This window comes from Marmota flaviventris, chromosome 1 (assembly GCF_047511675.1).
Source record: "Marmota flaviventris isolate mMarFla1 chromosome 1, mMarFla1.hap1, whole genome shotgun sequence".
Taxonomy (NCBI): domain Eukaryota; kingdom Metazoa; phylum Chordata; class Mammalia; order Rodentia; family Sciuridae; genus Marmota; species Marmota flaviventris.
Window position 1 is genome coordinate 102,531,037 of NC_092498.1, and position 288,358 is coordinate 102,819,394.

The 288,358-nt window shown below is 42.4% G+C and overlaps 5 protein-coding genes, 1 long non-coding RNA gene, 3 other non-coding genes and 3 pseudogenes across 19 annotated transcripts; 5 read left to right on the forward strand and 7 right to left on the reverse strand.

Annotated features, from left to right (window-relative positions):
* Positions 1-1,860: 1,860 nt before the first annotated feature.
* LOC114095209 (uncharacterized) lies at positions 1,861-4,612 on the reverse strand. The gene is made up of 4 exons (XR_003583209.2): positions 4,168-4,612; positions 3,998-4,079; positions 2,621-2,813; positions 1,861-2,199 (listed from the first exon to the last, which is right to left on the reverse strand). It is a non-coding gene; the product is annotated as an uncharacterized lncRNA (long non-coding RNA).
* On the reverse strand, positions 3,402-3,535 carry LOC114095226 (small nucleolar RNA SNORA9). The gene has a single exon (XR_003583217.1). It is a non-coding gene; the product is annotated as a small nucleolar RNA SNORA9 (small nucleolar RNA).
* Positions 4,613-15,771: 11,159 nt separating the features above from the next.
* Ccm2 (CCM2 scaffold protein) lies at positions 15,772-75,986 on the forward strand. Of its 8 annotated transcripts, XM_071614522.1 has the most exons (11): positions 15,830-15,899; positions 17,797-17,934; positions 51,214-51,308; positions 61,540-61,623; positions 61,990-62,173; positions 67,407-67,543; positions 68,487-68,622; positions 71,873-71,930; positions 72,662-72,800; positions 73,655-73,793; positions 75,320-75,986. In XM_071614522.1, the coding sequence occupies exons 2-11, from the start codon at positions 17,901-17,903 to the stop codon at positions 75,598-75,600; spliced, it is 1,287 nt and encodes a 428-aa protein (XP_071470623.1). In that variant the 5' UTR covers positions 15,830-15,899; positions 17,797-17,900; the 3' UTR covers positions 75,601-75,986. The 8 variants fall into 8 exon arrangements, with proteins under 8 accessions (XP_071470639.1, XP_027794176.1, XP_027794179.1 ...); XM_071614538.1 differs by lacking the exon at positions 17,797-17,934 and having other exon boundaries at positions 15,772-15,899; XM_027938375.2 differs by lacking the exons at positions 17,797-17,934; positions 51,214-51,308 and adding an exon at positions 41,878-42,051 and having other exon boundaries at positions 15,792-15,899.
* A 1,664-nt stretch (positions 75,987-77,650) lies between these two features.
* On the reverse strand, positions 77,651-87,381 carry Nacad (NAC alpha domain containing). Its single transcript, XM_071614503.1, has 8 exons — positions 87,257-87,381; positions 79,278-84,575; positions 78,970-79,082; positions 78,816-78,887; positions 78,318-78,464; positions 78,060-78,209; positions 77,819-77,941; positions 77,651-77,709 (listed from the first exon to the last, which is right to left on the reverse strand). Exons 1-8 carry the CDS (start codon positions 87,321-87,323, stop codon positions 77,695-77,697), a joined length of 5,985 nt encoding a protein of 1,994 aa, XP_071470604.1. The 5' UTR covers positions 87,324-87,381; the 3' UTR covers positions 77,651-77,694.
* A 12,491-nt stretch (positions 87,382-99,872) lies between these two features.
* Positions 99,873-109,767, reverse strand: Tbrg4 (transforming growth factor beta regulator 4). 4 transcript variants are annotated; one of them, XM_027938327.2, is made up of 11 exons: positions 109,703-109,767; positions 107,456-107,920; positions 104,703-105,026; positions 103,850-104,021; positions 103,439-103,596; positions 102,757-102,867; positions 102,019-102,163; positions 101,479-101,724; positions 101,159-101,270; positions 100,921-101,035; positions 99,873-100,159 (listed from the first exon to the last, which is right to left on the reverse strand). In XM_027938327.2, exons 2-11 carry the CDS (start codon positions 107,867-107,869, stop codon positions 100,058-100,060), a joined length of 1,899 nt encoding a protein of 632 aa, XP_027794128.1. In that variant the 5' UTR covers positions 107,870-107,920; positions 109,703-109,767; the 3' UTR covers positions 99,873-100,057. The 4 variants fall into 4 exon arrangements, with proteins under 4 accessions (XP_027794128.1, XP_027794130.1, XP_027794132.1 ...); XM_027938329.3 differs by having other exon boundaries at positions 109,682-109,751; XM_027938331.2 differs by having other exon boundaries at positions 109,678-109,751.
* LOC114095224 (small nucleolar RNA SNORA5) lies at positions 103,682-103,815 on the reverse strand. Its single transcript, XR_003583215.1, has one exon. It is a non-coding gene; the product is annotated as a small nucleolar RNA SNORA5 (small nucleolar RNA).
* LOC114095225 (small nucleolar RNA SNORA5) lies at positions 104,205-104,340 on the reverse strand. Its single transcript, XR_003583216.1, has one exon. It is a non-coding gene; the product is annotated as a small nucleolar RNA SNORA5 (small nucleolar RNA).
* A 420-nt stretch (positions 109,768-110,187) lies between the features above and the next one.
* LOC114095173 (whey acidic protein-like) lies at positions 110,188-114,846 on the reverse strand. Its single transcript, XM_027938346.2, has 5 exons — positions 114,765-114,846; positions 114,088-114,225; positions 113,533-113,688; positions 111,732-111,759; positions 110,188-110,245 (listed from the first exon to the last, which is right to left on the reverse strand). Exons 1-5 carry the CDS (start codon positions 114,844-114,846, stop codon positions 110,188-110,190), a joined length of 462 nt encoding a protein of 153 aa, XP_027794147.2.
* A 12,678-nt stretch (positions 114,847-127,524) lies between these two features.
* Positions 127,525-130,929, forward strand: LOC114095175 (thyroid receptor-interacting protein 11 pseudogene; annotated as a pseudogene).
* Positions 130,930-157,621: 26,692 nt separating this feature from the next.
* Positions 157,622-183,018, forward strand: Ramp3 (receptor activity modifying protein 3). Its single transcript, XM_027938401.3, has 3 exons — positions 157,622-157,724; positions 176,491-176,623; positions 178,825-183,018. Exons 1-3 carry the CDS (start codon positions 157,670-157,672, stop codon positions 179,078-179,080), a joined length of 444 nt encoding a protein of 147 aa, XP_027794202.1. The 5' UTR covers positions 157,622-157,669; the 3' UTR covers positions 179,081-183,018.
* A 43,064-nt stretch (positions 183,019-226,082) lies between these two features.
* LOC114095212 (magnesium transporter NIPA2 pseudogene) lies at positions 226,083-227,177 on the forward strand (annotated as a pseudogene).
* A 175-nt stretch (positions 227,178-227,352) lies between these two features.
* On the forward strand, positions 227,353-228,610 carry LOC114095176 (small nuclear ribonucleoprotein E-like; annotated as a pseudogene).
* Positions 228,611-288,358: the final 59,748 nt, after the last annotated feature.

Below are 288,358 nucleotides of genomic sequence, written 5' to 3' on the forward strand. Positions count from 1 at the left end.
CTTTTCAGTTTCACTTCTGCAACCCCCAAAGAATCAAGCAGACCTGGGTTTGTATTAATGATTTTAAGAATAATTGATGTAGGGACTGGAGTTGTAGCTCAGTGGTAGAGCACTTGCCTTGCAAGTGTGAGGACCTGGGTTGGATTCTCAGCACCACATAAAGATAAACAAATAAAAATAAAGTTCTTGTGTCCATCTACAACTAAAAAAAAAAAAAAAGAATAATTGATGTAATTGAGTTTTAGTAAAACCCTAGGGACACTGAAGTCTGAACTTCACAAAATTTTCACCTGTCACAAAAAATATACTTTGAGGTTTTTTTCTTCCCCTATTTGAAAATGTCAAGACCATGTTGAGCTCACAGATTGGCTGTGGGTGGAGCTTAAACACTTTGAATGACCCAGGGTGTAACCACAGTCATGACTGTGCCTCTTCCACCCTGAAGGTTTGCACAACCATATGCCTCTTGTTGCCTCATTTGATTCCCAGGACCCATGCTACTGTTATTCTCATTTCATGTCTACTGAAGCCAATGTCCAGAGATGACATCACATGAAGGAAGTTCCCCCTGGGCCTTTCCAGCACTGAATTCAATGACTCCTACCTATTCTGACTTCAAGGACTGGGCAGTCAGTCTTTGGTCCTCAGCAGGCAGGGTAAGTGGTAGCCATGTGCAGCGTCCCCAGGGGATGCTTCTTTTAAGGTTAGTAGGCTGCCACCTACTCAAGCCTGCTGGGCCTGAGGCTCTAGCCTTGGCAGCAGTTTTATTAATTATCTGACCTAGATCAGTTTCTATAGACATCTTCCTCTGCAAGAGCCCCTATTGCCACAGCTGTGACCCCCTTGCTCTTGAATCCCTATACAGGACTCCTGCTGCTTACTTTGCAGCAATCCCTAGTGCCAGAAAAGCACCCTTTCTCAGTTCACGATTTAGGATTTGTAACCGAAATTGATTTTTACCTCATATGAGAATATAGATATGGTTGTCAGTAGTAGGGGAAAGATTCCCAGCTGCCAGGAAACCCTACATGTACCCACATAAGCCACAAAGCTTACCCAAACCCAGAGCCTCCTGGAAGTGAGACCATCTCCATTTCCTGGAAGGCTACCAGGAGTTGCTTGTGTCTCCTGTATGAGGCTTCCTGACCCCACAAACAGCTCAGGGGGTCTAAATCAGTTCCTCGGTGAGGAAACTTACACCTTAAGGTACAGGCTTTTTTGTTTTGGTGTCATCTTTCCATGTATGGGTCAGGGACCTTGGGAGCTGACCTTAGGCACTAAGGTCAATGGCTAAATGTCAGGCCTTGGCAGAGATGGAGATCAAGCTGGATAACCTACCCCCTTGGGCACAACCTATGTGTGGACTGTGATCAGTTACTTCTCAACTAAAATAAGAGATAATCTGTGGCATACTAAGGATTTCACAGACCTTTTTCTTTTATAGTGCTGCACGTTGAACCGATGGGTGCTCTACCACTGAGCTATATCCCAATCCCGTCTTTTTTTTCTTTTAAATATTGAAGGTCTTGCCAAGCTGCCCAGGTTGGCCTTGAACTTGCAATATCCCTGCCTCAGCCTCCCAAGTCACTGGGATTATAGGCCTGCACAACCATGCCCAGGTATACTTACTTAGATTCTGACACTTGCTTTATGAACAATACCCAGCATGCCCCATCAGGTGTAACAGGTGGCACATGCACACAAAGTGATCATTTACAAGTGGTCATTTACAAGGTACAAGTATAGAACAAGACGAGACACTAGGGGCCCCTTTGAAATGAACAACTCCTTTGAGGGGCAAGTCTTTCTTACCTTTGCATTTGGCACATGGAAAGAACAAATAGAGGCTGGAGTGAATCACACATTTAAAACCATGTTTATTGAATATCTCATTTTTCATTTGGGAGATGCCAGAAGGGCCTGAGGCCCTTCAGCCAGGCTTATTCTAGAGGCAGAAAAAAATGGGGCCCAAACCTGGACCCAGAAAATTCTCTCAGACACATACATAGCCCAGGCCAAGAACAAGATACTGCTGAACCCTTTTAGAAGTACATGAGGGAAAAAAAAAAAAAAAAAAATAGAAGTACACGAGGCTTCAAATCTGCTCAATTAAGGTACAAATTCTGCTTCACTTCTCACTAGATGTCAACATGGTCAGGTCAGCCAGGCCTTACTTCTCATTTTCAGTATCCATGTCATCTGTAAAAATGAAATTAGAAACGCCATGGAGGTGTATTATTAAGTGACGTTAACACGTAAGTGGGGACTTTTATAAATGCCTTCAGCTCCCCAGGACAATTGCAACCAACCATCTCCTATTGTCACAAGTGGCAGTAACAAAGCTGAATCCTAGTTCCCAACTCCCAACCCCGCTTCCACAGTGATCTGAGACATTTCTGTGGCGCACATGTACAGCAGCCCATGCATGCCCTTTCCAGGCACACAACTGACTGAACACAGGTTGAATCCAAACCACAAAAGGCAGTCAAAAAACATCCCTAAGAACCAAAGCTCCACAAGTCAGACATTAGACAGTCCTGTGAACTAAAAGACAATTAACCTATCTGGGACTCAAACGTCTGACTTGTAACAAGAAGGTCAGAGTTAATAATGTACTTACACTGCACAGGTGCCACAGACTAGCCTAGTAGCTACAGAAGGGATTCAGCTCTGGCATCCTGGGATCACTGCTGCTGAAACACCAAGGAACAGCAGGTAGCCTTCTGCTACATGCTGGGCCAGAGACACAGGAAGTAGAAGTTGTTAGGACCTGGAACGTCTATGATGCTCCTCCTTGCAGCTAACAAGGTAGCCTGCCAGTTTAAAACATAAAAACTCCCTAAGGACAAAGGACAGTTGATTCACAGCAAAAGCAGCAGACAGCACCAGCATTTCCCACCACCTCCCAAGCCCCAGTCCCTACATGACACAAAAGGGCAGTCAGAAGGTACCTGTACATACATGTTCTATGAGGCCTTCCTTTAGGATTGATACACACTCTTTTAACCCTCCAACAACTCCCTGGCACTCAGTTCCTTTGCTGAGTCCTTGGTTTTCCTGGCTTTGTCTTCCACTAATCTCTCAAGGCAGGATTCTTCTGTTACTCTTTGCTATTCTGGTTTAACTCCTACCTTTATTACCCCTGAACTTGCATTTTCAACTTTAAATATTCAATGACTTCCCTATCTTTTGCCACCCTCTCCCAAACTCCCATATAGACAAAAATGTTCTCTAATCTGTACAGTCCAACAGTCACTTGCCATACTAGTCTAAACTAGAAAATGAATTTTACATCTTATTTACTTTAACTATATGTGTATATGTCAAGCGGCTTCAACATTAGACTATGAAGATCTATACAATGCTCAGCATAGCATACCATTATCTGGAAAGGCGCAGTCAGTTGTCTGAAATTTCTATAACCTTGCTCTGGATAGGGCAGGGCAAGGCCTCAAACCATTTCAAAAGTGTTCTGGCAAGCACTGTAGGAATGCAACAGGGTCACTGCAGACCCAAGCACGCTGGAGGCTTGCTACTCACATTCACTGGCCCACATCCTCCACTCCCCAGGTGTCCCTTAGAACACTCTCCTGAGCATCCAAATCCCTTTCAAAGGTAGAGAACGAACAGACTATCGAGTACACTGAGCTTGGCTCCAAAAGTCTATGGCTACAGATAACTCTAGCGAATGTTCTTTTATGGCTAAGGAATTAATGAAAGTTGGAAAAGGTAATGTTAATTAATACATCAGACAGGAGTTTTTACATTATTCTCTATCTAGGGTGGTGCTTCTTAAAATCATGACCACAGAAATAACCCATGTATCACCTAATTCTAGAAAAACAGGTTTTCCCCACCCCTATATATATTCAACACATATTTAATATCTTGGAAAACATTTCTGAGGTAGGATATAGCCTAAGACACCTCAGGAACACTTAATTACTCAGAGAAATGTGAGCCTTGGCGAAGCTGGGCTATTCACAACATGACTTACCATGACATCTTCCTGAAGAGCTGCTGTGGCTGTAAGCTCTTCTCCCACTTTGTGGGATCGGTCATCTGATCACGACTCCTGCCTAGATGTGGACAAATGAAGTTTCAGTTTGCGCCTTTAGGACACCATACAGCTGTAATCCCCAAATGCCTGAACCCTCTCTACAGCACCTTTTGAAGCGGGTCTCCCACGAGGTCACAGGTCCCAACCCAGGGGTGGGCTTAAGGTCATAGGCCCCATCCCCAGTGAGGTCCCTAGAGGTCACAGGTTCCATCCCGCTTAGCGGTGCCCTCTAGGTTACACAGAAGAAACCCTGTTTTTCTTCGGGAGCGAGACCTGCAGAAGAAAGGCACAAGTCGACCCGCAGTACAGGAGTCTCTTCCAGGGCCCTCGCGAGGGACCAGCACTTGTGGGGAGGGCCCGGCCTCCTACCGCTGAACAGCGACCCCAAGACTCTTAACCCGGCCTCATCAAAGAGCGCAAGCTGCCTGGGGTCTTCGATGGCAGCGGATACTGAAGGGACCGAGGAAGGGATCGCAAAGACCCAGAAACCGCATCACCAGCCACAAATACTGCCGTCCACGCCACCGCGCGCCTTGACGTCCTTACGTAGCCCCAGACGCCGTGCGCGTGCGCTACGTGTTTTCCGGGAAGATGCGTCAGCGGGATGTGGGCGAGGCCTCGGGCTCTGGCGGAGCGCGATCCTGGAACGGAGGTTGGAAGACTCCAAGCTAGTTAAGGTCTCTGCGTTTCCGCTTGGTGGCGTCTCCCCTGCCCTGCGTGCCCCGTTAATAGCAGTAGGCTGGAGCTGCGTCGTCTGAGCAGGGTCCTGTAGCCAAAGAAATGGGCAGGGCAGACCTCTGGCCGACTTGAGCCCCAGTGGTGGGCCTTCCCGCGGGGCCGCTCAGTCGGGTGACTGTGGAAGAGGGGGACTTGAACGCAGGGACTTGGGAATGGACAGGAGCCTGCCTGTGGACCAACTCGTGGGAGAGTGGTGCAGATGGAAAGGCAAATACGAATTCGACTTAGTGATTTAATTTCCCCATTGTCTCATATGGGAAAATAAGGGAAGGAAAATTCCCATCACATCTCCCCTTTCAGGATTCATTCTCTCTCCTTTTCAAGTTTATGCAAGTCTTTTTAATGGCTGAATAACCTTATGGCTACTCTTAAGGAAGGAATATTACCTAGGAGCCATCTCTTAAAAAGTGTTCTGGAGCTCTTGGGTAAAGGCCCATGGCTTGCGGGTGGTAGGGACAGGTATTTCCCAAAAGACCTGGCAACCCACCCTTCTCATTATGCCAATCAAAGAGACCAGCAATGATGAAGGGCATGAAAGGAGTTTTAATCAGCATGGCCACGCTGTGAAGAACAGGTATAGGGGTACAACCAAAGAGTTGTCTTCAAGAGACGTCAGAAACTTTGAGGTTTTATAGAAAAGAGGAAAAGGGCTCTGGATGTGGCTCAAGCGGTAGCGCTCGCCTGGCATGCTTGCAGCCCGGGTTCGATCCTCAGCACCACATACAAACAAAGATGTTGTGTCCGCCGAAAACTAAAAAATAAATATTAAAAGAAAAAAGAAAAGAGGAAGAAAGGCAAGAGTTGGGTCCTGTGTGGTTGGGGCGGTGGCATAACTAGCAGAGGAGTTTACCTTGGTCAGGCCATTGGTCTGGTTGATCATTATCTGAGGATTGGTTCAGCTAGGAGGCTTCAGAGAAGTCCTTATTCCTTGAGGGAGCAATTAAATTCCCATGAAATGATTGCTTCTGCTTGTGGGGCCAGGAGGTGATCTTACCATGGTGTGGCCTGTCTGCCAGGCTCTGCCTTTCCTGGAATTCAAGGTGACTGTAGGTTTAGGACAATGACTGAAGACTTCTAGGTGGTATTCCAAGAGGTATGGAACAGGACATTGTGAAAACTGAATGTCGCCCGTCAGTAGCATAAATCTATAATTCTAGTGACTAGGGAGGCTGAGGGGGGGGGGGGGATTTCAAGTTTGAGGCCAGCTTCTGCAACTTAGGAAGACCCTGTCTCAAAGAATAAAAAGTGACGGGGATGTAGCTCTGTGGTAGAGAGCCCCTGGCTTCAATCCCCAGTAATATAAACAAGTAAATAAATAAATAATAGAAATAAATAATAATATATATTTATAATAAATAAATAATAGAAAGGGCTGGGGATGTTGCCCATTGGTAGATTGGCCCTGGGTTCAATCCACAATACCATAAAATAAAAAAAATAAAACAAATCCTAAGTGTCCCAGCAAATCTTGAAAAGACTTTCAATGCTCTTACCTTGGTAACCTTAGTCTTGAAGAGAGTCAAGATATGTAAACCCTTTTTTTTTTTTTTTCTTTTGCAGTGCTGGAATTGATCCCAGGTCTTCCTGTATATCATATCAGGCAGATGCTCTATCATTGAGCCATATCCCCAGTCCGTGTTATGTAAATTTTAGAATGAAGTCTCAATTAATTTATAGTATCTAGTTTCTGGACCTTAAAATTATGAAGGACCAAACCCTCCACTGGATAACAAACACCCTCAGAAGTACAGTCATCCTGTGTGGCCCCCCGCAATGGAAGCAACCTTGCAAGCCTCATAACATCTTTTTGGCTATAACTGTTTTGTATCTAGAGCCAAGTTACTAATTTTCTTTGCAGGCGTCCATCTGTAGGATACCAGAATATGCCATCCCAAAATATGCCTCATTGATGTAAGGATTATTTTAAGAAACAGCATAAGCTATGAAAACAGCATAAGCTACTCTTTTGGAAGGGAAATTTGCATTTATAAATCTCCATTTGAAAGGGTGTCTTCCACTCTGCACCAGGAAGAGGATGACTAAGTCAGTAGAGGTTGTTATTAATGGAGCAGGGACAGATTTAAATCTGTGTAACAATCAGGTGTGGTGGTAAATGCCTATAATCACATTTGGGAGACTGAGGCAGGAGAACTACGAGTTTGAGGTCAGCCACAGCAATTTAGCAAGGCCCTATCTCAAAAATAAAAAGTTCTAGTTATATAGCTCAGTGATGAAGCACATCTGGCTTCAGTGCCCAGTACCAAAAAAAAAAAAAAAAAAAAAAGTGCCCATTAATTCTGTGTAACAAAACTTTTTTTTTTTTGTGTGTGTGTGTCTTTCTCTCTTTTTTGTGGTACTGGGGATTGAACCCCAGGGCACCTTACCACTAAGCCACATTTCCCAGCCCTTTTTATTTATTTTGAAACACAGTCTCATCAAATTGCTTAGGGCCTTGCTATTTTGCTAAGGCTGGCCTTGAACTTGTGATCCTCCTGCCTCAGCCTCTCAAGTTGCTAGGATTACAGGCATGTACCACCACACCTGGTAGTCTCTTTTACTGTGTTTTTCCTGGTTACCTTCCCATAACTGACACCCCCCACCCCTTGACACACACACACTCTTGTTTGTTTTTAGCTGTAGATGGTTTTTAATCCTGAATTCTAAGCTCCCTTTTAGAGACTACCAGTTTTGGGGGATATTTCTCTCATATATGAAGTCTACATGATAATACATGTTTGTTTTTCTCTCATTAATTTTGCTTTAATGGAAATTTAGGACAATTATTTTTCCTCCCCTACACATGCCACTTGGCTTAAAAGAACAATGGAATAGCTCATTTTGTGATTTTGGAGGAAGTTTTTTTTTTTTTTTAAGTGTTCCAATAAGTAGTTAAAATACTGCTGATGTAGGTAGGAAGCAAGTTCATGTAGTTTCTCAGTATGACTATAGTCAAAAGATGAGTACTTAACATGTGCAAGGCCCTAGTTTCCATCCTCAGCACAGCAAAATAGAAAAGAGAACTGCAATACTGCAACTGATCTTTGATTATGTGAGCTTTATGTTTTGGTACTGTTTCTTCTTTTTTTAACGTATCCAACAAATATTTTATTTTTTGTTCTTTTTAGATATTCATGACAGTCGAATGTATTGGAGGATGGGTATCAGGGATTGAACTCAGGGGCACTAGACTACTGAGTTACATCCCCAGCCCTTAGGATGTATTTTGACCTATTATACATACATGGAGTATAACTTATTCTAATTAGGATCCCATTCTTGTGGTTGAACATGATGTGGAGTTACACTGGTTGTGTCTGATTCATTCTACTGTTTTTCCTATTCCCATGTCTCCTCCGTTCCCTTAATTCCCCTTTGTCTAATCCAATAAACTTCTATTCTTCTCTTCTCTCCTTATTGTTTGTTAGCATTGCATATCAGAGAGAACATTTGGCCTTTGGTTTTTTTTTTTGGAATTTGCTTATTTCACTTAACATGATAGTCTCCAGTTCCACCCATTTACCAGCAAATGCAATAACTTCATTCTTCTTTAAGGCTGAGTAATATTTCATTATGTATATATGCCACATTTACTTTATCCATTTATCTTTTAAAGGGTATCTAGGTTGGTTCCATAGCTTAGCAATTGTGAATTAAGCTGTTATAAACATTGATGTGGTTGCATCACTATAGTATACTGGTTTTAAGCCCTTTGGGTATAAACTGAGGAGTGGGATAACTGGGTCAAATGATGGTTCCAGTCCAAGTTTTCTGAGCAATCTCCATACTGCTTTCCATAGTGTTATCAATTTACAATCCCACCAGCAATGTGTGATGTACCTTTTCCCCCCACATCCTTGCCATCACTTACTGTTGCTTATATTCTTGATAATTGCCATTCTCACTGGAGTGAGAGAGAATCTCATTGTAATTTTAATTTGCCTTTCTCTAATTGCTTGAGATGTTGAATATTTTTTTTCATACATGTTGCCATTGTTATTTCTTCTGTGTCAAGTTGGCACTGCTTCTTATTAGTTGGATAATAAAACAAGCATCTTCCCTTCTCTAATGAATTTTTTGGTTATCATTTTATTTGAAAGCTCAGTCCATCAAGAGAACCCAATTTTGGGGTCACAAATATACTCTGACACTCCATAGTTACTTACCTTCCTGGTTCTCTTCCTTCATTTCATAGCAGAGAGCCCTGAGTTAGGACAAGCTACGTCAAGACCCAGTGGTCCTACGATATCTTTTTTTTTTTTAATATTTACTTTTTAGTTTAGCTGGACACAAAGGTATTGTACCTTTTTTAAAAAAACCCAGGGCCTCACACCTGCTAGGCTAGCACTCAACCTCTGAGCCACAACCCCAGCCCCGGTCCTAGGATATCTTAAACAAAGCACTTAACCTCTTTGAGTGGGTGTTAGTTTTCATGTTAGTAATCTGGAATTTCTCCCCACTCCTCCCTTTGAGACTGTGCCTCACTATGCTATTCAGTCTAGTCTTGAATTCCTTCCTACCTCAACCTCCTGAATAGCAGGGTCTATAGGTGTGTTCTGGAATTAACAGACCTACTCTGTCTCTTAGGATTTTGACATTATGAGAAAAGGGATTTGTATACTATAAAATGATTGGGTGTATTTACTAAATGCTACATGTAAAACATGAGTTGTATTACTCTGCTTTTACTTGCAGAACCAAGTTCTCACCTTTGGAGTCTGATATGCAATACCCATGTAGTCTTTTTCTCTCTCTCCTCATCTAACCCCTTCAGAACACTACAGTCCTGTAATACTTACCTATATCTTGAACAAATCACAACCTTCCAGTCTCAGAAGTTTCCAGGGTGCTTTCCTCTGCTTATGTGATGCAATATAATTAAAAACAAGTCTCCTCCCAACCAGGCATGGTGGTGCACACCTATAATACTAGACCAGCCTTAGCAATGTAGTTAAGATCTTGTCTTGAAATAAAAAAATAAAAAGGGCTAGGGATATAGCTCAGTGGTGGTATACCCCAAACCCCTAATTGTAACGGGAACTTAGAGAGGCTGCTTTGGTTAAAAAAAAGAAAAAAAGAAAGCACTGACTTCTCCTGGGCCTGCAGATGCCCAGTGGATACATTGGGTAACTGAAAGTGATAAACTTGAAGGGGCCATCTGGTTCCCATGAGATGGTTTCTCCTGCTTTGGGTAGGCATTGGTGGGGGGAGGGGGGTATTATGATCTCATCATGAGGTGATCTGTGTGCCAGGTCCCGCTCTTCCTAGAATCCAAGCTGACTGCAGGTTTAGGGCAATGACCGGAGACTTCTAGTTTCTCTCCAGGAGGAGTGGAACAGGACACTGAAAAACTGAATGTCCCTGCAAATCTTGAAAATACCTTCATCTCTCTTATCTTGGTGTCCTCAGTCTTTTAGGATGATATAGATAAGATAAATTTAGGGTTACTAAGCCTCAGTAAGCCTTGTATTACACTCCTTGAGTGATAAACATGCCCATGTGCAGAACAAAGCAAGGACCTGACCCAAAGTTTAAGGTAATAAAGGAGTCAGATACAAAATGAAGGCAGATAGAAGCTTTGTCCTGCTTGTAGCCATTAAGTGAAAAGTTTAGGCCCAAGGGAAAAGTCAGTGTTTTTAGCAAAAGCAGGTACTAGGGCTGGGAACATAGTTCAGTTGGTAGAGTGCTTGCCTTGCATGCACAAGGCATGGGTTCAATCCTTAGTACCACACACAGGTACTAATTCTATGATATAAAGGGACTTAATGCCCAACTTTTCAGTTTCCTGAGAGGATGAAAGACTAACTTGTCACTTGACTCCAAATTGTAAGACCTATCAAACATGATAGGTTGTACAATAGAATGTTTCCACCTTGTGATCCTTTAGCAGGTTGCTTGTGATGCACATAACAGTTTTGTTTTGTACCAGGCACATTATGGTTTAATGTTTATTCAATCACAAAATCCTTTTCTACCTTTATGAATAGGTTTTCTGGGTTGAGAAGAGACATCCTCCACCACCACCATACTTGGGATTGAACCCAGTAGCACTTTACCACTGAGTTACATCCTCGGTCATTTTTATTTTTTATTTAGAGACAGAGTGTTGCTAAATTGCTGAAGCTGGCCTTAAAATTTGAGATCTTGGCTATTGCCTCAGCCTCCCAAATATCTGGGATTATGGGTCTATGTCTCCATTCCTGGATTAAATCAAGATTTTTGATGAATTTGCACTATTTTCCCCAGGCTATTGTTGAACTCCTAGGCTCAAGCCATCCTTCCAAATCAGCTTCCTGAGTAGGTGGGACTAGCTGGGTGCTGTGGTGCATGCCTGTTATCCCAGTGACTTGGGAGCCTGAAGCAGGAGGATTGCAAGTTCAAAGCCAGCCTCAGCAGTTTAGTGAGGCCCTAAGAAATTTAGTGAGACCTTGTCTCAAAATAAAAAGGGCTGGGGATAAATAAAAAATCTGAGTAGGTGTGACTATAGGTGTGCACCTCTACAGCAGGTTTAAGGTTTGTTTGGTTGGTACTGGGAATTGAACTCAGGGACACTTGACCACTGAGCCACATCCCCAGCCCTATTTTGTATTTTATTTAGAGACAGGGGCTCACTGAGTTGCTTAGCGCCTGGCCATTGCTGAGGCTGGCTTTAAACTCGAGATCCTCCTGCCACAGCCTCTGGAGCCTCTCAGATTACAGGCATGTATCACTGTCCCGGCCTGAGCTTAAGATGGAGACTAGAGGCTTCTAGGTGTCTCTCCAGGAGGTGTGGAACAGGACATTGAAAAACTGAATGTCCTTTGGGAATATCCAAAGGATTCATTTAGCTGGATGTGGTGGTACACATCTGTAATGTAAGAAACTAGGAAGGCTGAAGGCTGGCGGTATAGTTCAGTGATATAGCACTCCATAAAAAAAAAAAAAAAAAAGAAAGAAAAGAAAAAGGAAAAAAAAGTTCTTGAGAGGTGGAGGAGATAAAAATAGCATCCAAAGATTTAGTGGAAAAGGGGATACTACTTGAGCTGGGTGGGAAAGTCTAACAACCAAACTTAGCAGGACCCCAACAAAGTTGTTTCTATTAATGTGCTACAACCAGGGAGAGCACCCCACAGACAGACAGACTGAGTCTCATTATGAAGGGATAAGAGGGAGAGTTTTGTAAGGTTTGGGCTGACCCTGAATAATTCTGAGGAAAAGAAAGAAAGAATCAGCTCTAGAATGTTGTTTCCATGGGGTGTGGGCAGTTTAGTAATTGGGTATCTCATTTATTTTTTATTTTTTGCTATGTAAAAATTGAACTCGGGGGCCTCATATACACTAGGCAAGCACTCTACCACTGAGCTACATTTCCAAGTATCTCTCATTTTTGTTCAAGAGGTGAGAGCCACAAATCAGGCTAGGGAAGTTATTGGTAAGAAAATGGTAATCACTCAAAAGGACATTTTACAGTGAAGCCTCAGGAAAAACACTGTTATTATTGTAGCTGGTACCACTGTTGTCTGTTATGAAAGACATTAATCTCTCAATGAGATCATTTATACACCTTGGACTCTGACCCACACCTGCAGCTACTTGCAGGGAAACCAACCCCTCATCTATAGTAACTAGCCCAGGAAGCTATCCTGATGTTAAGTTAGACTTGCAGGAAGTGAGGTACTATCACTAGTGATAATCCAGGAAGTCAAACAATAACTTTCTGTAACAGTCCCAACTTGATTAATAATTGGCAGCTTCCATAATTTTTGTTCTGGCTTCCAATTTAAGACAAATATGCTCCCCTACCAAACACTTGGAATCCTCCCTTCTTCTCCACGTTGATAGCCTCTAACCAGGACATTCCTGAAGTTTCTGTTTTTTTTTTCACTGTAAGATTTTCTCACTCTGCCTGCTCTTGACTCTGCTCATGCAGTGATGGTGGTTGACTCCCTTTGTTATAGCATGCTCTATAAAAATAGACTCTGCTTTTCTTATTTGGTTGTCTTCATTTATTTTTGCAGTTATCACTATCTGAAGAATAGCAGATGGATTTTTTTCTTGAAGGATGGTCTTGTGTATGAAGAGATGAGGCAGAGGCATTCTAAGGGGTAGGGGAGCCTAAGGGATCAGGCTAAGAGAGGCTCTGGTAGTGCTATTTTTCTGCATTACAAAGTGATATACATTAATAGAAGACTGTGGAAGATCTTAAACATTATCAAATCTCTTTCTTTCTCTCTCTTTTTTTGGTACCTAAGTTGCTTAGGGCCTGCTAAATTGCTGAGGCTGGCCTTGAACTTGCCATCCTCCTGCCTCAGCTTCTCACACTGCTGGGATTAAAGGCATCCACCACTATGCCTTGCCCAGGCACCTGTTTGTTTTGTATTAGGGATTGAACTCAGGGGTACTTAATCGCTGAGCCACATCCCAGCCCTTTTTATTTTTAATTTTCAGACAGGGTCTCTCTAAGTTGCTTAGGGCCTCACTAAACTGCTGAGGCTGGCCTTGAATTTATGATCCTTTTGCCTCAGCTTCCCAAGTTGCCCAGATTATAGGTATAAGCCACTACAGTGGCAGGTATCTCTTCTTTTTATTATTTATTTATTTATTTAACAGTAGAATGCATTTTGACATATAATACACAAATGGAGCACAACTTCTCATTCCTCTGGCCGTACATGGTTCAGAGTAGCTCCAGTAGTGTAATTATACATGTGTATAGAGTGACAATGTCTGTCACTTCACACCGTCCTTCCCTTCCCCAGGTATCTATTCTTGAATGGTAGGAGAATAATGACAACCAAATGCACTGCCTCATTTTTGTCTGTGAATGTGGATTATGGCAGAAGGCCAATTGAAAGGATGTTTCCCACACCTCTTCTTTATCTGCCGAAAGGACTGGAGTACCTGCCTTTGGGGAATGCCAGAGATCAACTATTTCTTTGATATTAATATCAGAGTCCAATCAGGAGACAGAAACACAATACAGGAGGGCTGGGGGTGTGGCTAGGGCTAAAAGCACTTGCTTAGGTGCAAAGACCCTGGGTTCTATCTACAGTATCGCAACAAACAAAATCTAACAATACAAGAAAGGCTTAATATATTAAGAATTAAATATGAGAGGATTGGGGCTGGGGAATCCCAGCGACTCAGGAGGCTGAGGCAGGAGGCTGGCAAACAGCCAGGGCAATTTAGCAAAACCCTGTCTCAAAATTTAAAAAAAAAAAAATTTAAAGGGCAGGAGTTGTCGCTCAATGGTAAAGCACCTCTGGGTTCAATCCCTCGTACCAAAACAAACAACAACAACAACAAAAAAAAAAAAAAAAAAAAAAAAAAAAGAAAAACCCCTGATTAGGGTAACTAGGGATTAAAGATCACGAGAATAGTATATATAAGGCACATGGGCCATCCTGAGGGCTGAGATAAAGCTCCTAAGGAAGACCCTACCCCAAGGTGAACCTTGATCTTGTTGGACAGGGAAAGGCTACAGCTCACCAAATGGCAAGGAAGTACTAGCAGAATTCGCTGCAAATTCACCCTCTAGGATGCTAGAAGAGACTGTTCCCTGGCAGGTGTCTCACTGAAGTACTTGGATATAAAACTTGCCAAGGGAAATGCTGGAGGAAACTGCTGGCTGTTGCTGACATCCTGGCACTGCAAAAGCCTGGCTCTGGGAAGGTGACGAGCTGCGGAGAACCTGAAACTGTAGGAAGAGGCTCTCAGTGTGGAAGCCTGGTGCTGGGGTATTTCTCATCCGTAGGCACTACCAAGAGCGGCTCAAATGACAACAAAGTTCCTTCTTCTGACATTGCTTAGTCTTGCCTCCGGCAAAGGAAGAATGCTTAAGGGCCAGCTTCACGTTCTCTGGGCAGGAAATGAGAAGTGCATGTGGATCTGAGACAGAATATTGATAACCTGCACAGAATGACATACTTTTAAATATTGCTTTCCTTTGGTATCAGTTTACCTTCAGCTGTATTGTAAGGCATTTAGTGGAGCTTGATTTAATGGTAAAAGAAAGGTCTGCTGACTTTGCAGTGTGCTTTTGGGTAAATCACCTAATTCCCTTGATTACTTCTGTGAAAAGTGGCAATTATATTAGATAACTGCTAAGGTTCTTCGGTTTTCTTCTTCTGTTTTGGTAGTACTGGATATTGAACCCAGGGGTACTTTACCACTAAGTCACATCACCAGTCCTTTTTATTTTTTGAGACAGGGCTTGCTAAGTTGCTGAGGGTCTCACTAAATTGCTGAGGCTGGCCTTAACTTTCTATTCTTCGGCCTTAACCTCTCAACGTCGCCCGATTACAGGCGTGCACCACCGCACCCAGCTCTCTGTTTTTATTCTGGTAAGCCTTAGAGTCCTTGTTGTTGTTTCCTGATGTGTTTGTCTAACGTAGGCATTAAAACAGAGAAAACTTCAGTAAAAGCTTTCCCCCTCGCCCAGAGAATGAAAGCGAGACCAGGGAGAAAAAGGAAATAACACTGCACCCGGATTCTCCGCTGGACGCTCCGCCCTATCCCTCCCCTCCCTTCCTGCCAGCCCCACCCCCTTCTTTGAACGCGAGGAACGCTGGGAAGTTGGCCGCCCTAAAGATGGCGGCAGGATTGAAAAATTGGAGACACTCCCGTGCGCACTCCCGTGCGCGCTCCCGCGGACCTGAGGGCGCAGGGCGAGCGCTGGGCGAGCGGGGGGCGGGGCGTGCTGCAGATTGGGCAGGCGCGTTTCTACGGCCGTGGGAGCGGGGCAGGGGTGGTGTAGCGATCCCGACCCTCCAGTGGGATGTTCTCTGCCGCCTGCAGACATTGAGCGGGGCCTTCCCTGAGGCGAAGGGATCTGATCACAGAACCTGCCAGCTCCCTCGGGCCCGGAAGTCAGGGTGCAGGGTAGCTGTGGGCGGATCCTCTTCGGGGGCGGGGTCCTTGTGGGCGGGCCGGGTTTCCTCCGGCCCGGAAGTGCGGGTGCGGGGCGCGGCCGGGGCGGAGACTGCGGGCTGGCGGGCGGCGCCGGGAGCGCGGGGGTGGCGGTCCCGGGGCGAGCATGTAGCGGCCGCTGGTGGCGGGGCTCCCGGGGCGGGCCGCGGGGGCCGCACGCGGCGACATGGAAGAGGAGGGCAAGAAGGGCAAGAAGGTGAGCGTTCACCAGCGCGTCCCCCATGGGGATCGGTGGGCGCGGCTCGGGTCCTGGGGGCCGAGAAGGGTGGGGGGTCCCTCGGGGCTGGGCGGGAGTGACCGGCGGTGAAGTCCGGGCGACCGGGGCGGGGCAGGGCAGGGCAGGGACCAGACTAACGAACCCCGGGCAGTGATCAGGTGGGCCAGCGTTCTCGAGCAGTAAACGCCGCACCTTTCCCGGGGTCCCGTTTGCGACTCGCCCTAACCCTGGGCAGACGGCCTGAGGGTGGGCCTCCCCCCGGCGTAGGGGCTGGGGCAGCAAAGGAAGTGGGCCCAGCGAGGGGACAGAAGTGTCCAGGGCTGGAACTCGGGCCAGTGGGCTGTGCGGTTAACGTGGAGACTTTTACTGCCCACTTGGCTTCGTCTTTGGATGTCCGGTAAAAGCGAAGATGGGGCTCAATTACTAGCTGAATGTCTGTTGTACCTAATATCATTGAGTGATTTTAGTGACGTTATATTTGGCGTGGGATTTAGGACATAGTTCAAGAGGCTCTTTAGTTTATGTAGTTTAAAAATGTGGCTTTAATTACAGGCTTGAGTAGTTGATAAAGAACATTTTAAGGAGACTGGAAAAACGATGTGGGATAAACCACCATTAAAGTGGAAAATGGGTTTTAATAAAATGTATCCTTTTCAAATAAGTGCCTTATAATCTTCATGTCTTGCCTATCATTTTCATTTTGATAAATGTGTGTTTTCACTTTTATGGACAAGTTTAAAACAGATCCTGATGTCCTATGTTACTACCTGGCATTCTGCAGTGTCCTTTAATTGACCGTATACTCATCACTTTGTTTTTAGAGGTGCCCCATTTTTAAAAAGTCTTTATTTGAAATGGATGTAGGCAGTGGCCTTTAGGGAGCCCTGTGGTGCTGCATCTTCACTTTCTCATTGTTTTATGTTAGGGACGTGTGTGTGTGTGTGTGTGTGTCTAATTTAGATGGAATATCAATTACAGTTATCTGCAAAAGTTGTTTAAGGTTGGAAAATACCTTGAAATAGTGATTTGGCCTGCAAGTGTTAGACTACAGAAAAGCAGGAGCAGCATAAAAGGATTTAGCCAGAAAAGAGAGGTGTTAACCCAGTGACTGCCTAGATAGATACCAGGATGTCCAGTGTGGATGTTGCTCTTTGCTGGAACTGAACCAGCTATCCTGTGGAATGACAGCAGTTGGTTGAACATGCTGGGGGACCTGACTGTCAGTTACCTCTTTAATGTGCACCACTTACAGGGGCACCTGGCCCACCTACTGTGTCTGTGACAGGCAAGGATGGTTCTGTTTCTTTTGGAGCCTCTACCAGTTTGGGTGGAAACATTAAACCTTCAGCAAGATTGAGAGAGACAGAAGCAGTAAGGTATTCCTGAACTTTTGGAATGGGAATGGAAAACTATCAAGAATTTTACAGTTGAAAAACCTTAGGCATAGACAGGGTTAGTGATTAATTTTATTGTCTCTATTAGAGGGGATAATCATTTGTTAATGTTACCCAAGTCAGGAGTTGTATGTTTTCTCTCTGTTCTGACACTTTTTGTAGGCAGGTGAGACATTGAGGTTTGGGGCATTGATTCCTATCCAGGCCATGACTTAACACAGTTTACCAGATGTTCTCTACTAATCTCAAGCTGGCAGAACCTTCCTTTTCTACTGCTTCATTCAATGTGAGGTCATTACAACTTATGAACTTAAGAACTTAAATCAGAAATAAAACCTGTTTTAATTTGTTTTTCACAATTTAAATTTAATTAGTTTTACTTAATGTTTGGATGCTTTAAGTTCTTTTTTTAAGTTAGTTCATTCAAAAAAAAAAATGCAGATTTAAACTTTTAAAAATGTGGATTGGCGGGCTTTTTCCAGGTCTCAGATACTTGTCTTGATGTCTTGTCAAGCAGTGATAGAGGCTTGCTCTACCATGCCCATTCTTCTTGGGACACAGGAATCAGTGAGCTGCCAGAGAACTGATGGACCAAGTGGATTTCATGGAAGTGGCCCCAGGTATAGCCCTGCCTTTCCTCAAGCTATTCCTGCACATGTGGTCATGGTAACTGTATACCACCAGACAGTTATAGTTCATTCAATAAACATTTGTTGATCCCTGTTTTGTCCTATGAAGCCCCTGGGTGATGAGGATGTACAAGAGGAGACCTGGAGGAGCTTTTGGGGAGTTGGATCAGTTTTGGGTGCATATGGAAGAATGAGTGGATTGGCAGAGAAACACACTGGGTGCTAAAGTTGTAGGGGCCCTGAAGTTGAAGTGACCACTTGGAAGCTACTCTCCTATTTTGCTGTCTGCAGAGTGACTAGTACTTTTCATACTGAAATTCCCAATAATGGGGCTTGGAACATAAGGCCCGTATTTACACAATGAAGTCAAGTCTGCATTGTGGTACTGTACTATCAACATGTGATTCTTTTTTGCAAAAAAAAACTTAGGTGTATACTTGAGTTGAGATGTGTGTGTTTCTATATTCAATTCAGATGAGGCTCACAGCCCCCCAAAATTGCCATTTGGCCTTAACCCTATTGCTAGTCCTAGCTTCTGCTGCCTCTGGCCTTAGGACTCACCACCCAATGGCCATGATTTCTAACTGAACAAAATTAGATATTTTTGTGTTGATTGAATTTATTTCTCTTGTTTAAATTTAAAAAGAGTTTCCTTAGAAATGCAAGACTGGGGGTCTGGGAATATAGCTCAGTTGGTAGAGTATTGCCTCGCATGCACAAGGCCTTGGGTTCAATCCTTGGCACCACCATAAAAAAAAAAAAAAAAGTAGAATTGTAGGACTGGCTAGTAAATGATGATAGGGGATTATTGCTCATTTGGTTGGGTGTGATTTTTGCATTTTTTTATTAATATATTTTAATTAGGCATATATGACAACAGAATACATTTTGATTCATTGTACACAATTGCAGCACAACTTTTCTCTGGTTGTACAAGATGTGGGATGTGTTGTTACACCATATGTGCACTCATACATGTACCTAGGATAATGATGGCCATCTCATTCCACCATCTTTCTTGCCCCCATACACCATCCCCTCATCTCTTCCCCTTTGCCCAAAGTTTGTATTATGCTTTATTAAGTTATGATTTGACAGACATATTGAGGTGTTTTTTTTTTTTAAAAGAGAGAATTTTTTAATATTTATTTTTTAGTTTTTGGTGGACACAACATCTTTATTTTATTTTTTTATGTGGTGCTGAAGATTGAACCCAGCGCCCCGTGCATGCCAGGCAAGTGCACTACCGCTTGAGCCATATCCCCAGCCCGAGGTTTTTGTAGGTGAGGTAATAATTATTTTTTGAATTTGCTTCATTTAAACCAGAATTTAAAAAGAGGGAATAGCCACATGCTTTGTGTCTTAGTCTGTTTTGGGTTTCTATAACAATATTGGTACTGGGTAATTTCATAAAGAATAGATTTCTGACAGTTCTAGAGTCTGGGAGGTAGGTCCAAGAGCAAGGGGTTGGTATTTGGTGAGGACCTTCCTTTTGTTGTTTTGTTTGGTACCAGGGATTGAACCCAGGGGTGCTTAACCACTGAGTCACATCCCCAGTCCTTTTAAAATTTTTTTTGAGACAGGATCTCACTAAGTTGCTTAGGGCCTCGCTAAATTCAGTTACTGAGGCTACTTTGAATTTCCTGCCTCATCCTCCCCAGTGCTGGGATTACAGGTGTATGCCACCACGTCCAGCTGGTGAGGACTTTCTTGCTTCATTGTCCCTTGGTGGCAGGCAGAAGGCAAGAGGGTGAGAGCCCAAGAGGAGGAAAAACTCACTTTTTTTTTGTCTGGGGGATAGAACCCAGGACCTTGTTCATGCTAAGTAATTACTCTACTGCTTAGCTACTCCCCCAGCCTGAACTCACTCATCTTTTGATTTTGGTGCTGGAGATGGAACACAGGACCTCACACATGCTAAGTACATACTCTACTGCTGAGCTACTCCCTCAGCCTGAACTTGATGACCACTCCTCCTCCCACCCAGTGCTGGGCATTGAACCCTTCCGTGTGCTAGACAAGTGCTATACTACTGAGCTACACAGTTAGCCCCTGAATTTACTTTTCAGCATCCCGAACTGCTGGGATTACAGGTGTGCACCACTGCACCCAGCTTATGGTAACTGCATTTTTGTCAGCAGTGCCCCTTCTTTGTCACTTGATAGTATAATTAAACAGCTAAGATTAAATCTCATAAATCTGTTAGCATTTTACTCATCTTACTTGAGTGCCTATGGCACACTTAGTATTGTGAGAAGAAGGTTAGTAACATTGCACTTTGAAAGGCTAGCCACTTAGTCCTAAAATTAGAGATCATGAGAGAACAGATGCTACAGTGTTTTAGGAAAGACATGGAATAAGCATCAGCCAGTTCCAGGTGGGGACCAGGGAATGAAGTTCAGAAGCAAAGAAGGGGTGGAGACAGCCTTTAAGTACTGAGATTGGGGGAGTTTTGGTGTTGGGTCCATGTGCACTTGTTGCCACTGGAGGTGTCTGGCATCCACCTATTCACTCTTTTATCTATCAGATGAGTGTTGGTGCCAGGTAGAGACACTGGGGAAACCAACATGCATGGGACCAGCCTGCCGCCTCAGAGCACGAAGCTGAGCCAAGAATAGATGGAAGAAGCAGACTTTGATATAAGTGATCAGGAAAACTTTTTTGGTACCAGGGATTGAACCCCGGGATGCTTAACCACTGAGCCACATCCCATTTTTTATTTTTATTTAGAGACAGGATCTTGCTGAGGCTAGCTTTGAACTTGTGATGGTCCTACCTCAGCCTCCCGAGCCCCTGGGATTACAGGTGTGTGTCACCATGCCCAGCAAGGAAAACTTTTTTTTTTTTTTTAATGAAACCTTCCAGTACAAATGAAGGCCCCATGCCCAACTAGTAACAGTGTGGATGTGTGTATAGTCCGTTTTATGTACACTTTCTCCTCATCCCTGCTCTCTGCCTGTATGGGCTAAAGCTTCAACCTCCAGGACCTCAGGAGATAACTGTATTTGGAGAGGGGGACTTATCTTTAAAGATGTGCTTACATTTAAATGAGGTCATGAGAATGGGCCCTGATCCAATCTGACTGGTATCATTTTAAGAAGTGGTGATCAATACATATACATACACAGAAGGACAGTCGTGTGAGGACATAGTCGTGTGAGGATGGCATCTTCATCTGCAAGCCAAAGAGAGGCTTCAAGAGAAACCACCTCTGCCTATAGCTTGATCTTGGGATTCTAGTCTTTAGGCCTGTGAGAATAAGTTTCTGTGACTCTGTGACTGAAGTCCTGGGTTTGTGGTACTTCATCCTGACAGCTCTAGCAGGTTTTATTGTTTATTGTTGTTGTTTTTGGTACTGGGGATTGAATCCAGGGGCACTTTACCACTGAGCAACATTTTCCACATTTGCTTTTTATAAAAAGTTTTATTTTGAGGCAAGGTCTTGCTAAGTTGCTGAGGCTGGTCTTGAACTTTTGATCTTCCTGCCTCAGCCTCTTAAGTATCTGGGATTACAGGTGTGTACCACCACACCCAATCCTAGAAAGTTTTGAGGCAAACTCTTGAGATCACTTTGTAAATAGGAATGTCCTGGGCAGGTTTGGAGGACTAGGTCTGGGTTGTTGCCCTAGATAAGGCCATACCACATTCCATGTGGACCATAAATTGCAGCTTACTCTTTGTGGTCAGGAAAGCTCGTAGGGCATTTTGGGTCTAGGCACTGTGAAGGACAGGCTTTGTCTTCAGGGATCTGTGGTGGAGGAGTGGGCCCAGCTGTGTCTTCTGCACAGACACCACATCATTGTCATGAAGGTGGATCTATGTCAATGTACTTTCTACTGCTTGACTTTCTTATCCCTCAGATTGAGAGAAACAGCATTTCTTCAAATGATAATGCAAATGCAGGGAGTATGCATTTGGATTTGTCAGTTGAACCAATAGATATTTGGTTATACTGTTTTTTTTGGTGTTGAGGATTGAACCCAGGATCTCATGCATGCTAGGCAAATGCTCTACCACTGAGCTACACCCCCAGCACAGATTTTTCTTTTTAATTTAAATTTAAATTACTTTTTTTTTTTTTTTGGTATAAGCAGGAAACTTTTTCCTAGCAGTGAGCCAAAAATGTGACACTTTTTCTTTTTTCCTCCCAAGTGTGCTTGGTTGGTAACAGTTTTCTGCTTGGATTGTACTAAGAATTAGGGCGTTTGATGGCAGGCATTAGATTTGTGCAATGAAAATAATCCTGTTTAATAAGCACAGTAGGAAGTTGGAATTTGGCTTTGGTTTGCAGCTTAAGGTGGTATAATCTTGTAACCCAGGAAGGTGTAAATAATAGTTGAATTCTAAAAGTGAGCAAACTAGTCGGCCTAAGCCTGTGGTGTTACTGTTTTATTCTTTCTTTTCTCTCTCTCTCTCTTTTTTTTTGTGGTACTGGGGATTTAACTCAGTGACACTTTACCTAAAGTTAGCTACACCCTCGGCCCTTTTTTATTTTGAGACAGTCTTGTTAAGTTGCCCTAGCTGGCTTTGAACTTACCATCCTCATGCCTCAGCCCTCAAAGTAGATAGGATAACATGTGCAACACTGTGACCAGCATCGTTGGTATTGGCTTTTTAGGTGTGTCTCTTTTAGGGTTTAGAATATTCATGCATAAAATCATAGAATGCCATAAATTAAACGTTATGTCCTTTCTTTCTTATACAATGTAAGAACCTATAAGTAGTATCATTCTGTTTATACTCTCTTCTGTTCTTTGTGAAATTTCTGACGTTTATTTTACTTCCGAAAACATTATAAATCCAACAGTACATTGTTATTTTTATTTAAATGATTGACTTTTGAAATATATATATTTGGTACTGGAGATTGAACCCAAGGACACTCAACCACTATCACCAGCCTTTTTTGTATTTTATTCAGAGACAGGGTTCTCACTGAGTTGAGTTCTCACTGAGTTGTTCTAGGCTGGCTTTGAACTTGTGATCCTCCTGCCTCAGCCTCCTGAGCCACTGGGATTACAGGCATGCACCACTGTGCCTGGCTGAAATATTTTATGGTATATTAAGTATTTTATGTAAATAATAAGTTCCATAGTACACCAAGCCTCCCAATATGGCTGGGGATGTGGCTTAGTGGTTGAGTCCCCTGAGTTCAATCCTCAGTACCAAAAAAAAAAAAAATCTTTTTAAAAGTTTTTAAATTTTGAGAAAGAGTTTTGTTAAATTGTTTAGGGCTCAGCCTCCTGAGTTGCTGGGATTACAGGCATGTGCCACTGTGCTCAGCATGGTTCCACTTGTTATTGAAGCTCTTCTTGTTATTTAATGGGCTTTTCGTTTTTGTTTTTTTGGCAGTGCAAGGGATGGAATCCAGGGTCTTGCACCTGCTAGGCCAACTCTCACTGAGCTAAATCCCTCTGCAGGTTATTTAAGTGTTTTGTCAGTGTAATTCCATTTAGGTTATATGCATTGCTCTGTCTTCATGTTCTTTCTTTTCCTTTTTCGGGGGGGGGGGGGTGCGGTTGGGAGTCAGTGGGTATTAGGAATTTAACCAAGGGGCAGTTTACCACTGAGCTATATCTCCATCCCTTGTTTATTTATTTAATTTATTTTATTTTGAGACAGGATCTCACTAAGTTTCTTAGGGTCTTGCTAAATTGCTGAATTTAGCCTTGAACTTGTGATCCTCCTGCCTCAGCCTCCGAAGCTGCCGGGATTACAGGTGTGTTGCAATTGTGCCTGGCTCACTGGTTCTTTTTTATGTTATATGTAATTAGTCAATCTCAATTGTGAATTCAAAACTTGACAAATTTATTTATCATTCTTAGATTTATATTTAATTCTTCTTTTTGTGTTTTCTTGTGGTACTGAGGATTGAACCAGGAATGTTATACCTCTGAGCTAGACCTCTGTCCCTTTTTATTTTATTTTGAGACAGGGTCTTACTGTGTTGCCCGTGGTGGCCTTGAACTTGGGATCCTTCTGCCTCATCTTCCCAAGTTGCTAAGATTATAGGTGTGTACCGCCTGTTGTAATACCACACTTTCTGTGTGTATGTTTTTAAAGTTTCCACATCTCTCTTGAAATTCCTTGTGTCTTCTATCTTTTTTTATAGACCTTTTTCCCCCCCAGAGATGGAATCTTATTGTGTTGTCTAGGTTGCCCTCAAACTCCTGGCCTCAAGCAATCCTTTATTCAGTCTCACAAGTAGTTGGGACTATAGGTGAGTGCCCTCATGCTGACTTTCTATAGTTTCTTTAACAAATTTATCAAAATTATTTTTAAAGTTCTTGTCACATAATTTCAGCATCTGGGACATTTGTGAATCTCTTGCTGACTCATTTTTTTTCTCTTGAATTTGGGCCAAATTTTTGTGTTTCTTCATATAACAGCTTTTTCGGGGGTGCGGGGAGCTGGCACAAGGGGTTGAACCCAAGGATGCTTGGTACTACTGAGCCACATCCCCAACCCTTTTTTTTTTTTTGTGGTGTTGGGGATCCAACCCAGGGCCTTATGCATGTAAGGCAAGCACTCTACCAACTGAGCTATATCCCCAGCCCTTATTTTTTGAGACAGGGTTTTGCTAATTTGCTTAGAGCTTTGCAAAGTTGCTGAGGCTGGCTATGAATCTGTGATCCTTCTGCCTCGGCCTCCTGAGCCTCTGGGATTACAGACATGCACCACCATGCCCAGCTGTAGTGATTTTTTTTTTACTATGTGTTGAACATTGTGGATGATAGATTCTAAGGATTCTGACTTCTGAATAGTGTTGAATTAATTAAATTAGTGGTGGGCTGTTTTGTTGTTTGGAGGTACGGTTTTATAGTGCTTTGTTACATCAGCTTTTTTGTTGTTCTGGGGATTGAACCCAGGACCTGGAGTATAGTAGGCCAGTGCTTAACCACTGAGGTATATCCCCAGCATACTCCCTCCCCCTCCTATTTTTAGTGATGCTAGGGATGGAATCCAGCATGGAAACTCCTTGCTCCCCACTTTTTATTTTTATTTTTGTGATAAGGTCTTACTGTGTTACTCAGGCTGGCCTGGAACTAGCAGTCCTCCCTTAGCCTCCCAAATAGCTGGAATGACAGGTGTGTACTACCATGCCTGGCTTAATACATCAGTTTTGATAGTTGATATATTTTTCTTAGGGTAAATCTCTTAGTCCTTGATGTACTTTTTTAGTTCAGTGACTCTTTTGGAGTTTCAGATGGACAGTTTGAGGTATTTATCAAGTCCGTCTGATTTGGTAGGATATGAACTCAACTCTGTCTACCCTGTTGGTGGGTGCAGCTAAAATCTCTGCTCAGCTTTATCAGCCTCCAAGCTCTTATGTTCTTTCTGGACTCTTTGGTATCCCACCCATATTTGAACAGTTCGAAGTTTAGCCAAAGATTTGAGGGGAGCTTTATATTCAAACTGGGACCTCCTCTTTCTGTGGTTCTCTCCTTTCCTAGATTTCTTGCTTTTTGAGCAGTCTCCAGTCCTCCCTTAATCCCTCAGGACAATAAAATTGCAGCTGTTTTGTTTGTTTGTTTAAAATTCCCTGAACCTCTTGACCAGGGAGCACCTTCATAGGTGAAACAGTGTAAAGGGTCTTGCTCAAGGATATTTTCTTCTTTCAAGGGTCAAGTTTTCTTTTTAATTTTATCTCCAGTGCTTTCAGAAGGTTGTTTCCATATTTCATCTAGGATCTGTAATATCACTCTGTAAGAAGGTTATTCTGATACAGCCTACTCCTCTATTATAGGAATAGGGACCTCTTTTGGTTATTTTTCTTGATGGTATATTTAGGAGAGCTTTCTTTTTTTAATTATTTTTAGTTGTAAATGGACACAATACTTTTATTTATTTTTATGCGATGCCGAGGATCGAACCCAGTGCCTCACACATGCTAGGCAAGCACTCTGACACTGAGCTACAGCCCCAACCCCGTTTATCTGTGGATTACTATAATTTATTTAAATTGCAGCTGTTTTATGAACTTTTAGGTAGTCATTTTGCTCTAACAAATAATGAAGCAATTAACTTTCTACCAGACTTTTCTGTGTGTGTAGTGTATCTATAAGGCTAATTCCCAAAAATGCAATTGTTGGGAAAGCGTGTGTTTGCAATTTTAGAGATATTAACAAATTGTTGTCTGTTATAGGACTGATTTTTTTTTTTTTTCAACACCTTTATTTTTATGTGGTGCTGAGACTAGAACCCAGTGCCTCACACATGCTAGGCAAGTGCTTTACCACTGATCACAACCCTGGCCCCTGATTTTTATTAAAAGCAATTTATATTGAGTGTGTGTTTTTTTTCCTTCACATATCTTTGCCTGTGTAGCACATTACCAAACCTTTAAATGTTTCCCAACATGATGGGTGAAATGGTTTTTACTAAAATTTTTGAATATTTTCCAAAGTGGACTTAAAATTATTTTTTTGTACAAAAGAATACATCTATATCTCAGAAGAATAGCAAAATATATTCAATGAAAAAATCTTACCCACTAGAAACAAGTATTATTAAGAGCCTTTTAAGGCTGGGGATGTGGCTCAAGCGGTAGCGTGCTCGCCTGGCATGCGTGCGGCCCCGGTTCGATCCTCAGCACCACATATAAACAAAGATGTTGTGTCTGCCAAAAACTAAAAAATAAATATTAAAAATTCTCTCTCTTTCTCTCTCTCTCTCTTCTCTCTTTAAAAAAAAGAGCCTTTTAGATTGTGTTCATGTGTTTGCATATATGATCTTTTTGTGTGTATGTGTGCATAGTACTGAGAATTGAACCCAGGGGTTCTCTAAAACTGAGCTATATCCCCAACCCTTTTTTTTTTTTTTTTATTTTGAGACAGGGTCTCACTAGGTTACCAGGCTGGACTTGAACCCTCTGACCTTCCTGTGTCAACCTAGGGGTAGATGGGATTTTATTAAGTGTGTGCCATTGCTCCTGGCTGCATATATGACCTCCTTACTTGGGTATCATTGGTTACAAAGGCTTGCTTAGTACCCACTGCTTGAAGAATTTTTTGGGGGAGCTGTTGCTGCCTTCTTGGATCTCCTCACTGTCTTGGGCTCTTAGTGCCCATGAGACTGAGAGCACTAAGTGCTGTGTCAGAGGGAAATGGGTCATGTAGGCTTATGCGGTGCACTTAGGCATCTTTTTTTTGTTCCATAGGTCTTTACAAGCTTGGGTTGCAGAATGGGTGAGCTGAGGGTTGAGGAGCAGGGGGAGGAAACTGAGGAGGAAGAGCAGTAGAGGAGGGAAAGGAAAGAAGGAAGGGTGGTTTCTCCTTTGGTCATCATGCATAGTGGTTATGCAGGTCACTGAAGAGCACCAGCTGAAGCCGCATCTTTGGGCAGTTTTTTAAACTGTAGGTCATGGCTCATTAGTAGGGCTGGAAATCAACCATGTAGGTAAAAAGATATGGGTAGAGGACTGGAGAGTGTTGGTCTGTGCTGTCTGGTGTTCAGAATTGGGCCACATTGTATGTTTCACATGGGGATTGTGATTTTTTTTTTTAAACAAATTTTTTCCCATAGAGTTTCTAATAAATTGCTTTTTTTTTTTTTCCCCAAAAGAGATAAAAGAACTTGTGGGCTCTTAATCATGTAGTTTATATAATGGGATCTTCTTTAAGATTTTCTTTTATTGGCATGTTATACAACTGACATTATCACTGGGATTTCTTTTCTCTGCCTCCTGGGTTGGAATAAGTACCCTTTTTTGTCTCTTATATCCTTTTTCTTTGGGAATATACCATCTAGTGAATTTTTCTCTCTTCCTTTTTTTTTTTTTTTTTTTTTTTGTTAGTAATGGGGATTGAATTCAGAGGCACTCAACCACTGAGCCACATCCCCAGCCCTATTTTGTATTTTATTTAGAGACAGGGTCTCACTGAGTTGTTAAGTGCCTCGCCATTGCTGAGGGTGGCTTTGAATTTGTGATCCTTCTGTCTCAACCTCCCAAGACTGGGATTACAGGTGTGCACCACAGCATCCGGCTTCTAGTGTATTTTTTAAAAAATTTTTTAGACATTGATGGACTTTTATTTTAGTCATATATTTGTATGTGGGTGCTGGGAATTGAACCCAGTGCCTCACACATACTAGGCAAGTGCTCTATCACTGAGCCACAACCCCAGCCCATAGTGTATCTTTTTTTAATCTTTATTTTTATTTATTTATTTATTTATTTTATGTGGTGCTGAGGATTGAACCCAGGGCCTCGCATGTGCTAGGTGAGTGCTTTACCGCTGAGCCACAACCCCAGCCCCCCCCCCCACCGCCCATAGTGTATTTTTTTTTTAAGTTTTTAGGGTGTTAAGATCCCAAAGCAGGTGGGAAAATAACTATTTTGTATTCAACTTGGATGACACATTACCTTTACATTAAATTTCTATAGTTAGGGGTGTTGCTCAGTATTAAAGACTGCTTTTTATTTTTTGTAGTTTTTGATAGACCTTTATTTTATTTATTCATACATGGTGCTGAGAATCAAACCCAGTGCCTCACACAGGCCAGGCAAGTGTGCTATCGCTGAGCCCCAGGCCCAGCCCCAAGGGTGCTTTTTTGACATGTGTGAGGCTCTGGATTCAATGCCCTGTACTGGAAAAAAAAAAAAAAAAATTCTGAGTTTAAGTCATGCATCACTTAACAATGGGAATTATTCTGAGAAATGTGTTGTGAAGTGATTTTATTGTGTGACCATCATAGAGTGTTGTACTTACACAAACTAAGATGGGTAGATGTCACTAGGTTATATAATCTCCTGGGACCACTTTCCCATATATGGTCTGTCATTGATTGAAATAATTATATAGTATATAACTGTAATTTCCCCTCAGAATTTTAACGGAATTACCACATTTCCTTCTACCATGACCCATCTAATGCTGAAGTGTTCTTCCATTATAGGTAATCTTTTCATTTTTCTTACTGGAAACTTTGAGATCTCTTATTTTTATTTTTATTTTTTTTTAATACCAGGATTGAACCTAGGGCACTTAACCACTGAGCCACATCCCCAGCCCTTTTTTTGTATTTTATTTAGAGACAGGGTCTCACTGAGTTGTTTAAGGGCTCAGCCTCCCAAGCTGCTGGGATTATAGGCAAGCTCCACTGCGGCCACCAAGTTCTCTCTCTCTTTCTTTTTTTTTTTAAAGAGAGAAAGAATTTTTTTATTATTTATTTTTTAGTTTTTGGTGGACACAAACAACATCCTTGTTTGTATGTGGTGCTGAGGATCGAACCCGGCCGCACGCATTCCAGGCGAGCGCGCTACCGCTTGAGCCACATCCCCAGCCCAACCACCAAGTTCTCTTAATTCTGTAGGCTTTTTTCTCCATTGGTGTGCTGGGGATTGAACCTAGGGCCTTGCAGATACCAGCTCTGTCACTGAGCTACATCTGCATCTTGATGTTCTATAATTTTCTGAGAACTAGTCTAAGTATCTAGGATTTGTCTTTTACATTAACCTACCTCTTATTGGGCTTTTTCTGTCCACAGAATGGTTCCTCATTGGTTTCTTCTGACATTTGTATTCTTGTTTTGTCTTTGCTCTTGTTTTCCCCCTGGATGAATGCTAGACTTACTCTTGACTCAACTCTTCTGTGTTCCTTACTTTTTCTCATACTTTCAATTTTTTTTTATATTTTTGCTTTATGTTCTAGGATAGGATTGGTAAAACTTGTTTAAAAAGTCAGAGAGAAAATATTTTAGGCTTTTTGGGCCATGAGGCAAAATCAGTGTCATTAAGTTAGGTACTTAGATTTAAGGCAACAAATTTCCACAAAGTTTTTATTGAATTTAGAATATAATAAAATTAAGTATAATTTGTTGTGATAAAGTTATATAGTACAGGCCAGGCAAGTGTGCTACCGCTAAGCCCCAGCCCCAGGAATTCTTTTGGGGTCCTAACATTTTGCTTAATTAAGGTTCAAAGTTAGAACTCCTTCTCAAATTCATCACTAATGGGTTAGCCAATTAGTTACACCCATTTTATTATTCTAATTAACTTTTTATTTTGCCATTATATTTGTAATTTCTAAGATAACTTGTTCTTTCTTTTTTTAGCTAGCCTATTCTTGTTTTATGGATGGGGTTTCTTCTCAGATGTCTTTCCCTGCCCTGTCTCTCCCTATTCACTCTTTGGCCTTTCTCTTTTATGATGATCATGGAAATCATTTGTGTCTGTGAAGGATGGATGATGTCTATTAGTGAAGGAATGCTCTCAGCATGTATTTCCTTTTTAGTTGTATCTGTTTCTCCGGGAGGGGCCCCCTGTAGTAGCCACAGTGGGGTGGGATTACTGGGCCTAGTAGTGTCTGGGTTTCCTTTCTTGCCTGGGTTCAGGTCACCTGGTTCTACTCTGTAGAAGCGGCTTTTAGAAAGGAGGAACCTGATCCTGTGACTCTACTCTGGGTTTTAAAAAGATAAAAGTGATGGGGCTGGGGTTGTGGCTCAGTGGTAGAATGCTTGCCTAGCATGTACAAGGTGCTGGGTACGATTCTCAGCACCACATAAAAATAAATAAATAAAATAAAGGTATTAAAAAAAAAAAAGGTAAAGTGACAGGGAGTTAATACCATGTATCTATTCTTACAAATCTCACTTTAGGACTATTTTTCCCATTTTACACTGCTTTCTACATTTGTGGCATATGTGATATGTGATAGTAACTGAAGAACAGAGTTATTCTGAGGCAACCAGTCTTTTTGGAACCAAGAAATAATAAACTTTATTGTTACATGTTAAAAAAGTTGAACCATGTGAACTTGCTGTTTTTATAAGTAAAACACTGTTGAAAGCCAGCACTTTGATTTAGTATAATAAAATTGTACTGATGGTCCCTAACTACAGTGGTTTGACTCAGTGAGTTTTTTACTTTATAATGGTGCACAGTTGTACCTGTATAACCATTCTGTTTTTTACTTTCAGTATAGTATTCAATAAATTACGTGAGAGGAAGGAAAGGAAGGGAAAAGGGAAGTGGGAGGGAAGGGAAGGTTGAGCCATTGGGTTGGGGATGTAGCTCAGTGGTAGAGTGTTGCCTAGCTTGTGCAAAGCCCTGGGTTCAACTCCCAGCAGGGGGAGATTAAAAAAAAAAAAAAAGGTGGGGAAGGAAGGAATGGGAAAAAAAAAAGGCAGACACGTGATAGCCTCTGAGGACATGACAACTGGTTTCTTTCTTTCTTTTTTTAAATATTTTTTTAGTTGTAGCTGGGTACAATATCTTTATTTTATTTATTTATATGTTGTGCTGAGGATCAAACCCAGGGCCTCGCCTGTGCTAGGCGAGCGCTCTACCACTGAGCTACAACCCCAGCCCAGACAACTGGTTTCTTAAGGCTTTTGGGTGTAGACTAAATTATACTACCAGCTTTCCTGGATCTCCAACTTGCAAATGGCAGGTGATGGGACTTTTCAACCTCCAGAACCATGGAAACTGATTGAATTGTGTATTATGCAGATAGAAAAAGAATGAGGAAAATCTCTGTATGTTGATATGGGTATGTTATTATTAGACTATGTTTTGCATAAAAAAGAAAACTTGAATGCATATATATGTAATATACATATTTACTTATAGGACCAAAAGGAAATGATGAAAAGATAAATAGATACTAATTAAAATGGTTAATATTGAGAGGGTATAGAAAAGGAATAGGGATGGAAGAGAAACATCTGTGAATGCATATTTTTTTAAAACATTCTTTTTTTAAAAAAAACCTTTATTTTATTTATTTTTATGTAGTGCTGAGGATCGAACCTAGTACCTCATACATGCTAGGCAAGCGCTTTACCACTGAGCCACAACCCCAGCCCGAGTGCATATTTGTATGTACTTTTACTTTGAAACCTTGTGACGGTTTTATATAATTAGAAATTTAAAATTAAAAAGAAAAGGATAGTTATTAAAAATTAGATGAAGGGAGCTGGAGATGTAGGTCAGCGGTGGGACTATTTGCCTAGGATGAGATGTTCACCACTTTATTATAAAATAGGGTTTTTAAAAAATTCTAATTTGTTATATATGATAGCAGAATGCATTGCAATTCATATTACACATATAGAGCACAATTTTTCAAATCTTTGGTTGTATATAAAGTGTATTCACACCATTTGTGTCCTTATACATGTACTTAGGGTAATAATGTCCATCTCATTCCTCCATCTTTCCTACCCCTGTGCCCTCTCCCTTCTTCTCCCATTCCTTTTCCCTATCTAGAGTTCGTCCAACCCTCCCATGCTCCCCCTCCCAACCCCACTATGAATCAGCCTCCTTATATCAGAGAAAACATTCAGCATTTGGTTTTTTGGGATTGGCTAACTTCACTTAGCATTATATTCTCCAGCTGCATCCATTTACTTGTGAATGCCATGATTTTATTCTCTTTTATTGCTGAGTAATATTCCATTGGGTATATATACCACATTTTCTTTATCCATTCATCTACTGAAGGGTATATAGGTTGGTTCCACAGTTTAGCTGTTGTGAATTGTGCTGCTATAAACATTGATGTGGCTGTGTCCCTGTAGTATATAAAATAGGTTTTGTATTAGATAATTTTTCCTATTCTAGGCTGAGTTAAGTGTTCTGTTTTTTTTTTAAATTTTTTTTAGTTGATTTATTTATTTATATGCGGTGCTGAGAATTGAACCCAATGCTTCACACATGTGAGGCAAACACTCTGCCACTGAGTCACAACCCCAGCCCAAGTGTTCTGTTTTTTGATGTGTAAAGACTGAATCCAGGGCCTCACACATGTTAGGCGAATGATTTACTCCTGAGCTACATCCCCAGACTTTTTAAAATTTTATTTTTGAGACAGTGTCTATCTAAGTAGAGGAAATGGAGATCCTCCTGCTTCAGCCTCCTGTGTAGTTGGAATTTTAGGTGTGAGCCACTTTGCTTGGCTGATTTGAATGTTCTAAGCACGTTTAAGGTAGGCTAGGCTAAGCTAGGATGTTTATCAGGATAGGTGTATTAAATGCATTTTCAGCTTATGGTATTTTCAATTTGTGTTGTGGGAGGAGCATCTGTATTTTAATTATTTGGTTTACATGTTGATCTGTGAGTTATCTGTAGTCACTCTAATTAACCAGAAGATTAATTAAGTAGTTTTTCTATTTGCAAGTCATTCTGAAATATTCCATAAGGAACCTCAGCACCAATAAGTCCAACTTCTCCTTTTCTATATTAGGAAATTTAAAGAACTGAAGGCAAAGTTGCTGGTGGACACACACTACTTAGTTTCAGATTGGTGACTCAACTTGCTAATCCTGGAGGCAGGTAGAGGCATTTGCAGGCAGCCTTCTAGCCACATGTGCCTTGCCCAAGCCCCACTTGGAAATGCACCTTTCTCCAGAAAGGTCTTGCTTGCCTTAGAGCAAGTGGTGAAAAAAAGCATGTCTGAGACAGCCTTGTCCATGTCTCTACCCTTCCATGAGTTTAGGGCCCTGGGTTTTCACCAACAGCATGCAAGCCTAGCAGTGTTTTCTCTCTGATTTTTAACTTTAGTATCAGAACTTCTGAAAGGTCAGACGTCCAAAATAGCATCCCTTAGTTGACTGCATGGGATCCTACAGAAATGCAGGGGGTGCTGCTTGTGGGATTTGCGTGCTGTGAGTAGTGGGAAAATATTTATTTGTTCATTTTGTGTCTTTTTGTTCATGCAGCCCTCTTGAATTTTATCAACATTCTGGATGCTGCCCGCTTTTTAAGCTTTTTAAAAACTGTAAACAAGTGCAGTGGGCTTTGCAGAAGGAAGCTGTGGTTTCTGGTCTTCCTGCTTGCTCATGTTTTTTTTCAGAGGGAGGGCTAACATCTGACCATATTTTTCAACAAGTTCAAGAGAGAGTAGAGAATGCACCAGAAGGTGAGGAACCAGAATTCCTCCAAAGAAATTGCTCCTCAAACTGAGTCTCCAACGGGGTATTCCATGGAGAATGAGGTAGGTTCAAATCCAGTGTGGAAGGAGCCGCCTAGAACAATTGTGTGGGGCCCTTGTGGGTGGCATTTATGCCATTTCTCAGGGCTTGTTCAGGATGTCCTGTCCTCTGACCTCTACTCTGGGACATTGGGGTGGAGGGTTCATTTATCAGCTTCTTTGGTTGGAGGGCAGTCAACAGTATGTGTGCCTGGAAATGAGGAGCCATCCCATCCAACTGGAGAGTAGAGGTTGTTACACTCATTCATTTTTACTCAGGAATGAGGCCATGGTTTTTCTGTCTTTGAGGGAAAAGTAATTTTCCTGTGGATTTGTAGTCAGTTGAGTCCCAAGATCTGAGTTGGACAATGGTAAAGGAAAAAGGTCAAGAAATTGATAGCATCCAAACCTGGAGAGACTCGTGCCTGGAATTTTGTCCATAGGCCCACAGTGGGACCATAGTTGTGTACTAGTGTGGATTTCAGTCCATTGGCTATGGCATCCTATGGGCATTAAGGTGCGTATGCATTTGCCACCAGAGCAAACTGGCAGCAGTGGGCAGAGATCTGATTCTCTAAACTTGGCCAAGTCCTGAGATGGGGACACATACAGGCAATGTTGTGCTCATTATTAGATATGTGTAGTACCAGGGAAAGGTCCTTTTTCCATCAGGCATCAGACTACTCAATTTTCTTAAAAGAAATTGAACCTATCTAGGGGCACTACAGTGAATGCTGGGAGTTGTTTCCAGTTTAGATAGGCAGTTTTGCAGGGCAGGATTGGCAGAGGGAGCTCTCTGTTACAGAGTTTGCAAAAGAAAATTTGTCATAGCCTCCAATACACATAGACCTAGGGCAGTGTATGATGTATGAGAAGTGCAGGCTTGGATGTATAGGGACATAGCCTCTCAATGTTCAGCCGGACATAATTGTGCTTCTGGTTTCTGTTGAAGCAGGGGTACCCTGAGCAGTTTTCTGACCCTACACACTGAGGTTGGTGCCTCTTCTAGTCACTCTCCCTCATCCTTTCCAGGCCTGGTCATTACTGGGTAGTTGGAATTTGTCTGCCTCTTAGACTGGGGGCATTCTGGGGAAAGGAATGATGGCTCCTTCACTGTTAATAGCAGTGTCTGGTGTGTGGCAAATCTTCGTGAGACTCTGCTTAAGGTTGGACTCTAGCAGATGCTGGGTCTTTTATTTTAATAATAAGTGTCTTTGTTCAGAGTCAGTCTTGTTTTATTAGCAAGGTAAGACCTATCTTATAGTTTATTGTGAGGATTAAATCAGATACACATGTGAAAATGTATGAGGTACCCCATGCATCTTGGTTTTCTTACTTTCTTCCTTCTTATATTTGTTAGCACTTTTCCCAGAATTACTTGCTGAGCTTACGTTTTGTACTGGGGATGCAAGTAGCATGTATGGCTGTACTGTTTACTTTGTTCCCAGAGCAGAGGCCACTGTCCCATAAGTGTAGGTATGCTAATTCTTTCGTTCATTCATTACAGGGGATTGAACCCAGGGGTGCTCTACGACTGAGCCACATCTCCAGCCCCTTTTATTTTTTATTTTGAGTCAGGGTCTTGCTGAGTTGCTTAGTGCCTTGCTAAATTGCTGAGGCTAGCCCAGAACTTGTAATTTTCTTGCCTCAGCCTGTGGAGTCACTGAGATTACTGATGTGTGACATCACACCTGGCTTTTGCTGGTTCTTTTACAGGATATATTTCTTATTGTACATGAATAAACAGATGCTCTGATTTAGAAGTTAATATCTGAGAAATTGTGTGGTAACCTCAGTCCTTCAGAATCTGTTCACCCAAGTGGACCATTAGATTGATCTTCCTACTTGATGAAACTCAAGACCCATAGTGGACACAGGCCGGCCTTGCTCAGAATCCAACCCTGGGCATCATGAGAGAGCATGTTCATTATGTAATGTTCTATACAGGCCAGAGGGAGTTTTAGTTTTGGTTTTTATTTTTATTATTTTTTAAAATTTTACTTATTTATTTTTATGTGGTGCTGAGGATAGAACCAAGGGCCTCGCATGTGCTAGGCGAGTGCTCTACCGCCGAGCCACAATCCCAGCCCTAGTTTGGAATCTGTAGAACATTTAAACTAAGAAATATACTTTGGGTTTCCAACTTTGTGTGTGTTGCTGGGGATCAAAAACAGGGTCTTGCACTTACCAGGAAAATACTCTACCACTGAGTAGTAGAGTATTCCCCAGCTCCAAGATTTCCAACTTTAAGAGCTGTTTTAAGTTTAACATGGCAAATAGTACAATATTGCAAGGATCTGGGGCCTTTTCAGAGTGAGCCTAGAAAGTTCCACATAGTTATCTGAGGTAGTGTATATTCCACATGGATGTCTATACGATGCTGCACAGAAACTCAGAGCTAGGTTCACTCCTCCCTGTTCTGTACCTTGGGCTCTGGCGGCCCTTTCAACCCTATAGCCTCCGTTTCTTCAGAAAAGACTTAGGCCAATAGTGTCATCCTTTGTTGGGACTCCACTCATGGAAGAGACACTCACTCAACCCCCTGCTCTTCTGGGGGCCAGTTGGGTCTTTTGATTTCTTGAGGTCAAAGATGATAGATCATTTTGGTGGTGATGAACATGCACACTCAATAAAACACTTGTTGAATGAAGATTGATGGTTGCTAGACTTTTTAAACTTTGGATCTGTAGAACATTTCAGTGAGAAGGTGAATGTAATCCCAGTGACTTTGGAGGCTGAGGAAGGAAGATTGAAAGTTTGAGGCCAGCCTCAGAATTTAGCGAGGCCTTTAGCAACTTAGCAGGGCCCTGTCCCTGTCTCAAAATACAAAATTAAAAAAGGCCTGGGGGATATGGCTCACTGGTAAAGTGCCCCTGGTTCAATCCCTTGTACCAAAAAAAAAAAAAGGTGGGGGAACCCATGATAGGTTATTGGAATCTTGATTCTGTACATCAGAATATTCTAAATTATTTATCAGTTTAATTTTTAACCACAATTTTCATGTTCAAAAGCAGCTTTAGTTAAAAAATCTGAGAGGCCGTCTTGTTCTATTTTGTTGCTGAAATAGCAGAGTACTCCCTTACAGTGCTTCTTGTTCCTCTTGCTGGTTCCCCATGGCTGAGAGAGAACTGGGCCAATGCAAAAGTGCTAATTCTCTTCCACCAGAGCAGCAGCTACCCTTCATTCTGTGCTAGACAGTGAAGTTGTGGCAGATGTGCTTGGTGTGTTTCATTACTAAATAGTTTCAACAGTCCACAATCTAGGAAGACTCATCTATCCAGTAAAACACAAAAACAGGGTGGTTTAGCATTATGGCACATATTTGGGGCCTGCTGTGTGTCTTCAGCATTTACTGGCTATTTTTGTCATGGATTTAAATTCTGTTACTCTGTTTTGGTAATATTTCTCTTGCCTAACTGTGATACCCTTGAGGGTAGGAACTATCCTTCTTCCATCTGTGGTGCCTCCCTGGTTGCCTAGCCTGGTATAAACACTAAATGAAGGGTCACCACCAGCATTTATTGTTCTCCAGTCCTGTGTAGGCTCTGGGGCAGAGATGAAAGTGCCAGGGGCAGTGGTGACAGAGCTGGGCTCAACTAGGGAAGAACAGACCCCTGGGCAGTAAGTCATTCATGGGGGCATCCATAGAGGGTATCTACAGGGGTTGTACATGGTTTTCTTGTCCTGCAGGGGTTCTGAAAGATGCTCCCAATGGTTGTATCACTGCCTAATTGCAGAGGGTCTTTCTTTAGTGTTGGGACTGCAGGACAGGGCCCTGGGGTCCTTCCTAGTGTAGATTAATTCTTTATGTAGATTCTAATTTTATGAACTGTATATTACTTTTATGATAACAGTATAAGTTGCCCGTGGTTTGAGAACCTGTAAGGTGTGGTGAGGGCTTCTTGGTTAGAGGGCTATCTTAGCAAGTCTTGATCTTAGAATGGGTTCCTCTTGTTCCCATGTGTGGATTAGTAGTGAGTTTGATAGCAGGCAGCTTCTGGAGGACAGGCCCACCAAGCTGAACTGCTTGCCTGCTGGAGCCAGTGCTCAGCCGTGGTAAGCTACTGAGAGGAGGGAATTCTGTGGGGTCACAGGAGGAAATGTTTTAGGGATACCTATTTTCCACTGGCCAGTGTGAGACCATGAACTCTATATAGAGACACAGGTTTATGGGCCACAAGCCTTTGTATATCTGTAAACCTCAGGGCTAGGCTATGTACATCATAAGAACTAGAAGGAGAAACTAGTGATTAAGTGTAACACATGTGAAGAGTAATTCATGTGCCATCTGGTCACCGAGGATGGTGTCAGTAGTGAGGAAATCACAGTTGTTTTTGGTGGGGCTGATGAAACATGATTTTTGCATTGCTAAAATTACATCACCAAATGTGGGGGGTCATATCCAGCTTACAGTTTACCCTCAGTAAAAATCTGATTTGATAAATCACAGGTGACTGTTTCTCACCCTTCTCCCTTGAGAACCCCACATTGAGACTGCCTGGTCCAAATGCCACCTGCTCCCACTCACCACTTATCAAAACTCCTCCTGAGGCTCAAAGTACAAGCTTGTGAAGGGTCTGAAGAGAAAAAGCCTGAAAGGTACCCCAGGGGCAGCTGTTGTAGAGTGTGAATATGGCAGCTCAGAACTAGCATCCTGCCAACTTTTCCAGAACCCTATTCCATCTGTTCTGTTATTTGTCTTAGAGAGGGTTGTCTTCTAAGGATATTGGTTCTTTTAACTTTATATGCTTTTATATCTTGTTCCAGTTTACGTATAAACAGTGAGAGGCAGCAATCATATTCATCCTTTTCAAATATAAATATTTCAAAGGTGAAAACAGTACAGAGCAAAGAAAATGGAGCTCTGTACACACATCATCCAGCCCCAGCTGTTACCTGCTGTGGGGACCTTCTTTCTTTTTCTGGTACTAGGAATTGAATCCAGGGGTGCTTTACCACTGAGCTATATTCTGAACCCTTTTAATTAAAAAATAAATAAATAAATTTTGAGACAGGGTCTCACTAAGTTGCTTAGGGCCTCCCTGAGTTGCTAGGGCTGGTTTCAAAGTTGCAATCCTCCTGCCTCAGTAAGTCTCTGGGATTACAGGCATGTGCCACTGGTCTCGGCGCTGGGAACCTTCAGTTATCTTACTCTACCTTCTCCCCAATGCCAGCAAGAAATTTTAAGGGGCTACCTCTGGGGAAGCTACTGGTCAAGAAAGGGTGTCAAGGTCAACAATTGACTATTCCAGGTCAAGGAGGCAGATGCTGAGTGGGTCAAAATAGCTCACACGAGAGGAAGTATTTTAGTGGATCAGAGGGCTCTGAACCTGCATCAGAGTCTTGTCCCATGGGGAGAGTGGATAAAGCACTCAGGTGGGTGCCAGGCCCAGTTTTATTTTCTAGTCTGGTCATGAGGTGTAGAAGACAGTCTGAGGCTTTGGCACTATTTTTATAATGATAGATGTTGAAGAAGAGATGAATTTATGTATGCATGAAGGTATATATTTGAATGGTACTGGGCATTGAATACAGCGATGCTTTTTCACCAAGCTACATACCAGCCCTTTTAATTTTTTAATTTTGAGATAGGGCTTCACTGAGTTGCTTAGGCTGGCCTCAAACTTGTGATCCTTCTGCCTTAGCCTCCCAAATCCCTGGGATAGGTGTGTACCACTGTACCGGTGAGATGAATTTATAATATATTGTCAAGAGTAAAAACAGTCATAAAATAACTTGACATATATTTTGCTTGTTCACAGTGTATCAGATGTGTGCTCAGTGGATTTTGTAAATTATTTCATAGTCTGCTCACAGACTGAGGATCATAAACTCATTTTAGAGATGGTGAAAGTTCAGATAATCAGTTTGCTTAGGAAACTATGCAGCCAAGACCATCATGCCAGAGTGGAGGTCAAGCCTCCAGCCTGAGGAACTTGTCTATCTACTGGTAGGAAAGGGTCCTTGAGATGTAGGAAACCTTGGGGTGGGGGTGAGGATAGGCATGATAGCAGAGTGAGTGGACAGCTCCAGCGCCAACTCTTCTCCCATCATTTTATTTATTTATTTATTTTTAAATATTTATTTTTTAGTCTTAAGTGGACACAATATCTTTATTTTCTTAATTATTATTTTTTAGTTGTAGGTGGACACAGTACCTTTATTTTTATGTGGTGCTAAGGATAGAACTCAGTGCCTCAAGCATGCCAGGCAAGCACTCTACCACTGAGCCACAACCCCAGCCCCCATTGTTTTATTTTTGTTGAACAGGATTTCTGATTTCTGTTTCAATGAATGTAATAAAACCCAACATCAAAAGGCCATGGATTTGAAGGGTCAGTAGTAAAGGTGAGGGACAGGAAAAGCTGTCTCCACTGTCAGAAGGTAGCAGAGTCAGGGAAGATTTTTGGGCCTATTATGTGAGGATGGGTGGACTTTGCTTGTTTATTGATTTTTTTTTTTCTTCTAATGCTAGAGAGCAGAGTGTGCTGGCAGGAGGTGGGAGGGTCCATGCCAGGTAGGGTCTGACCCCAGCCTGACTATGGGGGTAACTGTGGGAAGCTGCTGGACCATAAAATTTTGCCTTTGTTGGAAGTGATCACAGAGTTCTACCCTCAGCTGTGATTGTCTATGAAATTGGTAGTTGACAAGGTGTTCTCTGGGACCACAGGTTCTGTGACACCACTCTGTGTTGGATTTTGTGTGTGGCTGGATTTCCCATATTGCAGGGGAGAGAAGTGAAAGCTTTTAAAGTATCTGATAACTCATATATTTTGTTTGTTACTGTATTTGGGAATAAGAGAAGGTCTAAGCTGGGCCTGCTGTGTGGACCCAGCTGCTGTCTGAGCACTGTCACCCCGTCTGGGTAGGCGAGCCGTAGAACCAGCTGAATCTCCTCACTAAGATGTCTGTCAGAACACTGAGAAAAAGGCAGTGATGTCATTGTCTCTTGCAAAGGTCACTTGGTGTCTTGCCTGCATTTGTGACATTTTGCTGCTGAGGTAGCACTCAGTGTCTTATTTTCTCTGGGTTTATGTTCAGGGACTGCAGCGCCATCTCTTAACAGAACTTGGGATTGCTTCCTCATGGTGTCAATGATCAGGAGGTGCCAGGCCCTATCCTGGCGTTTCTTAGGCTAGGTTTGCTTTCATCCTCTTTCACTCTCTCTCTCTGAATTCACTTTGATTATAGGATTATTTTTCAGAACTTTCATGAGGTGCCTAACAGGGTGTGTGAGGTTGCTTAGTGAGGGACCAACCAGCATGATCAGGTGTCTAGTTGTCTGCACCTGAAGCCTGGAGGCCCTGCCAGAGGGAAGGGATTGCAGAAGCAGCACATGCTCCATTAAAAAATGAGCTTCAGCTGGGTGTGGTTGTGCATGCTTATAATCCCGGCAATTTGGGAAACTGAGATAGGAGGATCACAAGTTCAAGGCCAGTCTCAGCAATTTAGTGAGACCCTTAGCAACTTACTGAGATCCTATCTGGGAAAAAAAAAAGGGCTGGACATGTAATTCGTGGTAGAATGCTCCTGGGTTCAGTCCCAGCACCATGAAAGAAATGAACTTCTGTAGACTGCTCCACCTTGGCTGCTGAGATGATTCCTTGTTGCTCACACCTGGCCATCCTTCCTACTTGCCTACACAGAGTTCTCTGACATGAAGTTGCTCAGCAGAGTTTGGAGGAGTTGGAGCCATGTATGTTTTGTCTTCTGGGGAAATTCTTCCCTCTGTCTCTTCTTCTCAACAGCCAAGGTTACTCGCCTTCTGTGTATTGTAGTGAACAGAGCCCTCCACGCAGCCCATGTGGCTTCTTGGCCCACCTGGGCCTGTGAGCTGGCCACGGAGCCCAATCCCTCAGGCTGTGTATTCTTTGTCCTTTCTCACTAGCCTGGCCATCATCAACCCCTGTTTGCATGGGGATAGTGGTAATGGTTTTGGCTACTTCTGTTTGTTAGCCACAGGTACAACACAAAGCATTTGTGAATAATGAACTCCAATCATTGCCATTTCTGCCTGCAGCCTGGAATTGTGTCGCCATTTAAACGAGTATTCCTAAAAGGTGAAAAGAGTAGAGATAAGAAAGCCCATGAGAAGGTGACAGAGAGGCGCCCTCTGCACACTGTGGTGCTGTCATTACCCGAGCGCGTCGAGCCAGACAGACTGCTGAGCGACTATATTGAGAAGGAGGTAAAGGTAAGTCGCCATGGGCCACAGGGCGCACGGTGCCAAACACTGAGATGATGAGGCGTCTACCTCTACATAGTGCCTTAGCCCACACCCCACTCACTGCCCTTCCTGTGCTGATGTGTCTAATAAGAAAACCCAAAACCCAAATTCTTGTCCCTGACCAAAGTTTGTTTTTTTATGCAGTAGTATGATATGTCCTCTCTCTTGAAGGCCCAGCCATATGGGCAGCTTGACCTGCTCCACCAGAAGAGGGTTGAAGAGCTGGGAGAAATTCCACATCTCCTCTAGTTTGCAGATGACAAGAGTTATTTGATTGAGTGCTGGACATGATGGCATATACCTGTAATCCCAGCTACTCATGAGGCTGAGGCAGGAGGATTGCAAGTTTGAGGCCCAAATGGGCAATTTAGTGAGATCCTGCCTCAAAATTTAAAAAGAGGGGAAGGGGCTAGGGATAGTCTAGCATGCTGGAGGCCCGGGGGTTAATCCCCATTACTGCAAAAAAAGGTGGGTGGGGAAGGCACTCTAATCATGTGCTTGAGCCCATCACTGTGTCTCAAAGGCCTGTGCTCAACAGACTGTTTCTAAGCCATGTGATGTCCCCTAACATGAAAGTAAATGAATAAAAAGGTATTAAGCCACAAGGTCGGAGAGAAAGAGAAGGAGACAACAGGTTGAGGGGGCCCATAAATAGGAGAAGGAAGCTAATGAGGTGAGATTTTGGGGTCAGAAGTTATGCTGCTGGACCTGAGCACCCACAGAAGAAAGAATCCAGGTGCTTAGAAGGGGCCTGTCTGGATGCCTGTGAGAGGGATTCCTGCCTTCACCTGGCCCAGCCAGGGGATTAGCTTCTCCCTTCCCCACTGGGAGATGGGACTTTGGACCTGCAGATATCTGGCACAATGGAGGGTGGGAGAGACCCAGGTCAAAGCCTGCTATGGATGGTGAGAATTCCCAGCCCCTTTCTCTATCAAGCATCTAGAATGCCTGTAACCAGATCTTTTCCATTAGAGGATTCATGGAAAGAAGCTAAATGGGGAAGCTGAGCAGCCCCATACTGACCATGAGTGTTAAGAAGCTGGCAACCTGAAACACCAGCAAGGGTAGAATCTGCTCCCCTCTGCCAGAGGACCAGGAAAAGGGCAGCCTCACAAGGCAGCATATTCAGAGAAGTACTGCTCAGCTCCAGCCAAACGTGATAGAAACAACTGTGTCCCTAACCTCTATTCCACCAGCAAAGGCCAAGTAGGGGCCACCTTGTCCCCCAGAGCTGGCCAAGCAGGGAACAGGGAACTTTATCTCTGCTGAGCAGTAACAACTTCTTAAAGAACCTTGAATGGTGCTGGGTGTCAGTGGAAATCATGTGGGAGGCAGTCACTCCCCCAGCCAGGGAAGTATCATTGAGGGCCACATGGGAAGCCAGAACTGCCACCAGGCCCAGCTCTAAGAAGAGCATCTCCCCCCACCCAGGGAGGCCAGGCAGAGAATGTGACATTCCACTCTGCCTAATGATAGAAAGGTGTTATTTCCTCCTCCTCTGGGGACCAGAGCAGATTTCTAAGAGATGTGTCACTGGAATTCTGGAGAGAGGATAAAGGGCAGGGATGAAGAACTTTTCAAAGATAATGTTTTAGACAGCTTTTGCATCATTGTGACCAAAATACCAGACAAGAATAATTTAGAGGAGGGAAAGTTTATTTGGGGCTCATGGTTTCAGAGGTCTTAGTCTATAGATGACTAACCTCATTGCTTAGGACCCAAGGTAAGGCAGCACATCATAGCGGAAGGGCCCAGCAGAGGAACATTGCTCAGCTCACAGCAAGGTCAGGAAGCAAGGACGTGGACACAGAGAAGATGCACCCTTTCAGGATATGTTCCTAGTGATCTATCTCCTCCAGCCGTATTCTACCTGCTCACAGTTACCATCAAGTCATTCACACCAGGATGGACTGGTTAGATTACAGCTCTCAATCCAATAACTCTACCTCTGACGATTTTTGCATTGACACTGGACTTTCTCAGGGGATACCTTACATCCAAACCATAACAGATATAATGGCTAAAGCAGCTCCAATTGGCAAAAGACAAACTTAGAGAGCAGTTAAAACAGCAGATTACTCGTCAGAAACATGAGGACCAGGAGAAAGTGGCCCAGCATTCTTCAAGGGCCCAGAGACCCTGCAGAATCAAAAGGATAAGGAAAGAATACAACAAGCAACTCTACTGCAGAAACAGTAGATCAAAAGACGGGACAGACCAATTCCTTGAAATGTGCAAACTACTGCACATCCTCTGAAATAAATAATTGGAAATGTTTTGTAATTATTAAAGAAATTCAATATCTAATTTTCCAACTTTTTTTTTTTTTTTTATAAAAGAAGTCTTCAGTCTCTGATGGTTTCACTGGAGATTTCTACCAACCATTTGAAGAATTAACACCAGTTCTACAGTCTCTTCTAGAGAAATGGAAGGGGAGGGACACTTTCTCACTCATTCTGGGAGGGTAGTATTGTCTGATACCAAAATCGGACAAAAACAGAACAAAAGATATATAGCCACAAAACTTCTAAGCAGAATATTAACTAATTGAATTCAGCATATGTAAAAAAAAATTATATACCATAATCAAGTGGGGTTTATTCGAAGGTTGCAAGATTGGCTTTGTATTTGAAAATGTAATTCATCTTATCGGTCAGTGCAGAAATTGACAAAATCCAACACCCATTCTTGATAAAAACTCAAGAAAACAAGATTATGTATGTGAGCAATGAATGTATAGACACCAAACTAAAAATACAGAATCATTTACAACTGCTTAAAATAATGAAACACTTAAGTATAAATCTTACAAAACATGTATAGCATTTGTATGCTAAAAACTAAAAAGATCAGAGAAGCACTAAATTTAGTGGAGAAATTTGAAATAAATCAGAGGCCTAAATGAAGAGACATGTTTGTAGACTGGTATGTTAACATGTCAGTTCTCCCCAAATTCATATAAATGGACCAATGCTTTGAAAATCAAACTACCACAGGGTACCCAATATGTAATCAATATTATTTTTTTCTTTTTGTGGTACTGGGAATCAGACTTAGGGCCTCACACACACTAGAAAAGTGCTCTGCAACTGAACTATATACTGAGCCCTGAAGTAGGTAATTCAAACAACTTTATAACTATTAGAAGTGAATTATACAATTTTTGTCAAAATCCCAGCAAGATATTTTTTGTAGATACAAATAAGATATTCTGATCTATATGGGAAGGAAAAAGAAGTAGAATTAGCTAAAACAAATGTGGAAATATGAAATAAGGAGAATTAGATCTCAAAAAGTATCAGATTGCTATAAAATTGTGAACCTAGGAGCAGACCTACATGCTGATTGTTGTCAGAGGTGCAGAACCTGTTCAGCAAATTGGATAGAAAATTGGATGCCATAGGCTAATAGTGAATCTCATCCTAAACTTCACTTAATACAAAAATTAATTCAAAATAGATCATGGGCTTAAATGTAAAACTTCCGGGAAAAATCTCAGAAAGTCTTCATGATGTAGGGCTAGGCAAAGAGGTCTTAGATGTGACACCAAAAACATAATCAATAAAAGGAAAAACTGATAAGCTAGACTTCACCAAAGTATAAAAATTTTTCTCTGCAAAAGAGGATGAAAAGACACAATACAGGACTGGGGTTGTGGCTCAGCGGTTGAGCGCTTGCCTAGCATGTGCAAAGCCCTGGGTTTGATCCTTAGCACTACATAAAATAAATTAATAAAGTATTAAAAAGAAAGAAAGAAAGAAAAGACACTCTGCAGATGGAGAGGAAGTATTTGCAAACCACATATGTGATGGAGGGTTAGTATCTAGAAAATATAAAGAACTCTCAAAACTCTCAACAGGAGAAAAAGCAAACAATACAAGTAGAATTTGGGCAAGAGACGAGACATTTCACTAAAGGGGATATATAGGTGACAATATAAATACATGAGAAGATGCTCAACACCACTAGCCATCAGGGAAAGGCAAATTAAAACCACAATAGTTATCACTATATACCTAACAGAATACCTAAAGTAAAGAAATAGTGGCAACATCCAGTGCTGGTGAGCATGCAAGGAGCTGGGTCTTTGCACACTGCTGGTAGAATGTAAAATGGTGCTGCTGCTCTGGAGAACGGTTTGATAGTTTCTTAAAAACTCACCATGCAACTACTATATGATCTTGCAATTGTGCTCCTAGGCACTTTATTCTAGGGAAGTGAAAATTTGTGTTCACATGAAAACCTGTGTATGCATATTCAAAGCAGTTTTATTTATAATAGCCCTAAACTGGAAACAACCCGAGTGTCCTTTGGTAGGTAAATGGTAAAACAAGTTGAGGTTTCTTCATACCATGCAAGACTTCTCAGCACTAAAAAGGGATGAACTGCTAATACATATAATAACCTGGGTGGATTGTCAAAGTTACTGCTAAGTGGAACAAGCCATCCCACAAATGATTCCCTTTATATAACATTCTTAAAACAATGCAGTTACTGATATGGAGAACACAGTAGGATTTGCTGTGGTACAGATGGGGGAAATAGTTAAGCCTATCAAAAGGTAGTAGGAGGGAACTGGGCATGGTGGCATACATCCATAATCCCAGAGACTCAGGAGGCTGAGTCAGGAGGATCACAAGTTTGAAGCCACCTTAGCAATTTTAGTGAGACCTTGTCTCAAAAAAAAAAAAAAAAGACTGGTGTCAGGAGTGTACCCCTGTAATTTCAGCAACTAGTGAGGCTGAGTGAGGTAGGAGGATTGCAAGTTCAGAACCCGCCTCAGCAATTTAGCAAGACCCTCAGCAACTTAGTGAAATCCTTTCTCAAAATAAAAAGGGCTGAGACTTAGCCTAGTGGTAAAGTGCCCTGGTTTCAATCCCTAGTAACCCCCAAGAAAAGGTAACAGGAGGGGACCTTAAGGTGATGGGTGTTTTGAATCTTTAATGTCATTGTCTGTTTCTTATGTACTTTTTTTGGTGTACTTCTGTAAGAAGTCACCACCAGGATGAATGGATGAAAAGGCACAATAGACCTCCCTCTATTATTTCTTGCAGTACTATGTAAACTTAAAATTATCTTAAACTTTTAATTATTAAGAGATAAAAGATTGTGCATAGCCAGGTGCAGTGGCATGTTCCTGTAGTTGGAGCTGCTCAGGAGGCTGAGGTAGGAGGATCTCTTGAGCCTAGGAGTTCAAGATCAGCCTGGGGAACACCCCTCCAACCTGAACCTCCTCCAGCAAACTCAAAGATTGTAGTTTTATGACTTTGCATAGAAGTGAGGTGGAATATATGTGACAAAGTGATATAAGCAGTAAGTTAATGATTAAGTAAAAAATCATATTCTAAGAAAAAAGAAAGGGTAAGTGGGAGTAGTGATTTATATATATATATATATATATATATATATATATATATATATATATATATTTTTTTTTTTTTTTTTTTTTTTTTTTTAAGTTGTTAGACCTTTATTTATTTCTTTATATGTGGTGCTGAGAATCGAACCCAGTGCCTCACACATGCCAGGCAAGTGCGCTACCGCTGAGCCATAGCTCCAGCCTGGGGGAATAGTGATTTAATTGGAAGTTGAGATATAATGTCTTAAAACAAGAAACCAAACAATTGCAATATAAACCCATCATTTAGAAAAATGACCCTAGATGCCTGAAGAAACAGATCCTAGCACGGCTATCTCTTGAAAGTAATTTATAGGATTTTCCTGGTTGGGACCAGAGATTTTCATTTTTTATTATATGTTTCTTTGGAGTATCTGACTTTTTAAAACATATACTTTATTACTTTGATAAAATAAAAATAGTGATAACAGAATCTTCAAGTGGCAAGGAAACATTTATTCCCACATATTCCAATGTGGTTCTTTATGGAAAGTATTTTGTGTTTAGAATGAGCATTAAAAATAAAGTTGACAGAAACTTGATAATGGTTCCTATTTTTGGAATGCTTACTGTGTGCAGCAATACTGTTTAACTTTTTGCATTCATTAATCCTCACAAAACCTTCGAAAAGTTGAAACATTCTCCTTATTTTTCATCACATGCTGGCATTTGCCCCAGTATGCTCAATGCTATGTTAGCTTGAAGCCTGGTGACTGAGTGAGGTAACACACACCAGGCCTACTGTGTCTTCATTCTGGGAGAGACAGTAGGTAATTACTTCTGTGATATCAAACCCAAGAAACTTCTTGGTTAGATTTATTTTTTTAATTAAAAAAATTATTTATTGAATATGTAACCTTTGGAAGGAACCCTGACTCCATTTTCTTGAATTCTTACACATATAATTTAGATATCTATATATAAACATGTATGCATTTGTTTCTGAAATGATTACATGGTGTATACTGCATCTTCTGTTTTAAAATTTCAATTAAAAAAAACATTTTTCTATGTGTGTGTGGTACTGGGGATTGAACCCAGCGTCTTTCTCATGCTATGCAAGTTCTCCACCACTGAGCTACATCCCTAGCTCCCAACTTTTCATTCATTCATTTGGTCAGTCAGCCAGCTGCGCATTCATTTTGTGGTGCTGGGGATTGGACCCAGGGCCTTGTGCATGCTGGCAAGCACTCTACCACTGAGCTACATGCACACCCCTAAACTTTATTTAAAAAAAAAAAAAAAAAAAAAGGTTGTTTTGGGTTTTATGTGTGTTGTGTGTGTGGTGCTGGAGATTGAATCCAGGGACACTTACCATTGAATTTTATCCTTAGCTCTTTATTTTTTTATTTATTTTATTTTTTTTGGTACTAGAGGTTGAACTCAGAGGTGCTTAACCACTGAGTCACATCCACAGCCCTTTTTTGTATTTTATTTAGAGACAGGGTCTCACTGAGTTGCTTTAGGACCTTGCTAAATTGCTAAGGCTAGCTTTGAACTCAAGATCCTCCTATCTCAGCCTCTTGAGCTACGATTACAGGCAAGCATATGGCTCTTGTTTTTTATTTTTGAGGCAGGGTCTCACTAAATTGCCTGGACTGACCTGAACTTGTAATTCTCCTGTGTTAGCCTCCAGAGTAGCTGGGATTATAGGTGTGTTCCACCACACTCAGCTTAAAAATGTGTAAAGCTGGGTGCACATGCCTATAATCCCAGTGGTTTAGGAGGCTGAGGCAGGAGGATGGCAAGATGAAAGCCAGATGCAGCAATTAAGTGAGGTCCTAAGCAATTTAGTGAAGCTCTCAGCAGCTTAGTGAGACCCTGTCTCAAAATATAAAAAAGGGGCTGGAGGTGCTGGGGATATAGCTCAGTTGATAGAGTGCTTGCCTTGCATACACAAGGCCCTGGGTTCAATCCCCAGCACCATAATTGAAAGTGGGGGGGAGGTGCTAGGTAAGTGGCTCAGTGGTTAAACACTCCTAGGTTCGATCTCTGGTGCCCCCCCAAAAAAGTTTTAAAATTATTTTACTTGATGTAATAATTGTATATACTTATGGGTCTAATGTGATATTTCAGTACATGTTTGCAGTGTATAATGATTAAGTCAGGGCAGTTAAAATCTGTCATCTTGAACATTTATCATTTCTTTGTGTTGGAAACATTCAAAAATCGTTTCTTACAGCTGCTTTGCAATATACAATAAATTATTAACTATTTGTAACCATCTAACTGTATTTTTGTACCCAATAACCATCTTCTGTCTTCCCTATTCTCTCTTTCCTTTCTATCCTCTGATAACCCCTGTTCTATTCTGTACTTCTGACTTACTTCCACATATTAGTGAGATTTATGGTGTCTTTCTGTGAGCAAATGGCAAGATATCGTTCTTTTTTTATAGAAAAATATTTTATTGTGTATACACATCACATTTTCTTTTTCCTTTTGCCATACTGGGGAATGAACCTAGAGGTACCCTACCACTGAGCTATATCCCTGGCCCTTTTTTATTTTATTTTGAGACATGGTCTCACTAAGTTGTCAAGACTGGTCTCTGTCTTGCAATTGAGCCTCCTGCTCAGCCTCCCAAGTTACAGAGATTACAGTTGTTTTCCACTCTACCTGGCTCTAGCCTTTTTATTTTTTATTTTGAGCAAGTCCCTCTAAATTGCCAAGGCCAACCTTGAACTTGGAAGCCTCCTGGCTTAGTTTCCTGAGTCTCTGGGATTACAGGCGTGTGCCATCACTCTTGGGTCACATCTTCTTTATGCAATTATCCATTGATGGCTACTTAGGTTGATATCTTGGCTATTGTGAGTAGTGCTGCAGTAAGCATAATAGTGCAGGCATCTCTTTAACATACTAATGTCATTTTCTTTAGATATATATACTTAATAATGGGATCGCTGAATCATAAGGTAGTTCTACTTTTAGTTTCTCAAGGAACCTCCATACTGCTTTCCATAACTGTGGAAAAGTACTGTGCTAAATTATATTCCTCCCAGGCGTGTATAAGTGTTCCTTTTTCTCCATATCCTTGCCAGCAGCATTTGTTATCTTTTAACTGTCTGATAATTAGCCATTCTAACTGGGGTAAGATGATCTCTGATTGTGGATTTGACTTCAGTTTGCATTTCCCTAATGATTAGCAATGTTGAACCTTTTTTTTCATAGACTTGTTGACCATTTGTATATCTTCTTTTGAGAAATGTTGTTTGAGATCATTTGTCCATTTGTTAACAGGCCTTTTTTTTTTTCTATTGAATTTTTTTTTAGTTCCTCAGATATTCTGGATATTAACCCCTTAGTGGATAGAATTTGCAAATATTTCCTACTATTCTGCAGATTATCTCTTTATTCTCTTGGTTATTTCTTTTGCTGTACAGAAACTTTTTAGTTTGATATAATCCCATTTGTCAATTTTTGCTTTTGTTACCTCTGCTGTGGGGGTTTATTTAAAAAATCGTTGCCTGTACCTTGTTTTTTGTACTCCACTATATATTTCTTTATATATCAGAATGTCACACTGACATGTAAAGCTGCTTCACTTGTTTTAATGACTGCATAGTGTTCCTTTATATTGCTGTACCATATTTTATTTAACCAGTGACCTATTAATGCATATTTAATTTGTTATCTACAATTACACACATTTTACTCTAGATACATATTGGATAAATTTCAGAAATGGAATTTCTGGATCTGTAAGTCTAGGTTACTTTTTAATTTGACAGAGAATTCCAGATTGCTCTTCATAGAGAAGTTAAGCCTGTGCATGCCTTCAGCAGTCTTTGAGAGTGCCTGTCTCCACCCTCTGAGGAACAACACAGTGTGTATGCAACCTTTTTGATATTTGCTAATCAATAGAAGTAACTATAATGTTTCCTCATTATAGTTTTACTTACAAGTGAGGTTGAGAGTCTTTCCAAATAGTCAAGAGTCAAATTTCTTTCATACTGTCTTTCTAGATCCACTGCCCCTTTTTTCCTTTGGTTATTTGTGCCTATTTTCTTTGTATTTTCAGTAGCTGTCAGTATGTCAGGTAACTTAGCCCTTTGCTGTAAAATTAATGGCAAATGTCTCTTGCTGGTTTATCATTCATCTTTGTATTTGTTTCCAATGATTCTCCAGCAGCAGAATCTGAAATGAGATTATGTTCAGTTGAACTGTTAGGGGCCTGTTGGGGAGGAGGGGAGGAGGGGAGGCTGGGGAGGGTGGAGGAAAAAGTATGTGAAAATTGTCTGTTCGATCCCAGTTCTGCCACCTTTATTGATGGGAGGGATGCAGGGGATGGAATCAGGGAGTTTTATCAACACTCAGAATGGTGGGGACCCTGGGTGGGATGTCTACCACATGTGCTGCTTTCTGCCTTCTGCTTGTTGATATTGTGTTTCTCACTAAGTTCACTCCATCCAGACCCTGCTTCTCCAGCATCAATTGGTCTTATTTGCTGGAAACCTTTCCCCAATGAAGTGCAGTCCCCACTGCATCAATGACTCTGAGCACACCTTGTTATCCTCCTCCACTGCCTGTGCAATAAGAGTTTCCTTGCCTGCCTGGTGAATCTGCTAGTCTCAGTTGTTTGCGCCAGGGTCTAGATACATATTGGATAAATTTCAATACCTATGAACTATAACTAATCATCCTATCCTTACCAGGTGGCCTTTTCCAAATAGTGTTTTCTACTTCAGTAGCTTCTATTCTATAGGTCATGGTTGCCAATTTGCCTGCTGATGGGTGGGGGAATATCCAGAGATATTTAAGGCGTACTCTGGACTGTCCCTACTTCCTTATGTCCCCACCTCCTCATGGTGATCTGGGTCAACTCCCCTGTAGAACAGTTGTTATTTTCTTTGCTTGCATATGCATGAACATGAGGAACCCAAAGTGACCAGCTAGCCACTATTTCTTGCTGTGTCTCCTCTTTTTTTTTTTAATATTTATTTTTAAGGTGAAGATGGACACAACACAATGCCTTTATTTTTATGTGGTGCTGAGGATCGAACCTGGTCCCACCCGAGCTAGGCGAGCGCTCTACCGCTGAGCCACAATCCCAGCCCCTGTGTCGCCTGATAGAAGTATTTTGTCCCTGGGATCTAGACCCTCAAAACCTGCAGAGCCTAAAGTGAAGAGGTCAGCAAGTACCAGTTTCCCCAAGCAGTCACTTGAGTTGATGGTGGTTAGAGCCACTCCTGCTTCCATACCTTGGATCCTAGACCCCTGCATTTTTCCCAGTGGAGACCTAGTACCATGTAGTGACTATGGTTTAGATGCATAATGCCTCTGAAAGGAGAGAAAGCATTCTTTTGGGATGTCATACAGGTAGCCCTTCAGCTATACCCTCAAGAGACCATTCCACAACTCCGTTGGACAGTTTTGACAATTCTGGACAATCAGGCATTATATAGGACCATTGATTCCTACAATCTTGTGCCTACTTTTATATCTCTTTAGTACAAAGTGAATCCCCTAGTCCAAGGTAATGTCACATGCTGTCCCACATCAGAAATCAGGTATTCTATGAGCCCCGGGAGAATGGAGCTGACTGATGCCACAGGCAGGAGAGGCGCTCATTCTTACTAGGAAAGGATTCCTATTGTAGGGTTGAAGGAGTCCCGATGTACCTACTGATTAGTTGGTCTCCTGGAGGGATGACACATCATCAGGTCCACAGGTCTGAGCCTGTTTTTGACTTACCACTTTGGCTCAGAGTAGGGGGCTGGAATCAGTTTGAGATGGTCTTTTCTGTTTCAGTAGCTCTTTTGTCTATAGGTCCAAGGGTCATCATGAGGATTCTGCACCCTACTAAGTGTGTCTTCTCCTTTTATATATTATATATGTTATTCAGGAAATGGCAGGTGACTACCAGCTGAGTATTGACCCAGTGGACACTTAGATATAGACCTGGAATCCACTGATTACCTTATAGCCCCACCCCATACAGGGTTGTTGGCAGTGTGGGTTCCAAAGTAGCGGCATCACCTCTAAATCTCCAAAAACTTTCACAGATTTCCAGTTCCCAGGAACCTTGTACCTGGGCCATTTAAATCTCTTTGGAGATTTAATGCTAAAGTAAAATCACCATGGGGCATACTTGCCTCGGTGTTAAGTTCCTTCCCACACAGATGTGTCCTCTCCTTCCATCAGTGTTTGGGTCTAAGAGCTGCTTCAGGTCTGGAAACTGAGTCAGGGTTAGATACTTTTATTGCAGAAGCTTACCTCAACTTTCTGCCCCCCCCCCTTTTTTAACACAGGGGTACTCAATCACTGAGCCACATTCCCAGCCCTATTTTGTATTTTATTTAGAGATAGGATCTCACTGAGTTGCTTAGTGCTTCACAGTTGCTGAGGATGGCTTTGAACTCAAGATCCTCGTGCCTCAGCCTCCTGAGCCCCTGGGATTACAGGTGTGTGCCACCATGCCCAGCTGTTGTCTATTGTTTTGATCTCCTTCTTTGTATATATTGAACAGTCTTGCCTCTAGGAACGCTGTGTTCTATGAGCCATATCAACAGGTGCCCCATCACCATTTTGACTTTACTCCCTGTTATTAATTCAGGCCTCCCTTCCCCTGTTGGTTAAGTGCTACTACCTGGCTTTTGCTGTTCCAGGACCCTGTTGCCCTCTTGCTTCTGGGGATCCCAGTTCTGTGAGAGCATATCTCACCATTAGCTGCGTCTGCAAAAGCTGGCCAGCTCATGCTTCTTCTCCACCTACTTTGTAGTACCATGGTGGATGGGCTCTGGTGGGATTTCCTGTCATTTTATGGGTCTATCCCAGCATACCTCCTTCCCTGAGCCTTCAAATGCTGAGATCCCCAATACTGAGACCCATAGTCTTCCATAGCACCTCTGTGATCTCTACTTTGGTCAGTATCAGCTTTTACTTGGACTGAGCTCCTAAGAACCACAACTGTAAGTTAAAATGACCCCTGAACCTTGTCAGGTTATTAAATGCTGTGGCATGTGGTGTGCCTTAGTGGGGACAAACTTATCCAGCTTAATATTGTACTACCAGGACCTAGCACCATGCATCGCCTGCTTTTCAGTGCCTACCAGCACATGATAGGCAAGTCCTGGAGCCAAGAGAGGCAGTTACAAGCTCATTGGAGGATTGTGCATTGTTTTCTAGCAAGGGGGTTTGAGGAACTCTTGTCTTCCACCAAAAGGGTGTGTGCCGTCATCAATATTTTTTTACTCATTTGAGTGAAAACACAAAATAATATTTTTGGATGATACAAAGCTAGAAATGATATCTAATGTACAGTGTAGCATTGATCATTGAAAAAGTTTTTAATAAAATTAAAAAAAATTTTTTTGTACCATGGATTGATCCAGGGTTGTTTTACAATTGTGTCACATTCCAAGTCCTTTTTATGTTTTGTTTGGGACAGGGTCTTGCTAAGTTGCTTTGGGCCTTACTAAATTGCTGAGGCTGGCTTTGAACTTGCAATCCTCCTGCCTCAGCCTCTCGAGCCTCTGGGATTACAGGTGTGTGTTACCACGCCTGGTTGCAAAATAAATTTTTGAATAAAACTAATAAGATAAAGTTTTTATTGTTGTAAAATATACATAACGTATATTAGTTGTCAGTAGACTATAAAGTTTGCCATCTTTGTTGGGCATGGTGGTATACGCATGTAATCCCAGCAACTTGAGAGACTAAGGCAGGAGGATCACCAGTTTGAGGCCAGCCTAAGCAACTTAGCCAGATCCTGTCTGTGTTAGTTGGCTTTTCACTGCTGTCACCAAAAGACCCAACAGGAACAATTTTAAAGGAGGAAAAGTTTATTTAGGGCTCATGGTTTCAGAGGTCTCAGTCCATAGATGACTGACTTGGGTACTTTGAGCCCGAGGTAAGGCAAGAACATCATGGTGTAAAGGTATGAAGGAAAAAAGCAGCTCAGGACATGGCCACCAGGAAGCAGAGAGAGAGAGAGAGCTCTCCTCAACAAGAACACATTTTAAGCCCCAAAGACATACCCTCAGTGACCTACCTCCTCCAGCCATACCCTACCTGCCGATAGTTACTACCCAGTTAATCATCAGTTAATCAGTGTGAATCAACACACTGATTAGATTAAGACTCTCAAAACCCATCACCTCTGAACTTACTTTTTTTTTAGTTGTCAATAGACTATTTATTATATGCAGTGCAGAGACTCAAACCCAGTGCCTCATACATGCTAGGCAAGCACTCTACCACTGAGCCACAACCCCAGTCCTCACCTCTAAATTTTCTTGGATTGTCTTATGCATGAGCTTTTGGGGGACACCGAATATCTAAACCATAACACTGTCTCAAGAAAAAAGGGTGGGTGGCTGGGGATGTAGCTCAGTGGTAGAGGGCGTGCCTAGCATGTGCAAGGCCCTGGGTTCAATCTATAATACAGCTCACACCCTGCATGTTGCCTTCTCAACTATTTTCAAGTATACAGTTCAGTAGCGTTAAGTACTCTGTTGTATAACCATCACCACCATCCATGTCCAGAATGTTTCGTCGGCCCATATTGAAATCATTGCTAGTTATTAGTTCTAGATGGACACAATAGCTTCATTTTGTTTGTTTGTTTGTTTATTTATTTAATTTGGTACTGGGGATCGAACCCAGTGCCTCACACATGCTAGGCAAGCGCTCTACCACTGAGCCACAACCCCAGCCCGAAACCGAAATCATCGTTATTAACAATGACTGCCCATTCCCTTTCTCTGCAGCCCCTGGCCACCACCATTCTTCTCTCTTTGTGAATATGACTACTCTAGGCACCTTGTATAAGTGGAATAATGCAGTATTTGTGCATCTATGACTGTTTAATTTCACTTAGGACAACATCTTCAAGGTTCATCAGTATCATGGCAGGTGTCAGAATTTTCTTCCTCTTTGAGGAAATTCTTCCACTGTATGGATATATCACACTTTATTCATTAGTGAACATTTGGGTTGTTTCTACCGTTTGTTGATTATAAATGTCAATGTGTTTAAAGTCTCTGCTTTGATTTTTTTAAAAATGTATATTCATCCAGAAGTGGAATTGTTGGATCATATGCTAATTCTTGGTTTAATTTCTTGCGGAACCACAATATTGTTTTCTACAGCAGCTGCTCCATTTTACATTGCCACCAGCAGTGTATAAAGGTTCCAGTTTCTCCATAATTTCACTAAAAGGTGTTATCCCTCCAATTTTTATATTTTAATAATAGCCATCTTCGTGGCTGTGAGTTAGTATCTCATTGCAATTTTGATTTTCATTTCCCTAATAATTAGTGATATTGAAGACCTTTCATGTGCTTATTAGTCATGTGTATATCTTTTTTAGAAAAAATGTGTATTCAAGTTGTTTCCCCTTTTTAGAATTAGGTTTGTTTGTTTGTTTGTTTTTGTTGTTGTTGTTGACTTACAGCAGTTCTTTTTTTTAATATTTATTTTTTAGTTGTAGTTGGACACAATATCTTTATTTATTTTTATGTGGTGCTGAGGATTGAACTCAGGGTCTTGCATATGTGAGGCGAGCACTCTAGGTCCAAACTTGTATTTTTGGAGTGCCCTGAATGTGCTTTAGCCAGTTATTCTTTTCTCTGTTTCCTTTTCTGTCTAGTGAGCAGACTGCATTGTGCAGCATTAGATGATTGGTTTTGTGTCATATTTTCTCTCTTTGGATTTCCAGAGCAACCTCCCTGCATGGTTCTCTGGTTCAGAGGTCATCTGTGAACAAAGACAATTTTATTTTTTCCTTCCCAACCTGTGTATCCTTTCTTATTCTTGTTGCATTGCATTAGCTAGGACATCTAGCCAGAAGTTAAATAATAGTGATGAGAGTGTGTATGAACAAATGTAACAATGAATCCCACCGTTATGTATAATTATAATGTGCCAATAAAAAATATGGAGGGGATGGGGTTGTAGCTCAGTGGTAGGGCATTTGCCTCGCATGCATGAGGTCCTAGGTTCTATCCTCATCACCACATAAAAATAAAATAAAGGTATTGTGTTCACCTACAATTAAAAAAAAATAAATACTTTTTAAAAATATGGGAAAAAAGAAGAATGATGAAAGAGGACATCCTTGGGCTGGGGATGTGGCTCAAGCGGTAGCGCGCTCGCCTGGCATGCGTGCGGCCCGGGTTCGATCCTCAGCACCACGTACAAACAAAGATGTTGTGTCTGCCGAAAACTAAAAAATAAATATTAAAAAAAATTCTCTCAAAAAAAAAAAAAAAAGAAAGAAAGAAAGAGGACATCCTGATTGCCTTGTTCCCATCTTAGGGGAAAAGTATCTAGTTTCTTACACTTAAGTATGATGTGAGTTGTATTTTTTTTTTTTTTTTCGAATTACTGTTGATTGAATTGTGAGCCTCACTCATGCTAGGTAAGTAATCACCACTGAGCTACATCCCCAGCCCTTTTTATTTTGAGACAGATTGTCACTGAGTTTGCATAGGCTGGTCTCCAATTTGCCAGCCTCCCAAGTATCTCTGATTACAGGTACGCACCACCATGTCATGTGTTTTTGACATGAGTAGGGTTTAGATTTTGTCAGAAGCTTTTGCTCTACCTGTTGATATGATTCTTTCTTTAGCCTGTTGATGAGATGGATTACATTAATTGAGTTTCAAATGTTGAACCATGTGGGATAAATCCCACTTGGTCATGGTACATAATTCTTTTTATCTGTGGTTCAGCTCAATTTTCTGATATTTTGTTTAGAACTTTTACATGGATATTGATGAGAAATGTTGGTCTATATGTTTTTTTTCTTTTTTTTTAATGTCTTTGTCTTGGGTTTTTTTTTTTTTTTTTTTTAATAAAATGGTAATGCTGGCCTCATAGAATAGGTTCTGAAGTGTTTTCCCTGTTCCTATTTTCTGGAGAAGATTGTAGAGAATTGGTGTAATTTTTTTTCCTTAAATGTTTGGTAGAATTTACCAGTGAGCCCATCTGTGCCTTGTGCTTTCTTTTTTTGGAAGGCTATTCATAGCTGATTTGGTTTCTTTAATAGATCATAGGACCATTCACATTGCCTATTTCCCCTTCTGGGAATTTTGATAGAACACCTTTCAAGGTGTTCCCCTGTGGGCTGAGAGCAGACATCATATGGTTTCTATTTTTTTTAATGTAAGTATGGGGCTGGGATTGTAGCTTAGCAGTAGAGTGCTTGCCTAGCACATGGGAGGCCTTGGGTTCAATCCTCAGCACCACATATAAATAAATAAATAAAAATAAAAGTGTTGTGTCCAACTATAACTAGAAAAAAAACCAAAAAATAAAAAATAAGGATACACTGAAGGTTTAAAAAAATAAAATTAAATATAAGGTGTGTTTATGGAAGTGGTCTATGTTGGTGAATGTTGCATGTGAGCAACCCAGTACTAAAAAACAAAAAGTATTTTGGTGCTATTGAGTTCCGCTATGTCCATCTGTCCATCCTTCCTTCCTTCTTTCCTTGTCCTCCTCCTTCTCTCCTTCCTCTCCCCTTCTCCTCCCCTTCCTCTCCCCTTCTCCCTTATCACCCCTGCTTTCCTCCCCCTCCTTCCCTTATTCCTCCTCCCTCCCTTTCTTCTCCTCCTCCTCTTTTTTGCTGCACTGGGGATTGAACCCCAGGCTGTTATAACACTGAACTACACTCTCAACCATTATTATTATTATTATTATTATTTTTAATTTTGAGACACCATCTCACTGTTTCCCAGGCTGTTCTCAAACTTGTGATCCTCCTGCCTCAGTCTTCTACATAGCTAGGATTACTGGAGCAATTTATCACTGAGCTAAATCCCCAGCCCTTTGAATCATTTATTTTGAGGCAGGATGTTGTTAAGTTGCTTAGGTATTCACTTAGTTGGTGAGGCTGGTCTCAAACTTATGATCCCTGAGTCACTGGAATTACAGGTGTGCACCACTGTGCCCTACTGATCCATCTGTTTTTGCCTCATTTTTTTTAAGGTTTGTTTTTAAAATATTTTTTAGTTGTTGATAGACCTTTATTTATTTATTTATTTGTCTGAGGTGCTGAGAATCGAAGTCAATACTTCACACATGCAAGGCAAGTGCACTACTGCTGAGCCCCAGCCCCAGCCTCTTTTGCCTCATATTTTGATACTCTGTTTTTATTTATTTATTTGTTTATTTGAGAGAGAGAGAGAGAGAATTTTTAAAATATTTATTTGTTAGTTTTCGGTGGACACAACATCTCTATTTTTATGTGTTGCTGAGGATCGAACCCAGTGCCCTGCGCATGCCAGGTGAGCACGCTACCGCTTGAGCCACATCCCCAGCCCCAGATACTCTGTTTTTAGACACAGTAAGGGATAATAGAATTCTCTGGTTGTATTTTAAAATTGTTTCTTTGACTGTTATGGTGGCACACACTTATAATTCCAGCTATTCAGGTGAATGAGGCAGGAGGGTTTCAAGTTTGAGGCCAGCTTGGGCAACTTAGAGACCCTCTTCACAAAACAAAAATTTAGAAAGGGATGGAGATGTAGCTCAATGGTAGAGTCCCTTGTGATTGAGCCCCCAAGCTGGTCCATGCTTAGTCTTCAGTACTTGTCATCACCCCCTTCTGCTTCTACCAGTGCAAGCTCCAGGGTTTCTCCTCCTGGTAAGCTGTGATTCTCATCATCCATCAGTCTGTCTCTCCAGTTTAGGGGGTAGTGGTTTTCCCTGGGACCTTAGTTATTTGATAAATCTAAGAACAGTTGTTGATTTTCAGTCAGCGTTCTTGTTGTAAGTATGGAAGTGCCAGCTTCCAAGCTCTTAAATGCTAGACCAGAAACTGGAAGTCCCACTTAATCCTTTTTAAATATAAAACCAAAATTATGAGTTGATGAATCAAGACAAATGTTGAGTACAAGAAGTCTGTTCTTATCCTAATTAGAATTAAGTTATACTCTATGTATATATAATATGTCAAAATACATTCTACTATTATGTATATCTAAAAAGAACAAATAAAAAATACATAAAAATTATAATAGCGAAAAGAAGAAGTTGTCTCTTCTTGGGAAGAAATCAGTGATCCATTTAAAAAGACAAACCATTAAAAATATTGTGTTAGTTCATAAGACCCAGACACGAACACAGCAGACTCAGAGCTGCCATTCAGAGCCTCCATGCTCCGATGTTCTTCATCATGGTACTTTGCTGAGCCAAGTGCCTCATTGCCACATGTTACAAAATAACTTATTTACATCATATCTTTATCTGTTTTGTGTTGCTTTAATAGAATGCCACAGACTGGGGACTGGGGATGTAGCTCAGCAGTAGAGCACTTGCTTAGCATGTACAAGGTCCTAGTTTGATTCATAGCACTGCAAAAAATAAAGATAAAAAAGAATGCCACAGACTGGATAATTTTATAAATAATAGAATGTATTTTGCATGGTTCTAGAAACTGAGAAATCCAAGATAAAGGGGCTGGCATCTAGTGAGAACCTTCTTGTGTCATCCCATGGCAGAAGGTGGAAGGAGAAGAAAGTGAGAGAGCAAAAAGGGAGTTGAACTTATAAGGACCCTACTCCTAAGGATGAACCTCTTCCTGCCATAACAGCATTATTAACCCATTCCTGAGGGTAGAGCCTTTATGACCGAATCACCTCCTAAAAGTTGCACCTCAACATGGTTGCATCAGGGAGTTACGTTTCCAACACATGAACTTTGAGGGACACATTTAAACCATGGCACTTCATTTCTCTATTTGTGTTCATTTTTCTCAGCTGTGTTGACCTTTGTAACTTAGGGTTTATTTTTAGTGGGGGCTATTGCATGGTGCCCTTGTTTTCAGTTCTTCCAGAAGTGCAAGGAAACACCTGCCATCACTGGTTAGCTACGAAACCTAGTTTTAAAATGCCTTTTGTAGGACTTTTGATGATGATCTTGAATATAGGAAATGTGGGAGGGTTGTCCTGAGCTCTAGGAAACTTGTGTGAGAATTCAGTACTCACCTCTTAGAACTGGTGGCCTGAGTATGAGACACTAGAACTGTGCTCAGTTGATCTTGCTATGGTGGTGTTGGCTCATTTCCCAATTCCCATTTCTCATGACTGTTTTTCTTCACTTTCTTTCAGTATTTAGGTCAGTTAACATCTATACCAGGATACCTGAATCCCTCCAGTAGGACTGAAATCCTGCATTTCATAGACAATGCAAAGGTAACCCCATCCTCTCATCTGTGTGCTCTGTCGCTTGGCCAACACCAGCCCTTAATCCATTCACTTTTGATATCATGGCCAAGAGGGATGACCCAGTTCCATTACGTTATGGGTGCACTTGGCTCTTGGCCATAAAGACTGTTCCTCAGTCTGAACATTAACTTCATTCTCCAGATTTGCTTTATGTGGTTTTGGGCTATTTTCCAAAATTTGTAATTTCAAAATATCTCAATTATATACCATAATTTTGAATCTAAAGGCACACTGGTCACATGTGTGATATCAGCCAGTATAGTGCTCCTGGAGAAGAGCCCAGGACAGGCCTCGGCACACCTGGCATTTCTGATGCCCTGTGGTTCTTTCCAGCGAGCCCACCTGCTTCCTGGACACCTGACCCAGGAACACGATGCTGTGCTCAGCCTGTCTGCCTACAATGTCAAGCTGGCCTGGAGGGATGGGGAGGACATCATCCTCAGGGTGCCCATCCACGACATTGCTGCTGTCTCCTATGTCCGAGATGATGCCGCACACCTGGTGGTCTTAAAGACAGGTATGGACCTGGATGACTAGGGGTCAGAAGGATCCTTGTCCTGAGGAGTGTTCTTGACTTTCATGAAACTCTAGAGACAGCTTCTGCAGCTCTGTGTTGGGCACTCTTATCTGTTGTGGCTAAGAATTGGACCTCCTATCCCAGAGGTCAGCCAGAGGAGGGCTAGCAGTCAGCTGCTGTGACCCTGGAGTCCCTGTCAAATCAGAGCCTTGGGGACCAGTATCCAAAGAAGCAGTGTCCTGTCCCTCTTCCTGGTGGGGCTCAGCCTCCCCTATACTGGTGTTGCTTCCACTGGCCAGGTGGGAGAGAAGGGCAGAAATGAAGGCTATGGTGGGAATCTCCCCTCAGCCCAACTTCCGTATATATATATATGTTTTTTGTTTTTGTTTGTGCTGGGGATTGAACCCAGGAGTAATTTGAGTAATATCCCCAACGTTTTATTTTGCATTTTGAGACAGTGTCTTGCTGAGTTGCTGAGACTGTCTCAAACTTGTGATCCTCCTGCTTCAGCCTCCCAAGTTGCTGGGATTACAGACATGCAGTACCATACAAGCTCCAGCCCACATTTTGAGCTCCCCACAATGTTCCCAAAGCTGGGACAACAAAAAGGAGACTCTGTCCAGGGGCTCTTGTCACTGCTTTTACATGCAGGTGGAATTGTGAAGAATGTCATTTTCTGCTCACTCTTTTACCCTATTGCTCTACGCAGTGCCTGCCCTCCTGGATGCTGGGGTAGGAGCTACCTGTCAGCTTCTGGAGGTCTCCATTCTGGCATTCAAGTCATTAAGAAATGAGGGAGAAATTTTGGTTCATCCTCCATATTTATTGTGACCTCTGAGGCTGGCATTGCCACAAAAACACTGGTTTGATCTCATTGGGCCACTGTAGGCATCTTGGTTACCCTGAAGTCCTTCATTTCCAGAGGAGTAGTGGCAAGGCATGAGGGACTGGAGTGGTTCTGCCTGGAACAAACACTATTTAGGTAGTAAAGAGGGAAATCTCAGTCCACTTGAGGTCAGCAGTACCTAGGAATCTAGGAAGCAGTCTTGTTGTCTCAGAATTGTGAAGTTACATGTTTGGGTAAGCTCTCAAAAACAGGCCACAGGAAGTTCTGGCTTAGGAATCTGATCTGCATTCTTTTGGTCACAAACCTACTCAAGTAATGGAAAGGTTAGGAAGGTGATTGCTGGGAGTCACAGCTGTTCTACCTTGTCTGTGTAGCAGTAGCTCATGCCCTCCCCAGCATACTTAACATATCACATGGACATGAAATGACACACATTACATATGTGGACTTGTACACAAAACACACAAACACACACATACATTCACTCACATGCACACAGCTGCCTTTGTCACACAGACACATACATATACTCGTACACTTAGACACACACACATGCATATGCCTTCTGCACTATTACCAAGCATGTCTTAGCAAGGTCCCTTCCTATTTGCTTTTCTGTGAATGTGTTAGTCAATTTTTCATTGCTATAAAAAAATGCCTGAGATCATTAACTTACCCAAGGGAAAAGGTTTATTTTCACTTATGGTTTTATTTTTTATTTTTTTAAATATTTTTTAGTGTTGAAGGACCTTTATTTTATTCATTTATTTATATGTGGTGCTGAGAATTGAACCCAGTGCCTCACACATGTGAGGCAAGCACTCTACCACTGAGCCACAACCCCAGCCCCATCACTTATGGTTTTAGAGGTTCCGGTCCATGATTAGTTGACCCATTGCTTGTAGGCCTGTAATGCCAGGGTGGTAATAGCAGGGAATGTGTAGTAGACCAAACTGTTTATCTCATGTCCAGGAAGCAAAACAAAGGAAGAAAAAAGGACTGGGGTTCCATAATGCTGTTTGAGGGCACACCTCAATGACATAAGATCATCCTGTCTCCTAAAGCTTCTGCCACCTCCCAACAGTGCCCGCCTGGGGACCACGCCTTCCATACATCAGCCTTTGGAGAATATTTAATATTCAAGGCATGGTGCTTATTTTCCTTCACAGTGATGAATGAGTATTGACTATTAATGCCAGGCATTGAACTAAGTTGAATAATATGAAACTGTCCGTATTTAAACATTTTAATCAATAAAAGTGGCAATTTAATGTGACTCATATTAGTACAAAGCATTTGATATGATTATCTCATTTAACCTCTATAATAAATCTTTTTTTTTCTAGTTATAGATGGACACAATACCTTTATTTTATTTATTTATTTTTATGTGGTGCTGGGATCTAACCCAATGTCTCACATATGCTAGGCAAGCACTCTACCACTGAACCACAACCCCAGCCCTCTATAATAAATCTTTTTTAAAAAATTTTTTAGTTTTAGGTGGACACGAAATCTTTATTTTATTTTTATGTGGTGCTAGGGATCGAACCCAGTGCCTCATGCATGCCAGGCAAGTGCGCTACCACTTGAGCCACAACCCCAGCCCCTATAATAAATCTTTAAGGAAGATTTCATTGATTCCCATCTTATAGATGGACAGAAGGGAGTTTAAGTACTGTCATGAAGATCATGCTTGGTGAAGATGGGACATTTGGTTAAGAAGGGTTAAACTGTTCCTTCTGGCCTTAGAAGGTTCTGTGGCTGCTTCTAAGCACTCTGTCCAGCACCATGGTAACCCTCTGTTTCCTCTGCCTTGTATCTACAGGAGGTATCCTTTAGGGGACAGGGAGTGAGGAGACCAGCTCCTGAACCGGTCCTTGCAGGTGGGGAGGGAAGGTCCTCCCATTTCTGTTCCTTATGCGGCAAGATAATTTCTTAGCTTTAATCATTAAAACAATTTGGATAATGGAAAATTTTTGAAACAACAACAAAAAACAAAGAAATAATAGAAAATAACTTTCATCACTTTAAAAAAAAAAGAAAAGAAGGTAGATAATAGTTTTGTACTGGGGATTGAACACAGAGACACTCAACTACTGAGCCACATCCTCAGTCCTATTTTGTTTTATTTAGAGACAGGGTCTCACTGAGTTGCTTAGCGCCTTGCTGTTGTTAAGGCTGGCTTTGAACCCACAAAACTCCTGTCTCAGCCTCCTGTGCTACTGGGATTATAGACATGTGCCACCACACCCAGCAAATAATAGATTTTTTTGAGAGAGAAAACACATTCCATTGGAGAAACTTTTTTATAAAAACATAAGCAGCAGGACTCATCTTTGAGAGAACTTATGATTCACAGGAAGGGAATAAATCCCTGTGTCCCAGGGACTGTTCTCAGCAGGATAGTTTCCATTCATCAGAATTGGGATGCAAAGTGCCCCATACAGAGCCTGGCAGACTGGTATCTAAAGTCTGCTCTGTGTGTCTACTGTGTGTGGTTTAGCTGTATGCATCTTTCAGGCCAAGGGTCACTGGTATTTGGGACAGTATAGTATGAGGGAACTAGGGAGCCACATCTGCTCAGAGGGTGACTTTAGCTAAGGCTAGATAAATACAGGGTCATCTGTGTATCTGCTTAAGCAGTTTGTGTGTGATGCAGGAAAGAGGCAAATTGTAGTTTTGAAGTAGGGCTTACAGGCTGCATCCATTAACAGGAGGGTAGATGTGGAGTCCTTAGAGATAGCACATGAATGCTATCTGAACTTCCCAGCTGCCTACCCTGCTCAAGAACCATCCCAGGCACAGCCAGGCAGCCAATTAAAAATATTAAAAAAGTAAAGAAAGCTGGGAATGATGGTGCACACCCCTAATCCTAGTGGTTCAGAAGGCTAAGGCAGAAGGATTGTTCAAAGCCAACCTCAGTAACTTAGTGACATCCTAAGCAGTTTAACAAGACCCTGTCTCAAAATAAAAAATGAGAAAGGCTGGAGATGTGGCTCAGTGGTTAAGCACCCATGGGTTCAATTCCTGGTACAAAAAAAAGAGAGAGACAGCACGTGCTGTGGCACATGCCTGTAATTCTAACCTCTTGGAGTTAAGGCAGGAAGATCACAAGTTCAAGGCCAATCTCAGCAATTTATCAAGACCCTGCCTCAAAAAATAAAAAGGCTGGGGATGTAGCTCAGTGGTAGAACACCCCTGGGTCCAATCCCCAATACTGCAAAGAAGGATACAAGTGAAATTAGTTTTAATAGTATATTTTATTTAGTTCTCTGTATACAAAGTATTATCATAACAGCATATAATCAATATAAAAATTATTGAGCTAGTTAGTATACTGTTTGTTTCAACTCTGGAGCCCTGTGTGTATGTTTTACACTTATTACATCTTGGCATGGACTCATCATGGTCCACATACTCAGTAGTTCTGTGGTGACTGCTCTGGGGACAGTGCAGGCCTTTGGTCTCACTGAGGGATTTATGGAGCAACCCCTTATAGCCTTTGTCTGCATATACTTCTCCTGCATGTGACCTGGGCCTCTCCCCATCTTTCTCTACCAGACTGTGTTTGAGCCTTAGGTTTTCCCATTTTTATCTTCCCTCCTTCCTAAGGTGAGCTTGCCTTCTAATACTTAGGCAACAGGGGATGTATAGGATTTGTTTTCAGTCATTCCAATTTGGTCTGTTGGATGTTCCTGCTGTCAGAGCCTGGCTCCTGGGTGGTCCTGGAAATCACACAAGATGTTGGGGGAGGTGGTGGGTAGTATTAAAAACATGACACTGAGATGTGACTTTCTAGACTGGCACCTGGACTCTGCTATTTACATACTTTCAGTCCCAGCCCTTTGCCCTTGTGCTTTAGTTTACCCTTCTGTATAAAGAGAGTTTATTGGGCCATAAACTTTTCTGGAGGTAAACTTCTTTCAGGATTGTGTTCAGAATCTATCATATGATAACTTGAACCTTGTGAAATTATCATCTTTTGTGTGGATCAAAAGCATTGAATATGGGATATCACCTGTCTCCTCCATCTTTAGCAAGGATGCTAGGAGGTCATGTGGGGTGATATGCATGTGGAGTGTCCATTCTCAGTGATGACATGCAGTGAAGTATGAAGATGGCGAGGGTGGGGGAGCTGTGTGCTCTGGTACCCTGGAGCTCAGGGCTCATCTGTTCCCATACTTGTTAGGAGGAGGCTAGAAGAGGGAACTTTCCCAGAGAGTACACATGGCATAGGCCAGTCACCCAGGTCGTTTGGTGGACACCTGAGCCAAGTAAAGAGCTCCTGAACCATATTTTAAGAGTAGCCCAACTCGTGCCCTGACTGCTCTCAGGCCTGCCCTCTTTCCACTGAGCTAACCTGATAGGGTGTTCATTTATTAGCCCAGGATCCGGGTATCTCCCCAAGCCAGAGTCTGTGTGCGGAAAGTTCCAGAGGCCTCAGTTCAGGCTCCCTGTCGGAGAGTGCAGTGGGGCCAGTGGAAGCATGCTGCCTGGTCATCCTGGCTGCAGAGAGCAAGGTGAGATCTCTATCCTGTTCATAGCCCAGGCCTTTCCCTCAGCCCAACTTATAACTAGGCCCTGCCAATGGCCTCTTCTACCTCCGGCTCTTCCATAGCCTGATCCAACCCATGACTAGTCATTCCATGGCCCTACCCACAGCCCAGCCCTACTTAATGACCAGGTTTTACCCACAACTCTACCTAGGGCTCAGCCCCTCCTCTTCCCCTGCCTGACCCCACCCAACCCTAACCCTTCTGCCTACCCTGAACATGTCTCATGTTCAGTTTCTTAAGTCCCTGCCCACAACCCAGACCCCAGACTCCTGTACCCTACGCTGACCACCCCCATCCCCACCCACTTCTGCCTAGTCTGGCCTTACCCTCTTGCCATTACCTGACCTGGCCTTTTTACCCCTCCTCCAGTCCTTCTCTGACATGGACAGCTAGGTTTTTATTCAAAGATTCTCCTGCTTCCTCTACTAGTCCACTACCCCCGCATCCCTTATTGATGGGCATGCAGTGACCTGCACCCCAAACCTGCCTGGTGCTAAGGACTGTGCTTGCAGATTCCACAGAAATCTGTTTGTGGTTGTGGGTTTGGCTTTGGGCTCATAGCCACCCAACAGCCACAGGGCCTTGGGGAGACCTTTCTGTTTAATTTCTGCATCTGTAAAATAGATAATAGCTACTGCCTACCTTAAATATCTTCTAGATAGTATTTCTCAGCACAGTCCCCAGATACCTTCAAGGCACACCTGGGCCACAGTCTGTTCAGAAAGAATCCTGAGGTGGTTCTCAGCTTCTCTGCTTTGGCACCTTGTGGGCTGTGAAAGGTGTAGGGGCCCTTAGTTATTCTGGTGTCTGCTTTTGGTTCATATTTATGAAGTGTCTGAGGCCTCCAGGTACCCTGGAAGCTTCTTGGGCACTGGCTACATCAGCTGCTGCTCTGTTCCCACTGCAGGTTGCCGCTGAAGAGCTATGCTCCCTGCTTGGTCAGGTCTTCCAGATTGTTTACACGGAGTCCACCATCGACTTTCTGGACCGAGCAATATTTGATGGGGCCTCTACACCCACCCACCACTTATCCCTGCACAGCGGTACGTTGAGTAAAAGCAGGCAGAGAATATGGGGGCCATGAACATTTCTGGAACCACAGGCTTCCAGTAGAGGCATGCTGTGGATCTGGGGGCTGAGCATGGGTCTTGGGGCTGAGCATGGGTCTGGGGAATAACCCTTTTAGTATGACCAAGCGTAGGCAGCTCTCAGTATGATGGCTCATTCCGGGACCATGCCAAATGTGTTCAGGTGAAGCTCAGGCTTCTCCTGAAGCCAAGGCTTGGAGATGGGTTGTTGTTGGTGGGAAGAACCAAAGGTACCTAAAAGGCTTCGTCGCTGGACCAACATATGGGAGTCAGCATCTCTGCACATTCCACCAAGACCGGTTGCAGAGCACGTTCAGGCTTCTTGTTAGTCCATACTAGATACTTCCTTTATGTACAAGCTCACTAGAGCTAAGTCTCCTGAACACCAACAGCATTAATTTTCAGATTTATCATTTATAAAAGATTAATGGTTTATATAAATCAGAGGCATAAAAAGCAAAGATTCTGGAAACAGTGCTGTTTGTTGCCTGCAGTTTTTTTCTTTTTATGATGATGAGTCTCAGCCCCCTATCCTATCCCTAGTAATTCACAAGTGGGGAGAGCCCTATGTGTTCACAAAGCTGGGAGGGAATTCTTTGAACAGGTGTATACCTCATTTTAAGGGTCTATCATGGTATGGTCTATTTCTTTTTTGTTTGTTTCAAGTCAGTTGTTCAATGGATGCAGTTCAAAGTAAATGTGTCTTGAATATAATGGGCAGAGGAGTACATTAATGAGGGGAGGAGCTGTGAGAAGAACTTGGACTGCAATCACTTCACATCTGCTGTTGAATTAGAATTTTTTTAAATACATGACAGTAAGAGTATATTTTGAAATATTTATACAAACATGAAGTATGTCTTACTCTAATTAGGATCCCAGTCTTGTGGATGTACATAATGTGGAGATTCATTGTGCTTTTATTCATATATGTACATAAGCAGTTCATGTTAGATTAATTCCATTGTCTTTCCTATTCCTATCCCCCCACCCTTTCCTTCATTCCCCTTTGTCTAATCCACTGAACTTCTATTCTTCTATGGCACCCCCTGGGTGCCCTTCAACAGAAGAATGGATAAAGAAAATGTGGTATATATACATAATGGTGTGGTCTCTTTCTTATTGCTGGTGCTAAAGCCCCTTTTTCCCAATGTGGGCCTCACTGCTGCTTGTAGTGATGAACACTGAGGCACATGCTGCATCTTATTTAGTCCTCCAAAGCCAAGTGAGGTAGGAACATCATTTAGCCCTGTCCTAGAGATGGGGAATTGAGGCTTGGAAGTCAACAGCTTGTTCAAAGTAACTGCATGAGGAACAGTTCAGTTTGATTGTGATTGGTTCAGACCTGTGCATTAAAATTCCCAATAGGGACTTGCTTGCTTTATTTATTCATTAACTTATACATTCATTCATTCATTTTTGTGGTACTGGGGATTGAACCCAGGGGCACTATAGCATTGAGCTATGTCCCCATCCCTTTTTATTTTTTTGAGACAGGGTCTCACTAAGTTGTCAAAACTATCCTCAAATTTACGATTGTCCAGCCTCAGCTTCCTGAGTATCTGGGATTATAGGTGTGCTCCACCACACCCAGTCCTAATAAATTTTTAATTGAAAAGTGCACAGACCCTAAGTGTACATCTGAATGAGTTTTCCCAAAGCAAGCGTGCATACAGCACTACTATCAGGCTGAGTAGGTTTTATCCCCTGCCAGCCTTTTGGAACCTACCTCTGGGATGCGCACACACACATAGAAACACGTGCATGCATCCACTGCTTATTTCTGCTTCAGCGCCTTGCGTGCTATGTTCATTCTCCCCTGCCAGGACAGATCATCGAAGCTTAGCAGCTTAACAGCACAAATGCATCCTCTTAAGGGACTTAAGATTCTATCACAGGCTTCACAGGGCTAAAGTTAAGGTGTTGGCTCTGCTGGTTACTCTGAAACCTCCAGAAGACCATTTCCTTGCCCTTCCCAGCTCCTAGAGACTTCTGTGTGTCTTGGCACATAACCCTTTCCTCCATCTTGATGGCATCTCTGTTCCTTTCTTTGGCTATGCTTGGAACCCTTGTGGTCTCATTGAGCCCATTCACATAATCCAGGGTCATTTCCTTATCCTAAGGTCAGCTGATAAGCAACCTTAACTCCCCTTTGCTGTGGAACGGAATATTTGTAGTCCTGGGATTGGGGGTGTGGATTCTTTGGGGCCATTATTCTGCCCTCCATCCTCACCTGAGACCAGAAATATCCCCTTTTGCCAGGTGTATTGGCACATTCCTGTAATCCCAGTGGTTTAGGAGGCTGAGGCAGGAGGATCATGAGTTCAAAGCCAACCTCAGCAAAAAGCAAGGCGCTAAGCAACTCAGTGAGACCTTGTCTCTAAACAAAATACAAAATAGGGCTGAAGATGTAGCTCAGTGGTTGAGTGCCCCTGGTTCAATCCCCAGTACGCACACACACAAAAAAGTCCCTTTTCCTGCCACCCTCTTCTTGTGCTCCCATTTAAAGACTTGCCTGCTCATAAAGCTTTTACTTGCTGCTTGGCTCAGTATTGGAATGCTCCTTTCCTTACATTTGGAACAGCCAACTATATAATCTTTGTCACAAGCTGTCATTTGTTGAGCATTATCCAGGCAATTGCTGTATGCAGACTATTTGCAGAGATGAGGGTCTCAGGGATTCTGAGGCCCGGCTTTGTCTAGGCAGGGGTTGGAATACCCAGCTCTTTGGCTTCTGCTATGTGACCTGGGACAAATTGCATAATTTCTTTCATTTAATTTAACACATAGTTGACATCCCCAAAGACAGCTGTCATGACCTTAGCTGTGGGTAAGTTGAGTCCTCTGTAGATTCCCTCCCAACCTGCAGCAGGATGTGCATTTGATGGAATGGAGGGCTGTGGACTCAAGTCTAGGAGTCCTACCCTTGGCACACAGCACATTCTGGGGCATGGTGGTTACGTGATGAAGGACTTTAGGGTTCCCCAAAGGGCAGGGCAGCCACTGTCTCTTGTAAAACATAGCTGGGCAGGCTGGACCTGAAAGTTGTGGGTTTTTGTTTGTTTATTTTTTTTTAATTATTATTATTTTTTTTTTGGTAGTGCTAGGGATTAAACCCAGGACTTTGTATATGCACGGCAAGCATTCTATCAACTGAGCTATATCCCCAGCCCTGTATTTTTTTTTTTTTTTTATCTTCCTACAGATGACTCTTCCACAAAAGTGGATATTAAGGAGACCTACGATGCAGAAGCCAGCACCTTGTGAGTGCACGTGCCCCAAACCCTGGAGTAGACAAGCTTCGGACATTGCCCAACATCATCTGGGCTCCAGCTAGTCACCCACCACCTCCAGCTCATCACAGCCTCACCGGTCCCAAAACTCCAGACCCATTGTCTACACTGCATCCCCCATGTCTGCTTTTAGAGTCCTTACCTCCCACTGGTCTCTCCTGCCCTGCCAACTCTGTGACCTCCAGAGAGTGACCTTTAAAAGGCACATTGGGTGCTCTTGTTCTTTTGTACTTTTCAGCCTCTCCCTGCCACCACCTACAGCTTCTGTGGCAGCTCAGTCCACATGTTCTGCTGTCCTGATGCTCACCCCCATCTATACCTCTCCTTCTGTGCCCCCTCAACTCTGGGCACTGCCTGAGGAGACTGTCCCCTGGGTTTTCCTATTAGCCTCTCTTCCCTCCACGACGCTGTCCATTTACTGGTCCCATGAATTCCCTCCCTTTGCTCAGAGGCCATCAAGAGCCACACCTCTGAGGAGCCTGAGGACCAGGCCAAGCTGACTACCTCTGGTGGTTGGTGCACGTGGCCATGCTCAGCCAACTTTCTTCTTGTCATTTCATCCATCATCCCTGTTACTATCATTTGCATACACTTCTGCTCAAGGATGGGGACTGGTGCACATTTCATCCTGACTGGGTCCCTGAAATGTGTAGTATGCAGGGATGGCAAGCTGCTTGCCCACACACCATGTTCCTTTGCAGCTGCTTCTCTGACTCTGTGGATGCTAGTGGCCTGCCGCCCTTGTCCTTCTGCATGCAGGCATCACCCCACGGCAAGACTGTCAGTGAGAGTGAGTTGAGTACCAGTGCCACAGAGCTGCTACAGGACTACATGCAGACGGTAGGCCATACCTGTAAGGGAGTGCCTGAGAGGGGCCAGGCTTTCTTCCCTCGTAGAGCATAGGCATGTGAGTGGGCACTTGTGTACACTTGCCTCATCATTTTTGCTGACATTGCTGCCTTTTCCCAGGGACAGTATGGGACCCTGTGTTGGTGGGTCTGAGCCATAAGGACTGGACCATGCTGGTACCAAGTCCTGAGAGGAAATAGTGGCTCCTACAGGGCTTGGGGCTAGATACTTTCCCTCTACATCTCTCATAGTTTTGTCACTAAAAACTCAAGACTTCCTCATTGCATGCATTTGTGCCCTGAGGGCATCAGCCCTGACCTTGACAGGTGCCAGCTCCCTTTCCTACCCTGTTGATTTTTTAAAAAAATATTTATTTTCCAATACCTTTATTTTATTTATTTTTATGTGATGCTAAGGATCGAACCCATGGCCTCGCACGTGCTAGGTGAGCGCTCTACTGCTGAGCCACAACCCCAGCCCTTCCCTGTTGATTTGTTTCATTGATGCTCTATGAAGAACTGGCACTGCCCTCCCTCCTTGCCCCACTGAGGGTACTCAGGTTCAGGAAAGTGGAGCTGCCAGGGCACCTCATTTTTCCTCTGGAGGCTACCATGCCTGGGATGATGGGATAGGGATTCACTGTGGGCATTCTGACCCGACAGGGAGTGAAGATGTTAACCTAGACGTGACTGGTCCTCAGCATGGGCCTGGCCCCCAGGTTCCCAGCCCTGTTTGCTGCAGGTGATCCACCCAAGTCCATGGCTGTGACAGGGTGAGGGCCCAGCTGCCATGCCCTCCTACCCACCCATATCTGTTCTCACACCTGTTCTTCTCTGTTCCTACAGCTGCGCACTAAGCTGTCGTCGCAGGAGATCCAGCAATTTGCTGCGCTGCTGCATGAGTACCGCAATGGGGCCTCCATTCATGAGTTTTGTATTAGCCTACGGCAGCTCTATGGAGACAGTCGCAAGTTCCTGCTGCTTGGTGAGTGGGGAGCCCCAGAGGGCGTCCGGTTCCCTCTGGAAATGTATACTTATACCTTGAAGTAAAGGTGCAGGTTCCATTAACAATGACGGTTGGCAGAAGAGCACCCTGAGGTCTCAGGATCTGCCACAATTAGTTGGAAGATCTCTTTCTAGAGCTTTCTGGGGGCCCACCAACAGCTCTCCATCTCCTGAGAACCCTGAGCTGAGCTGAGCTGAGTGGGCCCTGCCAGGAAGCAGGAGAGGTTGCCCTGGGACTGGGACTAGTACTGAATAGAATTCTACAGTTCAAGAGAGGAGTCAGGGTTGTTCTTCAAGGAGGTGACACTTGAGTAATTGATGGGTATGTGGGAGTTTGCCAAGTAAAGAGGTGAAGATGCCATCCCAGGTGAAGATCACCCTTTTACAAGACTCTGAAGAGTTCAGCATGTTAGATTTGAGTGACTGGCAGGCTTGGTAGTCAGACCTACCTTGGATACCTGAGGCGCAGACCTTGAGGGATCAATGATTCAGCTGTGGTTTTCCCTCTGCCAACACTCTGAACACAGTCAGTGGTTGCTTGTTAAGGGCTACTAAGTCCTGGACCTGTGCTCCCAGTAAACTAAAGAGGTAGATTTATTTCCCTTTCTAACAGCCTGGCCGACATTGGCTGTCCCTCCAGGGCTCCCTGCTTATGGGAGACTGGGCCCGCTGGAATCTAGTCTGAGCTCCTGCTTCCTGCTGAGGCCTCCCTGGGTCAGTTCCCCAGCAGGGCTCAGATGGGCCCATGTGTAACTCAGGATGTTCCTTTAGAGGCTGCCCTTAGGTAGGCACCTCTTTTCAAATGGATTAGGAGCTGAGCCATGGTGGCATGCTGCTTGGAGCCCACTGGGAGGGCAATTTCCCATCCTCCAGGCCTCCCCTCTGCCACCTCACTTGCCTTCTTTGGGAAGCCTTAATTATAGGGCCTTCACAGCACAGTAGTTAGAGCTCTAGGAGCTCCAGCTCTGGAAGGTGGGGGTGGCAGCTGTCTGTATGACAAGCTGGTGCAGCAGCACCTTACCCCTGTGTGCGTGGGACTCTTGTCCTCTCTGGATGGGCCCAGCCTGCTCAAAACAGAGGAGTTCAGGGGATTCTTGATTAGGAAGACAGACTGCTGAGTTGGGGCAGTCACCTTGGGCTGGGCCTTTGGCTTTAACATCATGGTTTTGGCCTCTGTTGCCAGTGCCAGCAGAGCAGAAGACTGACTACTCTGGGTTTCATTTTCTTACTTGTGAAATGGGGGCTCTGAGGACCCATAGAGAATGAGAGGAGGTCGTGGGCCCCTGGCCTGTGCTGTTCCTCAAGGCCAGGGAGGGCAGATGTGACAGATGGCAAGTTTCTACAGCTGGGGTGCTTTTCAGAAGTGGGATTTTAGCCAAACCATCTGGATCCAGGGAACGCTTTGTGTGGTATCAGGGTCCTTGGGCCATGGACGAGGGGCAGCTGTGTTCCTGTTTGGACCCTGAGCCTTACTGTGGGTATGGTGTTGGGGTTATGTGTTGGCAGGTCTGAGGCCCTTCATCCCAGAGAAGGACAGCCAGCACTTCGAGAACTTCCTAGAGACCATTGGTGTGAAAGACGGCCGTGGCATCATCACTGACAGCTTTGGCAGGCACCGGCGGGCCCTGAGCACCACATCCACCTCTACCACCAATGGGAACAGGGCCACAGGCAGTCCCGATGACCGGTCAGCACCCTCAGAGGGGGATGAATGGGACCGCATGATCTCAGACATCAGTAGTGACATCGAGGCGTTGGGCTGCAGCATGGACCAGGATTCAGTGTGATGGGCAGTGGAGCACCCATCCCTACCATCCCAGGCCTCCCCAGGAGTTGACCTGAGTATTAGCCCTTCCTGCTGGCTAGGAGCTGGGGAGCGGCTGCAGGCACAGGTGGCCCTGGGCGGCCAGGTCCTCTACTGTGAAAGAGCACAGAGCTGCCGCAGGACATGCCCTGATCCAGGGCGGAAGGCTCTGTGCCTCATCCTCTGGGGCTCAGCCATACCCTGCACCTCCTGCTCTGGGAGGGCCAGGCCAAGCTGGCAAGGAGAGCCAGTCCTGATAGCCTGGCCCTGGACAGCTGTCAATTTTGCACATGATGTTCCTGTTGTTAACTCTCAGAGACCTTAAAAATGTTTACTGCAATGTGAATAATTTAATCTCTGGTTACCAAACATGTTTCTGATCCAGTTGGGTGAAAACCATGTTGCTAGGAGGGGGGTCCATTCTGGCCTCTGTCCCTTTGCCCACGTCTGCCCATAATACCCAGAGATGGGCACAGTGGTGTCAGGGCTGGGGCAGTGGAGGCAGCAGGCACTTGTGATTTGGGTTTTGCTTTGTGGGTGTGAGGCCAGAAGATCTACTGGGTTCTCTTATGGGTATCAGGGGCAGTGACCATGGGCAGCAGAAGCAATGTGCATTGTATGATCAGCAAAGGTGCTTTGATCTTTTCATCACTCGCATAGATTCCTCAAGGAACTGACTTCTCTGGCTGCTTGCCCTGGCACCTTGCTGATCAGAAGTGCTATCTGGGAGTGCTGGGAGCTTCAGATAAGCTATCACGGGCCCTTTACGCACCTACCCTCTCCATGTTCATCATGTCCATCCCCAGTGTGATCTTCTCCCAGTTTGTATTGGCATTAGTCTGACCTCTGCCCTTTACGCCACTTCAAACCTTCCTTAGAATCCAGGGAGGGGAGAGAGGTGACGTGAAGTCAGGTTGTTCTGGGTCTCTCCCTCCATCAAAGCCTTGATTCTGCTGAGAACCCTCAGGACACATCCAGAAAGTTCCTGGGATGAGGAGGTGTGATATTTCCCCACTGCCCACTGTAGGGAGTGGTGTGCCCTGCTGGGCAGAAGGGTTGCATATCAGGCCTCTGAGGTATCCATAAATGGAGCTCCATGGATATCCCACTTGTGTCCAGGCCTAGCCAGAGGGTCTGGAGGGTCTTATAAGTGCCTTCCGGAGTAAGGCAGACAGGTCCATGTGGTATTGTCTCTTCAGGAGAGAACAACCCTGGATAGTGTTTTATAGGGAGAATTTTCCCTCTACCATGGCTGTTCCAGAGCTGGTCATGGGACCACAGTCCAGGCTGGGAAAACCAGAGGGTATTGGAGCTGTCTCTAGCTTTGAATGCAAATAATCCTGCTCTGGAATAATGAGGGGAGGCTGAAAACGCAGACTTTGTCCTCTAGCTCCTATCTGCCTTCCACAGCCCACCCTGTGCCCCAGTGAGTGTCAGTGTCCCCCATGTACACATAGAGCATGGCCTTGCAGAGTCTTTGATGTGGAGTCACAAGAACCACATGCTTGCCTCTCCAGGGCACACATTCCAGAAATGGCCAACACTGACTGAGTCACTGATCTCTTAGCAGAGAATGGAGAATGTGGAGCAGATGGCCACTCTTACCCCTAGCTGGATCTGAGGGAATGCCAAAGGACAGTGAGGGGACATGAGAGTGATGAAAGGATGCTGAGGGACATTTAGGTGATGCCAGAGAGCATTGGGGGTTACCAGAGGGTATTGATGGAATGCCAGAGGGTATTGAGACTACACCAGAGAACACTGAGGAGGTCCCAGATGGCAGTTAGGTGATGCCAGGGTTTGAGAGGATTTCAGAGGGCAGTAGGGGCACTGAGAGGATTCCATAATGATAGGACACCAGAGGGTCTTCTGAGGACACTAAAGGACAGTGAGGTGGCATGGTGGTGAGGTGACATCAAAGGATGATGAGATGGCAGGGCAATGTGGGGACTTCAGAGGATATTGAGAAGTTGCCAGAGGGTATTGAGGGGACACCAGAGGGTGATGATGGGACACCAATTTATTGGACAGCAGAGCTGGGGGATGGGGCAGGATGTACCCAGCTTCTGGTCAGCAGCTACATTGTCAGTTCCTGTGGAAAAATGTGGAAGGAGAGGGTCATGATGTAGAGCCAAATCAGGACCTCACCCGAGGCCTCCAGGGACAGCTGGGAGGTGGGGGTGGGGCCAATGCTTACTCACCATGATGGCATTGACGATGTCACTGTGGTTGTCCCTTAGGGCCCGCACAGCCTTGGCCCTGGACACATTGGCCTGGGCCATCACCAGCTCAATGTCACGCAGCTCTAAACCTGCCTCGTCCACCTGGTGGGGTGAAGTAGGGAGATGATAAGCTGCTTGAGGCCTCTGGGCCAGGGCTCTCCTGACACAAGGCCTTAGGCAGAAGCCCTCCACACAGAGTCTTGGAGCCCTTTAGCCTCACCTCCTCCTCGTCCTCCTCTTCTTCCTCTTCCTCACACTCTGGCCTCACCCGGGGTCCCGGTGCCGACTCAGGGACCAGGGCTGAGGACTCCGAGGGCACCTTGAACTTCTCTGCTGCAGCTTTGTGCACTTGCTGGGATAGGTCCTCAATCTGTAGCATGGAACAGCTGTGTCAGTAGGGCCTGCACACTCCCTGTCTATCTTCCTCATCCCTGTTTCCCTGGTCATCACCACTGCCACAGCCACGGCTAGGACAAACCTTGGCCTCGCCAAAGACCACATAGGTGTCTGAGGCGGGGCTCTTGAAGACATCAGGCTTGGCGATGACAAAGAGGATGTTCTTGGACTTCTGGATAGTGATCCTGGTGACTCCCTGAATCTGCCGCAAGCCCAGTTTCGACATTGCCTGAGGCAGAGGGTAGAGATGGTTCAGACCTGCTATAGGCCCAACCAGAAAAGGCAGGTAGCACAGTGCCTGGCAGGCAAACACCTCACCCCAACTTCCCCATGACCCTGAGTGACCAGTCCTTCCCTGTGTGTACTAGCCTCTGGAGGAGGCTGACCTTCATCCATATGACCACCATGCCATTCCAGCCCAAACTGTTTAGGGGAAGGTGTATGGGTTATTAGATTTGACCCACAGGTCTTCCCTATGGATACTATTTCATTAGTTATGGGGTATGACCCATCTTGGTAAAGATGTCCCCCTGTGCAGATGGTGCTAGTACTGGGGTCAGAAGGGGAGCTCCCAGCCTACTTTTCGAGCCTTCTTTTCACTGCGACTCTGCTTGGCTTTGGCGATGGTCTCCTCACTGCTGCCTGTTGGGGCCTGTGGAAAGGTGAGGGCTGAGCACCTGTGGGTGGGAGTGTAGGGCCCACGTAAGGGCCAACCTCTCCCCCAGACTGGGCACCTGGGATGGGCACTGCACCATCTGAGGCGCTGAGATGTCCTGCTCGTCCAACTCTGCTGACGACTCCCCGTGACTATCCGAGTGCTGGCCTGAGCCCAGGGCCCGAGGTGAGTCTGGGGAAGGGAAGAGAGGTGTGAGAATGACTCCCCTAGATGGGCCCCTGGCCCTACTTCATCATGAATTGGAGCTGGGGGTCTGGACATATCATCACACCACTGCAGAGGTCCTCTAGCCTAGGACGGCAGTGCTTACCCTGGAGAGGACTAACTGCCCAAGCCTGGGGCTCCCACCCCTACATTCCCCCTCACCTTCTTCCAGGCTGTCCTCGTCCTCTTGCTGTTCTAGGGCTGGGAGTCCTTGAGGGCTCGATGGGCTCTGGGTCCCAGAGGGAGGAGGCACTTGGCTGGGTGGCAAGATCTGAGAGGCCGGGTCTTTGGCCAGGTCTTTGGCATCCGTGGGGGCCGCCTTGGGGATGAGGAGTGGGTGGTGGCGGGAGAGGCTGATCTGCTGCCCTGTCCCCAGAGGCTGGGTGTTTCCTGAGGCAGCAGCAGCAGCAGTGGCCCCCTGGGCTACTGCCCGAGACACGTGAAGGCCCCGAGAGGTTGGTGGCTCCTCACCCTCCACAGAGTCTTCCTGCAGGTTCTGGCACAAGCGAGAGTTAGGGGGTCCCAGGGCCAGTGGGGCTTCCCCAGCAAGAACACCAGGATCAGAGGGGTCAGGGTCTGAGAGCCTGTTTTGAGGTGTACTAGGCCGGCCCCTGGCAGGGTTTTCTGGGAGTTGTAGTGGGGAGGATTTGAGCATACCAGGTGCTCTCTGGGGCTGCTTTCCATTGCCTAGGCCTAGCGAAGGCTCCAACCACTGGGAAGGTGATACAGAAGGGGTAAGCTCTTTAGGGAAGTCCCTGTCCAGCCTGGATGCAGCCTTTGCTGGGGACTTTGGGCCTGAACTTAGCCTGGCCTCTTTGGCCACAGCTAAGGGAAGTCTGGGTTCCAGGGTGGCCTTGCTGCTCAGACCCCTTCCTTTCTTGGCTGGGCTCAGGGTCTGTGCCTGTGTGACCTCCGGGCAGGCAGTAGGACATGCCTTGGGAGCCTCTCTCACACCTTGGGGCACTGATGCAGGCCCACCTTCCTGTGCTGGTGGCTTGGGGCCTACACCCCTCTTGCTCTTAGCCCCCAGGGCCTCCTTTGGAGGCGAATAGGTCTTGGCCCCATCACCCACGTACACACAGGCTTCAAGACATATTTCCCCCTCAGGTGCCGAAAGGTCCACAGCTACTTCTTTTCCAGTGCCAGAGGCAGGTTCAGGGGGACCAGGGGCCTCCATGCCTAAGGTGGGACCTGCCTCTTCCCTTGGGGCCCAAGGAGTTCCAGTCTTTGCAGTTGGTTCTGGGCCATCCTTTTGGGTCTGGTTCAAGGCTGAAGGCTCTGGGTCTCCATCAGGGCCTGCATCATGCTCCCCAGGCTCTGGCCTTAGTTCTAAGGCCAGACCTAATTCCTGCTGGGTCACAGAAGCCATAAGCTTATTCCCTGGGGCCCCATGGGTGTCTCCAGCCATGGGCTCCGAGGCTAAGGTGAGTCCTGCATCTTGCAAGGGTGGAAGTGCTCTCTCAGGGGAGCTCTGTGGTATGGTGATACTCTCTTCAGCCTGTTGGGGCTCTGGTTTGGCCCCAGCCATAAGCTCCAGACCTGAGGTGGGATCTGCATCTTGCCCAGGTGGAAGTGCTGCCTCAGGGGAGTCTTGGGGTATGGTGACATTCTCTTCAGCCTGCTGAGGCCCTGGTGTGGCTGCGGCCTCGAGCTCTAGGCTTGAGGTGGGATCTGCATCTTGCAGGGGTGGAAATTTTGTCTCAGGGGAGTCCTGGAGTATGGTGACACTCTCTTCAGCCTGCTGGGGCTCTGGTGTGGCTGTAGCCACAGGCTCTAGGCCTGAGGTGGGATCTGCATCTTGCAGGGGTGGAAGTGCTGTCTCAAGGGAGTCCTGGGATATGGTGACACACTCTTCAGCCTGCTGGGGCTCTGTTATGGCCCCAGCCACAAACTCCAGGCCTGAGGTGGGACCTGCATCTTGCAGGGGTGGAAGTTCTGTCTCAGGGGAGTCCTGGGGTATGGTGACACTCTTTTCAGCCTGCTGGGGCCCTGGTGTGGCTATAGCCACAGGCTCTAGGCCTGAGGTGGGATCTGCATCTTGCAGGGGTGGAAGTTCTGTCTCAGGGGAGTCCTGGAATATGGTGACACTCTCTTCAGCCTGCTGGGGCCCTGGTGTAGCTATAGCCACAGGCTCTAGGCCTGAGGTGGGACCTGCATCTTGCAGGGGTGGAAGTTCTGTCTCAGGGGAGTCCTGGAGTATGGTGACACACTCTTCAGCCTGCTGGGGCCCCGGTGTGGCTGTAGCCACAGGCTCTAGTCCTGAGGTGGGACCTGCATCTTGCAGGGGTGGAAGTTCTGTCTCAGGGGAGTCCTGGAGTATGGTGAGACACTCTTCAGCCTGCTGGGGCCCTGGTGTGGCTATAGCCACAGGCTCTAGGCCTGAGGTGGGATCTGCATCTTGCAGGGGTGGAAGTTCTGTCTCAGGAGAGTCCTGGGATATGGTAACATTCTCTTCAGCCTGCTGAAGCCCTGGTGTGATTTCAGCCAGAGGTTCTAGGCCTGAGGTGGGATCTGCATCTTGCAGGGGTGGAAGTTCTGTCTCATGGGAGTCCTGGAGTATGGTGACACACTCTTCAGCCTGCTGAAGCCCTTGTGTGGCTTCAGCCAGAGGTTCTAGGCCCAAGGTGGGATCTGTATCTTGCAGGGGTGGAAATGCTGTCTCAGGGGAGTCCTGGGGTACGGTGACACTCTCTTCAACCTGCTGGGGCTCTATTATGGCCCCAGCCACAGACTCCAGTCCTGAGGTGGGACCTGCATGTTGCAGGGGTGGAAGTTCTGTCTCAGGGGAGTCCTGGAGTATGGTGACACACTCTTCAGCCTGCTGAAGCCCTTGTGTGGCTTCAGCCAGAGGTTCTAGGCCCAAGGTGGGATCTGTATCTTGCAGGGGTGGAAATGCTGTCTCAGGGGAGTCCTGGGGTACGGTGACACTCTCTTCAACCTGCTGGGGCTCTATTATGGCCCCAGCCACAGACTCCAGTCCTGAGGTGGGACCTGCATGTTGCAGGGGTGGAAGTTCTGTCTCAGGGGAGTCCTGGAGTATGGTGACACACTCTTCAGCCTGCTGAAGCCCTGGTGTGGCTTCAGCCAGAGGTTCTAGGCCCAAGGTGGGATCTGTATCTTGCAGGGGTGGAAATGCTGTCTCAGTGGAGTCCTGGGGTACAGTGACACTCTCTTCAGCCTGCTGGGGCCCTGGTGTGGTTGCAGCCACAGGCTCTAGGCCCGAGGTGGGACCTGCATCTTGCAGGGGTGGAAGTTCTGTCTCAGAGGAGTCCTGGGGTACGGTGACACACTCTTCAGCCTGTTGGGGCTCTATTATGGCCCCAGCCACAGATTCCAGGCCTAAGGTGGTATCTGCATGTTGCAGGGGTGGAAGTTCTGTTTCAGGGGAGTCCTGGGGTATAGTGATACTCTCTTCAGCCTGCTGAGGCCCTGGTGTGGCTGCCTCTATAGGCTCTAGGCCCAAGGTAGGATCTGCATCTTGCAGTGGTGGAAGTTCTGTCTCAGGGGGGTCCTGGGGTATGGTGACCCTCCCTTCAGCCTGCTGGGGCTCTGTTATGGCCCCAGTCACGGTCTCTAAGCCCCATGTGGAATCTGCATCTTGCAGGGGTGGAAGCATTTGGGGTACGGTGACAATCTCTTCAGGCTGCTGGGGCTCTGGTGTGGCCCCAGCCATAGGCTCTAGGCCTGAGGTGGGATCTGCTTCCTGAAGGGGTGAAAGTGCTGCCTCAGGAGAGTCCTCGAGTAGAATGACACCCCCTTCAGCCTGCTGGAGCCCCTGTGTGGCTGCAACTACAGTCTCCAGGCCTGAGGGGAGACCTCGGTCCTCTTCCTTTGAGTTCTCAGGAGGCTCTGTGTACAAGGTGGGACTTGCTGCTTCTTGAAGAACTGGTTGTGGTTCTACAATGATGGGCTCCTGACCTAAGGTAGCACTCATCACCTCCTTGGAAAGCTGAGGCAGTGCCCTGGTGGCAGGTGCTTGTCCAGTGGTAGAGTCAGCTTCTTCTTCACCAACCTGAGGGGGCACCCTGGAAGCCGCCTCCATCTGAAGGCCTAGGGCTGCTTGCAGAGCATGAGGGGTCACAGTAGTTTCAGACTCTTGGCTTAAAGCAAGGCCTTCTTCCATTTCTGAAGTTGATTCCTGGCTGTGGGCGAGGTGAGCCTCTCCCTCTGAGACCTGAGGGTTGGTTACTGTTCTGATGGCCTCTGGGCTCCAGAAAGCAGTCCCCCTTCTATGCTCCTGCTCTGTCTTCTGGGCACTGTCCTGCAGCAGGGCACTGGGCTGGGCATGGGGTTCCCCACTATACAGCCTGTCATCATCTGCCCCTGCATAGGAGGCTGAGTCCGAGTCAGAGGAGGCCGCAGAGGTGTCATCCCGGAAGGCAAAGGCCTCATCCATGCCCTCAATGATGGACAGGTCAGATAGTGACTGCAGGAAGGAGGCAGATGTGCTATCCTCCTCACCCTCTCCGGCCAGGTCCCCATCTGGAGCAGGAACATTAGCTGCCACCTCCTCCTCTTCTGGGGGCAGTGGTGTCACCTCCACTGCCTCCACCTGGAAGATGAGGCTGCCCTGGAAGGGCAGGAGGGCTGCAGGGATCATTGGGTCATTGGCTAGGAAGTCCAGGTCGAAGAAGTGGCCCTCCTGGTCCCAGGAAGAGCTACTGTCTGCTGAAAGACTAGACTCAGAAGATAGGGATTCGGGAGGCACAGTGGGATGGGGCTCTTGTTCATCTGCTACAGACCCCTGTGGGGAGAGGCCCCAGTCTGAGGGGAAGTCCAGCCCTTCAGCTGGGGCCAGCAGGCTGAGGGAACAGGATGGTGATGAGGTCCAGCTGTCCCCATCTGCCGTGATGTATGAGCCTGAGGGCGAGGCAGGTGGAGAGTCCAACAGCTCATCCTCTGGGTCCCAGGTGTCCCTATGGGGCCCATGGCTGGGAAGCAGGATGTAGGTTGTCTTGGTGGGAGTGGAGGGAGGGGTGAAGTAGGAATCAGGGTCTGGGGGAGGGGAAGGCACAGGAGGATCACCCTGAGAATACAGCTCGGAAGGTGGGTACAGGTCGGTGAGCCCACCCTCCTGATCCCTGAGCACTGGTAGGCCTGCCCTGGGTGACTGGGGTGCCTGGCATGTCTCCTCGCCCATCACAATCCGGGGCTCCAGGGTGGCAGGGAGAGGGCCCTTAGTGAGCAGAGCCTCAGGGGGCTGACCCTCATCAGGCAAAGCCTGTGGGAGGGGGCCCTCGGAGAGGAGTGTTGGGTTTGGGCTGCCTTCCGCTGGGTCTGCCCAGGCTGAAGGGGCCCCACCAGGCACTGCATCCCAGCTGGCTCCCTCAGGCTGGGGCCGGGCACCTGGCTTGCTGGGCAGGAACGTGAGGGTCAGGGAGCTGGGCTCTGGGATCAGGGCATGGGGCTCCCGCCGGTCCTCTCTCAGGATGGTGGCAGCAGCTGCATCACAGGAGAGCTCTGTGGAGACAGAGAAGAACGTGAAGCACCCAGACACATCTCCAGACCAAGTGAGGTGAAGAGCTGAGCATGGGACGGGAAACAGATGTCCATTGAAAGAGGCCCAGTGGAGAGCTGGTTGGGGAAGACAGGAGGGAGAAGAGAATGGTGGTGTGGGTTGCATTTAAGGGAAAATTTCCAGGGGTTTTGACAGAGAACAGAACTGCTGACAGTAGCTTTGCAGAATGGGGGCTTGCAGGCAGTGTTGCTGTGTGTGTTATAAACTCATGATTTTCTTGGGGACACTTTAGCAAAGATGCAACTAGCATTTCCATCTTTTTTTTTGAGACTAGATTGCTGATTCCTTTCTAGTTAATCAGTATGATTTAGCTGGGCTTAGCTGGAGTGGATAGCAATCAGAATCTGCTGGACAGTGCCTTCCCATGGCAGGAGCGTGGGCCCTCCCACACTGCACAGCTCTGGAACATTACAGGTCTCACATATGCCTACTGTAAAATACGGGCTTTGCCTCTTTGGCCCATCTCTCTCCTATATTGCTGCCAACACTTGAGGTCAACCTGTCCCCTCAGGGCCCTGTGCCTGGGCTGCTCCCTGTGGCATATGGGAGGAGGGAAACCAGGGGCTCTGAATGCAGTCAAGTTTCTGAAGAATGGAGACAGATGTTTACCACAGAAATTGAATTGGAGCATCCATCTAGAAAGGCAGTGGTGGGAAATAATGGTGATCATGCAACTCAGTGGGAGCAGGACAGCTACAGGAGGGCTAGTGGAGCCCCTGGTCCAGTGCTCCCCAGAGTAGCAGCCATTCCATGATGAGTGCCAAATTCTCCCTTGGGACTGGGAGCTAGGTCCTGCCCTGTAGCCCTTCTCTGGGTCCCAAGGAGCCCCCATGAGGAGGCTACAGGTGCTCAGGAAACCTCCATGGGCTGACACACCTCCAGCTGAAAAGTCCCTTCACACATACACCATGAAGTAACATGGATCAGAAAGCACTTAGGGCACTCAGCAAAGTGAAAGAACACCCCTGGCAAGACTTACCACAACACTCTGCTGGTTTGCTACCTCCTGGTCTCTTGCTGACTGGCATTTTATCATCACTGAGGTCACTCTGCATATGCACTTCTGAATCTTGCGGTTTTCACCAGATATTATCTCATAAGCATTTTTCCCATGTGTGCCAAATGCTCATAAGCCTCATTTTTTAATGGCCTTGTAACATTCCCTTTTTCACCTCCACCAAAGCCAAAGATGCTTCTATTTGAAGCATCTGCTGAAGGCCCTCCTAGTCCCCCACCCCAGTCTAGGCCAAGTCCTGCTCAAGAGGGGGAGGGGCTGCTTATAGAGGCTGGGCTCCAAGGCTGATGCTTGCCGAGGGATGACTGCTCTACCATGCTCACTGGTGACAGGACAACACTGCCTGCACCTTGGCTTTCTCTCCTACAAAGTGGAGATCAAATAGGATTAGTGGTGAAGTCTAAGAAGGTGTAGCTGCTTTGCCAGGCTGCCGGATTTGCCCTCAGCAGCCTCAGGGCATTGAGAGCTCATCAACTGAGGGCTGAGCTGCTGGATAAGCCAGGGGGTCCTGAGAGAACAGGGAGCTCCTTCAGGTCCCTTGTGGCACACCTGATATCCAACAGTGGGAGTGGGTGTGGCTGGTGGGCATAATTGGGTGCTCTAAAACTGCACTGCACTGACCCCTGATATGCCTCCAGGGTAGGAGAAGGGCTGAATTGGCCAAGGTTAGAATGGAAGGAAAAGAAAAGGCCAAAGTTTTTTGTGACTCATTCAAGGTCACCAAACAAGCCAGAACAGAGCCAGCACATGATCCTGTTTCTGTGGAGTCTCATCCTGGACTGCCTGTTTCCCAAGAGCAGAGGTGATAACTGTGTCACCTCATAGCCATGCCATTGACCCTACACTGTCGACAGCCCAGGTGACTTCTTGTTCACAGCAAGGTGCCCTTGGCCCTGCCCAAGCCACACATGGCCAACCTCCCAGCAGAAACCATCCAGGCTCTGACTGCCCAGGCCAAGTGGACCGACCTATAGTCTAAACCAACATTTGTTGACCCAGCCTTTCCAGGGATCCGGTGGTCTGCACAATGGGGCGTTGCTGGTGAGGCCACCTCCCCAGGGCCTCCCACCTTCCAGACCCAGATCTGCTGTTTCTCCCCCAAGTTGCTCTCCCTCTGGCCTTCCTATATCTCCAGCCAGTTCTGCTCCTCTCTCCTGTGCCTGGCCAGTCCCCAGCCCTTGGAAGCCCAGGCTGCAGTTGAGGACTGTCTGGGTGGGCGCCGGATCAGCCTGCAGGGACCCCATAGGCCTCCCGCCTCCAAACCCGAACCCGTAGCCTTCAGACCTGGAGGCTGGTAGCTCTGCACGGACAATGGGACGCCAGCGGGGCGCGGCTGCCAGAACAGGCGGGAGGAGCCCGGCGGACTAGGAGCTCAGGGAGCCCAAAGACCCCAGGGTCAGAGGCCAAGGGCGCTTCTGGCTCGCAGGAGCACTCCCTGAGTCCCATCCCGCTCTTGCCCTAAGTCCTGAGTTGGGGGCAGGGTTCGAGTGTAGGGAAGGGCAGAGCTTGGAAATGACTAGGACTGGCCGGCGAGCGAGGCAGAGGGACGAAGGAGGGAATAGGCCGGATAGAGAATTGGGCCTGAGAGGAGAGGGGCCGCGGTCTCACCTGTGCGGGGCCCAGGCCCACTAGCCTCAGGCAGCGGTAACTCGGCGCAGGCAGCCTCCCCGGGCATGGCCTCGACGTGCGCCCGCCTGTCCCTCTGTCCCTCGGTCCGTCTGTCCGTACAGTCGCCCGGCGTAGCCTGAGCGGCCACCGCCCCTCAGCTGGCGGGGAGGGGGAGCGGAGTGTGGATGACGTCAGCGCAGCCCCGCCCGCCCAGCGGCCTGAGTGAGCGTGCGCGGGCGAGCCAGGCACTGCGGAGCGCGATGTCGCGGGTGGGGGGTGCTCCCTCCCTACCCAACCGGTTGAGGTCTTCCTCCTGTGGTGTACGAATCCGAGCAGGCGTGGGGCGCCTGCGCCCCGCCCAGCCTTTCCCGCAGCATCCCCCTCCCTTTACCAGGGAGGGATTCGAAGACATTCGGGGTCTGGACACCTCCCCGGTGGCATCACCCCTTAGCTGGGAATAGGCGGAGGCGTCTCTAGAACCAAGGTTTCAGGGACCGGGGAGGAGCCTCAGGGAGATACTGTCAGAGACAGCCCACCCTTCTCTGACTAGGCGAAGGGCACAGGAGGCCCGGAGTGGGGAGGGAACCCCGCCCAGCTTGATGCCTGCATCCAAAAGATGAGTTGGAGCCGCAGCTTTGGAGTGATTGGTTGGTCCTTGCAGTCGTCGGTCTCCATGGCAACCGCCTCCAGTCTCTGTGGCAACCAGAGATGGAGCTTAAGAGAGCGCAGCGGGGAAGGTGGATCCAGACGAGCTCCTGGGCCAAGCTGGGTCTCTGGGTTTCCTGGCAGCGTGATGATCTGCTCCCACCCCTTCACCCCTCAGTTCTCTAGGCATGGGGAGGAAAAGAAAAGAAAAGCTCCTCCTTCCATTCCTGGCAGCTGCCCCTGCCACACCTCCAAGGATGAAGCCCGCCCCGCCCCTTGGTTTTTCTGAAATGCGCGATTGCTTCCACTCAGGCCGCTGCACCGCCTAGATTCACCACCCCACTTCCCCGCACGGTGCCAGGCACTGAGAGACCGATGAATGACACATTGTCATTTCTGAACTGGGGTAGAAAAAAATCAAGAGCAGCCATTGTGGCAAGCAGGGAGGGAGCCTCCAACTTCCTCATTCTTCTGATTCTATCACAAAGCTCAGGAAGTCAGGTCTATCCCCGACTCCTCAGAACCTGCCTCAAGGCCCAGCGTTGCACATCTACCCTGCATTCCTCTTAGTTGCTGTCAGTCCATCCATTTTTCCCGCTGGTGTGCAACTTTCTTCCGCCTTTCCTTTACATCTTTTACGTAAGGACCTTCATTTCCATCTCCTCCTCCTGTGAATGCTCTCCTGTTTTCTTAGCTGAATTCTAAGATTGCTGCTCTGACACATGCCTATCATGAAAATATCATGGATTCTTAGAAATCAAATTCCCTATAAATGCCCTGGAAAACTATAAATCCAGGGCATAAAAGAGAAAGCCAAAGTAGAATCCTTAAAGATGAAATGAAGGGGAGCGGGTGAGGGATCAGGTGAACAGCATAGCTAGTAGAGCGTCTTCCCAGTAGACGACCTAGGCCTGGCATTTCCTTACCTCAATCTACCAACAGGAGAACCAGGTAGATTTCTTCATTCCCATACAGAGTGAAGGCCTGCTGACACCACCAGCTGAGCATGGCAAGGAGGCATGTTGGAAAACATGCTGCTTTCCTCCCCAACTCTACCCAGAGGCTCCTGGCACAGGGAGAGGGGGTAGGGAACTAGTAAGGGAGATCCCACAACAAAAAGAAACTATCACTAGGTGTGCTGGACATTCCCAGTGATACAAGAGACTGAGGCCAGATGATCACAAGTTCAAGGCCAGCCTCAGAAATTTAGCCAGACCCTGCCTCTAAATAAAAACAATACAAAGGGCCAGGGATGTAGCTCAGTGGTAGAGTATCCTTAGTACTGCAAAGACCAAAAACCCAACCTAAACAAACAAAATGGAGCATATACTTGTACCAGTGAACTCAAATTTGAAATCAACTAAGAGAAAGACAACAGGAAGATCCCTAAACACTTGAGAATTCAATAACACACTTCTAAATAATTCATGGGCCAGAGGAATTATTCAAGGAAAAAAATTTTTTTTTGGCATGGAACTAAATGAAAATAAAACCACAAAATATCAAAATATGTACTATGAAGCCAAAGCAGTGCAGGGAAGAATATTTGCAGCAATTATAAGAGAAGAAATGTCTCATGCCAACAATTTGATTTCCTATATCAAGAAATCAGGAAAAGGGGGGCTAAGGATGTAGCTCAGTGGTAATGCAATTGTCTAGTGTGCACAAGGCCTTGGGTTCAATCTCCAAAACTGCCAAAAAAACCAAACCAAACAAAAAATAGAAAAAAGAAAGTAGGAAAGAAGAGCAAAATAAACCAACACAGCAGAAGGAAGGGAAATAGTAAAATAAAGACAGAAATCAATGAATATAAAACAGGAAGATGATAAAAGGAATCAATGAAATAAAAACATGGTTCTTTGAAAAAATATAAAATTGGTTAAAACTCTTGCAAGACAAACAAAAATAAAGACACAAATGACCAAAATCAGGAGTGAAATGGGGCTAGTGCTATGAAACCTACAAACATTTTAAGGATACCAAGGGGAATGCTACAAACAATTTGATGTATATAAATTCAACAATTTGTAAGTAATGAACTGATTATTTGAAAATTACAAATTCCCAAAACTCAAAATAGATGAGATAGGTAGCTAATGTCCCATAACTATCAAAGAATTGAATTTGTAATTTCAAATCTCCTCAAAATAAATCAACATGCATGAGTCCCTGGGTTCAAACCCCTGCCCTGAAAAAAAAAGGGGGGGGGGTGTGATTGGGTCGGAGGAGCTAGGTTGTTTCCACTAGAAAATTATACCAAAAATTTAAATTGGAATTAAAACCAATTTAAACAATCTCTTTCAGAAAACAGAAGAGGAGGAAACAATTCCTAATTCATTTTTTTAAGGCAAACAATAGCCCAGCATAATTATTCATGCCTATAATCCCAGCTGTTCAGGAGGGTAAGGCAGGAGAATTTTAAGTTCAAAGCCAGCCTGGGCAACTTAGAGAAAACCAGTCCCAACATATACTAAAAAGGGCTGTTTAAAAAAAAAAAAAAAAAAGAGGATGTAGCTCAGGGGTACAGCACCCCTGGGTTCAATCCCAGTACCAAAAACAAACAAGGCAAGCAGTATCCTGACATGTACCCCTCAAAAACTCTAGACCAGAATCTCACAAATTTAGGAACAAAAATTCTCAATGGATTACTAGCAAATCAAATTTAGCAATGAATAAAAAGAATATACACCATGACCAAGTAGAATTTATTCCAGGTATGCAAGGCTGGTTCAACACTTGAAAATCCATCAAGTTAATTCATAACACCAATATGTTAAATGAGAAAAATTGGACATGGGAGTGTAGCTCAATGACAGAATGTTTACCTAGCATGTAGAAGGCCCTGGGATGGAGCCCAGCTAGTGGGGTGGTGGTTACATTCCAGTAGAGACTGCTGCCTCCTTCACTGAGAACTCAGCTCCTAGAGTAGGTGTCATGCAGAAGTTTGCCACTGAGCTTAAAGATTCTCTCTGGGGGAAGAGAAGCAGGTTGTATGACAGCTTCTGATCTCTTCCCAAATGCACTGACTTCACTTGTAACAGAGGATGGGGAATCACTCTCAAGAGCAGCAGAGGTTGTGGTGAAAGACCATTGAAAGGTGATTTGTGGATCCATTGAAAACAGCCTGGACTACAGGATGACAGTTCACTGGAGAAAATTGAGGAATAAGAAAACTGAGTGCCCTGGGGTTAGAGAAAATATCAAACACTGACCTCAGAAATTATCCCATCTAACAAGACAGCGTGGATTAGCTTGTAGAGGAACTTAGGCCTCAGAGGATTGTTGAAAGCATTAAAGCAATCAGTGGTGTGTGTCAGTGGCAATTAGTGGAGTTTAATAGCTAGGTGTGGTCAGACAAAAAGGAAGAGAGTCCTACCAGTACTGGTCATCCTAGGGTGACTGTGGGCATACATAAAGCTGCACTCCCCTGAGAAGGAGTATCAGAGACTTAAAGTATGGGGGAGTGGGGATAGAATTAAAAATAATTGGGCAGGCTGGGTAGTGCACGCCTGTAACCCCAGGAGGCTGAGGTAGGAGGATTGCATGTTCAACACCAGCCTTAGCAAAAGCTAGGTGCTAAGCAACTCAGTGAGACCCTGTTTCCAAATAAAATACAAAATAGGGCTGAGGATGTGGCTCAGTGATTGAGTGCTCCTGAGTTCAATCCCCAGTACCTCCCCAAACAAAATGAAACAAAATGGACACAACCTAATAAGTTCATTGGGGTTGCAAGATTCAGGACCAATATGCAAAAATCAATTATACTGTATACCAACTTGCAATGAGAAATCCAAAATTGAAATTAAGAAAACAATTCCATTTGCAACAGCATTATAAAATAACAAATGCATGAGGTCCTGGGTTTGATCCCCAGCAATGCAAAAAACCAAGCCAAAACAAAAAGATAAAAATCATAAAATACTTAGGAATAAATTTAAAAGTAGTTCAAAACGTGTACTCTGGAAACTTTAAAATACTGTTGAAAAATTAAAGACTAGATAAGTGGGAAAACATTCCATGTTCATGAATCAGAAGATTTAACATTGTTAAGATGGTAACAATATCCAAGATCTAAAGATTCAGAACAATCCTTATCAGAATTCCAACTAACTTCTTTGTACAAACTGACAAACTCATTCTAAAGTTCTCATGAATTGCAAGAGACCCAGAAGAGCCAACCAAAATAATCCATGGAGAAAAATTCAAAATATAACTATGAAACAGTAGTAATCAAAAGACAATATACCATTGGCAAGAGGATATATAGATCAACGGAAGAAAACTGACATTCCAGAAATAAACCTATATATCCATGGTCAACTGATTTTTGACAAGGATGCTAAGACCATTTAGCAAGGGAAAGAATAACAACACTTGGTTCTGGGACAACTAAGTAATTTCATCCAAAAAAATGAAGTTGACACTTTATATCATATATAAAATTAACTCAAAATCATAAAGGAACAAAAGATAAGAGTGAAAATTATAAAACTCTTAGAAAAAAAGCACAAGGGTAAGTATTTGTGACTTTGGATTCACTAAGGAATTCTTAAAAATGACAACGTACAAGCAGCCTAAGAAAAAAGACAAGTTGGACTATTTCAAAATTCAAAACTTTTGGGGTTGGGGATATGATATGGCTGAGCACTTGCCTAGTATGCATAGGCTCTGGGTTCCAGCCTTGGCACCAACCTCCCTGCCCCAACAACAAGAAAAACAACAAAAATAACAAACACCCAACCAAATGAAAACAATCCAAAACAATGACAAAATTTAAAACTTTTGAGTCTCAAAGGGTATCATCAAGAAAGTGAAAATTATAAACTCAAAGAATGGGAGAAAATATCTGGAACTCATATATATATATATATATATATATATATATATATATATTTTTTTTTTTTTTTTTTTTTTTTTTCTTTTTTCTTTTGTATATATACATGGGTTAACACATGCACGCAAGTGCGCGCACATGCACATACACACACACACACACACACACACACACACAAGCACTGGGGACATAACCCAGGAGTGCTTTACCACTGAGCCACATCCCAAACCTTTTTTATTTTTTTACTTTGAGACAGAGTCTTGATAACTTGCTTATGGCCTCATTAAATTGCTGAGGCTGGCTTTGAACATGCCATCTTCCTGCCTCAGTCTCCTGAGCTGCTGAGATTATGGGCATGTGCCACTGCTCCCAGATTTTTTATTATTTGAGACAGAATCTCACCAAGTTGTTTAGGTCTTTGCTAAATTGCTAAGGTTGGCCTTGAATTTGCAATCCTCCCACCTTAGCTTCCATAATTTCTGGGATTACAGGTGTGGCTACTGCAGCCAGCAGAATTCATATGTTTGATAAAGAATTTAACAACAAAAAAACTAAAAGACAAACTAACATTAAAAATGGGAAAAAAACCTGAATAGGTATTTCTCTAAAAAAGATATGCAAGCCGGGTGCGGTGGTGCATGCCTGTAATTCCAGCGGAAACAGGAGAATCATGAGTTCAAAGACAACCTCAGGGACCTGGGGGTGTGGCTCAGCAGTAGAGCACTCACCTAGCATGTGCGAGGCCCTGGGTTCAATCCCCTGGTACAAAAAAAAAAAAAAGTCAAAATGAACATGGCTAGAATAAAGTCAGGTTACCAGTGTTGCGACTATGGAGAAACTTGAATCTCATACATTGTTAGTGGGAATGTAAAATGGGTGCTGCTCCTTCAGAGAACAGATTGGCATTTTCTTAAAAGATTAAACATAGTTACCATAAACTCAACAATTCCACTCCTAAGTATATCTGCAGTAAAGAGGAAGACACATCCACACACAAACTTGCACACAAATACAGCACCAACAGGTGGACACAACCCAAAGGTCCATCAGTGGATGAATGGATAAGCAAAATGTCTTACAGTTGTCCCTGCATCAGGGGATTGGTTTCAGTGTAACAGGGGTTCACTTGATGCTTTGACTATATCCCTTGTGGCTTTGAAATGTACATTTTTTTTTCTTTTTCTCAACCTTCTCTCTGACCTCCTCATTGATCTTCTTTTCCATAACCTACTCCTTCCTGATCTTCTCTTTCCTGATCTCTCCTCCTTAATCTCATTTTCTTTGAATTACCTCTTTAAAAACCCTATTTTCCTGCTAATGGGCAGAATCAGTCTTTGGCACTGGAGTCCCCTGTGTTTCTCCTTTGCTGGGAAAGCAATAAGCCTTATTTTTCCTTTTTCTCAAAACCATGTCCTCATTATTGTATTGGCATTGGGAACAAGGACCAAGCTTTCGGCAACACAGGACTGAGAATACCACATTTTTGAATGCTCGTATCCCTTGCTTAAAATGGTAATATTTGCATATGTAACCTGTGTGCATCCTCCCATATACTTTAAATCATCTCTTGATCACTTATAACATCTAATACAAAGTTAATGTATGTAAATAGTTGTTATATGTTTTTGGGCGAATATATAATGACAAGAAAAAGTCTATATATGTGCAGTACAAATGCAATGCTTTTCTAATTCATTTTGTGGTTAGTTGAATCTATAGATGCAGAACCCACAGATACAAAAAGCTAAGTGTAAAAACTATAAATGGACTATTATTTGGTTATAAAATAAATGAATGCTGCTATATGTTAAAACACCAAACTATGTAAATAAACATTATGCTAAATGAAAGAAGTCAGTCACAAAATGCCACATCCTGTAAGATTCCATTCATATTAAAGTTCAGGAGAGGGAAATCTAGAGTCAAAAAGATTAGTGTTGGCTTAAGGCTGTAGGTAGCAGGTGAGCATATAGGGAAGTAAGTTAAAAGGTACACAGTTTCTTTATGAAGTGACAAAAATATTCAAAAATTGATTGTGGTGAGAGTTGTACATATTTGTGAAGAGACTGAAAAACATTGAATTATTCATTTGAAGTAGGCAAGTGAATGAGAACATTAATCACTAATATTTAACATTCATTATTATTATATAATTTAGCAAAAAACAAATATTATTTAATAAAGTTGTTAAAATAAAAGGTATATAGAAGACATAATATCCTTATTTGCAAAAGATATGACTTTATATATAGGAAATATGAATGATACCACTGGTTACTGGTGACGAATTCTGCTCCCTCACATGTTGAACATTAGGGAAGCATATAAAGCAGGGTTCATTTAAAAAGAGGTAGGTAACAAGGTACAATTCCTGGGTCAGGTTACTTTAGCAACAGGTTGGAGCAGGGGTAGTTTATCTTTTTTTTTTTTTTTAGTTGTAGATGGGCACAATACCTTTATTTTATTTATGTGGTGCTGAGGATCAAACCCAGAGCCTCACTGCATGGGAGACAAGTGCTCTAACACTGAGCCACAACCCCAGCCCAAGGGGCAGGTTATCTTGATAGGGTGGAGGAAAGGCTCAAGGAAGGAATTAACATTTCAATTCCTCCATTCTCTGGATGACCCTTGCCTATCTGCCTGTCTAATTCTGGCTTCCTAATGAAATAAAAAATGCATAGGACTGGGAATATAGCTCAGAGGTAGAGCAATTCCCTACCATATACAAGGCCCTGAGATCTGCAGCACCAAAAATAAAAATTCATAAAATCAGGAAGTTCACATAAAAATCAATCCAATTTCTACACTAATAGTGAACATAAGAACAAATAAACAAGAACACAATAGCATTTACAATCACTCTAAAAAACATGCAGTACTTAAGTATGCTTTTTTTTTTTTTTGTACTGGGGATTGAACTCAGGGGTACTTTACTACAGAGCTATATCCTCAGCCCTTTCTATGTTTTATCTTGAGATTTAAGTTATTGAGACTGTTTTTGAACTTGGGATCCTCCTGCCATAGGCTCCCGTCACAGACATTATAGACGTGCCCCAACATACCAGGCTTAGGTATACATTTAACAAAACAAAAACTGAATGACATTGATAAAATGAATCAAAGACTTAAATAAAGAGACACAAGATGTTCAGTAGTCAAGATGTTGCGTCTTCCCAAATTGATCTATAGGTTTAATGCAATTTCTATTAAAATCCCAGTACAGTATTTTTTTCAGGGGGAGGTACTGGGTATTGAACTTAGAGGCATTGGATTACTGAGCCACATCGCCAGCCCATTTGTATTTTATTTAGAGACAGGGTCTCACTGAGTTGCTTAGTACCTTGCTTTTGCTGAGGCTGGCTTTGAACTCCTGATCCTCCTGCCTCAGCCTCCCAATCCACTTAGATTACAGACATGTGCCACCATTCCTGGCCTTTTTTATTCACTTATTTATTCTGTGGACATAGACAAACTTATTCAAAAACTTGAAGGACTGGGGTTGGAGATGTGGCTTGGTGGCAGAGTACTTGTCTAGCATAAGTAAGGCTTGTGTAAGGCTTGGATTTGATCTCCAGCACTGTAAAACAGAACAAAAACTTGATAGAAAGGCTTAGGATATAGTAGGGCTAAAACAAGCTTTAAAAATGTAATCAAAGGGCTCATTCACTCTACCCAATCAAGGCCTATTTTACAGCTACAGTAATCAAGAACACGTGATGATGCAGGTAACAGATCAACAGCACAAAAACTCAGCAATAAACATACACAAATGTGCCCAATTGACTCCCCCCCCCTCCCCCAGTACTAGGGATTGAGCCAAGGGGCATTCTACCACTGAACTACATCCTTCACTCTCATTTTTTTTTTTTTTTTACCTCAAACAAGGTCTGGCTAAGTTGCTGAGGCTGGCCTCAAACTTGCAATCCTCCTGCCTTAACCTCCCTAGTTGCTGATATTACAGGTGTGCACCACATTCCTGGTCCCAATTGACTTTTTTTTTTTTTTTTAATAGAAAGAAAGATTTATTTTAAGGATAGAACATAAATAGATTTCTCTTAAGGGGCCCCAGAGCTGTATGTCTGAGGAAGTGGGGCTATCCTGCCCTTTTTACACATTTTAGATTTCCTTTGTTCTCACACTTTCTCCTCCCTCCAACCTGCCTACTTGACTAGTGACCAAAAGGTGGGCCAAAAGGTGGAGTGATCTAAGGGCAGGAATATGTAGCCGCCAAGAGGGTACCCGCAGGAAAAGAGCAACCCAGGGGGCATTCTTTAGCAATCCCTTGCCGGGAGGAACGATTTCTTGGAGGCAGGTAACTTCATAATAGGCTGCAGGAGGGAATTAACATTAGCATTTATTACCTCTTGAATCAGCAACGCCCTCTTTTCTGACCCAATCATTCATTATGTACACTGACTGTCCTCCCACCCACAGAAGGGAACCCTTACTGCTGGTAAGGGAAAATGGATGATGACTACCCTGGTTGCTTTGAGCTGAGAAGGGGTGATGTGGAGCAAGCAGTTTGGGTTACCCTTTTAGGAATGTTTTGGATCAGTAGACAGGTTCATAGCAAGTCGTATTTGGAAGTAACAGGTTGTAAAGTCATCTGAGAGGTGGGTGCTTCTCAATGATGATCTCGGTGGGACTGGAGATGAGAATGAGGGCCAAATCCCATTTCCCTGATGGGAAGATTGAACACCTGAGAAACGCTGAGGCAAGTGTAGAAAGCGAGTTTTATTTATTTAAAGGATAGAACAGAGATGGACTTCTCCAAAACGAAGGGGCCCCAGAGCTGTGTCCCTCAGTTGACTTTTTTGGGGGGTTACCAGGGATTGAACTCAGGGGCACTCAAACACTGAGCCATATCCCTAGCCCTATTTTGTTTTTTATTTGGAGATAAGGTCTCACTTAGTTGCTTAGTGCCTCGTTTTTTTGCTGTGGCTGGCTTTGAACTCACTGCCCGCTTTGCCGGAAGCCCAAATGACTTTTTTTTTTTTTAATTAAACTTTGTTTAGGTGCTGATAGAGCTTTACTTTTGCTTATTAAATGTGGTGCTGAGACTCAAACCCAGTGCCTCACACATGCTAGGCAAGCACTCTACCACTGAGCCACCACCCCAACTGACTTTTTGAAGTGGAAAAACATGTCAATGGAAGAGGATAGTCTTTTTTTTTTTTTTTTTTTTTGTGGTACTAGGGGTTGAACTCAGGAATTACACATGGTAGGCAAGTGCTCTATAACTGAGCTACATACATTCCCAGCCCTTCACTAAACTTTGGCACAGGGTCTTGCAAGTTGTCTACATTAGCTTCAAACTTGTGATCCTCCTGCCTCAACCCCACCCCGCCAGCTGCTGTGATTACAGGTATACACCACCATGCCTAGATGGCTTTTTCAACAAATGGTCCTGAGTAGTTGGAAATCGAGAGGTAACAAAAACTTCTCAATTTGGGAGCTGAGTTAGGAGGTTTGCGAGTTCAAAGTCAGCCTCTGCAAAAGTGAGGCGCTAAGCAACTTGGTGAGACTCTGTCTCTAAATAACATACAAAATAGGGCTGGGGATGTGGCTCAGTGGTTGAGTGACCCTCGAGTTCCATCCCTGATACCAAATCGACAACAACAAAACAATTTAAGACTCACAAAAATTGTGCAAATTAAGTTTCTCCATTTGGAGAAAACTTCAGTACATCCTCAAAACGGATCATGGAATTAAAAGTAAAATATAAACTATTAACACTCTTAGGAAAATAACTGAAAAAGTTTCCAAGACCTATATGGGTATGTGAGTAAATGTTGTGGTCAAGCCATATCATGGGATATAGAGCTACACAGCTCTGGGGCTGGGGTTGTGGTCAGTGGAAGAGTGTTTGCCTAGCACATGTTGAGACACTGGGTTCAAACTTCAACACCACATAAAAATAAATAAAGGTATTGTGTTCATCTAACAACAACAAAAAAAGAAAAAGAAAAAAAAAAAAAGAGCTGCACAGCTCTAAGCAACACAAAGAAATGAGTCATCAGCATATGCAATGATATGAATGAAATCTTGAGAATTCATATTTCTCTAAATCTAAGTCAAAATTGTGTGATCCCCTTTAGGGGATGGCTTTGTGATCCTCCTGCCTCAGCCTCTCCAATCCACTGGGATTACAGGTGTGTGCCATCTCACCTGGCTAGGGGTAGCATTCTTAGGATGACAAGAGTAGTAATAAAGGCTCATGGTTGCAGATGGTTGAGGACAAGAGTTGTCCTATGGCCAATGTGATGATGAGAACAGCTAGCCTGACTTCTGCTTATGTCAGTATTACAGTAGGCCCTTGTCATCCAGTTCTATTAGAGGGAAACACCTGAGTGTTTCTTAATAACTATATGGTGCCCCAATTACCTCAAAATAAAAACCAGTGGCCCCAAGTGGTGGACAGGACAAATACTTATTTTCTTTGATGGAATGGGTTGAGGTGGGGAGAAGTGGTGAGTGGGTTCACCCAATGGCTAGAGGAGACCCACACCACCCACACCCTCTTCAGGTTGGCTCTGCCAATGGGAGTTTCTATTGTTAGTAGAAAGGTACACACCCTAGTGCTTCTCAGCATAAAGGAGGATGCCTCAGGACCCCATCTGGGCAGATGGTTTCCAAAACGGTAGCATAAGGCTTCAGTCAGGACCTCCCACGTATCTACCCAGCCCTCACATCACCTGTCACCACAAGCCATCACAAGTGGACCTTCCACTTATCTAAGTGTGTAACAAGGGGTGACAGGGAGCCTCCCAGGTAGTCAGGCTGGGTCAAAAGCCCAGCTATGCACTAAAAACTCAATTGACTTCCTCTGGGAAGCTTCTTATCCCTGGAAATTCTTAATTCTAGGACTCTACCTGTTCACAGGGGTTGGTCACAGGCCCCCAGGCAGTAATAAGCAGGCACATGTGGATGCACACACACTACAGTAAGGGTCCCCAAAAAGAAGCTGGGACAGGCAGCAGGCAAAGACACCTGAGATCTGAGCCCTAGGTGTTCTGTCTTTCAAGTCAACTCTCCTTTGCTGGGCTCTATGCCAAGCCCCGAAGAGCCATTTCTTGCCTTCCAAAGCAGGCAGGTAGCGGAGGAGAGGAGAGGGACAAAGCCTGGAAAACCACCTGGTTCTGAACACCAAATTTAAAATTTATTAGCCATGAGATTCCTGGGAGCTACAGGCCACTCCCCAAAAGTCATACACTGAGACAGTTCATCCTCAACGGTGCCAGTTCTTGCCTACCCAGCATTCACTGCTGGGCCTCTGGGCAGTCAGCCTGTGTGCATGTAGTGTCCAGACTGATGGGGACAGGTCACTTAGCCAGTTCCTCTGCTACTGCTTTGCGCATCTTGTCCTTGAGGTAGGCACCTTTCTGCCATTCAGACTTGAGTTCCACCCATTCATAGTATGGGACCTGGAGGGAAGCAGAAGGAACAGGTCATAAGGGCTGGAGGACCATTCATGTCTCTTGGTTCTACCTGCTGCCTTCATACTGACCCCTTACCCTTGGGTGAGTATTGGTGAATGACATCTCTGCATACATACTCCTCAGCCCCCAAGGCCTTAGGGAAGAGGCCAAGGAGCTACAGGTTGTGAATGAAGAGAGCCCTATGAGTTTCTGAATTTTAAAGGGTTATTTGAAAAACCAAATGACCTGCCCAAAGAAGAAAACATGATAGAACCCGTAGGCAGTCCTTAAAAGCATGCATTTATTCTCTGGCTCTTTATCAGCATCTTCTAGTTTCAGTCAAGATTTTCCAGTACTCTAGCCAGGCCTGGGCCTGTGTTTTCCTGTTCTGACTGCAGTGGAACTCTATGTAGTCACATAATAACATCATTGGACAGGTCTGCGGGTCTTACCTTTTCTGAGAACCAACCCTGACAAGAGAGGCAGACAGCAGCTCCAGTACCCACTCTGATTCTCAATAGTTGTGTAGCCTTCTGAGCTTCACTTCCTCATCTGTAAATGAGATGCCCAGCCCTACCCACCCACAAAGCTAAAATGGGAGGCTTGATGGCATTCCAGATATACCCCAGGGGCCAAGCTCTAGCTTCTAAGACTTGGCAGGGATAGGGGAGAGAGGTTGGTGGCCTAGGCATCTGTCTATATCCTTCCAGCTGTAGGCTGGCTCTTCTCCTTGTACAGAAGGGACCACACTCCCAATCAGTACTCACATCCACCAACAGGAAGCCTGCAGCCAGCATGTGGCGGCGAGCCAGGACAAAGCGGCCCAGCAAATCCTTGCTTCGGCTATTGAAGTTGGGAAATTCCCAGCGCAGGAAAGCAACCCTGGCAGGAAGAAGGATGACTGATAAGGGCTGCTCTCAACTCCTTGGAGGAAAGAGAGAGACCGGTCCGTGTATATAGCCCAAGAGCTGTGGATGTATTTACTGGAGATTCCTGGCCACCTACCTTTTAGCCCCCAGTGGCAGTGGCTGGCTCCCAACTGGCTGGGCAAGGTGAGGTGCAACAAAGTCCCTCAGGGGCAGAAACTGGCCATCAGCATCCAATAGTACCTCAGCATCTGGTAAGAAGTGTGGATGAGAGTCTGCTGGGACTGTCACCTCCTCAGAGACCACCCCCTCAGAAACCATCCCTACAATGTGGAAACAGGGGAGTAGGGGGCACTGCAATTCTGTGGGATGCTCCTTGCAGCAGAGAAGGGTTAGAACAATTTTAACTGCTAAGAGTTGGGAAGAGTCAGGCTCTTTGCCAGCTGAGAGAGCCCTTACCCAGCACCCAGCCGTATCGAGTGGCCACCTCAAGGCAGCCCCGCTCAGAGCTTCCCAGCAGCACCTTCAGTGTTTCCTGTAGTTCCTTTTGTAAGGGGGTCATCTTCTTGTCAGGGGCAGAAGGCTTGGAGGCCAAGGCTGAAGCTGGCAGGAGGGGGCCCTTGTAATCGGGGTGCTCCAGCAGGGCGGTGGCATTGATGTGGAGCAGCTTCTGGAGGGTGCTCTTGTCCTTTAGACACTTGCCCTCTGGGGGATGAGAAGCAGGTAGGTTAGGGCCAGGAGGAACAGATATGGAGGTTGAGAGAGAACCTAAATGGGAGGATAGTGGCTCCCTACCCAGCCTTGGACCTAGTGCTCTGGGTTGGGGCCAGCAGAGTTAAGGTCTTTGGGTCACCTGCAGGGAATGATGGAGAAGCCCTGGAGGTGTGCTCTGGCTTCCTCCTATCATTACTGCAATTTCTTACCTAGCTCTAGGTAGGCAAATTAGGCAGCCTCCCAGCTGCAGCAGTGCAGTAGGTTATGGGTGGGGAAATATCTCACCTAGAAATCTTGTGTGAAATCCAGGATTGAGAACAGCTTGTAGCTCCACCTCCTGCACCTGCTGCAGCACACAGAGTGCCCACACTAGGTTCACCTGTAGGGTTGGCTCCAGGCTTGCAAGTGCAGATTCTAGCCTCTCATGTACCTGGATGAGGACAGGGTGTGGCAGGGAAAGTTGGCCTTGCCTAGGGACTGCTACATGCAAGTGCAGACAGCAGCCAATGACCTTGTCTTGACCTATAACACTGTAGCCAGGGAAGGCCACTGGGAGCAAGAGCTGGACCCTGGCCAGAGGTACCAGAGCTTATCAGACAGTCCCCAGTAGTGTCCCAGGAAGCCTGGGGTCAAACTTGGTCTGGTGGTTTCTGTGACGTCTCAGGTCTTTCTAAAAAGTCCTTTGCCCAATAGCTGGTGCACTTAGTCCACATAGGACACTCCCCACCCCCAACTTTCCAATGCCAAGCCTTCTCAGAATCTCTGTATAGGACTACTGAAGCCCCGGAGGGCATCAGCAGCAGTGTGTTGAAAGGTGGTACACTGAGAAAGAAGCGAGGGAGTCATCATAGGACAACATGAGATTTTGTGTCTATTTTCAAAAGGTCCCTGGAATGCCATTCCTCTTCTAACCCACCCAGTGTCAGGGGTCATGGTCCCTCCCCTTTCACCCAGTGGTAGTTCAGAACCAATAGCTAGGAGATGGCAGGGAGAGGTTAATGGGTAGTGAGTAGAAGCCCATACCAGGTTGAAGAATTGATCCTCTTTTTCTGGGTGGAAGTTCAAACGGGCAAAAGCCAGAAGCATGCTGCACAGGTGAGGCAGGGTAACATTCTGGGCTCTGTCCAAGATGTGCTGAACCATGCAGAGACAGCAGAAGGACAGGATGAAGTCTGAGTGAAGACTAATCCTCCAGAGGCAGCTGGAGGACCCTATCCCAGGCTAACGAACTCTCACCACTCACACAGGGCCAGACCCTTCTCCAACCAGCAGCAGCTGTCCATAGAGGATAGGGACATCTAGAAACTACCTCCCTGATGATGGCTTTAGAAATACTCTATCGGAACACTTGGTTTAGACTGGCTGCATCTTTCCCTGCAATTCCATCTGGGGCAGTCAGTAACTAGGAAGAGTTAAGGATTCTCAGCCTCGCCCTCTGCTTTCCTTGCTACTGCTGCCTCAAGATGAATGCAACCACAACAATCAACAACACAGTTAACAGCTCTCAAATATATATACTTTTTTTATCACTACACATCTAGTTCCAGATTTGCTAAAAAGTAATAAATCTGAATTTACCACCTAAAAATGAATGTTTTGGATTAGCTTTGTTTCACTAATTAAAACAATGTCTCCCAACAGAGGCCTAAGGAGCCAGTTTCTAAATTGGGTCAGACTTTGGGCCCTGAAGTCGGCCCCAGCTCACCTGGGCAAAGGCTTCAAACAGGGGCAGGTTGAGCCACTTGAGGAAGGCGAAGGACTTGGTGCAGCGGGCTACCTCACCAGATGTCAGGTTGGGCATGAGTGACAGGAGGTCAGCAGCCAGGCGCTGGGACACTTGTGTCTGGTGGAAGCTGAGTTTGCCTGAGTTTGCAGATCACAAGGCTTAGCTGGGGAAACCAGCAGCTACCCACTCTGCCACTTTGTTCACACTTGAGGTCTAGGGGTTTGTTGTCTGTGACCAAATTTATCCCTGAGCCTAGTCAAAGGGAACAGGGCCCATGAGTCACAATGTTTCTGTGGCAGCCTTCTGGGCCAGTGCCTATCATGGGTAAAATAAGCACTGAATTTGACAAAGCTGCAGGTGGTTCCTTGCCAGGGCTCCTACCCTCCTCACCGTAGGCATAAGCCAGGTCCAGAAGCATGCCTTTCGTCAGCGGGAGGGGCTTCTGTACCAAGTGGTAGGAGATGGCCCGCAGCAAGGGCACCGACCGCCGGCTCTGAGCTGCCAGCGTCATTAGCACCTTCCGCAACTCGTCAGGGCCAAACTGCTCCACCAGCTCCAGGCACTGTCAACCACAGTCGCGCAGGGGTCAGCTTGATGGCCTGAGGTGGCAGGGATGAGCTGGGGGCAGGGGTCCCATCCAGTGCAGTCCCTGTGAGACAGCAACTGGGCCTGAGCTACTCAACACAGGCCCATCTAGGCAGGGCCTGCCTCCTCCCCTGCCTCAGGGACTCCTGGACCCAGAGTATCATGTCCGCAGCCAAACTTATCCCCATGTCCCAGAGCAGGGGACACAGGGCCCATGAACAGCGTGACTTGCTGTAGCAGCCATCTGGGCCAGCCCCCACCATGAGAAGATGGGAACTGAATTTGACTTGACTGCAAGGAGAGAGTGGGTGGGGGACACAGCACCTCTGGGAGAGTTCTTCCAGAAGCTGGGCTATTGTGCAAGGGCTGGCCCAGGACACCTGTGTTAACTTCTGGAACTATCTCTCATGCCTTTCAATATCATGTAGGTGGGAGAAATAGGAGAAAGACAGATGCAATCAAAGGAAGTGGCTTATATTAGGAGTAGTGGGTGGGTGGTGCTGAATTAATGTCATAGAGTAACTACCTGCTCTCTGGAACCCTCTGGTCCTTCCTTGTGAGACATCTGAGACAGAAGTTTCTAGGGCTCCTGTCCCAGTGCACAAGTCCAAAGTCCCCAGGGAGGCAGGCCAGGGGCAGCATGCTCTCATTCCCATACCTTGTCTTCCAGGCGGTTCATCAATGACTCTGAAAGGTGCCCTGCCTTCATCATGATGGCCACAACTGTGCGGCCATCTTCAATCTCTGTCCAGCGCCTCTCTAGGTGCACCAGCAACTCAGCCAGCAGCTCTTTGGAATGCTGCTCTTGCATGGAGGCAGCGCATGACTCAGCCAGGAAGACCAGGTGCTTGTATTTGAGCCTCCGCAGGCGCCAGCGCACCTCTTGCTCCACTGACTGCAGTTCCTTAGAGGTCCCGGGGAGTGCCAAAATGTATAAGCTCCGCAGCAGCTTCACAAGAGTCCCATGCCAGACTGTGGCTATCTGGACAGAGAAAGGAAAAGGGCAATCACATATGTCACCCCAGAGATTCTGCGTCTGGGGTGGTAGCTGCCATTCCAGGAATATTTACTAAAACTCTTCAGAGAACAGCACCTGTCCTGCTCTAACAGGGCCTGGCACCTATCCCTGATGGGCTTGCTTCCTGAAACTAATAAATCAAGAGTTTCTGTTCAAGATAGGTAGTGTAGTTTGCATGCAAGAACTCTTTGAGTGGTAAGAGAAATTCTCTAAGTTTCCCTAACATAGAGCTGACCTGATGTGGCTGATTCAATAGAAACCATGTTCCACCTCCCCTGTTGTGTACTGTGCAGACTTGTAGATCCAAACTGTAAGCAGAGCATGTCAAGAATAAGGTCAGAGCTGGGCATGGTGGCACATGCCTCTAATCCCAGTGGCTCGGGAGGCTGACAGGAGGATCATGAGTTCAAAGCCAGCCTCAGCAACAGTGAGGAGCTAAGCAACTCAGTGAGACCCAGTCTCTAAATAAAATACAAAATGGGCTTGGGACATGACTCAGTGATCAAGTGCCTGAGTTCAATCCCTAGTATGGGGAAGTGGGGTGGGGGGGGAGAGACTAAGGTTAGAAAGTATGGGTCTGATTTGATAGCAAAGAAGGCAGCACTTTAGACTTTCTAATGTCAGTCTTGTCCACAACTCATTACTTTTACTTACAATGCCAAACTTCAACCCTTAAAACTTCACTTCAACATAGTAATCACTTGTTTCTAATTAATGTAATAAGTGGAAGAAATGACATCCTGAAAAACAACAGGGATAGGGCTCAAGTGTATCATTACCCCATATCCTCTAGTAGAGTGACTTAAGTCTGGGAGCCTCTTGATTACCTCAGAGGCAGGTATTCCCTGATACATGAAGGTTCACAGGAAAAGTCTTAAGACAGGTGAGTTAAACAAACCAACAAACCAAACCCCTCCAATCCCAGTAACCACTATGCCTTGACAACTCTCAAATGTCGAGGTATCCTAGGAAAGATAAGCTGACCCGATCACCAGCAGAAAACGGGCTCCCTCTGCCTCTGTTGCTGGTGCCCATCTCATTTCTGAAGAGGCCAACTCTGCCCCATGCAAGAAGTGACTCAAGGTCTCACAGAGTTAAGGAGTCAAAAGGTCAATGAGGTCCAGACCTCATCCTCATGGAAGATGGTAAAACAAGCATGGCTACCATTTCCTGTGCTCAGTGTCTTCACATCAACTCCTTAGCTCATTTCTTTACCTGTGAAAGGGTTACATAAACCACCTATGAAATGAAATAAGCCAGGAACAGAATAGCTGCAATCTGAAAGGTTGGGGAAGAAGAACAAAGTACTTCATTATAGTCTCACATAAGGTCCAGGTATCTGCATCTTTCTGGTATTCTGTGGAAAATTTTCTGAAAGCAAGCATTGTTACTATTTACAGCACAAACACTCTATTTCCATGTTGTTACTGCCTTACAATTTTTCCAATGTTTAGTTTGTTAAAGATTTGTTTCAATCAAGTGTGTGAAAAACATTCAATAAGTAACAATTAAAACTACAGAACAAGAAAGGACCTATGGAATTAATCTTATGACTGTGTGCTTGTACCTGAACTCAGTACACACAGTGCAAGCACACTGTAGATAACTAATTAAAACAAAAGTGCTAATTAGTTATACTGTCCTAATTCATGGGAAAACCAGCTATACTGCATTATAATGATTTAAAAACCTTCAGCTTCATATATTCAATATTCAGCACAACCCTTTCCTCATCATGTATGACAACTGGGCACACGGTTTCAGTGCCTGAGTACCTCCTTTCCAGCAGATTATGTATGGCCAGTTTGGAGAAGATAGGAATTATATTTCTTTTTTTTGCTATGGAGCCCCGGGAAGCACTATGTGAAGGGCCCTTTCCTTATATAGAGCAGAAACTGGTTTTCTGAAATAAGGTGCTACTCCTGAGAGTCACATAAATGGGCCTTGTCTCTTCTCTGTGCTCATCCTTTCAAAGTATGAATGTGGCTAGGTTACACTGAGGCCCAGCTTAAACTTTAGGGCCATCCACTGGTCATACTGCATCTCCTCCAGCCTCAACAGTAGTGTCCAGTCAGCACCCAGACACTGGGAATTGAATTGGGAATGTAAATCAATGCAATATGTGAAGGGAGAAAGCACTAAAGGAAATGAGAAGAATCAGGCTTGTTTACTATACTTGTTTCTGTGTGTTTGGTTGCCTGTCTATAAAATGATGATAGAAATATATACCTACCAAGGTTATTATAAGGATAAATGCAGAAAGCACATAAAAGTACTTGAAATTTAGAAAAAGAACCACCACAAGATGCTTGGGGGGGGGGGGCCTGTCTATCACTGGTGCCTCTGGCTACTGTCCCTTCCTCTAAGCCCTCAAACAACATGTTTGCACCCACCTGACTACTGACTAGATGAAGAAGTTGCTGAAAGCGAATATCCTGTATGAGCAAGGCCTTGTCTTCTGGCTTCTCGGATAGCAGATGAGAAAGGCGGATAAGTATGAGGGCCGCATGATTGTGGTGCAGGCTCTGATCACCACCAACCAGCTCTAAGAGCTCCTGTGGACTGGTGGCCTTCTCGATGAGCCGGTCTATCTCTTGGCGCTCTGGGTAAGGAGTAAACACTTGATCCTTTTCTACCAACTCTGTCAAGGAACCTGGAGAGTGGGAACTGTGTGAGATGGCTGAGAAGGTCAAAGTCTTATGGGCTGTCCTGGCAAGTCTCAGTCGACTAACTGGAGCCATAGCAGGGGATAAGCGAGTGGCTTCTCTCAGGAGGTATGTGCATTGTTTCACTAGGCGGGCTGCCATTATGGCCTGGGAGTACAGGAGATAAGACTCCTAGCAAATGATTCCAAAGCCCTGAGGAAAAAAAAAAGAGAAGAAGGTCCTAGAGTAGCAGATCCTGACCCATAAATTCAGGAGAAAAACATGACAAATGACATGAAATCACACTTACCCTCTCCCTAAAACCAGCCTTAATCTTTCTCCTTTTTGACTATCCACGTGTGAGATAGTTTTCTCTCTCTCTGTAGCACTGGGGATTGAACCCAGGGGCACTTTATCATGAGCTAAATTCTCAAACTTTTTTTGGATTTTGAGGTAGGGACTTGCTAACTTGCCCAAGATGCTCTTAAACTTGTGATCCTCTTCCTGAGCCTCCTAAGTAGCTGGGAGTACAGGCACTTGCCACAATGCCCAGCTCTGAGACAGTACTTTCTGAAGTAACACCTCAGAGGGCTTTTGTTTCAGTACATAATGTCATCAAATATCAAAACTCAGAAGCCTGTAAAGCACTGGTTGTGCTTCAAAATTACCTGCGTGGTTAACAATTCAGACTACCAGGTCCTGCCCAATACTTCCTGATTGGGAATCTCTACAGGTAAGGCTGAGAGAGCATTAATCCCCCCATCTCCCACCACAAGGTTACCAGGATTAAGAATTACTGGTTTGGAGAATGATCCTGGAAAACTCACTTTCCTAAAGCTTTTGTGGATATATTTTAACAATCCAGATAAGGGAGTGAGTTCCCCCAAACCAAGGGAGACTGGAGTTCCCTTCCCTCAATTTCTAAGAACAAAACTTCTGAATCACAAAAATCATTCCTAACATGGCCCCAAATTATCTTCCTAGCTTTATCTCATCTCCCCATTACCCAAGGCCTTATTCTAATCAGGCTTTGCACTTTCATTCTACCCTGCAGGCTTGCTATTCCTCATCATAGGGCCCATCAAAAAACACTTCATTTTTCCAAGCCCCACAAAATGTCAACTTCTTTCAAGAACCTGTTTCATACCCTTATGATGTTACTTTTAACAATTCTGCCAGTCTTGCTCCCTAGGGTGACTGAATAACCTGGCTAAGATATGTAATGGGAGCCTTGCTTCTGCCCAAACAGAAAGCACCTTTTATTTTCTTCTACTTCCTGGACTTCAGTATATGACTGTAAAATTTTATTTTCACACGAGCAATTATTGCAGCTGTAAAAAGCTTAACTTAACTCTACATAAGGGAAAAAAATATCAGGTACAGAAAAGAGCGTCTGCTCAAGCCCCACTTTTACCACTTTTAATCCAGGCACTGTGAGGGAGGCGCTGGAAAATCTTTCCAATTTTTAAGATAATTCTAAAAGCTGTTTGGAGAAGGGAAATAAGACCAGAAGCCGCACTTAGGCTTAGGCAAATATCAACTCGGAAGTCTGCTGCTCAAATATAGCCATACGAAAATCGACTCGTTGGGGACACCAAGGGTCAACGCAGGAAGGAAGCACCTTCCAGGCCCGGCCTCGTGGACGCCACAGGCAGAAGGGGCGCATGCGCACTCGCCAGCTTGTACCGAGCAGGCAGCCGTCGAGCCCACCGCGTTCAGGCCCCTGCCAGCCTCCTTCGCCAGCACCCGCACCCCCACAGTCCAGCGTCCCCGCTGGCTTCCTCCTCCGGGTCTCTAGGATCCCAACACCCTCGCTGAGCCCTTCCCCGGATCGACCGCGTGTAGCTCCCCTACCGGCCCCCTCTCCGAGGTCGCCGCCCCCACCCACTCCAGGCCCACCACACCTCTGCATTCAAGCCTTCAGTATCCACGCTCAGTAGCCCTTTCCCCCACCCCCGATGGCGCCGGACCTACGCCGCGAACACTCTTGCTGACCTCCATCCGCCGCCCGTACTGTCCCCAGGCCCAAGAGGCAGACGCGCTCATTACGTCATTAGGAGCGCCGCCGGAAACGTAGTTCACCGGAAGTCGCCCCGGTGGCAGCCATCCCTCTAGGAGCCACGCCTACCGCCTTTTTTGGGTTTGCTCGTGGGGTCTGAGGATACACGCAACGTAGCGCCATATGTAGTGATGGGAGACGCAGAGAAAAGGGGAGGAGAAGGGCTGGGGATATAGCTCAGTTGGTAGAGTGTTTGCCTCCATGCACAAGGCCCTGGGTTCAATCTCCAGCACCACAAAAAAAAAAAAAAAAAAAAAAAAAAAAAGGGCGGGGGTTGGGAGCAGAACTGGTTTAAGATATGCAGGCTCAAACCAAAGACCAGACGCACGTACCGTGTTTTCTTTTTACGGAAAACGTACCACGTACCGTGTTTCTTCCGTGTGAGAAGGTGGACGCGAGGGCTTGAGCTGATGAAGCACCCTTAGGTCTTGAGGTTCCTTGAAGCCGCCGGGCCACCGCCTACGCCTGGCTTCAGTTTTCTGCAACCGGAGGGAACTGTCAGGTGCCAAGCTCCCGTGGGCTCACCAGCTGCCTGCTTGGTACCAGCTCGGTCCCCTCAGTTCTAACATCCTTCTTTAAAAGAGGACACAGAGCTCAGTGCCTTGGTGGGGCTATGACCATCTCCCATGGATCCATGTAGAGTGACTGAACCCACCTCTCAAGTTCCATCTCAGGAATGGTCAGATTTGGCCCAACTTCAGAAGGAGGCCGATCATCTCCAGGAAGTTCCACTAAAGCATCGCTGCCCATTAGCACTCATCCCTTGCTTGGGAAACTTTCTTCTTGCCTTACTTTGGGGATCAAGATCCAGAAGAGAAACACTGACTCAGTTCTTAGTTTGCTTGAAGTAGAGCTTGAGCCGGGCTCAAGTCTGTAAAGCAAAATGAGTTAAAGATTATAGGTAAGGGCTTGGGGTGTAGCTTAGTGGTAGAGCACATACCTAGTATGCATGAGACCTTGGGTTCCATCCCCAGCATGGGGGAGGTTGTGAAAATTAAAGGCAAATTTTTCCAGTTGAAAATGGGGGAGAGGGCTGAGGTTATGGCTCAGCGGTAGAGCGTTTGCCTAGCACGTGGGAGGCTCTGGGTTCGATCCTCTGCACCATATAAAAATAAATAAATAATATAAAATAAAGGTATTGTGTTCAACTACAACTAAAAAATAAAAATTTTAAAAAATGGGGTGGGGAGTTCCCCCATTCTTTCTTCAGAGCATTTATCTTGTGATGGTATGTACTTTCTTTGATATGTATACATCAAGAAATTCAGTGCCCCTATCACTTAGTTTCTGTGGGAGGATGGGAACTTTAACTCTGTGGAAAGTGTGTGTGTGTCTCACCCCAAGATGCAAAATTGCTTCCTGTTTTAGATACCTGAAAAATTTGTTTCTCTATGAATAAAGCCAGTTAACAAACCCAGCTGGCCACCTCAATTGCCAAGTGAGTTTAGGGAGTACTGTTTTAGAAGCTCCATGTCAAGAACCAGGGACAGGACTGGGTTTGTGGCTCAGTGGTAGAGCGCTCACCTGGCATGTGTGAAGCACTGGGTTCAATCCTCAGCACCACATAAATATAAATTTAAAAAAAGGTATTGTGTTCATCTACAACGTGTGTGTGTGTGTGTGTGTGTGTGTGTATTTATTTAAAAATGCACCAGGGACAAAGACTGGAGGATATTTGTAATCATATCACAGTGTATGGCTTGGTGTTTGCCACCTACAGTCCACAGAGCACCTCTCCATTTCAGTCCCCTGCTCTGCTCTTTGAGAGAGCTGGAGGCCACTGCAGCCTCAACTTTCCAATCTGGTGGATTACTGAATCATGTGGGGTACATGAAAAACCTACTTCAGCTCAATAGACTTGCAGTCAAATTTGAGAGCCAGAAGTTTAGGGTGGATCCCAGATGGTGGTCTCCACCACAACATTTTTAGTGGTAGTAGGGTCTTTGCTAAAGAGGTGATTCTCACCTGTTTAGCTTTAGATGGGGTATGGTCTCTAGAAAGACCAGCCACAGGATAAGAAGGTTGGAAATTCCAGCACTACCTCTGACCTCCAGGGAGAGAATGGCTGGAGATTGACTTCAATGACCAATGGCCAATTATCGAATCAGTCATGCCTATGTAATGAAACCTCCATAAAAGATCTGGATGTTGAAGCTCAGGCTACCTTGTGGGTTGATGAACACACTGATGTGCAGGGAGGGTGGCTCACCCAGATCCTATGGGGAAAGACTCTCCTGCATCCTCCCACCCCTTGACCTCACACTGTGTGTCCCTTTATTTGGCTCCTCTTGATCTGTATCTTTTATGATAGAAGAACAATAATAAAGTTAGTGACTTCTGCCATCATTCTAGTGAACCACTGAAGCTGAAGGGATCACAGAAACCTTCAAATTTTCAGTCTTATTAGTTGGAAGTGAAGAAAGCCCTGGGACTGTGGCTGGCATGTGGAGTGGGTGCAGGCTTATGGGACTCAGCCCCTAAATTGTGAGACCTGATGTGAACCCAGGCTGCCAGTATCAGGATTGGCATGGGTTTTAGGATGCCTAACTGGTGTTGGAGCGGGGCGGATACACTTTGTTAGAGACTTTACAGAAGGCTGACCTAGCGTGGTGTCAACACATGCCCCATCTCCCCTCTGATTCCTTTTATGCTTTTGCTTTCTCTCCATGCTGCCCAGACTGGCCAAGTCCCCAGTACCCTCTGGGCCCCAAGACTTCCACAGTCTCAGCTCCTGGTGGTCATACCTCAGAAGGGGTCAGTAACAGGGTAACTGGCTGGATAACACCAGGGCTGGGTAGGATGACTTCTTTCCCAGCCCAGAGATCCACCATAGTTTTTCTGGAGTTAGCCCAAACTCAGTGAACCTGACTGAACTCCCAGCTCTCCCCCACACACTTATCCCCATGGGGGGAGTTGCCTGCTCCCATACGGCCACCCCAGCCACCCCAGAGATCCCAGGGATAAGTTCTGTGTTTGCTTTGTCCATTCTTCGGGTGCCTAGAACAGACGGATAGATAGACAGAGAGACTTAAAGCCAAATGGATTTTTTATTAGCAGCAGATAGGAGACATCATATGGTCACTGGATCCAAGAGAGAAGATTCTTGCTGGGGTTCAGACTGGACATGGCCTCTCCTGGCAGTCAGGGGATTCGGGTGGGCTCCTTACTGGAGAGGGCTCTCTACAGTGGAGAATGGATAGGAGTATAGGGAGAGGAGGTTTGGTCATCTATGCTGTGGTTCATGTGCTAGCTTGTTCACCTCTACTTTTTCAGAGATGTGGTGAACAGGTGCCTTTCCTGAGAAAGCACAGCTCTCACACCACTGCCCCTGCCCTCAGTATTGCCTTTGGGCAGGTAGGTAAGGCCACCATTCTCCTCAGTGAAGGATGTGGAGGTCACAGGTAGGTATGAAGAGTTAGCTCTGAACCCATGTCTCACTGAAGCTCCTAACCTCAAGCTCTTTACTCCCCTTCCGATTAAGTGCCAAAGGCACAGGCCCCCCAAGACCAAGTCCCACCAGCTGCCTGATCTGAGTTCTGGACTGTTTCTCTAAGCTCCCTTTTCTACTGATAGCCACTCCTGACCTGAGTGGCACATCAAGTGCCCAAGGAAACCTGCAGTGTCACAGTGAGTTGGCAAAGAGAACCTCTGTGGAACCTGGGATCTACCTCCTGGCCTGTTTCTGATTTGCCCCCTGAGGATGAGGTGCTAACCAGAGAAAGCCAAGGGAGAAAGGGACCCAAGGGGCGATATTGAGGCTGCATACCTTGGACAGGGTCCAGACACCTCCTAGCACAATTGCTCATGCAGCATTTCTTGTCACCATAACACTCGCTGTCACGGGAGCACTCGTCCTCCTCCTGACACAGCTGGGAGATCTGGTTGTTCACCCAGGGGCAGCTACCAGCTTTGGGGGCAGCTTCTGGAGAGAGATGGGCCAGCCCTTTAGCACCCAAAGCGCTCTCATGCTCACAGCCTTCCTTGCTGGGCCCATCTCACTGCACCCCTGAACTGAAAAACCCTATTTTATGAATAGGGAAATTTAATGTCTGTGGAACCCTGAGGTCAAATGTGTCCCAGGGGCCTCCATCTTGTTTGTCTCAGGGCAGGATCCCCCATAGCACCCTTGGTGGCTTGGAGACCTTAGAAACCAAACTAGTGGGAGATCACAAGGCTGCTTGTGGGGTGGAGGCACTCACAGATGGGTTGCAGGTACAGGGCTGGTTTGTGGGCTCTAAAAGAGGTTTGTGGTGCCCCACTCAAGGCAGAATCTTGCCATTGCTGGTTCCTCCCTCCCCACCAGGGCTAGGCAGGACATTACCGATGACTGGGGTTCTGCAGGAGCGGCCACAGGCACTAGGACAACATTTGGTGTTGCCGAGACAGTCCTCATCGGTGAGGCAGGCTGGGGTACAGGACATCTCCTCGGAGGAGCTGGGCTCAGGGCACATGACCTGAACTACACAGGAGACAGGCAGGTGAGTGGGGGCCTAGACCCTCTTCCCACCCTTGAAGTTCCTCGGGGGAAGGCAAGATGGAGACAAAGATGGAAACTACCAGGGATCCCAGCCCCCAACTCTCAAGATTCCATTTCTTAGAGGGGAAAACAAACAAACAAACAAAAAACACCTCCCCCAATCTACCAAAACTGTGATACAGCTTCTCCTGAAAAGTAGAAGTCAGCTGTGAAAATCAGGAAACAAAGCTGCAAGACCTACTGTGGGAGGTGGAAAGCTAATGGCCTCACCTGATGTGACAGGGCCTGAGAACCACTTTCCGTTCCCATCACCCCATCTCCCAGCTGGGCACTTCTCATCTAGGGACCATGGCCTCAGCCCTGGGGTATGAAGCCTTCACCATGGGGGGATAGAACCCTGTTTTTCTGCCTTTTTGTTCCTCTCCTTCTTGTCCCTTTATCAAACCACCAGTGCTACCAGTGTGTTAGCTTATATTGGAATTAGAGATTCTGGAGTAAGGTGTGTTGTGGCTTAGGCCTACCTGGTGAGATGAAATTTGGGTCCAGAGCAAGGACTGCCTTCAGGGCGAGAAGGCCGAGGGCCAGGCTGATGAGACAGCGCATGGTGTTGGTAGTAGGCAGGTGACTGGTGGCAGGTAGGTGATCAGTGGTAAGGCAGGTGACGGATGGTGGCCTGAGTGTTTAGGGTGCATTTAAAGGATCAGCAGGAGGAAGACTGTGGAGCGAGGTGGGTGCAGCCTGGCATGGCCCCAGCTGGGCGGAGGTACTTCCTTTTTGGACACATGGACAGGCCAGGCTCAGATGGGGAGAAACAAATGTCACAATTGGGGTCATGCCTTAAAAAAAAGTCCTTTGTAAGGTTGATCAGTTTTTCCTTTTTATTTCTTTTGCAATGCTGGGAATTGAACCTAGGGCCTTGTGCATATTAGGCAAGTATTCTACCACTGAACTACATCCCTAAACCTTTTTTTTCCACTCTAAAAGTAAAAATATTTATTATGAGAATGAAGAAAACTATATGGGCTGAAGAAGGAAGAAATAGCATCTATAACATGTGACACAGTTGTCCTCTTGAGTCAAATAGGAACAATGAAAATGACATGTCTAAAATTTGTAGAAAGACACATGGGAAACAAAACAGGAGGTGGACAGCAATTACCAGCATGCTATTTCTCTGTTGGTGCTTTTTTGTAGTTTTCCGAAATTTCTGTAACAACGAGCTACTTGATCCTTGCAGAGAATGTAGGACATCCAAAGGAGGGAGGGGTTGTCTGTTCAGAGGATACCAGGTAGACCTCTTCCTAGAAGCTCCCTTCCTGTGCCAAGTGAGCAGGTGCCAAGAGGCAGGAACAGGTTGGGCTGCTGGGTAACATGCCCCCTCCAACCTGAGGGCATTTCCTTGATTTCCTGTTTAGAGAACTGGGCAGGGAATGGAGGGACCCCAGGGTGAGCATATGCTTATTGATGGCCAGTGCCCTGTTCCTGGTCCAGGCTGGACTTTGGTCTGGTCAGGGACCTTAACTGCCAGCCTGTGACCTCAGGCTGTGCTATCAGAATATTCTTTGTTGAACTGCACTTCTTCCATGTGCCCAGGACTTTGTGCGGCTTTGTCATGGCCTTTGAATCTCCTCTACAGAATTCTGGGGCTCAGTCCAGGCCCCTTTGGGGTGGCCAGCATAAATTCCCCAGGAGTAGGTCTGGAGATACTGGCTGTGGTGACTTGCCACCTCTCTAAGCCTCCTTGTGGCTTGAAGTTTACAAAATGCTTCCCCATTGTCAGTTTGACCTTCCAAGGAAGGTTCTGGACATTTTTTTGGGGGTACTGGAGATTGAACTGAGGGGTACTCGAACACTGAGCCACATCCCCAGCCCTATTTTGTATTTTATTAAGAGACAGGGTCTCACTGAGTAGCTTAGTATCTCACCTTTGCTGAGGCTGGCTTTGAACTGGTGATCCTCTGCTTAGCCTCTCAAGTGGCTGGGATTATAGGCATGCACCACCGTGCCTGGTGGTTCTGGATATTTCATGTGGATAAAATCATATAGTATGTGGCTTGTTGTGTGTGACTTCTCACCTAGCTGATGTTTTCAAGGTTCATCTACCTTGTAGCAGGTGTCACTATTTTGTTCCCATTTATGGGCTGATTCTATTCCATAGCAGGTATTTACATACACACTTTATTCTTCCATTCTCCATCACCTTGGGGTCATTTCAATTTTTAAGCCACCATGAAGACTCTACAGTGCATGCATTAATGCATTATTCTACTTCTTCACACACACACACACACACACACACACACACGTTCTGCCAAGGCTCACTGGCAAGTAAGGAAAGTCTCTCCTCTTCCTCTTTCTGTCTTCCAATTTTTGCCGTCATTTTCATTATAACTGGTTTCTGGCACTGGAGAAGGGCCATCAGGAAAGGGCTGCCCAGGGCTCCTCGGCTGCTTGAGTTTCTCAGAAAGCCATGGTGTCTTGCTGTGGTTCACATCTGATGGGAGTTCATATCAGCCAAGACTGTGCTCGATCTGTGTCTCCTTAGGGATCTGTGCACACAGTGCAACCAGACCCAGTGGACATTTGTGTTACACATGTGTTTGTTGCTGGCATGAAAATAGAAACTTATGTAGTCCTGGGGACTTAAGATTCTGCTGTGGCCATCTTGAAATTCTCAATAATTTCATTGTATGTGTGTGTGTGTGTGTATGGGTGTGTGTGTGTGTGTGTGTGTGTGTGTGTATGAATGTGTGGTGTTGCTGGGGATTGAACCCAGGGCCTTATACACACTAAGCAAGTTCTTTAACACTGAACCACACCCCCAATCTAAGAATTTCATCTCAGAACATGTGTTTGTAAGTGAAGTTGGGTGGGACAATGGAACATAGTGGGAGAAAGCAGCAACAAGCACATGTGTGATACAAATGTCCATTGTTTTCATTTCTAAAGGTTTGTTTTGTATCCTTTTCAGAGATCATCAAGACATGTTTAAATATGGATGTTCCCATCTGTTCTCTTTAAAAATATAGCTTACAGATACACTGTTTCCCTCATCCTTCTCTAATGGCACACAGATGTGATTTGGATGGCTGGTTGGTTGCCCCCAGCATGGATGTGCCATGTATTTGCTGGTCTCCTATCAATGGACATATGTTCCTGACTCTTTGCTGTCATGGATGATCAGGCTTTGTGCACATGGGTGGGGACCTCTGTAGTATATAAATACAAAGAGAGGTGAACTGGTGGGTCAAAAGATCTGGCTATTGTTCACATGGTGACTCCTATTCAATGTGTTTTCCAAGAGTCTGTCCCAATTCCCAATCCCTGCTGGTACAGTTGGGTACAAGGGATCATCCCCCAAACCTCCCAATCAAGTACTCTCATTCTGCCTACTGGGTGGATAGATTGACAGTTAGTGATGGAGTTTTCATTTTTACTTTTTATTATGACGATTTTAAACATGCAGCAGGGTATAAAAAAGTAGTCCAATAAGCACCCACATACCAACTGCCTAGAGTAATAATGATTGTAAACATCTTGCCAGATTTGCTTCACCATTCTTTTCATTTCTGTTGAAGTTCTTTAAATCTCAAACATCATGTCATTCCATTCCTAAATATTTTCAGATGTCATGTGAGGTTGGAAAACCCAGCTGCCTATGTATATTCTCCTGAATGTAAAATGGCTGCAGACCTGCTGCCTTTGCTCATATATGAGGCATGGGGTTGGCCTGGTCTCCTCACTATACATTTTCCATGGAGGCTCTGGCCTCCATGGAAAAATGTATAGTCTGTCATGAGCTGTCTGTGGGCTGTGAATGGACTGTTGCACATAGTAGCCACGTGAGAGGATAAGTCTGGCATTGGGAACTTCTCATGGCACCCCCCATAGGGATTGACCGCCTGATTCAGGTGAACTTCCCTCTCAAGCTCTGCCAAAGATCCCACACGGCACCTGAGATGGGTGTGACCTGCCAAGATGTCAGTCAACCTGCTGATTGCAAGACATCACAGAGCAAGATTCTGCCCTTGAAAACTTACCCTTGCCTTTGATGTACCTCCTTAAATAAACCACTGGAGCCATTTTTCCTTTGTCTAGTTCTAGAACCCATGTGGAACTAGATCTATCAGGGGCTTCGCTTTCTGTAAATATATCTCTGAGTATTTGTACTCTGTTATTTACTAATTATTTGAGATTGTAAGTTTTAGGGTGGGCAGGATTATCCTCAGCAGGAGAAAAAATCCCTTAATGAGACACTGGCCATCGTCCCCCTCTCCCAGCCCCCATAGTAGTCTCTCCCGCAAATGCACTGCTCCCCTAAGTCCTGCTGCCCTGGCCAGATTCTCCTTTTCTCCATCCACTCCTTCAGAATCTGATTAATGCATCTCTAGCATCTGGGCCATTACCTTTTACTTGTTATGGAGGAGCAGGAAGGAAGAATGAAAGGAAGAGAAAATGGGAGGAAGAAGTGAATGATGGGAAAAAGGAGCCAAGAAAATAAGGGAGGAGGGGGAATAAAGATGGGAGAGATAGAGGCAGAGAGGGAGGAAAGAGGGAGAAGGGAAGACTCAGGGTGAAGGAAGCCTGATTATGTTCTGTCTGGAATTATTTTCCCCATGGGAGCACAACCCCATCACTCCCCCATCTGAAGCTCTTTTGGTTTCCTGTAACCTATGGGACAGAGTCCAAATGCTGAGTGTGGCATTGATGCCCTCATGAGGATAGGTAAAGTGACTCAGAGGAAGAGTCTGGATCCACAGCTGTTTGAGTCCTATCTGGCCCTGCAGGTTGAGCAGCTTACCTTTTCCTTACCTGTAAGATGGGGGGTGATAATGAAATCTACTGGATTGGGCTGTTATGAGGGTTAATTGAGATACTTCATGCAAGCACTTGGTGCCTGGTACACAGAATGTTAGCACCCATTATTGTTGTTCTTGTATCTCCATGGTCCGGGTTTGGATTTATGGGGTGGTGAGGGTGTTATCATACACAGTTCCAGAAAGTTTTGTTTTCTGTTTGTTTATGTATTCATTTTTTTTTTTTTTTGAGATGGTGTCTTGCTATGTAGCCCAGGCCGGTCTTGGACTCCTGAGCTCAATTGATCCTCCTGTGTTAGCCTCCTAAGGAACTGGGGATATAGGCCGCTGTGCCTGGTTATCAGATAGTACTTCCTTGATCAGTACAAATGCACTGGCTGGGTTTGAAACTTGCCTAGGATTTAAAGGCTCAGGCTCCACTAGTCCCCTGTGAGCTGCCATCTGGAAGAGCCCTTCTTTGGGAATTAGGTTTTGTCCTCACTTAACCTTGTATAAGCCATTTCCTTCTATGTACTCTCAGTTCTTCCACCTATAAAATAGAAGCAGCAATGACATCTCTCACTCTGGCTGATATGAAGATTAAATGTGGCAGGTGATGAATAATGAAGGTGCCTCCTAAACCATTTTTTGTAGGTTGCATTTTTTTTTGTGTGTGTGGTGCTGGGGATTGAAACCAGGGCTTTGTGCATGCAAGGCAAGCACTCTACCAACTGAGCTAGATCCCCAGCCCCAAGTTGCATTTTTTATTATTTAGAAGATAATCTCTGGGCTGGATGTGTATATCTCAGTGGTGAAACACTTGTCTAGCATGATTGAGGCCCTTGGTTCAATACCTATCATCACAAAAGAAAAAAAAATTCAAGTTTTTCTAATTAGAAAAATAACATATACACATGATGAAAACTTGGGCAACTCAGAAAAGCATAAAGAGGAGAACAAATGAACAAAAAACCCACCATGATCCATATTCTAGAAACATCTTGTAACATTTTGGTTCCTTTCCATATACTCCTTTCTGTATAAACATATACACACTGTATATATGGAGTAGATCCCCTGTGTGCAGGCTGACCCACTGTGCATACTTGGACAACCTGTTGTAGGTGGAGCTGGGCTGTGGTCCTGGCTAGAGTCAAGTTATATTCTGAGCACTTCTTGTGCCATCGAGATTTCTGGAAAGCATCATTGTTAGCAGTTGTGGAACAGCTAGTTCATGGGCAAACCACTGCCATTTTAACCATTTCCTTAGCTTCTTTAAGAATTGATTTTAGGCTTTAACAATGGGACATTGCCCAGAACTCCTCTGGTCAGGGCTCTGTTTCAAAAGAGGGGAGAATGGAGGCCTGTTCTAACTGTTGGAGGGAACTAAGCCCCCAGGGTCCAGAGGACTAAGTTCCCTGAGGCTGGGGCTGTTGGGGGAGGGACCAGAGGTGTTGGTGGTACAAGGAGTTCAGGGCAGAAACTCAGCTGCCCTCACCTGCAGCTGAGGTGGAGACACCAGAGGTTTCCAGGAATGAAGATTCTCCTCTAGGCTCGCCAGGCCCAGGGGCAAGGAACACAGGATTGTAATTGGGAGGAGGTTTGTTGGCCCCTGGCTTGCCTCGAGGCTGAATCAAGTTTGATTCAGTCCCTGTTCTTCCAAGATGTAAATGCTCTTTCTAACCCATTGTCAGCTCTGGGTCTGGGTTGAATGGGGAGAATGAGGCCCAGGACTGTAGTCATTGGGAGCACTGTCTCTGCACAAAGGTCCTGGGGCATCAGCTGGGCTGAAGTTTCCTCTAAAACTCAGAGGAGAGACAGGGATGGAGGAAGCCAGGCTAGTCTACGTGCTTTTCCCTCTGTCATGTGACCACTATGGTCTCTGGGTATACATCTGCCCTCATCTGTGGTCTCTGGGGTCATGATCCTGAGTGTGGGCCTTTCCTTGTCACTGAGATCACAGCTCCAGCATGCAGGTCCTACCCTCAGCCCTCATCTGTCTGCTTTGAGGCCCTCCCCACGTCCCCTATCTCACTGATTATATCCCTGTACACAGCACTGCATTTCTTGCTCCAGAGCTTGGATATGACCCTGCCTTGGCCTCTGCTCCTCTTCTTCTGCCTAACAGCCCACAAAACACCCAGGCCTTGGGTGTTTTGTGAGTGGGTTGGACACACTGGCCAGCACTGTCTGTTCTGGGTCACAGAAAAGGATGCTGAATGGAGCCCTATGCTTTCAGCTTGTTCCCTTATGGTTTAGTGACCAATACTGGTCTGTGTTGGGGGCATAGATGAATGAGGTATAGACCCCAGGTATGAGCCCACAGCAGCCCCTCACCATCAGCGAATCTTCCAAGAGGAAGTTTCCCTTGAACATTCAAGAGAGACAACTGGCTGCACAGGGACTGAGGAATGCAGATGGCTCAAGAGGTGCATGCTGCCAGGCACAAAGAATTGGGGTATTTGGGAGAGTCAATAGTCAACATTGCAGTAGGAGAGGTTTGGGCTGCTAGGGATGTAGGGAGGTATAAGTAGGGAGCCTGTTCAGGGAATCTGTTCCTGCAAGAAGGGGAGGCAGAGATGACCTAAGAGGAAAGAATGTGGCAGCCAGGGCCTGGGTCTCCTGGGGCTGAATCAGGATGGTCAGAGGAACAGGGGGTCCAGGCTGCAGGGGTGGGCTGGGGGAAACCGGGGGAAGGAGTCTGATGTCTCCATAATCAGTCCATTCCACGCTGCTGCCTCATCCTTCAGAAATCTGCCCCTGGGTCTTTGCGGCTCATATCAGTACCTTGGGTAGAGAATTAGCGAATTATAAAGGAGTATCTTTTAAACAATCCCAGGGAACATGGGCGACCTCTCTTTTACATATGGGGGCCTTGAAACTCATATTGGGGAGGGACTTGCCCAGTTTCACACTGTCATTAGGGGTAGACCTGGGGTAAGCTCTCAGGCCTGCAGATCCTCAGGGATAGGCCTCATCTTAGAAAAGGGGCCCAAACCATTTCCCCCCACACCTCTCATGCCACATAGGGTCAGAGATTCAGGGAGCTCACCTTTTGACAGAGCCCTGGCACTAGGAGGAGGTATCTGATCTCTAGGAGAGATTAAACTGGGTGTTACAACCTGCTAAAAACACATTTCAGTGGCTTTCATTAATTCTCCACAGATGGTACAATTTTTAGTCAAGTTACTGTCCATGACACTTTAAAATCTTATTTGCTGACATTACAAGAATTGGGAGATTTTCCATTGAAACCTAATGTTTGGGTGTGGGAATCAACAAACACCAGCCACATGAGAATAGGCAGGTTATTTAGCCTGAGCTGCTATTGCAAAGAAGCTGGACACCATCACCGCATGTGGCTGAGGTTCCTGGGCAGACGGGGAAGCAGTTCAGCTTCTAAGGGGAAAGGGAGACTCTGGTGAACCCTAATGGTGGCTGGAGAAGGTAGAGGTGGGGCCTCCTATGTGACTGGTTAGGGAATATATTTGGATTTCTCTGGTTGGTCCTAAATTAGAAGTGGGATCAAAACTAGGGAAGCTGTCAGTTACTAAACAAATTCTGGTGATTTCGGCTTATTTGTTGTTTGGCTTCCTGGATCACTGCTAGAGGGAGTCTTCTGACTTCCTGTCTTGGGCTGGTGGCTGCAGATTTCGGCTCAGAGATCTATTCTTGTGTGTGGTCTGGATGCTGCCTGTGTGTGACATATAGTTTCTCCCTGGATCTCTTGATAATCAGAGGACAGACCTTCAATGTTGGTGGGAAGTGAGCCTTTAGGGGATTGTGGGACCCCTGTCTCTTCCTTTTTTTTTTTTTTTTCCTGTTCTGGCTCTGAGGGGAGAACGTGGCTCTACCATGCACCCTAGACTACAGGCCTAAATGCAATTGGACCAACCGATTGTGGACTGAAATCTCCAAAAACTGTGAGCCAAAATAAAGCTTTTCTCTTGGTAACTTTTCTCCTGTGGATGACTCAGGAAGCTGAAAATCTTGCAAGATCAGGAAGCCAACAGGAACCTAGAGTGGTAAGCCCCCACAGCATCTCCTGGTCCAAGGACTTAGCCTGAAGGTATGCTATGCCTCTGACCTCTTCCTTGCATAGGAGGGATGCAGATTAAAACCCATCAAGATGTGGGAGGAAGGCACCTCAGCTTATCACACAGCCATGCCAGCTTTCTTTAGTAACATGTCTCATTACTGGTGATATTAACCTTGATTAACTTTTGTTGGTGTCTCTGTCTCCACTGCTGAGAAAGAGACAAGCAACCCTGACATGTGAGCCAAGCCTTGGGGGTTCCTTTGAACATACATCTGGATCTCAGAGGGGATGTCTTCACCATCATGTCAGAAAACTATGATCCAAATCACAAAATGGCTGATAGCCCCCTCTCCTGGCTTATGTGAGTCATTACCGCTCTACCAATCACAGCTCTAGCCTCCTGCTGTGGACCTAAAATTGTTAGATATCCATAGAGTTACTCTCTCTGCCTGGCTGGTGGCACATTACTGTAATTCCAGCTACTTGGGAGACTGAGGCAGGAGAGTCTCAAGTTCGAGTTCAGTCTGGGCAACTCTGTGAGACTCTGTCCTATAAAGGACTGGGAGTGGGCTGAGATTGTGGCTCAGTGGCAGAGCGCTTCCTTTGCAAGTATGAGGCACTGGGTTTGATCCTCAGCACCACATGAAAATAAATAAATAAAATAAAGGTACATCTACAACATATATATATATATATATATATATATATATATATATATATATATATGTATAAAAGGACAACTACATATGTATATATATAAAAAGACTGGGAGTGTAGCTCAGTGGTAGAATATCCTTGGGTTCAACCCTCAGTACCAGGAGTTTGCAGGGTAGAGGATTTTTTTTTCCCTCTTGCTGACTGACAGATTGCCAATCTAGAGCAAAGTTCTGTTTTCTTAAATCCTCTCCCAAGCCAAGGCCACATCTTATGAAGCCTTTCTAATTTCCCTTACCGAGGCACCCTGTGCTTCTCCAGGGTGTCTTCTCCCTCCCTACTGCTATACATTATCAACCCAACTTCTTCAGCCACAAGTGTGTTCTGGCTGCCCTCTCCTGGAGGTCCTGGACAAAGCTGTGATGGATGATGACAAAACCAGGCCTGGATGTAAAATAAACTATAAGAACACTGTGCCAGGGGAAAGGTCAAATTTCCCTCCCCTTTCAACCCTTCTTTAGGAAACTAATTAACAGCACAGACCCCTACATTTTGGATTGTAAATAACTACTTCTGGGAAACTAAGTACTCCCCTTTGAAGTGTAAAGGCCCCTGTTGAAACTTTGGGATCAAGACTAGAGATTATCAAAGGCCATGTGAGAGGAGCCAGTTTTTACCATTATTGCACCAATATCTAACAAAATGAAATTAAACATCTCTCACCATGCACAAAATTCAACTCAAAGTGGATCAAGGACCTAGGAATTAAACCAGATACTTTGCACCTAATGGAAGAAAACAGTAGGCCCAAATCTCCATCATGTAGGATTAGACCCCAACTTCCTTAATAAGGTTCCTATAGCACAAGAATTAAAAAAAAAAGAATTAATAAATGAGATGGATTCAATCCAAAAGGCTTCTTCTCAGCAAAAGAAACAATCAGTGAGGTGAATAGAGAGCCTACAGAATGAAAGCAATTCTTTAAAATAAGCACATCAGATAGAGCACTAATCTGTAGGATATATAAAGCCCTCAAAAACCTTAATACCAAAAAATCAAATAACCCAATCAATAAATAGGCCAAGGAACTGAACAGACACTTCTCAGAAGAGGATATATGAGCAATCAACAATATATGAAAAAATGTTCAACATATCTAGCAATTAGAGAAATACAAATCAAAACTACTCTAAGACTTTATCTCACTGCAGTCAGAATGGCAGCTATCAAGAATACAAACAACAATAAGTGTTGGCAAAGATGTGGGGGGAAAGGCACACTCTTACATTGCTGGTGGGATTGCAAATTGGTGCAGCCAATCTGGAAAGCAGTATGGAGATTCCTTGGAAAACTTGGAATGGAACAACCATTTGACCCAGCTATCCCACTCCTCGGTCTATACCCAAAGGACTTAAAATCAGCATACTACAGGGACACAGCCACATCAATGTTTATAGCAGCTCAATTCACAATAACTAAACTGTGGAACCAATGCAGATGCCCTTTGATAGATGAATGGATGAAGACATAGTGGTGTATATACACAATGGAATATTACTCAGCATCAAAAGAGAATAAAATTATGGCAATTGCAGGTAAATGGATAGAGTTGGAGAATATCATGCTAAGCAAAGTAAGCCAATCCTAAAAAACCAAAGGCCAAATGTTCTCTCTGATAAGTGGATGCTGATCCATAATGTGGGTTGGAGGGGTGAGAGTGGAGCTACTTTGATTGGGAAAAGGGGGAGGAAGAGAAGGGAAGAAGAGATGCAGGTAGGAAAGAAGGTGGAATGGGATGGACATCATTACCCTAGGTACATGTATGACTGCACATGTGGTGCGACTCTATATCATGTACAACAGGAAAAACATAAAGTTGTGTTCCACTTGTGTACAATGATTCAAAAAGCTTTCTACTGTCATGTGTAACTGAGTAGAATTAATAAAAAATCAACTAAAAAAACCACTCTCTTCTTTATAAATTACCCAGTCTGTGGTCTTCCATTGTAGCAATAAAAAACAGAGAAAGACAGGGCTCCTGAGAGAAGCAGAGATTAGGAGCTCAGGGTTGAGCACCAGAGCCAGACACACTATGTCCCATGGAGAGCTTGCTTCCCTCCAGACCCACGGAGAGAACAAACCAAGGCAATTCCTCCTGATGGCTGTTGGAAAGGAGGTCACTGGTAGGAACTACTGCTGGTACACTATCCTCTGGGTAACAGGTTCTTTATCTCCCATCTTGTTCCTTTCATTCCTTTATTATTAATAATCATATCTTACTTTTCAAATCCCAAACCTAGCACAGAATGTTACTCCAATAGAAGCTGCCATGAAGCTGCAGTATGAAGAAATGCATGATCTGATTCACTAGAGTAGTTGAGTAAGATCCAGGCTGTCCTGCCCAGGCTTCAGATACTACCCAGGGGGACCCAGGTAAGGAGGACCTAGCCCCAGCAAGGAAGGGTATGTTTAGAAAAAAAATTACTTGCTGCCCCTAGGTTGGACCAGCTCTATATGCCAGGGCAGTGCCATGCCACTGGACACTAGAGTACACACTATATGCTGCCTGTAACCACAGGATGCACAGGACAGAGAAGAGAGCATTAGCACTCCTATGACTTTCCTAAGTTAGCAGGTAAAGCAGACAGCCTGATATTTCAGAAAAAATAGGAAAGCAACATTTCCTGTATACATCTGCTTTAAAATTATAGCTTAAAAGCTATGCTTCAAGAGTAAGTAAATAAATAAGATTAGGACTTATTTATAAGAAAAAAATTAGAAGTCCCACTCTCATAAATAAGTCTGGGTCATGTAGGTCCTAATCTTATAAATAAGTCTATATGACAGCAAGAACATTTCATTATACAAATCACAAAAGTACATTATGTTTACAAGGTATGCATGTGGAAAGGAGTCTCTGATCTTCAGTTTCACTCTCCTCAGCCCAGAAGTAATGAGCCCTTCCCCTGGTAATTGGTGATGGCTTGATTGGGAACCTGCATTCACATTCTTGCCTTCAGTGTGGTTTAGATTAATAGTATCCAATACATTTCATAATTTATGTATAATCTATATATAATGGCTGATACTATCTTGATGAAATCTTTCTTTCTAAAAAAATCATCTTGTTTGGTGTTGGGAATAAAATCTAGGACTGCATACCTGGTAGGCAAATGCTCTACCCCCAAGATGAACTCCCAACTCATTAAAAAAACATCAGTTTTATGGTTGGGGCTGGGGCTCAGTGGTAAGGCGCTCATCTGGCACACAGGAGGCATTAGCTAGGAAGTCAGTAAAATGTTAAAAAGGAGTAGTAGGAGAGAATACCCTTGATTGTTCCTGATCTTAGTGGGAAAGTTTCAAGTTTATTATCTTTAAGAATGAGGTAGGGGTGATATGGCAGCTAGCGCCCAGGTAGCAGGGGTAGCCAGCTGTGGCAAGTTGCTAACACTCGGCTAGAAGTCACCCAAGCCCGAGGGTGGAAAGTGGTGAGAAGGAGCCCAGGCACTGCGGGGGTGACTGTGCCACTGGTGGCAAGTCCCTGGTGCAAGCCCAGGCCAGGCCTCTGCATTTCTAGGCAGATAGCAATGGTTGGCACGAGTCCCGCCCTTCGTGGAATTCTGAGTGTTTGGGTCATAATTGACCCCCCAGCATTCCAGGAGTTTCAGAGCAGAGGTGGATAGAGACGGAGGTGGTTTCCAGAGGTGGATAGAGACAGAGGTGGTTTTCAGAGGTGGATAGAGACAGAGGTGGTTTTCAGAGTGGGTCTGATGGTTCACTGAAATTGGGGAGATGTCATCCTGGTTTAGAGGCCTAGGTTCCAGCTTGGGCCACTCCTTGGGTCAGGTGGGGGACAGCTTGGCTTCCCTCACTGGCCATACGTCCAATGTCACCAAGGACGCGGTTCTCGATGAATTCGAGGAGGTAGAAGCAGGTTTACCTAGTTATTGGAGAAAGAACATTGAAGATACCAAATGGATGATCAGATATGACAATGAAAGACTTAAAAACTATTGTTCTGACCTGGAAGAAAGGTATGCAGCATCTGAGCTACGCATCCAACATCAATCTGCAAATCATCGAAATGAACTGGCATAGAAAGAAGTCGAAATCAGGCAACTGAAAGCAAGACAGTTTGTACTAGAGGATGAGTTGTTGCAACTGAAGTCAGCTGCCCAACCACTGCATTCAGGAGCTGGTGGTGTACCGTCAACCACTGCCCCGTCTTCATTTGGTCATGACATCAGTCATGGTTCAGCTTTTCCCGGTGATGACATGGACTTCAGTGACATCATTTCAGCACAACAAGAAATCAACAGACTGTCAATTGAAGTTTCAAGACTCGAATTCGAAGTTGGCCGTTGGAGCGCTGTTGCTCAGGCACAGGCAACACATAATTCAGATCAAAGTGAAATCTGCCAACTACAAAATACTATTAAGCTACTTGAACAAAACCGAAATCAAGACCTTGATAATCACCAAGGTGAAACTGCAGTTTTGCAGAATGTATATCAACAGAAACTGGCAGAGATGAGTCGCCGGTATCGAGAGGAACTAAATGCCTCTGAAGAAAGAATTAGAAAACTTGAAAATCAGTTACAGCAAGGTGATTCAGGAGTAACAGTAACTGATGAGTCTAAAATCTGTGACTTGCAAAAAACGATTCAGGTTCTACAAACTGAAAAACTAGAGTCTGCCAGGAAGATCGAAGAACTTGAGGATCAACTAAAAGACATAAATGAACAATTATCTTTGGCACAAAATGACACAGAGGTCTTGAAGAGAGAAAAAGAGCAGCTCAGTGTGGAAAAGCAACAAATAATGGAACAGTGTGAAACCTTGAAGCTGGAATGGAGTCAATCGCAGCCTTCTGTGATGGAGCAGAAAGAGGAGGAAATTGGGAATGTGCAGAAAACCAGTGAACAAATAAAAGCCCAGTTGCAGGAAGACACACACAACACTCCAGCAGACAATTCTGATAGTTTCCAAATAATAAAAGTTAAAAGTCTTTGTATAGAAAACGGAAGTGAAAAACACAACCTGTGTAACTATGAAACTGTAAAAGGAGTGAAAGGAATCCAACAACATGAACTTGAAATTCAACTTGTAAATGAAAAGAGTAGATTTTTAACCAACCAGATTGATCAGCTGTCTGAAGATGAAGTTGGTCAACTCACTCAAGCTATCCAGCAACAAGCTCTTCAGGCTAAAACTTATTCAGGAAAACTTGATATGATTCCACTCCAGCTCTTGGCTGCGTTATCACGTACCTCCCAGTCAGCAGAGGCCCAAGAGCTGAGACAGTCACTGCAAGAAAAGGAGGCTACCATTAGGATGCTCCAGGAAAATAACCACAGGTTGTCTGATGCAATTGCTGCTGCCACAGACAGAGAAAACAAAGAACATGAAGAAATGGATTCCAAAATTAAACAGCTCAAGGAAGAACAAGATGTGTTAAACACTTTACTGAAGGAAAAAGACCTCTTCATCCAAGCCAAAAGTGATCAGTTTCTTTCTTCCAATGAAAAGCTCACTGACAAAGTGAATGAAAACGAGTTGTTGAGGCAAGCAATAACCAACCTAAAAGAGAGAACATTAATTTTAGAAATGGTCATTTTTCAACTCAAAAGGGAAAATGAAAAAATGACAGAAACATCTCAAGAAAAGGAAATGGAGTATCAAGCATTACAAGAGACCAACTTGAAGTTCTCTGTGATCCTGCTAGAACAAGAGTATGAGTGCCAGTCCATGAAGGAGCAAGCTCTTGCCTTTGAGCAGCTGTTACTAGAGAAAGAAGATGGCAAGGCTGGGGACTTAAGTCAACTTTTAAAAGCACTTGAATCCATGCAGGAGAAGACCATCCTATTTCAGCAGGAGAGAAACCAAGTCACCTTGTCTCTAAAGCACCAACAGATGGCAAACCAGACCTTAGAGCAAGAGGTTCAACACTTACGTGACAAAGAATTACACTTAAAGCAGGAGGTACAAAGCCTGAGGAGCCATCTTCTAGAATCAGAAGATTCTTACAGCTGGGAAATTGGGGCTGCAGAGAAGAGAGAGAGGAACCTAAGACAGAAAGTCACACTATTGGAGGAAAAGCTGCTCTCCTCTTCTAATGCAAGTCATCAAGCCAGTGTGCAGGTAGAGTCCCTGCAGAAACAGGTGCGTTTACTCTCCCAAGAGAGGGATGAGAACGCACTGCAGCTTTCACTCTACCAGGAACTAGGAAAGCAGTATGCCATGTCACTCACTAACCTGCAAAAGGTTCTAGAGAGTTCCCAAGAAGAAGAAAAAGCTATGTATTCCGCTGAATTAGAAAAGGAAAGACAACGTACCACTGAATGGAAGGAAAAGGCAGAAAATCTAGAAAGAGAGGCATTGTTATTACAGGAACGCTTGGATGAAGCCAACCATATGTTGGATTCAGCAACCAGACCTACACAACAGTTACATCAAAAGGAAGAACAGATTGAACAAAGTGAGCTCCCACGAGAAATATTGGACGATGATCAAAAGAAATGGATGAACTCGGAAAATGGCACAGAAGGAAAAGTGGACAAAGCCCTAATGAGAAACCTGTTCATCGGGCATTTCCAGACACCGAAAAATCAGCGTCCCAAAGTGTTAAGGTTAATGGGAAGCATCCTGGGCATTCAAAAGGAGGAAATGGAGCAGTTGTTGAGTGGATATGATGGTGGTGTTACTAAGTGGATGATGGGATGGCTTGCAGGAGGATCCCAATGTGTCCCCAACCCACATTTGACACCAAATGAGCAACCTGGGCTGAAGAGTTCTTTTTCAGAACTTTTTGTCAAATTTCTGGAAACAGAATCTCATTCATCCATTTCATCACCAAAACTTTCTGCTCGTGCCATGAAGTGTCTAGACTCCAGAGGAAGGAGAAGGGAACGTGCAAAAATACCAAGAAGTGTGACAGACACAGCAGAATTCAGAGCTGGTAAAAGAGAGGCTGTGAATCCATTCTTGGCACCGCGTTCTGTGGCTGTGCCACTGACTAGCCTAGATGGACTTGGACCTGGTGGACCTGGGAATCTCCTTTTGAATCCCATCGCAGACTTCATGCCCACCTTTACACCATTGCCATTGTCGCCAGACAATAGCGCCAGGGTTGTACTAAAGGACCTTTGAAAGCAATTCAAAGTGATTCTCAAGCCCAGAGATGAGTTAGCACTTTAAAGAAGAAATAAACATTTTGTTCTTTTTATAAAGTGGCCTTTTCAAAAAGAAGCGGTGTATTTGTAGGGACAAAGAAAAAAGTTGATCCATAGAAGTTCCAGGTCTTTTGTCTCCCCCTCCCCATTTTTAGTGTGTGTGTGTTTGCTGTAGCACTGTTTTAAAATAAATTTTTCTTTGTTTACCGCAGTCCTCGTTTTCATGTGATATTTTGCTCTGATGCTATCAGGTAATCAACAGCAATAATAACCATAGCTCCAACCCCCCCTTTTTTTAGGATTATATTTGTTACATTTAATTATATTAAGATAAAAACGATACATTTATATAGCAGACAGAATAGAAGAAAAATCCAACCCATATGAAACCCATATGAAAAAGATACATACCTCAGAATTTGGGCTAGATGAAAACAAAATATGAAGTAGCAAAATATTGTAAATTCTTTAGTTCATAAAAGAAAACACTGTATAACTACTAAAAGAAAATTACAGTGGGAGGGCCTGAACATGAAGTTTAGTGGATAAATTCTAAGATTCTTTTAACCTAAATACTATGACACCTATCCATTTTACTTCATTCTATAAAAAGTCACTTGACGTTCATTTCGTTTTCTAGATGTTACATATGTCCAGAAGGAAGATGACATTTGTCAGTCAGACCCAAAGTATAATCACATGCATCCTTTTTAATTTGTAAGAATGTATCATTAAGTATCTGGACTGTTTACATACTTTGCTCTGGGCCCTTCAGCAATGCTTATAAACACATTTTTAAAAACATTTGATCAAGGAAAAAAGTGGGATAGAGAAATAAAACATTACAAAGTTTTGAAAGATGAAAAAGTTAACAAAGAAGTAGATAAGTCCTTTCTTATTTTGGTAAATTAAGGTAAAAGATAAATCAAAAGTTTCTAGCTTAAGTCAGGTGATATCAGAGAAGTGAGAAAGCAGATTATGTAGCAAATGCTTCTCTGACACCTGTAATTTCTAAAACCATTAAGAAAATTTTGATGAAAATTGATTGAAATAAAATTTAATATAAATGAAATTATTTAAAATAAATCATTATAATTTATTAAGAATTAGTTTCACTAATTTAATTTATTTTATTAATTAATTTAATTATGAATTTAATTCATTTCATTAATTAATTTTATTTATGAATTAAAATAAATTTAATGATTTATGTTTAAAAATTTCTTGAAATTTTTAGACTGGTTTAAAAATTAATTTAAATAAATTTTAATAGAAATCAAATTATTTAATATTCATTATACAATTTAATATAAATTTTAATAAAATTAATTTGGTAAAATGTTCTCAATGGTTTTAGAAATGGTAGGTGCCGGAGAACTATTTGCTATATAATCTACTTTTTTCTCTTCTTTGATTTCACCTAACTTGAGCTGGAAACTTTTGATTCATCTTTTATCTTAATTTACAAAAATAAAAAGCGAAGACAAAATACCTAAGTGGCTATATAGATCAGACAAGAAAGTGGGAAGACAGTGGAGTATATAAAACAAACACACATATATATCAAGAAAAATAAAAAATGTTAAAATAGCAGAAATTGGTGGGAGAAAAGAGAAAGAAAAAAATTAAAAATAAAAAAAGAATAAAAATAATGTACAACACAACTCAAATATACTATTCAGACATCCCAGTCTTCAAAATCCTAATTCATGCAATGTACTTGGCTTGACACATGTTGGGGATGTGAGGGCAGGAGACAGGAGAGGGAGAAGGGAAAAAAAAAGGGAAAAAAATCTTGAATGAAGACACAGGGCTTGTTTTGCTTGGTGATTGGTATCTTTCCTGCTTCCCTTCTCATCTGATAGGTGGTGTCCTCTGTTGTCAGCTGGTATCTTCACCCTCAGGGTGGTGAGGGTAATTAGAGTGTCACTGTGCCAGGTTAGTGGCTGCTGTAGAGGGGGGGAGTTAGAAACTGGGTACGTGGAGGATGGTGATGAAGGTGACCCAAGATGGAGGCTCCTGCTTTCAGAGTTGAGGTGTTGATTGGCTGGGGGGAGCCAGGTGATGATTTTGGATGATGTGCGCTGACTTCAGAGGCTGTGTGAAATTCCTGGGTGCAGGCAGGCTACTGCACATAGGAGGCTGTGTCCACTGCTGCAGAGTCCCAAGACAGAAGTGACCAGGGGAGCCCCACATAGATAGATGCGGATCCACACGGGGGTGGCGGTCTGAGTTCCTACTGGTGGGAAGCTGCCAGGTGTCCTCCATGGGAGCGGCATCAATGCTTTCTGCTTGAGTGTGTGGCTGAAAGTTCTTCACAGGTGCTGCTGCCACCTCTGATGGTCTCCCTGGGGTACCCAGTAGTCCTGTGTGAGCAAGTAGTTGGGAGACCTACTCTGATGCTGAGGCCTGGAGCCCTGGATGAGTGCAGGGGGGCAGGAAGATTGCTTGCAGAGAAGCAGTATTCTCACTACTTGCATCCCAGGTCAGGGAGCAACACAGAATGCTTCCTCCCTCTGGCCCGCCATCCTGGATCCAGAAACAGAAACATTTATATAGCAAGAAAAGGTGAAAACAGCCTAGTCCAAATATGTAAAGAGGTCTGGCTCCAACTAAAGCAAAATTTGATTGTCAATTTTGCTGTCATTACTGTATATTTCTAATGTATTTGGGAGACTGAAGTTTTGATTATATGTTGATGGTTAAAATTTGTTTTTCCAAAAAATTAACAGGTGACACTGTGTGAAACAGCATCACCTCTCTTCTTAACTAACTTATTTATATAGCCATTCTTCTGTACATTGTAAAGGAAGTTCCCATAGTAGTTCATATGAGAAATATTCACCTGCTTCCTGAGCTATGCCCAGTTGGCATCATAGATGCTCCTGTACTTAACCCCACCATACACAATTTAAAAATATCAATTTCAGGCAAGGAAATAGAGGATGCCATCAGTAGCCTACCAACCAAGAAAAGCCCAGGATTGGAGGGATGCCCAGCTGAGTTCTAAAATACATTTAAAGAAGAACTAACATCAATGCTTCTCAAACTATTTCATGAAATATAAAAAGAGGGAACACTTCCAAACACATTCTATGAGGCCAATATTACCCTGGCTCCAAAACCAGACAAAGACACAGCAAAGAAACAGAATTTCAGACCAATATCTCTAATAAACATAGATACAAAAATTTTCAATAAAATTCTGGCAAATTGAATACAAAAACATATCAAAAAGATAGTGCACCATGATCAAGCAAGGTTTATCCCAGGAATGCAAGATTGGTTCAACATACTGAAATCAATAAATCATATCAGTAGACTTAAAGATAAGAATAATAGGATCATCTCAATAGACACAGAAAAAGCATTCGAAAAAAATGCACCCCTTCATGTTCAAAATGCTAGAAAAACTAGGGATACCAGGAACATACCCCAACATTGTAAAGACTATCTATGCTAAGCCCCAGGCCAACATCATTCTAAATGGAGAAAAATTGAAAGCATTCCCTCTAATAACTGGAACAAGACAGGGATGTTCTCTTTCACTACTTTTATTTATTTAACATAGTCCTTGAAATTAGCCATAGCATTTAGAGAGATGAAAGAAATTAAAGGGATACAGATAGAAAAAAAAAAGAACTCAAATTATCACTATTTGCAGATGATATGATTTTTTACCTAGAAGACCCAAAACATTCCACCAGAAATCTTCTAGAACTAATAAATTCAGCAAAGTAGCTAGATATAAAATCAACACCATAAATAAAAGGCATTTATTTCTGTACATCAGTGACAAATCCTCAGAAAGAGAAACTAGGAAAAACCACCCCATTTACAATAGCCTCAAAAACAAAAAACAAAAAGCAAAAAACAAAACAAAACAAAAACTTGGGAATCAACTTGAAAGAGGTGAAAGACCTCTACAATGAAAACTACAGTATGCCAAAGAACAAAAGAAGAGACTACAATGGGAGGTCAAGTTAGGCGGCCCAGATACACCTACACCGGCTGCATGGAATCCAGGCTCACAGTAGGGCCAGCTCCACCCCTCCATTGGCAGGCACCCACTGGAGCCCAGCCTCTGTCACAGGACCACCTCTTCAGACCAGCAGACTACTGTGGAAGCCCAGGCCTGGCCCAGATCCACCCATGCCAACTTACACAGAACTCAGATCCAGAATAGGTCCGAGTTTGCCCCACCACACACCTAGGAACCTAAACCTAACCCACTTCCATCTTGGGACACTGCAGTCATCTCCATAGCCTTCCCCATGCAGTAGCCCCTAACTTTTTGACAACAGACAGGGCCTAGAGTCAGCTGCATCTCAGAGCAGGCATCCCAAACAGAGTGTGGGGCCCACCCTTTCAGCCCCATTTCTGTAAGACATTACTTCCATCTTGGGGCACCTCAATTATTATCTCAAGTTACCTCGGTTATTGCTGCCACCACTTTTAGATGCAGTAGCATACATTGAGGGACACCAGCAGGGTGTGGAAGCCCAACATCAAGATGAGGTGCAGACAATCTGCACGGGTACTATAAGATTATAGGGTAGAAACTGTAATATCCCAGATCCACGATGCAAGAAAGGAAGACACATAGACAACATAAAAAAACAAGAGAGGAAAGTGTCCCAAACAAATCAGGATACTACTATAACAGAACCTATGGACAGTGAAGTTGATGAAATGTCAGAGAAGGAGATCAGAGGGTTCATAATTAAAATGATCTATGAATTAAAGAATGAACTAAGAGAGCAAATACAGGCAAAATTTGTTCACTCCAACCAAGAGATAAGAGAGCAAATACAGGTAGCAAAAGATTACTTCAAGAAAGAGATAGAGACTCTGAAGAAAAAACTAGTCAGAAATCCTTGAAATGAAGGATACAATAATTCAAATAAAAAATTCAATATAAAGCATAACAACAGACTAGATCACTTAGAAGAAAGAACATCAGAAAATGAAGTCAAAGTATATATCTGGAAAATAAACTTGATTACACAGTGAAGATAGTAAGAAACCATGAACAGTACATCCAAGAATTATGGGACAGCATCAAAAGACCAAATCTAAGATAGAGGAAGGCATAGAGTTTCAAACCAAAGGAATGCACAATCTCTCCTATGAGATAATATCAGAATATTTCCCAAGCATGAAGAATGAATTGGAAAACCAAATACAATAGGCTTACAGGACACCAAATGTACAAAATTACAACAGATCTACACCAAGGCACATTCTAATGAAAATGCCTAGTATACAAAATAAGGATAGAATCTTAAAAGCCACAAGAGAGAGGAATCAGATCACTTACAGAGGGAGACCAATTTGTATCTCAGCAGATTTTTCAACCCAGACCCTCAAAGCCAGGAAATCATGGAACAACATATACCAAGCTCTGAAAGAAAATGGATGCCAACCAAGAATCTTATATCCAGCAAAACCAAGCTTTAGATTTGATGATGAAATAAAAACCTTCCATGATAAACAAAAGCTAAAAGAATTTACAACTAGAAAGCCTGCACTAAAGAACATCCTCAGCAAAATATTCCAAGAAGAGAAAATGAAAAACAATGATGAAAATCAGCAGAGGGCGGTATTACATTAAAGGAAAATCTAATCAGAGGAGCAACCAAGTCATGTTAAATACCAAAAATAAACAAAAATGGTTGGGAAAACAAATCATGTCACAATAATAATCCTGAATGTTAATAGCCTAAAATCACTAATATCACTAATCAAAAGACTTAGATTAGCAGATTGGATAAAAAAAAAAAGACCCAACAATATACTGCCTCCACGAGACTCATCTCATAGCAAAAGACATCCACAGACTGAAGATGAAAGGTGGGAAAAATTATATCACTCACATGGACTGCGGAAGCAAGCAGGGATTTCCATCCTCATATCAAATAACATAGACTTCAAGCTAAAGTCAATCAAAAAAGATAAAGAAGAACACGACAAACTGTTCAAGGGAACCATACACCAACAAGACTTAACAATTATAAATATATATGTCCCCAAACAATGGAGCATCTACATTTATCAAACAAACTCTTTTCAAGTTCAAGTGTCAAATACACCACAACACAATAATTTTGAGTGACTTTAATACATCTCTTTCATCACTAGGTAGATCTTCCAAACAAAAGCTGAACAAATAAATTATATAATTTAATAATGCAATCAATAACTCAGACTTAACTCACATATATAGAATATTTCATACTTCACAAAAGAATACACTTTCTTCTTACAGGGCATGGATCCTTCTCTACAATAGACCATATATTATGCCACAAAGCAACTCTTAGCAAATATTAAAAAAAGAGATACTACCCTGTATTCTATCATATCATGATGGAATAAAATTAGAAATCAATGATAAAATAGGCTTACAGGACACCAAATGTACAAAATTACAACAGATAAAATAAGAAATTAAAGCTACTTCAACACCTGGAGACTAAATAATATGCTACTAAATGAACAATGGGTTGTAGAAGACATCTAGGAGCAGACTAAAAAATTTTAGAGGTGAATGAGAACACAGATACAACAAATCAAAATTTCTGGGACACTATGAAAGCAATTCTTAGAGGAAAGTTCATTGCATGGAGTTCATTCCTTAAAGGAAGAAAAAGTCAACAAATAAATGACTTAACATTACATCTCAATGCCCTAGAAAAAGAAGAACAAATAAACACCCAAGGCAGTAGAAGACAGGAAATAATTAAAATCAGAGCTTAAATCAATAAAAATTGAAACAAACAAAAAAAAATTGAAAAAATTGTCAAAACAAAAAGTTGGTTCTTTAAAAAATTAATAGAATTTATAGACTCTTAGCCATGCTAATGTAGAGGAGAAAAACTTAAATTACTAACATACGTGATGAAAAAGGAAATATCACAACTGACACTACAGAAATACAGAAGATAATTAGAAATTATCTTGAAAACTTGTACTCTAATAAAATAGAAAATATTGAAGGCATCACAAATTTCTAGAGTCATATAATCTGCTCAAATTGAATGAAGATGATATACACAATTTAAACAGATCAATTTCAAGAGACGAAATAGAAGATGTCATCAGAAGTCTACTAACCAAGAAAAGCCCAGGACCAGATGGATACACAGCCAAATTCTACAAGACCTTTAAGTAAGAACTAATACCAATACTCTTCAGTTTATTTCAGAAAATAGAAAAAGAGGGAGCACTTCCAAACTCGTTCTATGAGGCCCAATATCACCCTGATTCCAAAAGCAGGCGAAAACACATCAAAAAGACACATCAGACCAATATCTCTAATGAACATACATGCAAAAATTCTCAATAAAATTCTGGAAAATTGAATACAAAAACATATCAAAAAGACCATGCACCACGATCAAGGGATTCATCCCAGGGCTGTATACGGAAATCAATAAAGAATAGACTTAAGATAAGAATCATGATCATCTCAATAGACACAGAAAAAGTGTTTGACAAAATACAGCACCCTTCGTGTTCAAAACACGAAAAACTAGGGATAATATCTCAATGTCATAAAGGCTATCTATGCTAAGCCTCAGGCCAACATCATTCTAAATGGAGAAATATTGAAGGCATTCCTTCTAAAAACTGGAACAAGACAGGGATGCCCTCTTTGACCACTTCTATTTAACATAGGTCTTGAAACACTGGCCAGAGCAATTAGACAGATGAAAAAAATTAAAGAGATCCGTATAGGAAAAGAAGAACTTAAATTGGCGCTATTTGCTGATGATATAATTCTATACCTAGAAGACCCTAAAAGTTCTACCAGAAAACTTATAGAACTAGTAAATGAATTCAGCGAAGTACCAGGATATAAAATCAATAACCATAAATCAAATGCCTTTCAGTATATCAGTGACAAATCCTCAGAAAGGGAAATGCAGAAAACTACCCCATTTACAATAGCCTCAAAAAAATAAAATACTTAGGAATCTACTTAACGAAAGAGGTGAAAGATTTATATAACAAAAATTACAGAACCATAAAGAAAGATAGAGAGAAGACATTAGAAGTTGAAAAGGTGTACCTTGCTCTTGGACAGGCAGAATTAATATTATCAAAATGACCATACTACCAAAAGCACTATACAGATTCAATGCAATCCCAACCAAAATTCCAATAACATTCCCATAGAAATAGAAAAAGCAGTCATGAAATTCATCTGGCAAAATAAAAGACCCAGAATAGCTAAAGCAAATAAACTATAAGAACACTGTACAGGGTGGGGGGGTGGGGGGTGGTGGTGTCAAATTCCCCCCTCCCTTTCAACCCTTCTTTAGGAAACCTAATTAACACCACAGACCCCTACATTTTGGATTGTAAAAAACTACTTCTGGGAAACTAAGTACTCCCCTTTGAAGTGTAAAGGCCCCTGTTGAGACTTTGGGCTCAAAACTAGAGATTATCAAAGGCATTGTAAGAGGAGTCAATTTTTCCCATTATTGCACTCTGTTTCTGTAAACCTGTTTCCTGGTAGAAACCCCTGTGCACAGCCTTCTATTGTGTAGACTAGATTTTTTTTTTTTTAAGTACCAGGGATTGAACTCAATGGCACTAAACCACTGAGCTACATCCCCAGCCCTATTTTGTATTTTATTTAGAGACAGGGTCTGGCTGAGTTGCTTAGTGCCTCATCATTGCTGAGTCTGGCTTGAATCTGCTATCCCCCTGCCTCAGCCTCCCGAGCCAATGAGATTTACAGATGTGTTGCCACTGTGCTGCCTAGAAATTTGATGGCACCAGATAGCCTATAAATGTTGTGAGAAACTGGAGATGGGGGTATAGAATTTGGGATTTGATCACCTTTGGGCTAGCTGGTGTGAAATAAAATGAGTTCTTTCACTCTCAGAGTGTTGTTTGTGGCTTCTTGACTGGTCTGATTTCTGCAACAAACTGAATATCTTTTCCTTTGTGGTTAACAAATATTGGGGGTATAGTTGACATTATACAAATATCCTTGTTCTTAAATGTATGCTCACTGATGTTTTTCTATTTCTTTTCTTCTATTTTTATTGACATGAATTCTTCTGTAAGGAAGAGCTGTTCTTTCCCCCATCATTTTATTTATTTCTTTATTTTTTTTGGTGTTGGGAATGGAACCCAGGGCCTTGTGCATGCAAGACAAGCACTCTACCAACTGAGCTATATCCCCAGCCCACCCCCATCATTTTTTATGTTATTTCTGTAGTCTGGATTTGGAATGTTCTCTAAAGGCCCATGTATTAGAGACTTGGTTCTCAAATGGTGGTGCCATTGGGAAATGGTAGAGCCCTTGAGAGGCTCAACTGATCGTGGACCAAAATCTCCAAAAGTTTGAACCAGGCTGGGGATGTACAGCACTTGCCTGGTATGCCCAAGGCCCTGAGTTTACTAACACCACATAAACCAAACCAAAACAAACAACAAAATATCAACCAACCAACCAAAAACAAAATAGCAACAACAAAAAATTGTGAGCCCCAAATAACTCTTTTAACTATAGGTTGATTGTCTCAGTAATCACTGAGACAATCAGTGATTGATACAGTAACAGAAACCTGAATAACAAAAAAATTAACAAATATTTCTTGTTTTGGTCACTGAGAGTTCTTTAAAATTGGTTTCTGTGTTCTTTTGACAAGCACTAATGTGACAAATCCCTTTAGCTTCTTGTTTATCTGCATTTCTTTTACACAAATGAGCAGGTACATGTATATTTCATCATATCTTTTTCTTTCCTAACCTGAAAGATAGTATTTTATAGATATTCACTTGTGTTTTACATTTTTTTCACTTAACACAGTATGTCTTAAAAATTCCCTCCCATAACTCTTCCCTCTCCTCCTCCTCCTCCTCCTCCTCCTCCTTCTCCTCCTCCTCCTTCTCCTTTTTTTTTTTTTTTTTCAGTGCTGGGATTGAAACCAGAGCCTCATACATGCTAGACAAACAGTATCACTGAGCTACACCATCAGCCTTATATTTTCTGTTTTAACAGCTAAAGAAATATATTCCTACTTCAAATGAACCATGGGCAAAAGAAGAAATAAAAATGTAAATCATAAAATATTTAAATTAAAAATGAATGAAATTCATTTTTAAACTTGTGGATTACTGTTAAAGCAGGTACTAGAGGGAAATTTATAGTCTTAAACACACTAGAAAAGAAAAGAGAAAGAATGAATAGCAAAGAGCTATGCATCTGAGAAGCTAGAACAATAACAACAAAAAAGCAGTCAAAATGCATTATGCTGTTATGTATAACTAATTAGAATAAATAAAAAATTATTAAAAAAGTTAATTACCATTCCAGGAAAAAAAATTATCAAAAGAAAAGAAAGCAGAATAAAGGAAATATGGTGTTTAAGAACAAGCAAAACAACACTATGTTTACCCTGAGGGTAAAATCATAAATATGTCTGAACCATGATTGTGTCTCATGGACTTTTCTGTATGGGTATTGTATTTCCAGTTAAAATGGTGAAGAAGAAATCAATTCAAGGATCTGAGAGAGCCAACCACTTCCCATATTGTGGCAGCCTTTACCAAGCAAGCATCCTCTAGCTTTCAGAACAGCCTTGTGCTGTGGCTTTCCACGTATAGGACCAGGGACCAGGCTGTCCCCAGTAAGGCCTGTGGTATGACTTGCCCTCTCTGCCTGCCCCACCTCAGCAGATCCGTATCTTCTGACCTCTTGGCCTAGTTGGGTTGCTCTCTTCTGGACACAAGCCAATAATTATGGTCTGCATCAGGGAGATCAGTCCCACTTGTGGAGGTGACCAAGGAGAGTAAGATGGCTCTGGGCTAGGAGGCCTAGCCCCCACACCTCCCCAGGTCTCACTCATGCCAATTGGGTGACTTTGGGGACATGCAAACTTGCTGCTATAGTTTAGATCTTAAATGTCCTCCAAAAGCCATGTGTTAGAGGCTAATTCTCCAGTTTGGTGCTGTTGGGAGGTGGGGTCTTTTAAGGGACGGGGCCTAGTGGGAGGCCTTCAGGTCATTGGGGGGATGCCCTCAGAAGGAGTTGTGGGACCCTGAACTCCTCTTTCTCCCTCTCCTGGCCATTGGCTCTACTTCACTCTCCTGCCACAATGTACTGCCACAGGCCCAAGGCTATGGGGCCAAATGATCACGGACTGAAACCTCTAAAACTGTGAGCCAAAATAACCATTTTTTTTCTTTATAAGTTGATTATATCAGGCGTTTGTTACAGCGATGGAAAGATAACTAAAACACCTGCACTGCCTCCCATGTCCAGAGGTGAAGGAGGAGGGCCTTTCTATAGTGACCATCTCTGGAGCCCCATTTTCTTGGGCCTAGCATCTCAGCATCCATGTGGGATTCCTTTCATATTCATCTCACAGGGAAGGAGCCTGGGTATAGAGGCAAGGGTATTGGGAGCTTCCCCAACCCATCGCATCTTCGCACATCCTATTGAGTCTTTGGAGTCCACCTATGACCCTGTTAGGAGGATGGTGCTGCCTGTAACCAACATCTCCAGGACAGTGCCTATCACAAGTTGTGTGTTCTCACTGCTTTTCTGACATGACAGGTTGCTTGTTGCTTTTTTGCCTACCTAAGGATGCAGGGTAGAGGGACACATTCCCTGCCTCAGGAGGAACCCTTTAACTTATTGTCCAGGGTCCAACATCTTTGTTTTCAAGAAAGGCTGACATGGGTGGTGGACTTGGTCATCTAGCCTACGAGCAAGAGGGCTACTCTCAAGGCCAGAACTAATTCTAGTCCTGGTGGTCTCCAAGGTGTGTGTGACTGGAACCAGGGCTGGCAGCTGGCTCTGAGAAGGTCCTGCTATTGGCTTAATGCCACCAATTAGTACTCAGGGACACTGTGACTGACACAATTCCTTGGACCTTGAAATTACATCATAAAAATTGTGCCTATGAGCCCCTTGCCTTGCTCTGGTGACAGAGAACCAAGATAGAAAAGTGACTCCAGGTGTGGTCAGTTCAGAGTAACCAGGGACAAGAGGAAGCAAACCATTGGCATATAGGTGGCAGGACATCTGGACCACATAGGTGGTCCTCTAACAGACTGCAGATGGTGGTCAATGTTCGTGCTAGGGACCCTTCAAATAGTTTTTGCTCCAGTGTCTTCTGAATGTTAGCAGTGGTTCTAGTTTCATGCCTGGTGAGGAATTTGAGTGGCTGGGCTATGGTCCACATGGAACTGATTCTGTTTCCCAATCTGATTTCTTGAACTGTCAGCTCAGTACTATTTCACCAGCTCATGTGGTTCTCCAGCAATTGAGAAGTGCAGCTGAGGAGCTTTTAATTATATTTCATTTTAATTAATTTAAATTAAAAAGATGTTAATTCAATTATTAGAAAACCCCTAAGTATGTTTGAACAACTTGGGTATGTGGGTCTACTTTTTCAACTGTAAATGTTGAAAGACCTAAAGATAGATCCCAGATTTCCATTTGAATTGAGGTGAGTTTTAAGAATGCTTAATACAGTGAAGAATGTAAAATACCTCTGATAATTGTATTAATTTTGTGTTGAAATGATTCTTCAGGAATAATGGGTTAGATGTCTTGTTAAATTTGAAATTTCTTGACTTGGAGTATGTTTCAGGGGTACAACCCTTGCTTGGCATGCTTGAGACTCCAGGTTTGGTCCCCAGGACCACAAAAGAGAATGGAACCTAAAATTCCACCTGTGTCACTTTATTTTATTTATTTTTTAGTTGACGATAGGATTGACAATGATATACACAATGGCCAATATCATGGTTCTACTGGATCACCCTGCTCTAGGTAGTGACCCCTTGGAGTGTGTGCAGAGGGGAGTGAAGAAGCCAGGAAGGCTGAGGGAGTGCTTCTGAGTGGTCCGATGATACCAGGCTGCTTGGGTGTGACTTATGGATGTGGTGAGACACCTTCTGGTGTCATCACGAGCTTTGCTACACTCTGTCTATAGCCCTGAAGCTGAAACTCATTCCTATGGGATGCAAGGGAAAGCAGAGAACCTGGTGTGGTAAAGACAGTGGTCATTTAGTTGGTACCAAGTACTTTAAGTAACTGACATACTAGAAAGACCCTGAATGAACCAGGTGTGGTGGCACATGCTTGTAATCCCAGTGGCTGGGGAGGCTGAGGCAGGAGAATTGCAGGTTTGAAGCCAGTCTCAGCAATATAGTGAGACATACAATACAAGCAACTTAGCAAGATTCTGTCTCAAAAAAAAAAAGGGGGGGGGCTGGGGATAGCTCAGTGGTTAAGCACCCCTAGGTTCAATCCTTGGTCCAAAACAAAAACAAAAACAACAAAAACAAAACAGAAACAACCCTGAATGAGGTAATGAAGTGATGAAGTGCCTGGAAAACAAGCTCACTACAGAACAGAACATCCATTCAAGAACATCCAGTGTGTGGTTCCACCTAAGTTTCCCCTAAGTCCCAGTCAGCCCTCTTACCCAGAGTCCAGAGTCTCAGAGTAGCCACCGTCACAGGCATGGGCAGCACCTTGCCACCCTCCAGGCCCCCTACTCTTGATCTTAGAGTATAAGATCCCATCTTTGAATACCTTACATGCTTAGAAATACAGTCATGAATATAAGTGTGAACCCACGCCCTCTGGGCGCCTTGGCTTCCTTGACTAATCTGTCCTCCATGCCGCCCTGAGCATGGCTATTTTTTGGTCTTGTCTGTCTTGCTCACTGCACAGGTGATTCATGAGCTATTTTAGGTGATATTTGAGTCAAGGGAACACATGGTCTAGGAGAAGTCTGGGGACAGCTGTGCTGTGAAACACAAAGGCAGCAACTACATAAGCCAACGGTCTGTGCATGGATGCTTTTCAGCCTGCAGCCATTTTGTTCTAGGAATGTGTACTGAGCCTCAAGCACTGTGCCAGGATATCACTGGGAAAGTTACATTGTTGTTTGTTACATAGGAAATCTAACACCAGGGGCTCATGAAACCCACAGTGATATGAACAGAAGAATGTTGTTTAGCCACCAGAGATTAACTTAAGGTTTGAAATGGGGAGCAGAAATGAAGTTTCACTTTACACATTGCTATGTGGCAGAGCTTTGTGTATTTCAGTCTTCTTTGTTGCCATCACCATGTACTTCTTTAATTTTTAAAAACGGTCTTACAATTGCCAAGTGGTAAAATGATAATCACAATCGAAGTTAAAAAAAAAAAAAAAAAAGAAAGTAGGCCCAAATCTTCACCATGTAGGTCTAGGGTTTGACTTCCTTAACAAGACTCCTAAAAGTAAAATCAAGAATCAATAAATGGGATGATTAAAATTAAAAAGTTTGTTCTCAGCAAAGGAAACAATCAATAATGTGAGGAGAGAACCTATATATTGGGAGAAAACCTTTGCCACATGCACCTCTGATAAAGCATTAATCTCTAGGATATATAAAGAACTCAAAAAACTTAATACCAAAAAAAAAAAAAAAAAACCCCACAAATAACCCAATCAATAAATGGGCTAAGGAATTGAACAGACACTTCACAGAAGAAGAAATACAATCGATCAACAAATACATGAAAAAGTGCTCAACATCTCTAGCAATTAGAGAAATGCAAATCAAAACTACATTGAGATTTCATCTCACTCCTGTCAGAATGGCAATCATCAAGAATATAGGCAACAATAAATATTGGCGAGGATGTGGGGAAAAAGGTATGCTCATACATTGCTGGTGGGACTGCAAATTGGTGCAACCACTATGAAAAGCAGTATGGAGATTCCTCAGAAAACTGTGAGTGAAACCATCATTTGATATCCCACTGCTTGGTTTATACCCAAAGGACTAAAAATCAGCATACTCTAGTGATGCAGCCACATCAGAGTTTACAGCAGCTCAATTCACAATAGCTAGACTATGGAACCAACCTAAGTGTTCCTCAAAAGATGAATGGATAAAGAAACTGGTAAATATACTCAATGGAATATTACTCAGCTTTAAAGAAGAATGAAATTATGGCATTTGCCAGCAAATGGATGGAGTTGGTGAATATTATGTTAAGCGAAATAAGCCAATCCCACAAAACCAAAGGCCGAATGTTTTCTCTAATATGAGGATGCTAATTCACAATAAGTTGGAGGGCACTATAGAAGAATAGCGCTACCTTGGGTTAGGTAGAGGGAAGTGAAGGGAGAGGAAGGGAGGGGATGTGGGGATAGGAAAGACAGTAGAATGAAATAGACATTATTACTTTATGTATATATGTAATTGCATGACCAATATGATTCTACAACATGTACACAGAAAAATGAGAAATTATATCCCATCTATGTATGATACATCAAAATGCATAAATGCATTCTACTGTCATGTATAACTAATTAAAACAAATTAAAAAAATTGGATGATGGGCCAGGTGTAGTAGCGCATGCCTGTGATCCCAGTGGCTTGGGAGGTAGAGGCAGGAGGATCACGAGTTCAAAGCCAGACTTAGCAACTGCAAGGCACTAAGCAACTCAGTGAGAACCTGTCTTTAAACAAAATACAAAATAGAATTGGGGTTGTGGCTCAGTGTGAGAGTGACCCTGAGTTCAATCCCCAGTAGTCCTCCTTCCACCCACCCAAAAAATTAATCGGAAGATGCCCAAGGAGACTGCAGACTGGCCAGAGTCGGTGCACATTTACCTATCTGCCAGGTGGAGGGATTAAAGGGGTAGGGATGTATCTGTGGTTTCTTGACTTGGAGCTGGCCTCTGGCCCTCCAGGGCTGCCTAACTCCAGTCCCCTGCTCCTTGGCTCCACCACTTCCAGCCTCCCAAGTCCCTGGTCCCCAGAGTACTCAGGTGCCGTTGTCCCTGGCTCCCTCCCCCTGAACTCCCAGAGTTTGCACATCCTTGGTCCTTGTATGCCCTCTCTCTAGTTCTGCCTTCTTTCCAAGTCTGTTGCCTCTATTTCTTTTACTTCCTTCCTCTCTTTCTTTCATTTTTTTAATACTGGGGATTAAACTCAGGGATGTTCTACCACTGAGCTACATCCCCAATCCCATTGATTGATTGATTGATGATTGATTGATTGAAACAGCATCTCACTAAGTTGCTAAGGCTGGCCTAGAACTTGAAATCCTCTTGCTTCAGGCTCCTAGGTAGCTGGGATTACTGGGATTACTGGCGTGTGACACTTCCATTAGGCCCCACCTCTTAAAAGTTGTGACTACCTCCCAATATCACCACATCGGGGAACAAGCTTTTAGGACATGGGCCTTTGGTGGACATTGCAGATCCAAACCATAGTATCCAGCCTACAGAGCTGAGCCAAGAGAATGAGTAGTACAGCTTCCCCAGGAAGACCTTGGGCACAATGGCAAAAGGACCTCCTGGTTCCCCTTTGATATTCAGACCTGTGAATCTACACGCAGCACCATGGAAAATGCACATTGTATTCTGGAGGAGGTCCTTTGCCCCTGAGAGTCACCCTAAAATGGGTTCTTCAGCAGAAAAAGAACCAGAGATTAGTTCATGCAATGACAGACTGGCAAGTTCAAAGTCTGTGGGATGTGTCAGAAGGCTGGAGACTCAGGAAGAGCCCATGTTCCAGCTCAAGGTTGAGGGTTGTGTGCTGAAGGATTCTTTCCTTCTTGTGGGGGTCAAATTTTTGTTCTATTCAGCCTTCCAACTAATTGGGTGAGGTCTGCCCATGTCATGGGAAGAAATTTGCTTTATTCAAAGTCCACTGATTTATTTTTGGTGCTGGGAATAAACCCAGGGTCTCACACCTGCTAGGCAAGTGCTCTATCACTGAGCCACATCCCTAGCCTAGTCCAGCAATTTAAGTGTTAATCTCATCTCAAAACCTTACTGCAGAAAGAATAAGAGCTAGAGATAACTTAGTGATATTATGCTTGCCTAGCATGCACGAGGCTCTGGATTTGAAACTCAGCATCTCAAAAAATAAGGAAATAAAAAAAAAAAGGTTAACAGAGGCATTCACAGTAATGTTTGACCACATATCTGAACATTGTGACACAGCCAAGGTGACACATGTAATTAGTTATCCCATGCACAAATTCCCTTACCATATAAGGTGATATTTTCAGACTCTAAGGATTAGGTATGAACATCCTTGAGGCCATTATTTTGTTCCCCACACTGGTTTTCTCTTCCTCTTTTTCATTAAAATCCAAATATTCATCTTTTCCTTCAGCATCGGTGACAACAAAATCAACAGTGAGTACAGCACTGTTGCAAGTTTCCATAGGTCTCTTCCTTTAGATAGTCTTTCTGGGGCACATAGACAGCACCTGGGAGCCCCACAGTCTTAATAAAACAGTTTTTTGCTCCAATGTCACGTGGGAAGGGGTTTCCTGCTTGCCTCCCGAAGTCCCCACTAGTCTTTTAGCTAAGTGCTCTGTTTTCTTTCAGCAGAAGGAAAACACTTTCTTGAAAGGACACCTCCAAACTCCCATTGTACTAATCAGATTCCAAAGTACTTGTCTTTCTTTGTAGACCTGGGTGGGGCCAGGCATATGATGTCTTTATTGCCATACTCAGGCATAAAACACATACTTCCCAGACGCTTATAGCAGGTGTGTGTGTGTGTGTGTGTGTGTGTTTTCAAATACCAGGGATTGAACCTAGGGGCTCTTAATCACCAAGTCAGATCCCTAGCCCTTTTTTATATTTTATTAGAGACAATCTTTCTGAGTTCTTAGGGCCTTGCTAAATTGCTGAAGCTGGCTTTGAACTTGAGATCCTCCTGCCTCAGCCTCCCAATTTGCTGGGATTACAGGTATGTACCACTGTGCTCCACATACCAGGTGTTTTTATTGTTGCATTTGGCCTCACTAAAGATTTAAGAAATAAAGAATGTGTTTAGGGCCACAAACTGGCCCTGGTGCTATTACCGACCCTTTACACATGTCACCTGGTTGGAGTAGGGTCAGCAAAGTTAGGGTCAGGTTGCATGTAGTGAAAATGAGGTTATGCTCTGGGAAATAGCTGTGCTAATTTTGTCCACCTGGGGTCAATGAGTTTCTGCCTGAACATACAATCACACATGCCTCATATTTGTGCACTCTTACATGACATACCACATTTACAGACATTCTCCCTACATACATATCACAATCACACACTCCACATACAACACACACAAACATCCACTCATTCACCCATACCTATACACCATACACACACATCATAGACTTTTAACATGTGCATACAAATCACATGTATGTAGCACACATGTAAGAAGCACACAACACCCACATGTATGCACACACATAAAACATACACACTCAAACTGTTATCACACACACATGTACAGAAATGACAACAGCAGAAAGAACATAAATTAAAGATTAACTTAAGTCTTTCCAGATACAATACCCAAAGGACTTAAAATCAGCATACTCTATTGATGCTGCCACACCAACATTTACAGCAGTTCAATTTACAATAGCTAAACTATGGAACAAGCTTAGATGCCCTTCAACAGATAAATGGATAAAGAAAATGTGGCATGTATACACAATTGAATATTACTCAGACATAAAGAGAAACTAATTATGGCATTTGCCACTAAATGAATGGGACTGGAGAATATCACACTAAGTGAAATAAGCCAATTCCAAAAAGCCAAAGGCTGAATGTTCTCTCTGATATGCAGATGCTAACTCTCAATAAGGTGGGGAGGTAGGGAAGAATAGAAGTACTCTGGATTACACAAAGGGGAGTGAAGGGAAGGGAGAGGGAATGGGAATAGAAAAGATAGTAGAATGAATTGGACATTATTTCCTATGTACATATATGAATACATGACCAATGTAATTTCACATGGTGCACAACAAGAAGAATGGGAAGTTGTTCTCCATGTATGTATAATATGTCAAAATACATTATACTGGCATATATAACTAAAAATGACAAATAAAAATATCTTTCCAGATCCATAAAGGACCACAGATGACATTTTGGTGTATCTATCTAAAAACATTTTTCTGAGATTTTATAAAAATTAAATCAAGTGAAAGTAAACTTGCCTTGTTCACTTTAAAAGGAATGAATAAGCAGAATGTGGCATATATGAACAATGGATTATTATTCAGGTTAGTCCCAGGAGATCCCATACAGTCATTCATACTGTACTTGGACACTGAGTAGGTGCCCCATTTGGGCCCACAGCTGTGGTTGACCTCCCTACAGCTTTCAGACATTGATAGGCACTCCCCTACTACTAGGCATGCTGTCCCAAGCCAAGAGAAAAAGGTCAAGTCAAATATAAGGGAATATCCATTGAATCAACAGCAGACTTCTCAGTAGTAGAAACTTTAAGGGCCAGGAGAGAATGGGATGTCCTGAAAGATAAAAACCCCTGCAAACTAAGAATTCAATACCAGAATATCCTTCAGAAATTAAGAAGAAATGAAGACTTCTCAAAACAAACAAAAATGGAGAGAATTATTTGTTGAGAGCCACAGCTGAAGGGGCCCCAGCAAACTTCCAGCTGCCAGCTGATTGGCTCCTCTGCAGTGATGCTCATTGGGTTGTTTCCCCGCCCTTTCAGACCAGGAGCTGCTCACTGGGGGGAATTTTTTTGGCTCCACCCACGCAACCCAGCCAATGGGCCTCAAGAGCAGGAGGAGTGGGGGAGGTTGAGAGGCTTGTGGGAAGCCAGTGGTGGCAGTTGGGCTCTGAAGGTTTTCCTGAAGAGCTGTGTGGTTTGGCGTGTGTGCTCTGAAAATAAAGTTCGTTTCTTTTGACAAGTGGCTCCTGAATTGTGCCCAGCCAGACTGCAGCAATTATTCTCTACCAGGTTGGCCCTACAAGAAATGATTAAGGGAGTCCTATACTAGAAACAAAAGAATATAAGTACCATCATGAAAACACAGGAAAGCATACAACTCAACAACAGCAAGATGTATGAAAGAGAATGAGAAGAGAATCAAAACTTACTTTTACAGAAAATCATCATGCAAATTTCATCCATGAAGTTGAATAAAAGAGGAAGAAAGAAAGGATGTACAAGGCAACTAGAAAAAAATGACAATGATAGGAGTAACAGTTAACAGTAATAACCTCAAATACAAAGAGATTAAATTGCCCAGTCAAAAGACATAGATTGAATTGAGTGTAGTGGCACACACCTGTAATTCCAGTAATTCAGAAGACTGAGGCAGAAGGATTGCAAGTTCAAGGCCAGCCTGGGCAACTTAATGGGACCCTTTCTGCAAATAAGAAAGGAGAAGGACTGGGGGATACCTCAGTGAGAACACATGCCTAGTATGCAGGAAGTCCTGGTTTGATTTTGAGAAACACACATATACACACATACATACACACAAATATAGATTGGCTGAATGGAAAAACAAACTAGACCTGGAGATATGCTGCCTTCAAGAATCTCTGTTGACCAGTAAAGGTATGCATAGATTGAAAGTGAAAAGATGAAAAAAGACAATCATGCCAACAGAAAATGAAAATCAGCAGAAGTAGTTACACTTACTCCAGATGAAATACATAAAATACACAAAGAGACAAAAAGATTATTTTTTAATGATTAAAGGGTAAATTCAACTAGAGTTGAATAGTTGCAATACACATGCACTCAATGCTAGAGCACCCAATTAAATAAATCAAACATTATTAGGAGAGATAGACTTAATACAATAATATATATTATTGTATTAAAAAATATATATTTTTTGGTACTGGGTAATGAACCCATGGCTTTGCATTTGCAGAGCAAGTGTCCTACCACTGAGCTACATCCCCAGTTCTTCTTATTTCATTTTGAGACAGGGTCTCACTAAATTGTGCAGGCTGGTCTCAAACTTGCGATCTTCTTGTTTCAGCCCTCCAAGTGGCTGGGATTACAGGTGTGCACTACCACATTTACCTAGAATTTAATACAGTAAAATTTGGGGACTTCAACACCTCACTTTTGTCAATGGACAGATCATCCAGACCAACGGAAACAAAACAAAACAAAACAACAACACAAAACAAAGAACCATTGGAATTATACTATAGTCCAAATGGAATTTACAGAACATTTCATCCAACAGCTGCAGAATATGCATTCTTTTCATCAGCATATGTAATAGTCTCTAGAATAGAACATACAGTATGGCATAAAATAAGTCTCAATGAATTAAAAATGAATTTTTTTTCTCATCACAATTGAATAAAACTAGAAATCAACAAGAGGAATTTTAGAAATTGTACAAATACATGGAAATTTAAAAATTTCTTTTTAATGACAAATGAATTGGTGAAGAAATCAAAAGGAAAATAAAAAATATTCTTGACACAAATAAAATGAAACACAACATGCCACAACCTATGAGATACAACAAAAGCAGTACTAAGGGGAAAGTTTATAAACTTACAAAAGATTACAAATAAGGAGACAAATTATGTAACTCAGGGACCTAGAAAAGAAATAACAAACCAAACCAAAATTAGTAGAAGAAAAGGAATAACAAAGATTAGAACAGAAAACAAAACAAAAACAAAATAGAGATTAAAAAATACAAAAGATCAATGAAACAGAGTTGTTTTTTTAAAAAGATAAACAATAGAGAAGTTTTTAGTTAGACTAACAAGAAAAAAGGAAAGACCCCAATAAATAAAATCAGAGATGAGAAAGGAGGCATTACAACAGATACTGCAGTGCATGCCTGTAATTTTGGCTGCTTGGGAGGCTGAGGTGGGAGGATTGCAAGGTAGAGGCCAGTCTGGGTAACTTTGTGAGATATTTTTTCAAAATAAAATTAAAAAAGAAGGGCTGGAAATGTAGCTCAGAGGTAGAATGCCCCTGAGTTCAATTCCCAGTACCGCAAACCCAACAAACAACCAAAAGATCATTAGGGACTACTATGAACAGCCATACACCAACAGATTAGAAAACCTAGAAGAAATAGTTAAATTTATGAGCCCATCTAACCTACTAAAATTGAAGCATGATATCAGAAAACCTGGACAGATCAGTAACAAGTAATGAGATTGAATCAATAGAAGAAAGTCTCCTAACAAAGCAGAGCCTAGGACTGGATGGTTTCACTGCTGAATTTTACCAAACTTTAAAAGAAGAACTAATACCAATTTTTCTCAAACTATTTCCAAATATTGAAAAGGAGGGAACCCTTCTAAAATTATTTTATGGGGCCAGTATTACCTGGATAGTAAAACCAGACAAGGGCACAACAATCACACAAAAAACTACAGACCAGTATCCCTGATGAATGTAGATGCAAAAATTCTTAACAAGATACTAAAAAAATTGAATTCAATAGCACATTGAAAATATTATATACCAGGATCAAGTAGAATATAGACACCTATATCACATCAACAGAACAAAAGATCAAAACCATAGGATCACATCAAAAGATGCAGAAAAGGCATTTGCTAATATTTTTTAGCTTCATGCTAAAAAAACCTTGAGAAATTAGTTATAGAAGAAATATACCACAACACAATAAGGGATACATTTGATGACCCATAGCCTATATCACACGGAATGGAAAGATATCATTTTCTTTTCTTTTTTAAAAAATATTTCTTAGTCGTAGGTGGACACAATACCTTCTTTATTTTATTTTATTTTTATGTGGTGCTGAGGATCGAACCCAGTGCCTCACGCAAGCCAGGTGAGCACTTTCCCTCTGAGCCACAACCCCAGCCTTGAAATAATTTTCTTTAAGATAAGGGACAAGATAAGGATGTCCAGTTCACCACTCTTATTCAATATAATATTGGAAGTTTTAGCCAGAGCAATGAGACAAGAGAAAGAAATAAAGAGTAGTCAAACTACTCTTTAGGAGGAAGTCAAATTATTCCTATTTGCAAATGGCACAACTTTATGCACAGAAAAATGTTAAGATGAATTCATTAGGGTTGCAGGATACAAAACCAATATAGAGAAATCAGAAACATTTTTATAATCAATTACAAACTTTCTGAGAAAGAAATCATGAAATTAAACCAACTCATGATATCTCCAAAAAATACCTGGGAATAAATTTAACCAAGAAAATGAATGACAATTACAAAACATGAATGAAAGGAATTGAAGAGGACACACACACACTCAAAATGTTCAATGTTCATGGAATGGAAGTGGTCTACAAACTCAATGCAATTCCTATTAAATACCAAAAACATTCTTTACAGAAATAGAAAAACACTCTTAATACTTGTAAAAAACTACAAAAGTCCCTAAATACAAAGTTGGAGGCACTACAATACCCGGCTTTCAAACATATAACAAAGTGGTAGTAAGCAAAACAGCAAGGCACTGGCACAAAAACAGACACACAGACCAATAGAATAGAACTGAGAACCCAGAAATAAATCCACTTAATTACAGCCAACTGATTTTCAACAAAGGCAACAAGACTATAGAAAAGTCAGTCTTCTCAAGTAAATAGTGCTGGGAAAACTAGATTTCTATATGCAGAAGAAAGACACTAGATCTTTATCTCTCATATATAAAAATCAACTAAAAATAGATGGAAAACTTAAATGTAAGAACTGAAACTATGAAACTATATAGAACAAATATAGGGGAAAATGCTCTGGACATTGGGCAAATTATTTTTTGGCTATGACTCCAAAAGCACAGGAAACAAAAAGCACCAGAAGAGATTACATCAAGGGCTGGGACTGTGGCTCAGTGGTAGTGCACTTGCCTTGCATGTGTGAGATGGGTTTGAGTCTCAGCACCAAGTATAAATAAATAAAATAAAGATCTACCAACAACTAAGGGGAAAATATTTAAAAAATAGATTACATCAAACTAAAAAACTTCTATAGAGCAAAGGAAACACTCAGTAGAGTGAAGAGACAACCTACAGAATAGAAAAAAAAATGTTTGCAAACTATTCATCTGATAAGGGATTAATTTCCAGACATTTAAGGTACTTAAATAAATCAACATCAAAAAGTAAATAATCCAGTCAAAAGTAGGCTAATGACCTACATACACATTTCTCAAAAGAAGATGTACAAATGGCCAATAAGTAGGTGAAAAAATGCTCAACACCACTAATCTTCAGTAAAACGTAGATCAAAACCACAATGAGATATTGTCTCACTCCAATCAGAATAACTATAATCAAAAAGATGAAAAATAAAAAGTCCTGGTGAGGATGCAGAGAAAGGGGAACTCTTGTGCACTGTTGATGAAAATGGAAATTAGTACAGGCATTATGAAAAAAATGGAGGTCCTCTAAAACTAAAAATAGAACTACCATATGATCTAGCAATCCCTTTACTGAGGATATGTCCAAAAGGAATTAATTAAAATCAGTGTGTTGAAGAGACATCTATACTCATAATGTTTATTGCAGCACTATTTGCAATAGTCAAGATATGGAATCAATCTAATTGTACATGGATGTATGAATGTATAAAGAAAATGTGGAATACATACACAATGAAATATTATTTAACCATAAAATTCTATCATTTGTAGCAAAATGGATGGAACTGAAGGACATTATGCTAAGTGAAATATGTTAGGCATAGAAAGGTAGAAGTTAAAAAGTTGACCTCAAAGTAGAGAAAAGAGCAATGGTTACAAGAGTCTGGGAAAGATGCTGGGCAGGAAGAGATTGAAAGAGGAGAGTTAACAAGTATAGGGGTGCAGTTGCATAGGAGGGCTAACTTCTAATGTTCTTTGGCACAGGAGGATAACTATGGTTGACAACAACTAGTAAAGAGAATTTTGAATGTTCCCAACACAAAGAAATGATATATGTCTTAGGTGACAGAGACTCCAATTACCATGCTTTGATTACTGCACATTACATACATGTATTGAAATACTACAATGTACCCCATAAACATGCACAATTACTATATGTCAATTAAAAATTAAAATGTGCTGGACATGGTGGTGCATGCTCTTTGGGAGAATGAGGCAAGAAGATGGCAAATTTAAGGTCAGCCTGGGGAACTCAGTGGAGACCCTGTTTCAAAACAAAAATTTTAAAAAATGAATGGGAATGTAGTTCAGTGGTAGAGTGCTTGCTCAGTATGTGGGAAGCCCTGGGTTCATTCCTAGTACTGAGGGGAAAAAAGTGTACACACACACACACACACACACACACACACACACACACACACATATATATATATATATATATATATATATATATATATATATATATATAATGGAAAGTTATGTATTAAATTGGGAGCAAATGAGAAACATCTGGGGGCCAATGGTACTTCTCCCAAAATCTTCCCCTATCACCCCTTCTTTGGAGACAGGACCTCTGCTGTGTACCATCTGAGGGACACAGGCACCTCATAATGGAGATAGAGGATGCACTGTCATTTGAAAGTCTTTCCAGCAGAGGGAGCCAAGCATCTGGGAATAGTTCCTCTATTCAACATCAAGCCAAATCCTCTTAAATTCTAATACTCAGAATAAGCAAAAGGTTGGAGACCTCAACTGGCTGTTGCAGCAGGGACAAGTGGGCATACAGCAGAAGTGTATTATCCAGAAATAATACAGGCTGAGATGCCATGCATTTCTCCCATTTGGTAGAAGTACCATGTTATTTGATCACAAGGTCCTCATTTAGAGTCTACTTGATTGTCAATGAAAACTTCTTTTAAAACAATTTAAGAGAAAGAATTTCAGAATACATATAATAGTGTATTAGTTAGGGTTTGATCAAGAGAGACGCCACATAGTCATTTGGATAGGAAACTTTGGTATAAAGAATTATGGATTATGATAGGTTAGAGAGGAGCCTAAAGAACACAAGATGGCAGAAATGGGGCCCTGCCCCACCTAGCCTGGGGAGGCAGGAGCTGACCCAGCACAGTTGTGTGTGGGAGAGATGACCATTCCCAAGTCCACATGGGAAAAAGAGTGCAGAGTAGGGGCTGAAGGTAACAGAGGTGACCCGTCCTATGACTAAATGACCTGTGGCTAGAGGAAAAGGCCCTCCCAGTCCTCAGGGTCCCTGATGCTCTTGAGAGGCCAGGGCTTTGTGGGTGCCAGTTGCTGAAATACCCCCAAGTTTGTTCCTGGCTTAACCATTTGTGTGTGCTCCTGCCACACACACACTCACCCCCTCTTATACACAGTCTCACATGTGCACACAAATTCACACATTGCCTCAGGCTCGAAAGCTCACATGTGTCATTCCCCCCTCCCCAATCCCAGTCGCATAGCAACCTTCTTCATACCCTTTCCTGTTCCTTGGAGACTTGACTTCCCAATCTGTCTCTGCACAAACGCTCTTCCCTACCAAGTTCCCACCCAGGATTCTGTCCTCCTCTTTGCCAGGCTGCACTCCAGGTCCTCCCAAGTCTATCCACCACCCAGTCTACCCCTGGTGGTTTCCCAGTCTGACCCCACCAGCCTGTCCCCCAATTCTCCATCAGTCCACACTCCATCCTTATCCCATCTTCACCCCAGCCCTTTGCCCAGGCTGTCCCCGAAGTCTGTCCCCACTTTGTACGGCCCCCGGTCTGAATTGCAGCCTTTCTTCACCCCCTCCTTCCCTGTCCAATCCCACATCCCGTTCTCACTTTGGTTCTGACTCCAGCCCAGAATCCAGAGCACTCGCTTCCCCCGCCCCTCAGTCGGAGGGATGGTGCTTTGCGCATTTTGGGCTGCACCTCCTACTTCAGGCGTGACCGGGGCGTGGCCAGGGCGAAGACTGGGGGCGCGACTGTGGGAGTGGCCTGAGGGAGTGGGCTCCCGCGGCCCCGCCCCGCACCCCACTGCGCTCCACAGAGCCCAGACCCGGACAAGCCGTCCGGAGTCCCGCTGGCCATGGAGAAGCAAGCGCTGCGGCTGCATCTTTTCCCGCTGCTGCTGCTGCTCTGTGGTAAGGGGAAATTGGGCCCCGGGGCCCTCCAGCCTCTCACGGCCGCGGGGCCGCGCAAACCCTCGCCTTCCCCCGCTGCGCCTAGGTTGCGCACCTCCCCTTCCTTGGAGCTCAGAAGCGACGTGCGGTGACCCCAGAGCATCCCCCAGGTTCTGCTGGAGGGTCCTGGATCTCCCTGACATCAGAGGATCTGAGGGTTAAGGACCTGTGCATCAGGGGAGGCGCGGGGTTTCCCTGTGGGCTGCTGCGACGTCCCAGGCCTGGGGTACCATCTCCCTACCTGAGGGGGAGGTAGTGAGTTCCCCATCCTGATGAGTGGTGCACACTGTGCGAGTGTGTGGGTTGGAGGACTCCTGACCTTGGTAGCGTTGGCCTTTCTGACAGCTTCTACCCGAGTTCTTTTCCAGAGAGAAAACAGACTCAGTGAGAAACATAGCTTACAAAATGGGAATCGATTAAATTAAAAACTTGTTTTGAAATAGCTTACTGAAGAAATTATCCAAGAATAAGAGGGTGCGTTTACACGTATGCGTGTGTAATGTATATATGTGAGTGTGTGTGTGTGTCTGATATAGGGGCTTTGGTGGAGCTTCTAGGCAAGCGAGAGGGAAGCTGGTGATGGGGAGGGCCCTGGCTTGGGTATCAGTGACTCAGGATCTATCCACCAGGGCTGTTGCCTCTTGGGTTCTTTCTGCTTTCCTCTTCTGGCTGCAGCCTCCTTGGCTGTAAAATGAAAAGGTGGGCCTGTTTCCCCAGCATTTAAAATCTGGGATTCAATAAGTGAGGTGGGAAAGGGTGCACCAGGCTTAGTGGTGACTTTCCTTCTATTGAAGAGGTCTCTGTTCAGATCCAGAGTTGGAGCCAGTCTGGGGTGGATTTTTGTGTTAAAAGGGTAAAGGCATGTGACTACTTCTAGAAATCAGTATACCTATTTGGGATTTCAGCAGGCCTTCAATGCAAGGACCCTCTGATTGCAGTCTTGATCTTCATGGTGGAAGGAAAATCCCCAGTTCATTCTGAGGGAACCCGAGATTCTCCAGGCCACCTCCAGCATGAAATTGAAAAGGAGTGCAGTAAGAAACTATGAAAATCTTCCTCTTTAATATATCTGGGTCTTTTATGGACCCAGTCTCCAAGGTCTACCTTTTTGTCCTGTTTTGGTGGTTCCCACTGTCCCCCTTGCCTAAGGGCCAGGTTCCCTAGTGGGGGCCAGGTCCAGCCTCTCACAGACCTGCCTGGTATTATCCTGGCCTGAGCAAAAGTCAGAGAGAGGCAAAATGTATTCATGGTCATAAGTAATTTGCAGAGGTGGGACCAGAATTCAATCTGCCCTCTGGAAGGAAAGAGCTGAGTTTCCCAACTTCCAGGAATGGTGATCATTTGTGCTCTGGATCCTGACACATTGGTGACCTGAGCTGCCTTTAGGCTGCACAGAGTAGGAGTTTGGGGGCCTGCCCACTGCTGGGACTAGGACCTGAAGAAATAGTTCCTATTGACCAGCCAGTCATGAAGACCAGTTCTGAACAGGGAGGGTGCTGACTTGCAGTGTTTCTTTAAGAATTATAAAGCATTATTCAGAAAGCTGTTGGCACTGCACATGTCATGGGGGGTCTAGGAGGTGTCTACTAAGCAGGTAGTTGCTATGGTGCTCAGCTCTTGCCCGGACTTTCTTGGTGTGGGTGAAAATCCTGCATCATAATTCCAACATCATAAGACACTTACTGGCCCTAAGCCTCAGTTTCTTGGACTACAATGTGGATGCAGCTATAGCAACCTGTAGAGGGCTCTGTGATGATCAGTTTGATTTGATTGAATTCTTCCCAATCCTCTTGTGCTGGACATGGGATTATGAAGAGAAAGGATTTATGCTTAAATAAGGGGCTGTGCCTAGCACATGTCCCTCATGAGGGTTCACATTCAGCACTAGAACATAGGACACCCTAATATGTGTATATGTCTCTGTGTGTGGACATATTACCATCATTTTTTTTGGTACCATCCCTTTTGTCATTAATAAAAGTAATGGGCTGGGATTGTGGCTCAGTGGTAGAGTGCTTGCCTAGTACAGGCAGGACCTGGGTTCTATCCTCAGCACCACATAAAAATAAAGGCATTGTGTTGTGTCCATCTACACCTAAAAAATAAATATTAAAAAAATAAAAGTAATGACACCACTGTGTCATCTGTGGTCATGTTACTTCTGCTGAGTCAAATACATCCAAGGACACAGTAGTAAGTATCCTTGGGGACTTAAAAGTCTTCAAGGAGGTGGTTGGTCAAGTGCAGGGCTATTGATTTTTTTAAGCACTGGAGGTGTCTTGGAAATTGCCTGGTTCCACTTTTCATTTTATAGATAAGGAAACTGAAGTGGAGGGGTAGGGATGGAATTACCCGGATAAAGGTACTGGGGGCAGAATTTCCCACATATCATATATATCATAGCCTTCTAAGGCCAATGTCCAAGGCCTACCACAGACACCTTTGATGCTGTCATCTGGTTACTGCGGAGGAGGATGAGAGCGCCTGGATCTCATTTCAAAATGACTGACCACAAAAGGCTTTTCTCTTGGAAATGCATCTGTTTGGCTGTTTATCATCCTTCAGCATCTGGAAGTCCCTGAGACCAAAAGATGCACAGGCCTCTGTGTTCTTTGTTTCCCGATGAACCTAACCAAAATGGATTTTTATTTTGATTTAGTTCCTGAGAACTTCACTGGTTCCGTAAGCAGCACACAGCCAGTAGCCTGAGTGGAGTGACCCAGTTTTATGGGGTTTCAGGGTCCTGTGTCTTTACTCTGTTACTGTTATACTGGGTGGGTTGTGGGGTTGTGTAAGGACCCCCTTAAACTCTGTGTGTATCAGATATGGTGTCAGAATGGGCCCCTATGGAGAGCACTACATGTGTCCCATGTGCCTGTCTTGTGTGGGCCTAGGGCATCTTCAGAGCACTCTTGGTTAAGGAAGTTATGTCAGAACATCTGCTTGAGATACCTACCTGCACATGGTCCTTAGTAGCACATGTACAACTGCCTGGGCCTGGCTCTTGCTGTGCCGACATGCAGGGATTCAAGAAAAGAGATTCCAGGGAATACAAAGGTCCTGGGATACATACAGCTTCTGGGTTATATGGTGATTCTGGGATATTTAGAAGTTATAGGGTATATGGAGGTTCTGAGGCACAGAGAGATTCTGGGGTATGAGGAAATCCTAGGGTATACAAAGATTCTGGGGCACAGGCAGATTTTGGGGTATGTGGAGGTTCTGGGGTGTGTAAGTTTTGGAACACATCAAAATTCTGGAGCACGTGAAGGGTCTGGGGCACGTGGAGAATTGGGGCACATTAAGATTTAGGGTAGTAATTGAGTCAGGCATATTATAAGAGATCCCTCATTGGCTTGATTGAGGTTTATAGGTCCATGGTAAAGGTGCTGGGCAATACCTGTTCTGACATGGGGGTGGAGGAAAATCAGTGCGGTCTTTGATCTGTCCCTTAGGGGTAGGGGGAGAACAAGAGCTCAGAGAGAGTGATGGTCACTGAAGGGTCACTGGTATTTATGGTATCTTGTCCCAGAGATCAGTTTCAGAGCATCATGGCTCATGCAAAGATCAGATATGGCCCTATGTTGGAGAAATGGTTTGCCAGATATAGCCATGATCTGGGTTGGCTGTGCAAATACCTATAAGGATTCAGATTCATTCTGACTTCCAAAGGATAAAGAGGAGGAAGGGGAAGGGGAGAGAGAGGAAAGGGAGATTGAGTAGGACAAGAGAGTGACAAGTGGGACTTTCCTGGCCAGTGCCCATTAGGATGGCAGGTGGAGCTCAGGAGACTGACCCAAGGGTGCTGAGAGGGATCCCAACAGGGACTGATGAAGCCAGGCCAGGAATGAGGACAAGGGCTGCTTATGGGGAATAGCCTGTGGACTGTCAAAGCCTGAGGTGGGGAGCTCATCCTTGACCTGCAGGGAAAGGAGGCTTTTGGAACAAAGAGGCTTTAGGGAGAAAGGAGCACAGGCTGCCTTCACCATTGTCTGCCTCCATGTTGCCCTTGGGAACTGCGCTTCTCAGTCACTAGTGCCCCAACATGGATCAGAGCTGCCTTTTCACCACCAGGCTTGGCAGATGCAGCTGAGCAGGCGGCAGAGACTTGCTCAAGGCATCTCTGGCTCAGAGGCTAACTCTGTATTTGGTCCTGGGAAAGTTGCTTTTCTTTTGGGTTTCTGTCTTCCCGTCTTTTAACTGGGATGGAACAGAGGCCAGATATTTTTTTTCCCCAAGGTTCTTCCCAGGATAGATGCTGATCTGGACCCTGAAACTTGGTACACAGCCCAGCCTCCACAGGTACTTGAAATGTTTACTGGGAGAGAAGAAAAGGAAATGAAAATAGGGGAAGATGAGCAGGTACCATTGAACTTGGAGCACCCAGAGCAAGGAGGCAAGCCTAGGATAGACCCTTGCTTGACAAATCAAGGATGGGAGTTGGGTGAGGGTGTTAGCCCAGACCAGGGATGACAGTCCACCTGGAGGTAACTCTGTGGGAAGTCAACGTGGCTCTGAATCTTGATCCCCACCATGTCTTACTGCGCAGGTCACTGTTCCTGTCTTAAGCACCTGTTCCTTCTGGTTGTTGTAGGTTGGTGGGTTGGACCACACTTAGAACAGGGCCCTGGGGTACACTGGTCAGTGCTGAGGGAGGTGGAGACTCAAGAGCTGAAGGGGAAAGGAAATGGGACAAGGTGCTACCAGTTGGGTGCCTCTGGTTCCATTTCCAGGTAGAGACATGGAAGCTTAGAGATGGAAGTGAGTGTGTCAAGGCTGAAGGGCAGAGCCCAGGTGAACATTCAGGATGCCTGGTTCCTGCCTGCTGTTCTCCATCCTCTCTGCCCTTACTGCTCAGAGTGTGGTCCTCAGACCTGCAGGCATGGCATCATCTGGAGCTTTTCCGACATTAGCACATTGGCCCTACCCCAGGCCTGCTAGAGCGGAATCTGTACAGTACGAGGTCACCAAGGAGGTGATGGGAGATGTGTTGCCTTCTATCACTCGTTATTGATCTGGGAACATGGGAGTCAATTGGAGAGGAGCTTAACAAACATGAGTTCTTATCTGAGGTTCTCAAACAACAGGCCTGAGTTGTGGCCTGAGTGGGTCTAGTGTGCAGCCTAGTAGGTATCTCTGTTCTATCTTGTGTGTTTGTAGAGAGATGGCAGTGCCCAGAGGAGCTGGAGCTGGATCCCGTAGCCTCAGGGCTTTCTGGATGGGCTTGTGCATGTGGTCCCCACCTGTCTCAGGGAGGAATAGCTTTATTCTACTTTCAAAATGCAGGATAATCATTTACTTCAAAGCTTTTCAGAGTCCAAAGCTGTGTTAAAATAGAACCTGGAGTCACCAACCTGCACAGAGAGGGCAGCTGCTGGAGCCCAGGAAGGGTTTGTAATAAAGGCAGTCTGATTTATGAAGGAGGAAGGGTAGGCACCCCTGGGAGGGTGGGGGATAGCTGGAGCCTGGGGGAGCAGTGGTGGAAATAGAAAGCTGGATTGTGATGGTGTAAAGCCTTGACAGAGATTTTGTAGGTGCACAATTATTAACCAGTGGAAACACTCAGAATCAGAATTACTCTTTGTTAAAAATGAGGTGATAATAGGCTAGCAAGGTGAAGGGACCTGCCCAGAGTCACACAGTGAATTGAGGACGAGTGTGGACAAGGTCTCGCCCTCTATTTTCCAGCCAGACTGGGCAGATGGTAGGTGGGATGGTCAAGCTTCAGAAGATTGTTAAACCCTCTCGCTGCAGAGATGACACAGGATTCTCTTGAAGGGATGCCAGCCCTGGACTTGGCAGTGCTTGCCTGGGACTTCATGGTGTGAAGGCTCTGAAGGCCTGTTTGGGCTCAGTGGGAGATTGCTGTGGATGAAAACTCACTCTGCCTTTCTGTTAAGCTTTAAATAAACTCCAAAGACCTGTCCATCCTGCTCCTGGCCTTAGGTCCATTTTTTTAAAGTCATTTCTCATTCCCTTTTACCCAAACAACTGTGCACATCTTACCTCTTCTATACAGTGTGCGCCCTGTTGCTGTGGGCACCTCTGCTCTGGTGCTGCTTAAGTTTTCTAAAGTCTTCCTGATTTTTTTTTTTGTCTATTTGTTCTGTAAATTATTGAGAGAAGAATATTGAATTATCCAACTATAATTTTGAATTTGTGTATTCTCTTTACAGTTCTGTTTTTGTTTGTGTATTGCAATGCTGTTTTATTAAATACATAAATGTTTTAGATTGCTGTCTTCTTGTTGAATAAGCCTTTTTTTTTGTCATGAAAAGACCCTCTTTTTTTTAAAAAAAAATTTTTAGTTGTTGATGGACTTTATTGTCTTTTTTTTTTAAAAAAAAAGAGAGAGAGAGAGAAAGAATTTTAATATTTATTTTTTAGTTTTCGGCAGACACAACATCTTTGTTTTTTGTATGTGGTGCTGAGGATCCAACCCAGCGCCCCACGCATGCCAGGCGAGCGCGCTACCACTCGAGCCACAACCCCAGCCCTACTGTCTTTATTTTTATGTGGTGCTGAAGATCGAACCCAGTGCCGTATACATGCTAGGCGAGCATGCTACCATTGAGCCACAATCCCAGCCCCAGAAAAGACCCTCTTTATCTCTGGTAATATTGTTGGCTCCAAAGTATTCTTTGTCCACTACTGGTATGGCTGCTCCATCTTTCTTTTGATTTATGGTGGCATAGTCTATCTTTTCCTACTTTCTTATTTTGAGTCTTTATTTCAAATAGAAATTGAATTTCCTACTTTCTTTCTTTGAGTCTTTATTTCAAATAGAATTCCTGTAAGCAGCCTACAATTAAGTGTTGCTTTTTGATGTTATCTGACAATCTTTGCTTCTTAAGTGAATTATTTAGACAACTTATTTTGAAACTGATTATTGATATAGTTAAACTTACCTTTTTTTTTTTTTTTTTTGGTGCTGGGGATTGAACCCAGGGCCTTATGCATGCAAGGCAAGCACTCTACCAACTGAGCTATATCCCCAGCCCAATATAGTTAAATTTGAATTTATCATTATGCTATAAGTCTTTTTTTCCTTTTCTCTTTTGGGCTTATTGTTTTTAACAATTCCAGTGTATAGTTATTTATTGCAAATTGGTTGTAACTTTTTTGTTACTTTAACGATTACTGTATTTATTATATTTACCTTTATTTATTTATTTGTTTTTTGTAGTTACTGGGATGGAATCCAGAGGGTGATCTACCACTGAGCTTCATTCCCAGCCCTTTCTATTTTATTTTGAGACTGAATCTCATTAAATTGCTGAGGTTGGCCTTGAACTTGAAATCATCCTTCCTTAGCCTCCCAAGTAGTTGAGATTATAGATGTGCCTGGCTAGTGGTTGCTTTAGAGTTTATGGTATGCATCTTTAACTTATCACAGTCTGTCTTTAAGTGACATATATCAATTTGTATATAACCTAAAAATCTGACATGTCTCCCTCCTGACTTGAAGCGCTTGCTATCATACCTTTTACTTAAGTCATAAATCCTACAATACATTATTATTTTTGTTTTCACAGTCAGCTTTTAAATATATTTAAATATTGAGATACAAAATTTATATATTACATAGTTACAATTTCTGGTGCTCTGCTTTCCTTGGAATATGTCTATATTTGCTTCTTATATAGTTTTTTTTTTTTCTCCTTGAAGAACACTCCAAACCTTATTTGTGGTTTAGGTGTTTTCTTTTGACTTTTTTTTTTTTTAACCAGGGATTGAACTCAGGGGCACTCAACCACTGAGCCACATCTCCAGCCCTATTTTGTATTTTATTTAGAGATAGTGTCTTATTGAGTTTTTAGCGCCTTGCCATTGCTGAGGCTGGCTTTGAACTTGTGATCCTCTTGCCTCAGTCTCCTGAGCTGCTGAGATTACAGGTGTGGTCCACGGCACTGTTATTCTTTTAACTTTTGTATGTTTGAAAAAATTTTGTATTTTACTGTAAAAAAACCTCAACTTTATTGGGATGTAATTAATATACTATACAATTTGCCCATTTAAAGTATACAATTCAATGTCTCTTAGTTCATTCATAGAATTTTGCATTCATCACTACAATAAATTTTAGGGCATTTTCATCACCCCCCAAATAATTCCCACATCCATTTGCAGCCATTTATTTGAACCTCCTTCTCCTTAAGCAATCACTATTTTTTCTTTCTCTATATATTAACCTGTTCTCTACATTTCATATAAATGGAATCAGTATATGGTATTTTGTGATTAACTTCTCTCACTTAATATTTTTAAGGTATTCATGTTTTAGCATCGTCAGTACTTCTTTCTCTGTGGACAAAAACTTCCATTACTTCATGGACAAATAATATTATGCAGTTGTATCTATATAGTATCTATGTCCATATACCACATTTTATTTATTTGTCAGTTGATGGACATTGGACTATTTCCACTTTTGGCTCCTACAAACAATGCCGCTTAAACCTTTATATAAAAACTGTTGTGTGAACATGTGTGATATACATCTAGAAGTAGATTGCAAGATCACCGTAACTCTATGTTTACATTTGAGAAACTGTAGACCATTTTTAAATATGGCTGCATCATTTTGCTTTCTCATCAATAGTACATGAAGGTTCCCATTTCTGCACATTCTCACCAACAATTGTGTTCAACCCCAGGCCTGTAAAGGATCCACGCCTATTTAGTAATCCCCAAGAGAGAACTTGGAGGACTCAGTGGAGAGGTTTTGGACATTTTATTACTTAATCACTCCTTGGCAGTGGCCAGCCAGGATACAGTGGAGGGCTACAGGGGGAAAAATATAGGCTGGGTTGCATGCCCACTGTGCAAGTGGCTTTCTTCAGATGATTTATGAGTGCATTCTTTTACTTTACAACCAAGGTCACTCTTTTCATATTCTTTCCCAGGAAGTGCATATAAGGGAAGTGGCTAGCTCCCCCTATCCATTTCCTCATTACCATATTCTTTTTTAAAAAATATTCTCTTTTTTATTGATTAAAAAATATGACAGAAAAATGCATTACAATTCTTATTACACATATATACCACAGTTTTTCATATCTCTGTATATAAAGTATATAATTTGTGTCTTCATACATGTACTTTGGATAATGATGTCCATCACATTCCACCATCCTTGCTAATCCCCTGCCTCCTCCCATTCCCTCCCTCCCCTCTTCCTTATCTAGAATTCATCTAATCCTCCCATGTTTTCCCTCCCTACCCCACTATGAATCAGCCTCCTTATATCAGAGAAAACATTCGGCATTTGTTTTTTTGGGATTGGCTAACTTCACGTAGCATTATCTCCTCCATCACCATCCATTTACCTGCAAATGCCATGATTTTTATTCTCTTTTATTGCTAAGTAAAATTCTATTTTGTATATATGCCATATTTTTTCTTATCCATTCATCCAGTGAAGGCATCTAGGTTGGCTCCACAGTTTAGCTATTGTGAATCTTGCTGCTATGAACATTGATGTGGCTGTGTCCCTGTAGTATGCTGTTTTTAACTCCTTTGGGTACAGTCCAAGGAGAGGGATAGCTGGGTCAAATGGTGGTTCCATTCTCAGATTTCCAAGAAATCTCCATACTGCTTTCCATATTGGCTACACCAATTTGCAGTCCCACCAGCAATGTATGAGTGCACCTTTTTTCCCACATTCTCGCCAGCACTTATTGTTGTTTGTCCTCATAATAGCTGCCATTCTGACTGGAGTGAGATGATATCTTAGAGTAGTTTTGATTTGCATTTCTCTAATTGCTAGAGATGATGAACATTTTTTTCATATATTTGTTGATTGATTGTATATCTTCTTCTGAGAAGTGTCTGTTCAGGTCCTTGGCCCATTTGTTGATTGGGTTATTTGTTTTTTTGGTGCTTAGCTTTTTGAGTTCTTTATATACCCTAGAGGAGTAAAAATTTGCTCCTAGGATGTAGGCTCTCTGTTCACCTCACAGATTGTTTCTTTTGCTGAGAAGAAATTTTTTAGTTTATTAATTCTTGGTTTTAATTCTTGCACTATAGGAGTCTTATTAAGGAAGTTGGGGCCGTATTCTTTTTAGAGGCCTTTTATCTCATGGCAGGCTTTCTCAGGTACTCATTACTGATTAACCCAACAACTTGTTATTGTCTTTTAAATTATATTCATTTTTGTATATCTAAAGCGATATTTCATTGTAGTTTTGATTTCTATTTCCTTGGTGATAATGATGTAGATCATCTTTTCATGTGCTTTTTGGCCATTTGTATATCATGGAGTAGTAAAAGTTCTTTAAATATTATTATATATACAAGTCTCCTATCAGACTTGATTTTAATGCATTTTTCCCCATTTTGTGGGTTGTTTTTCACTGTTTTGATGGCTTCCTTTGAGGCAAAACATTTTCAAACTTTGATGCAGCCCCTTTATTTTTTTTTCTTTTGTTGCTTGTTCTTTTGATGTCATACACGAGACAGCTCTGTGTTGTACAAGGACACAGAGACTGACTCCTGTATTTTCTTCTAAAAATTTTCATAGTTTAGCTCTACATATAGGTCTGTTGTCCATTTGAGTTAATTTTTGCATATGATGTGAAGAAGGTGTCCAACTTTTTATTCCTTTGTATGTATATATCCAGTTGTTTCAGGACCATTGTTGAAAAGATTGTTCTTTCCATAATGAATTGTCTTGGTGACCTTGTAGAAAATTGATTTGTCATAATGTGTGGTATTATTACTGGACTCTCAATTCTATTTCATTGATCTATAGGTGTAGCCTTATGCCAGTACCACACTGTGTTGATTACTGTAGCTTTGTTGTAATTTGGGAAATTGGTACCTGTAAGTTCTACAACTTTATTCCTCTTTTTCAAGGTTGTTTTGGGGTATTTTGGGTCCCTGGTATTTCCATATTAATTTTAGCATGAGTTTATCAATTTATTGCAGAGGGCTAGCTGTGATTTTAAATTTGTGGGTTATTTTAGGTAATATTGACATCTTAATAACACTAAGTGTTCCAATTCATGAACATAGGCTATTTTTCCATTTATTTAGGTCTTATTTAAAAATTTCTAACATTTTTTATTTTTTGGAAGTGGTTGGAAACAATACCTTTATTTTATTTATTTATTTTTATGTGATGCTGAGGGTTGAACCCAGGGCCTTGCATGTGCTAGACTAGTGCTCTACCGCTGAGCCACAATCCCATTCCTTTATTTAATGTCTCTTTACAATGTTTTACAGTTTACAAAGTATAGGTTTTGCCATTTTTAATTAAATTTATAACCAATAATTTAATTTTTTTATTGTATTATAATAAAGTTATTTTTTAATTTACTTTTTGGATTGTTAATGTATATAAATACAATTTATTTTGTGTATTGATTTTGTATTCTGCAACTTTGCTGAATTAGTTTATTATTTCTAACAGTTTTATTTGGTGTGGATCCTTTAGCATTTTCTACAAATAAAATCATGATATTTGTGAATGGAGATAGTTTTACACTTCCCTTTCCAATTTGGATGACTTTTATTTCTTTTCTTGCCTAATTGCTCTGGATAGAACTTCCAGTACTATGTTTAATAGAAGTGGTGAAAACAGACATCCTTATCTTTTCTTGATTTTAGGGGAAAATTCACCACTGAGTATGATGTTAACTCTGGGGTTTTCATATGGTCTTTATCATGTTGAGGACATTCTATTCTTTCCTTAATTTGTTGTCATTTTATTTTTATAAGGAAAAATCATTTGATTTTTATCAGATGCTTTTTATGCATCAATTGAGATGATCATGTGTTTTTTCCCCCTTCATTCTATTAATGTGCTGCATTATGTTGAATTACCTTCTTATTTGTTTTTTTTTTTTTTTTTTTGGTGCTGGGGATTGAACTCAGGGGCACTCAACCACTAAGCCACATCCCCAGCCCTATTTTGTGTTTTCATTTAGAGACAGGGTCTCATTGAGTTGCTTAGCACCCGATGAGCTGAGGCTGGCTTAGAACTCGTGATCCTGGCAATTTGCAGATCTTTTAAAAGAACCAGTCTTTCCTTTTGTTGATTTCATTTATTATTTTTCTGTTTTATAATTCATTAATTTCTCCTCTGATCTTATTTCCCCCCCTTTGTTCTGTTCTCTTTAGACTTAGTTTGTTCTTTCTCCTGTGTGGTAAGGTAAAAGGTCAGATAATTGATTTGAGGTCTTTTTTAAAAAAATGTAGATGTTTGCTGCTGCATTTTCTCCTCTAAATATTTCTTTAGCTGAATCCTTCTAAGTTTTTGTATATTGTGTCTTAATTTTTATTCATATCAAAGTATTACCTAGTTCCTGTTATGAAATCTTCTTTGATCTATTGGTTATTTAGGAATGTGTTATTTATTTTCTACATTTTTGCGAATTTCCCCAACTTCTTTCTGTTTGTGATTTCTGATTTTAATTCTATTGTGGTCAGAGGCATTATATGATTTCAATATTTTAAAATTTATTAGATATTTTTAAAAGAAGTTTCACATCATTTTTGTTTTTCTGTTCTACTTTTACTTCAGAGAGATTAATTAGGTCTTTAACCTGTGTTTCATAAGGGCCCAGTCTTTACCAGTGCTGTTTTTCTGCCTCATTTGCATTCAAATTTCTATCAGTTGCCACTCTCTTTCAGTCTGAAGAAATTCCTTTGGTATTTTTTTTAATTGGGTGCTGGGGATTGAACCCAGGACTTCATGCATATTAGGCAAGCAGTCTATACTGGACTATAACTTCCTTTAGCATTTCTTGTAACATTAGTCTGTTATTGATGCTATTGCTTTGTTTTTCCAAGAATATCTTTATTTAATTTTAATTTTTGGAAAGATATTTAGCTGAATATAATTTTTTTGAAAATTTTTATTGGTTCTTTTTAGTTGTATACAATAATAGAATCCATTTTGACATAATTATACACACATGGAACATATCTTATTCTAATTCAGATCTGATTACCTCTCCTTCCTATCTCTTTCCCTTCCCCCTGCTCCCTTCTCTTTATTGATTTTTCTTCCATTTACCCATATTTATTATTATTATTTCTTTTAAAAGATTTGTTCTTTTTAGATATACATGACAATAGAGTGTATTTTAACATTATACATACATGGAGTATAACTTATTCTAATTAGGATCCCTGAATATAAAATTCTTGATTGACAGTTTTTTTAAAGCGCAATATGTCACCCCACTGCTTCTGGGCTCCATGGTTTCTTCTAAGAAGCTAGCTGTCAATCATGTTGGGGTTCCCTTGAATGAATCTTTTTTCCTGTTCTCAAGATATTTTTATGTCTTTCAAAATTTTTACTATTTATGCTTCTTACTTTGCTATTTATACTTCACTATTCTTACTTTGCTATTTATACTTCTTGGGCTTTGCAGAGAGTTAGTTGACAGTCTAATGAATTTACAATTTTGCTCCAAGTTTTGCCAAAGACTAGAACCTTGGAAAGTTCCCTCTTCAGTCTCTCTGAAGGGGTGCAGCCTTGGGCATATGAACAGTCTGACAGATTATCTGGAATGAATGGCATTTTAAAAAACTGCCAGGTTTCCTTGGATTCTGCCTTGGAGCAGTGTGGCTTATAGGTCAGCTAGTGCTTAGTTAGAAGTTGTGCTTATGCCCCATGAGTTAGTAAGGCCCTACCTTCAGCCAGTGGATCTGAGTATAACTTGGGGAGTGCTTTCCTGTCTTCCTCACATCTTGCCTTGCTGGGTCCTGCACGGTGCAGCTCATGCAGTGCACACCTCTTAGGACCTGTGGGGATGAGTGGTGTTCCAGGAGGGTTCTTTCCTGGTTCTTTCTGTTAAACTGCCACTTGGTCTACCATTTTGTTTGTTGTTTTTGTATAGTGGATCCACCAGCCTCTCTTAATGCCTTATTACTAAAACTCCCTTGTTTTTTTTGACAATGACCTTAGGCATATGCAGGTGCTCTGTTCCAAATATAGTTAGTCCTCTTTGCCAGAGATGTGGAGATAATCTGTCCTTAACCTCTGGGCAAGACCTTGGTGCCACCATACTGAACTTGGGGTTGAGACAGTAACCTGTTTCTATCAGAGTGACATCTCTGTTCTATGAGAAGGTACTGGATTGTAGTTCCTGGTCTCCTTGGCTTGCTTCTCCCATTGAGGACCCTGTGCCCTACCTGTGAGCTGGTAGTATTATTGGCTTGCCATGCCTGGAGCAGAGCCTCCACTGGATAGGAAGGGAGTACCTGTCATCCTGGCCTCATCTGCCATAATAAAGAGACCTCCTATGACATGGAGCTCAGGGGAATATGCATTTGCCCCTTTTAGGGTGAAACTGTAGCCCTAGACTTGGAGCTGGAATAGAGAGGATCCTCTTCCACCATGTTTGTACCCACTTGGAGCAGAGCCTTTATAACTGGAACTGGGAATCGGTGGGAGCAGGTTGTGGCTTAAATCACAGGCTCACTGTTCTGAGATGTAAAGGTTTTCCTAAATAATGTTCTCCGTTTGATATATGCCACATATGGGAAGGCTGCACCTGCTGGTGACACTTTCTATTGAGGCAATACTTAGTTGTGAGCGTTGTGAGCTGCCTGTATTTCTTGGAAGGTGGGTTGTGATATTTTTTTAAGAGAGAGAGAGAGAGAGAGAGAGAGAGAGAGAGAGAGAGAATTTTTTAATATTTATTTTTTAGTTTTCGGTGAACACAACATCTTTATTTTATTTTTATGTGGTGCTGAGGATCGAACCCAGCACCCCGCGCATGCCTGGCGAGCGCGCTACCGCTTGAGCCACATCCCCAGCCCCAGGTTGTGATTTCATGAGGACTTCAGTCATGGTTCCTTCCTCTAGAAAGGGCCTGAATTTGCTTCTGCTGGATCCTCTCCATGATTAGTTTAAGCCGACGTGTAAGTTGGGTTTTCCCTGGGTAGATCCAGGTCATGTGAATGTGGGCTGTGAATCCACAAGAAGGTTGGCCTGTGTTGTGTCTTCTCAGAGGGGGTTCCCCCTTTTCTGCCCATGCCTAGGTACTACTCCTCCAAGTTGCTGAAGGTGAAGTTATTTCTAGCTCATTTCCTGCTGGATGTCAGTTACTGGGGGCCTTCCATTACACCTCCATCTCGGGCTTCATCTGTCCCATTTTCTAGATTGGGCAGACACATTCAGGGCAAAAACAATCCCATGGCTCTGGGTTCCACTCCATCTAGTCTTTGGCTTGACAATTCTTCCCATCTCGTCATTTTGATGATTTTTATGAGTATACTATTTATATTTTATCCAGGGCTTTTGGTTGTTTTCAGCAGGAAGTGGGTCTGGAGATCTGCCATATACCTGGACATAAGGATACGTTGAGGCTTGGATAGGCTTTAAACAATTCCATACTGCTGCTGTAGATGGCATCCAGCAGAAGTTGTGGGTCATGGCCAGGTCTCAGGGTCATCCAGGCTGCCTGTAACAAGTGTAGGATTTTGGTTGTATGATGTGGCCTCTTTGATCTTGTTTTTATGGAAAGAAAGACACACACTTTGAGGTGACTGTGTGACACCAGCTGGGTCATAGTCCTGTGACTTCAGTGTGGACCTCACTGACCACTGGTGGGTGGGGGAAAGTCATTCTCTATAGGGTCCTGCCAGTGAAATGTGGGGAGGAAAAAAGGGGCAGGACTGACTGTCCAGGGTACTGATTTCTCTGCTGGGCATCAGTTACTTTGTCCACAGTTCACTTTGCTTTGACCACTAGGATCCTGGGCTCCTTTTTAAAAAATATATTTTTAATTTTTTAGTTATAGATGGACACAGTATCTTTATTTTGTTTATTTATTTTTATGTAGTGCTGAGGATTGAACCCAGTGCCTCACATGTGCAAGGCAAGTGCTCTGCCACTGAGCCACACCCAAGCCCTGGGCTCCTTTTATTTACTGAGTAAACACTGCCAGGAATCTCCCAGGGCCACACTTGAGCTGAGGATAGAGGAGAAACACACCATGTGCATGTGCACACACACACACACAGACACACATACACACACAGACACAACAGACATGCACACAGGTACACACTCAGGCACACACACACAGACATGTAGTTACAGAGACACATATAGACATGCAAAGACATACAGACATATGCATAGATACACACAGAGACACATAGAGACACATATACAAATGCACACGGGCTCAGACACACAGACACATAGACACAAATACATGGACACACAGATACATACAGATACAAAAAAGGGACAGGACTGACTGTCCAGGGCACTGATTTCTCTGCTAGGCATCAGTTACTTTGCCTACAGACTATGCAGACACACACATACATAGACATACAAACACAGATACATAGACACACATAGACACACAGACACAAACACACAGATATGTAGACATAAACATACAGACACACAGATACACACAGACTCACAAACCAGGCACACAGACATACACAGATACACAAACACACAGATATGTAGACACGGACATACAAACATACAGACACATAGATACAGACAGATTCACAAACTAGACATACAGACAAACACACAGACACATAGACAATCAGACACACAAACACATAAACACATAGACACAGACACACAAACACACAAACACAAAGACACACAGACACACAAACACAGATGATAGACATGCATACAGACACATGGACACATACATACACAAAAATACACAGACTTAGATACATATAGACACACAGATATGCAGAACACATGGAACACAGATGCACACACAGACACACAGACACGCAGTGATACAGACATACAGACATAGACATACTCACATACACAAACATATAGACACACAGATACACAGAGATACATCCAGACACATAGACACAGACACATGAGGCAGAGCCACGACAACAGTAAAATCCAGCTCCTGGAGGAGTGTGAGGTCAGGGTGAGGTGAGGGGTTGCAGGGTGGCCTTCCTTCTGGAGAGAAGGGGTGTAGGGATGTCGTGGGCTGTTACATGAGCTGAGCCTGCAGATGTGCTGGTGGGACAGGTGAACATGGGGATGATGGGCATTTAGATGCAAGAAAACATAGAGGGCCAAGATGCTGTGTGTTCTGGAAGAGAGAGGATGCTGAGCCCTAAGCCAATAGGCTGTGCTGGGGGATGCAGCCAGTCTCTGTCCCACTGTCTGCCTGCAGGTGGCAGGGGCCCACAGCTGAGCCAGGTCTGTGTGCATACCCTCCTGCCCCACCTTGTGGTTCCCTGGGGTCTTGGGATGTGGTGGGTGTTAGGGAAGCTCCCATGGACAGAAAGGGCATTCCCACACAGGCCCTCTGGTATATCCACTGGTACCTGTCTGCCTGTTCTATTTCACTCATGATGACCCCTGTGCAATCTTCCTCTTGTGGGTGGAGGTGAGGTGAGCACTCCAGTTCCCTCAAGTCTGTGAGCCCAACACCTCAACCCTATCTGTGGTCCCAAGCCTTTGTACTAGAACTTAGGGGGCCCCAGAACCTTCCCTGGCATGAAAATGGAGAGGGCTGTGGCCTCTTTTGTGGTGGCTGGGGTACTGTGGTCTGATGGAGTAGGTTGCTGTACAGAATATGATTTGGTCTGTATCCCCCATTTCCATATCAAGGTGATTTATCAAACACCTTTTTGGTGCCCAGTTGAGCTGCAAAAGAGAGAATACAGGATCTTGACACATTTGCCCTCTGGGAAAGTAACATTCATTCATTCCCCTGACAGGTTTTTGCTAAAGGAGGGGAAAGCAGTGAGAAATTTACAGAACACCAGTAACAAAGGCTTCATAAAGATGGGTCTTCTGTGGGCACAGGACTTAATTTAGCAAACTCAAGAGTCTCATGGTCCTGTTTCCCTCTTTAGAGATGGGGAAACTGAGGTAGAGCTCCTAACCAGTGAGGCTGTGTGAGGTAGATCTATCCCATTCCAGTCTGGAGTCTCTTTCCTGCTCCCTTCCACCGTCTCTCCTATAACCAAACACTGGTTGCCAGGACACAGACAGCAGGCCCCCCCCCCCCCCCCCCCACACACACACACTCCAGGGCACATACACACGGACTCTCCTTTGATTATATGATAATGTGCAAAGCAAGGGTTGGGTGAAGGTGAAGGAAGTTTAGGAGCTGGTAGGTCCTTCACCAGGAAATGGGATGACCATGATGTGGGATGGGTCCTCGGGGATAGGAAGTCCCTGCGTAGTGGAAGGGAGGATGTTCCTTAGGGGAGAGTGTGTGGGGTGAATTTGCAAGGTTGGAGGAGATGAGATGTTTTGTGGGAAGATGCTGGGAAGGCCAACTGGAAAATCCTGGGGCAAGGACTGCCTCAGACTCAGGTCTCCTTAAATCAGAGTGGGGCTTGTATAGGGCTGAGTGGTCCTTACCAGCTCAGAACTCTGCTCCTTCTATAGGCCATGGGGTGGTCCCCACATCTCAGATCCCTTCTCAGAACTGTTGCAACCACCACCCACCACCCCTGGGTTGGAGCTGGAGCCTCCTGGCCATTACTGATGTGCCTAGGACCCCTCCTCACCTCGGGAGGATTCTCACTGCTGCTTGCTCCCTGCATCATTGCAGTGATGAAGGGGCAGACTTGCCTCCTGGGTGGGTCTCCTTTTTGGGAGAGGGGAGGTCAGGGCAGAGAGAAGAGTTGCTTGCCTATGAGGGGACATCAGGAGGTGCTGCGAGAGGTTGTCCTTGCCAGAGTCCCTGGGGCACCCCTCATGTTAGCCTGTAGAATTCTCATGCTGTCCTCTTCCCAGGTGGGTGTGCCCGAGTGTGCGGCTGCAATGAGACCCGGATGCTGGAACGGCTGCCTCTGTGTGGGAAGGCCTTCGCAGACATGATGCAAAAGGTGGACGTCTGGAAGTGGTGCAACCTGTCTGAGTTCATAGTGTGAGTGCCCTGAGAGGTCCGGTACCCTGACCCACACTGCCCATGGCCCCACCCACACCATGCCCTGGCCCCAGTCCCTCCCATGGCTCTGCCCTTTGCCCCACCCACAGCTCACCCACAAACCCACCTACATACTCCGTCCACTAGCTGCCCAGGGCCCTGCCCACCCACAGGCCTGGTTCGCAGATGCTCCCAAGGTCTTTCTGTCTGGCTTAGCCGCATAGGTTTGTGGGCAGTTGTCGTTGGCAGTATTTCTGGGCAGCAGTTCCATGGACAGATCTGGAGTCCTGAGAGTTACAGAATGTTGTTCTCATCACATCAAGATGCCAGGCACTTTCGAGAGAAAGGATTTTTCAGAGTAGTGTTAGATGATTTTCCTGTCCCAGATCACCTGGTGGAGCAGAGTGGGTGGGCAATGGAAACTGGGAACTTCTGGGGGTCAAAGGATTTGCCCATGGACCTGGCTGTTTAGGTGCTCCTAGAGCCTGGGCACATCCAGGGGCTGCATTATGTCTGAGGCTCCAGAGGGTTACCTAGGAAGGCACAAGTGTATGGCTTGCGTTTCAGCCTTGGTGCTGTAACCCAGCCTGGGATGAGTCAGGAGCCTGGTGGAATCAGTCAGGAGTCTGGTTGGGTGACTCAACCCAGGTTTCTCCACACTGCCTAAGAAAGAGTAGCTCAGGAGAGCCTTTGTGAGATGCAGACTCGGATGTTGTTCTGTGCAGGAAGCTCCTTGCAGGAAGAGGCCCCTTCCTGTTGATGGGACAGGTCAGCCACTCCCTCTTGGAACAGTACAGAAAGGAGGAGGTGGGCCTGTTGCCTGACCCCTTGGGAAAGTTGAGCCAGGACCCTCCTTCTCCTGTGTCTGTCATGCATCTGCAGCACAGGCGTGGGAAAGTGCTGCTCTGTGTGGGAGCTGCCGGCTCTTGGCAGGTGTCCACCCAGCTTCCTCCAGAGCATCTTGAATGGATGGCTGCCATTGTCAGCCCTGAAGATCCTAACAGCAGGATGGTCACCACCTTCAGAGGCTGCTTACCAAATTCCAGGTCAGGTGGCTATTGGAAAATCCTTATATACGTCAGGCTGAACTCTAGGTTCAGTTAGCCATGGTCCTTAGTCAACCTCAAGAACTGACTAGAACCTGCCTACTGGACAGGCAAGGTTCATCATGGGTGGTTTGCTGAGAGCCATTCCCATGTATTTTAGTCAGCTTTTTCGTTGCTGTGACTAAAAGACCTGGTCAGAACGATTGTAGAGGAAGAAAAGTTTATTTGAGGTCTCAGTCCATAGAAGTCCGGCTCCATTCCTTGGGGCTCCAGGTGAGGCTGAACATCACAGTAGAAGAGTGTGGCAGAGGGAAGCAGCTCACATGTTAATCAGAAAGCAGAGAGACTCCCCTGGCCAGATACAAATACATACCCCAAAGGCATATCCCTCTAGTGCCCCACTTCCTCCAGCCATACCCTACCCCCTTCAGTTCTCACTCAAGTAATCCCATCAGGTGATTAATTCACTGATTGGGTTAAGGCTCTCACAACCCAATTATTTCCCCTCTGAACCCTCTTGCATTGTCTCACATGTGAGCTTTTTTTGGGGTATACCTCACATTTAAAGCATAACACCATGTTTGATCAAATGAACAGGGAACCCCCTTGAGATGCATGTTTCCTGCCAGGTGGGGCAGAGAGAGGCAGCTTCCCAGCAGGAGACAGAGGTGGGTGGGGCTCACAGGTCTGATACTCCCAGTTGCCACTTGGTATATGAGAGCAGGTTGACTTGGTTAGAAGGCTATTGGCCCTGGCCTCAGACAGACCCTACTTTTGGATCCTAGGGTGTCCCTGGATGATGAGGGCCTTGCAGGTCCATGTGGCTGTGGCCCAGGTATCTTTTGGCCCTGGAAAAGTAGCACTTGGCTTGTCCTCTGGGCAGACTAGGGTGGTGCTGGGTGTTGGGGGCTGGGCCCAAACTTTGGGTTCTAGGAGCTCAAGTCCTCAAGGGGGCAGGAGACACAGACAGAAGGGCATAGATATAGATGACCCATGTAGTTGGGAGTATGGAAGTGGCTTCCAAGGCCACACTTTGAGTTGGTGTCCAAGTAGGACTGGGCCTGGAACATTTCCCACCTGTCCTGTTGGCCTGGGGTCAGGGGCAGGCATGAGGGGCCCTGGGGAGCATTGTGATCTCACTTTCTGCCTTTGCAGGTACTACGAGAGTTTCACCAACTGCACCGAGGTGGAGACTAATGTTGTAGGCTGTTACTGGCCCAATCCACTGGCCCAGGGCTTCATCACTGGCATCCACCGGCAGTTCTTTTCCAACTGCACAGTGGACAGGACCCACTGGGAAGACCCCCCAGATGAGGTGCTCATCCCACTGATCGTGGTGCCTGTCCTGTTGACTGTGGCCATGGCTGGCCTGGTGGTGTGGCGCAGCAAACGCACTGACCAGCTCCTGTGAGAGCCCATTAGACAGAAGACCATGTCAGACAAGCTGGAAGAATGTTCCTGGGGCTGCGAGAGCTGGTGGATGGATGTCATTACTGTCTGGTCTGCTATGGCTGCATCTCACTCCATTCAGATTGATAGTCCCTGGTGACTGGCCTGTTGCCTGACTGGGACTCAGGCTGCCCTCTCAAGCTCTTCACTCTTCCCTGGGCCAGTGAAAGACAGTGACAAAGCCAGGACTTGTGTGCTGGGCATGGAAATCATCCTCTGCTGAACCCTTCACTCCCCTGTGCTAGGCCACCTTGTCTCTAGCCATTTCCTCTCAGACTCTCTCCCTATGTCAGCCCCAGCCCTGGACCTAACTCCTCTTCAGCTGTGACCCTGACCCCATCTCCTGCCCAACCCTGGCCCCTGACCACACCCATGTAGAAAGGGTAGGTGAGAGCATTTGGCAAATGTTATGTGCTGTGGAACCCTGAGTCCTCCTGGTGGGGAGCCCAGATAGATCCACTGCTAGAAAGACTGAGGAGTGAGAGAGACTGGGGATCCCCAGGAGCCACGTGCAATCTGCAAATCTTCCTGATTCTGAAGCTGGTGTGGGTAGAGTGGGGTTGTGAGGACAGGGCCTTCCTTCTATGCTGGGGCTGGGGTGGGCTTTCTTCCCATGGGGCTCCCTGAAGAGTAAGGAACCCTGAGAGGGAAGTCTACATGCTAATGTTCTCTGTCTGCTGCTGTCTGCTATTTTTGAGTAAAGAGTCTCTCTAAGTCTGGAATTTCTGACTTTATTTCAGGGTATTTAAAAAGTTAGTGGCTTTCTTGGGACTGACATCCAAAATCTCTAAAATCTTTGAAACCTCTGAGGTCTTGTCTGAAAGTTTTTTTTTTTTTTTTTTATGGTTGGGTGTGTCTTTAATAACTTCAGTCAGCCGAGGTTTTTGCACTGCTGTGTTTAGAGCCTTGGGGAATACCAAGACCTATGAGGCACAGTCAGGCCCCCAAGAGTCCCTTCACTTGTTGGGGAGGCAGATACGCCAGCCCTGAATGCAGTGTGCACAGAAAGTGGGGTCCATCTGGGGATTTGGGAGAAGGTTCCCGGAGATTTTGGAAGAGGGTCTTTAAGAATGAGTAGTTTCCCCCTTTGAAAGCATCACGAGTGAAAGCCCAGTGACATACAAGAACTTGGCATGGTTGGAGCCTGGGCTGTGTGAGCAGATTTGGGAATGAAAGCATAGATAAGGAGGGAGCTAGAAAGGGGAGAAGGGGTGGTTAGGGGATGAAGTCTTTGCAAAGGTACATTATTCAGGGCACTGAAGGCTGACTTCTTTTGTGAAGCTGTTGTGTAGTTTGCCCCTCTTCAGCCCCATTTTAATTTCAGAACCTTTCTGCAAATTGGTTCAGACTTCAAGTCCATACAGAGGTCCTGTCTAAGGACATGGTCACTAACATTCTCCCAGGGTGACCACTCCTCCTTATAACCTTACTCATAGTGGGAGGGCAGTGATTGATTAAATAAATTTTGAATTTTTCAATTGATAGAATTGTAAGAAGTTTTTTTTTTTGTACTGGGATTGAACTCAAGGGCACTCGACCCTTGGGCCATATCCCCAACCCTTTTATGTATTTTATTTAGAGACAGGATCTCACTGAGTTGCTTAGCACCTTGCTTTTGCTGAGACTGGCTTTGAACTCACTATCCTCCTGCCTCAGCCTCCTGAGCTGCTGGGATTGCAGGTGTGTGCCACCATGCCCAGCTGTATGAAATTTGATGACTAAGCCCAGTGGGTTGGCAGAACTATAAGAGACCCTGGAATTTTTTCCATTATCAAGGAAATAAAAATATAGAATATAAACTAATATTAAAACACATCTTCCCAAATGAAGCTCTATGCATGAAATTGAAATGCAAACTCTGAGAGGTGGTGGGAGAGAAAAATCAGCCACCAGATCTTTGCAGTGGACTTGGGAAAGGTACTTTCGGGGGTTGGAAAGGACTGTCAATGGAAGGTGAGACTTTCCTCTGGCCACCTCACCCCTGACGACTTGGCAAACCAAATCAGGAGTACAGGGCAGCTGCCAGAGGGAGGCAGACCTTCTCGTTGGCCTGGATGTCTTCTGGAGGGACTGTAAGTCCTGTTGCTGAGATCCCTGTGGTAGCAGCCTGACTCTGTCCTTTTGAGGCTGACCAGGGAATGGCTTGTGAAACGGTTTGCAGAAGTCACGTGGCTAGAGGGGAGATCTCCAGAACAGACAGGCCCAAGTCTTGCAAGTTCTGGCAGTCACTTATGGCACCTGGGGGGATATCCTGGGGGACACTGGGCAGCTTGTGGGCTGAGCAGCTGCATTGTGGATGGGATAGCAAGGACTCAGTATCACACTTAAAGGGTAATTGTGCAGAATGGAGAAGGAAAAGGCATGTCTTGCTGGCCTGCTTCTGGAGTCCCAGCATGATCTGAAACAAGCTTCAAGTCCAAACAGAGGTCCTGTCTGAGGACATGGTCAGTGATGTTCTCCCAGAGTGACCACTCCTCTCTATGTCCTTGTTCATCATGGGGAGGCAGTGATTGATTAAATTGATTTTTAATTTTTCAATTGATAAAATTGTATGAAGTTTTATGACTAGGCCCAGTGGGTTAGCAGGACTTTAAGAGACCCTGAGTTTTCTTCCAGTATAAAGGAAGTAAAACTATAGATCATAAACTAATATTGAAACATATCTTCCAAAAAGAAGTGAGAAGCTTCACGAACCAACAACCATAATTGGTGCAAATCAGAAACAACAAACAAACAAACATTTGAAGTCTCTGAAAATTGTCCTGAGGCTACATGGAAAACAAAGAAACATTTACTAAAGAAAAACATACTAAATCTGGATATGAACATAGAGAGCAAGAAGTCTTCTGGAGGTTTCCAGTGTTAATCAAGGAACTGTCCAGGAAGATGGAAGAAAAGACCAAAAAAAGGCCAGTCTTGGTGACTCTGATGTCCCTGGCACCAAGTATCCACCAAGTATGCTATGTGGATGACCCTCCTGATCCCCCTGAAGGGATCCTGCATTAGGGAGGTCAGGGGACTGGGCTGCTTCAGCATCAGGTCTTAGTGTGGATTGGTGAGGTGGCCTGAATGATTTTGGGAACTGGCCCTTCTTGCTCTTCTCTTTCAGGTCACACACTCTTTCTGTTGGAATTCTCAGTAGTTGCTTTATCTGAGAGCTCTCTCTCAAACTATGCTCACGTACAGAGCTGATCCTTGGGACTTTGGGGCTGTGGGTGTCAGGAACATGGTAAGGAGCTGCCAGGCAGATCATGTGCACCTGAGACAAGTCATACTTGTCCACAATTAGGTTTTCTAATTTTGATTTTCTCTTCCTTGTCTATGATAGGGCATGAAATACAAAATCAAGGACAAGAAGAGGGCCCTGGTCCTTGTTCCTCCCTTGACCGAAGGCAATCTTCCTCAACACACTAACATGATTGTGCACCTGACATGTGGTGCTGTCAACCCCAGGCTGCCTGGGACATTCCTTTGGGTCTCCCAATGAGTGAAACATATATCCATTATAAAATATTTCTGATTTATTTCTTGTAGTTTGGGTATGAGGTATTTCCCTCAAACCTCCTGTGTTAATGGAGGAATGTTTGGAGGTTAAATGATTGGATTGTGAGAACTGTGACCTAATAAGTCCATCCTAATTTGAAGGGACTGAGTGGTAACTTTAGGCAGATGGGATGTGGTTAGAGGAGATGGGGTGCCCTAAAGGGGTTCATCTTCCCTGTGGCTTCTTCCCCACTTGCCTCTCTCTGCTTCTTAGCTGCCATGAGCTGAGCAACTTTTCTCTACTATACCCTTCCACCATGATGTTCTGCCTCACATGGGTCTGGAGCACTGGAGTCATCCATTTATGGTCTGAGAACTCTGAAACTGTGAGCCCCCAATAAATTTTTCTTCCTCTAATTTTTTTGTTGTTTTTCGGGTATTTTGGTCACAGTGACACTGGTGCAAAGCTAACACATTTATTTACTTATTTTTGTGGTGCTAGGGATTGAACCCAGGGCCTCATGCCTGCTAGGCAAGTGCTCTACCACCAAGCTATACCCCTAGTCCTATTCTGGAATAAAATCCACCAAAATATGCTGAACCCCACCCTGAGCCAGCCCCCTGCAAGGAAGCTTCATGCACATTTGTAACTTAAATGCATTCAAGCTAGGATTGTGTTGGATTGAGCTTTGGGCCCATTTCCACACCAATCCTCTCCCAACCCCCCCTCCACCCACCAACCCCTCTGTGGTTTTGCAAACATTAGTAAAATCAAACATTAGTAAATGTTGATGGATCCAAATGGAGAGAAAGCTTTTCTTTCAGCTTAAGCATCTACGCTGCATGTGTTTTTTTTTTTTTTCTAAGTATTTCAGTCCAGAAGGCTGTGAAAGGGACTCTGTTCCACAGCTGCACCAGTTCTTCATGGGGGAACAATCAAGACAGGATGCAACAAGCACATCGTTGCTCTTACAGTGAACTTGGGCACTGTGCTCACAATATGGCACATTCATGGAGCCTCTTTGCTACAGAGATTTACTTTGCTCTAGAAGCATTGTTTTAATTTTACAATGGGAAGACTGAATTCACAATAAAGGGATCAGCACCAAATAGATGTAGGTATGGCAATAAGATATTTGGGAAGTAAATGCTCTTTCTGTTATCTACCCTTCATTAAACAGGGCCTGGAATTGTAGGGAGAGGTTTCCACTAAGATATCACATTTTTTCTTAAGGGCTCCCTTCTCAGCTTAAAGAGAGAATGAGGCCAATCCATAAAGAGGTAAGTGAAGAAAGGGTGTCCAGAAGGACGGGTTTAGGTTTCGCTCTGTGCTCTTGAGCCCACAGAGGAAGTGGTATTTCAGCCAGCCCTTGGATGATGGGTGCAACTGGAATATGCAGAGAAGCAGCTGCATATGACATCATAGCTTCAAAGGATCCAGAGCAGGAATGAGCCAAGACATGAAGATAAATCACCCAGTTAATAAACATTAAGGGAGATTTGAGCAGATCTTACTCAGAAATCAAGATCAACTAAACACACACAAAATGTAGGAATATACAGGTTTTGCATAACAGTAAACAAACTTGATATAACATCTTAATATTTATCACCTATCTACCTATGTTAGTCAGTTTTCCATCTATATGACAAAATACCTGAGGTAATCAATATAAAAAAGGGTACAGGTTTGCTAAACGTTTTGTAATAGAGTTATATTGTATTGTATAAATTTCATCTTAAATTTTTTTTTGGTGGTACTAAGGTTCTAACCAGGGCCTCCTACATGCTAGGCAAGCATTCTATCACTGAGCTACATTCTCAGCCAAGATGAAGTTAACTTATTTTGTATTGTTTCAGGGAGAGATTTTGAGTCCTGTGGTTGGGCAGTTTAACACCCTTCTTTCATTTATGACCCAAACAACTAGATCAGTGAATCAGTAACACTATAGAACATTTCAACTTAACCATCAATCAGGGTGACCTAATTGATCTTTATAGACCACTATACCCAGAAACTGAAGAAATGTATTTGCAAGGACATTTGGCATCTTTACAAAGGTAAGATTTTCTTCCTGAGGATAAAAAAAATAATCTCAGACATCATTATCCAAATTACATGTATGAAGACATGAATTGGGAGTCAACATACTTTATATAAAGAGATATGAAAAATTGTGGTATATATAGGTAATAAGAATTGTAATGCATTCCACTGTCATTTTTTTAAATCAATAAAAAAACCTCAATACATTTCAAAAATTTAGAGTGAGACAGTGCCCACATGAAAGTAAGAAAACAATAACAGTAAAGTACATAGAAAATCCCCCAAATGCTTAGAAATTGAGAAGAAATGTTTATAATCCATGGGTCAAGGAAAAACCACAGGGTAATTCTTAGTCTCAATTTGACAAAAATGAAACCACAATATATTAGAATTTGTGTGATGTGCCGAGAAGTCTTTAGTGAAAATTAGTAGTGTTGAGTGCTTATGTTAAGAAAGAAGCACAATTTTTGATAAATGATGATTCCACGTTTAGAAGCTAGGGGAAAAAACCCAAAATAAACCCAAAATAAGTAGAAGAAAGGAAATTTAATTTTATTTTAGTTATTTATTTAATTTTTTTTGTAGTTATAGCTGGAAAGTATGCCTTTATTTTATTTATTTTTTATGTGATGCTGAGGATCGAACCCAGTGCCTCACACATGCTAGGCAAGTGCTCTGCCACTGAGCTACAGCCCCAGCCAAGAAAGGAAATTTTAAAGAGAGGAAATCAACAAAGTTAAAAGCTGGCTGTCTGGAAAGATTAATTAAATTGACAAAACCCTAGTATGATTGATGAAAATAAAAAAAAAAACCCTAAAAGTTATTGATGCCAAGAGAAATACCAAGTAAACAAAGAACTTAAATGACTCAATAACAAGAAAAGAAATATCTTGATTAAAAAATGGGCGAAGACAATCCCAACAAACAAGAGATTGAAGGTTTTCTCTGATAAGTGGATGCTAATCCATAATGGAGGGGGCATGGATGAGTGGAAGAACTTTGAATGGGACAACAGGGAGTGGGCATAGGGCAAGGGGGTAGCAAAGATGGTGGAATGAGATGGTCATCATTACCTTGGGTGCATGTGTGATTACAGTAATGGTGACTCTACTTCATGTACAATCAGAAAAGTGAAAATTTTCTTCTCCATTTGTGTACAATGAATCGAAGAGCTTTCTACTGTCATGTATAACTGATTAGAAGTAATTAAACAAAGCAAAAAAAAAAAAAAAAAAAAAAGAGGGCAAAGAACCCAAATAACATATCTCAAAAAAACACATACAAATGACCAATGATCAATAGGTATATGAAAAAAGTTCTCAACATCACTAATGATTGGATAAATTAAATTTATAACCACAATGAGATGTCTCACACCTGTCAAATGACTATTAGAAAGAAGACAAGAGATAACAAGTATTGGTGAACATAGGGAGCATGGGGAACGCTGCTCTACTATTGTTAGGAATGTAAATTAGTACAGCTGTTATGGAAAACCATATGGAAGTTCCTCAAAAAGTTAAAAACAGAACTATTATATGATCCAGCAATCATATATATATATATGAAAGAATGTACATATATGATAATAAAGCAATGTGTGTATATGTATGTATATATATATATATCTCCAAAGGAAATGAAATTGGCATGTCAGAGAGAGATCTGCATACCTGTGTTCATTGAAACATTATTCACAAAAGCCAGAAAAATGGAATCAATCTAAGTGTCCATCAACAGACAAGTAGATAAAGAAAATTCAGTCATAAGAAGTAAGTTGTGCCATTTATAACAACATGGATGAATTTGGAGGACATTATGCTAAGGGAAATAAACCAGGTTCAGAAAGTCAAACACCACATGATCTTATTTATATATAGAATTTCTTAAAGAATAGAAAATAAAATGGTGGGTACCAGAGGCTGTAGAGGAGGGTACACTGAGGAGATATTAGTGAAAAGATAAAATTTAAGTTATATAGGAAGGATAAGCTCAAAAGATATGTTGTATAATATGGTAACAATAGTTAATAACAACGACTTATATACTTGAAAATTGCTAAATGAGTAGATTTTAAGTACTCTCACCACAAATATATGTTTAAGTATGTGAGGTGATGGATCTGTTAATTAACTTGATTTATCTATTCCCACAGTGTATACATATTTCAAAATATCATATTACCTCATAAATATATGCAATATCAATTAAAAAAAGACATCATGATAGATCCCACAGACATTAGAAGGATAATACAGCAATATTATGAATAAATTTGTGCCAATGAATTAAAAAATCTAGATTCAATGGACAAATTCCTTGAAAAACAGTTTATATCTTTATTTTATTTATTTATTTTTTATTTTTATGTGGTGCTGAGGATCGAACCCAGTGCCTCATGCATGCTAGGCGAGCACTCTACCACTGAGCTACCACTGTAGAAAAAGCAATCATGAAATTCATCTGGAGAAATAAAAGATCCAGAATAGCTAAAGCAATTCTAAGCAGGAAGAGTGAAACAGGTGGTGTAGCGATACCAGATTTTAAACTATACTACAGAGAAATAGTAACAAAAACAGCATGGTACTGGTACCAAAACAGGCAGGTGGACCAATGGTACAGAATAGAGGACACAGAGACCAATCCACAAAATTACAACTACCTTATATTAGACAAAGGTGCTAAAAGCATACAATGGAGAAAGGATAGCATCTTCTACAAATGGTGCTGGGAGAACTGGAAATCCATATGCAACAAAATGAAATTGAATCCCTATCTCTCACCATGCACAAAAGTTAACTCAAAATGGATCAAGGAGCTAGGAATCAAACCAGAGACTCTGCATCTAATAGAAGAAAAAGTTGGCCCTAATCTCCATCTCGTGGGGTTGGGCTCCAAATTCCTTAATAGGACACCTATAGCACAAGAGTTAAAATCAAGAATCAACAAATGGGACGTATTCAAACTAAAAAGTTTTTTCTCAGCAAGAGAAACAATAAGTGAGGTAAATAGGGAGCCTACATCCTGGGAACAAATTTTTACCCCTCACACTTCAGATAGAGCACTAATCTCTAGAGTATACAAAGAACTCAAAAAGTTAAACAACAAAAAACAAATAACCCAATCAACAAATGGGCCAAGGACCTGAACAGACACTTCTCAGAGGAGGATATACAATCAATTAACAATTACACGAAAAAATGCTCACCATCTCTAGAATCAGAGAAATGCAAATTAAAACCATTCTAAGATACCATCTCACTCTAGTAAGAATGGCAGTCATTATGAAGTCAAACAACAACAAGGGCTGGCAAGGATGTGGGGAAAAAGGTACACTCGTACATTGTTGGTGGGACTGCAAATCGGTGCGGCCAATTTGGAAAGCAGTATGGAGATTCCTGGGAAAGCTGGGAATGGAACCACCATTTGACCCAGCTATTCCCCTTCTCGGACTATACCCAAAAGACCTAAAAAAAAGCATACTACAGGGACACAGCGACATCGATGTTCATAGCAGCAGAATTCACAATAGCTAGATTGTGGAACCAACCTAGATGCCCTTCAACAGATGAATGGATAAAAGAAATGTGGCATTTATACACAATGGAATATTACTCAGCACTAAAAAATAACAAAATCATGGCATTTGCAGGGAAATGGATGGCATTAGAGCAGATTATGCTAAGTGAAGTTAGCCAATCCCTAAAAACAAATGCTGAAAGTCTTCTCTGATATAAGGGGGTGACTCAAAATGGGATAGGGAGGAAGAGCATGAGAAGAAGATTACCACGAAACAAGGAAAAGAGGTGGGAGGGAATGGGAGGGAGGAGGGGAATTGCACGGAAGATGGAAGGAGACCCTCATGGTTACAAAATACATATACGATGGTGTGAGGGGGAAGGAAGGAAAAAAAGAGAAAGAGAGAGAGAGAGAGAGATAAGTGTCACAGTAGAATGGGTAGAGAGAGGTGATGGGAGGGGAGGGGAGGGGGGATAGAGAGGGCAGCAGAATACAACTGACACTAGGATTGCTGTATGTATACACGTGGCTGTATAACCAATGTGATCCTGCAATCTGTACACGTGGAAAAATGAGAATTCATACCCTATTTGAATCAAATGTATGATATGTCAAGATCATTGTATTGTCTTGAGCAACTAATAAAAAAAAAAGAAAAACAGTTTATCAAAATAGACAAAGAAGTAATAGATCATAATAGCCCAATAACTATTAAATAAATTGAATTCTTATGAAAAAATCTTCCAAGAAAGAAGATTCTGAGTCAGAGGCCTTCATTGATAAATTCTGTCAACCATTTAAGGAAGAAATCATGCCAGTATTAAACAAACTAATACAATGGACGAGGAAGAAATGCTTTCTAATCTACTTTATGGGATCACCATAAGTCTAATACCAAAACCTGACAAGGAAATTACAAGGAAGTTATAGACTGATTGTCATAAAACATATATGTAAAAGTCTTTAATAAAGTATTAGCAAATTGAATCTAGCAACGAATAGGAAGGAGAATACAGGTTAACAAGTCGGTTTGATTCTCAGAATGCATGGCTGGTTTTACATTAAAAATTCAATCCTTGTATATCAGCCCATTCACAGGCTACAGGAGAGAGAGTTCAAGTTGATGTGGAAAAACAAAACTCTCAGCAAACTCGAAATAGAAGGGTATGTCCTCATTGTGGGAAGCAAGCAGAGTAGTCTCTGTTAGGTTTCAAGGCAAAAGATCTCAGGCAAGCCAGACTATGTGAGCCAGCAGACACTGTCCACTTGGCAGGACTCTCCCTTAGAGGTCCAGCAAGCATTCAGGGATTCTGGCCATGGCCTCCACCCTACCTGTTCCCTGGACTCCACAATCAACTTGAAGAACAGTGTCAGCTTCCTCTAGACCTTCCTCAAGGGACAGAATGTACTGGCTGAGATCAGAATATCCAGGCTGTCCAGCAGCCCCATTTACCAATGTAAATAAGCCCGCTGCTCCCTGGGTCAGGAACCTGTATGTGTGGGCTGGTTGTCACGACTTGACTACTGTACATCAAGGGTTGGTGTGATTGGTCTGGGGATCTCTTTGAGGGCCTGCTCCCCTCCAGTATGGTGGATGGACCTGTGACCTCTGCAGGGACCCTATATCCTAGGGGAACAAAGGCCCCATAGCAGGGTCGGGTGGGATGCTCTTGGCCACTCTGGCTTATTGGGGGCCTGCTATTCCTCAGTCATCATTTCCAACTAGATCTGCTAACTTGTCTGAGAAGTGACACAGCTGACCTCTATCTGCAAAGCAGCTGCTAATATTTTAAGGTGAAAGAACACAAGATTGTTTGGAGACTGAAGGGCATTTTGCTGATTGATGGTTGATTCAATGCCCCGATAAGCTGTGGATGGGGAGGTGGAAACTGGGGCCTCGGATAGGCCAGAGACTTGTCACATCTTTAAATATGATACTTTTAGAAAAGTCACTGCCTGGGATGGGAAAAGCATGGTCTGAGTTAGTTCTCGAGGAGAGCTCAGAACATTGGCTCATGGTAGGTCCGTGCTGGGGTCATGGTCAGAGAAGTAGACACACATCCTATGCGGTAAGCGCTCCTTTCCTTTTCTGGGAAGGAGAAGGTGGCAGCAGCGGTGGAGGGAGATTTGTGACTCTGAAGGACCTGGCTGGGCTCCTTGCTTGTGCCCTTGCCTCAGCAGTCCCCGGCTTCCAGCTCACCCACGTGTCATAGGGTGACTGGGACATTCCTTTCTTAGATGTTCTGGATTTCTGGTGCCAACCTGGTGAGATGCTGATATCTGTACCTTCTGGCTCTGTGCATTTTGCCCTGGTTCCTGCTCCTGCCTGGTGCTTATGGCTATCCAGGCCCTGCAGACCCCAGCTTTCTTCCTCCTTGAATCTTCATTTTGGCCCTTCCCCTTGTAGTCATTCTAGGCAGGTCTGCCTGTAAACCCCCGCATCATGGAGATACTTTCCCCCAGTGTCCCCAGGCTCCAACTGGGCAGGGATATGAGCTGCCTGCAAGGAACACTGTTGGGCCTGGGTCTGATAATCTCTGAACCTGGAAGGACTGACACATGCCTGGCGCATGGACATTCAGAGTGTCTGAGATATACATGAAAGTGACTTTCAGAAGGTGATGCGGATGACCACTTATGTGTTCATCTCTTCCTCTTAACTAAGTTATTTTTAAATTCCAAAGCAATAACTAGACATGGAAAAATCATAAGGAAACTATACTTTTCTCTAACACAAAGTAGAAATTTGACCCTTACCATCATGAAATACACCCCCCAGGGGATGAATATTCAGCATTTTGTGATGGGCATTGGCACAGAACAGCTTTTTTTAGGCATGGGTGGACCAGAGTTCTGTCCTAGAGAGAACTTGAGGCAGAAGTGGATATAAACATTCAGAATTGTCTGCAGACACCAGTTGCTGATGGAGTGGGAACAAAATAGCAGAGAAAAGTGGGAATGAGAACACTCAAGAAACTGGGGGAGCCAGAAGAGCAACTGACATGGGTATCATCCCCGAAAAAGAATGATAGTAAAACATCTTGTCCCTGAAACACCCCTTTCTATTCACAAGAACCTAGCCAAGTCAAGGAAACGATGAAAGTGGACCTGGAACAGAATGTTCAGAGTAAGTATTATCTTGAAGAACACTGACTGTCTCTCTTTCCTGCACTGGAAACTAGAGGAAACTTGTGTTATCTGTAGAAACTGTTTTCTTGTGCATATGCCAAGTTCCTTGGAATGCTGGGGCAAAGCACTTTAATGATGTCACTGTTTTTGTAAACCAACCTATAAAATCCCTATCCCTGCAATAACCGATACAGATGAGAACACTGTGGAGAGGATAAGGGCTTGTCCAACTGGCTGCCCCTCTACTAATCGTGAGGGAAGGAGGTGCTACTTTCTGGTGAAACACCATGAAGGATGGAGGTGCTACTTGTCCATCCTGTATTTACTGGACCTTCCCCATAAATAGTTTCCAATAAACTTTACATCTTATATATGACTTCTAGGTATCTTCTTCTGTCTCTCAGCAGCCTATTCAACTGCCATAGCACAACTAGGCTGTGGATAGTTCACCATGGGACAGGATACATGTTGTTCTGTGGTTGTGGCTGGCTTGATGTTTCAGTAACTCTGATAGGGAACAAATCTCACTTCATTTCCTATGGATTTTGAAAATAGTCTTGTGTATGCTATCGATAAACTATGCATAGAGCTCAGTTCACAGCATGCATTCATACTGAGGACATGTTTATTGTTTTCATAGGAGACAAAACAAAGACTTCTTCCAGGCAGGTTCTATAAGCACATCAGGTGGGATGGGTCCTGTCTAATGCCTGAAGGTGAGATTCTTGTGCTCAGAGCTGGTCAACCATTCTGGTGTCCTTTCCCTTGTGGATTGAGACTCCTTAACTCTTGTTTGGGATGACTTCTGGCCAATCTGTGCCTCTCTGGTGTGGCTGCATCATGTACACATCTGAGTGATCTACATGGGAAGAGTTGTGTGCCTGAATCCAGAACTCCCCTAAAGACTCCCTGTCCAAACAGAGAGTGGCAGTCCACTCATAGGAATAGGGATTCATATAGGTCCCAGAAGGAGCTGGAAATCTTGGCTCAGGGGACTAGCCTGAGATCCTTCCTCAAAAGAGATAGTGAGGGGCTGGGGTTGTGGCTCAGTGGTAGAGCACTTGCCTAGCACAGGTGAGGTCCCGGGTTTGATCCTCAGCACCACATAATAAATAAATAGAATAAAGGTTAAATTTAAAGAGAGAGAGAGAGAGAGAGAGAGAGAGAGAGAGAGAGAGAGAGAGAGAGAGAGAGAGAATTGGTGTGTCTGTCTCTGTAGGTTCCAGCTCTGGTTCAGGGTACACTTTGTTCCCAAAGACTGGGGAAGTTGAGGCTCAGGACTATTGAATGGCCACAGCTGTTATAGGAAGTCTCTGTCCAGTATTTGGCTTGAGAAAAAAGGAAGCTTGAAAATCAAGGAGAATGGTATTTTTAAAAGACAGAACTGATTTTTTTAAGCTTTGGGTCTTTTTGAAATCAGGCCCAAACCCAGCAACTTCTCTGTTTCTAAGACCTTTTAGGCACTCTATTTTTCAGGATGCAGTAGAAGACATTGGTGGAACCAAGTTTCTGATGAATGGAACCTGAAGAAAAAGAACAGTGTCTTGCTGACCTAGATTACAAGTGAGGGGTGTGGTCAGTAGTTGCAGAATGGACCAGGATAACTTACAGGACACACTACAATAATGGATAGACTGGAAATAACCAACAAGATGCTATTTCCCCTCTCCCTGGGTTGCCTAAATTCCTTTGCTAATGGCTGTTGCCTCCTGACTCTTTGTAGGTGGACCTTCAATAAAGCACTTTCTCTCTCTCTCTCGTTCTCTTTCTCTCTCTCTCTCTCTTTTTGCAAAAACCAGTGCCATGGTATTAGCTTTTATGGGCCATCATTTTGCCCATAAAATATTGGCATCATTTTCAGACTGTAGAAATTTCTACCATCTGAATCCCAGGTCAGGATGAAGTGTACTCGAGTCAGGAAGAATGTAAAGATTCAGGGGCTGCTGTGGGCTTTCTTGGCAACCGGACTCTGTACAAGAGATATAAGAACCGAGAGCAGCACTCAGCATACTATACAAATCTAATGGAAGCTTTTCTTGACTTGGGCACCTTCCTCTTCTTCCTTTTCATGCTCCTGTTGATATGCTTTTACATGTACCTTTTGTTTCTTTCTTATTTTCTAAATATCTCATGACTGTATCGTTTCTTTTTAAAAAAATTTTTTAGACGTTGATGGACTTTTATTTTATTCATTTATTTATATGCAGTGCTGAGAATCCAACCCAGTGCCTCATACATGCCAGGCAAGCACTCTACCCCTGAGCCACAAGCCCAGCCCTCATGACAGTATTGTTTCTTGTTATTCCTTTCCCATCTCATTTTGCCTGAAAATATTTTCAAAAATAGCATTTTAACTTCTTTAATGATTTTTTTTTTAAGAAAGAGTGGGAGAGAGAGAGAATTTTTTTTTTAATATTTATTTTTTAGTTCTCGGCGGACACAACATCTTTGTTTGTATGTGGTGCTGAGGATCGAACCCGGGCCGCACGCATGCCAGGCGAGCGCGCTACCGCTTGAGCCACATCCCCAGCCCCAGCTTTAATGATTTTTTAAAAGTATTTTTTTTGGTTATTTTCTTAGTGGTTTTTCTGAGGCTTACGTATACAGCTTAACTTGAAATCTAGATTTATACTGGTTTCATTCTAATAAGATGAAGAAATGTATCAATGCTCCCTTCCCTTCTATCTTTTTTGTACTGTGATTATTATTTATATTACATTCATACATGTTATAAACCAGATAATACCTTGGTGTAAAAGTTGCTTTATATGATCTCATGTCTTTCAAAATAGTTAAGACATGAAAGGGGAACACAATATTTTTACAGAGGCTTTAAAAAATAGTAATATTATTATGTACTACTTCTGGTTCTTTTCATTTCCCCACATGGATTTGAGTTATTATCTGTTCTCATTTCCTTATACCACTATAGTTTGATTTCCACCCTTCCTTTACATTGTTATTGCCAAATATATTACAGTAGTCCTCCCTCATTTGAGGTTTCACTTCCTATACTTCATCGCAGTTACATGTGGACAACCACAGTTTGAAAATATGAAATGGAAAATTCCAGGAAAACCATTAATGAGTTTTAAATTAGGTACCATTCTGAGTATTGGGATGAAATCTTGGGCCATCCTGCTCATTCCTGTCTGGGACACAAATCGTCCCTTTGCACAGCGTCTCCATACTATATGCACTACCAGCCCATGAGTCTCTCAGTAGTTGTATTAGTCAGCTTTCTATGGCTGTGATAAAATATATGAGGGAAACAACTTAAAGAAGGAAATATTTATTTTGGCTCATAATTTCAGAGATTTCAATCCATGGTCATGTGGCTCTACTAATTCTGGGCCTGTGGTGAGGCAGAACATCATGGTAGGGAGAGTCTGGCAGGGCAAAACTGCTTGTATCATGGTGGCTGGAAAGCAGAGGGACAGACTGATGCATGGACCAGGGACAAGATAAATGGTCCTCAATGGCATGCCTCCAAGGACCCACTCTCTTCAATTAGGACCTACCTCATACAGTTTTCACAACCTCCCAATATCCCATTCAGCTATGAACCCATCAGTGGTCTAATCCATTGATGTGGTTAGAGTCCTATGATCCAATCACTTCCCCAAAGCCCCATTTCTGAACATTGCTGCACTGGAGAACCAAGCCTTCAACATGTGAGCATCTGGGGGACATTCCAGATCCAATCTATAATAGTAGTCTTTTAGGTTATCAGACCAACTGTCCTGGTTTTGCAATGCTTGTGTTCAAGTAATCCTTATTTTACTTCCTAGTGGCCCCAAAGTGCAGGAGTAGTGATAATGGCAATTCAGATATGCTGAAAAGAAGTAAAAAAGTTCTTCATTTAAGTATTGTCCCACGTCATCAGAAGAAAAAACATGAGCCTAGTACAATAGGTTATTTTAAGACCACATTCACATTACTTTTATTACAGTGTATTGTTCTATTTTTATTACAGTGTATCATTCTATTTTTGGTTGTCATTGTTAATCTCTTTCTTTGCCTAATTTATAGATTCAACTTTATCATAGGTACGTAGAAAAAGTATCATATATATATATAGAGTTTAGTAGTATTTCTGGTTTCAGGTATTCCCTGGGGGTCTTATCCTCTTATGTGTCCAAGCAGGGGGGACTACTATACATTCCTTTTGCTACAGGTCTGACAATTCAATTTTATAGATATTTTTGCAATTTTTTTCATTAGCTAAGAGAAGAAATATAGTAGTACTTAGGATGTGTTTCATCATTTCCTCTGTGAGTACCTCGCCTGGAATTCTTTGATTTTTTTTTTCTGTGTATTGAGATTATTTCCTGCTATCACTTCCTTTTAGCCTGAAGAACTTCCTGCATGCATTTTTTGTAAGGTGGGTCTGCTGGCAATGAATTAACTTGGTTTTGTTCATCTTAGAATGTCTGTTTCTCATCTTCAGTTTTGAAAAATGGTTTTAATTGATTAGCAGTTTCCCCCCTGTACTATGCACAGGTCATCCCCTAGTCTTCTGACCTCCATCGTTTCTGATGAGACCTCACTACTGTTGATCTTGTTGGGAATTCCCTTGTCCAGAACAAGTCATTTTTTCACTTGCTACTTTCAATATTTTCTCTTTGTTTTTTGACATTTTGGTTATGATGTGTCTAAGTATGGTTTTCTTAGCATTTATTTCACGTGAAGTCTGTTGAACTTCTTTTATGTGTAGATTAGTGTTTTTCATCAAACCTGGGGAGTTTTAGTCATTATTTCTCCAAATAATTATTTTTGTAACTTCACCTCCATCATTTCCTTCTGATATTCCAAGTTTTTTTTTATGTATTTAATGGTGTCCCACATTTTCCTGATGCTCTCTTCATTTTTCTTTATATTCTTCAGATTGCATAAACTATACTGATATATTTTCAAGCTCACTGGTATTTCTCCTCTGCCAATTCAACTATGCTACTAAATTTCTATTGAAAATCTCATTTTAGTTATAATTTTCAATTCCAGAGTTTCCACTGGGTTATTTTTAAAAATTTGTTCTGTTTAGATATACATGACAGTAGAGCATATATTGACATTATACATACATGGAGTATAACTTATTCTAATTAGGATCTCATCCTTGTGGTTGTACATGATGTGGAGTTTCACTGCTCATGTATTCACATATGAACATAGGAAAGTGATGTCCCATTCATCCTACTGTCTTTCTTATTCCTATTTCCCCTCCCTTCCCTTCATTCCCTTTTGTCTAATACATTGAATTTTTCTTCTTCTCTCCTTATTGTGTGTTAGCATCTGCATATCAGAGAGTATATTTGGCCTTTAGTTTTTTGGGATTGGCTTATTTCTGGATAGTCTGGATAGTCTGGAAACTCGATAGTCTCCAGTTTCATCCATTTACTGGCAGAAGTCATAAAGCCATTCTTTTTATGACTGAGTAATATTCCATTGTTTATTTAATACCACATTTCTTTACCCATTCATCTTTTGAAGGGCACCTAAGTTGGTTCCATAGCTTATCTCTTGTAATCGAGCTGCTAGTAAACATTGATGTGGCTGCATCACTGTAGTATGCTGATTTTAAGTTCTTTGGGAATTACTGAGTAGTGATATACCTGGGTCAAATGGTGGTTCCATTCCAAGTTTTCTGAGGAATCTTTATACTGCTTTCCAGACTGATTATACCAATTTGCAGTCCCTCCAGCAATGTATGAGTGTATATTTTTCCACACATGTTCACCAACATTTATTGTTACTTGTATTCTTGATAATTGTCCACTGGACTCTTTATCTTTAAAAATTATTTATAGGGCTGGGGATGTGGCTCAAGTGGTAACGTGCTCGCCTGGCATGCGTGGGGCGCTGGGTTCGATCCTCAGCACCACATAAAAATAAAATAAAGATGTTGTGTCCACTGAAAACTAAAAAATAAATATTAAAAAATTTTCTCTCTCTAAAAATTATTTATAATATCTGTCTCTTTATTAATATTCTGTATTTAGTAAGTCGCTGTTATGGTATTTTCTTTTAATTTTTTAAACATGGTTTCTTTTGGTTTTTCAATGTATCTACAATAGCCTCTTTGACATCTTTGCTAACTTTGACATCTGGGACCCCTCAAGGGAATAGTAGTTTCTTTTGCTTGCTCCTTCGCTCTTTGGTGTGCACCACACTTTCCTGTTTCTTTACTTCTTTTGTGAAATATTGGACATTTTAGGTAATATATTATAGCAACTCTGTTAATATAGATAATATAGTCTACTGTATTGATAAAGGTATTATGCTATGGCTTTTAACTTCCTCTTAATTACTCTCCATGAATCTCAATTGTCTCAAATCTGTCTTCAACAGTGCCTTTAGGCTCTAACTTTCCCATGCTACATTCTCAATGAAGTTGGTTATACTGGGGAGAACTATAGAGCTCTGTTCTTGTTACTCATTTCTCTGTCTTTGAAAAGAAGCTCTGTGCCAGTGCTCTGATGCCAGGGTCAGGACACTGGCTCATTGCTCTTCGAGTAATATTCCTCTCTGCGTTTAGAGTGATGGGCATTAGGCAGTAGTCTCTGGTTGTCTTGGTTTGCTTTTCCTGGTTTTGAACTTCTGCCCTAGAGCAAACTGGGTTGAGGACAACTGGGTCCACTATTCTCAGCCAGTTGCACTTGGGTAGAGCTTCTGCCCTATGAACAGGGACTGGTGAAATAAGAGATCCCTAGAGAACTTAACCACATTTGCCTGCATTAGAGCTTCTTTAACACAGAGTCAGGGTGAGGAGAATGAGAAATACAATAAGCTGCTCCTCACAGGGAATAATGTAGCCCTAGATGGGAAGTGGGAGAAAAAGGAGACTCATCTTCCTGCATTACCCAGAATAGGGATTTTGTCCCTCTGAGCTTTTTTTCCAAAGCTCAGTGAGTGTTGTTTCTGTGTTTCATATCATTTTCCTCTGGCTATATTTAAGATTTTCTAGTTGTGAACATTATGGTTATAATATTCCTGTGTGTGTTTTTCTTAATAATTCTTGGAGCTTGTTGAGTTTCTTGGATCTGTGAGCTTATAGTTCTCATTAAATTTGGAAAAAAGTTGGCCATTATTTTTTCAAACATTTTTTTTTTCTGTTTACCCACTTCTGTTGTAGGGACAGACGAGGCAAGGCACAGAGGACAGCAGGAAACAGTTTTATTTGTCTGCCTCCAGGTTCAGAGGGCACAGCTTTTGCTGTAATCAATCAATCCCCTGAACCCCAAGTTCAGGTAGTTTTGGAATTGTATACCCAGCATGTAAGGGGAGGGGTTCAGAATTTCACAGTCTGCAGAAGTTCACATAAAAGCAGCTTTTTAAAAAATGTTTTAAAAATTATTTTATTCTAGATTTTCCATGTTAGCATGTTATACATTCATAGTTGAGATCAGATATTTATACAGGTCCGAATCATTCTTTAAATCTTTATAAACTTCATGCATTTTTGCATTCATTAAACATTCTCTTAAACATCACTTTTTTATTAGTTGCTCATGACAATACAATGATCTTGACATATCATACATTTGAATCAAATGGGGTATAATTTCTCATTTTCATTTATATGTCTGTGAACCTATCTCAAATTAATTTTTTGAACCCTGTGAAGTAGGGCCTAATACTGTTTGTTTGCTTTAAAATGGGTATTTAATAATATAGTCACTTTTATAGAAAAAAAAAGCAGCTTTTTCTTTCACCGTTCTGGGCAAGTTAACACTTCAAGGACAACACCTGAGAAGGAGAGCTTCTTCTCCTCTCTCTTTCCTCCCCCTCGAGCTATTACCATGGAGCCCAGTTGGTAACTTCTCTTATCTTAGAAATGTAGACATCTCTGTGAAATCCAACTCAAGGCCAGAGGTCTCATTTTCATATTTCTACAAACAACCATACTGGATAAATGTTTGTGAAAAACTAGTAAGGGGTGTCCAGCACCTGGAGTCCCAATTTCTTCCAGGTTAGCAGCTAAGTAAAATAAGGCAACATGAAAATAGGAAGTTTATCTACATTGAACTCTTTTGTAGAGATTCTTTTGATGACAGTCCTAAAATCAGCCATGGTGAAGATTTCTGCAGAAGCCCAGTTAAGATTTTTTTGGGGAAGAGGAGGTGCCACTACATCTCAATATCCTCTTGATTTGGGGCCTCAGATGCAATATCTTTTAGATCACTGGAAGTTGTTCCTGGTTCATGGTGTTGTTCACTTTTTGAGTATATTCTGCATTTCATTTTGAGTATTTTCTATTGCTATGTCTTCAAATTCTTTTCTCTTTTCTACTTTGGTGTCTAACCTTTTGTTAATCTCATGTGACCCATGTTTCCTCTCAGATATTATAGTTTTCATCACTAGAAGTTTTTTTTTTTTTCCCCATGGGCCTTTTAAAAATGACTCTGTGTTTCTACTTCTACTTCTATGTTAAAGTTTTCTTCTGGTTTTTGATTGTAGTTATAATAACTGTTTATAGGCCTTTATGTTCTTGTCCCTAATTTTAATATCTGTGTCAGTTCTGAGTTAGTTTTGGTTGACTTGTTCTTCATCATGAGCCATACTCGTTCTATGCCTGGTATTTTTGACTAAATGCCAGGCATTGTGAGTTTTATTTTTCTGGTGCTGGATATTTATGTATTCATATAAGTAATCTTGAGTCTTATTCTTGGTTGTGGTTATCTTCATGGAACTGAAGCAAATAAGGAAGCAAAGAGAATTTCTGCTTTTAAGGTTTGCTAGGCTGGACCAGAGTAGTCTAAGGCCAATTGTCTGCCACTACTGAGGTTAGACTCTTATGAGTATTTTACTCAATGAACCATGAGGTTTGAATACTTATGTGTATTACTTATTCAAAAAAATAGTTAGTACTTTAAATATGTGTCTGGATCCTTTTGAATTTTCCTGTATTATCCCTCCCCCACTACTATATTCAACCCATCTTCAGGGCTTATTGACTCTACCATCTAGTTTATTTCAAATGTATTCCCACTTTCTCTACATCCTTTTTCCTATTTCTGTTTCTTATTCTCCTCCAAGGCCCCAGTCTAAAGACTTTCTCATCTGTGAAGTCTCTTTAACCCCTTCTGGTATAAGTGCAGCTCTAACCACCTTAGGTTTGGGATGCCAAGGGTACATATCTGAATATGGATCTCAGGAGAGAGATTTAGACCAGAGATCCAGATTGAAGGTCATTTGGTGCATTTTTTGGCTGCATTCTCAAGCACCTGAGTTGACAAGTGGCTATCAGAAATGATAGGATTTTTATCTAGGACTGAGGGTCGGAACCTGCTGTTTCTGGAACAGAATGTGATTGTCAGGTGTAGCTGATTCTAAGCTTACAATTTGACATTGGTCTTCCAAAAACCTACAGGAAATAAAAAAACACACCAAGAGATTAGCCAGCAGGATTTCCTTTGCCTTACCATGGGACCACACTGAATGTGCTTTCCCCTAAGACTAAAGGATATCATTCAGAAAGCCCCTCTCATGCCTGTCACTGTATAGGACGTGGTAGAGGAAGGTCACTTGGGGAATGTGTTTCCCTTTATTGTCTTCTGAGATGTCCTTGAGACCTTCTGTTTGAGAAGAATGTCTACTGATGATACAATTACTGTGTGGTCTCTGCTAAGGTCAGTGCAAGGGCACCAGGTAGGAGGGAAAAGATGATGGTCTGATTTGGTGCCTTGTGCATGATGACCCCATGATCCTGGCTTGAACATAGGAAGGAAGCCTGTCCTGCTGAGAGCCTGAAGGGTGGTAGTGCCTACAAGCTGAGGTGTAGCCACTTTGAGCACAAACTTCAAACATCAAGTCTGCAAGTGTGTCCTGGATACCTGTTGTTGCTCCCTGAGACAGTCACTCTCTGTATTCTGATTGAGTAGAAGCCCCAATATTTGACACATTCGACCTGAGGACTGGTCTGTGGTGTAGCAGGGATGTTGAAGGACAACCTGTCCTGCGCCTCCTGCACCTTCTGTTCCCTATCCCTTCATTCCTGGCCTAATTAACCCCTTCCTGTTCTTTAGCTCTGCACTCCCAAGCTCCCCAGAAAACCTGAAAGGATCAGAGACCCCTTTTGCATGTGACCGTTGTGGCATGAAAGGTGATGGTGGCTCATCAGAATATTGCACAAATGCATTTTTGTTTCTTGCTAAATTTCATAGTCCTGTGGCCAGATAATGGGTAGAATGAGAAAGCTATTGCTTGACTTTGAGTTTCTAGTGAGGCAAGGGTCCAGGAAGCCAGGCTTCAGGGTAAGAGGTCAGGGGTGTCTAAATCCCATACCTTCCATTTTGCAGCTGGAGGTATGAGGACAGGGGGCATGATATTTGGGAGGGGAGATGTCAACAGAAGGCTTAAGCAAAGCTTGTTCCTACAAGATTGATCTGTTTGCCCTTGTTCTTCTCTTCCTTCCTCCCAGTTGGGAGAGAACCTGCAGGTGGTGGTAGAAACTTGGGAACATGACTTTTAATTAAATGTGGTGGAGGAACATTCATTTACTAAGCACCAGACTTATAGAGAAGTATCATAAAAAACAAAGAGAATGAAAATCAAGGAGAGATGTCAGAAATTTTTTGGGAGGTAGATGGAAAGGATGTAGACTTCACCAGAGGAAAGTGAGACCCACAATTCTGGGTGGGTCAATAGGAAACAAGCTATGGGGTCCCAAGGACCCCAGAGAGGCTCAGGAACTAGAGGGAAGAGGACTCAGATGAGGTGGGCTATTGGGTAAGCAGTGAGACTTTCTGCCCTCCCCGAGATCCTGGCCTGTATGCTATAGAAGACCTGCCAAGGGTGGAAGTGAGAGTCTTGTGGGAGTGTGAGGACTGGTTTCTTACCAGACACAGCTTCTAGAATGTTCTGTCCCTCCAGGCAGAGACTGGAGAAATTGACCAACTTGGAGGACAAAGCCTCTGGGTTCTCCAGGGAGGGTGTGGGGATCTGCTTGTCATTACATGAGTCATATCGGCACCAAGGTCTTGCCCTCTCCTTTGGAGTCTTTAATCAATGTTTTAATGTTTTCTTTTTAAATATTCACATTTGGCTCAGGATCAGCCAACTTTCAAGGAGTGTCTAGTTAGTTTTTTCATCACAGTGAAAAGTTTTTCAGGGCTCTTGATTTCAGAGGTCTCAGTCCATGGAGAGCCTACTCCATTGCTCTGGGCTCAAGATGGGGCAGAACATTATGGCAGAAGGGAGTGGAGGAGGAAAGCATCTTGGGTCATGGCAATAAGGAAGCAAAGAGAATTCCACTCACTGGGATAAAATATAAACCCCAAAGGCATTTCCCAGTGACCTATCTCTTCCTGCCACTTCCCACTTGCCTTCAGCTATGGCCCTGTTAATCCCAATCGGAGGATTAATGCACTGATTAGGTTAAAGCTCTTACAGTCCAATCGTTTAATTTCTAAACTTTCTTTCATTGTCTCACATGAGCTTTTGGGGGACATCTCATATCTAACCCTAACATGCTTTTCACCTTGAACCGCAGAGCAGACAGAGGAATGGAAAGAGGGTTGAGAAGAAAAGAAACCCAGACAATAACAGTCACTCCAGGATTACCATCCTCAGGGGCAGGGATGATGGTGCACTGTGTGACAGCTACAAGAACCAGTTAAAACAAGATAAAGAAATTAGTTATTATAATTCAGTCTAGTTCAAAACATGATTATATTCTAAACATTTAGTGAGAATTAAAGTGACTCATAAACCAGAATAGGAAGTTTAAGAAACTCAAATTAATTAGATTTATGAAGAGAAAATTCCCCACAAGCTTACTTTGTGGGTATCATATTTCATACTGTGATACACTAAAGGAAAAGATGGATAATTTTTTATGTCAAAATTATTCATTCAGTTAAATTTTTCAAAGGATAAACTGTGATATATATAATATAAAACAAATTAATTTTTATAATCCTTATTAAATTCTCCTGTGGTTTTAGAGTACCATTAACAATGTTTAAGTCTTGTTTAAAGATTTTAATATTTGGGCTTCTTGGAGCCTTTTTCTTTTAACTCCTGACTGTGTGAAATCGCATCACCTGACTTATTTTCCTGTAGCTTAGCAACAACCTCTAAATTCACGGTTGGCTGGTGGTGGTTCCAATTGCGTTTGCTCCTGTCTGAGATGGAATCCCTCCCATGGAGAGCACTGGAATTGCTCTTCAAGAGTAGGCATAATTAAATGTAAAGCGTTAGGAAGATTCCCCCACTTTTTAGCATTCTTATATAAGTGACTGCTTGGATCTACTAATCAATAAAAACAGATGAGCCTTTAAAAATGGAGAGACATATTGACCCTCGAAGGGTTGTGGACCATCTTTCTGAATTGAATCTTCTTGTATGTCTCTGTGACTGGCTGACAGCTAAGGGCTCAGATTCAAAGGGTGACAATTTTCACCCACTGTTGTCTCTTGGGAAAAAAAAAAAGATTCCTCACATAAAACACGCAGATCGGTGAAGAAACCAGGATACAGAGACTTCCACAAATAGCCCCTGCTATGAAAAAACACAGAGAGGTCCTCCGCCCGGGGTACCTTGCTCCTGGGTGGGTGGTTGATGCCTGGTAAATTTGTAAGTGGGTGCATTGATCCTTCTTTTGGGAGTGAGAGGGTCCATCTCCCTAGTCCCTGGGATTCCTTCTACAAATCCAGCAACTGGCTCCTCCTGGGCCAGGAGCCCTGATCCTCCTAGTGGGTCTGTACCTGCCAGAGCCAGGGCCACCATCCATGGTGGAATCTCTAAGGCTCCCAAATAACGTGCTCCTAGGCTAGGTCGTTGTCAAAGTTTTCTTTAACTCACGAGCAAACAGTGAACGTGTGCCCTGAGCTTTGCAGGAGGGATGAAATGAGAACCCAGGGAGCCTGGCTGCTCAGCTCCAGGCATTTATCCTTCTGCCTTCTTGTTTCTTTTTGGGGAGCTCACATCCCAAACTGAGTCCCTCATTTCCAGGGCCCTGCCCCAGAGGCCTCCTCTGCTCAGCTCAAACTCTGGTGGGTGATGGGATGCAGGTACTTACTGTTGCTCTTGAATATCACCTTTTCACCAAAGGCTGTTGGTTCCACCTTTGAAACGTGTCCAGAATCCAATGCAGCTTATCACCTCCATTGCCACCTCTCTGACTCAAGCTGCCTTGCTGGTTCTGTCTGATAGTGACAGTCTTGGAAATCAGGGTCAGGTCCTCGCTCCCCTGGTGTTGAAGAGTAGACATCTGAGAAACACTGAGGCAGGCATAGAAAGCAAATTTTATTTAAGAGAGAGACAGAGATAGACTTCTCTGGAGAGAAGGGGACCCAGAGCTGGGTATCCCAGGAGTGGATGTGTCTTGCCTTTTTATAGATTCCAGATTTCCTCTTCCTCCCCACCTACCTACGTGCCTAAGAGCAGGAAAAGCAGCTTGGGGGAGAATTGTTAGCAATTCCTTGTGTTGGGAGGAGCGATTCCCTCTGAAGTGTTAGCAAATCATTTCCTAAATTAGCCAATCAGCCCTAAACTTTTCTACCTGATCATTTACTATCTATGCTGACCACCTGTCCTTTACCCCTGTCTTAATAGTTCTTCAGGGGTGGCCCAAATCATTCTGAATAAAAGCCTTCATCCCATGTTCTCTCCCTGACCTCACCTGCCCTCCCTGGGCCCACTTTGCTCCGGCCACATCAGCTTGCCTGCTGATCATTGAGCAAGGTCTGCTTCAGCCTCAGGGACTTTGCATGTGCTGCGGTTTCTTGCTCCAGAGACCTGGTGGCTTCTGCCTGAATAGCTTCTGGTCTCTGTTCATATGGCATACACACAGGTGAGGCCTCTCCTGGGTGTGTCTCTTATAGCATCTGTCCCCACTCCTGGACTTTCTGACAATTCTGTCCTTTTTCTCTCAGAGCACTTAACACCACAAGCATGCCATCTATTCCTACTTGTATGTTTTGTTTAAAGACATTTTAATGTACATAGAAAGTCATCTCTGGGAGGGCAGAGAATTCGTCTGTTTTCCACATAATCCTAGAGCCTAGGATAGGGCCTGGTTCCTGGCTGGTGCTCATTAAATTTGCTGAATAATGAATGATGCTCTTCTGCAGCATGGCCTCACCTACTAGCTGGCATGCAGCAGGGACCACACAGGGGAGGTGTCTGCTTGGGAGTGTGCTTCCTGCTTGATTTGCTGAGAAGCCAAAGGGCACAAAGAGCAAATGAATCTGATAAAAATGGGTCACGTTCATCTTGCTCCAGTAAGCCCTTCGTCCCCTAGAAAGCCCTGCCTCCTGCCCCGACTTGAGGAGTTTGATGACAGCACGTCTGAGCTCACCTGGGGACTGTCCAGAAGGAGGATCCTCCTTCTGACCACAATGAGCCTCCCACAGTGCAGGCCAGGCAGGGAGTGTGAGTTGTGGACTCTGGAGCCAGAAATGGAAGGACATTGGTACACACAAGGCACTCCCCTGCCTCAGCAAGTTATAGCTTGGCATCTCTAGAGTCCAGGCAGAGATGGCCAAGCACCCAGGCTGTCCAGGAGACAAGGAGACAAGCATCCTTTTCCTCTGGCTGATGCTTTGGGTCCAGCCAGTTTTTGTAGTACTGTTTGAGATGGAAGGTTCCAGAAGCCCCCCAATTCTTACAGAGATCTCACCCCAGGCCGTCCTGCTTTCCTATACTGAGGGGGCCTCATTGAAAATTCAAGCTTTGGATTCACTTATCAAAATTTGGGGCTCACAGAGTGCAGCCCTGCTTGGCTGCTGACCCAGGCAGTAGGACACTTCCCAAATTGCTGGAGTGGAGGCAAGGATGAGCTGCCACATCATGGAGGAGCAGTGGGCCTTCTTTGCTACATAGCATCTCTGAGCCTCACTGTCTTCATCGGTTAAGCCTGCTACTACAGGAGTCTGGGGAGCTTCTGTCTCCCAAGAGTTGTCCATCTGACCCCAGCTCTCCCTCTGCTCAGGGCTCAGCCTACCCAGGCAGTTGTGACCTCTGGCTGTCCAAGGACCCTGCCTGCCCCACCTTGCAGCTCTCCCCAGCTTTTAGGAGTGTCTAGGTGCTCACAGAAGAACTTTTCCCCCCAGAGGGCAGGGTCCTGTTCCTCTGATCCAATCAGGCCAGGCTTTGGGGTGAAGGGAGAATCCCAGATGAACTCACAGCTCAGTGCTGGACACCACCACTGAGCATTGCAATCCTGGGCCCACTGCTCCTGGACATGGCCACCAAATGTCCTGTGGGCCCCTAAAATAACGTCTTAAGTGGAATGCCTGTCTCCTCCCTGCCTCCTCGGCTCCCCAGCCTCCTATCTCTATGGGGAGCCTCAGCCTCACATGGATATGGCCTCATCAACGCTCAGGGTGGACCCAGCGGCTGCTCATGGTTGCCTGCTTTTGCAGCACCTCTCTACCTCTTTGACACCCCTGTCTCGTTGTGGCCATCTTCACACCTGCCAGTGGCAGAACTCGTGGGAGCACTAAGCAGCCTCACCTTACTGTGTCACTCTAGAGGGACAGATGTGCACATGGCAGTAGAGGATGCCCTGCCTTCCTGGGGACAGAGGAGCTGAGAGGACAGGAGTCCTCTTGAGATTGTGGCAGGAAGATAGAGGAGGCAGGGAGGGTATCTGAGGAGAAAGGGGCGTCTTGGAAAAGGTACAAGAGGAAAATAGCTGGGGAAAGAGGCCAGTTGGCAGCAGAGGCCTTGGAGGTTCATGTTTGGTTAGTGGGTTAATGCTGCAGGGTGGGACAGGAGAGCTGGTCACACTGTCCTACACGCCAGGCCTCACACGTGGGGGTGGATTTACCCCTGGTGCAGGAATAAGGCTGTTCTCCACATCTATGTCTTCTGAGTTTCTCCCTTGACATCAACCTATGCTGATGTCCCTTATCCTCTGCCCAGGGAGACCTCTGTGTTCAGGAGCAGGGTGTCATTGTGTGTGGAGAGTGTGCATGTATGTGTTTACACCATGTGTGCTCATGTGTGAGAATGAGTGTACTGTGTGTGTGCACATACATGGTGTATAAGTGAATGTGTGTAAGTGCACATGTGAGTGTGAGAGTGCATGCGTGTGAGTGTGTGTACATGCATGTGTACAAGAAAGCAAGCGTGTGCATGTGGTGTGTGCATGTGGTGTGCGTGTGTGGTGTGAGTACAGGTGTCCTTCCTGAGCTTGCCTCCCACCATGCAGCATGGATGGAGATTTCCTTGTCCTCACCTGCCCTAGACTGTGGAGGCTGCTTCCCATCCTGTGTCCTCTCTCACCTGATGCCTGGCTCAGCCCTGCTGGGACCCATTGTGCTGTCAGGTCTCATCTGCATTTGAGGCTGAAAGTTGTACATTCTTTGGCTCCATGGGAGGAGGTGAGGCCACTGTTCTCAGCTTCCCAGGCTGCCATAGGCCCAGGGAGCAGGAAAGACTGAGTGTTGCAAACCCTCGACTTTTGACATTTAGAAAGAAGATTCTAGGTTTGCTACCCAAAGGCTTGTTTTTCTCAAAGCTAGAAAACAAGAAGCCTAGAACTGCTTCAGTGTGCTCTGTGTTTTCGTGGGTCAGTGAGGTAGAAACCCCTAGGGGAGGACAGATCCTGGGTAATGGGAGTGATCAGAACCAACCACATCAATTAATAGAGCAAAAGAAGATATTGTTTTTATGCCTATAGACTTGTGCCAGATTCTGACTTAAGATGTTAAGGTTTACTGAGAACTACCTTTAAGAAGAGACAAAAGCTGCACTTGTTTTATTATTTAAAAATGTTTTTATTAGTGCATTAGTCATACATAATTCATATTAGTGTTTTCATGCTATTTACCAATAATGAGTCTCATCGAGTTCAAAAATTTAAAAGCTGAAATATTGGCATAATAAGAACCACTCTATGTTTAAGGAATTTTCCACTCATCATGTTTGTTCTGATATGGATTCTGTGGTGGATGGGGAAATGGTATAGAACTGGAGCAGGCAGGGAAAGAGGCCTGTGCTCTAGAGAGCTTGCCCACCGTGGGAACAACCAAGTGCTCAGTGCACCCTGTATCTCAGCTGGCATGCCTTCTGGAAGATTTTCTTTGGTGAAGAGAGCAATATTCTGATTTACATTCCAGATCAGGTCACCTGCAAGTCCTCTTTAACCCATCAGGACCAGGGAATGATCATTTCCTTCCATCCCAGTGTGAGAAGTGCTTCTGAGCCTCAACCTACTCATTCTGTGGGTTTACTCCCAGCACAGCACCCAGAGACTTTGTGGAGCAAATCAGGCATGTTTATCTGAGCATGAGATAAAGGATCCAGACCTCTTTCTGAAATGTGCTTTATTATTCAAGTTTTGTGTTTGTTTTGAAGTTCCAATAGACACTCTCTTGTACGTAATGTTTTGGGAATGGGAACCAATATACTGTCCAAGAGGATTTTATTTCTAGCTTGAAGATTTTAGTATTCCATTACTATAACAAATATCTAAGATACATAGCATATAAAGAGAAAAGTTTCATTTTTACCTACAGTTTTGGAGGTTTCAGTCTGGTTAGTTAGCCCTGAACCTGTTGGCAGCAGAGGCCTTGCGGGTCCATGCCTGTTTTGTGCTCCCTGGTGGGATAGGAGCAGCTCTGGTTATAGTATCCTGCAGTCCAGGCCTTACCCATGGGGGTAGATTCACTTCTTGGGCAAGAATAAGGCTGTCCTCCATGTCTCTGTCTTCTGAGTTTCCCCTTGACATCAACCTATGCAGACATCCCTTTTCCTCTGCAGGGGACCTTTGTCTTCAGGGGTAGTGTGTCATTCTGTGTGGAGAGTGTACATATATGTGTTTACACCCATGTGTGGTGGGTGTGTGCTCATGTGATAGTGAGTGTACTACGTATGTGTGCATATACATAGTATAAATGTTTTGGGCCCATGATGGGCAGGTACGTTATGGTGGGCACATGTGGTAAAGTCTGTTCACCTCATGGCTCAGGTGTGAAGAAGAAAGGGGATGAGAATATGCCCTCTTTCCACTGCCTCCCAATAGTTCCATGGGGCTGGGGACCAAGCCTGTAACACATGGGCCTTCGGGGGACATTCTGGATCAAAACTGCAGTAAGCCTATAGTCTTTTTTTTTTTTTTTTGCTTGAGAGTCTTCTATTGAAAGTTGGGTGAACATGAGGCAAATTTTCTGGAATGCTGACTCTCTTTTCTAGTCTGAATTGTTTTGGGAGTAGCAGTGGAAGAGAACTGACCCTCCCATCACTGAGGTCAGTCATGACTGGCCCAGTGGAGTTGCCTCTATGTTTTGATAGGTGGACCAGCAGAGGTAGAGTCAGTCTCTTTGCTGTAGATGTCCACAGCTCAACCCCCAGATTGGGTTTTCTCTCAGATCCAGGCCTAAGTTTTAGTTCTAGTGCCCAGAGCTTTGATCCTTACTCAGTCATGGCCTGCCTGGGTGGGGCCCTGATGTCCTGTTAGGCCATTTCTAGTTTTTTTTTTTTTTTTTTAAGACACATGCTTCTCTAGGATCACCATGACTACAGCTAACTTGGCTTCATTTTTGGCCACTTCTGTCCCTAAGCCATGCTGACACTTGCCAGATACCTTGGCTGGACAGTTAGCTTATCTACTAGGTAAGCTATAGCCAAGCTTTGCTAAAGACTAGAATGAAGACATTTCAGTATTTTCTAGGAAGCCGTGAGTCAGTCTTAGGAGGGAACCTGCTTGTCCCTTCCTAAGTCAAGCTCCTGAAATACCTCTCATATCTATCCCAGAAGAAGAAAGGAGAAAAAAGAAAAAAATGGGGTAGTTACAATGTTAGAAAATATAATAACTGAGACTTTTCCAGAACATATAAAGGATGCCTGCTTGCATACTCCAGGGGCCAGTGAATTCCAAGTGGGAGAACTGAAAATGGAACCAGCCTAATGACCATGACTGAGAAATTGGTACCCAGCTCCCTGTCCCACAGCTGGGCATTTTGGGTTTGAAACACAAAGGAGGAGTCCCCAGAGTGAGGTTGAGGAGGTGGTCTGCAGCCCAAGGGCTGGCACTTATCTAATTGGCATTCAGAGGCTCCTGGATATGTTAAGTCAGGTCCCTAGGGAGGAAGAGATGAGAGGCAGGTGAGCCTGGGGCCTCTGTGGGTTCTGGCATTTAAAGGTGGAAGAGAGAAGGAGCAATGACCAGGTTACAGATATAAGAGACCCAGGGTGGATGGTGCTGTGGAATGCAGGGTCATTGCAGCTTCTGGTGCAGCAGTAGCATTTGGGTCTTCCAGAGATCAGGTAGGGCGAGGGCTTGAGAAGTATATTGAATTTAGTGACAGGGAGGTCACCTTTGCCAGAACCATTTCTTCGAGATGTAATGACTTGAAATCATCTACTTTTTTTTTGAGATTTATTATAACTTTTAAATTATTTTGTTATTCTTTTTAATTTCCTTCTCTGTTATTCTTGGGAAATTATTGAAGTGCAATGCTTCAGAAAAGGCTGAGAATTGGAATAATTTATCATTTCCAGAAGATTGCCTTCTTCAAGGTTTAAAGAAGGGACAAAGAGGACTGTTTGGCCATTCCTCTTTGCAATGAGACCCTGAAGGTTTGGAGACAAGGGTTCTGTGAGGACAGCAGGACCCGCATGGGTCCATTGTCTACTCTGCCATTGGCCAGTGTGATCTTGGCACTGAGCCTCAGTTCCCTCATTTGGTGGTAAGGTCAGCCTCATGGGGTTGTTTTGATGCATCTGGCACCACAGCGGGGTTCCCAGGGTGGGATGTAACATGGATGGGAAATATCTGTGCTGTTCCTGGTGCTGGCTTGGACTCGGGAGAGAGTCACTCCCAGTTGATTATGTCAACATAATGTTCTGGGTGTTCTTTGAGGTAGGATGACAAGGGTGACATGCTGTAAGTGTGGGACAGGAGAGCCAGGAAACAGTGCCTCATATGTCACCTTTACTTGCTACTCTGTCTCCTCCACTATGTGATTCAGTCCATCCACAAAGCAGTTTATTTCTGTTACTGCATTTTTAGTTCTAAAATTTTCACTCTGTTCTTCTTTACAATCTTGTACATTTTATGAATTCTTCTATCTGATGTACCTTGTTACTTTTCAATTGCTTCAGTAAGTAAGATCATGACGACTGGAATTTTCATCATAGCTGCTTTTAAATCCTGGTCAGGTAATTCTAACATGTATGCCATCTAAGAATTGGCATAGGTTGTTTGTCTTTTGTCATTGAGTAGGGGTAGAAGTTCTGACTCCTCACATGCACTGACACCATAGTGGCAGGGCCTTGTCACTGGGTGATAATGTGAGTCCCAGCTTCCTACTTGGCCTTCTCTGACACCAACCTGGTAGAGATGTTGGGGTGCCTCATTGCAGTCTCATAAGAATGGAATTCTAGTCTCCCCACTGTGCCTTTTCCAGCATAAATGGAAGAGAGAGGTCACAGTTTTTAAATTTTATTTTAATTTTTTTTTAAATTAATATTTATTTTTTAGTTTTAGGTGGACATAGTACCTTTATTTTATTATTTTTATGTGGTGCTGAGGATCGAACCCAGTGCCTCACGCATGCCAGGCAAGCGCTCTACCACTTGAGCCACATCTCCAGCCCCTTTTATTTATTTTTTTATCAATGTCTGAAGTAGGGTAATTTTTTATTAAGTTTTCTGTTTTGTTAGTCCACTCATTTTCCTTGTTCTTTGCTTGAAATAATAGGCTTTGTTGGGGTCATTTTTTGGTCTGTGCCCTTTGGTGTTTCTGGTTGCTGACTTCTTTTTTATTTCTATTTTTGATGGATTGATTCCAGGGCCTCATGCATGCCAAGCATGTCTTCTATCACAGAGTTATGACCCCAGCCTCCAAGTCTGGGATTTAAGAGGCCAGAAAACCAAGGAACTTACCAATACCATGTTGTTCCCTGGGTCCCAAGGTTTCTATATGGTCTACTTTCTCCTCTGCCTCTTTCAAAATCTCATGTATGTTTTATATATAATTTTCAGCTTTACTTAGCATTAGAAATAAAATTACACTTACTCCATCTTACAGGAAGCAGAACTCCAGCTAATGCTTTAAAAAAAAGTCTGCTAACTCCTATTTTTGGATCATTTTTGATTATGTTTTTATTGTCAATTTTTGTTTTCAGTTGTTGGCTATAAGGCCTGTCTTTTTGCATGTCTATACTTCTTTTGTTGAATAATAGACCAAACTATTGAGGCACCACAGAGGATTCACTTTTGCTTTTGCTGAGCAGGTGGAATGGGTCTGATCACTCTGACTCAATAGATGGAGTTGGGTTGTTGTGGAGGAAAAGAACAATGAGGACATTGGCATTGTGGGATTACATTTATCTGTAGGGCATGGTTCTCTAGGGCAATCCATTGAAAACCTTTGTGTTCTCAGCACAGAGAAATTTCAAACACTATTTATTTTTATTTCAAAGGCATGGTGTTCTTCTCTTAGTTTTCTGTCTCATACACTCTCAGAAGTGGGGAGAGACTGGCTGTGTTGAAGGACCCCAGAATCTAAACTTTGTCCCAGGGTAGGAAAATTGGCACCAACATGCTGTGAGACTGAAGAAGCAGACATGCTTCTGAGAACAAAGAGGTAGGTGTTTCAAGCCCTGCAGGAAGAGCTGAAGAACTTCAGCTGGCTTCTCCTGAGGCACATGGAAGTTTGGGCATGGCTAGAGGCCAAAAGGTCAGGAGAAGCCACTGCTCAGGGAAGAGAAGGCAGTGCCTGGCTTGCTTAATTAATTCAGCCATCTTGAGTAGGTAACCACTGTGACGGCCCTTGAGTAACCTTAGCCAGGATTCCGACTTAGTTGCTCAGCATACACAAAACCATTAAAGTGACACTTTACAACTGGGCCCTGGAGCCAGAAATGTGCCTCTTTGAAATTAGATAAACCAGGTACATATGGCTGAGAGGAAATCATCCTGACCAATATGTGTCCCTACTTCTGACCAGGGATCCACTTGGTCTTGCAACCCAGGACCACCTTTCTGCCAATAAATCACCCAATAAACTGTACTGTGTGCAGTCGTAGACCTGTATTCTTCTTCTTCTTTTTTTTTTTTTGCGGTATAGGGAGGGGTATGGGGATTGAACTCAGGGGCACTCGACCACTGAGCTCCATACCCAGCCCTATTTTGTATTTTAGAGACAGGGTCTCACTGAGTTGCTTAGTGCCTTGCTTTTGCTGAGGCTGGTTGAACTTGTGATTTTCCCTCCTCGGCCTCCTGAGCCACTGGAATTACAGGTGTGCGTCCCTGCATCCGGCTTGATTTAACTCTCTTGAGTCTTATTTCCCCCACATTTTGTAGAAGACCTTAAGTCAATGGTTATTGTATATAGTCCTGTTTCTCTAGCTGCTCTCAGGGAGAGTATTTCTGTCACCAAATTCTCCATTCTAACAGGAGACTGAAGCACTCCCCTCCTTCTTTGACAGCCCCTTTCCCTGAAAGCAGTTATGCCTGTCAATGCATTTATCACATACTTTAATTATAAGCACCATGTAACTGTATGGGAGTTTCTGTACCCACCAATCCCACAATGCCAATGCCCTCATTGTTCTTTCTGTAGTTGTGAAAACTTGTTGACAACGTGGTGGGTGCAAGTTGGTCATGAGGCCCCATTTTCATTATTTTGTGGGAGACAAAGAGCAGATAAACCTTTGAGTGAGACAACCCAGATAAAAAATTCAACACTTTCATAATCTGCTGATGATACGTAAAGATTTCAAAAGACTTTTGGGTCTTTGCCTTAGATAGAGTGAGGAAGCAAGCTCTGAGGCCCTTGACATGTCTCAGCTGAAAGCTTATGTGGATGAATTCTAGTTGCATCTATTATTTCCATTGTTCCCTGAAGATTCATGATCATCTGTGCTTTCTCCCCAGGCAGCTAGGAAGCACAAAAACATTTCTTTTTCCTCCAATTAACTTGAGGATAGCTATTACTAAAGAGAAATCTGTTTTCCTTATTAAAGTTGCTAAGTGGTTTCTTTCTTTTTTTAGTGAATCTCAATGAAAAATTTATATGTAGGAGTGGTTTTTCTCTTGTTGTTGCTACATTCTGAGATAATTGAGTTCATTTTCATTCTTTTGGGATTAATGAAGGAAAGAAGAGTATCTGGGCATTCATCTGGAAGGACAGTGCCTGGAAGCAGCTCTTTCTGGTGACACATCAATGTCTGGAGAGAGGACCGGGGGCAGTTAATGGCTGATATCCAAGGTCAGTTCAGTAAGACCACATTGCTGTCTTCTGGTTCTCCTTTATATCAACTGGCAATGCAAAATGACTTGTTTATATTAAGCAAGTCACTAAAAACAGTGAGCTCAAACCCATATTTGAGCTTGAAACTGGCTACTTCACAGCCATGTAACTCATCATCTCACCTCTCTGGGTATCAATAATTCTTACTGCCCAGGAAGAGAATGAGGATCAGAGGCTGGTGACCTCTGTGCTGTGTCCCTTGTAGGAATAAAAAAAGACCTCCCAAATGAGATTGACATCATTAACTTAAGTACATGTATGAAAACACGAGTGGTGTGACTCTACTTTGTGTAATATGAATTGAATTGCATTCTGCTATTATATTTAACGCATTAGAATAAATAAAATAAAAACATTAAAAAAAGACCACCCAAATGAGAAAAAAGACCACCAAAATGAGAAAAGAAGGGACCACAGCAGCTACAGTAAGGGAGCCATTCACTCTCAATGGATATAACTGAGACTCCCATGTAGGCAGAGGGAAAAGAGAGCTCCTGCTGAGTCCTCCTGGAGGCTGTTGGCCTGGAAAAGATCCACAGAGCCTCCCATATGATTGGCTAGGGGAGCATATTTAGCTTTCTCTGGTTGGTCCTAAGCTGAAAATGGGGATGAACTTAAAGAAGCTGCCTGGTGCCGGGCATAGTGGTGCACACGTGTAATCTCAGTGGCTCAGGAGGCTGAGGCAGGAGGATCACAAGTTCAAAGCCAGCCTCAACAAAAGTGAGGCACTAAGGAACTCAGTAAGACCCTGTTTCTAAATAAAATACAAAATAGGGCTGAGGATGTGGCTCAGTGGTCGAGTGCCTTTGAGTTAAATCCCCAGCAATACACCCCCCCCCCCGAAGCTATCTGATAATAAGTCCTGGACATATGGGGTGATTATTACTTATTTTTTAGCTTTCTGGGTTGTCACTGGAGATGGCCCTGGCTTTCTGCAAGTCTGACTTATAGGAGGCTGGCTTCTTGGGCTGGTGACTGTAGGTAACAAGATGGTTTCCTGAGCAGGTGGCTGCAGGAGTGGATCAGAGTCCTAGTTGTATAAATGGTTTCTGGAGAAGACAGGTGGAAGTGGGAACCTTCAGTCTGTGTCCTAACTACATCTGATCTGATGTCAACAGGCCACCAATGGGACCTGACACATGGATGGTGGTGTCTGGTGGAGAAAGCACAGACCCAGGGGTGTTTTGTAGGAATGTGAGCATGTGAAGGGACCAGCTTTGGGGAGCATGCTAGGGAGGAGGCACTGGTCTCTAAGGGGCCTGAGGCAAGTTAAGCTGATGGCTTTCAGGACAGAGCAGGGCAGAGCTTCCAGTGTGGGTGACCAGCGAACCCATCTCTCTGATGGGAGAAGGTTGAGAGCTGGATGGGCACAGTACAGAATGATAAGAAACCTCCTCGTGTGATTCATCTTGCCAGGAGCATGTGGGGAGGCCCAGGGATACTGCTTCCAAGATTATCATAGAAAGGACTTTGCTATCATAGAAAGGACTTTTGCTGAGTGAAAAAGTACCATTCTTTAAAAGTAGTAGCTTGATTTTAACTCAGTTAAACACATTTGTTCCCAGAGAAAGCCAAGACCTGGCATCGTCCTTACAATATTCATTGCCGCAGTCTGGCTGGGCACAAAATCACGAGCCACTCACAGCCTTGTAGATTCAAACAGCAATTCTTTATTCCCGAACTGTCACTGGCACTTACACACACGTTCTGGGGGAATTCACGTTCTGGGCCCCAATCACGTTCTGGGCAAAATCCCAAATACTCTCTGAATCCCACGAGAACTCAAGGGGAACTCAACGAGCAGGCGCGCCTGAGGCAGCAGGATACGCCCTAATCCCAGCAGGGTACACCTTAAACCTGGAACCGCCCTAAACCCGGATTGTCCTAAACCAGAAACGCCCTAAACCCGGATCCGCCCTGGTCCTTGAGCAAGGTCACCTTACATGCAATGACACTGCAAATGACCTGGGTCAATATGGAGAGTCCTTCCTCTAAGCAACATTGGGTAGGCTGACAAATAAATTGCCATGTGTCATTCTTACTTAGCAATGGCCCTCAGCAATTCATGAATTTATAAAGGAGGCCAAACCTAAGAGGAATGAGAATCTAGCCAATTTTCTCTGGCGAAGCCCCTGCATCTCATGCTGAATGACAGGTACTGAGGAGACATGGCTGGAGTTGAGAACAAGACCTACTAAATGAGCTCTAACGGGCTCTGTTGCCAGCGAGGGAGAAAGGCTGCAGGCCCCGAGCCGAGAGCTTCCCATAGCTGAAATGGTCCATGTTCCCCTCATCTCCCTCTTGGCCACATACAACCCAAGTGTGGAGTGATTGGGGGACATTGGAAGCTGTGCCTGGGACTCACAGTTCTGCTCTCCGGGGCTGTGTATGTGGTGTTGTTTCCTTTCTTCAAGGGAAGTGAACTTGGCTTGGAGTGAGGGCTCTTCTTTCTTGAACTTCTAATGCTAAGTGGTATGCTGCAGGTGAGTCAGCGTAGGACACCGCTCCTTACCTGTCAGGATTTTTGTTGCTGTGACCAAAAGACCTGGCAAGGTCAATCTTAGTGAAGTAAAAGTTTATTTGTTGCTCCGGTTCCGAGGTCTTATTCCTTAGATGGCTGACTCCATTGCTCTGTGCCTGAGGTGAGGCAGAACTTCACAGTGGAAAGGTGTGAAGGAAGAAAACAGCTCAGGACATGGCCTCCAGGAAGCAGGCAGGCAGACGGACAGACAGACATACACACATAAGGCAGACCAGCCTCCTCCTCCAGCCATACCCCACCCTCTCATAGTTATGGCCTAGCTAATCCATTCAAGTGGATTAATGCACTGATTAGGTTAAGGTTTCCACAACCCAATAATTTCAACTTTATTTTTGGTATTGAGGATTGAACTCAGGGGCCCTCAACCTCTGAGCTATATCCCCAGCCCCTTATTTTCATATTTTATATAGAGATAGGATCACACTGTTACTTAGGGCCTCGATAAGTTACTGAGGCTCACTTTGAACTAGAGGTCCTCTTGCCTCAGCCTTCCAGCTGCTGAGATTACAGGCTTGCACCACTGTGCCTGGCTTCATTTCAACTTTGAATCTTCCTGCATTGTCTCACACATAAGCTTTTGGGGGACACCCCACTTCCAAAGCACAACACCCGTTTCTCTACTATCTCTCACTTGTAATCATTAAGAAACCTCTCACCTTTCAGCTAAAGACCTTATCCTGTCTCTTCCCTCTCCTCCTGATCTTGGTCAGACTATCTCTCACTTCTGGGGAGGTGCAGGTCATGTTGTAAAGGCACAGAGAGTGTGGCCCTCTCAGGAGAAGAATTTGGAAATGTTTTTGAGGGATGTCGTTTTACCTGGTCTTTGAAGGTGGGGTTTTAACATGAGGCTGAGTCTTACTGAGGATGGGGGTATTATACATGTATGCAAACTGTGTACCTCACTGTGGCAGGTAATCTCAGGCCATTCTGTGGCCATGGGCCATTCAGTTCAAAGCCATCAGGAACTGGCATGTTGCTATGCTTTAGCATTGAGCGAGATGAATGTGGACCCAATGATAATGATAACTCACTTATAGGAATTAATTATAAGTGAACGTCAAATAGTATACTGAATAAGCCCTTTTGAAACTTTGTCGCTTTTATGTATTTCCAAAATTTTACTTTTTGGTCTCATATTACAGGTGCTCTTTGGCTAGCTTGAGGCTGTACCCTTTCACTCAGATACCCTAAACCAAGACCCATGTTTAGATGTCTTGGGTTCCTCTTACAGTCTCTACTTGATGGTTTTCATCATGGAACTGCACAGTGAGGGTACTATACTTCTTTCCTCTAGGGCCATATCACTAAGTTACTTTATTTTTCAGTGCTAAAGATGGAACTCAGGGTCTTACATAAGCTGGCAAGCACTCTACCACTGAGCTACATCCCTGGTTACTAAGTTGCTTCTGTAAAAATAATTTGCTCATTTATCTTCTTGGTTCCCTTGTCAGCCTCAAATGGAAGAGAAAGTGTTCCCGAATTTATTGGGTTAACATTTGCTGCTCTTTTATTCTGACAATTCCCTCTGAGATTAAATCTATTACTTATTAAAAAAGTTAGAGAGCTTTCCTGATAAATAGGAATTTATAACTAACTCAAGATTTTAGAAGCTCCCTCCCCCAATTCCTGATAGCCTAATAGACAGGAGGAAAAAGTGAGCAAAATTTCCAGGATCAAAGAAAGAAAGGTATGAATTCATGACATAGCACTCAAGAATGGCAGCCAAGAAAAGAAAGAGGTTTTTCTGGGCAGTATCTAACACCTTTAAAATTCCCCAGAGGCCATACTGGGAAAAGAGGAGCCAACAAAATCTTAACAGTTCTTATGTATTGTTTCTAATCTTGAGAGAAGTGGACTCAGGGTAGACACAAGGCCTGGAGAGAAGTTTCAAGAAACCCTCAAGGATGAGAGCCCTTACTTACCACTGTGGACTCTCAAGACCTCAGCAGAAGCAAGACAATGAGCAGAGTTTGACATTTTCAGTGTCTTGGTGCTGAGTTAAAAGAAATGCCTAGGCAAGAATTTGCCACAGAGTCTCTAGTCCCCTGAGTAACAAAGTGACATTCAGTACAGTCTCAGAAAAGACAGAACCTGACAACTGAATAAAGCCCCAAAGAATAAGATGAAAGGGGAATTTTAGAGCATATACTACCAAGTGAATACCAAAATGAGCACCTTCATATAACTGAAAACCAGAGTAGGCAAAGAAAATAGTGAGAATTTAATCAACTCTTCTAGAAGAAAGGCTTGATTTGATTGTTGTGAATACATAGGTGCTGTTCAGAGACATTACAACAATTAGAAAAAATTGACAGATTTGATGGCATATCTGATTGAATAGATTAATAGATTAATATAAGTAGTCAAAGACATAGGCAATTCACTTTAAAATTTATAAACTTTAATTAGAAAACCCAACCAATAAACAGAGGTAGTTTAAAAACCGACTGGGCACAGTGGCATTTGCCCAGAACAGTGGCTTGGGAGGCTCAGGAAGGATTGCAAATTCAAAGCCAGCCTCAGCAACTTAGCAAAGACCCTAAGCAACTTAGTGAGACCCTTTCTCTAAATAAAATATAAAAAGGGCTGGGGATATGGCTCAGTGGTTAAGTGCCCTGAGTTCAATGCCTAATTAAAAAAAGAAAAAAGAAAAACATCTTGAAATTAGAGATATCTGAACTTATAGATTGAAGATATTCACTATAAAACACTCTAGAAAATTCTTATTAAATGGAAATATTGTTAAGTGGTTGAATATGGTTAAATTATTGAATTTTAAGAGAAAAGAAAAATTGGGGGTTTGGGTGTGGCTCAGTGGTAGAGTACTCTCTTAGAATGTACAAGGTGCTGGGTTTGATCCCCTGCATTACAAAAGAAAAAAAATTATTTTGAGGAAGAAGATGCAATTTATATACAAAAAGCAACATAAAATCAGGCTAACCACAGGCTTCTCAATATTCAAGTGAAAAAACAATTGAGCAATTATCTGGGCCAATTAAATAATCACTCTAAAATGTTAATCCAGTAAAGTTGTTATTAAGTCTAAAGGCAGTAATAAGAACTCTTAAAAATCTCAATCAATGTAGAACCAATGAATACTTTCTTTAAAGAAGAAATCCAGTGAAGCAGTTCAGTGGAACCAGAGGTATGAAGAGGCAAAGGTGGGACCATGCTCAGGAGGTTGGAGGTTGGAAGTCAGAACCAGCCCAGCAACATCTAGAGAGTTCTGAGGAAAGAAAAGCATGACCCAGGAATTTTCTACACTACCAACATTTCTTTGGGAGGGGTGGCAAATGCTTATAATCCTAGCCACTCAGGAAGCTGAGGCAGGAGGATTGCAAGTTTGAGGCCAACCTGGCCAACTTGGAGAGAACTTGTCTCAAAATTACAAAAAAAAAAAAAAAAAAAAGGCTGGGGATGTAGCTCAGTGGTAGATTGGGTTCAATTGCCAATACCACCTAAAAAAGAAAAAACAAAATCCCATAAACAGACTTTTTCAAATACAAATCTCAGAGAAGGAATTGTCCATGAGCCTTTCTTGAAAAAAAAATGTGACAGTGAAATCCAGCCAACAGAGGATGAATAAAGATGCAGAATGTGGAAATGGCTCCTTGTTTTCTCATGACTCCTAACCTTTTTGTGTATTTTAAAACACCTTTAAGGAATCTGAATTCTCTCTTCTGGTTAAAAAAACAAGAACAAAAACATTGACCGGAGCCTTAACGTTTAATTTTTCAATTTCATCTTTAAAAAAAATAAATTTTAAGTAAATTCAAGTGAATAATTAAAATTAAAGTACATTTAGGATGATTTATATCTATTTGTCAACCATCCATCCATTTATTGCTATGCTCTATCAGTTGTTTACCTATCTACCCTCTAGCTTCTAGAAGAATTTATGCAGCATTTCCATGTTTGTATCTGTATTCCTCCAACCTTCCTTCTGTAAATATGTATGTATACAGTAACAGATAATAGAATTATGGTGATGATTGCTGTATATTAGTCAGCTTAGCCTGCTATAATAAAAAACACACAGATAGTACTGTTTAAGCAATAGACATTTATTACTCACAGCTCTGGAGGCTGATATCCAGGATTAAGAGATCAGCAGATTCAGCTCCTGTAGATGACTCTTCTTGGTTTTCAGATGGACACCTCATGAGGTATTCTCAAATGGTGGAAAACACAATAGCACAATTTCACTGGTGTCTCCTGCTGTAGGACACTAGTTTTATTGGGTCATGGCTCCACCCTGTGACCTCATTTAACCTTATCACCTCTTCAAAGGCCCTCCCTCCAGTTAGGGTCACATGAGGAGTAGGAGCTTCAATACAATTTTAGGGGATGTAAACATCAACTCCATAATATATTAAATTGTAAATTGTGTTTTCCGTATTTCTTGGCTATTTTAATAAATCTTAAAAGTTTTATAGAAGTAAAAGTCATTATTCTAACATATATAGTTGTGTTATAGATTTTACTAGAATAACCAGTGTCATCTCTATAGCTTTTTTTACATGACTAATAAGAACCTCCATTTATCCATGTAACAATTCCACTAACTCAGTGTTGGCAAGGAAACTGAGGTTATAGAAACTCTGGTGTCATAACTAGCGAGCTCCGGAGTCCAAATCCATGTCTGTATTTTTCAGCATCTTTTTTTTATATGTGTGTCTGTGTGATAAAAGAGCCAACATTTTGAGGTGAATCATAATCATTTGCCCTTTATGTGTTTATAAATTCAATAACAAAGGCCAAGCTCTCACACAATAAAAATCAATTTACTTCTGTATTTGGGGAGAAATGAAACAGCTTGCCGCCTGTGAATAACGACAGTTACAGGAGGAGATCTTTGCTGTGCTACTGTAGCATCTGTGACTATAGACATCAAGTCTTTGAAGGTGTGCTGGTCAATTCTGCTGCCTGGCCTCATAAAATCCAGGAGATCTCTATGCTGGCTGACTCACCTCTTGGCTCTTTTGAGGCCAGAGTGGCTTTAAGAGCTATCAGTCGTCCTTAGACACATCCCTTCTTGAGGCTGGGCCTACTCCATCTGTTCCTGTCACACATTCTGATATGTTGGATACTGTTATGATTTGGATATGAAGTGTCTCCCCAAATCTCACATGTTTGAGACAATGCAAAAATTAGAGGAGAAATGATTGGGTTATAGCCTTAACATAATCAGTAAATACCTGATAGGATTAACTGAGTGATAACTCAGGCAGGTGGGGTGTGGCTGGAGGAAGTGTTTTATTTGGGGAGTCTCTATGGGGTATATAATTTGTATCTGGAGAGTGGAGTCTCTGTCTGCTTTCTGATCACCATGATGTAAGCTGCTTCCCTCCGCTACCCTCTCCCACCATGATGTTCAGCCTCAATTTGAGCTCTGAGGAATGGAGCCAGCCTTCTATCGACTAAGGCCTCTGAAACCATGAGCGCTCAAAAAAACTTTTCCTCCTCTACAATTGTTCTGTTCAGATCTTTCAGTCACAGCAGCACAATAGCTGACTAAAACAGATACTTCTGAGGTTTGGGTGCCTGGGAGGACACTCAGAAGATGACAACTCATTCTCTCCACTTTTGGGTGACAAGTCTTCTTTCTGAACCCTTCAGATCAGTATCTAACTTCTAACTTCTCCCCAGGTCTCCTTTAGCTGAATCTGAGGGCTTCTTTCTAAGAACAGCTTGTTCTCCTGGGTAGACCAGTTCTTCAGCAGATACAATATAATCACCCAGGGTTATAGTCATGACAGATGCAAAGCTGCTTCTTTCTCATACTTGTTTTTATCTGATTTTCTATGCTTAGCTCTACCTGTGTGGATACACCAGGCTGCCCTTTGAGACTTCCATTTCCTGGATAGAATAGAGCACAGGATGGGGGCTTCCTGAGCCATGAATCCTTGTGCATTCATTCCAGGGGTCAGTACTTCAAGCTGGTGGACTGATTTGTTGGGGCTGGAAATAAGCAGTCTTTTCATAGACACCATGGTTTTTTAACATGGGCCTTCCCTCACTGGGCCACTGAAGGCATTGATATCCTTCCTCATCATTAGTTATGTTCTTAATTCTGTTCAAATGTTTTTTTTTCCCCCCTAAGGAGTTCTGGTCTTTAAAACAACATGTTCATTGTACATGAAGACAGTTAAAAAAGGGAATTTAGATTTGTAGTAGACCTTCACCATGTGTGATGTTAAGCCTTGTTTTTCAGGCTACTCCCCATTGTTGATGGGGAGAAATCTGAAAAACAAAGTGGGTACATTAACCATGGGGAGAAACCCTCAGTAGATCTAAATGTTATTTGTTCTATTATATCTATTTTATTAAATGTAAAACTTACCAAGATTCCTAAGAACTTTTGATTTTTCTCTAAAATCTATAGAATATATTGAGTTTTTGTGAATTTGGAAAGGAAGTCTCCCCTTTCTACTTGACTCAAAGAATGAGAAATTTCCCAGCCCTCCCTAACTGAAATCCATTTGCTTTATCTCATTATTTCAGCTGTGGTTTTCTAGAAATATGCAAACCACTAGAGTAAGAATTATTAAATGAGAATGTCCCTTAAGCAATTAAGGGAACAACACGAGAGAAGAGCAAGCTGCATGCCTGAGGAGACACAGCATGCTTTCCCATGATAACAGGGACAAGGGCATCAGATGACTCCTCCAGTGTCTTGTTTTGATGAAAAGGCAATATTCTTGAATCTAACTTGTTGTCTTCTACTTTTGACCTCTTATTTTTCTTTCTTTCTAAGACTTGTCCTTAAACAAAGCAGACAATAAAACAACATATGATGCAATGGCAGTAAAAATTCAAGATGTAGAACTGAATTCCTCCACCACAGTGAACAAGGTTCATGATTTAAATGGTGCCTGGGCAGCTCCAGAAGCAGGACTTCGGGAGAAAGGGCTTGTCATTGTCAGCCCCACCTAGGTTCTTGGGGAGTCTCTCTGTACCTAGGTGGGATGTCCATGGCAGAAGAGGAATGCCAGAAGGGCTTGAGTTGAGAGGACAGGGGAGAGACCAGACTATGTGGACAGGTTTGGAGTTTGCCAGGAAGAGAGGGAACCAACAAGGATTAGGGCAGTGATGGACCATGCTGATGGTCTTGGAGAGGATGAACTATGGACAGAGAGTGTTAAAAAGAAGCAAATGCAGAAAAGGGAGTAGAGACCAGTTCTATGGAGGGAGTAAGAGAGGGGCCAGGGAAGAAGGAGCCCTGAGGAAGCTTAGATAGAAAATCAAGGGAGAGAACAGGCCATATGGATAGGGCAGGGATGATTCAGCAGAGTTGATAGGAGGGACTCCCTGTCTGAAGTGTTGGGTGGTGGGAGGAAAGGGAGCTTCCCAGATATTGATGGAGCACGGGGACCAGCACACCCCTAGAATCATGAAGGTTGGAGGGAGAGATAGAGGGCTTAGCGAAGGATCTTTTAAGTGATAGTTGAGCAGAGAGAATGAGCCACATAAACTTGTTGGGGAAAGGCAGGGTTAGAGAGGGTCAAGAAGAGAGGGCAGGCCATGCTGAAGGAGTTGAGGAAGGAAAAACCCCAGGGGAGACTGGAGATGAAAGAGAGGGAGAGGCCAGATGGCATTTAAGGGGTGTGCATTGGAGGGAGGACATGTTATCTAAGGCAGAGAATATTGAGCTCAGAGGTGACAGCCCAGGTCATGCAGACACTTGGGGGACAGGGAGGAAGGGGCATCCCTTGGCCAAGATGAGAGACCAGGCCATGTTGGGGTGTGTGTGGTGAGTACAGGTCCACTGGCATAGTGACGGGGCACAGAGAGGGGGTGTCTCAGGAGATGCTTTGCTGAAAAGTGAATAGAAACTGCGCCATGTGAACAGGCTTGGTGCTTGAGGGTCTTAGAAGAGGGTGCATTCCAAGGAGACTGACAGATGAGTGGGCAGAGACCAAGCCTTTTGTTAGGGTGGGAAGCAGGAAAGGTGGAGTATTATGGAGGATGCTTGTGCATGGTAGAAAGAAACCCATGGATAGGTTGGGTATCAAGGGAAGAGGAAGTGGGTTGGCAGAAGGTGCTGAGCAAAAAAGTAGGCAGAATGCCATTACCATGAATGCAGGATAGTGATAGCTCTTTGAGTTCCTGCTTTTGGGAACATACCCAGAAGTGGCATGGCTGGATCCCATAGTTATTCTACTTTTAAATTTTTAACAGTAACTACCTTACTGTTTTCCACCATGATTGTGTTACAGGGCATGGTCCTGCTGGGAAACTGAGGAAGTCGCAGCAATCCTTTATCATTGGTTCTTGTGATTATGCCAGAAAGATTTCAGACATGCTGCTCAGAGTAGCAGGCATGAATTTATTAGATGGGATAGGAAAAGGGAAAAGGGGACATTCTTAAGGGAGAGAATGGGTCCTTTCAGAGAAGAGAAGAATGGCATACCCCAACTGCCCAATAGTTTTATTGGGGGACCCAGGGAAGTTTCCAGAGAGTCCTGCCCATGTCCACCTTTTGACTTTTGACTGACCACATAGGAACTGAATGGACTACTCCCAAGAGAGGATGGTGTGGCGCTTATAGAGTTGGAGTTATAAGGAAATTTAGTCCCTCTGTTTCGGTCTCAATTTCCTGCCTATTTAATTGGTTTATTACCCTTTGAATAGTCCTCAGTAAGCTTTCTTTGTGAGGGTCTTAATGTTTTGGTTGCCTGGATGATTGGGAGTTGTGATAGTTTTGATAATAAGGGAGGTCTAGCCCAGCTGGTAGTGTGTGACATGATCTTGAAATAGTAGTTTTCCTGACTTAGTCGTGCCCAGGTTCTCGTCGGCGGTGGCCTAGGTCCCGGCCGCGGTGGGGCTAGAGGTCATCCTGGGCTGGAACAGAAAGTTAAAAACTTTAGATGGAAATAAAGGGTAGCATTTTCAAGAAAATGAGAATGAATAAATCATCCCTGGTTTTCAAAAGAGAGACCATATTAAACTTACATAAGTGAAGACGGCATCCCCCTGCTTTCAGTGCCAGCAGTTTTTCTGTTCTGTGATCAGTGTGATTCACAGGAGCTTCTTAAGTAACAAACGAAATGAGCCCAGGGCATGGAAAATATGATTTCTATATTGGTTTGGGATTGGCTATGACCTCCAGCATTTTCATAGGAGGGAGTTTCATTTTGAAAAAAAAAAAAAGGCCTTCTGCGACTTGCCAGAAAAGGACCCATGAGAGCAGGTCAAGGTGGCCATGCATATCTTAAAGAATGGTTGTGGTGGGCTGGACTACTGTCAATGGGGGCAGGCGAGGTGGCCAACTTCGCTGCAGATGCCTTTGCACCAGCCACGCTAGTGACTCCACTGGGAGCTCTCAGTATCCTTGTAAGTGCCATTCTTTCTTCATACTCTCTAAATGAAAGACTTAATCTTCATGGGAAAATTGGATTTTTGCTAAGCATTCTAGTATCTGCAGTTATGGTCATCCATGCTCCAAAGGAAGAGGAGATTAAGAGACGTTAATTGAAATGTCACACAAGTTAGGTGATCCAGGTTTTGTGCTATTTGCAACAATTGTGGTCATTGTGTCCTTGATATTAATCTTTGTGGTGGGACCTCGCCACGCACAGACAAATACTCTTGTGTACATAACAATCTGTTCTGTGATTGGAGCGTTTTCAGTGTCCTGTGCAAAGGGCATGGGCATCACCATCAAAGAACTATTAGCTGGAAAGCCTGTGCTGTGGCATCCCCTGGCCTGGATTCTGCTGCTGAGCCTCGTCACCTGTGTGAGCACACAGATCAATTACCTAAACTGGGCCCTGGACATATTCAACACTTCCCTTGTAACACCAATATATTACGTTTTCTTTACAACCTCAGTTTTAACTTGTTCAGCTATTCTTTTTAAGGAGTGGCAAGATATGCCTGCTGATGATATCATTGGGACTCTGAGTGGCTTCTTCACAATCATGTGGGGATATTCTTGTTGCATGCCTTTAAAGATGTCAGCTTTAGTCTAGCAAGTCTGCCTGTGTCTTTTCGAAAAGATGATAAAGCAATGAATGGCAATCTCCCTACTATGTAATAATAATGAAGAAAGCTTATCCTGTGGAATTGAACAACACAGTGGTGAGAATACCTCATGGAGAAATGGAAATCTGACAGGTTTTTAAGATGTGATTTAAAGGTTAATCCATAATTATGTTATAGTGATTTTGAAAATCACAATCTGTCTGAAAAAGAATTGTCCTCAAATAATGTTATCTAAAGACAATCTTTTTTAAGTTTTCACTAATTTGGACCAAGAAGTTACTTTTCTTATATTTAAACAATGGTAGCTCACTAAAAATGGCCTCAGTATGTGGCCAGTTTCTATTAACATTGTATTATTGTGCAGGTATTTTACATTTTGATTCTTTCTTCAAAATCTAAATGCACTAATGACAAGTTTTAAGTCTATAAAAATGCTTTATTTTTTTCATTATTGATGAAAGTCTGAAATGTACATTTGTCATTCCCACTCCCATCAATCCCTGATCATATAAGGCTTTTTGATTGTAAACAAGAACAAAACTATCCCAATACATTATCCTCTGATTTATCTTACCTATAAAAGTGGCTCCTGTTTCGATGAATTATTTTGAAGTTGAAATATTAAAGGGAGCCCTAAGTTACTAAATGAAGGAAACTCACAGACCAAAAAAAAAAAATGGTAAGAATCACACCAAGGAAATATTTCTTAGGCTATGACTTGTCACCACACATGTGGTTTACTGTGTGCATTTGATGGCATTCTTAGAACCCTATTAAACCAGCACATCGTGCATCTGCTGGGCTGGGCTCTTCTTTGTACCTTGGCTGGATTTATTCTTCGGTTACTTGAATTCCATGGGAACCTTTATGACCATTTTATATCAGCTCTTGTACTTTTCAGTCTAAATACATTAATTGTTATTTAGACCTTTTAATAAGTGGGAAATAAAATCAGAAGAAAAGAGTGATTTCTTAAATTTAGCTCATAATAAAGAGAAAAGTTGAAACAAACAAACAAAAAAAGAAATAATAGTTTTCCTTAAGGGGATGTCAGTATGGCTAGGGGAGGTTTTGACATAACAGGTCCCTCACTTCCAGGTACTTGCCTGTTGGTAGGCTTCCTGTGGTTTTCAGTTACCTTTCATTGTCCTTTTCCTGCTACCCATTCATGACTGACTAGCTCTCTACCAGTTGCACCATTTTATATTCCCTCTAGCAGTGCACAAGAGTTAACGTTTTTTAGCTTTCTGAGGTAACTTGCTGGTTGGTGTGTGGTCTTGGTGAAAATCTAGCAAAGTGTACTGTGGCCAGGGCTAGAAAGTGCAGAAGGTGATGGTGCAGCCCATCTGCAAAGCCTCATCTTCAGATACTTACGAAACAGATCCTGGATTCAGGTGTGGCTCCATGAGCAAGTGAACATGAGGATAGAAGGCTGTATTACTGGTTTTGATGAGAATGTGAAACTTGTATTAGATGATACAGGAGAGAGTCATTCTAAAAGTCAAGAAAACAACTGAATTGGATGATGTTAAAAGGAGATAATGTTACTCTGCCACAAAATGTCTCTAATTAGAATGATCAATGAAGTGAGAAATTACAGATAAAGCTAAGCTAGGCTTTTTTTTTTTTTTAAATGAATCCTTTGCCAAGAGTATAGTTTTAAAACACATGTTCATATTGTTTTGCTTCCCCATATGTTATTACCAGATGTCAATAAATCCGATAGAACTCTTTTTTTAAATTAAAAATTTTATTAAAAATTCTCCACATACCAAGTGGCACTTAGGTTCTCTGACTTTTTGGTGGTAGTTATTCTAATTGGTGTGAGGTGATATATCACTTTGATTTTTGCATTTCCCTAATAATTTGTGATGTTGAGCACCTTTTCATGTGCTTTGGAAGGACACGGGGGACAGTTTGGGGAAGACTTTTTGGAGGAGGTGGCATTTAAACTGATGATGAAAAAGGAGACAAAATACAAATTACCAATATTAGGTTAGAGGATATGGATACAGATGCTGAAGAGATAATAAGAATAATAAGAAAAAAACTACATGTAAGTCTACGTGTAAATTTGACAACTTACATGGAACTAATTCCCTGAAAAGCACAAAGTACCCCAGCTCACTCTGAGGTAGATAATTTGAATAGCCCATTACTATCAAGAAAATTGAACTTGTAATTAAACATAAAAGCTCTCCAAATGGAAACCTTCAGGCCCAGATGGTTTCATTGGAGAATTCTATCAAGTATTTAAGGAACTGAAACCAATTTTACAGTCTCTTATGTTACACCTCCCTGATTTTGTACCCCTAGGTGACCTAACTGAATTTCTACACTGCTTTAATCTTACTTATCTTTGAGAACAGGAAACCTGAAGGTCAGAAGTTCTCCTTCAAGAGGGGTAGCTGAAACTGGTTGGATCTAAGATGGCTGCCAGAGTGACCACTGGACAACTTCATTATAACCCCATCTGCAATAGCTAACAATCGCCATGATGATGAATAAAAGGAACCATAAAAGGAGCAAAAAGAAGAGACATTAAAGTTCCTGGAAAATCTCCATTTATTCCCAGAAAAGACATGAATATTCTCCTCCTTTATTAGCCTACCCATTCTCCTCATTTCTCTTACCCTATATCTATATCTTCCCAAACTCCTATGGGCCAAGAAACTGATCTGTGAGCCTTTCCTCCTGCTTCTATTCTTGGTCAAGAAAAAACTTTACTTCATTGTTGAAATGGCATGCATTCTTGTTATTAGATGCATAATTCCAAGAGGGAAAAATACTTTGGGGTCAAAATTGGTAACACCTCCAGAAATGAGAGGGATAGCCCCTGATACCCAAACCCGACAAACATAATATGGAAAAAGAAAATGTATGACTAGTTCTTTTTGTTATTTTAGACATGAAAATTCCTAATGAAATATTTGCAAGTAGAATTCTGTAATGTATAAAAAGAATTATGAACTGTGACCAAGTAAGGATTATTCCAGGAATTCAAGGCTAATTCAGTGTTTGAAAATTAATCCATATAATCCACCATATTAACAGGTTAAAGAAGAAAAGTCAGATGATAATATTAATTGATGTATGGAATGTATTTGACCAAATGAAATACTACTTAATAATAAAACCCCATAGGAAACAAAAATGTAGTGCGTGTGTGTGTGTGTGTGTGTGTGTGTTCACATACATGCGTTTCTTTCTCAACTTGATAAGTAGTATCTACCAAAACCAACCCAAAACAGAAACATACATATGGCTACCATCACATTGATTGGTGAAAGACTGTTTTTTCCTGCTATCTGGAGCAATGTAAACTTGGAATTTCTAACCACTTCAATAAAGGAAGAAAAGGAGACTAAAGGTACATGGAGAAGAAAGGAGACACAGCTGTCCCTATTTGCTGATACCACCATTTTATCTACTGAGAATCTCAAGGACACTACAAAAAAAATCTCCTAGAATGAATAAATAGTTCAGCAAGGTCATGGCACACAAGAACAATGTACAAAAGTCAACTGTATTTTTATGTACTATTAGTGAACCCATGCAGACTGAAATTAAAAATACAATACCATTTAAAATCTCAAAGAAAGGAGAGAGAAATTCTTAATAAAAACCTAACACAACATGTTCAAGTCTTTATGTAGAAAACTCCAATGAAAGAAATCAGCAGATCAAAATAAATGGGAAGGTATATCATGTTCAAGGGTCAGAAGAGGAGACACTATGAACTGAAGTTCTCCAAGGAAGCTTCGTCTGTATTTGAGAGCCTGCGAACTGATCTTGGCTGACTAAACCATTGTGATCATGGTGATTGTGGAGAGATGGATTGTGAATAGATTGCACATTGTACATTAAGATCCAAAGTTTAACTGGGGCTATCTTTAGTTTCTTTTTAAAAGAATTTAACATTTATTTTATTTATTTGTTTTTATGCAGTGCTGAGGATCAAACCAAGTTCCTCACCTGTGCTAGGCAAGCACTCTACCCCTGAACTACAACCCCAGCCCTTTAGTTTTTTTAATGGCTGTTTACTACCAACCTCTGCATCTGGCCTAGCATTTCTGTGACTATTAGATGAAACTTCTGGAATGTATACTTAGCTTAGTAGAACTCTGGCCTCCACCAACCCTAAAGCTAAGAATATGATAGCATCTGAATCCTATAACAGATTTACTCACTTTGTTAAAGACATCATCTTAATCCTATAGAAGAGATTTTCCCATATCATTGTAGTCTGCCTTCTTGATGACTCCACCTACTATGTTTTATGAATATAAAAGCCCAAATAACTTCCACAGGGAACTATATTGTTCTGGGTAACTTGAATCTGTCTCTGAGACAAGGCCATTCATATATGGCTTGGAATAAACTATTTTCTTATTTTTCTCAAAGCAGAGTTGATATTTTATATTGACAACACTGTAAAAATATCAATTTTCTGTAAATTGACTTATATGTGTATCATAATTCCTATCAAAATTACAGCAAGATTTTGATTGATGTAAATAGCATTATTTTAAAACTTACACAGAAAGTTGGATAGAATAGCTAAGCCAGTGTTTAAAAAGATGTATATAGTGGGAGGAATCACATACATGACTACAAGGCTTATTATATGGTGACTATGATCAAGACAGTGTGGTATTGTTGTAGAGACAGACACAGAGATCAGTGAAACAGAAAACTCAGAAATAGCTCCAATATACCCAACTTTAGTTTTTAGAAATATTTTAACTTCACAACAAAATTGAGCAGAAGGCAAAAGATACCTCCTGCTTATAATGTAAAGATTCCTCTATTAGCAATATTCTACATGAGGCTGGTACACTTGTCTTTCTGAGCAGGTCTCATGAGCCAAATCTACAAAATGAATCATAGTAAAATTTATGATGGTGTGTAAGGACAATGGGATTTTTATGCTATGCATGAAAAATACTTAAGAGAAGAAAGAATTGAATTTATCATCTGTAAATGTTGATTAGTACTTGGGTACCAGAGTCTTCCTCCAACACGTGAGCTGTCGAGGCAATCTGTCATTTACATTTTTATTTTATTTTTAATTTCCATTTCCACCACTTTTTTCCACTCACTGGGGTTTAAACTTAGTCCCCTTTTTGGATGGAGACCCCATTCTGTGGAAGTCATTCAAAGCTCTTTTACATTCGTCACTCTCTCTCTATCTACTTCTTGAACCAGGTGTCCCCTCACATGGTGATTCCTGCTCTGCAATTTCATTTCTGTGTGTTTTCCTTGGTTATTTTGTGTCCTTTGATCAACATCTTCCCAATTCCCTTACCTCCTCACACCAGCCTCAGCAACCACTTAAGGAACTCTCTACTTCCATGAGCTCGGTTTGTTTTGAACTTCTGCATAGCAGTGGGATCATGTGGTATTCAGCTTTCTGAGTCTGGCTTATTTTGCTTAACATAATGCCCTTCTGTTTCTTCTACATTGTCACAAATTACAGAATACATTTCTTTTTTAAGCTTGAAAAACATATCATTGTATTTAAATATCATATTTTCTTTATTCACTCATTCAATCATGGGCGTGTGTTTATGTATTTCTGTGGGTATGCATGTATTCATGTGCATCTCTTTGTGTTTCTGTGCTTGTGTGTATGTGTGATTAATGTGTGTTTGTGTTTTTGTGAGTGTATACCTGTGTTTCTGTGTTCACCCACATGCATGCTTATTTCTGTTTGTGTGGTGTGTGTACATGTTTAGGGACTTGGATGTAGAGATTTGGGATTCTAAGTGAATATGCCAGCTCACAAGCCTCCTGCCACATCACTCTGTGCCAAAGCAGCACTCTATCCTTATAATGAAGTTCACCTGGTACCTTAGCCTGGAATGACTTTCCTCCTGTCCCTCTCTGGTTGTGTACATATGTTGATCTCCCTCTCTGGTCTGGGTCAGAGCTGAATGCCAGGTCTGGAGGAATGTTGGCTGAATGGGGTTTTCAGAATTAAAGAATTTAGTCAAGGGAGGAACTAGATATGGTTTTTGAATAAAACTGCAAGTTAACATTTTCTGTAGTATCTGCTAAAGTGCTCTTGCCACATTCTCTTATTTTTGTATCCTCAGTGTATGGTGCACAGAGATACTTGGTAAATGTTTATACAAATGGATAGAAGCACAGAGGCTTAGAGGGCTGGGGTTGTGGCTCAGTGGTAAAGCACTTGCCTAGTATGTGTGAGTCACTGCGTTCAATCCCTGGCATAAAAAATAATAATTAAAAACCCAAAAAACCCAAAATAAAGGTATTGTGTTCATCTACAACTAACATATATATATATATATATATATATATATATATATATGTGTGTGTGTGTGTGTGTGTGTGTGTGTGTATGTATATATGTGTGTGTATGTATGTATATATAATATATATATATATATATATATATATATATATATAGAGAGAGAGAGAGAGAGAGAGAGAGAGAGAGTCTTAGAAATGTAGATAAGAGGTAAATTTTAATAGAAAAGGAGAAAAGAAAAAAAGCAACCAGGAAAAGATCCTGTGTGAGAAACAGTCTTTCAGGGCTTTGTGCCCACTCTTCATGGTCCATAAAAGCAAGTTGTTGAAATGTGCAGACAGTCTTAGCAGCTTTAGTGGGTAACGGTCAGAATGGGCTGAGAGTGATCATGTGCTGGCCAGTGATCATGTTCTAGGCTCTTGATGCCCTGAGCCTTAGAATTAAGGAGACAACACAGATGAGAACATGTTTGATAACAGTTGGCTGGGTCTGACTCTCATTTCCTGTTGGCTGGATACATTTTAGTTCCCGGTTCTTCTTTTATTGAAGGTTATACTCCATTGTCTCTCTGGGAACAATATCAAGAAACTAATAACACTTCAAATCACTATTCTAAATGGCTGATGGATGTCAGTCCCAGAAATGTGCAAATCCATTGACTTGGGCTGTTACCCCTTATAGACCCGCAAAAAACAAATAGTAAGCTTTGTGAGCACCACAGGAATCCATCCTCAGGGAAATTTTCATAATAACTGACTTGTATGAGCAGTGAGAGCGTTGTTTATCAGTGGTCTCCAGACACTAATTTCTAATTTTAATAGCCTCACAAAGGAAACGCAGAGTTTGTTCCACCAGGGAGTTCATTAAACACCTTGGAAAGAGTGGCTTCCTAGATACAGGTGTGCTGAGACATTCCATTCTGTTGATTTAATTATGTATCTTTATCAGTTCTTTGTCTTCATGGATACATTGCTTGGTAGATTACTTGTTTTCAAGTGTTTGTTCCTGTCTCATTGAGGACATCTTATGATAGTAGCTTCTGATGAGGTTGTAAGGGGGTCTTCTTGAGTCAGGTTCACAGATGAAAGTTTCCTACTGTCTGCAGTCTTGAATGTTAGGAAGAAAACTAGAACCATTTAGAATAGTGTGGACTGAGGGTGTAGCTTGCAAATCTCTAATCTTCATCCTTTGGATATTTTCTTGAATATTCCATTACTGATGTCATATTTTTATATATGAAGATTATAATCCTTTTGTACTTTTCATTTCATTTGCTTCCTGACAGGTTTCAAGGCAGCTTAAAAATAAAGGGTGTTGAGAAGAACTGACCTTTGGAATGGTGGATGTTGGGAACCTGCTCTCCCACAAAAGCAACAAAATAATGGCACAACAATAAAAACCAACAATTTTAGAACTCTGGAAATTAACAAAAAGCACAGAACAAACTAAAAGGCATTCATTCAAAGGGGGGAAAAAACATGACTGAACCTTAGTAAGAACGGCAGGGTATGTGATGGTTTAACTTTAGTCTATTCATATCACTGTATCCCCATCTTGGTTCCACTGACATGAGCATAGCGTCCGCGCGTGCACACACACACACACACACAGACAAAGGCTCAGGATCTCTGATAAAAGCCCCATCTTTAGAATGTAGTCAGTAGTTTGGCTGAATTTAGCAACCTGGAAAATCTCCATTCCCATACTATATTCTTATCTTGACTTGTTTGATTCAGAGTTTATCTCTGGGAGGAAAAAAGAGTCCTATTTGAATACTAAAATCGTGGCAATCTGCTGGTAATATTGCAACTGTGTAAGACTATGATTTCAATTTGGGACAAAAAAACCAAAACCAAAACCAAAACCAAAAAACAACTGCTTAAAAATGCTTGACCATAAGAAAAGAAACCAAACCAAATCAAACCAAACCAACAGCAAAACTTGGCCATAAATGTAAAAGGTAGACCCAGAGAGCTAGATAACCACAGGGAACTTTACAAAGCTCTGACATTCCTGGGTATGTGCAGAGCTGTGTACTTGCCCAGGAAATACTTAGGATTTGGGCACACCTTTCCTGGCTAACCTTGAGGCCCTACGAAAGCAGGAAATGAGTCAAGTCTTTCTTGTAAACTGTCTAGAGTTTTAAGGCATGCCCTTACAAACAATAACTTGGCAAAGGGTGGCTTGAGAACTGGGAATGCAGCTCAGTGGTAGAGTGCTTGCCTAGCATGTGTGAGGCCCTTTGTTCAATGACTAGTACTGACCACCCCCCCCCCAAAAAAAAAAAAGTGAATCAAGGCATTGAAGAACATCTTCTGATTGACCTTTAAACTATGCAGACCTAGGGCAAGTCTTAGGAAGCCATGCTTGGAAATAAAAAGAAGAACTTAACTTGGAAATAAAAAGAAAAATTGTAGCAGAGAAATCAGTGGCTACATGTTTCAAGGAATGTAGAATCTACAAAATTATGGCATAGAACACAGTAATGAAAGCATGCCAAAAATATAATAGAAGCTAGATTACAGCATATGGTATAATATTTCTCATTATTCCTTTTTTAAATTAATTTTTTATTTATATATGCCAGCGGAAGGCAATACAGTTCTTATTACACATACAGAGTACAATGTTCATATTTCTGGTTGTATACAAAGTATATTCACACCAATTAGTGTCTTCATACATGTACTTTGGATAATAATGTCCATCACATTCCACCATCATTCCCTTCCTACCTCTCTGCCATATGGGTATTATACAAATCAAACAACTCATGATTTTATAAAAAGAAAAAACTGATCTTGAATTATCACTAAATATATATTTGCATCTCATAATTTGTATAGTACAAATATTTGGAAAATAGAAACTCAACCATAATGTGTGATACATATGAGCAGAAGAAGTGATCCTATTGATACAGTTTGACCTGACAGTATGTAAAATTTTAAAACAAATGTTTCTTACCCTGAGGAAAAAAAACTAAAATCAAATTTACTTATTTTTGTGTATTTTATTAATTTGTCAATAAGATAAAATCTTTATTGTTAGAAAAAATGAATAAAGAAAAAAAAAGATTCTACAAAATTAATCCAAAAGGTCATTAAAATAAGCAGTAGCAGCAACAACCATAACAACATTAAAAACAAATTTTGGGGAGAGAAGATAATCTGAACAGAGTTATTATATTATCTAAAATATCCAGTTTTCAATAAAAAGAAATAAGACATATTCACCTCCCCCCAAAATGTCTGGAAAATGGAGGAAAGAATAAAAGATGCTCTTGAGACTCCAGCTGTGAGACTTTTACACAACTTTGAGTCAGCTTTTATTAGTATTTTCAAAGAACTAGAAAAAACTATTTTTAATAGTTAAAGGAAGGTATGACAACTATGCTTCACTAAATAGTGAGTTTTTATAAATAATAAAAAGAACTGAAGAAAAATTTCTAGAGTTGTAAATATAATAACTGGAATGAAAATTTTTCTAGAGAGGTACTTAAGAACCAATTTATGCCATCAGAAGAAAGAATTAGTGCATTTGAAGACAGATTATCCAGTCTGAGGAGCAGAAAGAAAACAGAATGAAAAAAAGAACAGTCTCAAAGACCTAAGGGGCATTCTCAAGCGTACCAACATAAAGATAATGGGATTTGCAGGCCAGGGATAAGAAAAAGACAAAGAAAAAGTATTTGAAGAAATAATGGCTAAAAACTTCCCTACTTTGATGAAAACACCTATTGGCTCATCCAAAAAAGTTCAGCAAATTCCATATGGAATAAACCCAAAGAAATTCATATCTAGACACATAGAGAAAATGTTAAAAGCATCAAGAGAAAAAGGACTTATCAATAAGATTAATGTACGACTTCTCATCAGAAATCATGAGGTAAGAAAATAGTGGAATGACATACTCAAAATGTTAAAAGAAAAAGACTGTCATCTCAGAACTTTATATCCAGCCAAACTATCTTCCAGAGATGAAGAAATAAAGGACTTCCATGTAAACAAAGACTGAGAGAATTCATTGTCAGAAAACATGCCTTATAAGAAATACTAAGGGGGGGCTGGGGATGTGGCTCAAGCAGTAGCGCGCTTGCCTGGCTTGCGTGTGGCCCGGGTTCCATCCTCCGCACCACATACAAACAAAGATGTTGTGTCAGCCAAGAACTAAGAAATAAATATTAAAAAAATTCTCTCTCTCTCTCTCTTTAAAAAAAAAAAAAAGAAATACTAAGGGGGCTGGGGATGTGGCTCAAGCAGTAACGCACTTGCCTGGCATGTGCAGGGCGCAACACCACATAAAATAAAATAAAGATGTTGTGTCTACCAAAAACCAAAAAAATAAATATTAAAAATTCTCTCTCTCTCTCTCTCTTAAAAAAACAGCAACAACAACAACAAAAAATCCTAAGGGAGTCCTTCCGGCTGAAGAGGAAGGACTCTAGAGGGTAACTTGAATCCATGTAAAGAAACCAAAACACCAGTAAAGACTATAAACATATATATTTAAACTTTTCTTCCCCTGATTTTAAATGATAACGACATGAAACAATGATTATGAAATATTCAATAGTATTATAGTGTTATAGAATTATAGTTTATATAATACAAATTTATATAAAATTATTCAATACAAAGGTAGGGGAGAGAAGGTAGCTATACTGAAGCAAAGTTTTCCCTATACCATTGTAATAAATTAAGGTTGTTTTAAGGTACAGTAATTATCAGAGTCACCAATCAAAAAATGACTTAAGACTTTACTAAAAATAATGAACAAAGAAACATACAAGAAATTTATGAAAAACAAAAACCCCCAAATCAGTATCTAGGCTTTTACTCTAAAAATCTTGAAAAAAATAGAACAAACTAATGATGTGAGCTGAAATCTATGGCATAGAAAAACAATGGAGAAAATCAATGAATTCGAAAGCTGATTCTTTGAAGAAATCAACAGAATTGACAAATCTTTATATCAACTAAAAATTAATAATGAAAAAGGTGGTATTACCATTGATTTCCAGAAATTAGAGAATTAGAAGGAATACCAAAAATAACCTTATGTCAACAGATTCAACAATTTAGATGAAATGGATGAATTCCCTAGAATGATGCAGACTACTGAAAATGACTCAAGGAGAAATAAAAAATCTGAATAGATCTGTGACAAGTAAAGAGTTTAATGAACAATTTATAAACTTCTTACAAAAGCCCAGACTAAGATAGCTTCTCTTGTAAATACTACCAAATACTTAGAGAAGAATTAATGGCAATCTCTCATAATTTATACTAGAGAGTATAAGAAGAGAAAGCGGTTCCTGACTCATTGCATGAGGCCCAGATACAAAAACCAGTCATAGACACTATTATGGTTTAGATGTGGTGTCCCCTGAAAGGTCATATGTGAGACAATGCAAGAAGATTTGAGGAGAAATTATTGGGTCATAGCGTTAGCCTAATCAGTGAATTAATTCCTAATGGGATTAACTGAAGTGGTAAGGTGTGGCTGGAGGAGGTGGGAATTGGGGTATGTATTTTGTATCTGGAGAGTGAAGTCTCTCTGCTTCCTGATTATGGTGATGTGAGCTGCTTCCCTCTGTCACCCTTGCTGATGTTCAGCCTCACCTCGAGCCCTGAGGAATGGAGCTGGCCTTCTATGGACTATACCTCTGAAACTGTGAGCCCTCAAATAAACTCTTCCTCCTCTATAATTGTGCTGGTCAGATCATTTTAGTCACAGCAGCGAAAAAGCTGACTAAAACAGACACCATGAGAAAAAATGAGACAAAACTATAAACCCACATTTCTTATGAATATAGATGTAACAATTTTCACCCAAACACTAGGAAACCAAATTCAGCAACATCTAAAAATGGTTTTGCACTATAATCAAGTGGAATTTATCTTGGGAATACAAAGTTGATTTAACGTCTAAAAACAAACTAATATTAGTAGAAGAAAAGACAAAGCCACATGATCATCTAAAATAGAGGCAGGACATTTATGTGAAATAGTCCAATACCTATTTGTGATAAAAATGCCCCATAAGCTCATAAAGAAGGGGACTGCTTAGAAGCCATCCTGCAAAATGTCTTTTAAACCCAAAATCATGCTAAATGGTGAAAACTGAAAACCTTCCCCCTTATATCTAGAACCAGGCAAGTATGCCTACTCTGGGCACTTTTCAAAATTTGCTGGATTCAGTGCAATCAGGAAAGAAACAGACATAAAAGGCAAACAGATTGGAAAGCAAGATAATAAAAGTGACTATGTTTACAGAAGATATATCTTGCATGTAGAAAATCCTAAAGAACACACACACACACATACGCGCGCGCGCGCGCGCGCGCGCACACACGCACACACGCACACACACACACACACACACTCCCTAATGAACAAGCATAGCAAGGTTATAGGCCATAAGATACAGAAAGCAATTTATTTCTATGTCCAATGAATAATCTGAAAAGGAGATTAAGAATGTACTACCTCCCACATTAACATCAAAAAAATCAAATATGTAGGAATAATAAATTATGAAGAGAAATACAAGCATTGCTTACTGAAAACTACAAATCATTTCTGAAGATGCCAGTAAAGATGAACTTTCATCACTAGATGCCAAAATTAACTCCAAGTGTATCATAAAATTACATGTAAGGGATAATAAAATTCTTAAAATTTAGGAGTGGACTGGGGTTGTGGCTCAGTAGTAGAACACTCGCCTACAGCGTGCGAGGCCCTGGATTTGATCCTCAGCACCACATAAAAATAAATAAATAAAAACAAAGGTATTCTGTCCAACTACAGCTAAAAAAATAAACATTAAAAAAAACTTAGGAGAAAGTCTTTGAGACTTTGGGTTAGATAAAGATTTCTATTTTCTCTCTCTCTCTCTCTCTTGAGATAGGGTTTTTTCACAATGTTGTCCAGGTTGGCCTGGAACTCATAATTCTGCTGCATCAGCCTCCCAAGTCTCTGGGATTATAGGCATGTGTCACTGTACCTGGCTTAAAGATTTCTTAGATATGACACCAAGTGCACAGTCCACAAAAGAAAAAAAAAACAATAAATTGGACTTAATAAAAAATTAAAACTTTTGTGTTTCAAAAGAAATAATTAAAAAAGGAAAAGGTAAGCAGCATATTTGAAAAATATTTGATTAATAGAAGTTGTTCCAAAGAAATTAAAAATTACAAGTTTTGTTTTAGGAGAGAAGGAAAATTAATTCATGATTCAATGATTGTGGAAGAGCAGAGCTTTGAAATTAGAGATTTGGATCCCCATTCCAGCATACTCATTTCCTACCTTTTTGCTTTGGGCACAATTTTCTGAGCCCAGGGAATCATCATGTCTCTGGAATTGAGGTATTGCTTACAGATTGTGGTTAGAGGTAAACTCTCAACAAATGATGAGTATTATTGCCACAGTAATATGTGACCTAATCATATTAAGTAAGAATGTAAAAGCATCTCATGGTTGCTTTGTACATATTAAATATTAAAAATGTTATTTATTATGAATTACTCATTTATTACATAGCCTCCAAAAGAAAAGTTATGACCATGTCCCATTTTAGCTCCTTGATCATTATAAGAAAAAAAAAATAAGGATTTTCCAAATTTAGCCAATAGATCACTAATTTTTTAAATGTTTTATTAATACATTATAGATATACATAATAGTGGAATTTACTGTGCCATAATCCTATATACATGGAATGTAATTTGCTCCATTTAAGTCCCCAATACTTCCTCTTTCCCTCCCTTCTTCCCTTCCTCTGTTCCTCTTCCTCCACTCTTACTGGTATTCCTGCTATTTATTTGTTTTTTAAATTTGGTGCTTTATAAATATACATAAAATGAGATACACTGTGGTATATTATTGAATTTATATGGCATAATTTGGTCAATTTCACTTAGCAGTTTCTCCCTTATTCCATCCCTCCTCCCTACCCCTCAATCCCCTTCCTCTGCTCCACTGATTTTTATTCTGTTTCAATGGAATTTCCCCCTCCCTTTTCTTTATGCCTTTCTCTTCCTGCCCCCTCCCTCCTGGTCCCTTCCATCTCTTCCTTTGTTTTATCTTTCTTTCTTTCTTTTTTTTTTTAAATTTTGGACAAGCTTCTGCATATGAGAGAGAACATTCAACTCTTGACTTTCTCAGCATGATTTTCTTCAGTACCATCCATTTACCAGCAAATGCCATGATTTCATTCTTCTTTATGGCTGAGTAAAACTCTCTCTCTCTCTCTCTCTCTCTCTCTCTCTCTCTCTCTCTCTCTCTGTATCATACTCTCTTTATTCATTCACTTGTTCTGGGCAGCTGGACTGGTAGAACACAAATTAGATATTCTCCAGGGTGAAGATTTTATTTTAGGACATGATTTATTTTAATTCAAATGTGCACCTTGAACTTGCTTATTGTTTCATTCTTCATCCAATCATTTTGAATTCTTATCATCCCTTCTATTTCTAAAAGGAAGTTATTTCCATTATGTCGGTGACCCTCATTAATTCCCAGTCTCCAGGAGGTCTGCGGAGGTTCTGTTATTCCACTTGCCAGTGGATAAACTGTTCCTAAGAAATGAAGGGACTTTCCCAAGTTGGCAGGGTTAAGAAATGGACATGTTTTAGACAAACTGTTTGGTACTTTCTCTGTTTCATTAGGGACTGTGGGGAATACACTAGAAGACCCATGTTTCCTGCTCAGATGTGGAACCTAACCCACAGTGCAGTCCCCTGGGCGTCCCCTCCCCTCTGGTAAAGAAGAAGCTGGCAGCAGTAGCCTCCAAGTTCAGCGGGAGGAGCAGTGCACCTGGATCCCTCTCCTGAATCTCATCCCTCCCTGTCCAGACCCCAAGATGGGAGCACTCCAAGTAATAAACCGAGAGTCAATTAAACTCTTTCAGAGAGGGTGGGGCACTGCCTTGGCCATTTTTGGCTGTTTAAAAGAACACCATAGCCTGGGTATCTTTGAAATAGTAGAAATTTATTTTTCACAGATCTGGAAGCTGGAAGTCTGAGGTCAGGGTGCCAGCACAATTAGGTTCAGGTGAGGATGCACTTCTAGGTAGCAGATGTGTCCTCACATAGTGGGTAGGACCTGGAGAACTCTCTGGGGCCACTTTCATAAGGGCACTAATTCCATGCATGGTTGTTCCACCTTCATGACCCAATCATCTCCGAAGTACCCACCTCCTAACACCATTGCCTTGCGGGTGAGGATTCCAACATAAGAATTCGAGGATGGGGACATAAACCTATAATCTATAACAGGGAGCCACTATGTGTGATGGAGATACATACAGAGAGACAGAAGATTGAGGGGGGGAGAGAGGGAGAGGGAGAGGGAGAGGGAGAGGGAGAGGGAGAGGGAGAGGGAGAGAGAGAGAGAAAGAGAGAGAGAGAGAGACTGGTCCCCATTCATCACTAATCATCCTGGTAGGGGAGCAGTGCCCAACTCTTCCCCTTTCAGGGAGAAGTAGTTGCCTGTTAAGAGTAGATGGGGCCTCCTGGCTTCCTCCCTCAGGTGTTTTACAGGCCCTAGAACCTCTATTTACTCTGTCATGTCTTCTGAGGCTCAAGGGACACTTGAGGCAGGATTGCCTCACAGTGTTATTGGTCTCCTCCAAAGACCCAGTCACCCCGGGACTCTGAGCTTCATGGTGAAGACTAGCAGATTAGGAGAAGAAGCTGCTGCTCACTTGGTCTTGTCATACCTGGGCCTTAGAACAAGGACCTGGCTTTTTTGGTGTTACAGAAGTGGGAGAGAAGTTCAGTCTCCCCTGCTATGACTGATGGGTGACATGAAGAACAGGGATGAGCAGCAGCCCTGGGCACTGTCTCTTCCAGACCTGCCTGGGGCAGGTGGAGCCCCTGTTCTTCCCCCTCACTCCAGAGGGTCAGATCTACCTGCCTTTCCTTCTAGTTTCTTCTTTGTTCCAGACATGTCCCCCTGTAAATGTGTGTACTCCACACACTTGAAGCTGCCAGTGGAGAGTGTTTTTGGGGTGTGAAGGAGTCCAGTTGCACACACACACACACACACACACACACACTTTCTTTCTTTTTTTTTTTTTAAAGATTTTTAAAAATATCTTTATTTTTTTATTTGGTGCTGAGGATCTAACCCAGTGCCTCACGCATGCCAGGCGAGCACACTTCCATTTGAGCCACATCCCCAGCTCCACACACACACTTTCTATCAAATTTCCTTCTTCATTTCCAGTTGGATCCAGCCCAGTAGGTGGGCAGTAGCGGTGAATGTGTGTTTCTTGACCTTAATGCTTATCCCAGGATTGGCTACATGGCTATGGAGCCATTAATAGCAACTGTGACTTTGTGACCAAGAGAAATCACAATAGTTCCATATCCTGTCACAGTTGTGACAGATAATCTAAATTAAAAAAAATTATCAATACTTTGAAATTTTGATGCTTGCTAGACATTCCACTGGATCTTGTTTTATTTAATGTATTAATAAAGGAGCACACATATCACAACATCCCAAATCACATTCCTTTTAAATTGTAAAGATTTTATTTCATGCATTTAAAAACCTAATTCTCCTGGTTACATTCTTGGACATAAGAATGTTCTCCATTATGCCACATGATAAGGCACCAAACGAGATTTTACTGTGAATGATGAGCACAATCACAGAAAATTCATGGAGAATCAATTGAAAATCCTTAATGATTCATTCAACTGGGAAGAGAGTAGGCAGGGAGAGGACACAGGCTGTGGGGACTGCGGACTCCTACAGGGTGCTGGGTTATCCTCTGAGAGAGAAGGAGTGCTGAAAGGCAATGCGAACTAATATTATTTAAAACAGTGGTTCTGAGACATTTTGGACTTGCTGCTCTTAAAAATACTGAGGAGTCAATGAGCTTTTGTTTATATAGCTACCCACATTAAGAATAAGAAACCTAAATTGAGGAATTTAAAAACAGGAATAGAAAGCAGCCATTCAATTCTGTAGTCATGGAGGTGCTAGAACTAAGCTCCCCCAACCTTCCAGGAGAAAGTGAGAGTGAAGAGTCAAAGGGCTCCTTAGTATTGTTATGAAAATGTTTTTGATGTCATAGGTTCCCTGAAAGGGGTTGGGGTTTTGAAGTCTCTGGGGAGCCTGGGTTCAAGGAGAGGACCGGGAGGCTGGGTTGTCTCTTGAATACTCTAGCTGAGAGATGCCTACAGAGCAGTCCGGTGGAGATGTCATGGAGACTGGAACATGAGGCGTCTTCTGCAGTGCCAGCCATGACTGTGCCTGTCTGTGCCCTGCTCTCCATCAGTGAGCCTGGACACTTTCCTTCCTGTTAGGTGTAGCTATGTGCAATGATCTGACTTTCAGGAAGTAGGATCAACATTCCTAGATGTAGGGGAAGCTCCCATTAAGACCTCAGGGCCCACCTACTGCTGCCTCTTCCAGTGAGCAGGTTTTTGCACAGAAATGCCAACTGAAACACAAACTTGCATGTGGGAAAAGAAATGGAAAAGGTACCTGGATCCCTGCTCCTCTCATCCTTCCCTCCAAGGGATGGGGTTGAAGTCACAGCCCCTTCTTCCTGTTGGTGTGCTCTGGGTCACAGTGACTCTACTTGCTCCCTGGAGAGATAAAGATGAAAAGTCACTGGGGAAATTGTCTAGCCACCCATGGGAGCCTCTAGTAGATCTATGCCGTGCCACTCCCTAGAACAATCCCTAAAAATGGAGAACAGAGAGGACCCTTCTTCAAGCTGTCATCCACCACCCTCCTCTCTGCCTAATAGGTTGCTCACCTGCTCAGAGTCCTAGTTTCCATGTGAGAAAATAGGATCTACTCTGAAGTCTTCCTGGAGAGTTTAAAAAACAGGCAGTTAATTCCAGGGCTTCCCAGTACCACCTCAGAAAATGCGGCCCCTTCCTTGGTGAATGGGTCTAGGGCTACATCCACTATTCTGATCACCTGGGTTCATTGTTCACCACTCTCCCCTTCCAGACTCCCCCTCCTTGCTCTAACAGGAGAAATCGGAGGGCGTCTGAGAATTGAGGGTGAAGGAGGCCTGGGACACCAGCACAATATTGGAGGGACCTTGAATCTGGTACTCCAGCTTGGTGATGAGAGCCTGGCATTAGATAACAGGGTTTTCTTCTTGCTCAGGATCATCCGGAGAGGTAGGGCATCTCCAGATATGCTCAACCTGAGCTCCCCCTTCACACCAAGCTGAGCTGATTCCCAACCCTATTCATTTGTTCATTCATTCATTGAGCAAACAGGAGTGAGTCCTTTCCTGAGTTCCAGGTGCTGGTGGTGGCTGTGGTAGGGTGCAGGCAGGAAGCAGAAGGAGGTGATGGCGAGGGCGCGGGGCAATTCGCTGGGAGCATCTTGACCTAGAACCCCAGACCATGCATCTGTGAGCAGCATCTCAGAAGGATTGCACATTCCTTACCTAGAACCCTGGACTGAACACTGGGATTCAACAGCCCTGACGAAGCATCCTTATCCAAGCATCTGGGATTGATCATCTTAGACGGAGTATCTTGGGCAGACGGAGCACTCCGGACTTAGAAACTCGAACTGAACATGCGGGACCACGTTTCCAGGTGCTCCATCCTGAATCAACCGCTACTCTCGCGCGCCTCGGGATCCTGGCTTGGCATCTGCCGCCACCTGCCGGCGGCGTGCCACACTGCAGGCCTTGCTCTTGTTATTCAAAGGGCGGTTTTTCTTAGTGACAAAATTTCTTAGTGACTTAGAGAGCGAACATACTGTCTGGTAGATCCCCCAGCACCTGCAACGCTCCCCACCCCATGCTTGGTACAGGTGGAAGGGACCCAACATTCCAGCCCACATCCACCTATAGTTCACAGATGAGAAAGGACATTCACAATGAAGGGGATCGGCACATCTCTGGAGAGTTTGGGGCAATGCCAGACCTGAGATCCTCTCTCCTGACTTTCAGCCCATGATTTTCCCCATTACCCTGAGACCTAAGGAGCCCCTGGGACATCCTGCTGTTTCCCCCTGGGAGGACTAGATGGGGACCGTGTCATGGGCCCCTGCTGGCTCTGTGTCTTCCTGTCCCTGTAAGCATGGCTATGGCTCAAATTGATGTCCCATGAGAGCACTCTGAACCCTTCGGGTTAACAGAGATGATTTATAAACCCTAGATACAGACTATGTCACTCACAGAAATAAGCAGGCTTTAGGGGGAGGTTCAGTGAATGCAGAGCTCTCCCCCCACTGGTGCCTTGTGGTTTCCTAATCTGAGTCCTGGCTTCGCCCAAGAGACTTGAAACTCCTCACTCAAGCCTGGGTGATTTCTTTCTCCACCTATGAAAATGATCAGGCTGGGTCTGATTATCTTCTCTGGGTTAAATGCGCTGTCCCTTATTAAATTCAAATGCTCTGGGATGGCAAGACCTAAAAGCTTAACAATTAGTCTTAGAAATTTTTATATGCATTTATTTTTAAAAGATGTGCTCTCCAGTTCAGAAGAAGCTGGTGAGAGATGGCTGATCAATGCTTGCTGTCCTTAGGGAGCTGACCTACTTGTTTCAGGCAGAGTGGAGGGATGGGCTACATGGGGGCTGGATGCTGGGTCCAGGCCAGTAGGAAAGGACCTCAGATCTGCAGAAGAGTGACATGGCCTCTTGTCCTGTGGGAGGTACACAGTGAGGAGAGAGATGCAGGTGAAGGGAGGGCAGTCCAGGCCCCATGCAGACATTCTTGTAGGGGGAGCAAGCAGGAGGGGATGAGGTCAGTGTCCCAGGACTCTGGTCAGATGGTTATCTGACAGCAGTCTCGCTTAGGGAGAGGGCGAGGAAGGCATCATTTGTGAGCACCCTGCATGGCTGGGTACCTGTGGCTCCTATTGCCCATAGCAGTGGAATGTGGCTGTTTTTAATTTCTTCCTTTCCAAAACATAGACACAGAGGCAGAGAGAGAGAGTGAGGGCACCTGGCTAGTTAAATCTTGTTTCAGAGCTGGTGGTATGGTTTCTCTTCAGGAAGGTACTGACTCTGTTTAGGAAAGTGACTAAGAGGGTAGAAGAAGCAGTTCAGGGTCACAGGCTGGAAGGAGGCATCCAAGAAATAGCCAATCAGATCTGCACATGGTGAGGATTCTCTGCCTGGGAGAGCAGAGACTCAGGAGCAGAGTTTCATAAAGGAGAGCCAGGGACTTCCAAGTGTTCAAGTGTAAACTTACTTTTTAATTTATATATCCACATACTCATTTGGATAATTCATTTCAGTTGAATACATACATGTGGTCATATAATATTTTTAAAGATAATTTTTCTTTTCTTTTTTGTTTACCTTCCCTTCTCTCCTTCATTGTGTTCCCTAGATAACTCACTGAAAAACGTGGGTGTCCTTCTCAGCTCCTTTAGCTAACCTGGTTCTGCTGATTCATTCTCTTGGATGGTCACAGAGAGGGATGTGGGAGCAGGATTTATCTGGCTGTTGCCTAGTATAGGGTGTTCACTTTGCTCCCAGAGATTTGCCACTGGAACATCAAATGCCTCATACATCTACATGCCTTCATCTGTTGGTGCTGTTGTATCTTTGAGATGATTCCCAGGATGTATGTTAAAATGTAGGTGCATTTAAAAAGTTCAAAATATATAGTCTTTATGTTTTCCAAAAGGGCTATGTTGCTCATATTCCCACAGCAAGATACAAGGGGAACTGTTTCCCTTGGAGGGCCACTCAAGTGAGATGTCCACTTTTAGATTTTTTTCCTGATAGTTTGGTTGATATGAAGTATTTCCCATTATTTGAAAAGTTTTCATTTTTCTAGTGCTTTGGAGTATCTCTCCCATGTTGTCCACTCTTCTTAGTTGCTCTTCTGTAAGTTTCTCTTCCTTTTCTCTTTCTGTAAGTTTTTCTTTCTTTTTCTCTTTTGACTTGTTCTTATTTGATAAAGCTTTTGTATGTTAGTGATGTGAACTATTGATTTGTCATATCATTACAAATATTTGTTCCAGCTTTATCACTTGTTATAATGTCTTTAACCATATGAAAAACTATTAGACTCATAGGAAATTCAAATTGTGTACTATTCACCTGCTTGCCACATTTGTGGCACACAACTAGTCACTAGAGGTACATCTGAGAATAGTACAATGTCACAACCAGAGAACTGATGTGAGTACATTACTTACTGTTAGACTGTAGACCTTATGAAGTTCTCATCATTTTTAAAATGTGTTCATTAGTGTGTATGTGTGTATTTGTGTAGTTCTATGTGGAATAATAATTCATTTCCCCTTTTTATAAGAACATCAGCCATGTTGGATTAGGGCCCATACTAAAGACCTAATTTAAAATTTGTTCTAATTAGTTATACAAGACAGTGGAATGCATTTTGACACACTGCACACAAATGGAGCACAACTCCTCATTCCTCTGGCTGTACATGGGGCAGAGTCACACCAGTAGTATAATCACACATGTATATAGGGTAATAATGTCCGTCTCACTCTACTGTCCTTCCCATCCCCACTGCACAACCCCTCCTCTCAATCCCCTCTGTACAATCCATAGTTCCTTGATTCTTCCCTGTACTCCACCCCACTATGGATCAGCATCCTCTTATCAGAGAAAACATTTGGCTTTTGTTTTTTTTGAGATTGGTTTATTTCAATTAGCATGATATTCTGTAGTTACATCCATTTACCTGCAAATACCATAATTTCATTCTTCTTTAAGGCTGAGTAATATTTCATTGTGTATATGTACCACATTTTCTTTATCCATTCATCTATAAAGGGCATCTGTGTTGGTTGCACAGTTTAGCTATTGTGAATTGAGCTGCTATAAACATTGATGTGGCTGCATCACTGTAGTATGCTGATTTTAATTCCTTTGGGTATAAACCAAGGCGTGGGATAGCTGGGTCAAATAGTAGTTCCATTCCAAGTTTTCTGAGGTGTCTCCATACTGCTTTCCAGATTGGTTGCACCAAAATTTGCAGTCCCACCAGCAATGTATGAGTGTGCCTCTTCCCCCACATCCTCAGCAACACTTATTATTACTTATATTCTTGATAATTGCCATTCTGACTGGCATCAGATGAAATCTTACAGTACTTTTGATTTGCATTTCTCTAATTGCTAGAGATGTTGAACATTTTTTCATATGTTTGTTGATTGGTTGTATTTCTTCTTCTGTGAAGTATCTGCTCAGTTCCTTAGGCCATTTATTGATTGGTTTATTTGTTCTTTTGGTGTTAAGTTTTTTGAGTTCTTTATATATCCTGGAGATTAGTGCTCTATCTAGTGTGGTAAAGATTTTCTCCCATTCTGTAGGCTCTCTCTTCATGTTATTGATTGTTTCCTTTGCTGAGAAGAAGCTTTTCAGTTTGAATCCATCCCATTTATTGATTCTTGAATTTAGTTCTTGCACTTTAGGAGTCTTGTTAAGGAAGTCAGGTAAGGATCTAATTTTTAAAAAAAGACTTTAAAAATTTCTCTTTCTGCATTTTTATTGGTGCATTATAGTTGTACATAGTGATGGGATTTGTTGTTATATTTTAATACATGCACACAATATAACAATATAATTTGGCCAATATCACTCCCCAGTACTCCCCAGTACTTTCCTCTACTGATCTCCCTTTGATTTTCACGAGGTTCCCACCCTCTCTTCTTTTATTTTTTCATCTCTAGCTTCCATATGGGAAAGAAAACATAAAACTCTTGACCTTCTGAGTTTGGCCTATTTCACTTAACAAAATGGTATCGAGTTCTAACCATTTTCCTGTAAATTACATAACTTCATTTTTTCTTTATGGTTCACTAAAACTTGATTGTGTATATACACCACATTTTCTTTATCCATTCACCTGTTGACAGGTGCCTCGGCTGGTTCTATAGTTTGGCTTTTGTGAATTGTGCTGCTATAAACATGGATATGCTTGTATAGCTGCAGTGTGATGACTTTAATTCTTTAGGATAAATATTGAGGAGTGGTACAGTTGGGTCATATGCCTACTCTTTTGAGGAACCTCCACACTGATTTCTAAGGACCTCATTTTAACTTGATTTTTCTGGAAAGACTTCTCTCCAAATATGGTCACATTCTGAGGTTCTGGGGGTTAGGACTATAACAGGAATTTTTAGAGCATGAGAGTCAGCACACTACACTGCCCAACACACTATATATTTTGGTTATTTGTTGTGTTTATTTTCTTTCTTCACTCATTAGAATGTAAGCCTCATCAAAACATTATTATTATTTTTGATACCAGGAATTAAACCCAGGGGCATTTAACCACTAAGCCACATCCCTCGCCCTTTTTATTTTTTATTTTGAGACTTGGTTTTGCTAAGTTTCTTAGGGCCTCACTTAGTGGCTGAGACTGGCTTTGAACCTGTGATCCTCCTGCCTCTGCCTCCTAAGCTGCTGGGATTACAGGCATGTGCCACCATTCCTGGCTCAGGAAAACATTTTTACATGCATTATAGACTATATTTTCTCCCAGATGGAAAACTGAATAGAAATGAAGGAAGAATTACACAAACACGATGAGATGGCAAATTGAGAATTTGGAAAACCAGAACCAGGAGAACTGTGTGAGACCAGGAAAGACATGAGCTTCTAGAACTCAGGAGTCTTACAAAGTCTTCCTGCAGGACTATGTTGGGTATCTGAGGGAATGTTACTTCTATCATATGGGGCACAGTGACTGCAGCTGATACCTGGTCCCTTAGGGATGTGACCAAGAAGAACCACTGAATACCTGGTGGAGCTGGGACCTTTTCAGCTTCTCTGACTCAGAACGTGTCTCCAGAATGTTCCCAACTCTCAAGTTTTCTGTCTTGGTCTCTGTCTGTCTGTTTCTGTCTCTGTCTCTCTTCCTCAGCTTCATCCAGCCAGAAACCCTGGCAGCAAAGCATATGGGAAAATAAAAGTCTGACTTTGTGTTTTAGGTGAATTTCCTTCCCTCCTTCCCTAGGGATCAAGATCAGACCCCAGCCTGTGTGAACTGAACCACAGACAACAATGGTAGGGTGGGGAGGAGGCCTGGGCAGCTCTGAGAGATGAATTTGGAAATTCTGATCTGTGTCCTTTGAGTGGGGTGCCCAAGAAGCCTTTGAGGACTGTCGGTAGCAGGATGGACAATCTATTATTCCCTACCTTGTCTCTAAAGGCCTCATTTCTAAAGTAGATTTAATCTATACTAGTAGACATCTAATATTTTTTTAAAAATATTTTTTTTAGTTGTAAATGGATCTTTTGTTTATTTATATGCAATACTGAGGATCGAACCCAGGGCCTCACACATGCCAGGCAAGTGCTCTACCACTGAGCCACAACTTCAGCCCCGACATCTAATATTTAACATGCTATTTTCAGAACATTTTATATGGTTTCTAGAAGAAATGACAAAAATAATAGATCATGTCTGTTAAAAAAAATCCAGAATCCCATTACCTTTATCCCATTACCAAATCAATCATCCTTGTCCATATAAACATATCATGGTTATAAGTTTATGTTCCTTTTCTCACTTATTATTCATAAGCTTGAAAAAGTGTTTTGTTAAATAGTCTGCATAATGATCCCTCCTGAGGGTTCTGTCAGGTCTCTTCTTGCTGACATATCATAATGTATTGAAAAGTTAACCACCTGGCATTGTCATTATAGTTAAAGCTATCACAACATATTCTTATCTTCATGAGGATAGCCCTTCCCCTTTGGGAGGGCCATGGACAAATAGTGACATTTGGCAAAGTGTCTAGGAATGGAATTACTGAGAATGCTTCTAATGGCTATTTCAATGTTACTGGCAAATCATTTTTCTTTCATTTTTTCTAAGAGTGCTGCCACTATGGGTTAGGGGTGTAGCTCAGTGGTAGAGTGCTTTCTTAGCATGTGTGAGACCCTGGGTTAGATCCCCAGCACCACACATAAATAAAAATACCATTATCATAGCTAACATATTATTATGATAATTTCATTTTTTTCAGGGGGTGAAGGTGTTGGGGATTAAACCCAGGGCCTTGTGCATGCTAGGCAAGTGCTCTACCACTGAGATACATTTACAGCTGAATGCTATCTTGCAATTTTTTTTTGGTTTTGCTATCTTGCAAATTTTTATTGTGCATAATTTTTCAAACTTCAGTGGTATCAAATGCTTATGTTCTGAAACCTATGTGCTGGATACTTCTTGTAGTTTGTATAGCCAAGGGGGAGTCACGTTGGGCCAAGATCCTTTGAGCCAGTTATGGAGTTTCTCTGTACCTGTTTCCCCATCAGAAAGGTGTTGTTTCATGGAGACCCCATCTGACTTCTCTGGAATTCGTGAAGATCATGCTGATTTCTTTGCAGTCCATAGTTCTTTGGACCATAAGCTCCAGTCAGCTGCTAAGATAAAGAGTGCATTTCCTCAGTCAGAAGGAAATGGAGTTTATGTATCCTTTGTGGTTTTCTGGTTATCTTGGCGTGTGGGGAGACACAGTTTGTCTTTGATGTCTGGTGTAGGCACTTTCTGAATGGAAAATTTTAACTTTTCTTTCAGGGAACACCAAAAGCTTCTTGGAAATGATCTGAGAGTGAATCCTGTGTCCTCAGACTGGAAATAGAGAAAAAAAATAAGTCATGGCATCACCATGTAATCTTAGCCTGCACCCATACCATTGAAGGCCAAGAAAATAAACATTGATGGAAGAGAATTAGTTATATGTTTAATAACAGATGCTCCATAACTCATAGTTCTCAGATCTTTTTTGCTAAGAAATTATACCAGTTTTGGGTGATTTTTTTAATACTGGGATTGAACCCAGGGATGCTCTGTCACCTAGCTACATCTCCAGCCCCTATTTTTTTTGCAGTATTTTAAAAAATTTAAAAAATTTGTTCTCATTAGTAGAATGCATTTTGAAACATCATACATAAACAGTATAACTTCTCATTCTTCTTGTTGTACATCATGTAGAGTTACGCAGGTCATGTAATCATATATGCACATACGGTACTAATGTTCGATTCATTCTACCATCATTCCTACCCCCAAACCCTCTCCCCTCCCTTCACTCCTCTTTATCTAATACGAAGTACCTCTATTATTCCTCACCCTCTTATTGTGAATTAGCATCCACACAGCAGAGAAAGCATTTGGCCTTTAGTTCTTGGGATTGCTTAGCCCCTATTTTTGATTTTGAAACAGGGTCTTTCTAAGTTGCCAAGACTGCCTTGAACTCGAGATCCTTCATGAGAGCCATCCAGTTGCTAGAATTACAGGCATGTGCCACAGTGCTGGGTTTCATATCTTGAACTGAACTCTGAGTTCTTGGTCATCTATGCAAGTGGTCATGCTTTTCTTGCAGAGTCTCTGTCTGGAATGTCTACCCTGTCTCCACAAGGTCCTTTTCTATAGGAGCACAGGTCTCTCTTAACTTTTGAGACTAGCCCTGCCCTATACCTGTAGCACTACCTTCCCGATTTTCTTAGTATGTGGTTCTCATAGGCTCTGACTCTGCCTGTCCATCCCAAGGGATCATCCCAGTTGGACCTTGGTCTAAGTTCACAACTTGAGGCTCCTCTTTCATTTCTTTCCCTCCCCATTTATTCTTCTTTTAATTCTTTACATTTTACTTTATGTTTCTTCAAAGTAACAAATGGACATGATTTAAAGAGATTAGTATCCTAGACTTTAAAACAAGCACACCTGTAATTCCAGTGGCTCTGGAGGTTGAGGCAGGAGGATCACGAGTTCAAAGCCAGCCTCAGCAAAAGCAAGGTACTAAGCAACTCAGTGAGACCCTGTCTCTAAATAAAATACAAAATAAGGCTGAGATTTGGCTTAGTGGTTGAGAGCCCCTGAGTTCAATCCCCCAGAGATCCCTACAAACAAAAACAAAACAAAAAACACCAAAACAGCCCCCCCCCAAAAAAAAATCAGCAACAAAAAACTAAACAATTACTTGCTCTGTCCCCACCCATTCCAAATTCGTATTCCTCAATGGCAACTGCCTCTGACTTTTTGAATTATTCATCTATTCTTTATCTCCCTGTTCCTAAAGAATGCATTTTTTTTCTTTTGATATGGAATTGAACTCAGGGGTACTCAACCACTGAGCCACATCCCTAACCCGCCCCGAGGTCTTCTTGTTACAGCAGCTTACCTTCACCTCAATAGAAGTAGGATGATGCCATAATTAAAATGATTACTATGTAACTTGGGCTTGAACAGCCTGGTGGTTGGTGAGCAGTCATATTGCAGTCTGGAAAGCTACTTGTATTAGTCAAGGTTGGTTTTCCAGAGAAACAGAACCCAAAGGATATGCACATATATAAAGAGATTTGTTTTTATGGGCTTGGCTGACATGACTGTGGAGACTTGGAGAATCCAAAGTTTGATGGCGGGTGGTAGCTTGCAGAGGAAGGAAGAGCTGATGCTGCAGTTCAGGGCTTGAGGCCTTCTGCTGGAGCATTTCCTCTTGCTCAGGAGAGCAGGTATTTGTTCTATTTAGACCTTCAAATGATTGGAGAAGGCCTAAATATTATGGAGGGCCATCCACTTTATTCAAAGTCCACTAATTTAAATGTTAATTTTACAACAAAACAAAACAAAACCAAAAAACCAAACCAAACCAAACAAACAAACCAAACACTCACAGAAACATGCTGTTATGGTTTGCATCCCAAATGTTCAAGAGAAGGTCCATGTGTGGAAGACTTGGTCCCCAGGAAGGTATTATTGGGTGGTGAGGGAACCTTCAGGAGTGGGACCTGGGGGAGGAAGTTAGGCCATTGGGAACATGCCCTGAAAGGGGATATTGGGACCCCCGACCCTTCCTCTCTCTCCCTTTGCTTCCCAGCTGCCTGGAGGTGAACAGACCTCTTCTTCTATGTGCTCCTGCCATGATGTTCTAACTCATTGTGAGTCCAGAGCAATGGCCAAGTGGCCATGAACTGAAACCTCTGTAAGTGTGAGTCAAAATAGGCCTTTTCTCTTATAAGTTGATTTATCACAGGAATTTTTTCACAATGATGGCGGATCAAATATATGGGCAGTATGGCCCAACCGAGTCGACATGCGAGGTTAACCATCACACTGTCACTAATCCATCAATACATTCCAAACATGCTATGGTGTCATGTTTTATGGAAGATAGTGTGGTCATGGAGAAGTCTCCCCTGGCGCCTCCATCTATCCTTCAGTATGGAGCACCTGAGCTTTAAGCCTTCCTCGGGCTTCTCTTTTCTAGTATCCTGGAAAATTCCGTGCCTTCTCTCCTGATTTTTTTCTCCCTGGTTCACAGAACTTCCATTTTCCTTTCCTTTGCTTTATTCCCTTATTTTTGGTGGTTTGCCGAGAAATATTTTGAAAATATTTTCTCCCAATTTGTGGCTTGACTTTTTATTCTCTTTAATGTCTTTATAAGACCAGAATTTCCATGATTATGCTGTGTCTAATAAATCTTTGCCTGACCCAAATTAAATTTTTTTTTTTCTTGTAGAAGTGTCATAGTTGTAGGCTTTACATTTAGCTCAATTGTGTATATAGTGCAACCTATAAATTGATTTTTTTCTTTCCCCCTTCCCTCCCTTCCTTTCTCCCTCCCTCCTTCCTTCCCTGTCTCCCTCCCTCCCTCCCTTCCTGTCTTTGGAGGAAAACATTTTATCTTTTTCATTATGGTGTTAACTGTGGGTAGCTTGTACATGTCCTTAAATCAAACTGAGGAAGTTCCCTTATTTCTGGTTTGCTGAATTTTTTTATAATCAGGAATAAATGCTGTTTTTTGTCAAATGTTTTCCTGTATTGTGAAACAGGAAACATATGGTCATTGTGAAGTGACCATATGATTTATGAATTACATTGATATTGGATGTCTAATTTTAAACCACCTTGCATTGAACCTTAATTAGTTATGACTTATTATCTTTTTATACTTTGTTAGTTTTAACTTGCTAAAAGTTTGTTAATTTTTTTTTACACTTATGCTCATGAAAGATATTGTAGTTTTCTTTTTTTTTATGTGCTTGATTAGTTTGAGTTTCAGAGTAATTCTGGCCTTTCATAGTGACTTAGAAAGTATTCCCTCATTTTTACTTTTCTAGATGAGTTGTGTAGAACTGGCTTAATTTCTTTAAATATTTGATAGAATTCACCAGCAGAGCTATTTGAGCTTGGAATTTTCTTCGTGGGATGTTTTAAACTACAAATTCAATGTTGTCAATAGACATTTGGTTTATTTCATCTTGAATGAGTGTTTGGTACTTTGTCATCCAAGGAATTCATTCAATTTGTCTAAGCTGTCAAAATTATTGGCATAAATTTGTTTATAGTATTCCCTGATGATACTTTAAATGTCTGAATTACTTAAAGTGATGTCCCCTATTTAATTCCTGGTATTTGTGATATTTATTCTCTTTTTTTTTCCTGATCAATCTGGCTACAGACTTAAAAATTATGTTGAGGGCTGGGATTGTAGCTCAGTGGTAGAGTACTTGCCTACCACGTGTGAGGCACTGGGTTTGATTCTCAGCACCACATATAAATAAATAAATAAATAAATAAATAAATAAATAAATAAAATGATCTAAAATAAATAAAGAATATTTATAATAAAAAATTATATTGATTTTTCTCAAAGAACTAGCTTTCAACTTCATTGATTTTTCTTTATTGTTTTTCTGTTTTCTATTTCATTGATTTCTATTCTGATTTTTATCTTTTTTGTGTGTGTACCATTTTGTTTTTCATTTTCTCCTCCCTTTTCCCTAATTTCTTAAAATGAATGCTGAAATCATTGATTTTTTTATTTTTAAATTTACTTTTTTTATTAGTTCTAGTCAGTTATATATGACAGGAGAAAGCTTTTCAATTCATTGTACACGAATGAAGCACAACTTTTCATTTCTCTGGTTGTACACAAGGTAGAGTTGCACCACATGTGCAGTCATACATGTACCTAGGGTAATGATGTTCATCTCATTCCATCATCTTTCCTACTCCCATATCCCCTCCACTTCCCTCCCTCCTCTTGGCCCAATCAAAGTTCCTCTATTCTTCCCACCCATCTCCCTCATTATGGATAAGCATCCACTTAACAGAGAGAACATTTGGCCCTTGGTTTTTTGGGATTGGCTTACTTTGCTTAGCATGATATTCTCCAGCGCCATCCATTTACCTGCAAATGCCATATTTTAGTCTTGTTTAATGCTGAGTAATATTCCATTGTGTATATGTACCACATTTTCTTTATCCATCCATCTACTGAAGAGCATCTAGATTGATTCCACAGTTTAGCTGTTGTGAATTGAGCTGCTATAAACATTGATGTGGCTGCATCATTGTAGTATGCTGATTTTAAGTCCTTTGGGTATAAACTGAGGAGTGGGATAGCTGGGTTGAATGGTGGTTCCATTCCAAGTTTTCTGAGGTATTTCCATACTGCTTTCCGGACTGGTTGCACCAATTTGCAGTCCCACCACCAATGTATGAGTGTTCCTTTCCTTCCACATCCTTACCAACACTTATTGTTGTTTGTATTCTTTTTAAAAATATTTATTTTTAATTGTAGTTGGACACAATACCTTTATTTTATTTATTTATTTTTATGTGGTGCTGAGGATCAAACCCAGGACCTTGCATGTGTGAGGTCAGCGCTCTACTGTTGAGCCACAATCCCAGCCCCTGTTGTTTATATTCTTTTTTTTTTTTTTTTTTTTTAATATTTATTTCTTAGTTTTTCGGCAGACACAACATCTTTGTTTGTATGTGGTGCTGAGGATCGAACTCGGGCCGCACGCATGCCAGGCTAGCGCTCTACCGCCTGAGCCACATCCCCAGCCCCTGTTGTTTATATTCTTAATAACTGCTATTCTGACTGGAGTGAGATGAAATCTTAGAATAGCTTTGATTTGCATTTCTCTAATTACTAGAGAAGTTGAACAATTTTTCATATATGTTGATGGATTGTGTGTCTTCTTTTGAAAAGTGTCTGTTTAACTCCTTAGCCCATTTATTGATTGGGTTGTTTGTGTTTTTGGTGTTAAGTTTTTTAAGTTCTTTATCTGGGAGAGTAGGCTTGATCTGATGTGCATGTGGCCAAAATTTGCTCCCCAAATGTAGGCTCTTTTTTTTTTTTTTTTTTTTTTTTACCTCATTGATTGCTTCTTTTGCTAAGAATCTTTTTAATTTGAGTTCATCCCAGTTATTGTTTCTTGATTTGAGGAAATTCTTTTCTAATATAAATATTTCATTCTGCATTTTTTCCTTTTTAAACTTCATCTGACAATCTCTAACTTTTGAACTGTGTTTTTGGACTGTTCACATTTAATGTGATTTATTAATATGATTGGGCTTAAATCTATCATCATGCTCTTTTCTATTTGTCCCATCTTCTTTTTATTCCCTTTTGCTTGTTGCTCTGTTTTCTCTTGGATTTATGGAACATCTAAAAATAATTCTATTTCATTTTTTAGATGATTAGCTATATTTTTTGTTGTGGTGTTTTAGTGGAAAAAAAAATATATAAGCAACTTGTCACAGTATTCATTTGAGTGATATTAGACCACTTTGTAGAATAGTATACTTCCTTTCTGTCCTTTGTTCTATTATTGTAATATATTTTACTTCCACATATGTTATAGATTCCATAATATATCATTCTTGTTGCTCTAGATGTTTGATTATCTGTTATAAAGTTTTAATTAATTTAAAAAATCTTAATTACCATCTCTGCTGCTCTCTATCCCTTTATGTGGCTTCAGATTTCCAACTGATTTTATTTTTCTTGTACTTGTCATAGTGCAAACATGCTGGAGATAAATTCTTTTTCAGCTACTGTATAGCTGAAAGAGTCTTTATTTTACCTTTATTAAAAATGAGTTGGGGCTGTGGCTGTGGCTCAGTGGTAGTGCACTTGCCTGGAATGTGTGAGGCACTGGGTTCGATTCTCAGTACCGCATATAAATAAATAAAATAAACAATTAAAAAAATTTTAAAAATGACTTTTTAAAATTAATTAATTAATTAATTAATATTTTGGTACTGGGGATTGAATTCAGGGGAACCCAACCACTGAACCACATCCCCAGCCCTAGTTTGTATTTTATTTAGAGACAGGGTCTTACGGATTGCTTAGCACCTTGCATTTTGCTGAGGCTGGCTTTGAACTTGCAATCTTCCTGTCTCAGCCTCCCAAGGTGCTGGGAGACTTTTAGTAGTGCATGATAGTTGTATATAACAGTGAGGCTCATTCTGACATATTCATAGATACATATAACAATTTGCTCTATTTCAATCTCCAGTACTTCCTCTTTCTTTCCCTAATACCCTCTCACTGATCCCCTTCCTTAACTGGTCTTTCTTCCATTTATTTATTGCCTTTTCAAAATTGGTACATCATAGTTATATATAAAAGTGGAATTCATTGTGTTTTTTATATCCATATATACATAAAGTATAATTTGGTCAATTTTATTCTGTAGTTCTTTCCCCTTCCCATCTCTCCTCCCTATCCCTTAATCCCCTTCCTCTACTTCACTGTTCTCCTTTCTGTGTTTTCATGAGCTTCCCCCATCAACATTTTTAGTTACTTATTTCTCTCTAGCTTCTGTATATGACAGAAAACATTTGACCCTTGACTTCCTGAGCCTGGCTTATTTCACTCAGCATGATGTTCTTCAGTTCCATCCGTTTACCAACAAACACCATAATTTTGTTCTTTATGATGGAATAAAACGCCATTGTGCATATATATTACATTTTATTTATCAATTTGTTGGGTGGTGAGCACCTAGGCTGGTTCTATAACTTGGCAATTGTGAATTGTGATGTTATAGACACTGGTAGGAGTGTATCACTCTAGTATGCTGATCTTAGTTCTTTTGATAAATACTGAGGAATGGGATCACTGTATCATCTGGTGGTTCCATTCCTAATCTTTTGAGAGATCTCTATACTTATTTCCAAAGTGCTTGGACTAATCTGCAATCACACCAAAAATATATTAGCATACTTTTCCCCCCACATCCCCACCAGCAATTATTGCTATTTGTATTCTTGATGGTTGACATCCTAACTGGAGTGAGATGAAATCTCAGTGTAGTTTTGGGCAATATTATATGACATGCCTTGATACACTTTTCATTCTGAGCTTCTTTCTGTGGGTTTATACTTTTGTAAAGAGTTTTATGAAAGCTGGACTTGATGTGTTATGGGAGGCTGGGATTTAGGAAAGCAGCCCTGCCATGTTCACTTATCATGGGAAAATGGGTTTAGGGAGGCTGGTGTTGATGTGTAATGGGAGGACTTTGAGAAGAGTGACGGCAGAAGCTGTTTGGGATGGCCCATTGACATGTGGCAGGGACAGTCAACAGGTGGTTTAATAGACTCCCACTCATATACTTCTCCGGTTCCAGCTCTTACCTCCTAGAGGGTTTCCTAGGACCCTTATAGGCAAGTTTGAACTCTTTCTCATGTGCTTCTGTTGTATTGGGCAGTTCTTCTTTCTGAGTTTTTTTTTTTTTTTTTTTTTTTTTTTTGGTACTGGGGATTGAACTCAGGGGCACTTAACCACTTAGCCACATCCCCAGTCCTATTTTGTATTTTATTTAGAGACAGGGTCTCAATGAATTGCTTAATGCCTCTCTATTGCTGGGGCTGGCTTTGAATTCACGATCCTCCTGTCAGCCTCCCAAGTGGCTGGGATTACAGGCATGTACCACTGTGCCCGGCCAGTTCTTCCACATTTAATTTCCTTTAAGTCTTGGTCAGAGTGAGTCTTCCTGCTGAAGTGTAAGCTCCAGAACAGCCCCATCATTCTGTGGCTTGAGCGCTACTTAACTGCTTCCTATCATTCTAGTTCTCAGCTCAGTATTTCATTATGGCTTCAAATCCTATTGAAGTGAACTATCTGGGAGAGAGAGCAAAAATATTCACCAGAAATGGTTCCAAGGAGGTTGCAGGGTGTACAGTGTGTCCAAGGAGGGGCCTTTTAGGTGAGGGTTTGAGGCTGTGGTCACACACTGTTAGTGGCTTAACCATGTATGGTGCCTCATCTGAGCGTGCTACCTTACCATGAAGCACAGCTTCAACTCACAACACTGAGAAAATTGAACATTTGGTTGTGGGGGATATAGGAAGATGAAAAAACTAATTATAGTTTCTCTGTGTGGGGTCCTGGAACACTGCTGTCCTGGTTACAATTCTAGTCTGTGTGGCATTAATTCAGCTTTCTCTTTTTATTTCTATACTTGGTGAGACAATAGATTTGCATAATGGACATTTATCAAGGGTTTCAAAGTCACTTTTTATGGACTTCCATCTTTTCTTGAAAGAAGACAGATTTTCAGACTGTTTTGAATTTCATGACAGTGTGGGCTGGCCCACATGGACAATTGGTGTGTTTCTAGAAATTGGAGCTCATTTATGTGTCATTGTTTGGAAAATCTGAAATAACACCAGGTGATGACGTTGGAATTCCTTTAACAGAATGAGTTATCCTGCTGTTCGTTTGCTTGTCTGTCTTTAAAATTCATTATAGTGCAAACGGTGTAGAGGAAGTTCAGGCCAAGGATCTGTTATATAAAAGTTAGAGTGAACTTTTAACCTGATTAAGATGGTGTCAAACCATTTCTCCTTACTTCTTCCTGTTGAGTCCAGCATCAGCTCTGGAAAGAAAATGAGAGGCAGCTGGAGGAGAATTCTGAGAGGTGGGAAGAGGGAGCTGAGCTGGTGTAGGGCCCAGGATTGAGAAACAATGTGGTCACTGGGGTCTTATACTCCCCACCCAACAGAGGATCATGGTCAGGCCCTCAAGCTAGCAACAGAAAGCTTCCCAGGTAGGTACATTCCTTCTCAATTTTGAAAGAAAGTTCTCTTCAAAGCAGTTAGCAGGAGAGAGAGAGAGAGAGAGAGAGAGAGAGAGAGAGAGAGAGAGAGAGAGAGAGTTAGTTTTCTATCAAAGGTGGCCTAGTTCTGAATATCTCTTGTCTCTGTAGGATGGAGGGTTCCTTCCCGACTCTGAGAACTTGAGTCTCTGTCTAGCTATGTAGACCACAGCTGTGGCAGAAGCCTTGAGGAATTGAGGTAGGTTTTGCTACAATGATCAGTGCAGTATGGTATTGGGGGATGAAGACAGATCAATAGTTCAAAATGGAGATCTCCAGAAGCAGATCCACAGAAATGATCGTGACTCCTTCCTTCCTCCTCCCTTGATGCAATTACAAATTGCTTAATATTTCTTTGAGGGAGAGGAGACCACACTTACTCAATTAAGAGAACTTTTTTGTTTTTTGTTTTTTACAGTGCAGAGGTCTTTTATTTTTTCCCAACTATTATGCCATGAATTCACAGGAAATAGTTGGAGTAGCTCAGATTCCTTTCCATTGGTTCTCACCAAGTGTGCTTCTCTGGGTGGAGCAGGCTGGTGTTTCAGCTGAACCCAGGTACTTTTCTCTTTGCCTTCTATCATTTTCATTTATGCATTTCAGGAAGCTAGCTTGGCTCTTAGATGTTTAATATGTTTAATACCCACATTAATTCTCTTGGCAAGAATCTTGCTCTTAATTTTGTTTGCAACAATGTTGACAGCCTGCTGGGTGACATTGTAGACTCTTCCAAGTTTGCCATTGTAACACTCGTGGGGCAGTACTTTAAATAGTGCCCATGCTCTCCATGTCCATGTTATCACCCCCCGTTTTTTTCTTTCCAGAATTGCATGTATGTAGCCAAAGGAACAACTTCATGTTTTCTTTCTATTTTATTTTTTAAATTTGTTCTCATTAGTTATACATGACAGTAGAATGCATTTTGACACACAATACATATGTGGAATATGACTTCTCTTTTTTTCTGGGTGTACATGATGTAGATTCACACCAGTCGCGTAGTCATATATGTGTATAGGGTAATAATGTCTGATTCATTATACTATCCTTCCTATCCCTTACCCCCTCCCCTCTCTTCACTTCCCCTCTGCCTAATCTAAAGTACCTTTATTTTTCCCTAATCCGCCTCCTCCGCCCCCTTATTGTAAGCTAGCATCTGCATATCAGAGACAACATTTGACCTTTGATTTTTTTTTGGGTTGGCTTACTTCACTTAGCATGCTATTCTCTAGCTCTATCCATTTACTGGCAAATGCCAAGATTAATTCTTCTTTAAGGCTGAGTAATATTCCATGTGTATATACCACATTTTTTTTTTATCCAAACTTAACACTTAAGTTAGTTCCATAGTTTAGCTTTTGTGAGTTGAGCTGCTATAAACATTGATGTGGCTGCATCACCATAGTATGCTGATTTTAAATCCTTTGAATGTAAACCTAGCAGTGGGATATCTGGGTTCCATTCCAAGTTGTTGATTATTTCCTTTGCTGAGAAGAAGCTTTTTACTTTGAATTCATCCCATTTATTGATTCTTGATTTTATTTCTTGCCCTTTAGGAGTCTTATTAAGGAAGTCAGTTCCTAAGCTGACATAGTGAAGATTTGGACCTACTTTATTTTCCATTAAGCACATAACAACTTCATGTTTTCTAAAAGACATAGAGGACATAAATGTCTCCTCTTTCCCTTGTGTTCATCATTTTGGCAAATCACCAGAAGATGGAGTTCTGGGTGAAAGGCCCAACTACTGATTTTTTTATTTTTAATTTCATGGAAATTTTATTTAGCACCAAACTTTCCTTCACATTCTTGCTGTTGGGCCAGATCTTTCCTGCTCATTCTATTTCAACTCATCAGTTTTAGGCACAAAGGTTGTTTTCTAAGTCACGTTTTAACAGCACTGCTACAGCCAGCAGACACTATTAAACAAAGTGCTGAAAGTTTTCACCCTGTTAGTACAAATTAGTGTCCTTTCCTTAGATAATGTTTGACAATTTTGGTTTTAAAATTGGTTCCCATCATAAAACAAGAGTAAGACCCGGTACGTCTTTAAGTCCAACACTAGGCAGTCCAGCGCCATCTGGCCTTTGCCTGGATTCCATCAGCACAGGCTCCACAGGGCCATGGGGACTAGGGGTGTTGGGCTCCCTTTGGTGCACTGCATGCAGCTGTGCTTACCACTTCTGTCACCACAGTGTCATTTTTGTTGGCAGAGATGCCAAGCAACGTTATAATGGCCCAGACTTAAGGCTGTTTACAGTTGGTTTTTATACTATGCACAGTGGACTATGGCACAACAATCATGATAATAACAACTATTCAGTAAAAATAAAACAAAAATCCATACTTTACTACATTTGATTATCATACAAAAATATACATTTTTCTATTTTGAGACATTATGAGTAGTACCTAATCTTTTAAAAAAATATTTTTAAAAGTTCTAATTTGTTATATATGATAGCAGAATGCATTACAATTCATATTACACACACAGAGCACGATTTTTCATATCTCTGGTTGAACACAAAGTAGAGTCACACCATTTGTGCCTTCATACATGTATTTAGGGTAATGATGTCCATCTCAATCCACCATCTTTCCTACCCCCATGCTTCCTCCCCTCCCTTCCTTCCCCTTTGCTCTATCTAAAGTTCGTCTAATCCTCCCATACTCTCCCCAACCCCATTATGAATCAGCATCCTTATGTCAGAGAAAACATTTGGCATTTTTTTTGGGGGGGGATTGGCTAACTTCACTTAGCACTGTATTTCCCAACTCCATCCGTTTATCTGCATATGCCATGATTTTATTCTCTTTCAATGCTGAATAGTATTCCGTGGTGTATATATACCACATTTCGTTATCCATTCATCTCCTGAGGGGCATCTAGGTTGGTTCGACAGTTTAACTATTATGAATTTTGCTGCTATAAACATTGAAGTGGCTGTATCCCTGTAATATGCTAACCAAGGAGTGGGATAGGTGGGTCAAATGATGGTTCCATTCCCAGTTTTCCAAGGATTCTCCATACTGCTTTCCATATTGGCTGCACCAATCTGCAGACCCACTAGCAATGTATGAGTATGACTTTTTCCCCACATCCTCATCAACACTTATTGTTGTTTGTATTCTCGATAGCTGCCATTCTGACTGGAGTGAGATGAAATCTTAGAGTAGTTTTGATTTGCATTTCTCTAATTACTAGAGATTAGAGAACATTTTTTGAAATTTTTGAACATTTTTTCATATATTTGTTGATTGATTGTATATCCTCTTCTGAGAAGTGTCTGTTCAGTTCCTTGGCCCATTTATTGATTGGGTTATTTGTTTTTTTGGTGTTAAGGTTTTTGAGTGCTTTATATGTCCTACAGATTAGTGCTCTATCTGATTTGCTTGTGGTAAAGATTTGCTTCCATTCTGCAGGCTCTCTATTCACCTCACTGATTGTTTCTTTTGCTGAGAAGAAGCTTTTTTAGTTTGAATCCATCTCATTTTTGATTCTTGATATTAATTCTTGCACTATAGGAGTCTTATTAAGGAAGTTCGGGCCTAATTTGATATGATGGAGATTTGAGCCTATTTTTTCTTCCATTAGGTACAAGGACTCTGGTTTAATTTCTAGGTCCTTGATCCACTTTGAGTTGACTTTTGTACATGATGAGAGATAGGGGTTTAATTTCATTTTGTTTACATGTGGATTTCCAGTTTTCCCAGCACCATTTGTTGAAGAGGCTATCTTTTCTCCAATATATGTTTTTAGCACCTTTGTCTAGTATGAGATAACTGTAATTATGTGGGTTGGTCTCTGTCCTCTATTCTATACCATTGGTCTACAGGTCTATTTTGGTGCCAATACCATGCTGTTTTTGTTACTATTGCTCTGTAGTATAGTTTAAGGTCTGGTATTGTGATGCCTCCTGCTTCACTTTTCTTGCTAAGGATTGCTTTGGCTCTTCTGGGCCTCTTATTTTTCCAAATAAATTTCATGATTGCTTTTTCTATTTCTATGAAGAATGTCATAATGCCATAATTTTATTCTTCTTAGTGGCTAAGTAACACTCCATTGTGTATTTATACACCACATTTTCTTAATCCATTCATCTATTGAAGGGCACCTAGGTTGGTTCGGTAGCTAAGCTACTGTGGATTGAACTGCTATAAACACATAAAATGATTTTTAAAAGATAAATCCAGTGCTATTTTTTGTAGTTGTAGATGGACAGCATGCCTTTATTTTATTTGTTTATTTTTGTGTCATGCTGAGGATTGAACCCAGTGCCTCACACGTGCAAGGCTCTGCCACTGAGCTGTAGCCCTAACCCCATAAAATGATTTTTAAAATAAACTGACTTTTATATTTACAGAGATGTTATAAAGATAGTACAAAGAGGGCCCGTATGCTTTGAACCTAGTGTCCCCTAGTGATAATGTAAAATATTATATTGATATTGATATTTATATTAGAGAATGGACCAACATTAATACACTGCTATTAACTAAAGTCTATACTTTGTTTTGACTTCCTAATGCTCTTTTCCTGTCTGGGACCCCATCCAGTGTTCCCCATCACATCAGTCATCTTGTCTCCTCAGGTTTCTCTTGGTTATGAGTGTTTCTCATAACTGTGACAGGGCTGAGAAAGGTATTTTGAAGAATGTCCTTCAGATAGTATTTTTGAAATTTAATAGTTTCTTTTTTTCTGAGAAAGATCACATAGGAAAACTGTCATCACATGAGGGTGTCTGCTGTCACCATGACTTATCAGTGACGATGTTGACCCTGGTTCCCTGGCTGCGTAGTGTTTTCTGTTTCTCCACTGCAGAGCCACTCTCTCCTCTCCTTTTCCACACTCTACTCTTTGGAAATGTGCTCAGTGGCACATCCCACCATTGATGGCTGTAGATGGGTGGTGCTCCCTGCCTTTGGGGTGAGTATCCCCATCAATACTTTGGAACTCTGCTTTACGAGAGACCTGTCCACTCCCCATTGATTCACTTATACATTGTTGATCCAATCAGGATGGACTCAGTGATATTATATTATGCCTTATATTTGCTTTGGGTCATACTGTCATAGTACGTTATTTATATTATTTAGTTTCTTAAATTGTTCCGAATTTGGCACTGGTGGCTCTTTTTGTTGACTCTTGTATCATTAAAGTGATGGCACTAAAATTAAGCCCCTATAATTTTGCTTCCTGAGCACTTTCTTGATTTTTCAATGCAAGCTACTCCAGGATCATCTTGTGTACTCCCTTCCCCAGCCCTGCAGTCATCTATTTGTTTAAAGGTCCCCAGTTCCTTTTACTGAAGAGTAGTATTAGAAACCAATATGTATGCTTGTTGCTTCAGGGGTGTTGCTACAGGGGTGCTTCTGGGCCTCCTTAGTAGACAGAGCTGGGACATGTGTGTATACTAATCCATGTATGCAGACACACATCTATGTGTATCTATACTAGACTAAACAAGAATTTATAATTATGTCTCCAATTTTTATGCAACACCACATGGTTCATTCTAACCTTCTTTCCTGGCTAATCAGGAATGTATGACTCTGACAGTGAGAAGCCTAATTCCCACAGTCCACCATCCAGCTACTTAATTATTCATTTCTGGTATCCATGTAGAGTGGTTTCAGAATCACTAACCCATTTTGCCCTGCAAGAAACAACTGTACAAAAAATATAGTCATGTATCACATAATAAAATTACATTGAAGGAGTACATATAAAGTGATTTCTGTTTTAGTCAGTTTTGTGTCGCTGGACCAAACATTTCTTACAGAAACAACTTAGAAGATGGAGAATTTATTTGGGGCTCATGATTTCAGAGGTCTCAGTCCATAGATAGCTTATTCCATTCTGCTCTGGGCCTAAGATGAGGTAGCATATCATGGTCAAAGGGCAGAGTAGAGGAAAGCATTTTACCTCCAGGAAGCCAGGAAACAGAAAGGAGTGGGATGGGGAGTGGTTGCAGGGAAGATACACCCTGCAGGGCACACTCTCAGTGACCCACCTCTGCCAGCCATGCTCCACCTGCCCATGGTTACCACTTTGTCAGTCTATTCAAACGGGGATGGACTGATTAGATTATGGCTTTCTCAATCCAATCACTTGAAACATTGCTGCCTTAGCACAGGAGTTTTTGGGAGACACCTCATATCCAAACCTAACAGTCCCATCAGATTATAATGGAGTTGAAAAATTTCTATTGCTGTCATAATGTCAGTGCACAAGGTGTTACTCATTTGTTTGTGATGATGCCGGTGTAAACAAACCTATTGTGCTGCCAGTCATAGAAAAGTATAGCACATTACAATGAATGACTATGTTACTGATACATGTATTTTCTGTATTATATATATTTTTAATCACAGTTTTAAAGTGTGTTCCTTGTTCTTATAAAAGTTTGGAGAGAGGGCTATAGTTATGTGGAAGAGCACAAGCTTAGCATGCACAAAGCCTTGGGTTCAATCTCCAGCATCACACATGCGCACGTGCCCATATCCGCACACCCACACACCCACACAAAGGGCCTACTGTAAAACAGTGTACTGTTATGCTGGCAGTAGCCTCATTCATCTTGTGTTTATAGTGTCACTTGATTGCATGAAGGGACCATGTCAAATAATTGATTTATACCATCTGAGTTTGCATAAGCACACTCTTTGATGTTTGCACAGCAGTGAAATAAAATAATAATTCACTTTCTACAATGTGTCCTCACTGTTAAATAATGCAGGGCTGTACAGTACTTATGTACAGTTCTTTTTGACTTTAGTCTTATAAACCCTATTCATTTCCAGAGTTATCTAGGTCAGCACCTGTACCTCACTCCCTTCCATGTAGTTGTTTCAAGTGCTCATAATCTAGTTAAAGTATTTTGTCACATACTGCATTACATCTTGGGGGAAAATACACCTGAACTGCTATCCAGGCTTAGGAACCAACTATTGTCATCGGTCCTGTTTCTAAATGCCCACAAAACCTGTGAATAGACATTGGATCATTGTTACAAAAAAAACCCCTTCCAACTTTGGAAAAATGAAAACAAAAACAAAATTTAAAAAACCCTGAAACAGAAGAAGGGCCCTGGAGTCTTTTTCTATATCTCACATGAAAGCATTTAATTGGTAGAAACTAATTTGCATGTTAGCAGACGAAAGGCCACGTGAGGAGCTTAATGTTTGCTTCCCAGATTCTGCAGCAGAAGACAGATTGGGAAAAATGTAGAAGTGGATGTGGTGTGGCAATTATCCATCTCTGCCACAGGAGACCAGGTAACATGGGAACTCCAGGAGGGAGGCAATTGTACGAACCCAGGTGAGAGCTGATGGCGACTTTTAATAGGGCAGGGACAATGGGTTTAGAAAGAAAGGGCAGATTTAAGAGTTAAGGTATAGATGAAGCTGAAAAGACAGTTTATTCTTCAATGCAAAAGGAAAGACATTCTTTCTCTTTCAAGTTCAGTTAACGGTGTTTTGTTGTAGAAAAATCCCCAGGAGGCAAGTGTTATAGCTTTTTCTCCTAAGATTCTATGCCTTTAGACACAAGGCTCTGATGCCTAAGCCATGATGTGTAGCTGGAGCCAACAACCCAGTCCAGCTCAGTTGTGTCAGGGATCCCCTAAGAGATGTATATACTTTGGTAGTTCAAATTTCCTCCCTCCCTCCCTTCTGTCATCAGGGATGGAACCCAGAGGTACTAAACCACTGAGCCACATCCCCAGCCCTTTTTATTTTTTATTATGAGATAGGGTCTTTCTAAGTTTCTTAGAGTTTCATTAAGTTGTAGAGGCTTTGAACTTGCGATCCTTCTGATCAGCTTCCCAAGTCACTAGGGTTATAGGTGTGTGCCACCATGCCCGATGGTGGTTCACATTTCAAAGATGAAGAATGTCTTGTGCAGCTGAAATAAGGACAACTTGGAGTCTGTTCTGGAAGGTTCAGACCTCCCATGACTGCCTCTGCTTCCTTCTGCCTGCCGTGCCCTTCACTGAGACCATGTGGAATCTTTTGAGTCATTTCAATTTTCCAACCCTGTGAAATTGCTGCACCCGCTGTTAACTTTTAGTTGGGGCTGCTGATTCTCTCACAGAGGAGTTTTTCTTTGTTTCTTTTTTTTTTATTAGAGCATTATAATTATATATAGTATTTGGGTTCCTTTTGACAAAATTATATATACAAGGAATTTGATTTCAATCCCCATTCCCTCTCTCTTTTTGTTCCCTTCCTCCTCCTCCTCTTCTCCTTTCTTTACTGACCTTCCTTTCACTCCCTTATTTATTTATTTTTGATTAGTACTTTCTACATGTACACAAAGGTGAAATTCCCTTTGGTACATTTATATAAGTATATGACATGATTCTATTGAATTCATTCTATATTTCTTTTCCTTTCCCTTCCTTCCTCCCTCTTACTCTCCTTCTTTTACTTCACGGATCTTCCCTCTATCTTTGTGATTTCTGATCCCCTCCCTGACTGCCTTCTGTCCCTTATTTTCTCTAGCTTCCTCATATAAGAGAAAACTTCTACCCTTGATATTAGGAGTATGGCTTATTTCACTTAGCATGATTTTCTCCACTTCCATCCATTTATCAGCAAATGCCATGATTTCATTCTTCTTTATGGCTGAGTAAAACTCCATTGGTATATTAACCACATGTTCTTGAACCATTCATCTATTGATGGGCATCTGGGTTGATCCCATCATTTGGCTCTTGTGAATTGTGCTGCTAAAAACATTGAAGTGGCTATACTGTGGTGATTTTAGTTCTTTTGGATAAACAATGAGGCATGGAATAGTTGGGTCTTTTGGTGGTTCTATTTCTAGATTTTTGAAGAATCTCTACACTGCTTTCTAAAGTGGTTGTACTAATTTGCAGTCCCACCAACAATGTATGAATGTACATTTTCCCTCACATCCTTGCCACATTTATTATTATTTGGGTTCTTGATAACTATCATTCTGATTGGAGATGAAACTTAGTGTAGTTTTCATCTGTTGGAAACTGAGGTCCCGATTCCAGAGGAAATGTTGGAGAATGGTATGATGATCTATCCATAGCAGTATCTGAACCATGAGACCTTACCTGGTAGAAGGTTTTGCTTTTCTGTGTGTCAGCTGATTTTACAGGTGTTCAGCAGATGTTTCAGGCAGAGAGTGAGCAGAAGAAAACTCATGACAATCAGTCATCTATGAAGTTGGCATTTATTGTGGCAAGCTTTTCAGGAATCCGGTTGCTTCCATGGCCCATTGCTCAAGCTAGGTGTAAAAGATGGTGCCAGATTTTATTCTCCACAGCTGGTTGGAGTTCAATGTTAAGTCGTTGTTTACTGAGCTGAGAATGGCTAGGGGAGGGAGGAGCACGTATGAGGATAATCCAGGGATTAAATTTGAACATTTATGCTTTTGGTTAGTCTTAGTCTTCCAAGTGGAGATGAAAGACTGGATTTGAGTCTAAGTTGGGGGGTTCAGACAAGAGGCACACGCATGGGAGTCATCATTGCAGCTGATGGTATTCTCAGCCTGCCTGAGATCACCTGGTTAAATCAAACTTTCCAGACTAAGAGGTCTCTGAAATAAAATGTTTACTGAGCTGTGACCAAAGGTGAAAGGACTGGCCTGGGAACAAATTTCCTAAGCTACCTGAAGCATGGTCAGATAGCAGCTGGAAAAATGTCCACCAAACCTAAGGGGTCAGGGTGTTTTATAATGAAATTTTGGGGAGAAGAAACAAATCATTTACATTGAAGCTATGCTGGCTATAGATAAGAGCAGCAGGGCAATGTGAAGTTGGCATTCCTGGGACAGAAGTTTAGTACACAAAGAGAAGTTCTTATTGCTTCTTCGTTGGTTGGATCTAAAAGAATTCCAGGTGGCCTTGATCTTCAGCATACATACAGAAAAAGAATGTGGAACAGCTTTTTTCTTTTTCTTTGTTGATTTAGCTTGAAGCTGTGAGTTAAAGGAACTTCTCTTATCTCTTTATTTCCTCTATTCTCTGGCTTCTAACTTAATTTAGGACATCTTAGAATTTTTCTTTTATCAACCTAGAGGGTGAATATGGAAAGAAAAGAGAGAAGATCTGAGGACTGAGCTCTGGGGCCCTCTGTTTTTTTTTTTTTTAAAGACCAGTGAGTTAAGAACCTACAACATGAATAATGAGAGTGCAGGGGGACAATGATGGTGGTTTGGGGGTGCTGGGGTCCTGGTGCTGTGGGCTTTGGGAATGAAATGGGCAATGGCCATACTGGTACACAAAGGAACAGATGTCCTTGGTGAGGTGAGAGGCGAGAGGCGAGAGGCCACCAAGGCTCTGGGTCACTTCTTCTGAACACCACTGCCCTTGAAATGGGATTGAGACAAATTGATTCATGGTGGCTGCTTTGTTATTCTCTCATTATGTCCCAAAGCATGTGAAGAGCTCCCCAAATTAAGTTACATCTGAGTCTTTTTCATAGCTTTCTGACCATAATTTATTCCACTCTTGAATGAATTTTAAAACACAGTCAAAAATATGCAATGGTTGGCTAGTAGACTGGGAAATCAGAATCACATTTTTGGGTCTACTAATATAGACTCAGCCTATGGGGCTAGGATAAGGGTGCAGGGGCACTGACAGCCCCTCCTAGTGATCCCAAGCACACCATGGGCACTGAGCATGGCATCTAACCTGGCAGGTCAGCTCATGGTCTTACAGAAGATCAAGGCAGAAAGGAGATTTAGGGATTATCAACCCCAACTGATTCACTCCAGATATGAGCAATCTGTTGACTTGGGACTGCAGGTTGGGTAAACCAGAGTTGGCCCCAGAGTCTCAGACCCCATCTCAAGTTTCCCAGTATGTGTAGAACCAGCTGTAGATAGGCCAAACTAGAACCCTGAGAGTATCCCGGATTGCACCTGACACTCTCTGGACATGCTGACCATTTCTCTCACTGAGGACCATAGCTCCCTGAGCTGCACATAGGCACAGGCAAGAGGAGGTGTAGCTTAACCAGAGAAAATTGCAATTACAATTTTGTTGTCCTCTTATAGTTTCAAAGTCTGAAAATATGTGGAAAATTCCGGAAATAGACAACTAATAAGTTTTAAGTTGTGTATCATTCTGAGTAGTGTGATGAAATCTTATACTATATTACCCCCTCTTATCCAGGGTGTGAGTCATCTCTCTGTCCAGTATATCCACTCTATCTATGCTACCTACCCATTAGTCCTGTCAATCATCAGATCAACCTTCCAGGTATTGTAGCCTTTGTGTTCAAGTAAACTTTATTTTACTTAATAATGGTCCCAAAGTGCAAGAGTAGTGATCCTTGTAACTTGATTGTGCCAAAGAGAAGCCATAAAGTGCTTCCTTTAAGTAAAAAGGAAAAAGTCCAGAATTTAACAAGGAAAGGGAGAAATTGTATATGAAGGCTGCTAAGATCTCAAGTACAATAAGATATTTCCAGAGAGAGAGAGAAAGACACTGAATTCACATAACTTTTTTTCCCTATAAACACTAATTGAAGAGAACTATTGCTCTATTCTATTAGCAATTTTTCTGTTTCATTAGTGGTTATTGTTGTTAATCTCTTACTAGGCCTAATTTATAAATTAAGCTTCATTATAGTTGTATTTGTGTAGGAAAAAAAACAGTATACGCAGGGTTCAGTACTATCTGTGGTTTCAGACATCTACTGGAGTTATTGAAATGTGTTACCCACAGATAAGGGCAAACTACTATACAAGACACTGTGGCTCACTGTGCAAAGAAGCTGCTACAGAGGCCCAATAGATCCTAGGTCACATCAGTAGCGAAAAGAGTGCTAAACAAGGGAGAAACACAAGCTGTCTGTGCAGATGAGCTGGAAAGCATACCCAGGAGAATGCCAGGCTGCATACTAGGGCCAGCAGCAATGGAAAAGGAGAACACCAGCCACACCTCTGCCATTTAACACTCTGGGGGAATGTGGAGCTCCCATGAAGGAACCAACAGGGAAAGTGACCTTATGATTCTGCCTTTGATCTCCTCTCCCTTTGCAAGTGCCTTAGGGATGGGCAGTAATGTGTGAACATCACCTGGTTCTTGGTTATTCCAATGTCAGAAGAAATGACTGAGGAAAGAAAGCTCCTGTCACTCATGTAGTACTGAGTCCATAGAAACTGTGCAGCCTCAGAGTTCCTAGGAAGCCTACCTGCCCACAGCAATCCTCGGAGATTTTCTTCTGAAACAACAACCTGGGTTCTATTTTTGTAGCAGGAATCTGAAGGTATTGCTTGAATTGCTGGAGAGCAGAAGTCACAGGTCTCTCTGAAATTGTTCATCTGAAGCTATTTTTAGCAGCAAGAGAGGGAAGTGTTTCTTGCAGTGACATTTGAGCAATGTCCCTAATTCCTAAAAATCCATCCATGAGGATGGATCTTGACTTGTCTATTCAGGAGGCCTCTCCTGAGCAATTCTTGCATGAACTCTTGGGTGTCAGGCAGGATTCAGCCTTGGGTGGAGGGGAGGAGCAGATAATTTCATGATGGCACAGTCAGGAAAGACAGAGAAATCACAGAAGGTTTTCCCAATGCTATTCAGCTCAGCTTCCTCATCTGATCAGGGAAGGATCTGAAGCCCTAAATCCAGATGTGCAGGGTATGGGTAGGAGCCTGCCTTGCAGTCCCTGCTCTAGCATAATCTGCTGGTGACTGTGCACTAGCTTTCTGCCCTGTCAGTCCCTCATCATCAGCACTGATTGTCACAAGGGAAATAAAAGGCCCTGCTAGATAACTTTCCTTGGATTTGTGTTGAAGGATCAAAACTGCGAAGGGATTGACATTGGGTAGAGTGGGTGTCAGAGGCACTACTGAGGTATAGAAGCCAATATGGAAACTGGTGTATATAATAGAGTGAGACAAAGACAAAAGACTCCATGCTCCTCTTCCTAAGGTAGCACATCCAAGGGTGTGTGGACTTGTTATGTTAAAGGTTGAATTTTTCCCTATTTGTGTCAATAACTTAACATGCTGTGGGCCTGGCACTGTGCTGCACATTCAGGGATACAAGGATGCATGTCCTATTTGTCCTGGGGAAAACCTCCTGAGTTCTAGGTTTGGCCTGAGGGCTCCAAGACTCTATCCATTTCAGTAGTACCAATGTCAGGCCACTGGCAGCTGCTGACCAGGTGCATGACTTAACCCTGGCTAAGCAGATGTTTGAAATGGAGCCATGAGCTGGGAAAAGGAGCCCTGGATACGTCAGTGGCAGCCTCAGGGAGGTGATGATGCCATTTGCATTGTTCAGAGATCAGCCACTTGGAGCAGTGCATGTGCCAGGTGCTTTCTGAGTTGTTGTTTTGCCTGTGGCTCAGGTTTCTGCTCTTTCTTTGCTCTTGTTTATTTTCCAGTCTGCCAAGTATCCTTTTAATGAACTCCCTTTCTGATTGAATTGCTCAGAGTCAGTTTCTGTGAGTTAGGATTATACAAATTCCCCTCAATTAATCCAGCTCTCTTTGAAGGTTTGGTGAGAGCTGCATTTGTTCTGGGGAGACTGAGCAAGTCCACACATTTCAGATGATGTGTCTGAGGAGAGGACTGTAGGCTTTTGGTTACAGTCTCCATGGGTGTCAGCTAGACCCAGAACAGTGGTCATCTTCTAGGGTCATTATGTGTGGAGCAGGAAGAAATCCTACAGTGGGCTATGAGAATTATCTGGAGATTTCTCAAGCAAGTATTTGGGGACAAGTTAGAAGGGAGTTAACTTCTCCCATTTAGGTCAATGGAGACTTGTGCCATCATGATTTGGACACAAAATGAGGCATAGCTTTATTTTATGGATGTAGGCTTATGGGAAGTAGTTCATATGGGTTATATATCAAAATATATGCAGGGCTGGGGTCGTAGCTCAGTGGTAGAGCACTTACCCATCATGTGTGAGGTACTGGGTTCAATTCTCAGCACCACATGTAAATAAATAAATAAATAAATAAATAAATAAATAAATAAATAAAACAAAGGCCCATTGACAACTAAAAATATATTTTAAAAAATACCATGCAAAAAAATTAGTCTTTTCGATAACAAAGGAGTTTTGTGTATTGTTTATATTTTCCCAGGCTTTTATTTCTGCTGTTGAAGATGTTTCTGTTGATGTTTTCCCAATTAGAATCCTTTCCTAATTAGAATCTAGGCAGGACCTCTGGAATTAATAAGCAGCTTGGAAAAAGTAAACTTAAAACTGGACAAAAATGATCAAAATCAGTAGTTTAGAGCCTCTGAAAATAGACCAAAGTCATATAACAAAATAAAATGTGTTTATTCAAGAAAATGTACTGAACCTTGGAGGAGAAAGCAGGGTCTGTGATATTTTGGCCTGGAAATGCACCCATCTCCACCTCACCCCACTCTCACGGCTTGAAATTCTACTAGGACAGGGAGGACCTACATGTGTACTGCCAAATGTAAATTACTGTATTTGAAACAGAGTGAGGAAAATTCCACAACCAGGGGAGCTATCAAAAACAATAGCAATCTGAACAGTAAACAATCATGGAAGGTCAACATCCCAGCTGCCGAGATCACAATACTGGTTGGGGACTACAATAGAATGACAAACAGACAGAAATTTAATAGGGAGATTTAGAGAACAAGCCATTCCCTGTGGGCCTTAGTAAGGTACCATTTGTTCCTGATGTCTGAAAGGCCGTGAACATTTGTGGCTGCATGTATGCTCAGCAGAGACCAGAGAAGGTCCTAGTTAGCTGCTATTCCATGGCCAAATGGGAGGCTTTGTGAATTCAGAAAGCAAAAAACCCAGACTTATAGACAGCAGACTTATAAACGGTCCCAAGTCACACATAGATCCATTAGAAAAGGGTAGAAGCCAAATTGACTAAACATCATTAAGCATAATCTCTGACCAGTCATTAATTGACCACTAAGTGGTGTTGATTCATGAGTAATCCATAAGAAGCCAGTCTTTATTTTTAAATAATTTTTTAAATTAACAATTCCCTTATTTATTTATCGTTATGTGGTGCTGAGGATTGAACCCAGTGCCTCACACATGCTAGGTGAGTGTTCTACCACTGAGCCACAACTCTAGCCCCAAGAAGCTGGAGATATTTAGGGAATAAGTAGTCTTAAAAATTAAAGAAACAAAACAAACCCATAAACAAACAAAAAATAATTGAAAAGAAACATCAGCAATTGCACACAGCACAAGAAATGGACTCCATAGAGATAGTTCAGGCAAATCATTAAACAAACAAAAACTTATCAACTTAAGGTGGAAATAAAAGTCTAGAGTTGCTACAATACATTGTCTAATATTTCCAGTTTTCAATAAAAATTGTATGATACTCATACATAAAAGAAAATATCAAGGGGCTGGGGCTGGGGCTCAGTGGTAGAGCGCTTGCTTAGCATGCATGAGGCACTGGGTTCGATCCCCAGCACCACATAAAAACAACAAACAAACAAACAAACAACAACAACAAAAAACAACTAAATAAACAAAATAAATTTTTTAAAAGAAAATATCAAAAGGAACTCTCTGTGGGGGTGGATGATGGATTTAGCTGAAAAAAGGCTTCAAAACAGTGTTATAAATATGTTCAAATAACTAAAGGAATGCAAATTAAAGAAGTAAATGAAAGTATGATGACAATGACTTACTGAATATAGAATGTTAAAGAATTAGAAATAATGTAAAAAGACAAATGGAAATTCTGGAATTGAAAGGTATAATAACTGAAGTGAAAAATTCACTGAAGGGATTCAACAGCAAGTTTGAGCTGGCAGAAGAATCAGTGAAGTTGGTGATAGGTAAATATAGATTATCTAATATTCAAGTACAAAAGAAAAAAATAGATGAAGGAAAACCAACAGCCTCAGACATCTGTAGGACAATTTCATGCAGCATATGCATAATGACAGTCCTGAAAGAGAAGAGTGACAGAAAGAGGAAAAAATTCCCACTGAAATAATGGTCAATATAATTTCAAATAATGAAAATTATTATACACGCCAAAGATGAATGCATTCTTTTTTTGGTCCCCAAAATTTATATTTTTATTTTTTTTATTGGTTGTTCAAAACATTACATACTTCTTGACATATCATATTTCATACATTAGATTCAAGTGGGTTATGAACTCCCATTTTTACCCCAAATACAGATTGCAGAATCACATCAGTTACACATCCACATTTTTACATGATGCCATATTAATGACTGTTGTATTCTGCTACCTTTCCTATCCTCTACTATCCCCCCTCCCCTCCCCTCCCATCTTCTCTCTCTACCCCATCTACTGTAATTCATTTCTCTCCTTGTTTTTTTCCCTTTCCCCTCACAACCTCTTATATGTAATTTTGTATAACAATGAGGGTCTCCTTCCATTTCCATGCAATTTCCCTTTTCTCTCCCTTTCCCTCCCACCTCATGTCTCTGTTTAATGTTAATCTTTTCCTTCTGCTCTTCCTCCCTGCTCTGTTCTTAGTTGCTCTCATTATATCAAAGAAGACATTTGGCATTTGTTTTTTAGGGATTGGCTAGCTTCACTTAGCATAATCTGCTCTAATGCCATCCATTTCCCTGCAAATTCCATGATTTTGTCATTTTTAGTGCTGCGTAATACTCCATTGTGTATAAATGCCACATTTTTTTATCCATTCATCTATTGAAGGGCATCTGGATTGGTTCCACAGTCTAGCTATTGTGAATTGTGCTGCTATGAACATCGATGTGGCGGTATCCCTGTAGTACGCTCTTTTAAGGTCTTCAGGGAATAGTCCGAGAAGGGCAATAGCTAGGTCAAATGGTGGTTCCATTCCCAGCTTTCCCAGGAAAAGATGAATGCATTCTAAGTAGGATAACTGTAAAGTGGTGAACATAGAAACATAGTGAAACAGTTAAAAGACAAAGAGAAAATATTGAAATAAGAAACCTGGAAAAGTAACTTGTTATATAAAATGAACAATAATAAGGTAAACTTCTGACCTCATTAGAAGCAATGTAGAAGGCAGTGGTGATATGATATTCAAAGTGCTCAAAGACAAAAAAAGAAACCATCAACAAGAATTCTATATCCTGCAAAACTATTCTTCAAACTGAGGGCTAAATAAGAACATTCTCAAAGAAAGACAAGAGAAAGCTTCTTAGTAACAGACATACATTAAAGTATTATTAAAATATAATTTTGAACCTGGAAGAAAGCAGCATCAAATAATAACTCCATTCACACGAAAAAGCAAAGTGCAATAATAAAGGTAATTATGCAGGAAACTCAAAAAGTTAGTACAAATATATATATATAACTTTAAATCTTTTAATTGGTTTAAAAGACAATTATATCAAACAACAATTATAAAGTTGTGCTATTGAGCTTATATAAATTTGTAAAATATGTGACAATAATAACACCAAAGAGAAGATAAGCAGCAGAGGTAAATTAGTTCAAGGAAGTGAAACCACCTGGGTAATGTGAATCCATAGAAAGAAATAAAGAATATTGGAAGTGGTAAATGTGGGGGCTAATCTAGAGATTCTAAAATATATTTTCTTTGTCTTCCTTAAAAACTTTAAAAATATGATTGCATACCATAATTTTAACAATGTATTTTTGGGTTTATATTACATATAGACACAATATACATACAAATAAAAGCACAGAGTGGGAGAAGGAAATGAAGCAGTCTGGAGCAAAGTTTCTGTATTTTACTGGAATTAAGATACTATTAATCTGAAGTAGATTGCAAATAAATTCACACAGTAACTGTTTAGAGAATAACTCAGACATGAACAGAGGAATGAAAAAAACATGAGACACATAGCAAGAAAATAGCAAAATGGAAGATGTAAATCCAACCATGTCAACAATAGCATTAAATGCAGATAAACATTCCATTCAAAAGGAAGACATTGTTATTCTGGATAAATAAATAAGAACTAATTGTATGCTGTCTACATGAGACCCACTTAGATTCAAAGAAACCAATAGGTTGAAAGTAAAAGGATGAAAAAAAATTATCATGCAAACTCTTGTATTTTTAAAAATTTGGTCTTAAAATCTTTCATGAGAGTGACTGACTATAAGCTGCCTGATGACCTCCAGGACTTGGTCACGGATGTTTACAGGGGACATTTCACTGGATACTTCTTTATTGTGGGGGCAGCTGAATGCCTCATTGTCTAATCTCTCGCCAGTTGTTTCTCTCATAGGAAATTTTATTCTAGAAGAAAGCCTGTGGCTTTTATATGTTTATGTTGTTATTGCCACCAAGATAGCCATTAAAGAGGAGACCCCTAACCAGGAGAGAAGTTACCTTTGGACATGTAGGTCAGGTGAGACATATAGAAGGCAACTCAAAAAACACACACTCTAATAGAAGCAGAAAGAAGAGGCATTACACCTCACAGGGCCAATGCGAAGTGGGGAGCTGGCCAGGGCACGTTAAACCATGAATGGGAATCAAGAAAGAGAAAGAAGGACCTGTGGGCCAAGATGTTTATGGGGCCTAGGGTGTAAACTAAGCTGGTTTTCTAGGGAAGTTATAATTGGTGGGTTTAGAGCAAGCAGGCATTAGTTCCATGGGTCACGCTGGAACTCTTTAATTATAAACATCTATGCACTGGACAACAGAACTGCAAAATATGAAAAGCAAAATCCAACAGAATTCAAGAGGAAAATGAACAATTCAACAAAAATATTTGGATATTTCAAGGCTTCACTCTCAATAATGGATAGAACATCTAGTTGGAAAATCAGCAAGAATATATAACAACATTTGCACAACACGATCAACAAATTTGACCTAACTGACATTTACAGAACACATCACCTAGCTGCATTTTTCTTGAGCACACACAGAATATTCCCCATGAAAGACCATGTGCTAGGCCATAAAAACTTGAAGAGCAATTGTAAGACTGTCTACTGTTTCACACGAGTGTGATAAATCAGTAGATGAGCAATGACGAAGTGAGCATGGAGGTCCCTGAGCTCTGGGAAGACATAGCCACTCCTCTAAAGGACTTTCAATTACTCAAATTAGATCCACCCAGAATAATGTACCTTTTGATATGAAGTCAATGTAACTTTAATAATATATTTTCCTTCATAGAAGAACTAGATTGATGTTTAATTGAATAACTCAGAAAGTATGTATATGCTATAAAATGACTGCTTCCTCTCTGATGTCCTACAACTTTCACAAAGGAATATTCCTTATAGTCTACCCTAGCCAGAAAAATACCTAGAAAGGGAGTTCTGGGGAATGAACGTGTAACAAGTAAAGGCATCAATTCTTTATGATCAAGATATAAATTTTATTTCCCCAGTTGTATCTTGGTGGGAAGAACAGAGGTTCTTACTAAATCTAAAGACATTAAATTTATAGTTAAAAATATAAAGAAAAATTCAGGCTCCAATGGCTTTATTGTTGATTTCTACAACACACTTAGAGAACAAATAAACAATTGTTTACAAACCAGGAAATAGAAGAGGAGGGAATATTTCCAGTTCATTCTATGAGGCTGGTGTTACCCTGATGCCAAAGCTAGACAGGGATATCACAAGAAAGGAAATTATAGATTAACATTTCTCATGAGTATAGAAACAACAATTCTCAACAATATATTAGCAAACCAATCCAATCCAGAAACATAACAAAAGGATGATATATACGATTAGGTAGGTTTATTCCAGGAGTTCAAGGTTGTTTTAATAATTAAATATCAATTAATACAGAATATTAATAGAACAAAAGGGGGAAATCCTATGATATAGATACAGAAAAAGCATTTGACACAATGCAGCACAGATTTCCAGGAATGGAAGGGAACTTCCTCAGCTTGACAAATGGCATTTATGAAAAATCAATAATAGCTAATGTCATATTTGAAGGTGAAAGATTAAACATTTTCTCTCTAATACCAGGAAAAGGCAGGAATATCCAATCACACCACTTGTATTCAACGGTGTATTAGGAGTTCTAGCCAGTACATTGGGGGGGGGGAATAAAAAGCATCTGAATGGAAGGGCAAACTGTCTTTTTTTGACAGATGACATGGTTTCACATGGGTAAATAGTGGACACTCACCAAGAGACAATAAACAAATTCTGCAAGGTCACCTAATACAAGATCAGGATACAAAATTCATTTGTATTTTTTGTACACATGCAATAAGCAATCTTAAATGAAATGACAAAAACAATTCCATTCACAAAATCGTAAAAATATTAAATGCTTAGGACTAAAATTACAAAAGAAAGTACATTGCTGAGAGGAATTAAGGAAGATAAAAATAAACGGGAAGATGCTCAGTATTCATAGATTAGAAATCACATTATTAAGATGGCAATTTCCCCCAAATTTATCTATAGATTCAATGAAAACTTCAATTCAGTGAAAATTTCATGATTCAATGAAAATGCCAAGGCTTGTAGAAATGCCAAATCAAATACCCAGAATAACCTGTCCAAACAAACAAACAAACAAACAAAAAAACAACTTTGTGGACATATACACATCCCAATTTTAAAATTTGTATGAATCTAAATAATCCAGGTAGTGAAACTTGTATAAGGATAGACATATCCGTATACAGTGAAAGAGACAGAATGATCCAGATAATCAATGGAATAGAAGGAAATGGCAAACATTTATATGTATGGTCAATTAATTTTCAGCAATGGCATAAGGAAATTCAAAGGGGAAAGGGATTTTTAATAAATATCTTTGGAGCAATTGGATGTCCACAAGCAAAAAGATAAATTTAAACACTTGCTTCACATCATAGACAAAATTAACTCAAAATGAATAATAGACTTAAATTAAGAGCTAAGCCCATAAAACTTTTGTTATAAACCATAGGAAACAATTTTAAGGATCTTGGGTTAGGCAAAGAAAACTTATACATGTTGCAAAAAAGTGGATTCATAAAAATAAATAATGGATCAATTTCATCAAAGTTAGAAACTAAAACCCTTTTCATTTCAAAAGACATAATTAAGAGTAAATTAACAGTGAATGAAACTGTTCTCATTTATCAGAGTTAAAACAAGCCACAGACTGAAATTATTTGTAAATCATTAAACAAACCCATATAACTTAATAGGAATAAGAAATAATTAAGAATGGACAATATTTGAATAGACATGTCATCAAAGAATGCCAAAATGGCCATTCAGCAGTTGAAAAGACGCCCACTACTCTTTAGGGGAAGGCAAATCAAAATCCCAATGAAATATTACCTCATACTGTCAGAGTGACTATCATCAAAAAGACAAAAGAAACCAGTGTTGGTGAAGATGTGGAAAAGGGAAGTCTCATACACGATGATGGGAATGTAAATTAGTACAGCCATTATGGAAAACTATGGTGGTTTCTCAAAATATTAGAAATACAACCGCTACATGGTCCAGTAACTCCTAACAGGGTATATAGCTATAGGACTTGACATCAGTATGTTGAAGGGAGAGCTGCACTCCCATGTTCACTGCTGTATTATTCAAGTTAGAGAATCAACACAGGTCTCTATCAGTGGATGAATAGTGAAAAAACATGTGGCATATATACACTATGAATACTACCTAGCCTTTCAAAAGAGGGAAGCTCTGTCATTGGCAACAACATGATGAAAAGGACATTATGTGAAGTGAAATTAGCCAGGCACAAAAAGACAAATACTGTGTGTTCTCATTTCTATGTGGAAGCTAGAACAATCAAAAAGTAGAGTGGGCTGGGGTTGTGGCTCAGTGGTGGAGCATGTGCCTAGCATGTGTGTGTGACACTGGGTTAGATCCCTAGCATCACATAAAACTAAATAAACAAAATAAAGGTGTCCATCTACAACACCCCCCCCCCAAAAAAAAAGTATAGTGGTGGCTACCAGTAGATGTCAGTGGGGGGATTTGGTTGAAGGGTACAAAGGAGAAGTATTAGAAGTAAGGAACATGTTAATTAGCTTGATCAAGTTAGTTCACATTATAGACATATGTCATAACATCATTTTGCTCCCTAAATAGATATGAAATAATTTACAAATATACAATAACAAATTAAATAAAGTTGAAAGGCAAATATCCTAGGGAGAAGATAGTTGCAATATAAATGTTTTGCAACATTATTTAAAGAATAATAACTCAATAGGAAAAATTTGACCAACCAAAAGAAAAAAAAAACGGGTCATCATAATAAATAGGCAATATGTAGAAAAGCAATATTGAATGGTGAGCAAATTATCAAGCAAATGTCTGTTGAAACCCATAGATGCAGAGATGGGGGACACTTTGACACTATCAGGTGATGGCACAAATACAAGGAAACTAGAACAAAGCAAAGAAAGTTACCTGGGGTCCCCTAATCCATAAACTTGGAAATCCAAACAAACAATCTTTTTGATAGGCACAGGTTGGCAAGGCTGCTCTTTGGGGTCCCTGAAGAGTCAGAGCAGTCTGATCACCATGCTGCTGTTTTGTGCAGTTTCCAGGCCATTTCACCAGGACTGCTGAAGGGCACCTTCAGAGAAGCCCAATGCCTCTTGTGGCCAAGTGCAGCCTTGTGACTGTGTGTACATATATGCACATATGCACAGTTACATGCAGACACATGTGCATGCATATACATGCAGTCTCATGCTCACACATATGCACACATATCCTCATACATGCCATACATATGCACATGTGCACACACACCCACACTCTCTTAATCTTATTGCATGCTCATGCAAGCCCATTGTCTGCTTTTTGAATGTCAACAAGATAGGAGGAGCACCCTTGGAATGCAGTTTTTTTGAGAACTGACATCCTCAGAGAATAGGATTCCTGATGGCGATAGCAAGAAGACCTTCAATGACCAGTCTCCAGTGAGGAGGTGACCCCCACATTTCCCAACATTACTACCATTTTAGAACTCTTCCTTCTTACCTGGGAGCCCCATCTCCATGGAAGAGACCAATGGGCACAATGGAAAGGCAGAGCAATGCAGGGGATAGCATAGAACCTGAAAAATAAATAGAATAGAACAAAGCAGAAACCCCTCTTTATTTTAGATATTTATATATTCAAAGAAACAAAGGGTGAGGTACACAGAAGGAATAAGAATGACATGAAGACGATAAGATACACAAAGCTAAGAGTGTTAGTTCCTCTTTGCTGTTTCAGTGGCTGGGAATTTGTTTTAGGGAAATAACATCAAATCATGAAAACTCTGCACGCTTCATGGCTAATAATCATCAACATTAGTGCTCACTTAAAATGGCAACAATAGAGGGACCTCAAGGCGAATTGATTGCAGTAAATCAAAATGGCAATTTAAAGACCAAGAAGCAATTAACCAAGATTCATTATGATGTAGTCACAATTAACTGCTTATGTGCTATTTGCACTTGGGTAACATGTATATCTGCCTAGGGAGAATCAAGTACTTGGCGAGATCATTTGCAAAGTTTAAAAAATGAGGTGGTCATCACATTGCTGATTATTCAATAAGCTATCCTTTTAAAATTTGAAAAAAAATATAGTTGATGCTTTTGGAGGGTAGGTAAGCAATAGGGTCTTCTGGTGGAAGTGGCCACTTCGGAAACCACTAACCAGGCCCCATGGTTCCTGAAGTCCAGAGTCACATCAACATTCTGTCTTAATCAGGCTACTCACAGAGAATTCCTTCACAATGCCGAAGGGCCAGCAGATGGCCTTCCACACTGGGTTATATTTATTAACATTTAGCCCAGATTTCATTGACAATACTAAATGTTGGTTCTTTAAACATTCGGTTTCATTATTTGCAATGGTAATTTCAGTAAACAGTAGCTATTCCAAAGCTCTGTAGTGTGAAATTAAATTTGTTGGTTAATTAATTGGAAGAATGTAGCAACTTCACTCTGCTCAGAGATTATGGCATTGAAATTAGTGATCTGTAAAATTACTTACAATATAGCAAAGCCAAAACAATAGGATAAATAAACTTAGCAACTTTTAAACAGTAGCAAGCACTGAGAATTTTGGAATGATGCAATTGCACAGTTAACACTTCGCCCTGTTCATTATAGGATGCTCTTAATGCAAGTGTACAATTTAATAACAAATTCCTTGTTTGCTTAGTGCTTTGGGATCACTACATCCCCTGATTTGTCTGCTTGGGCAATGTTTATTTTATTAACATTGTTTTTGACAGAACATGCATTTGGAGTGCTTTACCCTAGTATCAACTGGAAGGAAGTGCAGTTATTCAGAGAGCTGCTTTCTAACTGGACTTAATTACATCAAAACAGTATTTTCTATTAGCTTGTTATAAGCTTCCAGTTACAAATTATAACATGAAAACCCTAAAATAAGGACATTTAAAATGGTTGACTTCAAAAGATAATTGCCACCAAATGTTTGATCTCCATTAGGGGGCCAAAAACATTACCGATTATGATAATGAGATGCTATTTTTTTTTTCACCTACTGGTTGGCAAGGATTAAAAGGGTGGATAATCCCAGTGCTAATGCAGCGGGTGAGAAAGCATCTGACATACTTTTCCAGGGAAGTGGAAATTGATACATTTATGAAAGCAACTTGGCAAAAATGTTATATCAAATATGTACCAAAGCCTTTGTATACTATCCCCTTAGATATTTCACATCAGGAAACATACTTTCAGGTACAACTGTGGATGTGTTTAAAAGTGTATGCACGAGCAGTTGAGTTGCAGGGCTATTTATGATAATGAAATAGTCCAAATGATGAGCCTTTATTGATTCTGGCCAACAATATGGTACAGATTAAAATAAATTACATGGTGTTCATTCAACGGTATAATTATGCAGAAATTGAAAACAAGATGGCAGGAGACAACATAATGAAATGGAAAGATGCTTCTCTACCAGTGTCAAATTGAAGATAAAGACTATGTGCAAAATGAACAACTGTTTCCTGAAAGGCACATGTACCCTATTGCTAGATTGACTTAGGGGTTACCAGGGTTACCTCAGCATGTGGGTTAGGTGGGGACATTTACTTCCTTCCTTTTGTTTGCCCACACTTCTTCATTGAGCCATGACATGGTTTTGTAATAAGAAGAAATACCACAAAATGATTTAAGACACAAGAATAACTTCTTCCCCCCAAAAGGGGTAGGTGCACATCTCACCTTGTGGGGTACAATGGAATTGTCAGTGAGTGAGAATAAGTTGATTCCAGAAAGGTTGTGATAATTTTTTTTTCTAAACACCTTGTTTTTGTGTCATACTTGGAAGCCAAGAACAATATGAAATTCAAGGAGAGTGAGGTCAGTTTCCAGAGGCCCCTAATTCTAGCCAATGGCGGCTATTGCCCCTTGAGTAAGCAGAAACATCCCGTCTATTAAAATACTTTCAAAACTTTCATTTAACATCACTCAGAAATGACCAGGAAACTTGTCTGTCTCTGGTCTCCTCAGATGTTTTGTGCTCTGTATAAGAAGCTCAGTCAGAGCAGCCATGGGAGGAGATAGAGAAGTGCTCTAAGAAAACCAAGTTTATTTTACTCCCAGGTTCTGGAGATGGAGGTGCGCAGCCCACCAGGCAGGGCCACTTGGGGAAGCCTCGGTGGTCAGGAGGCAGGAGACGGCAGTACGGGGCAAGCTCAGGCCATGGTCTTTACTGGGATTTCTGAGGCAAAGGAAGGACAGGGCAGGGTGAGCAGTGTAGGACTGGCTGGTTAGAATAATTATGGTGGGCTCTGAGCTATGGGGGTGGTCCTTAGTTGTTTGGAACTTGGCCCTAGGATGATGAAGCATAGAAATGTTGTCTGAGGGCGGGAGTAGGGGCATATAGGGTGTGGGGGGCAGATGGAGGTGGTCTGGTTGAGTATCAAGTAGTTTTTATATCAAAGATCTGCTCCCACTGAGGTCCTTTGTGATAGCCAAGAATTGACTAGCTACCTTTCTTGGACCAGAAAGATGTCAAAACATTATACACAGAAAAAAAATTAAAATATAAATTATATAGCACTGGAAAGATGCCAGATAAAATTGAAATTCCTAGACTGTGTTACTTTTCCAATACATAGGAAGAGGCTCATGAGAATAGAATAATGATGCCCTGCTGAAGCCCCTGATATTGGTAGTGCCTCCCTTGGGCCCCCGTGGGTCTGCTTAGTCTCCGAACTCGATGTTGAACATGATTCTCCTTAGCTAGGTTGTTTGTATACATCAATGATAACTTTTATCAGCTGCCACACATTGACTTTGGTCACCAAGACAG

Bases quoted from the DNA above. Each gene is read 5' to 3' on its own strand.
- Ccm2 (XM_027938374.2), top strand. From the start codon at position 33,795: ATGCACCAGAAGGTGAGGAACCAGAATTCCTCCAAAGAAATTGCTCCT. The intron at 61,624-61,989 runs GTAACCCCATCC...GGTTCTTTCCAG, and splicing joins ATTTCATAGACAATGCAAAG to CGAGCCCACCTGCTTCCTGG. The intron at 73,794-75,319 runs GTGAGTGGGGAG...ATGTGTTGGCAG, and splicing joins TCGCAAGTTCCTGCTGCTTG to GTCTGAGGCCCTTCATCCCA.
- Nacad (XM_071614503.1), bottom strand. From the start codon at position 87,323: ATGCCCGGGGAGGCTGCCTGCGCCGAGTTACCGCTGCCTGAGGCTAGT. The intron at 84,576-87,256 runs GTGAGACCGCGG...CTGTCTCCACAG, and splicing joins TGGGCCTGGGCCCCGCACAG to AGCTCTCCTGTGATGCAGCT. The intron at 77,942-78,059 runs GTGAGGCTAAAG...TCACCCCACCAG, and splicing joins AAGAGGAGGACGAGGAGGAG to GTGGACGAGGCAGGTTTAGA.
- Tbrg4 (XM_027938327.2), bottom strand. From the start codon at position 107,869: ATGGCAGCCCGCCTAGTGAAACAATGCACATACCTCCTGAGAGAAGCC. The intron at 103,597-103,849 runs GTGAGGAGGGTA...CTGCAAACTCAG, and splicing joins GGACCTGGCTTATGCCTACG to GCAAACTCAGCTTCCACCAG. The intron at 102,868-103,438 runs GTGAGCTGGGGC...TGCATGGTTCAG, and splicing joins TGTTTGAAGCCTTTGCCCAG to CACATCTTGGACAGAGCCCA.
- LOC114095173 (XM_027938346.2), bottom strand. From the start codon at position 114,846: ATGCGCTGTCTCATCAGCCTGGCCCTCGGCCTTCTCGCCCTGAAGGCA. The intron at 114,226-114,764 runs GTAGGCCTAAGC...TCTCCTGTGTAG, and splicing joins CCCAAATTTCATCTCACCAG to TTCAGGTCATGTGCCCTGAG. The intron at 110,246-111,731 runs GTGAGAATCACC...CTCCGGTTGCAG, and splicing joins CCCCATCTAAAGCTAAACAG to AAAACTGAAGCCAGGCGTAG.
- Ramp3 (XM_027938401.3), top strand. From the start codon at position 157,670: ATGGAGAAGCAAGCGCTGCGGCTGCATCTTTTCCCGCTGCTGCTGCTG. The intron at 157,725-176,490 runs GTAAGGGGAAAT...TCCTCTTCCCAG, and splicing joins GCTGCTGCTGCTGCTCTGTG to GTGGGTGTGCCCGAGTGTGC. The intron at 176,624-178,824 runs GTGAGTGCCCTG...CTGCCTTTGCAG, and splicing joins AACCTGTCTGAGTTCATAGT to GTACTACGAGAGTTTCACCA.